The sequence below is a fragment of the Hypanus sabinus genome, chromosome 18, assembly GCF_030144855.1.
Source record: "Hypanus sabinus isolate sHypSab1 chromosome 18, sHypSab1.hap1, whole genome shotgun sequence".
Taxonomy (NCBI): Eukaryota; Metazoa; Chordata; class Chondrichthyes; order Myliobatiformes; family Dasyatidae; genus Hypanus; species Hypanus sabinus.
The window spans coordinates 51783665-52049138 of record NC_082723.1 but is presented as its reverse complement, the minus strand read 5'-3'; the positions used below and the strand labels follow the sequence as shown (position 1 = coordinate 52049138).

Genomic DNA, 265474 nt, shown 5'->3' with positions numbered 1-265474 from the left:
AACCCCACCGAAATCTGTGCACAAGTTTCTTCCCAGGTGTGCTCAAATATTGACAACAGAGACAAATAACGGCACACTTATCTTTAACTAAGTCCAAGTTTTGATCCTGCAGAATAAAGCACCGCTTCATCTGATTTACACTGCTTAACCCTTGTTTTGTTTGTTACTCGTTTACTCCTCAGTGATCCAGATTGTAACTTTTGTCTCTGTCAGAAGGTCATAGGTTTAAGTCCTGCTCTAGTAACCCGAGCACTTACTGATAAAATGTATAACACAAGGAGGTAACTTTGGATCCTGTGGCTGTGTGCGACTTCCAAATGCACCCAGTTTGTTCCATTTACCACACTTCAGTTTCGCCCCACTTTCTTTCTTTTCCTTCTTCCTCTCTTAATTAAATTCCTTAAAAAAAAATCAATGACTGAATCAGCATCCCTGTCAAAGAGAACAATGCCACATTCTGAATTTTTACTGCAAGAGAAAGATTTTCCTTACCTCATCCATCAGAAAAAGCCATCAAGTTCACTAAGATTGTTAAGGGAGGAAACTGCCATCCCTACTCATCTGTAATTCCTTAACAGCAATTATATTCCTCAGAAATATTCTAGCAAGCTTCTCGACACGTAGGCCATTTAGCGTTGGTAAATAAATATCTGCATTGCCCTCGTACTGTGAAGAAGCATCTTAATTCTCTCTTCTCTTGTTATGGATGCCCCAACACTGACAGGTTTGTTACCACACTTTAGGAAGAATGTGGTATTAATAGAGAGAGCACAGAAGAAATTCATATTCCATCTAGGTAGCTTCCAACCTGATGGCATGAATATCGATTTCTCCTTACAGATTTTTTTCCCTTTCCACTCCCCTCTTCTTCTATTTTCCATTCTGGCCTTTTACTTCCTCTCATTTTCCCCCGGGTCCCTTCCTCCTTCCCTTTCTCCAAAGGTCCACTCTCCTCTCCTATCTGATTCCTTCTTCTCCACCCCTTTATCTTCACCACCCACTTGGCTTCATCCATCATCACCTAGCTAGCCTCCCTCTCCTCCACCCCACCCCCACCTTTTTATTTTGGCACTTTCCCCCTTCCATTTCAGTCCAGAAGAAGGGCCTTGGCCCGAAACATCAACTGTTTATTCATTTCCATAAATGCTGCCTGGCCTGCTGAGTTCCTCCAGCATCTTGTGCGTGTCATCAGCCTATTGCCTAGAATGGAGGGCTGTAGTTAGAAAGAGACATTGAATACGCTGAGATTATTCTCAGTAGAATGGAGCAGGCTGACGGGCATGTATAGGGTAGATAGAAACTTTTTCTCAGGGTGGCTGAGTCTGGAATTAGAGGGAAACACACAAAATGCTTGAGGAACTCAGCAGGTCAGGCAGCATCTATAGAAATCAATGAACAGTCAATGTTTCAGGCCAAGACCCTTCATCAAGACTGGAAAGGAAGGAGGAAGGAACCAGAATAAGAATGTGGGAGGAGGGGAAGAGTACAAGATAGATAGTAATAGGTGAAGCTAGGTGGGTGGAGGAGGAAGTAAGAAGCATGGAAGTGATCGTCAGGCCTGCACAGGCAGGTATCTCACCACCCAATTAACACATGTCACCTGCCACTTGTTTCCAACTCATCACATGCAGCCAATTTAAACCCAGCTCTCATTCACAGCACATATTCATCCATGGAACCAGCCAGTCTTAACCAGTTGCTCTTAGCCTTCAGTTATCTTGTTGCCTTCTTGTGTTAAGTATCTCTTCTCTCTTGCTTTGTGGCCCCTCATGATTTGTTAATTTGCATTTTGTTATTAAAGTTATCAATCACCACTAAATTGTCTCCATTGCTTTGTATTTGAGTCAAGCCTCCTCTACATTTCCAGAGAGGATGGGTGAACTGGCGATTGACCCAACAAAGAAGTTGTCCGCCGACATGAGCACACAGTCTAGAAACAGCAGAAAACCATTGCCAATCTGCGTGCCACTCTCAACTCACTCTCCATTACCATCATGGCCTCTTTGAGCGTTTGAATGACAGGTTGTCCACCCAGGAGATGCCCATCATTTCCTTCCTGGGTTACATCTTTTCACACCATGGACCCATAGAAAGTGTGTGCCATTGTTGAATGGCATCATTTGCATTCCTTTAAACAGCTACAGCACTTCTTTGGCTTCTCCAACTTCTACTGACGTTACGTCAGAAAATATAGCCAAATCACCACTCCTCCTACCTCCATCAACAAGTCACCTCGCTCATGGATAACCTGGTCAGCAGCCACAGATCTCGCCTCTGAGGAGCTCAAGAGACGCTTCACCATCGCTCCCATTCTCCATCATCCAAACTTCTTCCTATGTGTGTGCCGGGGCCATTCTCTCCCAGTGAGAACCAGGCAGGAAGACACACCCTGTGCCTTCTTCTCATGCGCATTCAGCTCTACACAGCACCATTATGGAGTAGGAGACAGGGAACTACTCACCATTAAATTGCCCTCTCCAAACTTCCATCAGCCACTGAGACAGTGGACCTTGTTCTTCAGCACGGTGTTGCTTCCATAGTTTCCCTCGGGACATTGTGTTGGACCAGAGCCCACAATCTGTCTCCAGCATCTGGTAAGTCTGCAGCTCCCTCATCCGCACCTCAGTGTTTGTCCTCTGGCTAGCATCCATAGGCCAACAGTCAGTCAGAAAAAGCCAATCAGCAGGTGGAGAAGTTTCTGCGATGCTTCACCACCTCTAAACCTTCCACATGGAAGAAGTATCTGCACTGGGTCAAGCTATCCCATAATCTACATACCTCCTCTGCCAAAGGTACAGTACGTCACCTTTTGAAGTATTCAATGGCTACCAAGCCCTGGTGTTTCCTGCAGAGGTGCCAAAGGTGGAGGTCCCATCTGCCAGGGTCCTGGTTCACCAATGCTAGAATGCTTGGAAGAGGGCAACCTAGCTGCCAACCAAGCCTACTGCTGCCATGTTAACTGCTGTTGGCACTCAGCCAGGCTACTCCAGCCTCTGGACTGTGTCTGGCTGTCCAGCCAAGATCTGCTCCTGCCAATTGGCTCATGCAAGCTCTCACCCTGGTTCATTGATCCTTCTAAGATTATCCATCACATCAACCCAGTCATTTACCATCTCCAACTGTAACCATCCCTCGGGATCACTCTTATTTTCCATGTGTCCAGCCTCCAGCCCACTGACCATGGTCCTCTCAGGCCTGCACGTATAGGTACCTCCCTGTCTCCATCCAGCTAACAGGTGTCATTTGCAAATCATCACCTGCAACCTATTTAAACCCAGCTTTCATCCACAGCGCTTGTTCACCCATCGAACCAGGCAGCTTGAACCAATCACTCCTAGCCTTCAGTCACCTTACTGCCTGATTGTATTTAGAATCTGTTCTCTCTTGTTTTGTGGCCTCTTGTCACTTGTTATTTTGTAGTTTGTTATTAAAGTTATCACTCACAGCTAACTCATCTCCTTCGCCATGCGTTTGGGTCAAGCCTCCTCCACGTTTCCTGACAGCGATAGGTAGAAAAGGTAAAGGGCTGGAGAAGAAGGAAGTTGATAGGGGAGGAGGGTAAACTATGTGGGAAAGTGAAGGAGGAGAGACACCAGGATGTGATAGGCAGATGAGGAAGAGAGGGGAGCCATAGTGGGAAATGAAAGAAGAGGGAAGGGGAAGGGGGATGGGGAAAATTCCTATTCACATTTTGTGTGTTTTGCCCTGGATTTCTAGCATCTGCAGAATCTCTCAAGTTGTGGAACTAGAGGACATAGACTTAAAGTGAAAGGGGAGAAATTTAAAGGTGACTCAAAGGATAGGCTTTCTGCACAGAGAGGGGTGAATATTTGGGGATAGGTTATCAAAGACAGTGGTGGAGTGGACCCAATTCCAGTGTTTTAAAAGGCAAATGGGGGAAGGGTGCAGGGCCATACAGGCCTAATGCAGGCAAAGGGGATTAGAGAGGATTGGCTTCATGATCGGTGTAGACAAGGTGACTGAAAGGGTCTGTGTCTACGACATTGGTTATACTCTGTTGTGCAAAATGTTTTCCATTACATTTCTATCACAGCATGATACACTGGAACGAAGAGGGGTTTTAGAACCCACTGACATAGTGTTGGTGACTTGCATGTTCAAACTGTTGTTATAAAACCTTTGAATAGTTCTCTTATACAATACTCTTGTACAATAATATAGACAGAACCTCACAATCAACCTTGCATCTTATTGTCTGCCAACACTGCACTGCACATTCTCTGTGACTGTAACATTTTATTTTTCACTCTATTGTTGTTACTACTTCAATGCACTGTTTGAATGAAGTGATCTGTATGGATGGTATGCAAAATAAATGTTTTACTGTACCTCAGTATATGTGGCAGTAATAAACCAGTTTACCAGTTTAGCTACCCCCTGACTATCACATCAGTCACCATTCACAGTAAGACAGTAATCACACTGGATTTCCCAACAGGCCTCCAAACATTTCAACCATACTAACTTTTATTTTGAAAATATACTTTATTCATAATATATATTCACACACACAGAGGAAATAAAACACAATCTATATTCAGTGGTTTCTCAACCAAAGCCCAATGCATTGTTTTACAAAACACCACGGCTACTCGTGTTTTCTCTTTAAACCATATATCCATGATATGCTTGACAGGCTTTGACTCAGGACCAAGCCCCGTCAATATTCAGCAGCTGTAGGATGCTGGACTGTTGCCCTTCACTACAGTCTTTGCCGTGGCTGCACTGAGCTTTAGTGCATCTGCCAGCATGTGCTCACACACCCAGCAGAACGGCGGGCAGCACCACTCGCTCACGGGCACCCATTACACTGGAAGACAGCATGTTTCAACAGAATATCTCAGTCACATGAGCCGCCCTGTTGCTCTTCCTGGACTTGGAAAGTTGCCTGGCTTTTGAACAATGGCAAGCACAAAGCAGAGTAGATCTCCATCTTGCGGCTGGAGGAACTCAGGGGACAGTCGACTTTTCCAGATGAAAAGTCCCCTTTGTCCAGATGAAAAGTCTTGACCTGAAATGGTGATTGTCCATTTCCCCCCATAGATACAAGAGATTCTGCAAATGCTGAAAGTCCCAAGAAACACATATAAAATGCTGGAGAAACTCAGCAGGTCAGGTAGCATCTGATGAAAGGTTTCAGCCCAAAACATCAGCTCTCAAGCATTCCAGAAGCAAGATCTTAATGGGTTTGTGTCTTAGTGTCTCATGATGAAAAAGAAGATTGCCCTTAACTCCTGGTGGAGTCATTGGGGTGCCATCAAGACAAGCTTTTTAAATGTGGCATTTCTGTAGCGTTCTCCAGCTTTTTTTAAAAAACGAGGTTGAGTTGCTAGCTGGAACGGATGGAAAGCGTGCAAGGAAGCCGGCTGGATTCAAACTCAGGACCTTTCGCTCTAGAGTCCAGCGCTGATGCCACTATGCCACCAGCCAGCCTTAGTGTCTCATAGTGGGGATAAATTCACCAAGCTGTTGCAATGACTGCACCAAGCTTCAGTGTGCTCGTCTGAGCCTTGCCATCTTCCATCCTCTGTGTGCCAGGAATCAGGTCCTTGGAAACAATGCGGCAAAGTAAGTACACCTTATAACAAGTCATAAAGTGATACAATAAGAAAAACAGGCCGTTTGGCCCATCATTTCGCACCTACAATCAAACACCAATCCTACCCTAACCTATTTTATGCTCTCTCTTGCAGAGGTTGCTACAACAGGTCTCACTATAAAGGAACATGCAAAGTGCCCTCTTGCATACTGCAGAGATGAAGCACAGATACCAATATATGTACAGTACAGGTGGATATTTTAAATACACAAGTGTCACACATAATAGCCTTTTTAGAAGAACAAGCTGTCAGAGTTGGCCGCCGTTCATTTGGAATTAACATTGATTAAGTAAGCAACACAAAATTGGCTTTCTGGTCACTGGCTCGTTCTGTGACGGGACTGAGTGTCATCAGCTGATCTAATTGTTGCCAACAATGATGTTGTTTCGTGGCTAGCCTTTTTTATTCCACCTGGACTGTAGATTTGACTCATCTCCTTCAGAATGACTCCAAACAGCCATCTAATAGTTGGTTGAGCCATGCCAGCAGTAAGCAGCAAGTTTTGAGCCCTCTAATCCCAGTGTTGGTATCAGGATGGAGAAATAATCTTCAGATTAGCATGTGACCAATAGCACCTTGGTGATGAAGTAAAGTGTGTCCAGTGTCAGCAAAACTTTTCAGTTTTATGACTGTGTGATATGTTCCCGAATGTAATTTTCTAAATAAAGTTAGAGACTGATAGAATCAGGCCCTTCAGTCCAATGAGACAACTCTAACCATCAAGCTGTCATTTACGTTAGTCGTATCCCAACAGGTTTTATTCTCCCCACCTTCCCATCACTATCCTCCTGTATTTTATCATTCACCTAGCGGTGGGGTGCAATTTACAGTGACCAGTTAATTTACTGACTTGCATCTGTTCGGGCATGGGAGGGCACCAGAACACCCAGAGTTCTATTGGTCACGGGGAGAACATGGACACTCCACGCAGACAGCATTGGAGATCAGGGCTGAATCTGAATCACTGGAAGTGAGAGGCTGTGTGTGGGCTCTGAGAACTGCTGCCATGATGTTGCCCAAACTCTGAAGGGAAATTGAACAGAGGGATGAGGAATAACACCAAAGCCAGAGATTGAGCCAGCAACCTTTACACCTGACTATCTCCCATCTGATCTATTGTAGTGGATGAGTGCTTGTTTCAGGTGTCATGCCCTTGTTGCACTGTCTACATGTAGATTCCAGGTTCTCTGGTCTCAGCGTGGACCATGTCGATGGTCAGCCTGGACTCAGTGCATCAACAGTCCTGCCTCTGTGCTGCATCTCTAGTACCTTCATTAACCAATACACTAGAGATTCTGCAGATGCTGAAAATCTTGAGCAACACACGCAAAATGCTTCAGGAATGAAGCAAGAATTCTGGCCTCTACCCCCTTCCTTTCCAGTCCTGATGAAGGGTCTCCCTCCAAAACAGTGACTGTTAAATTCCTTTCATAAATCCTGCCTGACCTGCTGAGTTCCTTCCTGTGTTGATCAATACACTGTTGCTTCTGGCTCCACAAGAGCAAGTAATGTTTCATTATCTAAACTTTCTTCTTCAGGTTTCCCTCAGGATCATTGATGATCCACTTCAACTCCAGTCCTACGGGTTCTTGGATGGCTGATTTGCCAATGTGGGATCTGGAGTCCTGCCATGGAGAAGCTTGGTGAGATGGGCTGTGTTCCTCCAGCATCCTGTATTTTGTCCGTTAGTGAATGTTGCTGACAGGCTCATTCCAGGCTGCAGGGGGACACTCTGAGGGATGTATTCATTTTTTAAATGCGTTTCTACAATACAACTACAAAAAAAAACGTCAACAAAATGGAGGTTAATACAGTGCAAAACAGACATGTCTAATATATAATTCATAACAATAAGGAATAAGCACCCAAAATAAAATCATATAAAGTTAGTATCCTCCCTGCCCTCCCACTGCAAAACTCCAGGCCAACCATTATAAGGAATAACAGTGCATAGTTCCCTGAAGGTGGAGTCTCATGTAGATAGGGTGGTGAAGAAGGCTTTTGGAACGCTGGCCTTTATAAATCAGAGCATTGAGTACAGAATTTGGGATGTAATGTTAAAATTGTACAAGGCATTGGTAAGGCCAAATTTGGAATATTGTGTACAGTTCTGGTCACCAAATTATAGGAAAGATATCAATAAATTTGAGAGAGTGCAGAGACAATTTACTAGGATGTTACCTGGGTTTCAGCACTTCAGTTACAGAGAAAGGTTGAACAAGTTAGGTCTCTATTCATTGGAGCATAGAAGGTTGAGGGGGGATTTGATCGAGGTATTTAAAATTTTGAGAGGGATAGATAGAGTTGACATGAATAGGCTGTTTCCATTGAGAGTAGGGGAGATTCAAACGAGAGGACATGATTTGAGAGTTAGGGGGCAGAAGTTTAAGGGAAACACGAGGGGGTATTTCTTTACTCAGAGAGTGATAGCTGTGTGGAATGAGCTTCCTGTAGAAGTAGTAGAGGCCAGTTCAGTTGTGTCATTTCAGGTAAAATTGGATAGGTATATGGACAGGAAAGGAGTGGAGGGTAGGTGGGACTAGGTGAGATTAAGAGTTCGGCACAGACTAGGAGGGCCGAGATGGCCTGTTTCCATGCTGTGATTGTTATATGGTTATATGGTTATAAGATGTAAAAGAAATATTAATCGGAACATTTGACCCCACAGAGCTGTAAATATAAAATATAATGCCTACTAACAAAACTATAATGGAATTTCCATCAAATAAAAAACCGTAAAACTTACAGGAAAAAAAGCTGAAAGTAAGGGATTATGGTACAGAAGAAAAAAAGAATAAACTTAATCTGAAGAGGAGTTATAAAAGTATTCAAGAAAAGGTCCTCACACCTTATGAAACTTTATGTCCAAATTGAGAAGTGAATAATGAACGTTTTCAAGGCCAAAATAGGACATAATATCACTAAGTCATTGAGCATGAGTGGGTGGGGCAACATCTCTCCACATGAGAAGAACTAAGCGTCTAGCCAAAAGAGAGGTAAAAGATAATGTTCGATGTTTGGTCGGACTAAAATGCATGTCTGCCTCACCCAAGTGCCAAAAAGAACAATCAGAGGGTTAGGTTCTAAGTGGCAATTAAGAATATGAGATAAAGTTAAAAAAAAACTTCTCTCCAACTTCTCTCCAGACCCATTTTGGGCAGTCAGACTGATTATGAAAGAAGGACCAAAAAGTAAGACAGTGAATATTTGCTGCCCAATAATATAAACGGAAGTTAGGCAAGGCCATACTGCCTTCCTTTTTAGTTTTTTGAAGGTGAGCTTTATTAAGTCTAGAACATTTGCCCGTCCATAGATGGGATGAAATGACAGAATCTAACGAATCAAAAAAGCTTTAGAAATAAAAATTGGTAAAGACTGAAATAAGTATACAAATTTAGGAAGGATATACATTTTAATAACATTAATTTGACCTACCAGAGACATGGACAAGGGTGACCACTGTGTCAAGCTCTGTTTTGTAGAATTTAAAAGATTAGCAACATTTTCTTGAAAAAGATTCTTGAAATTCCTTGTTACTGTAATACTAAGGTAAGTGAATTGATTATTTACTACTTTGAAAGGGAGGTCATGAAATAATAATGCTTGTGCTTCCCTATTAATTGGGAAAGAGTTCATTCTTGTGTAAATTAATTTTGTAACCAGAAAGTTAACAAAATTAATTAAGAAGTAAAAACATTGGGCAGATTTGATATAAAAAGTAAAAGATCATCGGCATAAAGAGAAACTTTATGCTCAACACTTCCCCTCCAAATCCCCATCAATTCAGCACAGTTACAAAACACAAATGCCGGTGGCTCTATGGCCAAATCAAAAAGTAAGGGACTTAAAGGGCATCCTTGTCGGGTACCATGTTTAAGGCTAAAAGACTGGGTCTGCTGAGAGTTGGTAAAAACAGAAGTGGTGGGGCATGAATATAACAATTTAATCCATTAAATAAAACTTCATCCAAAATCAAATTTTTCTCAAACTGCAAAAAGGTAATTCCACTCCACACAATCGAACGCTTTCTCCACATCAAGAGAAATGATACATTCAGGAGTCCTAATTGAGGGTGAATATTAAATAGACGCTGTGTATTATAAAAGGGAAGGCGATTTCTGATGAAACCAGTTTGATCTTCAGAAATAATAGAAGGTACAATGTTCTCCAATCTACAAGCCAAAACTTTATAATCAACAATTAACAAAGAAATCGGCCTATATGAAGAATACTCTGTTGGATCTTTACCTTCATTGGCTAAAAGAATGATATATGCCTCGTTAAATGATGCTGGCAATTTACCAAGTTTAAACGAATCAGATAGAACTAAGAATAATTGAAACGAAAGCAGTGAGAAAGATGATTTATAAAATTCTGCAGAAAACCTATCAGGTCCAGGAGATTTACCTGACTGCAATGCAGAAATGACAAAAGGATATTTCTTCTAGTGATAATGGCTCATTGAGTTTTGCTTTAAGATCGGAAGAAAGCAAAGGAATATTCAAACTGTTTAAAAATCTCAACATAGATATTATCATTTAAAGATTGAGGTATAAAGTTGAAAATAATAATTCTTAAATGTGTCATTAATTTCAGAATTATTCGAAGTAATGTTCCCATTTCCCATTCAAATTTTTATAATTTGTTGTTTAGCTTTAGAGCATCTTAGTGGGTTGACTAAAAACTTGCCGGATTTATCACCATGAATATAAAATCGGCTCTTGCTTTCAAGAAGTTGATGTTCAACTGGTTGAGTGGAAATAAGGTCAAACTTAGTTTGAAGTTCTACTCGCTTCTTGTACAGTTTGGGATTTTTGGTCTGGGCATATAGTTGGTCTATTGCTTTAATCTGACTGATCAAATCTAATCACTCTAAATGAGTCTTTCTTTTCAGATTCACAGTATCTGACCCCTCAAATATGCTTTCATGGCATCCCAAACAACCTGAGATGAGAATTCAGATGATATGTTAGTGTTTAAGAAAAAAGTTATCTAGTCCTTCATAAATTTTACAAAATCATTATCCGATGACAAGGTTGGATTAAAATACCAATGTTTATTCATTTGAGGGAGACCAGGAAAATTTATAGATAGGGTAACTGGGGCATGATCCGAAATCAATGTACTCTGATAATCCCAAGAGTGAACAGATGGAATCAACTGGTTATCCATTAAAAAATAATAAATTCTAGTAAAAGTATGATCGACATGTGGAAGGAAAGGAATAATCTCTCTCAGTAGGATGAAAATATCGCCACACATTAGAGATACCATAATTAGAAAGAAAAGAGTGAATAGATAAAGCAGATTTACGAGGGATGTACTGAAGCTCAATGCCAAGGCTCTGTGTGGAAGAACCATAGTCAGGGTCCTGCTGTATTGGACACTAAGGGTGCATCGTGTATAACAACTACTCAAGCATGAAGTATTGTTTTAGGGAATGTGACTGCTGTTGATTCTACTCTATGGAATTGCTGATACAATGAATGTAGGAAAGACATGTACCATATGTATATTTATAAATAAGACCATAAGACATAGGGGCAGAATTGCGCCATTTGGTCCATCAAGCCTGTTCCACCATTCCATCATGGCGGATTTATTATCCCCCTCAACCCCCTCCTGCTTTCTCCCCGTAACCTTTGACACCCTTACTAACCCCTTTCGACAGACTCATTCAGCTCTGCTGTCACAAGGATCATTACAGAAAATCTTTCCTATCAACCACAATAAGCATATACAACAGTTCATCTCTGTGCGACAAGAGAACACATATCATAACACAATATAGTCTCTGTTTTATTATTTTGTACATTATTATTGCACATTATTTTACATTGGTTTATTATTATTGTGTATGTTATTATTCTGTACTTTATTAATAGTCAAGTCTGCACACTGCTAAGTGTTTTTAAATGTTGTTGCTGTATCAAAAGAATTTCCCACTCATGATCAATAAAGTACTTATTATTGTTACTAAGAATATATCAAGTTCCGCTTTAAACATATCCAATGATATGACCTCCACAGCCATATTTGGTAATGAATTCCAAAGATTCACTATCCCCTGGCTAAAGAAATTCCACTACATCTGTTCTAAATGGTTGTCCCTCTATTCTGAGGCTGTGCCCTCTGATCGTTGACTTCCCCCAGTACGGGAAATATCCCCCCTACATCCACACTATCCAGGCCTTTCAGTGTTCAATAGGTTTCAATGAAATCCCCCATTTTTCTAAACTCCAGAGAACAGGCCCAAAGCTGTCAAATGCTTCGCATATGTTAACATTTTCATTCCCAGTTCATTCTCATGAACCTCCTCTGGACCCTCTCCAATGCCAGCACATCTGTTTTTCTCATAAGGGGCCCAAAACAGCTCACAATACTCCAAATTCAGCATGTGGTCACTTTATCATCTATCTCCTTTACTGTGGAAGTTTGTGGCCTTTCTCTGCTGTAGTACATCCACTTCAATGGTGGAGGCGTTATGAATTCTGAGATGCTCTTCGGTACACTTTTGTTGTAACGCATTATTAGCTGAGCTGCTGGTACCTTCCAGTCAACTTGAACCAGTTTGGGAATTCTTTTCTGACCTCTCTCATTAAAAAAGGCATTTTCACCATGGAACAGTCAAAGTCACTTTGATTACATTTCATCCCCATTCTGATGTTTAGTCTAAACAACAGCTGAACCTTGTGCATTGAGTTGCTGCCAGGGCTTTGGCTGATTAAATATTTGCATTAACGAGCAGAAATATGGACATACCTAATAACGTGTCCATTGAGTACTAGAGTGGAATTGGGCTATTTGCCACATCAAGTCTATTCTGTCCTTTAATTATGATTGTTTTTTTTGTCCCTATTCTCCCATGTTCTCCTTGTAACTGTTACCCCTCTTACCAATCAAAAACCAATCACTCTCACTCAATGCCTTGGCTTTTGTGAAAGTGAACTCCACAGACTCAACAGCCTAAAGACTGATTTATACTTCTGCGTCGCATGTACGCCATAGGGTGGCGTGCACCTCCCCAAAAAAGTAACTCACGCGTCACTGTGAAGCAGACCACAACAATTGTGATTGGTCCGCTTGGTAGCATCGCATTTCCTTCTACGCATTTCCGGTTGCTTCTTCTCTGCCATGTCTGTAGGCTGTGCATGCACTGATGCGAAATAGGTGAACTAAATCATCAAATCTACCTACCGACATGCGAAAATGTTTGAAATGCATTTCCTCGTCCATGCCTCTCACGAAGAAACTCAACACAGTGGCATAGAAACCCCACCGCCAACTGGCGTTTCGGTGGACACCAATGCATGCTCGCTACAGCGTAGAGCCTACGCAGAAGTGAAAATCAGGGCTAGAGCATAGTCCATATGCACGTATAAATCAGCCTTTAGGCTGAAGAAATTCCTCCGTATCTCAGTTCAAAAGGAATATCTAAGGCTGTGCACTTGGATCCTAGACTCTGTTAGTAATGGAAACACCCTCTCCACATCCAGTCTGTCCAGGCTTTTCATTATCTGGTAGGTTTCGGTGGAGTTTACCCTCATTCTTGAGAATTCCATCGAGTTCAGAATCAGATTTAAAATCACTGGAATATGCCGCCTTGAAATTTGTTAACTTTACAACAGCAGTACAATGAAATACATGATAAATAAATGTCAAGGAAAATAACTGAATTATAATAAATAAATATATATATATATGTTTATTAAATAGTTAAGTTAAAATAATTGGTGTAAGATAAACAAATAAATAAGTAGTGAGGTAGTGTTCGTGGGTTCAATATCCATTTAGAAATCAGATGGCAGAGGGGATGAAGCTGTTCCTGAATCACTGAGTGTGTGCCTTCAGCCTACAATGAGAATTACAGGCCCAGAGCCATCAAATATTCCTCATATATTAAGCTTTTCATTATCACAGTCATTCCCATTAACCTCATCCGGACCGTCCCGGGGCCAGCACATCTTCATTGATAAAAAGGATCTAAAATTGCTCACCATATGGAGGCATCTGGAATAAGGAGCAACAGACAAAAACCTGGAGAAATGCAGCAGGTCAGACAGCATCCATGAAGGACTCCATTACTTCACCAATCCATATTCAAGTTTGCAGATGACACCGCTGTCATGGACCGAATCAATAGTGGTGATGAATCGGCATGTAGGAGGGAGACTGAAAGTGGAGTCAGAAGAACAACCTCTCACTCTATGTCAACAAGACCAAGGGACTGATTATATACTTTAAGAGATGGAAACCAGAGGTCCATGAGCCAGTCCTCACCATAGCAACTTCAAACTCCTAGGTGCTACTATTTCAGAAGACCTGTTCTGGGCCCAGCAACTATGAAGAAAGCACAACGCTTCTACTTCCTTAAGAGTTTGCGGAGATTTGGCATGACATCTAAAGCTTTGACAAACTTCTATAGATGTGTAGTGAAGAGTATACTGACTGGCTGCATCACAGCCTGGTATGGAAACAACAATGCCAATGAACAAAAAGTAGTGGATTTGGCCCAGTCTGTCACGGGTGAAGTGTTCCCCACCACTGAGCACATCTACATGAAACACTGTCACAGGAAAGCAGCATCCATCATCAGGGACCCTCACCACCCAGGCCATGCTTTTTTCTTACTGCTGCCACCAGGAAGAAGATACAAGAGCCTCAGGACTCAGACCACCAGGTTCAGGAACAGTTATTAACCCTCAACCATCAGGCTCTTGAATAGAAAGGGATAACTTCACTCAACTTCACTTACCCCATCATCGGAATGTTTCCACAACCAATGGACTCATTTTCAAGGACCCTTCCATAGAACCAGAGAACACTACAGCACAAGAAACAGGCCATTCTGTCCTTCTATTCTGTGCCAAAACTTTATTCCACTAGTCCCATTGACCTGCACCCAGTCCATAACCCTCCAGACCTTTCCCATTCATGTATCTATCCAATTTATTCTTAAAACTTAGAGTGAGCCTGCATTTACCACGTCACCTTTCACCCTAAAGCCATGTCCTCTCATGTTTATCTCTCCTAATCTAAGCCTATTCACACTTACCCTGTCTATACCCCTCATAATTTTGTAAACCTCTATCAAAACCCCGCTCATTCTTCTATGCTCTAAGGAATAAAGTCCTAACCTGTTCAATCTTTCCCTATAACTCAACTCCTGAAGACCCAGTAACATCCTAGTAAATCTTCTCTGCACTCTTTCAGTCTTACTGATACCCTTCCTATAGTCAGGTGACCAGAACTGCGTACAATACTCCAAATTTGGCCTCACCAGTGTCCTATACAACCTCACCATAACATCCCAACTCCTATACTCAATACTTTGATTTATGAATACCAGGATGCCAAAAATTTTCTTTACAACCCTGCCTACCTGTGATGCCACTTTCAGGGAATTATGTATCTGAACTCCCAGATCCCTTTGTTCCTCCACACTCCTCAGTGCCCTACCATTTACTGAATATGTTCTACCTTGATTTCTCTTTCCAAAATGCAACACGTCACACTTGTCTGCATTAAATTCCATCTGCCATTTTCTGGCCCATTTTTCCAGTTGGTCCAGATTCCTCTGCAAGCTTTGAAAACCTTCCTCACTGTCCACTACGCCTCCAATGTTAGTGTCATCAGCAAACTTGCTGATCCAATTTATCACATTATCATCTGGATTATTGATATAGACAACGAACAACAATGGTCCCAGCACAGATCCCTGAGGCACACCACTAGTCACAGGCCTCCAGTCTGAGAAGCAGTCATCCATTACCACTCACTGTCTTCTCCCACACAGCCAATTTCGAATCCAGTTTACTACCTCTCCATGGATACCCAGTGTCTGAACCTTCTGAACCAACCTTCCATATGGGACCCTGTCAAAGGCCTTACTAAAGTCCATGTAGACAACATCCACAGCCTTTCCTTCATCTACTTTCTTGACAACCTCCTCGAAAAACTCAAGAAGATTCGTTAAACACGATCTACCACGCACAAAGCCATGCTGACTATCCTTAATCAGCCCTTGGCTGTCCAAATACATATATCATATCTTAATTATGTGATACAGGGGGAGAAAGGTAAACATTTGAGAAATATTAATCGAGAGTAGTGATATTATTTTTTCTTCTCTTATATATACTTTTTTATGTTACGGGGGAGTTGGGGGAACTTCGGATTGATTGCTATGGGATTCACATGTGTAATCATGGTGATTGCCATGACCCGTACAACGGAGGGGCTTAATGTGTTTTTTTTATCCACAACATTAGTGGGGGGGAGATACATAGCAACACGGAAAATTTTAAAAAGATTCCCCAACGTACTACGAAAGTTGAAAAGTTAGGTATTACTATAGACTGGAGTAACCCTGTTAAAAATAATGGCTAATTTACTGAATTTTTAAAGTTTTAATGTTAATAGGCTTAATGGACTGGTGAAAAAAAAAGAATTTTAACATACATTAAGAGAATGAAAATAGATATAGTTCTTAGCTGCATTCCATTTGAAAAAAAATTACTTATAATTTAAGAGATAAATATGAAATATTTCTGAAAATTTGGCGCCCTTATTTACAAAAGATAGGATTAAATATATAGGTGCTCCGAAGATAAAATTACTGGTTATTTGGGGAAATAAATAAATATATATATACTAAAGCTATTATGAACTCCGTGGAGCATGTGGGGTTCTTCTTTTATCCAGGCATTCTTTCTTTCTTTCTTTTTTTCTGTCTTTTTTTTCCTCTTTCTACAGGGATATGTTAGGGAGGAGGGGTTGATTTTTTTTTCTCTTCTGTAACCATTTGAAAATTCAATTAAAAAACTTATATAAAAAAATATATCCGATCTCTCAGAACACCTTCCAATAATTTACTTATTACTGATGTCAGGCTCACCGGCCTGTAATTACCTGGTTTACTTCTGGAGCTTTTTTTAAACAACGGAACAACATGAGCTACCCTCCAATCCTCCAGCACTGCACCCATGGCTAAGGACTTTTTAAATATTTCTGCCAGGGCCCCTGCAATTTCTACACTAGTCTCTCTCAAGGTCCAAGGAAATATCACATCAGGCCCGGGGAATTTATCTACCTTTATTTACATTGAGGCAGCAAGCACCTCCTCCTCTTTAATCTCTATATGTTCCATGATAATACTGCTTGTTTCCCTTCCTTCCATATACACCATGCTAGTTTCCTGAGTAAACACTGATGCAAAAAAACTGTTTAAGATCTCCCCCATCTCATGAGGCTCCACACATAGATGACCATTCTGATCTTCTAGAGGACCAATTTTGTCCCTTACTATACCTTCACATTATCTGCCAAAGCAACCTCATGTCTTCTTTTTGCCTTCCTGATTTCCTTCTTTAGTATTTTCTTACATTTTCTGTACTCTTCAAGTACCTCATTTGTTCCTTGTTGCCTCTACCTGCTATACACCTCTCTCTTTTCTTTAACCAATCGTCAATATCTCTTGAAAACCAAGGTTCCCTATGCCTGTTAACTTCGTCTTTAATCCTGGCAGGAACATGCAAACCCTGCACTCTCAAAATTTCACCCTTGAAGGCCTTCCACTTACTGAACACATCCTTGCCAGAAAACAACTTATCCCAATCCACACTTCCTAGATCCTTTCTCATTTTCAGAAAATTGGCACTTCTCCAATTTAGAACCTTAACTTGAGGACCAGACCTATCTTTATCCATAATTAACTTAAAACTAATGACATTATGGTCACTGGACCCAAAACGTTCACCTACACATACTTCTGTCATCTGACCTGTCTCATGTTCCCAATATTTATTGTTTATTTATTTAAAAGATCATTTCTTCTTTTTACATTTGCACAGTTTGTTGTCTTCTGCATACTGGTTGAAAGCCCTAGCTGGGCAGTCTTTCATTCATTCTATTATAGTTACTATTTCATAGAGTTGTTGAATATGCCCATAAGAAGATTAATCTCAGCGTTGTATATGGTGACATATATATACTTTGATAATAAAATTTACTTTTAACTTTGAAGGGTCTTGACCCAAGATGTCCACTGTCCATTGCCCTCCACAGATGCTGCCTAACCTGTTGAGTTCCCCCAGTATTTAATGTGCTGTTCATGGGAATGCAGTTTGTTTCAAGGTCCAGGAACATACTGAGCTTTCATTGACTGGCTTAAGTCAACAGGCACAATTCTGACAAGAGGCCTTTAGTGTTCCCGTGTATTGCCCAACCGTGCCCACTCACCAGTGTCCCCCCGGATGGATCTTCTGACTGAGAGGCATACCTCACCATCTGTGTCTGCTGGCTCCTGTGGCCAAAATGCAGAAACCCAGGGAAAAAGGCGATCAGATTATTCCTCTCATGTCTGCCCTCAGGCAGGCTAAACATCCCTGTGGTATAACAATGCCCAATTACTGATGCACGGAGACACTCCACAACCCCTGTAAATGCTGTCCTTGTCTGGTCTGCTTAAACTTTGATGTTGGAATCTCAGCTCTTGTTTGGTTAACTACTTGTTTCCATTTCTTTCTTTGCTCAACATTTGTTTCCCCCTCTGCTCCCATCCACATTCCCCAAACAGAACCAGCAACCCCTTGATTGCTTCCATCTTCATGGTGCAGATGAGGTGGGGAGGCCTCCTTAACAAAGTTCCTGGACCTAGCTCAACCGGCCATTCAATATAAACAAGCTGTTATATGATGGGACTCAGTAGGTACCATCTCCACCATGGGCCTTCTGGTTAGGTTGTGTTTATCCTGACAACAGCCCATGAGCAATGAATATATAAATCCATCATCATCATGTGCTGTGTGGGATGATGATGAATCTTGAGACCACGATTGCTCTACAGAAGTGGTTTTCCCTTCCCTTCTTGTGGGCCGTGTCTTTACAAAGATGGGTGACCCAGCCATTATCAGTACTCTTCAGAGATTATCTGCCTGGTGCCAGTGGTCGCATAACCACTGTGATCTGCACCAGCTGCTCATACGACCATCCTTCATGGCTTCACATGACCCTGATCCGGGGGCTAAGCAGATGCTACACCTTGCCCAAGGGCGACTCTGCAGGCTAGCAGAGGGAAGAAGCACCTTACATCTCCTTTGGTAGATCCCCAGCACCGAATGAGTCCATCACATTACCAGAATAAGAAGAAATGTATACGGGGGACTTTGCGTCCATATGGCACCTCTGTAACTTGAAGTGCTCCTGTTCTCATCACTAACCCCTATTTGAGGCTGAAGGAATGGAATGTATTTTTACGTATTAAGACATTCCAAACAGTGGGAGCTTGGTCTACACAAAAGTGACTACAAGAATCTTTAACGACAAACCATCTGCTGGAGAACCTCAGTGGGTTGAGCAGCATTCTGTGGGGGAGTAAAGGAATTCTCAACATTTAGGCTTGCAACCTTGCATTGAGTCTGAGAACAGGAGGCAAGGTGGCCTTTGTAAAGAAGAGCAGGGGAGTGATGACAGAGGAGTCTGAGGTAGTTGATGGACTGAGGAGGGGTGTAAGATAACAGGCAGGTGGTTCCAGGTAGGGGAGGGAGTTGGGATGAAGCAGCACGTGAATGAGAGATGGAGGGGGAGAGAGGGAGGGAGGGGGAGGGAAATAAATCCAGTTAGTATTAAATAAGAAATATGTAAAATGTTTACATTTGAATTTAGAGAATCTTTAAAAGAATTTTTCAATACTAAAACATGTTTTAAAGATATTGCATGATGTAACACATATTTCATGAACAAATGGGCCCATAAGGTAACTTATGGAAGGAAGGCAAATGCAGTTTTTGGATTCATTTCAAGAGAACTAGAATATAAAAGCATGAATGTAATGCTGGAGCTTTATAAGGTATTGGTCAGACCATATTTGGATATTGCGAAACAATTTTGGCCCCCATATCTAAGAAAGGATATGCTGATATTGGAGATGATATAGAGTTGACTTATGAGAATGATGCCAAGAGCATTTGATGGCTGTGGGCCAAAGAGTGCTGGAAAAATGAGTGTATGGGTGTGGGGTGGGTGGGTATCTTACTGAAACCTACCCAATATCAAAAGGCCAAGATGGGGTAGACATAGACCACAGGGAACATCCTCAAAATAGAAGGACATTCCTTTAGAACAGAGATGTGGAGGAATTTCTTTAGCCAGAGGGCAGTAAATCAGTGGAATTTATTGCAATAGATGGCTTTGTAGGCTAAATATTTAGGTGTATGTAAAGCGGAGTTTGATAGGTTCTTCATTCGTAAGTGCGTCAAAGTATATGGGGAGAAGGCAGTGAAATGGAGTTGAAAGAGAAGATACATCAGCCATGATCGAATTGCGCTGCAGACTCAATGGACTAACTCTGTTCTAAAATCTTATGGTCTCATAGTCTCTCTGATCCGCAAGCTGTTCCCAGAGAGACACACCAAGACGGACTTCAAGTGTTGCTGGAAGATCATTAAGCTGATGAGAAACACCCCTTGATCTGCTCAAAACCGAATAGTCTGTGAGCACATCGAAATGGTTGTCGAGGAATGCTGCCAGCTGGCACATTCCAGTTTGCAGGTGTAGGTACTGAGGGATGCACAAGACCTCGATGTGGCCAACACAAGAGCCATGGAGGAAGGACCACAATCTAGTGCTCTTCTTGAGCTGGACCAGGAGAGGCTGGGTTGACTGGGAAATCATTGTATCAGTGTATCACCCTAGGGGGCTACTTGAGTAGCAATGGAGCGATCAGCTTTAAAAAAACGTAACACTACTTGATGCATCATCTATGAATGTAAAGGCACAGCATGGTTTATTCTTAAATATATTTTTATTAGGAATGTAGCTTATTTTGTTAAAAATACTGTGAGATGGCACAGGGAACTATACAAGGTCTCAAATAAATCTGAGTGGTTTTAAGGTACTGAGAAGATGAGAAACATTTTCACTCAATGTGATTTTGGGAGTTCTCTATCCTAGTGGCCGTGGAAACTCAGTCATTGAGTTTATTCAAAGTAGGGATTCTGGAAATTAAGAAAATCAACAGATATGGGAACAGTGTGGAAAATGGCATGAGGTAGACCAGACATTACCTTGATGAACGGTGTAAGACAAATGATTCTGTGGCTTCTCGACGCTGTGTGACCTGCTGAGTTCCTCCAGCATTTTGAATGTGTTCCTATCACTTATATTCTCATTTTACCTTAAGGTGCCCTAAACGTTTCCAATGATGATAATAATGATGACGAAGGTTCTTTGCTTGCGAAGATCGGGAGGGAAGAAGAGTCCTTAGGACCGACACACGATCATTGGTGAATATAGAGGCCAATTCTGGATTTGCAGATTCTGGAGCCCTACTGCTCTCCCCCACCCCCCCCAACCGTGACCATAATTTCTAGTAATTATACAAGTTGCCACAAAATAACAATTTCAGGATGTATGTCTGTGATAATAAACCTAATTCTGATTCTGAGATCTTTAATACAACAAAGCAGCCACAGGAGCACTATCCCAAAGGCTGACAAAAATACAGTACTACATATTTTCCACAGATGACCAAAAAGCTCACAAAAAAGACAATTAAAGACATCACCACTGAAGCTTGGACAATCAGTGCAACCAATCTTCACACAGCAAGTCCCACAAACAGCAAATGAGATAATGGGAACAGATAATCAGGTTTAGTTAATGCTCTTGGTTGAAAGATAACTGAGCTTTTGAAAACCTGCTCATCTGGGGATCTGCAGGAGAAAATTTAACACAATTTTGTTTTAGCGTTTAGGAAATCAAATATCAATAAAATGTAGTTTACAGATTTCTTTTTCTAACTTAATATGGCTAGACGCGCGCAAAGTCCTACAACGTCAAAGTGAAAAAGTGAAACTCCGTTTATGAGACGAAAGGGCGGTAAATAGGAGACAACAATGTTGACCGAGTCCTCGAGACATGCTGGGGGGAAGGGAGAACGAAACCCTGATCTCTCATGTTTCAAGAGCAACAGACACAAAATGCTGGAGGAACTCGGCAGGTCAGATAGCATACATAGAAATGAATGAGCAGTCGTTGTTTTGGGCCGAAACCTGATTAAGGATTTCGGCCAAGAACTCAGAAACTCGACTGTTGATTCCTTTCTATAGATGTTGCCTGGCATGCCTAGTTCCTTCAGCTTTTAGTGTGTGTTATTCTGGATTTCCAACATCTGTAGAAATCTCACATTTCAAGTTGCTCACCGAGTGAAGTTTAGGATCAAAAAAAGTGAGATGGGTTATCAGGCTATTTAAATAAACCGCACCTTGTTTATTGCGTTAACGCCCCTAGCTTTCTCCAAATAAGCGGTGCATTTAATGTTTTTTTTATTTATTTTGGATAAAAGATAAAAGAACGCAAAGGGAAAAATCCAAATCATTATTTGTGGGATGGTCGATATGGCGAAGATCCTTGAGGCACTTTGCGCATCCACCTCGCAAGGCAGTTTTGAAGTTTTTTGTTTGGAGTTGTATTGTGGAGACTGATCTGAGGTCCTGCAATGGGGGCCAGTCTCTCTTCGGAAGTGAAACACCGGGAGTTCCCATTCTTTTCTCAGATACAGAACCGCGGATTAACGCCACCTCAGAGATGGAACCGCACACAATGGCCAAGCGGCGCCTTTCATTCATTGTCCTTGAGACGCTGCAGGTTTCTGTCCCACTGTTCCTGCTGACATGCAGCCAATAAATAAATCACCACAATACTATCATCTATTTACTATATCCAGAGAAAGATCTTTGGTCCCCGTGGAGGCTACAAGGAGTAACATCCTGATAAGGTGTAAGGATTTTCAGATCAGACTACTCCAAAACTGAAGCAAAGGAATAACACCCCTTACCTAACATCTTGTCTTTTATTTCCGTTTGAATTTTATCCCACTGTAAAACACTATCGTTTCTCTGAGAAGTGCTCTATAAATGTTATTATTAAACAGATAAAATCACAAAAGTTCTTGCATGTCTCTGGCAAAAAAAGTGATTCCCAAATAATTCCCCAAAAGGTCTTACATGTCGCTCGAAAAAGTGATTCCCAATTGATTCCATAAAGATCTTACACTTCGCTGGAAAAAGATGAGTCCCAATGAATACTATAGAGATCCTGCAGGTCGCTGGGCTAGGTAAAGCGATGTGTGTTATAATTCCTCACCCAATGCTTTGGGCGTGTTTATGACGAATTGCCCACGTTAAATTTACAATATTGTTAATGGGTTCAAACTATTTGCTCTTTTTTGAAGTCCCTGGTGGGGGGGGGGGGAGTCATTGGCGACGTTCAAATTTGGATCATTTATTGAATCTTGTTTCATGCGGGAGCTCAGGACCCGGGCTGACCGTCAATCAGAACGCACGCTCAAGTCACCAAGTTCATTTACACCTCGGTCTCTTCCCGCACCCTCACCAACCCCCAGCACCAATAAGAAGGGCTTCACTTAACACACCGACCCAATCAGGTTGCTGACTCAGGTCAATGAGTTGAATGTTGTAGTGCTGGGATGACCATTTTAATGATGGGTCTTGTGGGAGTGCTGTGAGTGATTGTGCGTTGGAAGGATGTCTGGCCGGCCAATTAGTCCTGGGCAAGGTCCCAACGTGAGCGGGACGGCTCAGTCCCCGGACAGAGCCGGACTGTTGCCTTTCCCCACTGGGGTTCTGCAGGATGTGGGAGGGCAATTTTACAAGTCCAGTTACAACGGCATTTCGGCCCAGTATCTGTTTCCTTTCCCACCTCGGAAGAGTGAATACGGGTACTGTGAGGCGACGGCGACAGGGGAACCGGCGGCAATGTCGCACTCCAGCTATTGGTACCAGTTGCCTCCAGCCGAGGCGACCGGAGCCGGACACTGGCCGCAGAGGCAGCACCCCACGCCAGCGCCGCTGGCTGGCACCTCGGCCCTCCTCAACCGGTCCGAGATCAAGACGGAGAAGGAGAGCACCATCTTCCCACAGGAGGCGAGGTACAACTCTCCGAACCCTTCCTACGGCCACAGGTGGAGCGGCGCCGGCTTCTGGCAGCCTGTCGCCGCTTCCAACTCGTCCCCGGCCGGGGGTTCCGGACAGTCTTCTTACCCCGGTTTCGGAAGCTTCCCGTCGCCCCCGCAGATATACCCAAGCCCTACGCTACAGGGAGATACCGGCCAGCCCATATCTCCAAACACGGGGTCCACCAGCGAGGACGGACAGTCTAGCGACAGCGAGGAGGTACCCTGCAATAAACCTTGTAACTAACTTTCTAATTTCCACCCTCTGCCTGAATATTTTATTGTCATATTTGTTTTTATGCCACTCAGATCATTCATATACTGTACTTGGGGGAATTACGAAACAAAATGTGGAACCTGATACTGTGTTTATCGAGCTAGACAAGCGCCCTGTTGCGGTGGGTTGAGTGATTGAGAGGTTATGTCGCAGAAGTCTACAAACAGTTTGATTTCACTTTCGCCAGGGGTTTTGAGGAATGCGTTAAATGATCCAGGGTTATATCAGGATCTTTGCGAAGCGCTTAAAGCTGACCTGCTTTCCGGTTTGTTGCCTTTAGGTTGTATCGTAGAAGGGAAAATCTCTTCCCTCTTCCCCTTTTCCTTCCTCCCCCCACAACCCAACTCCTTGAGGTAGTGAATTTTTGGAATCCTCCGCGCCAGAGACTGCTTTAGGAATTCGGATACTGGCTTCCTGGATATTGGAAGGAAGGGCCCAGGTGCATGGGTTTGAGCAGAATCAGCTACCTTTATAAAATGGTGGAATAGGCGGTTAGAGTGGATTGGTCTCTCCCTGTATCTATTTTGTGCTGCATTGTCAGTTACAGTATTGGTTTCTACAGTTATTTGTTCATTTGATTGTGTACTTTATGACATCTAGTATTTGGTTTAATGGGCAGGTGATCAGTGTTGATGGTGCAAAAAGTTTTATTTTCTGTGGTTCTTCTTGTTAAGGTTGTAAGCTAATTTTTAAATGAAATTTTTAAACTTTGTCAAAAGTTCTTTATAAATGGCCTTTATAAATCAGCATAGAGTATAGGATTTGGGATGTAATGTTAAAATTGTACAAGGCATTGGTGAGGCCAAATTTGGAGTATTGTGTACAGTTCTGTTCACTGAATTATAGGAAAGATGTCAACAAAATATTGAGTACAGAGGAGATTTACTAAAAGGTTACCTGGGTTTCAGCACCTAAGTTACAGGGAAAGGTTGAACAAGTTAGGTCTTTATCCTTTGGAGCGTAGAAGGTTGAGGGGGAACTTGATAGAGGTATTTAAAATTATGAGGGGGATAGATAGAGTTGACGTGGAAATGCTTTTTCCATTGTGAGTAGGGGAGTTTCAAACAAGAGGACATGAGTTGAGAGTTGGGGCAAAAGTTTAGGATTAACATGAGGGAGAGCTTCTTTACTCAGAGGTAGCTGTGCGGAATGAGCTTCCAGTAGAAGTAGTAGAGGCAGGTTCGATTTTGTCATTTATATATAAAAAAATGGATAGGAAAGGAATGGAGGGTTATGGGCTGAGTGCAGGTAGGTGGCACCAGGTGAGAGTAAATGGCTTGGACTAGAAGGGCGGAGATGGCCTCTTTCCATGCTGTAATTGTTATATGGTTCTACAGCAGCTTGATCCTAAGGCAAGTTATTATTTTGAATAATGTGTTTTGCTTCCTTCCTTCCACTTGTGTAACTTGAAAATAGTTCTGAATTTTTGACCTGCTGCTTTATTCTCTAATACAAAATAATGCTGAAGTGTTTGGTCAGGTTGCATCTGTGGAGAGCAAACTGAAATGTTAACTTTTCTCCTCGTAGATGCTGCCTAAACTAGATATTTGTGGCATTTCCTATTATTTTTATTTCAGCTTTTCAGCATCTGTAGTGTTTGATTTTTCACCACCTTTTCTCTGATTGTGCTTTAAGGAATATCCCACCAAAGAGAAAATGGAGCAGTTTGCCAAAGAACTGAAGCACAAGAGGATCACACTTGGCTTTACTCAGGCCGATGTTGGAATGGCTTTGGGGAACCTCTATGGTAGGTGAATAGGCAAGCACCAAATTCTTCCCTTCAGGAAAGTTGTTCAATTGATGTTTAAGCCATTTAGTTCTATAATCATATTAATGGTGTACTGTATCTTGTATGGAACAAATTGTTGAGCTATCTTCCTGAGCTGATAATTGAAATACACTCTGAATTGCATCTCCAGTTTTAATTTGGGATAGTGACTGATTGGAGCTGGGATCATGTGGATTGCTATTCTTGAGGAAATATTGGTTATTTAAGATGCTGCTGCTGCAATTCTCACTCAGTTTTGAAGCTATGTTGATTAGGGAAGGTTAATTTAATTAAACTTAGAACACAGAATGCTGTGGTGTAGCAAACATCAAGGCTTTTGGGCTCATTACTTCACACTCTACCATTTATATCCTCCTTTTTAGAGTGTCCCACTTAGCCCAGTTCTTACTATAGCTTCCTAGTCTCCCAAGGTCAGTAGCTTGAATCCTTTTACAGGTTTTCATTGTGTCTGTAATCACTTCCAAGTCTACATCTTGCACTCGGATCCCCTTCCCTTTCTATATGTTGTCAGTGTAATTCTATTTTTTATTTTTAGAATCTTTATTGATATATAATCTTCAACAGCTATAAAATGATACACAACTTCAACAGATTAATATGTATACAATTAAAGTTGAAGGAAAAAAGGATCTTAAAATATAAAAATGGGGAAAAAATTTATATATAGGAAAAAGAAGGAAAAAAAAAGAACCCCATTTAACAAGGAAAAAAACAACCCACTTACGACAAAAAAAAACACCCATTAGGAATTAATCTCCCTGGAGCAATACATTTGACCATCATCTAAGTGTATTTTAAAAAGTCATCAACCGCCATTTCATATTTATATAAAAAAATTGGAAGGATACCATACAACTTAATTCAAATTAAATGAAAATATTTGGCAAAAGAACTCCATCTTCTCAAAATCAAATCGAGGATCAAAAATTCTACTTCTAATTTTTTTCAAACTAAGACATAACATCACTTGAGAAAACCATTCAATTAATGTAGGGGAAGAAATATCTTTCCGTTTTTAATAAGATAGCCCTTCTTGCCAGTAGTGTAACAAATGCAATTACATGTTGATCTGAAAATGAGATACCCTGATTATGATGCAGAACTATTCCAAATAGAACAGTCAATCTATTAGGTTGTAAATTAATTTTCAAAGCTTTAGAGATTGTCGAAAATAAAGATTTCCTTTAAAACTCGAAGCCAATTTTCATTAACAAAGATCATATTAAGTTCTCTCTCCCAATCTTGTTTAATTTTTAGCGATAGGTTCTCTTTTTGCAACAAAAATAAATTATAAATTCTACTAATGGAACCTTTCACTAAGGGATTCAATTTCAAAATGGTATCCAACAAATCAGATTCTTGAAAATATGGAAACTTGGGTAAATGTTGTTTTTAAAAAAAAAAGTATAACCTGAAAATATTGCAGAAAATGTATATGAGCGGGGGAATATTTGTTAATTAACTCCTCAAAAGGCATCAATCAACCATCACAAAATAAATCTGTAAAAGAATGAATTCCTTTATTTTTCCATAGAAGAAAAATGGGGTCAGTTGTTGAAGGTTTAAGTGAGAAGTTTCGATATTAAAAAATAAACTAGATAACTTAAATTGTTTAAAATTTTAAAAAAATTACAAAACTGAACCTGAATCCATAGGGATTGTTTAATAACTGGATAGAGATTTAAATTTGGAATTTTAGAGAGCTGTAAAGGTAATGGAGCTCCTAAAGTTGAAGTTAAATGAAATTGTTTAACAGCTTTTAATTCCAAATCAACCCATAATGGTTTTTGGTTCTTATCAAGCCAATATAACCAAAAACATAATTGTCTAATATTCACAGTCCAGTAATAGTCTTAAATTAGGAAGTGCAAGTCCACCATCTTTTTTAGATTTTTGTAAATGATACTTATTAATTCTTGGTCTCTTATTGTTCCAAATAAAAGAAGAAATAAGAGTCAATTTGATTGAAACTTTTTTTAGTTAAAAAGATAGGTATATTTTGGAAAATGTATAAAAATCTAGGTAAAATCATCATTTTTCACAGCATGAATACGACCTATTAAAGAAAGGGTAAGTGGATTCCATCTAGAAAATAGTTGTTTCAAGAAGTCCATTAACGGAACTATATTAGCTTAATAGAGCTCTTTAAATTTTTTAGTAATTATAATACCTAAATATCTAAATGTATTAACAATTCTAAAAGGAATGTCATTGTATATACTAACAGGGACATTTCATGGAAACAATTCACTTTTATTCAAGTTAAGTTCATGTCCTGAAAATTTTCCAAAATCTTTTTAAGTGTTTCCAAAAGGCTAGGAATTGATTCCTCAAGATTTGAGATAAAAACCAAAAGATCATCTGCATAAAGAGAAATCTTATGTATGGTTCCATTCATAGAGATACCATGAATATTTTTAGCTTCAAGTATTGTTATAGCTAAAGGCTCCAATACAAGATTAAATAAAGGACTTAATGGGCATCCTTGTCTAGAGCCACGAGAAAGTGAAAAAACACCTGCAATTATTAGTAATAACCCCGGCATTAGGGTTCTTCTAAATCATTTGAATCCATCTATTAAAACTATTACCAAAACCAAATTTTTCTAATACTTTAAACAAATATGGCCACTCAACTCTATCAAATGCCTTTTCTGTATCGAGAGAGAAAACACATTGAGGTTGTTTAGATAATGAAGAATATATAATTTTCATCAATCTCTGGATGTTGGAGAAAGAATAACGGCCTTTAATAAAGCCTGTTTGATCCATAGAAATGACTTTAGTTAAAATATTTTCCAAGTGATTAGCCATTATTTTAGAGAGAATTTTTGCATCCACATTTAATAACAAACTAGGTCTATATGATGAGTATTCAACAGGATCTTTATCTTTTTTTTAAGAATTAAGGAAATAGATGCTTCATAAAAAGAAGGTAAATTGCCCTTCTCAAAGGATTCATGAAATATTTCCAAAAGATATGGGGAAAGTAACCTTTCAAATCTTTTGTAAAATCCCACTGAATAACCATCAAGTCCAGGAGCTTTACCTGATTGTATTGATAAAATAGCTTTGTGAATTTCATGCTCGGTAATTGGAGCATCAAGCATCTGTTGATCTTCAAGAGAAATCTGTGGAAATTTAATCTTATGTAGAAAAGCCTTCATTTTAGAGGAATCTGCAGGAAATTGAGATCTATAAAGATCAGAATAAAAATCTATCTAATATCTAAATATCTAAATTATTATTAATGTCCTCATTACTTAATATATCTCCATTGTTTTTACGAATTTTTAAGATTTGTCTTTTAGCTCTGGCTGCTCTTAATCGAGAAGCTAAGAGTTTATTATTTTTATCCCCAAAGATATAAAATTGACTTTTCAATTTTTAAGCAAATATCCTTCAATAGGATATGTTAGTAATAAATTGTGATTGTAATTCTACTCTTTTAAATGAAACATCATTTGGAGAAATTACATTGATATCTAATTCTTTAATTTGTTTAGATTTTATCTAATTCCAATCTTGTTTGTTTCTTCAGTTTAGCTATATGCAAAATAATTTGACCGCGTAGATAAGCTTTTAATGTATCCCAAATTACTAACTTAGAGACGTTTTCTATAGTATTAAAGAAAAATACTCTTATCTGAACTTCAATAAACTCAACAAATTCTGCACTTTGTAATAAATGTTCTGGTAGAAACAACATCTTTCAGTTCAAATATTAAGTTTAAAGGAGCATGATCAGAAATAGCAATCACATCATACTCACATTTCTGAACATTGAATAAAAGTCGATTCTACTATTTTATAGCTGACCCTTGAATATTTATTAAGAACATGTGGGGGGAAAAAAAGGAGTATTCTCTATTACTAGGGTGCATATGCCTCCAGACCTCAGTTAAACCGTAATCAATTAAAAAGGAATTAATAAGTGATGCAGAACGTTTAGGAAGTTGGTATTTGGATGATGACTTATCCGTTAAAGGATTTAGACAAGTATTAAGATCATCACCCATTAATAACATATTCATTTAAATCAGGTAATAGAGCAAAAACAGTTTAAAAATGAAGGATCATCAACATTTGGTTAATAAATATTAACCAAAACGATTTTCCTATTACAAATTATTCCTTTAACAATCAAAAATCTACCATTAATATCAGCTATAATATCCTCCTGATTAAAAGGAATATTAGAATCAATAAAAATAGAAACACCTCTAGTTTTACTCAGGGAATTTGCATGAAACTGAGGACCCTTCCAAAATCTAAAAAATTGATATTTATCACATAACCTGATGTGCGTCTCTTGAGCAAAGATTATATCAGGCTGGAATTGGTTAATAACTTTAAATGTTTTCTTACACTTAATAGGATGATTCCAACTGCGAACATTCCAAGTTAAAACATTTAGCTGTTTAGATATCATCATGGAACTTTGTATCTAAAAACAATAGTTAGATGCATGTCAGGATAAAGTAGTCGAAAATGGTGGAGATGAACAACAATAAAAATAATTGATATATGTTCCATGATTCCATAATGGGGGAGGGGGGAAAAGAAAAAAAAATCCCACCCAAACTACAAAGCCCAGAAACAAGTTGATGTCAATCGATGCAAGCCCCAAGAAAAGCATAGTTGCAAATACAAACTCCGCCTACCTAAGTCAAAAAAGAGGAAAAAAATCTGTCTCCCTCTACCAAACATAAATTTCATTACAGTCGTCATGTATCTCAATATAATTAACTTGGAAGGAAAGTGTTTTTCTTGTAAAACAAAATGACCTTCAATTGAAAGTAGCCTTCATAACATTAGATAAGGAAAGCAATTCTTGAAAAATTTGCACAGAAGAAAAACGATCGCTATCTTTAAATTGTTGGAGAAATCCAAATAATTACTTTAAAAAAAATCTTTACAAAAGCATTCAATACAAAAAATATGATTAATTCATTTAAATGCCGCAAAAAAAATTCTAAATGGATCAAACTTACTACAGTCTTCAACAGTTCTCCCTCTGTCTTCAGAAATTGAAGCCATCCAAACCAGTCTTTTTCAGAGATAAAAATGTATTTTAAGGTAAAGACTTCTATAACAATCAAATCTTCTGATTTCATCATTCTTTACACGGCAAGACAATCAGGCAAATCATTCAAGCTTCAGATTCGTCATCGGATGCATTGGGTAAAGAATTAATAAAACTCAATGCTTCGATTGGATCAACAAAAATATGAAAACCAGACTTTTTAAACAAAGAGCATTAATTTTGCTGGGTATTGAAGTAGTGGGAAGAGCTTTTTTTTATATGCTGATTTCATTGCATTTGCAAATTTAGTACGCTTCTTAACAATTTCATGTGGAAAGTCTTCAAAAAAAACCGAATGTTTGAATTCTGATAATGAAAAAGACTTTTTCCTCGCAAGCTTAATAATACGGAGAAATAATAAAACAAAGAAAATGTACAACAATATGTCTGTTTTTACCTTGATCCAAAGATTTTAAAGTGCCGATTCTGTGAGCCATTTCGATATCTGAAGGCTGTAAACAAACCTCCGGAAATAAAGACTCAAAAAATTTTTGCAAAATAATCCAGTGTTGACCGATTCTGATTTCTCTTTTGATCCGACAATTTGAATATTATTCCGACGTGATCGAGCTTCGAGGTCAACGATCCGTTGTTGGGCTTTTTCAAAGCGAGAAGAAAGGTCAGCAGTATTTCGACTAACTTCTTTAAGATTAAGGCTCAAAGAGTTGACTTTTCCTTCGAATTTCTCTTTTAGTTGAGTTATCTCAATGCCGATATTGCTGATTAGAGATTCTAGTCTCTTTACCCGGGGAATTCTTTGGTTTTCTTGGACTTTCCGTTGCCTGGGTCCGGATTTCTTTTGGCACTTCATAATTATAACTGATCTGACTGATTAAAATTGAAATTTCAAAGTTTAAATTGGAAAAGGGAGAGACTAAAGGCAGACAAGAAGCAACAGTCTTACATGTCTGTAACCGGGAGGCGGAGTCCGTCAGTGTAATTCCAAAGTAGTTGGCTGGGTTCAACACTTGGCAATTCCTCATGACCCGCTACCAGTCGCCTACATCATTTTCATCAGATCACCAGTCTCCAGTGCTTCAGTCCATCTGCTTTTGCAATAATTGTGTATTTTCTTCAGGCTTGCCAATTGCAATGCACTCTATGCCATCCTCCTGTAAATAAGGTAATTCAGAACTGGCTGTTCGCATTCTCTTAAAGTTCCTGGCCACTCACTGACCTTCATTATAATGATCACTGGTTTAACTATAAAACAGAAAATGCTTCCCCTTCCACTCACATTCCTAACATTCTACCTACTGTAAATCCCTGCTGCCTTATTTTCATGGTGTCTCCAATGTGGCCAATCATATCTCGAGGTGCTGTGATTCTTTTCCCTCAAAAGGTGTGAGTATAAATATCACTGGCTTTAATGCTGTGCATCAAATTTGGACCTGTTTTGCTAGCGGCCACAATATATTGCTGTCTTTCTCTTGACCTAGGGATCTCGGACAAAACAACCCTTAAGCTCCTTAAATGCAAAGCAATTTGTTCAGCAAACTTCATCTTGTACCAGAATGGGGCTTTTCATTTAAGTGTTCAAGATGTTAAAATTCTTTGTTGTTTGTATTAAAGCTAAAGTATTGAAATTGGTTTTCTTGTGCAGTACAGATCTTTTCAAATTCTGAGATGATGGTGCCTTTGATGGGTTGGATGGATGAACTGTGTAAATGCTGGGTGCAATTTGTGGGTCTCATCCTTCAGAAGCCACAAAGGTTTTGATTGGATGATAGTCTTCCCTTGCAGGCTTGTCTGCCTTTATTTTGAGCCAAGCCAACTAGTCCATGGCCAACAATTGCCTGAGAGTTGCATTAAAAATGACATGCTGCAAGAAAGGGGAGCTGAGTGCAAGATGTGCACTTGGCAACAATTACAATGATGGGGAAAACTTGCAAAAGGGATTTAAACTGAAGACATTGGGAGATTGCCAATCAGCGTAGCATATTAAAAATGGGTTAGCAGGACACTAGAAAGAGTTGCAGATGGTCTTTAAACACGCTTCACTGACTGTACAGATACCTGCTTGGGGATAACAGGGCATCAAGCAACATGGAGGATTTTTCATCCCTCACCTATTCCAATTCTGTACAGTTGGAAATCAAGTTCTGTTACTTTGAGGCATTTGTCTTAATCTCTGCATGAAAAGAGAGCTTCAATGATCCTTTTTGGTATATTTGTCACTGTAGGTATCTGGTGTAACTGGTTAAATTATCAGACTAGTATATGCCTAGGATAACTATACCATCAAAAATCCTACATGGTAGTTGTAAAATCTGTTTTAATCTGAAATAATTAAGAGAATAGTCTTGATAAGAATGATGAACCACTGGATTGTTTAAAACTGCTAGTTCACCAATGTCCTCCACTGAGGGATCTGCAGTGATGACTTCATAGTTCTGCCTTCTGAAATGGCTCAATTCCTCCATCACAATCATTGTTCAAACAGAATAAAACCCCTGGGGAGAGTCGATTTCCTTCAACGCCTGGGGATCAGTTTCTATTAGAAATTAACTGTCCCACGTATCGAGAAGCAACCTTGTACAATATGTGTCGCTTAACATCCGTGATACGTTCTGCGAAATCAGATGTTATGTGATTTGGATGTTGTACGAACACTATTATATACTTTGCCTCTTGCTGCTGTTATCACTAGGAGTGGTTTTGCTGCATTTGGAAGTTATGATGCACTGTACGGTAATACTTTCAAAAGAAAATTAAACAGATAATGTTACTACACTCAAGATGTGCGATACACGAGATTGTTTACGTCCACTACATCATGTTCTCCACTCGGACTATGGACGTATGTGCGATTGGCTGTTCTCCAAATGGACGTTAAGTGACGCACACCTGTATTGTATAATTCTGCAAATGTCCCTGTTCACAAGAGTTCTTCATCAGCATCCCTGAGGGCATCCTATTCCACCACGTGTGCTTTCCTAAAAAAATAGCCGGGGTGATAATCCATTGAATTGTTGACATTGGATCCAGACCATGAACTTTCATACCACCAGGGCAGATGTGGGCACATTTGATTATGAGAAACCTTCACCTGGTGAATTAGTGCTCCTCTAACAACACATAGAAGAAACACTGAAAGTGATGTGAGTGCTTGATGTGTTCCTGCTGGGGACTTCACTATCCGCTTTGTAACACCACTGTCTGAAGAACATTGATATCACATTTAAACTATTGCAGGTAGTGATTGAACCAGCTTGACCTTTCCTCACCACTTTTTGTACAGTAGGTGCATCTGTCCATGACAAATGAACATTGCATAGTCCTTTTAGAGACACATCATGTCCAGACAGAGGAAACTCTATGTGTGCGGCAGTAGACATGTTAAATGAGGCATGCCCTTGAGCAAATCTAAAAGCTCAAAACTGGACAATGGTGAGGCACTATGGACCATCAGCATCAAAAATGTGTACCACATGGTGACATTGTAGCCTGGCATATATTTGGCCAAACCAATGAGAAACACAGTTCAGCATGCTGGGAGCAGCATCAGGCATGGCTACGAATGTGGTGCCTACCCAGTGAAATGCAATGTGCTAAGCAGCATGTAATGGACAATGATCTCGCAGTCACTAGATCAGATTGAAGCCTTGCAGTCCAACCATAGTTGAACACGTCCAATGGTGGGCAATGAAACAACTAACAGGAGCTTCCAAAAGCATTCCCTGCCTCAACAATACCAGGGCCAGGATTATGCCCCAGAATAAAGGATTGCGCAATGTGAGTGACTAAGGTGAGGCTAAAATATTTGCACCAGTGTTGGAAGTTGTCAAATAATCAACCCATTTAATCTTCCTTCTGAGATCCCCACTATCTCAGCAGCCAACTTGATTCGCACACAGTGATCTCAAGAAACGGATGAGACCATTGGATATGGCCAAGGGTCTAGGACTAGATGTCCAGTAGGACGAAAGTCCTGCCCCGGAACAAGTCAAGCTGCTCCAAGATGACTCCATTCTAATTTCTACTCTGTTTGCTCTCAATCATCAATAACATGATAGAAGGTGTCACCAATGCAGCCTAATTTACATTTTTGGAAGGACTATTCTAGATCTGATCAGTCTTGGTGCAGACACGAACTAAAGGGCGTGTTCCAAGGTGAGTAACTGCTGTGCTATCAAGCAGTTATGAATGTGGCATCAAGGAGTCCTGTTGGAACAGTGGCCAAAGCCATGGCTACTAGCACAGGGCAGAGGCTGTGGATTCTGCAGTGTCCTGACACCATCTACAGGGCACAAGTTGGGAGTGTGATTGAATAACGCATTTTACTGGGTGAGGAAGATTTATCAATTGTCATACTTGACACAATTTGGAACAAAGCAGCACAGTGTCTACCACCTGAAACATTGATTCCCTTGACTGCTAATGCACAGTCAATGCCTTGTGTGCCATCTATAAAGTGCATTGCAGTTACTTGAATAGGCTACTGTACATACCTTCATGTCATGCCCTCCCACCAGTTAGAAGACCAAGGGCATCAGGCCTTGAACACCAGGTTACACCAGAACATCCAGTTACACACTGTTCTGCCTTGGAAATATTTTGCTGGGACTAAATACTGGAATACTCTCCCCAACTCTAGGGACACCTTCACTAGATGACATACAGTAAAGGTGGCTCATGAACTTCGATTCAATGGACAATAAATACTGACCTTGATGGTGATGCTCACTCTGAATTGTTTATAAACAATGGGCAGATTTCAGTTCATGGGCAATGACACTTTTGATACAGTGAGTTGTTGGAATGTCCAAAATGTGAACAGAACACTTTTGAAAGGAATTGGATATTAACATGGGAGGAAGAACAGTTAATGATCAAAGATGGGTAAACATGTTTAATGGGTAGCTTTGATTCCTGAGTAAGGCCACCAGTGCCTTGCACTATTTGGGTATCAGAAGGCTGTATATACATGCAAAAGCTGCCACTTTGCCCACTCTCTCAAAATCCCCACTATCTCAGCAGCCCATTTGATTCACACCATGTGATCTCAAACAGCTGAGACCACTGGATATGGCCCAGTGGTCTGTAATAAAAGCAATTTTTAATAGAGCTACAAAGAGAGCCTTAAATCAACTGTTATAGCTGACTGTGGATACCTTATTTTTCCCCTCTCTGGCATGCTTTAGGTGAGGTACTGTTGTGATTCAGAGGGACCGCAGATGCGATGAGCTCTCTTTATTTGGATACAGTCTGCTTTTAAAAATGTTTATATTTTAGAGTTGCTTCAATCCTGGTTTAAATTTATCAGCGTGAAGTAGAGGAATAACCCATGTTGACAGGGTTCCCGACTAAGCTAATCCCATTTCCGATGTTTGGCCCTTATCCTTTTTGCCCTCTTCCCCAGATGTTCCTGTCTCCCAAGAACATTTTAAATGTTGTTATTGTACTTGCCTATTACTTCCTCTGGCAGCTCATTCTCTGTACTGACCCACACTCTTTAGTGTATGTCTTTTGTCACCTTGAACCTATGACCTCATGTTCATGATTCCCAAACTCGGGGGTGGGGCGGCTTGGAAGGAAAATCTGCACAATCTCTCTATTTATGCCCCTCATAATTTTCTACACCTCCATCAGATCACCCCTCGTTCCAACTAATGGTCACAGCCTGCCCAACCTCTACATGAGTCATGGCAACATCTGAAGTCTTTTAAAGCTTAATGATGTATTTCCTGTAGCAGGGTGATTAAAACTAAACGATATTCTAAACATGTCCTCACAAAGATGGTGCACAATTGCAACATAATATCACTGTTTCTATAGTCTAAATCTAGACAACCATCTTTACTGTTGACAGCACTTAACTTGGTGTCATCAGCAAACTTGCCATGCCTTGTACATTCTCCAGCATTGGCCCAGTGATGATTGCAATTTTCCTAGCACTGAGCCATTAGTCTTGGACCACCAGGCCAAAAAGCCAGTTCTGTATCCAATTAGACATTCCTGAAACCCATGTAATCTAGTGGTTCATAGCTGCCCACCATGCTGAACCTAATCAAAAGTCTTGCTGGTCCACGTAGACCACATGTACTACCCTACCCTAGTTGACCTTGATTACTTCAAAATGAGAAATGCAAAATGTTCTCACACAATATATGATAAATATAAAGGGTACAGCATGCTCCCTTCATCCAGTCCTGTTCATAAAGAATAGTTGAATCAATTAATAAAAGTTTTAGTCATTTGATTGCTTCAAAAAAAGAGACATCCATCATTAAGGACCCACATCTGCCAGGATGTGCCCTCTTCTCTTTGCTACCGCCAAGAAGGAGGTACAGGTGCCTAAAGGCGCACTCTCAAATGTTTCAGGAACAGCATTTTCTTCCCCTGCTATCTGAGTTCTGAATTGACATTGAACCCATGACCAGTACCTCACACTTTTTTTGCACTACCTATTTAATGTGTGTATATTATGAATCTATAATATATAAATCATATTAGTTCAGCCTTTTTATTTCATGTTGCTTTGTAGTGCTACTATAAAAACAACAAATTTCCTGATGTGTTAGTGATATTAATCCTGATACTTCTGCCACCAAAACAGATCTGAGTTTGGCTTGTCTGTGCCTGATCTATTCTGTTCCTGATCCTGCATTCCATCTCGCATTCTGGTAAACCTGTTATTTGGAGCCTTCTACTTATTTGCTCTTCGGTCAATCCTCCAGCTTCAACTGAAAGATAGTGGCAGCCATCACAGCAGTGAAGTGATTTGTCCCATGGTCATTCTGTGTAGAATCAAGACACTTTACCCTACTGAATCCAAGTTGGCCATCGGGTTCTCATTTATATTAATTCCATTTCAGTCTTCCCATTTTCCCATCAGCACCACCCAGGATCAACAACTTGTCTACACAAGTGGTGCTTTGCAATGCCCACTTAATTTATCAATCTGCATGTATGTGGGCAAAGCCAGAACATTGGGGTAAGAATAATCGGTTACAAACTTCATACAGCAGCAGTAAGTCTTGAACCTACATTGCAGGAGATGACGAAGCTGAGCTGTTCCTTCGCTGCTTTCTGTCACTGACATTACTCAGACAATTCTTTATGCCCATTTATGTCACTATCTTTATTGCTTTTCCCTATTAAATGAATGCATAAGCTAAGGATTTCATTTCCACTCCTAACTTGTGTTCAAGTTTTATTTTGCATTTCCAAAGTAATTTCAGCTTGCTGCATTTTCTGCATGGTTCACTTGTGTGCTCTCTTCCTGGATTGAAGGGCTGCGTTCTTGTCTCGAGCAAAATGCAGTATCTGAGTTCTCTCTACAGAATGCCATATGAGGTCATGGTTTATGTGAGATGTTTAAAGCTAGACTGTTGGGTGAGACATGGGTACAATGTAATACTCTGCTGCTTTAGGTCCAGAGCTGCTAGTATTCTGGTCATTATTGTTGGTTGGGAAATGAACAATCTGTATTTTGGACATTTAAGAAGTGCCATCAAGCTGCTTGAGTCTACCTGGTAAATAATTTATGCTGTCTTCAATTCTGTTCCAGTTTTCCCATAGCCTTCAATTCCTCCATCTTTCAAACGTTGTCTGTGTCCACACCTAATAGTCTAACTTCCATCTTGGCTATGTAACCCTCTGGTGAAAAGTGTTGAAATTTTAAATGGAGGGAAAGGTATGCAGCAAAATTGAGGATGAAAGTCATTTAGAATTCTTCAGACGAAGCAGTTAGATGTGTTGCCATACGAATATATATTCAATTGATTAGTGACGACCAGGGCTTGCTCCATTGTATCAGTTTGTGGCATCTGCCCTGCATCGTTCCTCCCTGACATTTGCGGTTGTCCGTTCTATTGCTAACTCTTTCAATGCAGCAGGTACCAATTCTCCATACTTGCTAAATTGTCCTTCCTGTATTTTCTTCCTTGGATTCAAAGCTGTATGGTTCCTGTTCTAAAGCTTGTTTAATCTGCTTAATAACCCCTTTCTGAAATGTTTAGTCATGGAAGGGGAGTATGCTAGTGTGGCAATTTACCACTTGTGTGGTTTCTGGCAAGATTTTATATTTCACATTTCAGTAGCTCTTTCAGAATACTTGAATGAGATCATATTGACAAATACTCCCTTTGTTCCTTGAACGGCACATAGTCTATTCTAGAATCTTCAGACAAATGAGGTGACCTCATTCAAACTTCCTTTCCTTCGGGGTTCAACAGGGAAGGTTTTTCCCTGGACTGAGTCTGGAGCTGGAGGCCATGATCTCAGCAGAAAGGTCAGGCTGTTTAGGACTATGAAGGAATTTCTTCACCCAGAATAGTGAATCTTTGGAATTCTCTTCTCCTGAGGTTTGGGGTCCCTGGTCACTGAATTAATTTAACAGAGATTGCTAGGTGTTGAGGGATACGGGGATATGACATTTGAGGAACAATGAGATGTTCTATATTCTCAAATGCCAGAGATTCTGCGGATGCTGGAAATCCAGAGTAACACTTGCAAAATGCTGCAGGAACTCAGTAGGTCAGGCAGCATCTATGGGGCCAGTCGAAAGGTCTTGGAGTGGCTAAGCAGCCAGAAGCAGTGCTCCATACCAGTGCCGTCTTAGGAGAAAAAGAATGGGGTTGGTAGGTAGATTCATAGAATTGGATGAAAGTTTTAAAAACAAGGATTTAGTAGTCTGGAAGTGATCGATTATACCCATTAATTCCAAGTGGAAAGCAAACCACAGATTTACTTGCACTAACAGGTGGTGTAGGAGTGACACAGGCCTAGTCCTTAATGTAAGGTGTCTTGTAAATGAAGGTACTGAACTATGTGGGAGTGAAACATGACTATCACAAAACCATAGGTTAAACTAGAATGGAATCTTAACATTGAAGGACTTTTGTGCAAATGTTAGATGGGTATAGCAGTAAAATATTACTTGTGCGGGATGGTGATGTGCTGGGAAAGCAGACAAATCAGGCTGAGTTGAGCAGAGGCATAAAAATGGGTTGTGCACTAAAGACCAACAGATTGGAGTTGTAGAGTTGGCAGCAGGTGGCGCTACTGACTCTTGACTCCCAATGACCCAGGTTCCATCCTGACCTCTGCTGTTTGTGTGGGCTTTGCTTTCTGTCTTGTGATCATGTGGGTTTACGTCCAGGTGCTCTGGTTTCCTCCTACATCTCAAAGCTGTGCAGGTTGGCGAGTTAATTGGTTAGTTTAAGGTCATCCCTGGTGGTAGGAATGTTGGAAGGCAGATGGTGGACACTAGAAAGAATGGATTGTAAATGGGAGTATGAAACTGAAGGATGCTTACTGAGGCTACGACCACACTAGACCAGATAATTTTGAAAACACCGGTTTCGCGTAAAAATGATAGGCGTCCACACGATGCATTTTAAAAAATATATCCCTATCCACATTGAAACAGAGATTTTGGCGAATCAACTCCTCCTGTGCTTGCGCAGGACACATCTACCAAAAACAAGTGACATGTTTGGTGTCGAATCTCGCCGTCAAAGTGCGAGTTTGTGTTGTTACAGACTAGAAAAAATTAAAACGACAGCTGTTGGCTTTTGCGCAGGAGAACTTAAAAGTTTTTTAAAAAAAAATAAATACATACTGGCGTGTATGGAGGCAACCGACAGGGAGTTCACGGACAGAATGACCTGGCTGACGACGAACATTGAAAAGCTGACCAACTCTGTTGAATTAATAAAGCACTTTGTTAAATGTATAAAACATGTCTACATCAGTATTATCTTGTATTTCCATACAATGTTACATTAGGCTGTTACACATCTATTGCCAGAGAAGTACTTGCATAAATAGGTAAACCACCTTCATACAAACAAGGACAGAAAACAGAGCAAAGTGAGAATACTTATTTATTCAGTAAGTTATGGGTCAAAGTATTTGGTGAGTACATTTCTAACTCTTCTGTCGTCAGTTTCGTTGCTGTCTGTTCTGAAATTGTTAGGTTGCGTTCAAGAAAACAATGAATTAGCATGCTTCCGTCTGACAGCATTTTCAGAAGTCTCCGGTTACCCTGTCCACACTGTTCCGGCCAATCCGGCATTTTCAAAAATAACACACTTTGGAGTGCGTTTCTGAAAAGCTCCAGTGTTGGGGGGAGGAAAACGCTATTTTAGTGTGGACGAAGGGTAAAGACGAAGAGAAGAAGCTTTGGTTACGGATATGTCCGGTGTAGTGCGGACGTAGCCTGAGAGTAGGGGTAAATGGTCTACTGTATGTCATGAGATAGTCAAATAACCAGAAGCTTGAGATTATTGGGCTATTTTTGAAGAAGCCCAACACAATTTGAGGTGATAGAGAATGAGTATAGAAAGTGCAGAATTCTTAATGGAATAACCTGTTGACCAGTACCTTGCATGCCCAGAAAAGTGGTACTGGTCATGTTTTGCGGATTGAATCTGGGTATAAAAGATTTCAGTTAGATTAGCAGATGTGTAGCAAAAGATAAAGACCATCAAGAAATGTTTTGAAATATTTCCTTGGCTGAGATAATTTCGTTTACATGGACTTTAGCAAAGCTCTGACAGGTCCCGTAAGGAGGTTGTTTTGCAAGGTTAGGGCACAAAATATCCACCCTGTGTTGTCAAACTGGATCCAAAGTTGGCTTGGTAATAGCAAGTGTAGATGGAGGCAGTGACCAATGGAGTTTTATTACTGAATGTTTAAGAGATCACTTTATCAGGTGGCTTGGATGAGAATGTAAATAGACTGATTTTTATCTTTCTATCACTGAAAGGATGGAGACATGTCATCTGGAAAGTTGGGCGCAACAGTGGTAAATAGAACTTAATCCAGCCAAGTAAGTTTTGGGGTATCAAATGCTATCAGGACACGTGCAGTAAATGGCATAGACCTTGGTGTTGATGTATAGAGGGACCTCATTTTAGATTTATAACTTTCTGAAAGTGGTGATACAGGTGGACAGACTTGTGAAGAATGCCTTGAGTGGATGAAGCTGTGAGTTCAAGAGTTGATATCATGATTTAGCTGTGCAAAACATTGATCAGGCAGTGCCCTGGAGTACTGTGTGCAATTCTCTTTGGCAGATGGAAGGACATAATGGAGAGAGGACAGAAGAGAATTGCCAGGATATTGCCTTGGAATATAGTTTGAGAAGCCTGGCTGGTCCTGAAATTAGAGGCTGATAGGTGACCTTTCTGAGGTTTATAAAACTGAGAGGCATGGGTTGTCTTTGTGTGAGGGGGTGAGAAGACCACTGCTAGACAGCGCAGTTCTTGGGTCAGAGGGAAGCAATTTCGAGGACATCTGAAGCTCAAGATTTTCAGAGGGAGATTATATAGAATGAGCTGCCAGAGGATGTGATAGGAGCAGATGTAATTACAAATGTTTGTAGAATACTTGCAGGCATTTAGGGAAGTACTAAGATGGGAAAGGCTTAGAGGGTTGCAGACAAATGGAAGTATTGTAAGTGGGCATCCTGGTTGGCATGGATGAGTTGGGTTTAAATGGCTGCTTTGCTGTATAGCCCTGACTGGAAGCGGGTTTGTGTAGGTAACTAGGTATCAGAGTAGTGAGAGAGGGTCACAAAAAAGACAAAGTATGTGATTCAGGGTATTGCCAAAGACAGAACAATTTGCAAAATCTTGGACCTGAGGAGTCTTGTGTATTTAAGAAGAAAATGTGGTGGATAATCTTTAAAGGAAATCTGTGACAGAATGACAAGAGCTCAACACTGGAGAAAGCAGAGGCGCATAGTATAAGTATTATTAGCTAACGTTCAGGCAGATCTTAAAATTTTCTCCATGAATGTGAAAGGTTGCTGCCCATTTGAAACCGAAACAATTTGTGTGGTGGCTGTGTTTTTATTCTGATGAACATCACCTCTTCCCAGAAGATTTTCTAGGTAATTTTCTTCCAATGAAAAAGTCAAACCCTACGTCAAAAAGTCAAATCCTCCCAATCATATTTGTAAACTTTTTCAGCTATTGGTGTGGATCAGTAAAAATGAGGATGCTAATATCTTCCATTGTTTAAACGCACAAAGTGAGTACAGAATAAATTAGTGGCTGATGAATAATGTAAAAAATGCTTCAAGGATAACTTAAAATTGGATTTTGGATTGGCATTATTTAATTGAGGGCAGTTGATAATTTCAAAAGGTTAATTTACCCAACCAAATTGTTTTATTTGAGGTATCAATCAATATTAATGAGGTAAGTTTTGTGTAGTCTGGGTGAACTACAGCAAGGCATTTGACAGCCAAGGGAAATTTTATCCTGAAAATAAGTTCAGAAGATTCAAGGAAAATGGTAAAGCAGATTAAAAGTTCTATGGGAATAAAAGGGGTGGTGGGGGTGGGTGGCAATGGTCAAAAGGAGTTTCATTGAGGTGGTTGTGTGCAGTGGGTTTCTTTTTTAGGGGCTTGCTCTATGCCATACGTTAGTGATGTAAAGATCGTGGTCAAGATTTTTCTCTGTAATGTGAATTAGCAGCATGATTGATGAGGGAAGTTCTGGGCTTCTGGACCATTGCCGATCAAGTGCATCTGCCGACCCAAGTCCCGATTCACAATATTATTATGAAAAGTTCATGGTGCATCAGAGCATCTAGACTCAAAGGATTTCTCAATCTTTTTATGCCATCGATCCCTACCATTACCTGAGGGGTCCACGGACCCCAGGTTGGGAACCCATGATAGAGGTAATTGGATTTTGGTGTTGTGGGGTGTGGGGGAGAGGAGTTGTGGTTTTGGGCCATCTCAGGGAAGAGGTACGGGAGCGTGAAGGAGCTCTGTTTTAACAGCAGCTTCTTCATTTCTGCATTCAAGATCTCTGAACAGTCCATGAGTATTACCTCACTAAACAAGACACAAAATGCAGGAGGTCCTGCTGAATGGTCTCTGCCTGAAACGTTGGCTGCACTCTTTTCCATAAATGCAGCCTGGCCTGCTGAGTTTGCTTGGATTTCCAGCATCTGCAGATCCTCTCCTGTTTGTGATTACACTCCCACTATTTACTTATATTATTTTGTTTTTTAAAATTTGTAGTAATTTTATTGTCTTGCATTGTACTGTTGCCATATAACAACTAATTTCATAACATGTCAGAGTTAATATGCCTGATTCTGATTTGATTTGACATCCATTGGAAGCTCTTCCTGTTCTGTTGTAGGCAAGATGTTCAGTCAGACCACTATCTGCAGGTTTGAGGCGTTACAGCTGAGTTTCAAAAACATGTGCAAGCTGAAGCCGATTCTTCAGCGCTGGCTGAATGACGCAGAGAACAACGGCAACCTGCATGAGGTAGGTGCATTTGCTGGCAGTAAAGCCCCTAATATCACTGGGTGGGCAGCTGCCCAACTCCTTCCCGTTCCTGATGGACCTTGGGCAAGTCGCTCAGGTTTTAATAGTTCTGGCTGGGCATCCGATTGGGTATCAGGGTAGAGGTGCTGGGGATTGTTGTGAGGCATGGAATTGCAATGCGCTCCTTGGTATTCAAGGAATTCAAGTCCCAAGCTTCCCTGAAAGCTTGACGGATCATAGACGTGGAAGGGAGCCTTTTGGCCCATCTAGTCCATACTGACTCATCAGACATTCATTGAGAATAATTACAATCTCCCTAGATACTATTACTCAACTGGACACCAGGGGCATCTTAAATGACTAATTAACCTTCCAACCAGCATGTCTATGGGATCTGAGAGGGAAAACCTGTGCAGCCAGGGGAAATCCACATGGTCATGGTATTATGTGCATTGGGCAGCAACAGGGACTGGTTGAGCGCAAGCCACTAAAGCATTGAGAATGACGCCTGGATGTGAACATAACTGTGCCTCGCTTCCCAAAATCAAATTGGTATAGTGCCCCAACCCCTTCTAATCCATGTCTCAGTAGTTGAATGGCATACTTAATCCTTCCTCTAAATCAGATGATCTTGTGCTAAATATCTAAACCGGCTCCAGTGACCACAGCAGTTCCATTGAATTATGGTCGAGCAGCATGAGAACAGAACCTTCACTCCCTGCTCTGATGCCCATTCTAATCAAGCACCATCTCCCCATGTTTGGTTCTTCTCTTCTAAACTTCCTATCCATGTACCTTTTTAAACCTTGTTAGGGTGCCTGCCTCAACCACTTCCTCTGGCAGTACATTCCATACATGGACCACTGCTCAGCTCCCTATTAAATCCCTCCCCTGGAACTTGTGTCCTCTTATTCTTGATTCATCATCCCTGGGGGGGGAGGGGGGATTTAAAAAAAAAGCTGTACATGTGCCTTCCCTTTCCTTTGTGATTTTATTCAGTCTTTAATATTGAGCATAGGAATAGAACTTTTACTTCAGTTTGATTGCTAATACAGTGCCTTGAAAAAGTATTCAGCCTCCACAATTAATTTCTCATTTTACTGCCTCAGTTATCTATTTAGATACTATATAGTGAAGTAGGAGATTTGAGCTAATCTGCAAAACATTCTGCAACATGTCAAATCAAAAGAACTTTCAAAACCTGCCAAAAATTTACTAAAACTTAAAAAAAAACAAAATTGAGTGAAGAATTATTCATCCCCTTTGTTAATTAATATGCTAGCTTTCTCAGATGCATACTGTATATTACTTTAACAACTCATCCATTTTGTTGATGTATGAAATTGGAGGATCACTTGTTTTCAATGACTTAAGAATAAATGCCACCTGTCTCTAAGGTCCAACAGTATGATAGATTTTCAACAGACTAAACCAAAATGGAGACGAGCACTCAAGACAATTGAAGCGCAACTCTGAGGAAGGGTACAAGACCACCTCAAAAACACTGAACATACCTCGGAGCTTATTTTGGTCCATTGTGGAAAAAGTCGACTTTAAAATGTGAAATTAGAGCCTCCCTGCCTGGGTCAGGCTGTACTTCTAAGCTTAGTCATTGGGCAAAAATGGCACTTGTATGAGAGGCTACGCTGATGCCAACGAGCTGCTGAAGTCAGTGGCTGCAACTAAAAATGGTTATTATCTGCACAATTTCTAAGGCTTTGCACAAAAAGGCTATTTATGGAAGAGTGGCAACTGTGTCCCTGGCTGAATGAGCTTAACCTTGCCCTTAAAGACTTTGTAAAGTGACTTTTAGAAGATGCTGTAAAGGTGTGGAAGAAGGCCTTGTGTTTGTATGAAACTGAAGTGGAACTTTTGGGCCTCAATACTAAGCGGTGCCTATGATATAAATCTAATGGTGCGCATCAGCCAGGTAACACCATCCCTACTGTAAAGTATGGTGGAGGTAGCGTCTTATGAGGATGCTTTTTAACAGCAAGGACTGGATATCTGGTCAGGACTGAGGGGAAACCTGCTACCCTCTGCAAGGAGGCTTAAATGAGGGTGGAAGTTCATCTTTCAGCAGGACTATGACCCAAAGCACACTGCCAGAGCAACTTGATTGCCATCTGCTGCTGCTCCCCAACTAACCTGGCACAGCTTGAGTAATTTTGCAAGGAGGAATGGGAAATTCTTGCTCCATGTAACACGCTTGTAGTGGTTGCCTTGTTTGAGTGGTCACAGCACTATGGGAAAGAATCAAATTGCATGTACTACACACTAGGTGTTAGTAGGCCATCAGAAGCTCTAGGTATCAGAAGGAGGCAGTGAATTGAAAACGTGCACTTCTGGAGGTAAGTTTTTTATATAAAAAGGGCAATATACACTATTTATGAGCAAGAGCAATTTGAAATTCCAACATTGTCTAGGTTCCAAATCTCACTAACAAATAAATACCAAATTCCTTTTAAATTGGAATCAGTGAGATTTATTAGAATAACCTTTTACTCCCAATTTCTCTGATTAAATCTACTATATTCCCCCATTTAAAGGTTTACAGACTAACATTTTCCTTTTTATTTATCCTTAGTTGGGAAACTAATTGAATTCCTAATCTAGTATTACGGTTAACCTTCATTTCAGTTCTGGTTGATACGTATAAATATGTAAAATGTATATAACAATATAACTATATAAATATTTTTTTAAAAAAACCATGCCTTATTTTCACATAGCTTTTTTCCCCTCAAAGTTATCTTTTTTAAAAAAAATAATAATTCAGTAACCTCATTTTCATCCCTCAACAGGTGGAGCTTTCTAACATTGCATCTTTGTAACATTACAACCCTAACCTGGGTTACAATCACATGTAAAGCCAATTGAGATTTGTCCAAAAAGACTACTAACTGTAATAGCTGCAAAAGGTGGCTCAACTAAGTACTGAGGGATGAATACTTTAGAACTTCTGCCATCTCAGTTTTTTTGAAACTTTTTTCATGCTTTACAAATTTCCCTTTTTTTTTGGGCTCCACTATGGTGGTGGAATAAAACAGCATGTGATTCACAAATAAAAATTCTCAGTTAAGTTGATGAAATTCCTGGTTCAATACTCATTTCTGTTAATGAAGGGTCGGGGGGGGGGGCGAGGGGGCTGAATACTATTGTGAGGTGCTGTATTCAAGTTTATTCTATTATTGTCTTAAGAGACATTTTTAAGCAACTTTAAAAGGTGAATGAATTCCTGCCAGAGGAATTTAAAATATTCTTTCTGTACTTTTGATTCTTGAATTCCTCATGGAACTGGTTTTGAACCTTCTCTCTGACCTGCCAAGATTTGTAACGTGGAACAAGTTCTTGATCAATCAAGAAAACGCAAGCGGAGAACCAGCATTGAGAACGGAGTGAAGAAAAACCTCGAGACCTACTTCATGAAGTGTCCCAAGCCTACCAGTGATGAAATCTCCCAGATCGCTGAAGACCTCCGATTAGATAAAGAGGTGCCTGGTTTTGCTTTTATCATTTGACTGTTGGCATTGTTGTAATGTTAACATAGTTAATCAGTCTTTAAAGAATTTGATACCATGTTGCAAGTTTGGAGAGGGAATTCCAGCTTGGAACCTCATTGAAAGGACTCCCACTAATGGGTTGAAAGCAAAGGATGAATTAATGGAGGGATCTGCAAGCAAGGATGGTAATTTCAAAAAAAAACTCCCATGTACTGAAGGGTAATGGGTGAACTTGAGGTCGCAAGCTCAGGCGATTAGTTTATGGATTTCAAATGTATTGAGGGTGCTCATTGACCAAGCAGTTCGATCCAGGGCTTTCGGCATCAGGTTATCCGAGGAAGAGGAGGAATTCAGGCAGCATTGTGGAGACTGAGCAGTGTTAATGATGGGCAGGTGAGGTAAGTGCCAAGATTTTGAAAGCATTATTTAAATACATGGTGTTGAAGACTTGGGAACCAGTTTGAAGTTGGGTCTGGAGACTCCAAACCTGAACAATATTTCAGAAACAAGAGGAGTGCATTGAGTTTCCCTGCTGTTCAGGCAGATATTTCCTCAAAAACTGACTTAGTTTTCAGTGATTAGTTAGCAATCAGTGATTCCTCCATCTTCTCAGGGCAGCAGCATTCCATGCAATATTTTGAAGTTGTGATAGGTGCCCTGTGAAAGCATTGCTTGATGAATGTTTCTGCTATAATGTGTTGAACTGGATCACCAGCTTCAGGGAAAAATGTGGAAACACGGAGGACAATTTGCCAGTCAAATAGGGTGGAGATTGTAATGGACTTTGCCGTTTCCATGTTTGAAAGTCATAGCACTGGAAAAGGAAAGGGAGGTAAAAGTTCAGGAATGATGATGCCTTCATGTTGCTGAACATCAGAGCTGGGGTGGTTGTATGTAATGGATGGTGATGATAACAATGTGAGATTTTTATTTCACCCGTTTTTTATTGAGGGAAGAGATTTGTCTACAGCTGGATGTTTCTCAAAGATTCCAAGTGTAATTTTGTTTGTTAAACTAGTCTAAATAACGTGGCATAAATAAACTATCCAGATATGTAGAAGATATTTGAAAAGGTGCAAATTGAAAGTTTTTGTGGATAAATTTTAAAAAATTATGGTTTGCAATAACATTGTGCATGGTCAGTTTTCTGATTAATAGAAAACCATGGGCCTGTGGAGGAGTTGGGTTTGTACTGTCCATGTGTGGTGGGAAAGGGTGGTTGCTTAGTTAGAAAATTAAATTGTAAAGAGGACATCTGCTACAAAGTTGGTAGGTCAAGTGAGTAGTCAAATATCAGGAAAGTACAGCACATTTTGGGGAGTGGATTGTAGAGTATGGATCCTACTATGGGTAAAATCAGAAACTTCATTTTAAGAGAATCTTAAAAACATAACCTAAATGGTGATGGATTTTATAATTCAGAGGGATATGGATACCCTATTGCATCATCTGCAAATGGATGATGTACCCTTCATTATGGAAGGAAGCAATGTTACATCATTTTAAGAAAATTAGGGAGGATGCACTTCAGTTGCATAGACCACTAGTGAGATTAGAACACGTGTACTGTCTGAAGTATTGATCTTATTTGGGGAAGGATGTAAATGCAGTGCAAGTACCAAGGAGGGTTGCTAGCCTAAGAACTGAAATGGATGAGTTTACTTGAGGGGCAAGTTCAGTAGGTCTGGATTGAGAGGGGTTTGTCCTTGGGGGGGGGGGGCTTGATGTGGTGGATATGGAGTGGATGTTCCCTCTTGTGGGAGAATCTAGAAATGGGAGCTTAATTTGGAGATGAGCTATTATTTCTTTATTGTGCTTTGGAGTCTCCATGTCCACTGCTGTTTTTGAAGGATGAATGTTTTTAGCTACACTTAAGCAAGCTGGAGGAAGGTTACTGGGAGTTGTTGGGAATTGGTTTGGACAGACTATCTATGATTATATCTGGTAAATCAGATATCAATTGTCTACTCTGAATTCATCTTGTTTTAGTATTGTGCTAATTATTGGATACAGGTGAAATTGGTCTGACCTATGGAGAAGGTTTGGAGTTGGCAATATTGCCCTTCTGAATGGCTTGTACTATACAACTAGGGTGGTGGTATGCAATTTTGCACATAATTAACCTCTAGTTCTTGCCGTTATTCATTATTGCAATGAGCATACATTATTGCTCAAGTACAGAGGACCACTGTTTTGTATTAGAACCAAAGCCTCAACTGTCTAGATTGGAATTGGTTTATTATTGTCACGTGTACTGAGATATAGTGAAGAGCTTGCATACTATTCATACAGATCAAATTAATCAAGTGCATTGAAGTAGAACAAAGTAAAATAAGGTATCAAAGGGGCATTTAATGTCAAATGTATACAATATATATCCTGAAATTATTTTTCTTCACAACCATCCATGAAAACAGGAGTGCCCCAAGAAACAAATGACAGTTAAATGTTAGAACCCCCAAAGCCTCCCCAGTTCCCCCTCCCATGCATAAGCAGCAGCAATGATCCTCCTCCCCCACCAAGGACTCAAGCGTGCAGCAAAGCATCAATTAGGGTGATTGCAATACCCTAAAGTCTACTCGTTCACCTGGTGATTCAACATGCCGCAGGCTATTCCTTTCCCTAGTGAGGGAAGACGTGTCCCCATTTCACAGAGAGAGAGGAGACCTAACTAATGACTCGCTGACTTGTGATGTTAAAAGTCAGTTGCGGCGCTTATTCTGAGCTCTGTGCCCAAAGGACTCGAGTTTCTGGGCACACGACCAGCAACCAGCTCGCTGCTTCCAATCTTCCGTCTCCCACGACAAACCAATTTCCTGTGGAGGCACCAACCTTGAGTCCGCCCGCCTCCAGAGCCACGAAATCCAGGAACCCTGAAGGTGCGCTGGTCTTATACGCCGCGTCGTTGGTATATCGAATAGTGGCCAGTCGTGAGATCCTGAGAGCAGGTCCCATTCCTGCAAAAACCCTTAGTCGGTGTGTAAATCCAGGTCAGGGTCTTTGAAAGAACCCTGAAATTAAAGAAGAGATGTTAAAGATAGCTGTTTCTGAAGATACAAGCAGTGGAGCCAGTGTTAGGTGCCATCGTCCTCCTGAGCACCTATATCCATGTAGAATAACCTGCAACAGCCACGGAGTGCAAGATCATGAGGTCAGAGTCCAACCTATGATACAACTGCTTAATAGTCTTACAGTACCAGGTAGGATCGTCGGGGACCCAAGCCAGCCAACCACAAACCATTCTAGCTGCTACCATCCAGGAAACAATACCACAGCGTAAAAGCCAGGACCAACAGGCTCCAGGACAGCTTCTTCCACCAGGCCATCAGACTGATTAACTCACACTGACTTGAGTATACTCTATATTACATTGACTGTTCCATTTATTATAAATTACTAAGACTGCACATTTAGATAGAGACATAACGTAAAAGATTTTTACTCGTGTATGTGAAGGATGTAAGAAATAAGTCAATTCAATTCTCTCGGGCTTTTCTATCCTCTGCCTCGTGGGAGAGCGGAGAAGATCGAATGTCCAGGGTGGTTGGGGATTTTGATAAAGCTGGCTACTGAGGTGGCAAGAAGTGCAGTCGGGCGTCCATGAGGGGACGCTGCCTTCCGCGACGTGAACAGTGTCCACAACTCAGTCTTTTTGCAGTCATATGCAGAACAGTTGCCTTACCGAGCCAATAGCTTCCTCCATTTCTTGGTGTCTTGACTTGTTATCTGATCTTGCTCCAAAACTGCTTAATTCTGCCTTTTGCATTTTAATAGTGAAACGTTTGAAGAACACATACAACATAGAACAGTACAGGCCCTTCGTCCCACAATATTGTACTGACTGTTTAACTCTTCTGTCCCACAGAGCTGTTTTTCTTTCATCCATGTGCCTCTCTTAAATATCACAAATGTATCTGCCTCCATCACCTCCTCTGGCAGTGTCTCATGTGCTTAGCATTCTGCTCGTTTTAAATGAACTACCCTGATATTCTTCCGCCAGCCCCCTCCATACTTTCTACCAACCACATTAAAATTATGCCTACTTGTATTGGCCATTGCCACCTTGGGAAGAAGACACAGGCTATGCCTCTTGTCCTCCAGTGACCAGATTTGTACAAACACAAGTCTTCACTCCTGCAATGCCATCGCAACCAACTCCTGGCTGATATTTTCTGGTTGGTCACTTCTGCTTTAATTGGTTCTACTGGGTGGGGGGGGGGGAGGGAGATGTGCTTTGAGATGATGGAAGAGAATGTTAAATTCCATTTGAACTTTGGGTTGAAGTTTCAAGTTGGCAGTGACTGACTGGAATTAAACTTTTATCTTTTGATAGGTGATCAGAGTTTGGTTTTGTAACAGAAGACAGAAGGGAAAGAGGATGACCCTCCCTTGTATGGAAGAGAATGATGTAGAGGTCCATGAAGGAAGCCCGATTTGCCTGCCCCCTGTTGCTCTGATGCCTGATCCCATTGTAACCCAGGGATATGGTGCAGCCATGGTACCTCCTCCTTTGTATATGTCTCCCTTTCCCCAGCCTCTGCACCCTGCTGTCTCCATGGCCAATCACAACAGTTAAGATGATCACTTGTAGGATGCTCTATATCCACTTGTAAGGACATCTGATTCCAATGATACCCTTCAGTAAAAAGTGCCTGAGTTGTTTAAACTTTTTGGGGGCTAAGAAACATCACAAGGGGATTTGTCTGCTGCTGACTTAACATTGTCTCATTTTTAAAAATATTGTTTTAAAAAAAATTATTTTCCCTAATGGGGTCTGGACATTATCAAGTTTCATTTTATATATAAAAAATTATTTAATGGAAATCGTCTAACTTATTGTAATGATAGTTTTACTTCCTACTCCCCCCTGCCCTCCAAATTTTGTGAAAGGTGCAAGTGAATGTTTTAATGTTGGTTACAACATTTCTTGATGGGCAAGTGGATGGAGCCACTAAATATTGCAGGCAAAGGAATTGTAGCTCCTTCTTCATAACTTGAGGCATCAGAGGAAGAAAGTAACCAAACATTTAAAATTGCTGAGGAAATGTGTCCATCTTAATGCCTTTTTCAGTCCACTGATCTTTTTGGTGTTAATCAATGCCACTTGTCCCTTGAATTGTGGACTGTCTTTTTTTTTCAAGGTGTCTTGATGCTTAGCAAGGTATGGAAGGAAGTTGTTGTGGATTAGTGGCTTTGAAAACATTTCCATTCTGAAGGATTATACAGATCAGTGGAGTCTGCTGGGAGTTCTCCAGTAGTCTAATGCAGTCACCCAATGGCACATGATAGGAGATTATAGATGAGGAAGGGTGGATGAGATTTGTTATGGTGATCAGTAGTGTTCAGATCTCTGGACAAGTGAAACTCAAACCTGGGGATCCATTAGAATCGTTCTTCCAGATTCTATATATGGACGGATTTGAAGACGACAATGGGGAAATGTGTTCTTAAAATTTCTGGTACTTTGCTCCCAATGAGTTTTAGAGGGTCTGAGTGTTGCTAGACATGCACAGGCATTGGTTAGTGAAGTCACACAGATGATCTTGCTGATAATGTGAATTTTTTTGTGGGGTGGAGATGGTGATGGGAAGGTGGTGTTGGGGTGAGTTTCTTGCAGGGGGAGGGAGTGTGGTGTTGGGCGGGGTCGGGTTCCTTTGTGGTGGTGGTGTCGGGGGGGGGGTCGGGTTCCTTTGTGGTGGTGGTGTCGGGGGGGGGTCGGGTTCCTTTGTGGTGGTGGTGTCAGGGGGGTCGGGTTCCTTGTGGTAGTGGTGTCGGGGAGGGGAGGGGAGGGGCGGGTTCCTTTGTGGTGGTGGTGTCGGGGGGGGGGGGGTTCCTTGTGGTGGTGGTGTCGGGGGGCGGGTTCCTTGTGGTGGTGGTGTCGGGGGGGGGGTTCCTTGTGGTGGTGGTGTCGGGGGGGGGTTCCTTGTGGTGGTGGTGTCGGGGGGCGGGTTCCCTGTGGTGGTGGTGTTGGGGGGCGGGTTCCCTGTGGTGCTGGTGGTGTCGGGGAGGGGAGGGGCAGGTTCCTTTGTGGTGGTGGTGTCGGGGGGCGGGTTCCCTGTGGTGGTGGTGTCGGGGGGGGGGGCGGGTTCCCTGTGGTGCTGGTGGTGTCGGGGAGGGGAGGGGCAGGTTCCTTTGTGGTGGTGGTGTCGGGGGGGGGGTGGGTTCCTTGTGGTGGTGGTGGTGTCGGTGGGGGGGGTCGGGTTCCTTTGTGGTGGTGGTGTCGGGGGGGGGTCGGGTTCCTTTGTGGTGGTAGTGTCGGGGGGGGGATGGGTTCCTTGTGGTGGTGGTGGTGTCGGGGGGGGGGGTTCCTTGTGGTGGTGTCGGGGGGGGGTCGGGTTCCTTTGTGGTGCAGTAAATCTTGTAATCTGTTGGCAATCTCCAAGGAAAAGTTGGGTCACAAGGAGCTAGGTTTTGTACTAGGAAGTGAGCAGTTGGGGTAGGACCAAGACCCCTCATCAGGACTGGAAAGGAGCAGAAGCCAGAATAAGTGGGGGAAGGGGATTGCAATTTGGTGGGTGAGACCGCCACCCATCACCTCCCAGCTTCATTCTCCCCCCTCATCACCTGGTTTCACCTATCACCTGTCTGTAGTTCCCTGCCCCCTGTAGTTTCCCTGCCTGAAATACTTTATTTCCCCTCCATGGATGCACCCTAACTTTCTGAATTCCAGCAATGTGCGTTGAAGGTTTCCAGCAGAATCTATCTGAGCTGGGTTCAGTGTGGGGGGGGGGGGGAAAAGATGTGTTTAATGGCTTCTGTTATGAAGTATTTTGAGTGTAAATCTACCTGTTGGATGATTGGCCATTGATTATAACTACTTTTTTTTAGATCTGGCATTAAACTGATATATAATGTTCAGAGTCGTGCCCACTTTGAGGCAGTTGAGCTGAAAGTCGTGTGGATATTGGCGGGGGTCACGTGTGACACAGATGTAACAGACAAAACCTGCCAATGAGAAGTGGAGTTGGTGGGGTGAGCTGTGCTCAGCTAAATCTGCTGGGTGTAACTAATGACCTTGCTGAGGATGTTCTGGTTTTTGTAATACTGGGGCTGTTGTGTAGTCAAGAAGATGTACATAATGTGTGAAATGCTGCAAAGGTGTTCACCCTGAATGGTCACTGAGTTGAACATGGTCAATGTGCTATCACTAGACAGTGGCAGAGTTGCATGGTCATTTGGTCAGTAGTTTGCCTGGGCAGAAACAAAGGAAATGTATTTGCTTTCTGCTCACTCCATCCCAATTAGTATGCCAGTGACTTGTTCACTGTTTTCATTAAGTACAACTTTTACAACACTCAAATCTTTTGCAGAATGTATCCCAGACCCACTTGCCTATATTACCCAATCTTGTTTCTGATCATCCCAGCCCTAATCTGGATTCTCTCCCTCTAAATCAGGGGCTCCCAACCTGGGGTCCACGGACCCCTTGTTTAATGTTGGGAGTCTGTGGTATAAAGGTTGCGAATGCCTGAACTAAATGATAAAGTAGTAAACATTTTGCATAAGCTTACATCTCTTGCAGATATAACCATTTAAATTGGTTTTGGCAAATCTGCATTTTAAAAGCAGGTAGAAGGCTCCAGATAAAAACACAAAATGCTGGCGGAACTCAGCAGGCCAGACAGCATCTACGGGAGGAGGTAGTGACGACGTTTCGGGCTGGAACCCTTCATCAGGAGAAGGCTCCAGTCTTACCAAGGTTCTGTGACTTCAGAGGCCAACTCTGAGCACTAGCATGTTTTATATTGAGCTTTTCTGCATCTGTGTCAATGTGAGGGGAAAAAATGAATTTGTTGCAAAGTCACTCACCCTACTTCCCCACCCGAATTGCTCCATTTACATTCCATTTGTTATTGCATTGCAGCCTCTTGCAACTTTCCTTGCTACAAGTTGGGACTCCTTCTTTGGCATACTTAATGTATGCTGTAGAAAAGGTTTGGGGCCTCACTGCAGGAGAATAACATTATTATCTGCTTCTTTGACAGTTAACTTTTCTTTCCAAATAATAACCAGACCAGGTCCCTGTTTGCCTCTGGCAAATACCTTCTAACTCTCATTGACATCAGTTTCCACACCTTGTTAGTAACCTAAACACAAATATCAACTTGCTGAATTGCAACTTTGTCTCCAACCAAGTCTATTGCATTTAATATCAGTGTAAAATACATTGGGTCTTTGATTCTGTGTGCTTCACTGACGGTTAAACAGATTTTGCCCTCTGCATTCACTGACCTGTGAAAGGAAAAAACTGGGTGTGCCATCTAGTGGCTAACTGTCCAACAGCAGCTGTGGGGCCAGACTTCAGGGTGACGGTGACAATCAAAATGCCTGCAACTGAAATAAATCATTATTGTAAGTAGACTATTGTATCATACTGTATGTAAAAGAAACTTGAAATGGAAGCTGCATTTATCAATTAAGTGTTTGTGCAATATATCAACTGATCTTTCTTTCTGCCTGTTTTTTAAACTTTGGATGTCTGTCATATCTGGCAAAAAAAACACTCAAGCCAATGAGGCTGGTTCAGTTTGAAGGCTTCTAGTCTCCATGTGGATGCCAGTTACCTGTTACTTAAGCTGTGCACCTGTTGTCATGGTTGCAATAGGTAAGGGTGATCGATTGATGATGTTCTCTGCGCAGTCTGGATGTGAAGAGCTAAGCAAGCTCTTCCACCAGCATGAGGCCAACCCAGAGAATGGTGGTCTGCTGAAGCGACAGCCTGACACCTGGTTCCTGTCAGAAGCATATTCCCGTGAGCCAGAAACTACCTTAACTCTTCAAATTTAATAAAAAGCTTTTGTACTTGGACATTTTGTAGGCAGAACAATTTCGTTTAGGTAAGAGTGCAATTAAATTGACATGACATTGTTGGGCCAGAGGTTCTGTTGCTATATTGTTCTGTCCAATATGGAAGGCACAGAACAAGTAGCAATGCCAGAAAGTTGCTAGTGGTGTTCTGCAGTTCAGATGGTATTTGGAGGGAGAAAGGATTAACACTTTGGGTCATAACATTTTATTAAAAATTAATGGACTAAGACCAACTCTTGCAACTCGATGGTTGTTTTAAAAAAAAATTGACAATTGAATTGCAATGTTGCACATGTGTTGGAAAATGAAATTCAAGCAAAAATTTCAGAGAGGTGACTAATTGTCATCAGTTGGCGCTGAGGAATTGCTAAGGCTGGGTTTTGCTGCTCAGAAGTCTGGGCAATAGATAAACTTCTTTCAATTCTGGACTGAGGACAACTTGCTTCTGAGGTGGCGGGTCAGATTCTGCCGCAAGTGGGGTGAAAGGTGGATTGTTTGGGAGATGTTGGATTCTTGTTCATATTCAGATTTTGAAGGAAAGGCTCAAGCTTCTCTTGTGTTCTGGACAGACCTAGTCTGGGGATTCCCAGAAGTCAGTGAGAGCAATTATAACATGGAGCACAATAACACAGTATAGGCCCTCTGACTTGTGATGTGCCAACCTTTTAACCTAGGATCAATCAAGCCTTCTACATAACCCTCACTTCTCTACCATCTCTGCATGGTGGCATGGTTTTGGTCCAGGAGAGGACACTGAGTTTGTTTCCGCCAGTGGACATAAAGGATTTTGCAGAGATGCTGGTGACATCTCTAATGTTTATAAAGGTTCTTCCCCCGTGTTCCAAGGTTCAAGTGTACAGGAGGGCAGGCATTATTGGCTGGTAGTTCAAACTCTCTATGGTTTGATCTGCAAGAACTGAAGACAGCAGTGATATTTATCTGTCCATATTTTTGAGGGACCGGTAACTCTCCCGTTGCCAGAAGGTAATGCTGTAGACAGGACAGGTTTGAGAGTGGATATTTAGTATCAGCTGTGTTACGTAAGGCCTGTTTTGTATTTATTGCTCAGGTTGAACAGTGCGTGTCTGCAATGCTCCCAAAGCTGGGAGGGTGAAGAGTTGGGAGATGTGGTCCGCATAGTTACCACTGGGGGAGGGGTGCAGAAGGATGAAGTCCTACAGAACCAGGAAGGAGGGTAGAAAGCAAGGTGTCAAAGATGGTAATCTCAAGTAGTATCTGGTACTGTCTGCTTGAGAGAAGGGATGCAGTGTATGACTGGAGAAATTGTGCAAGAGGGGAGGGCTTTTGGTTCCTGGGACTTAAGAACTTTCTGGGGCAGGTAGAACCTTAACAAGTTGGGTAGGTGGCATCTCAGTCCAGGAGCAATATTGTGGCAGTGAAGTATACATGTGCATCTACTGACCAGCTTAAGCTCTTTTAAAGGAAGATCCACCGACAAAGGTGATTCCTGGGGTGTGTTCATTGTCCTTGGAGTAGCAGCAGAACTTTTACTAGATTCTGATATGTTTGTACATGTACATACTGAGAGATTGGAGCACTGTACTCTAATGAGCTTTGTTGAGGGATAGTGCTGTTATTTTTTCACTTGGCATTGAGAATCTTTCCCTCTTCCCCCCCCCCCCCCCCCGCCCCCCAAATATTATGGACATTAAGACAGTGAAGATTGAAATCCACATGCTTTCACTTGGTTAAGTAGATTGGGAGAGGTAGATGAGGTAGGGACTGTCCATGATATTGAGTAGTGGAACAGACTTGGGTGTTAATGCATCTCCTGTAATTGTTCAGGTGCACAGCAGGTGGCACCACTGTGACAGTCCTGTAAGTAGAGGGAGGAACTGTCTGTCCTGCTGGCTCAAGAGGAACTAATATGCTCACACTAATTACCTACAAAATCCTCCTGAGCCCAGAAACAAGCTAATCCTCTAGCTTTTCACCTTGAAAGAAATTCTACTGTCTTTTGCTTAGCTTGTGGCATTTGAGTGAATTTATAGAATTCTAAATCGCCTCCAGGGGTGTGTTCAGCTTTCTCGGCCATTCAGATTGAACCCTAAATCAGCCAAAAGTCTATATCTTCCTGAGAGCAACCATTGTGCAGTGTGTCTGACCAATTGTCCTGTCTCCTATTCTATTCCCTGACCTTTCATTTCCTTTTCTTGCGCATCTGATTATTATTTTTTAAAAAGCGCCTATGTGGATCCTCATGGTCTGTGATTGTAATTGTTTAACCCTACCCGAATCAAAATTCAAAGTAAGTTATTATAGTGTGTATTTGTCACTATATACAACCCTGGCATTGATTTTCTTGCAGGCATTCAATGAAATACGAAATACAATTGAATCAATGAAAAACTACACACAAACAACCCACGCGCAAAAAAAATACTAAGAACAAGAGTTGTAGAGTCCTTGAAAGTTGAGGTGAATCTCAGTCCTGTTGAAGGGTTGCTTTTGGAAGTGTCAATTATTTATTCCTATCCATAGAGGCTGTCTGACATAGAGGCTAATTAGCGCTCCTCCAGCACATTGTATGTATTGCTTCAGATTTCAAGCATCTGCGTACCTCTTGTGTCTAGAGGTGAATGGGTTCAGTGTTGAGGTGAGCGAAGTTATCCACGCTGCTGCTGGAGCCTGATGGTTGAAGGATAACCTGAGTTTAAGATTTAAAATCAACGTGTGTATACGATGTACAACTTTGTGGTTCATCTTTTTGCAGGCACCCACAAAACAAGGAAACACAGTAGAATCCACAAAAAAAACCACACGTAGCGAAGACTGCCAATCGTCTAATGTAAAAGGACAAATCATATATATATATATAAACAAATAACATTGAACATGAGTCACCCAAATTAAGTACTCAGCTGTGGAGTTAGTTCAACAGGGAGTCAAGTGAATCCGGTGCTGAGACCCATCACTCCGGACTTCACCCAGTCTTGGCGGCGTGGACCCAACACTCCTGCCCCTCCCATCCGACAGTAGCAGCAAGAACAGGAGGGAGATGGTCAAATGCAGGCAGATTTCACTGAACACTGGTTTGTTTTCCACTCTCGGGGGGGGGGGGGCGGGTGGCCTCGACGGTTTTAACCAGCTTGGGGTAATGGCGCTGGGCGTGGGTTTGTTCTCCGCAGTTGGACCTCAATGCAGTGTCTGTCCTAGCCAAACCTGAACTCCTGAGGGAGTCATTCATTGAATCCTTCAGGGGATTCCAAAATTGCTAGTTCATTTACCGTAAATTCCGGACTATAAGCCGCTACTTTTTTCCCCACCCTTTGAACACTGTGGCAACACTGCGGCCTATACTACAGTGCGGCTAATGCATGTTTTTTTTCTCATGCCACCAAAAACATTTTGCCTCGTAACAGTAGGCCAATAAAATTGATGAGTAGTTCACAGAGGTCCAATGAAATTGTACGATAAATCAAGCGCACTTTCACAATTAAATTATTGTAAATCAGTCATTTGTACTCACCCTCATCAACATGGAAAACACTCGAAGAAAAGCATATGATGCAGCTTTTAAGTTAAAGGCAATCAATCTGGCGGTTGAAGAAGGAAATCGAGCTGCTGCACATAATCTTGGCATAAATGAATCGATGGTGAGATGGAGACGCCAGCGTGAAGAACTGAGTCAATGCAAAAAGACGACAAAAGCTTTCAGAGGTGATCATAGCAGATGGCCCGAACTTGAAAACTTTCTTGAAGACTGAGTTAACACACAGAGAGCAGGCGGCCGCGGTGTTTCCACCGTGCAGATCAGACTGAAGGCTAAAGCAATCGCCACCAAAATGAAAATTGAAGATTTTAGAGGTGGGCCATCGTGGTGTTTTAGATTTATGAGACGAAAAGGCCTGTCCGTCAGGGTACGCATGACTCTGTGTCAACAGCTCCCTCCCGACCACGAGCAAAAACTTGCTAACTTCCGCAAATTCACTCAAACAAAGATAGCGGAGGAAGATGAAGAAGGCGATCAATAACTTTTCCTGGTAGGCTGCAGTATATATATATTTTTACCAGTCGTTAGGAGATATTGGAATGTTGTTCGTGCACTGTTCAGTAAAAAAGTATACACAACGTAATTTGTGTGTTACCGATACGTATGTATATTTAAAAGTAGCTATTACAGGCACTGTTCGAAAAAAAGCATTTGCAATATGTATTTGTTTATGTTACCATACGGATTTAATTAAAAGTTAAAAAATCCTCACGTGTAATATCTTTCTGTGTAAATATCTCATATTACAACGTGGGACACCTGCGGCTTAAAATCCGGTGCGGCCTGTACAAGTACAAAATCAGGTGCACTCTGTAGTCCGGAATTTACGGTAAATGGTCCAAAAGTACACTTTCAAAAGGGGGAAATTACAGACCGTGGATTTCAGTGATCATAAACTCAGTCTAGCAGTTTTGTGAGCTGCTGTAAAATGTCACAGTATATTGACAATGTAAGCTTGGAGTCTTGAATGCCAATAATGGCAAGCTTTATTGTATTTGCCCCATTCTGAACATTATCTTCATTTGTCACATATACATTGAAGCATATAGTGAAGGGCAGGAGATTCTTCAGATGCTGGAAATCCAGAGAAACAAAATGCTGGAGAAAATCAGCAAGGCTGGCAGTGCCCATGAAGAGTAATGAAAAGTCGCCATTTTGGGCTGAGACCCTCCACCAGTCCTGAGGAAGTGGGAAGAATCCAGAATACGGTGGAAGAGGGGTGGCGAAGGAGCATAAGCTGGCAGGTGATGGGTGAACCCAGCCGAGGGGGAAGGTGGTTCACTGGATGGGAGGATGAAGTGAGAAGCTGGGAGGTGATGTGTCGGAAAAGTTAAGGTACTAAAGAAAAGAATCTGGTAGGAGTGTGCACGACGGGAGAAAGCAAAGGAGGGCGGGCACCAGAGGGAGGTTAGAAACATAGAAAACCTACAACACAATACAGACCCTTTGGCCCACAAAGCTGTGCCAAACATGTCCCCTACCTTAGAAATTACTCAGGGTTACCCATAGCCTCTATTTTTCTGAACAGCATGTACCTATCCAGGGGTCTTTTTTAAAAGATCCTATCATCTGCCTCCACTGTCGCTGGTAGCCCATTTCACACACTCACTACTCTTTATTTATTTAAAGAAAACATCTCCATGCACCTTAAAACTGCTGCCCTCTCATACTAGCTATTTCACCCCTGGGGGAAAAGACCTCTGACTATCCACATGATGAACGCTTCTCATCATGTACACCTCTCATCCCGTCGCTCCAAGGAGAAAAGGCAGAGGTCATTCAACCTATTCTCATAAAGCATACTCCCCAATCCAGGTAACATCCTTGTAAATCTCTGCACCCTTTCTATGGTTTCCACATCCTTCCTGTGGTGGAGTGACCAGAACTGAGCACTACAAGTGGGGTCTGACCAGATTACCTCTCGACTCCTAAACTCAATCCCACAGTTGAAGGCCAATGCACTGTATATCGCCTTAACCATAATCAACCTGCGTAACAGTTTTCAGTGCCCTATGGACTCGAACTCCAAGATCCCTCTGATCCTCCACACTGCCAAGAGACTTACCATTAATACTATATTCTGCCATCATAGTTGACCTACCAAAATGAATCACCTCACACTTACCTGGGTTGAACTCCATCTGCCACTTCTCAGCACTGTTTTGCATCCTATCAATGTCGCATTGTAACCGGACAGCCCTCCATACTAACTACAACACTTTAAACCTTTGTCATCAGCAAATTTACTAACAACTCCCTCCACTTCCTCATCCAAGTCACTTATTTAAAAAAAAAGTGTAATGAAGGGTAGGGATCCCAGAACAGATCCCTGAGGCACACCATTGGTCATTGACGTCCATGCAGAATATAACCCGTCTACAACCACTCTTTGCCTTCTGTGGGCAAGCCAGTTCTGGATCCACAAAGCAATGTCCCCTTGGATCCCATGTCTTACTTTCTCTGAGCCTTGCATGGGGTGCCTTATCAAATGCCTTGCTGAAATCCATATACACTACATCTACAGCTCTACCTTCATCAATGTGTTTAGTCACATCCTCAAGAAGTTCAATCAGGCTCTTAAGGTACGACCTGCCTTTGACAAAGCCATGCTGACTATTCCTAATTATATTATGCCTCTCCAAATGTTCATAAATCCTGTGCCTCTCAGGATCTTCAACTTACCAACCACTGAAGTAAGACTCACCAGATTATCTCAACTCAACCCCTCCAATCCTCTGGAACCTCTCCCATCCCCATTGATGATGTAAAGATCATCGCCAGAGGCTCAGCAATTTCCTCCCTCACCTTCCACAGTAGCCTGGGGCACATCTTGTCTGCTCCCAACGGCTTATCCAACTTGATGCATTCCAAAAGCTCCAGCACATCATTTTCCTTAATATCAAAATGCTCAAGCTTTTCAGTTCGCTGTAAGTCATTCCTACAATTGCCAAGATCTTTTTTCTGTAGTGAATACTGAAGCAAAGTACTGAGTAAATACCTCTGCTATCTCCTCCAGTTTCATACACTTCTCCACTATCACACTTGATTGGTCCTATTCTCTTAACGTCTTATCCTCTTGCTCTTCACGTACTTGTAGAATGCCTTGGGGTTTTCCTTAATCCTGTCCAAGGCCTTCTCATGGCCCCTTCTTGGCTCTCCTAATTTCATTCTTAAACTCCTTCCTGCGAGCCTTATAATCTTCTAGATCTCTTATCATTTACCTTTCGTAAACTCTTGACTAGATTTACAACATCCTTTGAACAGCATGGTTCCTGTACCCAACCATCCCTGACTCATTGGAATGTACCTATGCAGAACTCCATGCAAATATCTGCTGAATATTTGCCACATTTCTTCTGTACGTTTCCCTGAGAACATATGTTTCCAATTTGTACTTCCATGTTCTTACATGATAGGCTCCTATTTTCCTTTACTCCAGTTAAATGTTTTCCTAACTTGGTGTCTGTTCCTATCCCTCTCCAATGCTATGGTAAAGTAGATAGAATTATGATCACTATCTCCAAAATGCTCTCCCACTGAGATCTGACACCTGACCAGGTTAATTTCCCAATACCAGATAAAGTACAGCCTCTCCTCTTGCAGGCTTATTTACATATTGTGTCAAGAAACCTTCCTGAACATACTTAACAAACACCACCCCATCAAAACCATTTTCTCTAAGGAGATGCCAATCGATATTTGGGAAATAAAAATCTCCCACCACAACAACCCTGTTGTTAATATTACACTTTCCAGTATCTGTCTCCCTATCTGCTCCTTGATGTCCCTGTTATATTGGGTGGTCTATACATTTAAAAAAAAAATGCCCAGTAGAGTTATTGACCCCTTCTTGTTCCTAACTTCCACGCACAGACACTCCATAGAAAATCCCTCCATAACTTCCTCCTCTTCTGCAGTTGTGTCACTGATCAATAGTGCCACACTCCCACCTCTTTTGCCTCGCTCCCTGTTCTTTCTGAAACATCTAAAGCCTGGCACTCTAGCCATTCCTGCCCCTAGGCCATCCAAGTCTCTGTAATGGCCACAACATCATATCTCCAAGGTCATAGGTGGGTGAAGAGAAAAGAAAGGGTAAGAGGGGAGCTGGAATGGAAAAGGACAGAAGGAGTTGGGAGAGGGAGACAAGTTACTGAAAAATAAATCAATGCTCAACTAAGATGGGAGTTCATCTCCCCTTCACCACCATTACCCTTTATCTGGTTGAGCTGGTCCTTGCACTCAATTTCTATTTTAGATCCTTCCACTTTCTCCAGACCCAAAGTGTAGATTTGGGCCCCAGATATACCTGTCTCTTTGTTGGCTATGTGGAATAGTCCACATTCCAAGGCAGGCCAATAGCGTAGCATTTAGGATAATGCTGTTACAGGGCTGGGAATAATGGTTCAATTCCCGCAACTGTCTGTAAGGAGTTTGTACATTCTCACCATGACCATGTGGGTTTCCTCCCACATTCTGAAGACTTGTGTCAAGTCAAGTTTATTGTCATTTTGACCATAAACTGCTGGTACAGTACACAGTAAAAATGAAACAACGTTCCTCCAGGACCCTGGTGCTACATGAAACAACACAAAACTACACTTCGGTTGTCCATTGGAATCTGAAGATCACCATTCTATTAATGGTGAGAACTGTGATGACTATACAGTCCTATCCTGGACCCACAAGTTCTATGGCAGGAGGGATGTGTACATGTGGTAATGGTGGCAACTATGGCTGCATTTCTCCTGGCTCTCTTTTGTGGTCTTCTGGTTCTTTCCATCTCCAGAATATGAGCCCCATCCCTACACAGCTGTCGCCAAGTGTTACGGTCAGCAGCAACATCCTCCAGGTCCTCAGGTCTGATCTTGCACTTCCTTAAAGCATTCTTCATCTGATCCTTATAGCGCTTCTTCAGCCCTCCAGCTGAGCGTCGACCATGATGTATAGCTGGCTGTATAACGCTCTGCAGGGTAGCCGACATTGGGGCATCCTTATCACGTGTCCCAGCCACTGCAGCTGACGCTGGGTGACCATGGCCTCAATACTTCTGCAGTTGGTCTTTACTGGTATTTCAGTGAGAGGCACCTGTTCATGCCAAGCAATTCCTAGGATGCGCTGAAGGCAGCTATGTGGAAGCGCTTCAAGGACGTGATGTGACGGCTGTAGGTTACCCAAGCTTCACAGCCATAAAGGAGGGTGGTGACACAGACCGCTTGGTATACGGCAAACACAAAGTACACTGCAGGTGCTTTCCTCAGCCTTTGTAGAAAGTAGACACGCTGCTGGGCTTTCTTTGCTATGGAGCAGGTGTTGAGGGACCAGGTGAGATTCTCTGCCAGGTGAACACCCAGAAATTTGGTGCTCTTAACGATCTCAATGAAGGTTCCATCAAGGTTCAGCAGAGAGTGGTTGCTCTGTGCCCTCCTGAAGTCAACAACCATCTCTTTTGTTTTGTTCACGTTCAGAGACAGGTTGTTGGCTTTGCACCAGTCTGTTAGCCACTGCACCTCCTCTCTGGGCTGACTCGTCGTTCTTGCTGATCACAAGATCGCAAGACAAAGGAGCAGAAGTAGGCCATTCGGCCCATCAAGTCTGCTCTGCCTCTCCACCATGAGCTAAATTATTCTCCCGTCTAGTTCCAATTTCTGGCTTTTTTCCCATGTCTCTTGATACCCTGACTAATTAGATACCTGTCAATCTCCTCAAAAACCCTCAATGATTGGGCTCCCACAGCTGTATGTGGCAATGAATTCCATAAATCCATGACCCCCGGCTAAAAAAACTTCTCCTCATCTCTGTTTTAAATGGGTACCCTCTAATTCTAAGACTGTAACCTCTTGTCCTGGACTCACCCATCAAGGGAAACAGCCTTTCCACATCTACTCTGTCCAACCTTTTCAACGTTCGAAATGTTTCTATGAGATCCCCTCTCATTCCTCTATACTCTAATGAATACAGTCCAAGAACGGACAAATGCTCCCCAGATGTTAGTCCCTGCATTCTAGGAATCATCCTCATGAATCTTCTCTGAACTTTCCCCAACATCAGCACATCCTTTCTAAGATAGGTGGTCCAAAACTGCAAACAATATTCCAAATGGGGTCTCACCAGTGCCCCCATGGAGCCTCACCAGTACCTCCTTACTCATACACTATTCCTCTTGAAATGAATGCCAACATAGCATTCGCTTTCCTTATTGCCGATCCAACCTGATGGTTAACCTTTAGGGTATCCTGCACTAGGACCCCCAAGTCCCTTTGCACTTCCGATTTTTTTTTGAATTTTCTCCCCATCTAAATAATCTGCCAGATTGTTTCTTCTTCCAAAACGTACAACCGTACATTTCTCAACATTGTATCTCATCTGCCATTTCCATTTGAATGAACATGGTATATGGAATAAGGTAGATCATCTGGCAGCACAGTTAGGGATTGGCAGGTATGATGAGGGAATCACTGAGTCACTGTTGTAAGAAAATTGTAGTTGGGGGCTTGACATTCAAGGATATATGTATCGAAAGGACAGGTACGTAGGCAGAGGGGTGGTGTTACTCTGGTACAAAATGAAATCAATTCCTTCTGAAGAGGTGACATCTTTGGAAGATGTTGAATTGTGGGTAGAGTTAGGAACTGGAAGGGTAAAAAGGATATATGTAGGCCTCTGTACGGTAGCTAGGGCATGGGCTACAGATTGCAACGGTGATAGAAAATGCATGTCAAAAGGACAATGTTATGATAGACATTGGAGATTTCAATATGCAGGTAGATTGGGGGAAATCTGGTTGGTGCCAATTTTAGATCCCAAGAGAATTTCTAGATGGCAGTTTAGAGCAGCTTGTTGTTGAGCCCATTTGAGGGTCAGCTATTCTGGACTGGCTGTGTAACAAACCAGATTTGATTAGAGCTTAATCCTCACAAAGCAATGATCATAAAATGATGGAATTTGCCCTGCAGTTTAAGAGTGAGAAGACAGATGTATCAGTATTACCGTGGAGAGGTACAAGAGGGAAACACTCAGCTGCTTTGCAAAAACGAGCCCATGGTATTACGGGAAAGATAACATACATACACCACTGGCAAGAGGTCGAGAGGGAATAAGGGGAGTCTTTTCTGATTGACTGCCGTGTCCAGTGGTGTTCCGCAAGGGTTGCTGTTGTGACCGCTTCTTTTTGTGTTGTATGTCAATGATTGGAATACTGAACTGGTGGCTTTGTGGACAAATTTAATGATGATACGAAGATAGATGGAGGAGCATGGAGGCTGCAGGAGGAGTCGAATTTGGAGCGTAGGCAAAGAAGTGGCAGGTGGAATACAATTTCCAGGACTATATGGTTATGCGCTTTGGTAGTAGAAATAAGTGTAGAATATTTAATAATTGGGGAAAAATACAAAATCTGAGGTGCAAGGGACTTGGGAGTTCTTGTGCAAGATTGCCTAATGGTTAACTTGGAGAATGAGTCTGTGCTGAGGAGGGCAAATGCAACATTAGCATTCATTTCAAGAGAACCAGCGAACACAAGGATGTACAATTGTTGTAATTATGAGGCTTTATAAGGCACTATGAGGGCCCCACTTGGAAAACTGATTTTTTGCCCTTCATCTGAAAGGATGTGCTCACTTTGGAAGTTTGTGAAAATGATTCCAGGAATGAAAAGCTTCTCATATAAGGAATGTTTGGCTCTGCATGTACTTGCTGAATCTAGAAGAATGAGGGAGGACCTCACTGAAACCCATCAAATGTTGAAAAGTTTAGAGAGAGGACATTTTCTATAGTGGGGGAGTCCAGGATGAGAGGGGCCTCCATTTAGAAAGGAGATGAGAAATTTCTTTACTCGGAGGGTGGTGAAACCAGAATTTGTTGCCGCAATGACTGCTGTGGCCAGGTCATTGAGTGTATTTAAGGCAGAGGTTATAGATTCTTGAAAGATAATGAGGAAAATGTAGCTGAGATGAAAATGGATCAACCATGATCAAAGGGTGGAACAAATGATGGGCTGAATTGCCTAATTCTGCTCCTGTGTCTTGTGGTCTTATGGAATGTTTTATAAACCTACTAACTCTTACAGCCACCTTTACCATACCGCTTCCCACCCTGTCACTTGCCAAAATAATATTCTCTTTTCTCAGTATCTCTGTTTCCACTGCATCTGTTCTCAGATGGCTTTCCATTTCAGAGCATCTGAGATGCCCTTTAAGGAACACTTTCCATTCCTCTGCCAGCAATGCTACCCTTGCCCTCATCTCCATTTTCTGGACCTCTGCCCTTACCCCATCTCCCACCATCATAATGGGGACAGAGTTCCCCTTGATCTTCCTACCATCCTCGTGTCAACTTTCTGCAGGGATGCTCTCTCCATAATTCCCTTGTTTGTTCACCCCTCCCCACAGATCTCCCTCCTGATCCTTTTCCTTGTAAGCGGAGCAAGTCCTACCCCTGCCCATTCACACTGACTACCTCAAAATGTCAACTGTTATTCCTCTTCATAATTCTGCCCAACCGGCTACATTCATCTAGCATTTTGTGTTGATGCAACGAAATATCCTCTTTTATTAATTTTTTATGCATTTCTACAAACTCTCTATAAAGAGGAGTTATGAATATATTCAAAAAAAAGATCCCCACACCTTTTGAAATTGTGTCCGCATTGAGAAGTGAGTAATGAATTTTTTCAAGGTCTGAACAGGACATAATATCATTAAGCCATTGAGCATGAGTGAGTGGGGCAATATCTCGCCACCCAAGGAGAACTAAGCGTCTAGCCAAAAGAGGCAAAAGATAATGTTCGACGTTTAGTCTGACTCAAATGCATGTCTTCCTCACTCAAGGTACCGAAAAGCGCAATCATAGGATTAGGTTCTAAGTGGTGATTAAGAATATGGGATAATGAAAAGTTCGCTAAACCAAAAAAATTTCCTAAATTGAGACCAAATCCTTAAAGTTTGCTTAACAATTATGTTAACTGTTACTTTATTTGCTGAAAAAGAGTATGATCCAAGAAGAGACAATAGAGGAATTTTTTACAGAATTAACTTCTAAGGAGACCCATGATGGGCAATCTTTATGATAAATATAATAGGACCAGAAAGTAATATTCCTTATATTGGCAGCCCAATAGTAAAACCTAAAATTGGGTAGGGCTAATCCACCCATTTGTAATAAATGCAACTCTGCTGATGCCTCTTTAATTCATATGTTTTGGTTTTGCCCTAAAATTGAAAAGTTTTGGTGGGAAGTATTCCATCCCTTCTCACAACTTTTTAGGGTCCAATTTGACCCAAATCCCCTTACTGCCTTGTTTGGTATTATTGCAAATGAAAATATAACTTTAAATACTCCTAACCTACAGGTTTTAGTTTTTACCTTTCTTTTAGCAAGAAGAGCAATCGTGCTTAAATGGAAGGAGTCTACCCCTCCTACACATCTTCAATGGCTACGTGATATTATGTCTTATTTAAATTTAGAAAAGATCCTCTGCTCAGTCTTAAATTCAAAACAATCTTTTTATGATATCTAGGGATCTTTCCTAAATTACTTTCCCAATTTATAAAGTTTAACAGTGCACAGACTTATGTATATTTCTATCTTCTCAAATGACTGTTTTCTTTTTCTAATTATCCATTATCATTCATCAGCTTTTTTCTTTGGTAGTTGGTAGGGGGTTGACTTTCTTTTTATATACAAAATTTCTTTTGTGATGAATGACCTATCTTTAAATTTTTGATTACAGAATTGTATACCTTTTGTGTTATGCTATAACATTTGATCCATTTTATTACAATATATGAATGTACACAAGTTATGTTGAGATGTATCTATGTGTTGCACTCTGTAAATCTTGTTTTTTTTCTTCTGAGTAAAAATATTGTAAAAAGAGAGGATATGGGATAAAGATAAAAAAAAACTTCTCTCAAATTTCTCTAGACTAGGACAAACTCAGTACACATGGATAAGAGAAACCTCGCCACCTTTATACTTGTCATAAACAGGACTAAAGTCAGGATAAAACCGTGATAATTTAGTTTTAGACATGTGAACCCTATGTACAACCTTAAACTGTAAAAGACAGTGGTGAGCACACAATTAACTGACTTAAGAATTGAATCCCAAGCCATGTTAGATAAAGAAATAATTAAATCATGCTCCCAAGCAGTTCTAATTTTATCAAAGGGGTCATACCTCAAGATCACTAACTTAACTCAAAATAAAGATATTAAGCCTTTACCCAATGGAATAATACAAAGAAACAGGTCCACAACGTTTTTCTTAGGCATCTCAGGAAAATTAGATAATAAAGAGTTAATGAAATGTCTAATTTGAAGGTATCTAAAGAAATGGGTATTAGGTAGATTAAATTTTGCAGACAGTTGTTGAAAAGTTGCAAAATGATTATCTATGACATAGGTGTCAAACTCAAGGCCTGCAAGGCCATATCCGGCCCGCGAGATCATTTTAGATAGATCTATTATTTTAATAATGGCCCGGCGATATGAAGCCTATGATTGTAAGTTAATACCAATCATAAAAATAATGCTTGCTCAGCAGTCTTCTTCATAAGAAATGGAATTTGTGAAGTGAAACACTTTGTAGTTATAGCAGAGACTGAGACACATGAGAACAGGCTGAGAAAACGGAGGCAATGAAAGCTGCGTTCGCACGCGCCCGACTGATCCGGCCCGCATGAAGCTGCTTTTTGCTCAATCCGGTCTGTGACCTAAAATGAGTTTGAAACCCCTGATCTATGAAAATATCTTCAAAGTGATCTTTCTATACCAATCATGAAATGTTGAGTCTTGCATAGAAGGTAGGAAAAGATGATTATGTAAGATAGGACTAGAGAGAGAGAAACCATGAAGGCCATTAAATTTTCTAAACTGAGCCCATATTCTCAGAGTATGTCTAATAAGAGGATTAACAATTAGTCTAGACAACTGACAAAGAAGTGCAGAAATATCCTTAGTCGAGTTCAACTCCATTGCCACCTATTTTGGACAATCAGACTCCTTATTAAAAAAAAGGACCAAAAAGAAAGATGACAAATATTGGCTGCCTCATAATATAAATGGAAGTTAGGCGAAGCCATACCACCTTTTTTAGATTTTTGAAGGTAAGCTTTATTAAGTCTAGGATGTTTGCCCTTCCATATATAGGACAAAATGATAGAATCATTTGATAGAATGATAGAATGCCCGTCGATGCGGGCAGCAGAGCGGGAATAAGGAGTGCTCGTGATCGACAGACAACTGGGGATCAGAGGATCAGCCGTTGTAGGTAGGCCGAGACCCTCGGACCTACCTGGAGAGTACCTGAGGAGGAAGGTAAAGCTGCACAAGCGCAGGTGACGTCAGCGGCGAGCGTGGGCTTTATAAAGCGGCCCACTTTCAGTAGCAGGCAGCGGAGTGCGCAGGAGCAGAGTGCTGGGCTTTGGCTCAGCGGGCTTCGGTGCAAGAGGACTTCGGCAAGAAGAAATCAGTGAGCTGGAGTACGTGCTTTTCATTTATTCTGACTAATCTGGGATCAGGTAATGGGGAGACAGAGCAGTGGTGTGCTCCGTATGCAGTATGTGGGAGGTCAGGGTCAACACAGTTGTCCCTGATGACCACACCTGCAAAAGGTGCATCCAGCTGCTGCTCCTATCAGACCGAGTTAGGGAGTTGGAGCAGGAGCTGGATGAACTACGGATCATTCGGGAAGCAGAGAGAGATAAGAGTTATTGGGAGGTAGTCACACCAAAAAGACAGGAGGTAGGCAAATGGTGACAGTCGAGAGGCAGGGGGAGCAGACAGAGAGAGAAGAGCACCCCTGTGCCTGTTCCCATCAAAAATAAGTATACAGTTTTGGATACTGTTGGTGGGGATGACCTACCAGGAACAAGCTGCAGCGGTCCTGTCTCTGGCACTGAGGTTGGACCCTCGACTAGGAAGGAGAGGAGGGAAGAGAAGAGAGTGGAATTGATAGGGGTTTCTATAGTCAGGGGGCAGATAGGAGATTTTGTGGGGAAGATCGGGAGTCTTGGAGTCTTGTTGCTTCCCTGGTGCCAGGGTCCGAGACATCTCAGATCGGGTGCAGGTTATTCTCGAGAGCGTGGGCAAGAATCCAGATGTTGTGGTCCATGTAGGGACCAATGACGTGGGTAGAATGAGTGAGGGGGTCCTGCGTAGGGAGTTCAGGGAGTTAGGTGCGAAGCTGAAGAGCAGGACCTCCAGTGTAACAATCTCAGGATTGCTACCTGTGCCACGTGCGAGTGAGGCAAGGAACAGGAGGATTATAAAGATTAATACGTGGCTGAGAGGATGGTGCAGGAGGGAGGGCTTCAGGTTTGTAGATAATTGGGCTTTGTTCCAGGAAAGGTGGGATCTGTTCCGAAGGGATGGTTTACACCTGAACTGGAGAGGTACTAACATTCTTGCAGGGAAGTTTGCTAGTGCTTCTTGGGGGGGGGGGTGGTTTAAACTAAATTTGCAGGAGGCGGGGATCCAGAATGTGTGAGAGGATAGCGAGAGGGAGAATAAAGGACAGGTGGGGACTAAACGGTTCCGGAATATTAAGTGTGTAGTAGAAAAAGGTGAGGCAGAACAAGTGATAAGGAGGTCACATGTACAGAGGGATGGTCTGACGGAACATGAAGTTAAATGTGTTGAAATAATAAGTACATTTAGGAAGGACAACAAAATTCTAGGGGCGTATAGCCTGATGGGAGTTCGGGGAGCTGGGTTAAGCACAAAAGGCAGCGATTCAAACAGAGAGAGGAGAAATGGGCTAAAAATTTTATATCTGAATGCACGAAGTGTCAGAAATAAGGCCGATGAGCTTGAAGCTCAGGTTCGAATGGGTAACTATGATGATGTTGGGATAATGGAGACATGGCTGCAGAGAGATCAGACCTGGGAAATGAATTTACAAGGGTATATGTGCTATCGTAGGGACAGAAATGTGGGCAGAGGGGTGGGGTAGCCCTGTTGGTGAGGAATGAGATTCAGTCCTTTGCAAGGGGGGGACATAGGGTCAGGGGAAGTAGAGTCTGTGTGGATAGAACTGAGGAACAGTAAGGGCAAAAGGACCCAAATGGGTGTCTACAGGCCACCAAACAGTAGCATGGATATTGGGTGCAAGTTGAATAGGGAGTTAACATTGGCATGTGGCAAAGGTAATGTTGAAGTAGTTATGGGGGGATTTCAACATGCAGGTGAACTGGGAGAATCAAGTTGGTGCTGGACCACAGGATAGAGAGTTTGTAGAGTGCCTACGGGATGCATTATTGGAACAGCTTGTACGAGAGCCGACCAGGGACAAGACTATTCTGGATTTAGTGTTATGTAATGAACAGGATTTGATAAGCGATCTTGCAGTAAAGGAGCCATTAGGAGGTAGTGATCATAATATAAGTTTTTATTTGCAATTTGAGAAGGATAAGGGCAGCTTGGAGGTGTCTGTGTTGCAGTTGAACGGGGGAAACTATGGAGCCATGAGGGAGGAGCTGGCCAAAGTTGACTGGACGAATAGCCTGGCAGAAAAGACAGTGGAACAGCAATGGCAGGTATTCTTGGGAATAATGCACAAGGTGCAAAATCAGTTCATCCCCCAGAGAAGGAAGGATTCAAAGGGGGGGGGGGGGAAAGGGGCCACAGTGGTTGACAAAGGAAGTCGGAGATTGCATAGCATTTTTTTTAAAAAAAAGGAAGTATGACAGAGCTAAGGTGAGTGGGAGGACAGATGATTGGGAAGTTTTTAAGGAACAACAGAATGTAACTAAAAAGGCAATACGGGGAGAAAAAATGAGGTATGAACGCAAGCTAGCCAGGAATCTAAAGGAAGATGGCAAAAGCTTTTTTAGGTATGTGAAGAGAAGGAAGGTAGTTAAAAACAATGTTGGGCCCTTGAAGAATGAATTGGGTGAAATTGTTATGGGAAACAGAGAAATGGCAGAAGAATTTAATGAGTACTTTAGATCTGTTTTCACTAAGGAAGACACAAGCAATCTCCCAGATGTATGGATGGGCCAAGGACATAGGGTAACAGAGGAAATGAAACAGATTGACATTAGGAGGGAAACGGTGATGAGTAGACTGATGGGACTGAAGGCTGACAAATCTCCACGTCCAGATGGTCTGCATCCTAGGGTACTAAAGGAGGTGGCCCTGGAAATTGCGGATGTATTGGTAATCATTTTCCAATGTTCCTTAGATTCAGGATCAGTTCCTGAGGATTGGAGAATGGCTAATGTTATCCCACTTTTTAAGAAAGGAGGGAGGGAGAAAACAGAACTATCGACCTGTCAGCCTGACATCGGTGGTGGGAAAGATGCTAGAGTCCATTATTAAGGATGAAATAATGGCATATCTAGATAGCAGTGATAGGATTGGGCTGAGCCATCATGGATTTACCAAGGGTAAATCATGCTTGACTAATCTGTTGGGAGTTTTTTGAGGATGTAACCAGGAGGTTAGACGGGGGAGATCCAGTGGATGTAGTGTACCTCGAGTTTCAGAAGGCTTTTGATAAGGTCCCACATAGGAGATTGGTGGGTAAAATCAAAGCTCAGGGCACTGGGGGGGGGGGGGGGGAAGACATTGACATGGACAGAAAACTGGTTGGCAGATAGAAAGCAAAGGATAGCGGTGAATGGGTGTTTCTAGGAATGGCAGGTGGTGACTAGTGGGGTGCCACAGGGCTCGGTATTGGGACCACAGCTGTTTACGATTTACATCAACGATTTAGATGAAGGCATTGAGAATAACATCAGCAAATTAGCTGATGATACTAAGCTGGGTGGCAGTGTGACATGTGATGAAGATGTTAGGAGAATTCAGGGTGACTTGGATAGGCTGGGTGAGTGGGCAGATACTTGACAGATGACATTTAATGTGAATAAGGGTGAGTTTATCCACTTTGGGAGTAAGAACAAGAAGGCAGATTATTATCTGAACAGTGTAAAGTTAGGTAAGGGAGAAATACAAAGAGATCTAGGAGTCCTTGTTCATCAGTCACTGAAGGTGAATGAGCAAGTGCAGCAGGCAGTGAAGAAAGCTAATGGAATGTTGGCCTTTATTACAAAAGGAATTGAATACAAGAGCAAGGAAATCCTCTTGCATTTGTACAGGGCCCTGGTGAGACCACACCTGGAGTATTGTGTACAGGTTTGGTCTCCAGGGTTAAGGAAGGACATCCTGGCTGTAGAGGAAGTGCAGCGTAGATTCACAAGGTTAATTCCTGGGATGTCCGGACTGTCTTATGCAGAGAGGTTAGAGAGTCTGGGCTTGTACACACGGGATTTAAGGATTTTGAGAGGGGATCTGATTGCAACATATAAGATTATTAAGGGATTGGACAAGATAGAGGCAGGAAATATGTTCCAGATGCAGGGAGAGTCCAGTACCAGAGGGCATGGTTTGAGAATAAGGGGGAGGTCATTTAGGAAAAACTACTTCTCCCAGAGAGTTGTGGGGTTCTGGAATACACTGCCTCGGAAGGCAGTGGAGGCCAATTCTCTGGATGCTTTCAAGAAGGAGCTAGATAGGTATCTTATGGATAGGGGAATCAAGGGATATGGGGACAAGGCAGGAACTGGGTATTGATAGTAGATGATCAGCCATGATCTCAAAATGGCGGTGCAGGTTCAAAGGGCCGAATGGTCTACTTATGCACCTATTGTCTATTGCTTAACGAGTCAAAAAAAGCTTTAGAAATAAAAATTGGTAAAGACTGAAATAAGTATACAAAATAAGGAAGGATATACATTTTAATGCATTATCTACTGCCAGAGACGTAGATAAGGGTGTCTGACCATTTTATCAAACTCTGTTTTGTAGAATTTTAAAGATTAGCAAAATTTTCTCAAAAGATTTGTGAAGTTCCTTGTTACTTTAATACCAAAGTAAGTGAATTGATTATTAACTACTTTTAAAAGGGAGGTCATGAAATAGTAATGCTTGTGCTTCTCTAGTAATTGGGAAGAGTTCACACTTATGTAAATTAAGTTTATAACTGGCTGAATTGATCAAGAAGTAAAAATATTGGAGGTAAGGAAGTGGATGGATTTGATACAAAAAGGAAAAGTTCATCGGCATAAAGAGAAACTTTATGCTCAACACCTCCCCTCTAATTCCCTGTCAGTATAGGACAACTTTGAAATGCAATCGGCAGTGGCTGTATAGCCAAATCAAAAAGTAATGGACTTAAAGGGCATCCTTGTTGGGTGACATGTTTAAGGCTAAAAGACTGGGATTGCTGAGAGTTGGTCAAAACAGAAGTGATGGGCCATGAATATAACAATTTAATCCATGAAATAAAACTTTGTCTGAGATCAAATTTTTCTAAAACCGCTAAAAGGTAATTCCACTCCACACGATCAAAAGCTTTCTCCACATCAAGAGAAATAACACATTCAGGAGGCCCAATTGAGGGTGAATATAAGATAGTAAATAAATATTGTATATTAAAGGGAAGATTTTTAATGAAACCAGTTAAGTCTTCAGAAATAATAGAAGGTACAAAGTTCTCCAATCTATGAGCCAAACCTTTAGCCAAAAGTTTAATATCAACATTTAACAAAGAAATCGGTCTATACAAAGAACACTTAGTTGGATCTTTACCTTTATTGGCTATAAGAATAATATATGCCTCATTAAATGGTGGCAGCAATTTACCATGTTTAAACGATTCAGATAGAACTAAAAATAACTGAGATGAAAGTAGTGAGGGAAAATGATTTATAAAATTCTGCAGAGAACCCATCAGGTCCAGGAGATTTGCCCGATTGCAGTGCAGAAATGGCAGAGGATATTTCTTCTAATGATAATGGCTCACTGAGTTTTGCTTTAAAGTCAGAGGAGAGTGAAGGAATATTCAAACTATTTTAAAAAATGGTCAGCAGAAATATCATTTAAAGATTCAGAGGTATAAAGTTGAGAATAATAATACTTAAATGTATCATTAATTTCAGAATGATTTGAAGTAATATTCCCATTTTCCATTCATATTTTTGTAATATGTTGTTTAGATTTAGAGCATCTCAATTGGTTATCTAAAAACTTGCCAGATTTATCACCATGAATATAAAATCGACTCTTGCTTTCAAGAAGTTGATGTTCAACTGGTTCAGTGGAGATAAGGTCAAACTTAGTTTGAAGTTCTACTCACTTCTTGTACAGTTCACGATTTTTAGTCAGCATATAGTTGGTCTATTACTTTAATCTGATCAAATCTAATCAGTCTAAATGGGTCTTTCTTTTGAGATTCACTGTATATGAAATTATCTGACCACTCAAATATGCTTTCATAGCATCCCAGACAATCTGGGATGAGATTTCAGGTGACATATTAGTGTTTTACAAAAAAGTTATCTGGTTCTTCATAAATTTTACAAAATCTTTATCCGATAACAAAGTCGGATTAAAATGCCAATGTTTATTCATTTGAGGAAGACCAGGGAAATTTATAGACAAGGTAACTGGAGCATGATCCAAAATCAATATACTCTGATAATCACAAGAATGAACAGATGGAATCAGCTGATTATCCATTAAAAATTATCAATTCCAGTAAAAGTATGGTGGATGTGGGGGGGAAAAAAAGGAGTAATCTCTCTCAGTAGGATGGAAAAAAAAATGCCACATGTTAGAAAGGAAAGAATGAATAGATAAAGCAGAATTTCTAGGTAATCTAGGAACAGGACGATTGATCCAAAACTGGATCTAACCAACAATTGGAGTCGCTGCCCAATATAAGAGAATATACATAAAGAGAAAAAAACATTCAAAAAAAGTTCACATCATCTGAACTAGGAGCATACAGGTTAGCCAATACTACCCTAGTATTATACAATTTCCCAAAGAATAATAAAGCGACCATTTGTATCAGATACCTTGCTGTGGACCTCGAAAGGAACATTTTAATTAATAAGGATAGCAACCCAATTGGCTTTATCTGGGAAGGAAGAATGGAAATGCTGACCCACCCACCTTGACATAAGACGAGAATTGTCAAAACTTTGAATATGAGTTTCTTGCAAAAAAGCAATGTCAGCTTTGAGTTGCTTAAGATGTGAAAGCACCTTCCTTCTTTTAACAGGATGGTTCAATCTCTTTACATTCCAGCTTAAAATTCAACGAACTAACCATTGTCATTTAAAAGAACATAGAGAGTAGTAGACATAAACAAGATCAAACATTCAAATAACAGTTCTGGAGCAAAAGTATAAGTCAAAAGAATCAGGACAGAAAGAAAAACAAAACTGAATAACAAAGAATAACAAAAAATTCAATGAGAACCCACCCCTCCCTCGAATCCTAAAACAAGATAGCTACCAAAAAAAAAGCAGCAAGCTCTTCGGGGAGAAAAAAAGACACCACAAAATCCAGCTTCCAGTTACGTAACATTGTCATAAGCTCCGTTTAACTAATAATACAGAAACTAGAGAACTTGTGCATTACAAATCAAAGTTATAAATAAGGAGAAACAATACCATCAAAAATAATAAACTTAATTCAAATAGCCTCGGGCAAACAGAGAATTCGTAGATTATAATGCCTACTCCGGTTTTCAAAATCAGTTATCTTGGAAGTGAACTTGGTGGTTTGCCCATTTAAATTGGAACAGACGGCTTCCAGCTGCTGGACGCAGCGTTTTAAATCTTCGGAAGTTAACTCAATATGAGATAGGCGTTCGGCATGATCATCCGCTCTAGCGTTAATTAGATCCAATTTTGACTCCAATGAACTGAAAGAATTCATATTCAGATAAAAGTTTTTGTTGATGCTGTTCCAAAACGGAGACAGTCTCGGCAGTCGCAGACATAAAGACTTTTTTCCCAGATTTAGGAAGTTTTGTGGCCACTGTAGGATAGGTGTATTCGCAGGCAGGTAAGAAAGCAAAAAAAAATTAACAAACGAGTGAGGAAAAAAAAGATAGAGTGCGGAGGTAAGAAATGAAACAGAGCAAAAGTTTTAAGCGACTAAATAATTGCCATCTTACTGGAAGTCAAAATATCCTCCAAGAGGACTATAACCTTGTCGTGGTTTGAAGGCTTGCATGCCTCAATGTCCCGGAGAGTTTTGTTGGCTGGAGTCAGGGCTTTATGCTTTGGCTCTTGGTAGGGTGACCCATGACAAACAGATGAAAGGGTAAAGGCCAGACTAAGAGTGGTCCACTGGTCTGCCAGGTTCAGGGATTCAACTCAGGGCTAACAACCCTGATCGGTAAAACAAAATTGTCACAGAAACAGCAATGAAGAATCCTACATCTGAGTGCGATGTCTTCTCTTGGGACTTGCATGACTGACAGCAGTGAAATCTGAGAGCAACTACTGACATGATGAATGAAGCCCTGAAAGTTGCTAGAGATGGAGGACCTTCGTTGCTGCCCTAAACGCCAGTGAAATGTTGTTTGCATCAAGGATTAACACGATCTGAAGATAGCTGGGGGCAACCCGCAAGTGTCACTATAGAATCATTATAAAATTTGACACTGAGCGCAATCTTTTGAAGTGGATGGCCAAGGAGATTATAAAGTATTACTGAGGAGTAAGCAGTTTTAAAAATGGAATGCAAATCATTTTGGCCTCATTGAATGAAAGTAATTCTGAAACAATAATTCAGGAACCAAAATGGAGATTGTGTTTCGGATTGGAAGAGTTTAGAAGGAAGTTCAAGGTTATTGAGAAACATTACAAGGAGGAAATGGTTATGTTTGAAACTTTTCTGTCATTCAATATGTCATGATTGATTTACTCACCTGTATCTTTCAAAGCTGTTTCTGCATCCTTTGGTTTGGAGCAAGAAAACTAACTACCAGCTCAGTCAATTCTCATGTTAAATAAAAATATTTATGTGATCAGCTTTCACATGGAGTCGCATGAGAGGGGCATTTCAACCTTATTGTGCGGCTTGTGCAACTTTTCAGATACTTCATGACATCTTATATCTGTTTGGACACCAATGCCCAGACTGTCGATGATCACCTCTTGACCAACCCAAGACTGGACAGTTGATCAGTTGCCCCTGACATCACCATTGTGTGATCATCTTGCGTCGAACAAACCATTCTCTCTGACTGAGCCTAGACCTCATATACATAAAGCATAACTTTGTTGCCATGGTGATGGTATTAGCAACAGACCCATTATCTCCTGTTTTAGTATGTCTCACGTGGGCCTCGTATCTCATATCTATTGAACAAGCCAGCATGGACTGTTTTGGTAGGGTAGAAATACACTTTGGTCTTGCACTATGCTTTTCTAAAATGTATGTGGACACTTCAGTCTAGGTTTTTGTGAACATAGAACAGTACAGTGTAGGAACAGACCCTTCAGTCCAATATGTTGTGCTGAGCCAAATAAATTAGCAATCAAATGGCCAAATAAATTAATCCCTTCTACATATACAATGTTCATATCCTTCCATTTCTGTCAATTCATGTGCCTGTATCTGCCTCTACCACCATAATACTAACCCTCAAATAATACCAAGGCTGTGCACTTAACACCCAAACTATGATCATGTTAGTCATACTCTAGATGGGCTGTTCCAGCTATCACAGCAGCTTTATTGCACTACTTGGGGAATTTCAATGTATGGAAATGCTTTAAATATACCTCTGGGCCACATGTTCCTTCCCCTCAAACCAGACATCACTTTTGAGAACTGTTTTTTAAATTTAAATCGAGTTTGCTTGAGGAGGTTAGGATATACTCAGTGTATGGTGCCACTGCGTGCCTGAATCATTTGCAGGTAGACTGCAAATCTAACTTAGCATTTCAGCTTCCCCTTCTGAATCAGGTTTCTAGTGGGAACCAGGGCCACACCAGCCAAAAAAAATACAGGCCAGGTGGGCAAATAATGAAAAAGCGGTGACCAGGCGGGTGGTCTCCAAAATGTAACAATGAGTGTCTGGACACAGTCTAGATATTTTGTAAGTCCAGTCTGAGGGAAATTGAGATGGGACCCTTCTGCTCATGTGGGAATGTGAGGAAGGGTGAAGGGTGATGCTAGGAAGTGATGGGGTGGATGGGAATAATCCAGATGAAATGACTTTTATTTCCCCTAGCATCACACTCTCAGAGCAATGACGAAGCAGAGCTGTTAAGCCAGTGCTAGTTCACCACTGTGGGCTCTATAGCTTGTTCCAGCACAAGGATTCTACCTGCTGCAATAAGCAGGTGTTAACATTCCTCTGTACATTGCTAACAAAAGCGTGTGTGGACAATTGACTCTAAGAGCATACATTGAGATTATTATTTAATATCCAGACGGATGGGTGGTTTTGCGACAGAGATACACAGAGTGTAATCCCAGTTTGCCCCTCCTCATTCCCAACACCAAGATGAGTAAACGTTGCAATTCTGGTCCATCGTAAAGTTTCATCTAAACATTGGCTCTGGGTTTGTAAGTGAGGGTGTAGCTAGTGGAGCTGCTGCCAAAGATCTGGGATTCAATCCAGTTTTTAGGTGCTGATGGTGAGGGGTTTACACATTCTCCCTGTGACCACATGGATTTCCTCCACAGGCACTTTAGCCCATCAAGTCCTCACTGACCATCAGCTGTCCATTAACACTAATCCTATTCTTTATTCTTCCCACATTTTGTTCAACTCAACTTTTAACCCAGGTGTTCCCAACATTTTTATGCCATGGAGCCTTATTGTTAGCCGAAGGGTCCGTGGACCCAAGGTAGGGAACCGCTGTTTTAACCACGCCCTTACACACTAGTGGTCATTTATAGCAGCCAGTTAATTTACCAATTTACAGATCTTTGGGATGTGGGAAGAAACTGGAATACTGGGAAGAACCATGCATGGTTACAGGGAGAACATGTCAACGTGCAGACAGCACTCAAAGTCAGGAATGAATCCTGGTCTCTAGTGCTGAGAGGCAGTGGTTTGACTTGCTGTGCTGCCCTTAAGTCAATGACCCCAATGTCCAGCAGCCTGTAGTGCTCACAGTAAATAGTTCAAGGTCAAATTGAGTTCATGCTTCAGGAGTAGAGTGGTGTGCAGCATCAAGCTGCTGAAGTCGTGAACTAAATGACTTGCCATCAACCAAAAGGGCAAACAGTCGACAGGGTAGAAGATCATCTTGGCTGGTTGAACCTGCTGATAAGTAACAAGCTGTGTTTTTCTACCCTGGATGTGCTACACCAGCAAGAAATCACACCAGATCAAAACCACCAACAGCAGCTTAGCTTCTGGTGAATACGTCTGCAGTGCAGAGAAAGGCTTTGTTTGCATATTCAATTCTCAAACAAATTCCTTAATAAACCAATCAGATTTCTGTGAATAAAGCACACAGCTATTTGTAGAAGAGGTTGTTACAATTCATGGACTTACAAAACCAATCTTTTTAAATGGCAATGAAAGGTTGTATGTTTCAATGATATCACCTTTTAAACTCTGGTGTAGTGACTTTGCTATCTTCTACATCAAATGTGCCATCTGAGAGTCAATCTGATGAATCTTCTGAGCCCTTCTGTTAACGGCTCATCTTTCCATGGGTGGGGTGGTCAGACCTGTACATAGTTACTCACATTTCTACTTGTCTTTTGCTTTCCATTTGTTTCAGGAAGTGGTCAATTCTTTAAGCTGTATCCTGTTATGTTGAAAAAAGGTAATGAAAAGGCTCTGTAACCACAAAATGTCATTAACATGGCACTGTTATCTGTCTGGCTGCTCTGCTCTGAGTCGTGCCTAAGCTTGTGTGGCACAGAGACTGTAAATGACCCTTTCTCTATAAGAATGCAGTTAATCTCCAAACCAAGGTCACCTTTGGTACCAACTCATAGTTTGTCAGATTTCCCTGACCATGGGAACAGTTCCATGCCCATATCAAGCATTTAAAAATTGGTCCTATTCTCCAGCTCTGTGTCCAAAACATATTATAATTGAACTTTCACCGTGGGGCAAATCACATCACTCAGGGTCACGCGTGTGTAGAATGAGCTGCCAGTGGAGGTTCAATTATAACATCTCAGAAGTTTGGATAGGTACATGGTTGGGAGGTTTATAGAGATATGATCTAGATTAAGTAGGAAGGACTAGATAGAAGATCAGGAAGCATGCACTAGATCGGCAGAAGAGTCTGTTTTGCTGCTGTAGTACTCTGTGATTCTGTCATTTTCAGATCTTCAAAACAGGATTTCAACTTGTAGTATTGTCAGGCCGCTCTATGTTTTCAGTAATATGTTTGGCTTTACCTGCACTGGTATCCTTAAGTACTAATATCACAGCAGCAGTCTCTCTCTCAACATCAAGAAAACCAAAAACTGATTACTTCATTTCAGGAAGGGGTCGAGGGATGAATGTGTGACAGTCTACTTTCAGGGAAATCAGTAGTGGAGAGAGTCAGCAGCTTTAAATTCCTGGTATTTGACATATGAATAACCTGTCTTGGTTTCAGCACATAGATGCAATCTCAAGAAAACTGCACAGCGTCTTTACTCTCCCGGGAGATTGAAGAGACTCAGCTTGCTGCTGAATATTCTAACAACTTCTACAGATACACTGCTGAAAGTATCCTGACTGGTTGCATCATGGTCTGGTAGGACAATCTGAAGTAAGAAACTGTGGAGAGTTTTGGACTCTGTCCAGTACATCACAGGCACATCCCTCCTCACTATTGGTATTATCTATGTGAGTTACTGCCTCAAGAAGGCAACATAGCCACAGAGTTATGCAGAGTTAGTTAAACTTGTCCACACCTGCCAACGTGACTTCCTGAGCTTGTCTTATTTGGCCAAATTTGGCCCTTTGAATTTTTCCCAAGTGAGAACCTGCACAAATGTCTTTTAGCCATTGCAGTTGTTACCATCTTCATTAATTCATCTGGCAGATCATTCCCATTAAATTCTGAGGAAAAATTTGCCCCTCTGCTCCCCTTACATCTCCCCCCTCACCTTTATCCCATTCCTTCTAGCTTTTGACTCTCCTACCCAAGGAAAATGTCTGTAACCATCCATTTTATCTATGCTTTTCATGATTTTGTGTACCTCTAAAGGTAGTGACTCCTCAGCCTCCTTCACTCCAGAGAAAATTGAATAGCCTATCCAGATTCTCCTTAAAACTCAATCTCTCCACCCTGGCAATAGCTTTGTGAAATGTTTCTGCGCCCTCTCTGGCTTAATCTTCTTTCTGGAAATATCTGGAATTCTCCACAACATAACCCTTTCATTGTGTTCTCTAATAAATGATATATCTTCAAAGCCGAGGCTAAAAGACAAAAGTGAATCTATAGTAACCCCAGTTAGCAGTATTGGCAAAGTGGGCTTGATGGATCTGCTGTGAAGATGCTTTCTGAGACTAAAGATCACAAACCTGCAGATCCTCACTCTGCAGATGCTGCCTGACTTATTCAGTATTTTCTAGTTCAATTTCAGAAACCATCAGCCATAGTATTTCCTTTGAGGTAATGTCCTTGTTTTTGACACACGGTCTTGTGTTTTATGTAACTTTTGTCCCTTTTGCCTAATCTGCATTTTAATAAGAACACGACTGAGATAGCTCTAATCTCAAATTCCTATAGATCCTTAATGCCTTAAAACCTTCGGAGACTTTTCTTTGGTTATAATGTTCAAAGTAAATTTATTCTCAAAGTACGGATACATCAACCTCTGCAACGCTGAGATTCGTTTTCTTGCTGGCATACCTGTAAACCCAAGAACCATAATAAAATCAATGAAAAACCGCAGCCAACAGGCTGGCAAATGACCAATGTTTAAAAGACAACAAGCTGTGCTAGGAGAAAAGAGAAAAGAAATAATAAATAAGCATTAAAAATTGAGAACATGAGATTTAGAGTTCTTGAAAGTGGGTATAGGCTGTAGGAACAGTTCAGTGATGGGGCAAATGACCTTTCACTTCATGTGGGGTAAGGTGGACCTTTGAGGAAGTGAGTTTCAAGAACTCCTGCCCATTTGGAAGAAAAAGAAATGACTCCTGTCCAATTGTATATTGAAATAGATCAAGGACAGGTACTTCCCTTCAACCATTCAGTTCTTGAACTAACCAGCAAAACCCTAATCACTACAGAATAGCAACACTGTGGCCAGATTGCACTAAAATGGAGATCATTTCTTGTAAAAACAGTAGCCTGTTCATTGATGTATATAACATAGTATTACCCATCCCATTTTTTCCCCACCAAACCATGGTCCTAAGACAACATCTTCCTCACAAAATCATCCTTGATGAGTTCTGTTAAGCCTGCATGTAGAAACTACATCTAATCAGATGTTCAAGAGTGCTCTTTGATGATGAAAGTCATTAACATCATTAAATAAAAGTTGGCACATATCTTCCTTAACCCATTCCACACTGGACATAGTAGAAACTCTTGTGTTAGACATTCCCAAGAACGCTTCCAACTCCCCAGCAAAGAAGATATTATAAGAAAAGTGAATAAAGCAAAAGTACATCTTCAAACAAGCTATTTTCTCCAAAGTTCATGCAAGAATATTTGCTTGGCTCAGATGAAAAACTTAATGTTGACTGTCCATATCCCTCTGCAGGTACTTTATGGGTTGCTGTAAACAGGACTTGGAATGTGTACTTGAAAAGATGTGATGTGCAAGGCTACAGATGAGAGATGGGATAAGGCTGATAGCTCTTCTCAACTGGCATAAACTTGAAGAACTGAAAGACCTGGCTTCACTATCCCATATGTTTGCTCTGATTCTATGTGAAGATTTTTACTACCATTTGGGTGGTGATTAATTGATCTTGCTATCACGTGGAAATATGTGGAATCTCTCTCTCTCTCTCTCTCTCTCTCTCTCTCTCTCTCTCTCTCTCTCTCTCTCTCTCTCTCTCTCTCTCTCTCTCTCTCTCTCTCTCTCTCTCTCTCTCTCTCACTCTCACTCTCACTCTCACTCTCACTCTCACTCTCACTCTCACTCTCACTCTCACTCTCACTCTCACTCTCACTCTCACTCTCACTCTCACTCTCACTCTCACTCTCACACACACACACACACTTTGTTCAACATTGCTTCAAATCACTACTTAGGAGTCCACTGAGACAATTAAGTCACATCAGTCAAATCTGAAGAAGCATAATTCAAACAAACATCAATTTAACCAGCAGTCTACACCAATTATTCAACCAATTCACATGACCAAGAATTTGGGATGTAAATAAATCATGGAAGTATCCTGAAGCAGGCTCTCTCCAGACTGATACAATCATAGAGAGATAAAGCATGGATGCAGGCACTTTAGCCCAACCAAGCGAGTTGCAATTCTCTATTCAGCCCATTTCTGGTGAACACCTGCCCCTCCATGTATCTATCTATCCAAAAGCTTCTTAAATAATTTTATTGTACCTGCCTCTAACACTTCCTCTGGCAGCTCATTCCATATATCCACCACACCTATGTGAAAAAGTTGCCTTTGAAATCTAACACCACTCACTCCAAACCAAACCAACGCCCACTTGCTTTGTACTCCTCTAATCTGGGGAATCTTATCCATACCTCTCACGATGCTATGACTTGGAGTAAAGGCTGACCAGGAACCATCTAAAGCAGGAGAGTCTCGGCCTGAAATGTCAACAGTGCTTCTCCTTATAGACGCTGCCTGGCCTGCTGTGGTCCACTGGCATTTTGTGTGTGTTGTTTGAAATTACAGCATCTGCAGAATTCCTCGTGTAAGCAGATAAACACTCAACTCACACACTAAAATTAATCAGCATAGACCCATTGGCAGGTTCTCATCGGTCAAATCGATGATAAAGCATTAGTATCAACATTCTTGCTTTTTCAACAAGTTTACACTCAGTTCATTTATTAGTTACACCTGTTTTTTTAATGCAAATACCTAATTGCCCAGGCATTTGGCAGCAACTTTGCATGAAAGTATGGGGACATGGTCAAGAGGTTCAATTGTTGTTCAGACCAAACATCAGAATGGGGAAGAAATGCGAACTGAGTGACCAGGGAATGATTCCAGCCTGTTGTTCTGATGGGGATTTAAGTACTGGGCCAGATTGGAAAGGTCTGAGGTCTGAGGTCGAGGCCTGAGGCAAGGTACTGGCCAGTTCAGATCACCGCTCCACACTGTTTATTTGGCTCTGTGAGATTCTCTGTGAGATTCTCTTGTAGACTTCAGTTCAGAAATCCTATTTGTTTGTGGTTACTGTTTGTATGATTTTTTTTCTCATCGCATGTTGGGTGTTGGACCGTCTTCTTTCTTCATGGGTTATTCTTTTTTTATGGGCATGATGTGGCTTTTATTCTCTGCGTATTGAATGTTCGATCGTCTTTTGTACAATGTGATATTTTTTGGGTGTCTTTGTTTTGTGGCTGCCTGTTAGAAGAAGAAACTGAAGGTTGAATGATGTATACATACATTGATAATAAATTAACCGCACTGCAGATTCAAAGCTGTGGTTCTGCCTGACGGTGTGTTTTCATTCTTGGAGCTCACTGATTGGCTGTGTTTGGTATGTCCAGGTTCAGGTTGAGCGCGCTTCAGGCCTTTGTGGTTCCTGTGGACAGGAATTCTCACCAGTGCCGCAAACTGAAGCATGGCGGGAGCTGGAACATTGAAGACAGTGTGAGTGGCTGTCAGAGGGTTCTGCACTCGGTAATCGATCGATCCCTCTCTTTCTTCCTCTCAATGGTGAGGGAGAGTTTGCTGCCGATTCTCGAGTCAGGCAACTAACCTCGAAATAGTTACTGCTGTCTCCCCTCTCGCTGTGGGAGGAGCGTTATCTGTCTCGCTCTTGTTAGTGAGAGAGAGTGCCTGTGGGATGGTGGAAGTATTGGAGTGAATAATTTGTTTTGGACGTACTGTAGACCGTGGCCTCTTTTAGGGGGCTTTGCTGTTGCAGGTATGGTGGGAGGTGGGAATGCTGATGCTTTTTGTTAGAAAAAGTGGAGGAGGGGGATGGTTGGTGCTGCTTGTGTGTGAGAGGGTGTTCCTGTGTTTTTTTTCTGTCAATCACTCTTTAGGGATTTTCTTCTGTTTCTTGGATGTCTGCAAAGAGTGAGAATTTCAGGTTGTATATTGCACACATTCTCTGATATTAAATGGAATTATTGAACTATTAATGCCAGACGGGGTGGTTGAGCATCTCCGAAAGTTGATAAGTTTGCCAAGAAGGCATAGAGTACCTTGGCCTTCATTAGTCAGGAGATTAAGTTCAAGAGCCACGAGGTAATGCTGTGGCTTGGTAAAACCCTGGTTAGACCAGACTTGGAATATTGTGCCCAGTTCTGGTCGCCTCATAAGAAAGATGTAGAATCTTCAGAAAGGGTGCTGCGACTATTTACCAGGATGCCACCTGGATTAGAGTGAATGTCTTATGAGGATAGGTTGAGTGAGCCAGGGACTTTCTCTTTGGAATGAAGGAGGACGAGAGGTGACTTGATAGGGGTGTACAAGAAGTACATAGAGATGTTTTCTTGGGGTGGAAATAGTTAGCACAAGGGGGCATAACTTTAAGGTGATGTCAGAGGGGGAATATCACACTGAAAGTGGTGGAGAATGGCCAAATTGGTTCAAGCTAACAGGAAGGTGACAGCAATGAAAATAACCCCAGAGGATCTCTGAATGCACAACACTTTGAGCCAGGAAGTGAATAGGCTACAGCACAGTACAGCTCTAATGTGCAGACCTTTTAACCTACTCTGTGATCAATGTAATGCTTCCTTTCTATATATCCCTCATTCTTCTAGATTCCAGGTGCCTACCTAGGAGTTTATATGCCCCTATCGTATCTGTCTCTACCACCATCTCTAGCGGTGCTTTGCTGCTAGTTCTATTCATCTCATATTTCTCTTTCCCACTTTGTTTTGAAGGCCATGGTTGAATATTCATCTATTATGAGGGATTGCATTCCAAATCTTTGTCATTCTGTTATCTGTTGTAGTTCCACCAATCACCTCAAAGCTGTACATAGTGTAACAAGGCATGGAAACAGGTCCTTGGCCCTACCGGGTCTGCTTGACTGTCAAACACCCATTTCCCCTAATCCTACATGCACCCCAATAACATTCCAATCAACCCAATCCATATTCTACCACTTATCCATACACGAGGGGCAATTCACAGTGGTTAATTAGTCTACCATTTTTCACAGCTTTAGGGTGTGGGAGGAAATCTGAGCACTGAGAGGAAACATGTACGGCCACACAGAGAACATGCAAGCTCCATACATGGACACCCCCCCCCCAGCCCCCAGAGGTCGGAATTGAACCTAATTTGCTGAAGCCATTGGTCAGCAGTGCCATGGTATATGTTGACACGTAAAGTCATTGGAAGCATTCCTCCTTACTTACTAATCCTTAATCTTCAGGACTTTGTACACTTACATGATGCAATCTTTTTTTCAGGGAAAGAAGAACAAAAACTAGATGGCATAGATTTAAGTTAAGAGGAGAGAGATTTAATAGACACCTGAAGACAATTTCTTCATTCTGGGTGTAGTGCTTGCACTGTACTGTCTCTCTAACAGAAACACTTCATTCAGCATTCTGCTATTGCATTTCTCTTGTGCTACTTCAATGTACTAGTATTTTGTAATATCTGCAAAATTAAGTTTTTACCTTTACAGTATCTTGGTATAGGTGACAATAATATTAAAGAAACTATTCGGAGACATTTTCCTCATCGTCCTTGACCTTTCATAAAAACATAAAATCATGAGGGGCTTAGATTATCTGGATAGTCAGTCTTTTTCCCAGTGTAGGGGAGCATGAAACTGGAGAGTGGCTTTGAGGTGCGAGGGGCAAGATTTAAAGATCCGAGGGATAACTTGTTCACATGGAGGGACCCATCACAAACAGGCGAAAATCTGCAGAAACTGAAAATCCAAGTAACACACGCAATAAGTTGGAGGAGCTCAGCAGGGCAGTCAGCATCCACGGAAAAGAGTACAGTTGACACTTTGGACCAAAACCCTTCTTCAGCCCTGATGAACAGTCTCAGCCCAAAACATTGACAGCGCTCTTTCCATAGATGCTGCCTGGCCTGCTGATTTCCTCCAACATTTTGTGTGTGTCACATAGATGGTGCTGGATATAAAATAGGAGTTGCCAGAGGTGGAAACTGTGATACCACGTAAGGCATTTGGACAGGTACATGGATAGGAAAGGCGTGAAGTGACATGTTCAAACCTGGTCACATGAGCATCTTGGTCAGAACGGAAGAAATGGATTGAAGGGCCTGTTCCTGTGTTGGATTGCCTTATGCCTTTACGTACAGTCCAAGTTGGAATTTCACAATATTGATTATATGTGGCCATGTATGAGATGGGCTAGGGTCTGTGGTGATTCATCCAATTACTTCATGGGCTACTGCTTTCAAGTGCTGCCTCATTTTAACGTGAGAGCTGTAAGTAGGTGTAAGTCAGCTACTGCTGCACCTTTGGAGGTTATTATGGTAGCTATTAGAATATCCAGGATCACATACTGCTCATCAAAACATGCATAGCAGACACTGGAGTACTTGGCCCTAGATTCTAAAGGGTTCCCAATCTTTTTTTTTCCGTGGACCAATACCATTAAGCAAGGGGTCCGTGGACCCCAGCTTGGGAACCCCTGCCCTGGAGTGTCGGCTGGCTGTGCTGGATGTTTATAAAAAAAAACTGTAGACAGTAGAAATCTGAAATAGAAATGCCTAGAAATAAACTCATCAGGTCAGCCTGAATCCATGGGGAAAGACGGAGCTGATGCTTCAATTCTTGGAGCTGTTTCAACTATTCTCATGAAGGCCCCTAGAAGAGAAACGTTCACAGTTAACATTTCCGCTGAAGCTGATGGCTTTTTCCAGCATTTTCAGGTATTATTTCATTATTGGCGTCTCTTTTAAGATTGAAAACCCTGGAATCAATTCGCCCAGGATCAGTTACACAGCTACACGCCTTTCATTCATCAGTAGCAGCTCACACTCACTAACAGGGAACTTGATGCACTACACATTCAGAAGGAAAGTAGTTGAACAGTATCTATTTTCGGGATTGGGGCACACGACACAGGTAACGTATGCTTAAAAAGAGGTGCAGTTTTGAAAAAGAACAAATACTAAGAAATGTTCAGTAAATTTTAATTTAGAAACCGAGAACTTGTTAATAGATAGAGAACTGAAATCGCTCATCTGCAGAATTAGTCACTGCCACTTACCATCAGACTGGCAGTGCGCAGGATATAGTGGGCACCAGATGTTTCTCAGAGGAAGAGGAAGTGCTTAGTTTACTCTAGTTTAAACCATCTTAGCACATCCTTGCAGCTGCAATCACTTGTTTTTACAGTGTACAATGGATTTAGAAAATGTGCAATGGTTCTTTGTCTATTTTGGGGCATTTCTGGTCAATCATTATCTGATTTGCTTCTTGTAGTGTGAATGACTTGAAATTAGCTTGAAATAGGTGTACAGCACCTCCAAATATTGAAGAGGTACTGCCAGCTTTGCTCAGTGGAGGGGTACCATCAGCCCCATTGGTACAAAATTCCCCAAATCTACCTGAAAGAAAAACAAATTAATGTCGGTGTGCTCTCCCAGCCTCATTTTTGCCAGCCCTGATATCCTAATGACAATCATTCACAGTCAAAGGCCCATCTAGTCCATGCCATGCTATTACTCTGCACTACCATCAACCAGTACCTGAACCACAGCCCTCCATTACCCTCCTACCCATGTAATAGGCATCCGTTAGTCTCATGAGACCATGGATTTGTGCCTTGGAAGGTTTCCAGGGCAGGGTTGTATGGGAGACTGGCAGTTGCCCAAGCTGCAAGCCTTCCCCTTTCCATGCCACTGATGTTGGAAGGGCACAAGGACCCAAGCAGCTTGGCACTGGTGTCATCGCAGAGCAATGTGCCTTGCTCAAGGACACGACACATTGCCTCAGCTGAGGTTCGAACCAGTGACCTTCAGATTACTAGTCCGATGCCTTATCCACTAGGCCACACGCCAACACCCATGTACTTATCTCTTAAAAGTTGAAATTGAACTCGTGTTTACCACTTCCACTAACAGCTAGTTCCACACTCTCACCAAACTCTGAGTGAAGGAGTTCCCTCTCATGGCCCCCTTGAACTTTCACCTTCCACTCCTAATCCATGACCTCTAGTTCAAGTCTCATCCAACTTCAGTGGAGAACTCATTTGATGATTCTTACTGTCAGTGTACCCGACAGCAGACTGCCAGGCGCTCCGCTCCGTCCAGGTGGAGGAAGTGCCAACCACTGGGAATCTATCCTGTAAGCACAGAGAATGTTGAAGGAGCCTTTGGCAAGGGAGGATTGGTGTGAGGTACAGAAGACCACCCCTACTTTCCACCCACTCCATCAGACCCCACCTTTGGCAGAGTTTGTGCTTTTCATTTGGGCACACCAGTAATCCCAGCTCTCATTAAGTTCAGGGAGGGAACAAGTCATCATCAATCCTGAATGATTGGCTAAGAATAAGAAGGAGATTGATTGAAAGGATTGTGACTGCACATCAAGGTGAAAAATCAACGGAGCAGTCATGTGGAGATTATACGAGGGGTGATTGATAAGTTTGTGGCCTAAGGAAGAAGGAGTCAATTTTAGAAAACCTAGCACATTTATGTTTTCAACATAGTCCTTTCCTACATGTACACACTTAGCCAGCATTTGTGGAGCATACGGATCCCTTCTTTGTAGAAATAGTCCACTGCAGGGGTGATTGATAAGTTTGCAGCCCAAGGTAGAAGGAGACGAGTTATACAGCTCTCGTTACATGCACGTGCAGTTTAACTCTTTGAGTGAAAATGCAGAACGTTTGAAGTTAATAACTCATCTCCTTCTACCTTAGCCCATGAACTTATTAATCACCCCCTGCTGTGAACCACTTCTGGAGGTCCAAGACGCCGACTTCTACAAAGAAGGGATCCGTATGCTCCACGATCGCAGGACTAAGAGTGCAAATGTAGGAAAAATAAATGTGCTAGGTTTTCTAAAATTGACTCCTTCGATCTTAGGCCATGAACTTATCAATCACCCCTCGTAGAGAAGGACTGTGTTTTAATTCCTAAAGCAAGTATATTGGTTGACAATCTACAATCCCTCTAATTTTTTTCTAAGGTTGCACAGACCAACCCTTGCTCTTGAGCAGGGAGATTTTTACATGGCCTTAAAAAATGCAAAGGTAAAATGTTCTAACTAGACAGTGTCAGCGTTCAGGGGCCAGCGGTTTATTAACAGTGAGCTACCAACTTCCATTCTGTGTTTATTGCTACCATTTGTAGCATTGTTGTAACTAGAAACACTGACAACATAAACGCTTGGAAGCTGTAAAATATTTAAAAGTAAAGGCTGTGGTACATTTATTATTTATAAAATTTATGGATTATATTCATTCGCACATAATTACAAGGTATTTCACAATTATATCAATGAAGATTTCAAAATGATATTGATATCATATAAAAGGAACTTCTAGCTGCACAGCATGGGAGTATTTCAGTTACTCCGTGGCCAGGCACCCCTGCAGTTTAGAAGGAACGGTGCTGACAATCTATATAATGAACCCAAGATGTTAGCTGGCATTGTCAGCCTTATTTCCAGTAGATTGAACTTTGCCATTGACTAAAAAAATCTATACCACCACTTGTTTGGATTCTCAACACCATTGACACCCACATTTGGAAATTTAGCAGTCCCATTCTCTTTAAAATTTGCATTGATTTTCACTATTGTTTCAATTTGAGGGACCGTCAAAACCAAGGACAGGAAACAGAAGTTTAACCCGTTAATCCATTTAAAAGTTCATAGGATAATGAGAGGCAAAGTTAGAGAGGGTGGACAGTCAAGTGCTTGGGGATGCTCATTTAAGCTAAAGGGGACAAAGTTTAAAGGAAATGTGCAGGCGAGATTTTTACACAAAGTTGTAGTTGCTGGAACAGGCTGCCAGGGTAGTGCAGGGAGTAGATCTGACAGTGGTGTTTAAGGGGCTGTTAGACAGACACATGACTATGCAGGAATGGGGGGGATATGGCAGCAGAAGAGGTTTGGCTTAAATTGTCATTCTTATTGGCATAAACATTGTGGGCCAAAGGGCCTGTTCTGGTGTTGTTCTATTCTTTGCTCTATGTTCTATGTACTTTGGGAGTGTGGAAAATAGGGCTTCATTATGCTTAAGGGCACACAGGAATGGGGCAGGGTGGGGGCTGGTGAGTTACCAACAGAAGTATTTAAACAGTCATCTTAAAGAGTTTAAGGAACCGTTAACCTGCTTGCCTTTGGGATGTGCGAGGAAACAAACTTGAATCAGGGTGAAGAATCTAAACATGGACAATGCCAGAGGTCAGGATTGAACCGGAGTCACTGGAACTGTAAGACAGCAGTTCTACCATTGTGCAGTTCCCTGTATAGATGTTTGATTGCCTTTAAAAGATCCTCACTGAAATTTGACCACTATGTTCTGTTTCTTTTATTCTGTTTCTGATGGTTCAGTTCCTGGCTCAACCAGTGATATTTTCTGCTGAGGTCTGATAGTGGATTATTAGAATTTTACAGCGTATACCACATTTCTGTGGGACGGGCGGGGGGGGGGGGGGGATCTTTTTTGTGCTAGAAATAATTTGTCTCCAAGTGAACTTAATCTGTTTCTCCCCTCCTCCCCACACGAAGGATAGACTTGTGGCTACCCACTTCCCAGCGCACTCGAACCGGCTCACAAAGTGGCACGCGCCGGCATTGAGGCCGGTTCCAAAGAGGGCGCCAAGTCTGCTTCACCAGCAAGGGGAAAAGCCTGCGCGCGGGACGGGACTGTGAATACGCGCCCCCTACAGCATTCCCGCCCGGGGAGGGCGGGATCAGGAAGGCTTTAAAGCGAGGCTGCAAAGTTTGAATAAACCTCTTTTGCAACTGCAGCTCACCGACTCCGTGTCGTTTATTGCAGCGCTGCGTGTAGCACACCACAACAATTGGTGACCCCGATGGCCCAAATGATATTTGGGCTGAAGATGAACAACACCACATCTGTTCATGCAGTTTCGTTAAAACTGCCAAGCTTCTGGACGCTGCGACCTTACCTATGGTTCCAGCAAGCAGAAGCCCAATTCCACGTTCAGCAGATAACCTCGGATGCCACACGTTACTGCTACGTGGTGAGCTCCCTCGACCAGGAGACAGCCGCCCAGATTGAGGAGTTCATACAGTCACCCCCGGAAGACGGCAAATACACAGAATTCAAAGCCCTGCTCATAAGGACTTTAGGACTCTCATGGCGCGAGCGAGCTGTCCGCTTACTGCACCTGGATGGTTTGGGAGACAGACCACCATCGGCTTTGATGAAAGAGATGCTGTCCCTGGCCGGAGGACACAAGCCCTGCCTCATGTTTGAGCAGGCATTCCTGGAGCAGCTGCCCGAGGACATACGCCTGCTGCTGTCCGACACGGATTTCAGCGACCCGCGGAAGGTGGCGGCCTGGGTGGACGTGCTGTGGAAAGCCAAGAAGGAGAGTGGGGCATCCATCACACAGATCACCAGGCCACGCTCCCAGCAGCAGACCAGACCAGGCCTGGCTGCAGAGCCCACTAACCCCAGAGGCAGGGGTGAGGAGACCAACGAACAATGGTGCTTCTACCACCAGCGGTGGAGCGCAGAAGCCCGCCGCTGTAGCCCATCCTACAAGTTCCTGGGAAACGCCAGGGCCAGCCACCGCTGATGGCTATGGCGGCTGGCCATCGGGATAGCCTCCTGTATGTGTGGGACCCGAGGTCGGGACACTGCTTTTTGGTCGACACCGGAGCCGAGATCAGCGTCTTACCTCCGACGAGTTACGACACCGGCAACAGAGAACCAGGAACGGCAGCACAGTAAGGACCTACGGCACCCATACGGTGCGGCTACAGTTTGGCTACAGTTCGGCTCCAGCCGGTTCACGTGGGACTTCACACTGGCCACCGTAGCCCAACCGCTCCTGGGAGCGGAGTTTTTGCGAGCTCACAGCCTACTGATCGAACTGCCGAGGCAGAGACTGGTCCACGCCGAGACCTTTCAAACGTTCTCCCTGGGTGCAGCCCAGTTGCCGGCCCCACACCTAGACTCCTTCACGCTGTCCAACAATGACTTCACCAGAGTCCTGGCGGATTTCCCCATCGGTTCTGGCAACGCAGTTCACGGCAGCCATGCCCAGACACGGCGTACAGCACCACATCCCGACCCAGGGACCACCCCTCCACGCCCGCGCTCGGCGGCTTCCCCCGGACAAGCTCCCACTGGTGAAGGAGGAGTTCAAGAGGATGGAGGAATTGGGGATCATACGACGGTCTGACAGCCCCTGGGCCTCCCCCCTGCACATTGTGCCCAAAACAACAAGGGGCTGGAGACCATGCGGCAACTACTGCAGGCTGAACGAGGCTACAACACTGGACCGCTACCCTGTGCCGCACATTCAGGACTTTGCAGCAAACCTGCACGGTGCATGGATTTTCTCCAAGGTAGACCTCGTCCGGGGATACCATCAAAACCCGATGCATCAGGACGATGTCCCCAAAATGGCACATCACCCCTTTCGGCCTTTTCGAGTTCCTCCGCATGCCGTTCGGCCTAAAGAATGCCGCACAGACGATTCAGTGGTTAATGGACGCGGTGGAACACGACCTGGACTTCGCTTTCATCTATTTGGACGACCTCCTCATAGCCAGCAGCAGTCATCAGGAGCATCTGTCCCACCTCCGTCAACTCTACGCCCGACTGAGTGAATACGGCCTAACAATCAACCCGGCCAAAATCCAGTTCGGGCTCGACACCATCAACATCCTGGGCCACAGGATTACTAAAGATGGGGCAACCCCTCTGCCCGCTAAGGTAGATGCGGTCCACCACTTCCCCTGCCCCACCACGATCAAAGGCCTTCAGGAATTCATGGGTATGGTAAATTTCTACCACCACATCTTCCCTTCAGCTCCCCGAATCATGCGCCCCCTGTTCGCCCTGATGTCAGGTAAGGGCAACGATGTTATCTGGGAGGAGGAGTCCGCCGCCGCTTTCATTAAAATGAAGGAAGCTTTGGCAAACGCCGCGATGCTAGTGCACCCCAGAATGGACGTCCCTACTGCCCTCACAGTGGACACATCTAACACGGCAGTCAGTGGGGTGCTGGAGCAACTCATCGAGGGTCGCTGGCAACCCCTGGCGTTTTTCAGCAAACACCTGCGGCCACCCGAGCTCCGGCATTTCAGGTACTTCCTAGAAGGTCGGCCCTTCACCGCGTTCACGGACCACAAGCCGCTTACCTTTGCGTTCACGAAGGCATCCGAGCCCTTGTCGTCCCGCCAGCAGCGACATCAGTCCTACATCTCCAAATACATAACGGATGTCCGGCATGTCTCGGGATAGAACAATGTCGTGGTGGATGCCCTCTCCCGCCCTAACATCCAAGCCCTGTCCCAGGGGGTAGACTATGAAGCGCTGGCAGAGGCACAGCAGGCAGATGAGGAGATCCCTAGTTACAGAACCGCAGTCTCCGGTTTGCAGCTCCAGGACCTCCCCGTAGGCCCAGGTGAGAGGACCCTACTCTGTGACATCACCACTGGCCAAACCCGTCCCGTCGTTCCGGCAGCCTGGTGGCAGCGCGTTTTCAACTCCATTCACAACTTAGCGCACCCCTCCATCTGGACAACCGTCTGGATGGTCTCCAATAGGTTTGTTTGGCACAGACTCCGCCAAAACGTGCATGCTCTGCCAAACAGCCAAGGTGCAGCAGCACATCAAAACTCTGCTGCAGCAGTTCCACCCCACTCGCTGGCGTTTCAACCACATTCATGTGGATATCGTGGGCCCCCTGCCAGTGTCGCAAGGAACGCAGAACCTCCTGACTAGTGTAGACCGGTTCAGAAGATGGCCAGAGGCGGTCCTGCTCACCGACACCACCTCCAACTCTTGCGCCCGGGCACTGATTGCCACCTGGGTATCTCACTTTGGTGTACCGGCCCACATTACCTCTGACAGAGGCGCCCAGTTCACCTCCAGCCTGTGGTCGGCTGTGGCCAGCCTGTTGGGAACGCAGCTGCACCACACAACTGCCTAACACCCACAGTCGAATGGACTGGTGGAGCGTTTCCACCGTCACCTGAAGTCGGCTCTCATGGCCCGCCTGTGAGGAGCCAACTGGGCGGATGAGCTTCCCTGGGTCCTACTCGGAAACCGCACGGCACCCAAAGAAGATCTGCACACCTCGTCGGCCGAGTTGGTGTACGGCGCACCCCTGGTCGTCCCAGGGGAGTTCATACCAGCCCCAAGGGGCAAGAGGAAGAACCCGCAGCAGTCCTGGACAGACTACGCGAGAGGCTCGGTAACCTGGCCCCCATACCCACTTCGCAGCATGGGCAGAACCCGACCTGCGTACCCAAAGACCTGCAAAACTGTAAGTTTGTTTTTGTATGACGGGGCGGACATCAGGCACCGCTACAGCGGCCCTACGAGGGGCCGTTTACGGTGATCAGAAACAACGGGTCCACATTCGTGCAAGACATTGGGGGGAGAGAGGAGGTTTACACGGTGGACCGACTCAAACCGGCCCATGTGGATGTGGCGCAACCGGTCGAGATTCCGGCACTGCGGCGTAGAGGCAGACCTCCCAAACAGAGTCCGACCCAGACTGAGGACATTGGGGGGGGGGGTGTATCGCCGGATCTGGGGGGGGTGGGTTATGTGGCGACCCACTTCCCAGCGCACTCGGACCGGCTCACAAAGTGGCACGCGCCAGCATTGAGGCCGGTTCCAAAGAGGGCACCAAGTCTGCTTCACCAGCAAGGGGAAAAGCCCGCACGCGGGACGGGACTGTGAATACGCGCACCCTACAGCATTCCCGCCCGGGGAGGGCGGGATCAGGAAGGCTTTAAAGTGAGGCCGTGAAGTTTTAATAAATCTCTTTTGCAACTGCCACTCACTGACTGTGTGTCGTTTATTGCAGTGCTGCGTGTAACACACCGCTACAGACTTATCTTTTGATGAAACTTCTGACAGAATTTTATTTAACCGTAAAGGCATAGTGTGGAGTCCTGTTCCTCAATGAAAAACATTGCACTCATTAAATCCAGGTAATAACCAACAGTGATGTAACTTCCACTGAATTATGAGGGGTGATTGATAAGTTTGTGGCCTAAGGTAGATGAGGTCAATTTTAGAGAGCCTAGCATATTTATTTTTCAACATAGTCTCCTCCTACATTTACACACTTAGTCCAGCGATCGTGGAGCATACGGATCCCTTCTTTGTAGAAGTCAGCGTCTTGGACCTCCAGAAGTGGTCCACAGCAGGGGTGATTGATAAGTTTGCGGCCTAAGGTAGAAGGAGATGAGTCATACAGCTCTCGTTGCATGCACATGCAGCTCAACTCTTTGAGTGATTATGCTGAAAGTTTGAAGTTAATAACTCATCTCCTACCTTATGTTGAAAAATAAATGTGCTGGGTTGTCTAAAATTGACCCCCTCTACCTTAGGCCATGAACTTATCAATCACCCCTTGTACATTTGAAATGCAGTTGTTACCTCCTGCGGAATGAAGATGTTCTACAACCATCAAGAACCTCAAGAAGTAATTTGGAAGATGGCACCAGTGAACAACATGACCATGGGCGACATTCTCCAGACAGTGCATGAAACTACGTCTTTCACTTCCCCTATGTCTTCTTTTTCAAATTTGGTTCTCCTGTTGTTGGAGCCTGTGGCCTACACCTTGGTGGTGTGTTTACGTGCTGATTCAGCGATCTGGTGCTTTGCTGTCTCCAGCGGTGTTCCAGTGCACCCTCGAGGCCAAGAAGCTTGGAGATGGGGCACGAGCCCATAATCGACTCCATTTTTCTCCGATCTTGCCAACTAAAGCACCAAGGAAGACTGAATCATTGGAGTGAGTGCAGAAGGTGAGGGGGTGTTCAGCGCTGTCTACCAGCCTTTCGCTCGCTGCTGCACCGCGGTGGAAGGTGTCTGTGTGTGACCATCACTCTTGCTCGCTGCCCCCAGAGAAAGGTCCCTACTTTTAGATGGTTTCTCTCTCCCTCGATGCTTTCAGAGGATTTGGGTCTTGGGCAAGGTATGATCGACGTGGTTTGTGGATTGGACTCTACGGTTTTTGTTGTGGTCAGTTTCTGGTTGCTGGTCACTCCTTTTCTTTATTGCTATTTTGGGTGATCTTGAATCAGGGCGGCATGCAGGAAATTAACACTGAGCTATGCTAAACATGCCTGGACTCTTTCGATTTTGTGTTTTATATTCTGTTTTTCTCAGTCAATTTCTGAGGCCATTTCCATAATTTCTTTAGCACATGAGGAGGGTTGACGTTTTTCTTTGAAACGGGTTCCATGGATTTCTTTGTTTCCTTGTTGTCTGTGGGGAAATCGAATCTCAGGGTTGTAGTTTGCTGCATACATACTGTGATAATAAATATACTTTGACAGATCAGTACAATGTTCTATCTGTTAGTAAAGGGAGGGATGAATGTGCAGGGGGTCTCCATGCTCTTTTTAACGAAGTCCATGGCATTATGAGATTCACCCAACTAGTCAGAATGGGGCTCACATGGACGTTTGAGAGAGGAACTTCTCAGAGTAGAGTCCTCCCTCAGTGATTCTTCAGTCCAGAATACACTGAAGGTTGATTCCACAATGTTCTGAAGATCACTTGTGTGTTCCAATGATATGTAAAATAGTCATTAGCATTTATCGTCAATTAATCAATAAAGTGTTCTATTGATTCTTAGATCACAGATGTGCTTCTCTGATCTGATTCTCACTGTCTGCCCCTGAAACTGTGATCTCTAATGTGTAATACTGATTCAGTGTTCTCTGAATTCAATTCCGATGCCTTTCAAGATTCAAGGTTGTTTAATGTCATTTCCAGGTGTAAAGGAGAACAAAATAATTGTTACTCCAAATCTGATGCAGTACAAAAAGACACAATAAGATAAAGACAGAGTAATAATTAAAAACACAGTAAATATAAATATGTAAGTTAGCTTATATATTGATTGTATGTCCACAAACTGATGCTAGGCACAGGAGTGTCTGTACGTAAGGAAATGATAAGAAGTGGTGGTTGGGATACGGTGGTGGTTGGGTTAGTGGATGGAGGTATTGACGAGCCTACTGCTTGGGGAAAGACATTGTTTTTATGTCTGGTGGGTCCTGGTGTGGATGCTACATAGCCTTCTTCCTGATGGAGGAGGTTAAAACAGCAGGGTGGGTGGGATCCTTCATGATGTTACTGGCCCTTTTCTGGCACCTGCCCGTATATATGCCTTTGATGATGGGTAGGCTGGTGCCAGTGACGCATTGGGCATTTTGCCTTCCTCTCAGCCGCAGTGCAGCTTCCCTACCGTGCAGTGAATGTTCTCTACTGTGAATGGCGTGAAAATAGATGTGCAGCCTCCCCAGAAAGCAGAGGTGTTCATGAGCTTTCCTGACTGTGTACAATGTGCTCTGGGACCATGCGAGATATTTGAAACTGCTCCCAATTTCCACTGCTGAGCCACCGATGTGACGAGGGGTGTGAGTGGTGCGAGTTCTCTTGAAGTCAATACCCATCTCCTTTTCGTTGACATTGAGGGAATTATTATTTGCCCAGCACCAGGCCTGGAGCCCTTCCACCTCCTCCCTGTAAGCCATCTCATCATTGTTGGTGATGAGCCCCACCACTGTCGGGTCATCGACGAGCTTGAGTCAGGTGTTCGGCGGTGCAGTCACATGTGAGCAGAGTGTACAGCGTTGGCCTCAGCACACAGCCCTGAAGGGCACCCGTGCTGAGGATGATGGGGAGGGAGGAGCTGCTGCGCATCCCGATTATCCGAGGTCTGTTGGTTAGGAAGTTCAGCACCCAGTTGCACAGTGGTGCGTTTAAACCGAGGAGTAGATTTTTCCACCAAGGTCTGAGGTACAACAATGTTGAATGCTGAACTGAGAGCCAGAACCAGCATTCTGACACAAGTATCCTTGGGAGCTAGGTGTCTCAGGGCCAGGTGCACAGCAAATGCTATGGCATCTGTTCCAGATCAGTTCTGTCAGTAAGCATATTGGTGATGGCCCAATGTGGCAGGAACGGAGTTTTGATATGTGCCATTACCAGCCTTCAAAACACCTCATGGTGATTGGCTTCAGCACCACTGGGTGGTAGACATTTAATTTAGAAGGTGTAGAGTTCTTTGGAACTGGGATGATGGTGGCTGATTTGAGCCATGAGAGGACAGAAGCCTGGATAAGTGAGGTGCTGAAGATGCTAATGAGCTGATGCACACACTCCCTGAGTACTTGGTGTGGGATGTTGTCTGGCCCAGCCTCCTTACAGGGGTTGACTCTCTGACCGTGGCTGCTCATCAAGCAGAGGGGTAGCTTTTGTGGCTGGTGATGTGTTGCATGCCTCAAAGTGTGCGTAATAAATTTTTAGAGCATCAGGGAGGGGTGTACTTCTGGAACAGTTGATGCAGTTTTTCCTTGTGGAGTCAGTAATGCCCTTGATGTCCAGCCACAAACGCTAGGGATCTTTATCAGATCAGCTGATTTAGAGTAATTGCCTTCACAACTGATTTCTGAAATTTGGATGCTGGTGAGTTACGTGTAATGCTATACTAATTGTAAATATCCTATATTTGTTTGTTTCAGGTCAAACAAATCTGCACTACTCCAAGCCAACTATTAGAAGGGAGTATCAGGTTGCCATACTTTCAGCTGAAACAAGCAGTTCTGTCACTCATTGGCAATAGAAGCAACAGACCATTCAGCCCACTGTCCGTACTATTGAGCACCTATTAATCCTATGGCAATGGCATTTTATTTTCCCTGTATTTCCATCAATGCCCCTTGGATTCACTGTTTATTTACATACAAGTGTGTCCTGTGTGTTGGCTTATTTGCCGGTCAAAAAACCGCTTCCGCCGTGTTGGTTGTTGATTGGCTCGTTTGAAGGATACGGCCACCCTTTCCCATTGGTTGCGTTTGCACCATGGCACTGGTTTCCGGTTCTGGGTGTATAAGAATAGCAGGTGCGAGAGGCTCAGTCTCTATTCATTGTCTATGGAGCCTGCTTCCGGCCGAAGTCACGACCAGTGTTACAGACATACAGGCCCCCCCGCATTTGTTTAGTTAAATATTCATTTGTAGCATGCTTAGATCTTCAGTTTTATAATTAGGAGCGATTTAATGGGATGCCTGTTAACTTAAAGGGTGACTGAATGTTCCGTGTTGTAGTTCTGTGTTGTTTAGGGTAGTTTAGATAAACACTTGTTTAGCTAGATGCTTGATTTAGTGTTTCATTGTCCTTTTTAAAATAAATAGTTAATGTGCCCATTCGCAATCTGTGTCTCCTGTTTCACCTATCGGATCCTCAAAACTGTTACAAAGTGGCAATTTAGAATGGCTAACTAATCACCAACCTGCACCTCTTTGGGATTTTGGATATGGTCTTTTAAAAAACATTTTATTGACATAGAGCATGGGATCGGCCTTTTGGACCTTCGAGTCACGCCACCCAGCAATCCTTAAGTTACTCCTAGCCCAATCACAGGACAGTTTACAATGACCAGTTAACCTATCAAATGGTATGTCTTTGGACTGTGGGAGGAAACTGCAGCAGCCGGAGGAAACCCACATGGTCACGGGGAGAACCTACAAACTCCTTACAGGCAGCGGTGGGAACTGAACTAGTGTGTCTTGTAGTGCAAAATGTAGTGCTAACCACCGCGCTACTGTGCCGTCCCAGAGAGAATGTGCAAGCTTCACACAGGTGACGTTTGAGGTCAGGATTGAACTGGGTCACTGAGGCAGTGACACTACCAGCTGCACTACTGCGACGTTCTTTGAACTGCAATTTATCGACTGCTTTAAAAAAAAATCCTGACTAAAATCATCAAACACGAGGAAATCTGCAGATGCTAGATGCTAAAATCATGCAAGTTTTGTTTCTTTTATTCCATTTATATGGTCAAGTAGAAATTACATTCAAAACTGGTCCATTGAATTAATGCATCCTTTTGAGGATGCCAAGTTTGGAGTTTCCTTTAGCTGTTTCTTTGTTTGTTGTACCTGACTAAAATCAACCAAATCGATGTGAAATGTTCAAAAACCTTTCAGTACAAGGTATATCCAGTCTAAGAACATAAAAGCTGAAGAAAATAACAGCAAAGTAGGCTACTTGGCCCCTCAGACCTATCCCACCATGGTTGATCTGCCTGAGGTCGAGTTCAGTGAAACACTCTCTCACTGCTCCCCTGCTGTGATATCTGCTGCTCCCCAACTCTTTGAGCACTGTTTATCCTGACCCGGTACTACAGCAATGTATTCTTTCTGGGGGCATCTCTTCGCTGCCAGCTTATCTCTGTTCTTCATCCCTCCCCCTCCAAGTTTCACCTATCACCTGGAGTTTCCCTCTCCCCTCCCCCCACCTTTTAAATCTACTCCTCAGCTTTTTTTTCCCTCCAGTCCTGCCAAAGGGTCTTGGCCTGAAACGTCGACTGTGTTTTATTTCCATAGATGCTGCCTGGCCTGCTGAGTATTTCCAGTATTTAGTGTGTTGTTCTTGTTAGCAAATTTACAGCTGCTGGAGAACAAGATTGAGGACCTAACTTTCTTAGAAGTTTGTGAAGATCTAGCATACCATCTAAAACTTTTACAAACTTCTATAAATGTGTGGTGGGGAGTATACTGACTAGTTGCATCATGGCCTGGTCTGGATACACCAAAGCCCTTGAATGGAAAGGCTTAAAAAAAAGTAGAGGATGAGGCCCAGTCCATCATGGGTAAAGCAGACCCCACCATTGAGCTCATCTACAAGGAGCGTTGTCACAGGAAAGAAGCATCCATCATCAAAGGACCCCCACTCTACAGCCCCTGCTCCCCTCTTGTTGCTGCCAGTAGGTAGGAGGTAGAGGAGCCTCAAGTCCCACACCACCAGGTTCAGTAACAGTTATTATCCCTCAACCATCAGAGCCAGAGTGAATAAAACTTATCTGAACACTGAACTGATTCCACAACCTATGGACTCACTTTCAAGGTCTCTACAACTGATGTTAACAATATGTATTAACTTGTTCGATCTATCTATTGATTTATTTATTTATTATTTTTCTATTTTATATTTGTATAATTTGTTGCATTTTGCACATTGGTTGTTTGTCCACTTTTGTTTTGTGCAGTTCTTTGATTCTATTGTGTTTTTTTGTACTTACTGTGAATGCCTGCAAGACAATGAATCTCAGGATAGTATATGCTGACATACATGTACTTTGATAATGGATCTCCTTTGAACTTTGATTGTAAGCCTGTGGGTGATGTGAAAATCGGTGGTGCTTTGGATATTGATGAAGATTGTCCAAGTCTACAGCAGAATGCAAATCAGATGGAAGGTTTGATGGAGATTGAATGTAATCTTCACAAGAGTGAGGTCATCCATTTTGTGAAGTCAAATATGTATAGGCTATATACAATTAAAGTTAGAGCTCTAAAGAACAGTGATAAATAGAGGGATCTTGGAGATCATATCCATAGTTCTCTGAAAGTTTCAACACAGTTAGCTTCAGCAGTGAAGAAACTATTGAAAACTAATTTACACCAAAAGTGGTTGGATCCCGTGCTGAATGTTGTCTGCTTGCTTTCATTGGTTGGTACATAGAACTAAAATTTGAGACTTCATGTCGCAACTTTCTAAAAGATTGTTTAGACCACATTTAAACTCCTTTATGGAGATCAGGTCATCAGATTATAGGTAAGAGAGAGTGTACTGGACAGAGCACAGAGGAGATTCAGTATGAAGTTGACTTGATTATCAGGCCATCAATTCTCAGAACCAGAGTGGATAACTTCATTCATCCTAATACTGAACTGGGGCATTTTGGAACATTTCGGCAGGCTATAATTATTGCAAGTAGTTGTTTGGTGAGACAGCACGAGGTTTAAAAAACACTCAGTGCTTTTTTGGAATTTTTTGGTGGGCTGCAATCATAATGATCTCTTAGGCAATCAGCAGGGGACAAAAAAAAGAAGCAAGGTATAAGTGAAGGGGCCATTGTTGGTGTAGGCCAGTGTCAGAGTGGGCAGGCTTTGGCTTGCCAGGCTTTGGTGAGAACAAGTGAACACTAAAACTTAAGCTTGAGAAGTTTAAGAGGTACTACAAGCAGGCTGGATTGTAGTTCAGGCAGTGGAATGCTCCTCCTGTGAGATGTGGGATTTCACGGTATCTGACAGTCTCCCTGATGACCACATCTGCAGAAAACGCACCCAACTTCAGCTCCTGACTGTCAAGGTGAAGGAGCTGGAGCTGGATGTACAGGATCATCCGGGAGGCAGAGAACCTCATAGATGAGACTTTTATTCAGGTGGTCACACTCAGAATGCCGGCCTCAGACAGTAGATGGGTGATAACTAGGAAAGTAAGGGAAGCAAGCAGTTAGTGCAGGGTTCCACTGTGACCATTCCCTCAGCAACAAGTATACCCTTTGGATATTGCTAGGGGACAGGGGTGGCCTAGCAGTAGCCAGACCAGTGGCACTCTGGCCAGCTCCAAGGCTCAACCAGGAAGGGTAAAGTCTGCCAGAGCAGAAGTGTTAGGAGACTCAGTAGTTAGGGGAATAGACAGCAGATTATGCAGCCGTGAAAGAGGTGCTAGGATGGTGTGTTACCTCCCAGGTGCAAGTGTCCAGATTGTCTCAGAGTGGCCGCAGGTGATTCTCAAGAGGGAAGGTGAGCAGCCTGAAGTTGTGGTGTACATTGGTACTAGTCACACAGGTGGAAAGGGGGAAGAGATCCTGCGCAGTGAGCATAGGGAGATAGTGAAGAGGCTGAAGAGCAGGGCCTTCAAGGTAGTAATCCCTGGTTTACTCCCAGTGCAGAATAGAGGGCAATGGTATAGCAAAATTAGTGTGAAGATACAGGATTGGGAAATTTTTAAAAACCAACAGAATGCAACTAAAAAAGTCCATAAGGAGAGAAAATATGAAATATGAAGGTAAGGTAGCCAATAATAAAAAAGAGGCTATGAGAATTTTTTTCAGATATATGAAGAGTAAAAGAGAGGCTGGAGTGGATACTGGACCACTGGAAAATGATGCTGGAGTGGTGGTAATGGGGACAAGGAAATGGCAGATGAACTTAATAAGTATTTTATACCAGTCTTCACTGTGGAAGACAGTAGCATTATGTCAGAAATTCGAGAGTGTCAGGGGGCAGAAGTGAGTGTAGTTGCTTTTACTAAGGAGAAGGTGCTTTGGAAACTGAAAGATCTGAAGGTAGATAACTCATCTGGACCAGATGGACTGCACCACAGGTTTCTGAAAGAGGTAGCTGAAGAGATTGTGGAGGCAAAAGTAATGACCTTTCAAGGATGATTAGATTCTGGAAAGGTTCCAAATGACTAGAAAATCACAAACATCACTGAACTCTCCAAGAAGGCAGAGAAGCATAAGAAAGTAAATTATAGGCCAATTAGCTTGACTTCAGTGGTTGGCAAGATGTTGGAGGCCATTACTAAGATGGGATTTCAGGATACTTGGAGGCACATGATAATGCAGGCCAAAATTAGCATGGTTTCCATATGGGGAAATCTTGCTTGACAAATCTATTGGAATTCTTTGAGGAATTAACAGGCAGGATAGAAAAAGATGAGTCAGTGGATGTTGTTTACTCAGATTAGCAGAAGGCCTTTGACAAGGTGCCACACATGAGGCTGCTTAACAAGTTAAGAGCCCAAGGTATTGCAGGACATACACTAACATGGCTGGAAGATTGGCTGTCTGGCAGGAGGCAAAGAGTGTGAATAACGGCAGCCTTTTCTGATTGGCTGCTGGTGATTGGTAGTGTTTTGCAGGGACCACGTCATTTCAACTCGTACATCAATGATTTGGATGATGGAACTGATGGCTTTGTGTCCAAGTTTGCAGACAGTACAAAGGTAGGTGGAGGAGCAGGTAGTATTGCAGAAGCAGGGAGTCTACAAAAGGACTTTGATAGATTAGGAGAATGGTAAAGAATTGGCTGATGGCATATAATGTAGGTAAGTGCATGGTCATGCACTTTGAATTATGCGGGTGTAGATTATTTCCTGAATGGGGAGAAAATTCAAAACCCAGAGGTGCAAAGAGACTTGTGCACGATACCCTAAATGTTAACTTGCAGGCTGAGTTAGTGGGAAGGAAAGCAATTGCAACATTAGCATTCATTTCAAGAGTTGATCTGCTAGCAATAGAAATTATAACAGGTATAGGTAGTAAAGGTCACCAAAATCTTTTATTGCATGGTAGGGGTAAGAAAAAGCAGGGGCTACAGGTTTAAGGTGAAAGGAAGGAGTGGAACTTGTTGCCAGTGAAGGTGATGAAGTCAGATAAAATGACCACATTTGAGACATTTAGAAAGATATCTGAATAGACAAGGCAAAGAAGGATATGGTCTGAATGCAGGCAAATGGAATTATCATGGATGGACAAAGAGGTCAGCATGGATCTAATGGGCTAAAAGATTGTTTTATGTGTTGTACATCTTTGTGACTCTAAAAGGTTCTATATTAATTCCAGCAGTTACAGCTCATGGATCAGACATCGTTTCAAAATGGTTGAATTTTGTTTTGGCTCACTTTCAGCTATGTTATTCAACCTGCACTGGGTTACCACTCCTAAACACGTCATGTTTATTTTCTAATGCAACAATTAAATAACAAGATATGTTATAAATTCAGTTGAGTGTAGAAGGTGCTATGTTTTGTGAAATAACCATAAGACCAAAAAAAATAGGTGCAGAATTAGGCCATTTGGCCCATCAGGTCCACTCTGCCATTTCATCATCGCTGATCCATTTCCCTTTCAACCTCAGCCTCCTGCCTTCTCTCTGAATCCTTCCGTGCCCTGACTCATCAAGAATCTATCGGCCTCTGCCTTAAATATACCAAATGACTTAGCCCGCACAGCTGCCTATGGCAACAAACTCTATAGATTCTCCACTCTCTGGCTCAAGAAATTCTTCCTCATCTCCATTCTAAATGGACGTCCCTTGATTCAGAGGCTGTGTTCTTTGGTCTTAGGCTCCCTCACCATAGGAAACATCCTTTCTATATCCACTCTATCAAGGCCTTTCAACATTTGATAGGTTTCAATAATATCCTCCCTCATTCTTCTGAATTCCAGAGAGTACTGGCCCAGCTCCATCAAAAGCTCCTCATATAAAAAGCCTTTCAATCCCAGGAACGTTTTTGTGAACATCCTTTGAACCCTCTCCAACGTCAGCACATCTTCTCAAAGATAACGGGCCCAAAACTACTCCCAATACTCCAAATAAGGCCTCACTAAAGCTTTATAAAGCTTCAACATTACATCCTTTCTTTCGTATTTATGTCCTCTTGAAATGAATGCTGACATCACGATTGCCTTCCTCACCGTCAACTCAACCTGCAAATTAAGTTTTAGAGGAACCTTGCACAAGGTTTCCCAAATCCCTTTGTACCTCAGATTTTTTTGAATTTTCTCTCTATTTAGAAAATGGTCTACATTTTTATTTCTTCTACCAAAGGGCATGACCAGACACTTCCCAACACTGCATTCCATCTGCCACTTCTTTGCCCATTCTCCTCATTTAAGTCTTCTGTATCCATCTGTTTCCTCAAAACTACCTGCCCCTCCACATATCTTGTTATCGTTCACAAACTTGGCCACAAAGACATCAATCAAACTGTACAGGAATATGCCATTTGATTTTGTGTTTTCACTGATTTTTTTTGTTGCTGTTGTATGATTTATTTTACATGGGAGGGCGTTTAATGTTTTTCTTTAGGTGGGTTGGTTCCATCATTCTTGTTTCATGACTGTCTGTGGAGAAGATGAATATCAGGATTGTATACTTCATGTAGATTTTGATAATAAATGTATTTGAACTATTGAATTTTGATCAATTCCTTCATCCAAATCATTGACATATAATGTAAAAAGAATCAGTTTCAACACCACCACTATGGAGTAGCCAACCAGAGAAGATTCCTTTATTACCACTATTTGCCTACAGCTGATCAGCCAATGCTCTATCCATGTACCCTGAAGTTACATCCTTAACAACCAATTCGACATCTTCACAACCACTGTGGTCAGACTAACTAGCCTATTATTTTCTTTCTTCTGCCTCTCTCCCGCCTCTCTCCCTCTTGAAGAGTGGAGTGACATTTGCAATTTTCCATTCCTCCGGAACTGTGGCAGAATCAATTGATTCTTGAAAATCATTACTAATGCACCACAATCTCTTCAGCTGCCTCTATTAGGACCCTGGGTTGTAGATCATCTGATCCAGGTGATTTATCTACCTTCAGACCTTCCAGTTTCCCAAGGACCTATTCCCTGGTAATAGCTATTTCACAGACTTCTGCCACTCGACAATCTTGAACTTTTGTCATACTGCTAGTGTCTTTCACAGTGAAGAGTGATGTAAAATACTGATTCAGTTCATCTGCTATTTCCTTGTGCCCCATTACTACTCTCTAGCATCATTTTCCAGTGATCCAATATCTACCCCCACCTCTCTTTTACAATTTATATAACTGACGACATCTTTGGTATCTTCTTTAATATTATTGTCAAGCTTATCTTCATGTTCCATCTTTTCCTCTTAATTACCTTTTAGTAGCCTTCCATTGGTTTTTAAAAGCTTCCCAATCCTGTAACTTCCCACTAATTTTTGCTCTATTATATGCCCTCTCCTTGGCTTTTATGTTGGCTTTGATTTCTCTTGCAGGAATATTTCAATAACAAACTAGCATATGTTTGAGAGTTGGTTCTCAATTGACCCGAAAGTGGAAGTGTCTGATCATTAGGTCTGATGATATGAATGAAAGTTACGTGCAACAATTTTTCTCTTAGTTCTGGGGAGCACAGCCTCACAACCCTAGTGAGCCAGATTCAGTCCTGACCTCCAGTGGAGTTTGCAAATTTGACTTGAAGCCACAAAGGTTTCTCTACTGGCTCCAGTTTCCTCCCACATCCCACATCATGTGCATGATTGTAGGTTAATTGTCCTCTCTAAACTAGCCCTGGTGTGTAGTTGATGAGAATAAGAGGAGAATAAAATGGAATTATTGTAGGATTGGTGTAAGATGGATGCCTTATGGTCATAGTGCAGATTCATTGGGCTAAAGAGACTTGCTATTTTGTATACTTACAGGAAAAAATTTAAATTTTTTCAGTGAATGTCATGGGGACAAGTCCATAGTGGAAATCTGTAGGCGTTCTGTTGATAAGGTTGCAGGGTTAAGGATGTGCATGCCTGTTCACAAAGCAGGTGGTTATAGGGAAGTAGCTATTTATGAAGCTGGAGGTGCTAGACCAGGCTTCTGTATACCCTGCCTGAAGAGCAAGATCCAGATAGTGGAGTTCCTTGATGACAGACGCCACCTTCTTGAGGCAGCACCTCCTGAAAATGCTGTCAGTGGTGGAGTGGGCATTTGCCATGATGGACTGGGTCATGTTCACCACTCATTGTAGCCTCCTGCATTCCTCTACATTGGAATTGCTGTATCAGGGCATGATGCATCTAGCTAAGCTGCTTTCAACAGAGCATCTGTAAGAAAAATCAGAGTATTCAGTGACTTGTCAAATCTCTTTAAACGTCTAAGAAAGTTAGGGCACTGGAGTGCCTTTCATGTAATTGCATCTGTGTGCTGAGCACAGGACAGGTAATCCAAGAGGTTAACAGCCAGAAATCTGAAGTGCTGACATTTTCTAACAATGACTCACCAATAAGAACTGGCACATGATCCCTCAACAGCTTCTTTCTGAAGGCAATGATTAGCTCCTTGATGTGGCAGCATCACTCAACCAGATGTTCTGCTCACTCCTCTACACTGATTTATCACCCTGTGCATTCAGTCAGGGGACTAAAGCTGTCACATTGAAAGAAGTAAGACCATAAGGCCATAACATATAGGAGCAGAATTAGGCCATTTATTCTATCGAGTCTACTCTGCCATTTCATCATGACTGATCTAATTTTCCTCTCAGCGCCAATCACCTGCCTTTTCCCTATGTCCCTTCATGCCCTGACCAATCAAGAATTCATCAACCTCTATGTTAAATATACATAAAGACTCGGTCTCCACAGCTGCTTATGGCAAAAAATTCAACAGATTCACCACTCTCTGGCTAAAGAAATTCCTCCTCATGTCTGTTCTAAAAGGATGCCCCTCTATTCTGAGGCTATGTTCTCTGGTCTTAGGACCATAGGAAACACCCTCTCCACATTCACTCTATCAAGACCTTTCACCTTTTGATAGATTTCAATGAGGTCACCCCACATTCTTCTGAGTTTTAGTGAATACAGACCCAAAGCTATCAAACACTCATCATATGATAAGCCGTTCAATCTTGGAATAATTTTTTTGAATCATCTATGAACCCTCTCCAGTTTCAGCAAATCGTTTCTAAGATAAGGGGCCCAAAACTGCTCACAATACTCCAAGTGAGACCTCACCAGTATTTTATAAAGTCTCTACATTACATCTTTGCTTTTATGTTCTAGTCCTCTTAAAATGAATGCTAACATCACATTTGCCTCCCTTACAACAGACTCAAACAGCAAGTAAACCTTTAGGAAATCCTGCTCAAGGATGCCCAAATCCGTTTGTGCCTCAGTTTAAAAAAAAATTTCTCTCTATTTAGAAAAATAGTCAACCCCTTCATTTCTTCTACCAAAGTGCATGACCATAGACCTCCTGACACCATATTCCATCTGCCATTTCTTTGTACATTCTTCCAATCTGTCTAAGTCCTTTTGTAGCCTTTCTAAATCCTCAAAACTACCTGCCCCTCCACCCATCTTCATATTATCTGCAAACTTTGTAACAAAGCTATCAATTCCATCATCCAAATCACTGACATATAACAAAAAGCATCTGTTCCAATACAGACCCCTGTGGAACACCACTACTCATCGGCAGTGAGTCAGAAAAGTCTTCCTTCATTTCCACTCTTTGCCTCCTGCCAGTCAACCACTGCTTTATCCATGATAGAATCTTTTCTGTGATACCAGGGGTTCATAGCTTGTTAAGCAGCCTCATGTGTGGCACCTTGTCGAAGACCTTCTGAAATTCCAAGAACATAACCTCTACCAATACTCCTTTGACTACCCTGCTTGTTGTTTCTTCAAAGATTTCCAACAGCTTTGACAGGCAAGATTTTCCCTTGAGGAAATCATGCTGACTCTGGCCGATTTTTATTATGAGCCTCCAAGTACCCTGAGACCTCATCCTTGATAATCGACTACATCTTCCCAACCACTGAGGTCAGACTAACTGGCCTATAGTTACGTTTCTTCTGCCTCTCAGCCTTCTCAAAGAGTGGAGTGACAATGTAATTTTCCTGTCTTACCGAACCACTCCAGAATCTAGTGATCCTTGAAAGATCATTACTAATACCTTTTAATCTCTTCAGCCACCTCTTTTAGAATCCAAATTATACACCAATTGGTCCAAGTGACTTGTCTACCTTAACACCTTTCATTTTCCCAAGAACTTTCTCTCTAGTAATGGTAACTTCACACATTTCATGACTCCTGACACCTGGAGCTTCCACCATATAGCTAGTGTCTTCCATGTAGACTGTCACAGAATATTTATTCATTTCATCGGCCATTTCCTTGTCCACCATTCCTACCTCTCCAGCATCATTTTTCAGGGGTCCGATATCCATTCTTGCCTCTCTTTTATGCGTTATGCAATGAAGAAATTTCTGTATCCTCTTTAATATCGTTGCCTAGCTAGCTTTTTTATTCAATTTTTACCTTTCTAATGACTTCTTTAGTTGCCTTCTGTTGATTTTTAAGAACTTCCAAATCCTCTAACTTCCCACTTATTTTTGCTCTATTATATGCTCACTGTTTGGCTTTTATGCTGGCTTAGGCTTCACTTCTTAAACACAATTGTGTCACTTTTCTTTAGAATACTTCTTTCTCTTTGAGATGAATATATCCTGTGCCTTCCAAATCACTTCCAGAAATTCCAGTTGTTGCTGTTCTGCTGTCATCCCTGCCAGTGTTCTTTTCCAACCAATTCTGGCCAACTCCTCTCTCGTGCCTCTGTAATTCCCTTATCTTCATTGTAACACTGCTACATCTCACTTTAGCTACTCCTTCTCAGATTTCAGGGTGAATTCAATCATATTATGTTTACTTATTGATCACACAAGGTTGATCCAAGTTTGGAGAATTTGAATTATATGGATCAAAGCACTGAACTGTAATTAAAATTTAAAAGCAATGGTTAGAGTAAGATTAAAATAAAAGTTATCTTACTAAAAATTTACATGGCTTTGGAAAGAAAGCAATTCATTTAGATGAAAGTTTTTAAAAATTGTTGAGGCTGCCCTCTGACAGATGCAACTGACCTGCTGAATAAATAGAACATAGAACTATAGTATACACCACAGGAACAGGCCCTTTGTTACACAATGTGCTGTGTCAATTATGATGTTAAATTAAACTAAATTTTTCCATTTACACATGATCCGTATCACTCCATTCTCTACATGTAAATTCACCTCTCCAAATGCCTCTTAAATGCCACTACCCGATCTAAGTTGAGCCGACTGAACATTCCTGGACTGCTCCGGTGACTTTGTAGTTTTATATTGTGTTTTTCCACTCATTTTTGCCATTTGCGTGATTTGCCCTTTTTTTGCGTGTTGTGGGATTGATGTTTTTCTTTGCATGGGCTCCATGGTTTTCTTTGTTTCATGACTGTCTGTGGGAAGATGAACCTCAGGGTTTTATACTGCACACATACTTTAATAATAAATGTCCTTTCAATCTTCACTTGCTCCACTACCCCTAGCACTGTATCCTAGGCACCCACCTCTCTTTGTTTAAAAAAAACTTACCCCGCATATCTCCTTTATACTCCCACACCTCACCTTAAAGGTATGACTATCTACCCCATCAATTCCTGTCATAATTTTATACACCTCGACTGGATCACCCACAGTCTTTGCAGTTGGACTCTTGACCTCACCATCCTCCTTATTATGATGTTGTACTTTTATTCTTTACCTGCACTGCATTTTTTCTATAGCTGTTGCGCGCTTTATTTCATACTGCTATTGTATATATATTATTGGAGATGTCCGTGGCTGACTGCTGCCGGCTGGCACACACATGCTGAGGGATGCACTCAGGATTGGTGCAGCCACCATGAAGGCCCGTTGGGGAAGGACCACAGTTTAAGGTTCATCACCCGCGGGAGTGGGAGGAGAATACCCCTCATCAGCGGTGTGGATAGATGAGTCAACATGGTGCCCCAGGAGTGGCTGGAAATATATAGACTGTAAAGGAATGAGAGTCAATGCCTGGATGTTTATCGTTAATAATTTTTATTTTATTGTAAATAAGTCTTTAATCCTTGCCTGAAGTTTGAGAGTCAATGAATGTTTTATTGTAAACATCTTTAATTTGAATAGGAACAAAGAGCCAACGCATAATTTATTGTAAACAACTTTATTTATTGTACAAGGATTCAGATTTAATGAATGTTTTTTTCTATGTAAATAACTTTATTTTGTAATATTCCTGAATAAAATATTGTTGGAAAAAAAATACTGCTATTGTTTTATCCCTCTCTTCCCATCTTTCCTCCCCATCCCCTTTCCCCCATTCCCTTCTCTCCCCCATCCACTCCTCTCCCCCCCCGTCCATTCCTCTCACCCTCTTCCACTCCTCTCCTGCCCCCATATCCTGTTGGGAATAGAATAAGTAGTAATTCTAAAACTTTTTGTATTTGTTTTAGCTCTCCTTTATACCATAAGTCTGTGATTTGGAAAGAGCATTGGCTCTTTGTTAAAAATTGAGGTGTTAACATTTACAAATTGAATGTTTGAAACAGTTCTGACACGTATAGAACCTTGAGCATTTATGCATCCCTATCAACAGTAGGAAGAGTGACAGTACAACTGCACGAGAGTTCCAGTTACCGAGGTTCGGTCCAGACCTCTGGTGTTGTCCATGTGTCAGAGAACCATAAAGCAAGGAAGCAGACCCTTTGGCCCATAAGGTTCATACCAACAAAGACGCCCATCCAAATTAGGCCCGTAACCTTTCCTATTCATGCTCATGTCCAACTGTCTTTTCAAAGTTACTATTTTACCTGCCTCAAACATTTCCCCTGGAAGCTCAATCCATATACTTAGCACTCTGTGTAAAAAGATTGCTCCTCAAGTTCCTATTAAATTTTTCCTCTCTTACCTCAAACCTATGCCCTCTATTTCTTGATTTCACAACTTTAGCAAAAGGACTGATTGTATTCAGCCATCTATACCCCTCATATACCTCTAAAAGATCACCCTGCAGTCTCCTACACTTCAAGCAAAATGTTTTAGTTTGTCCAACCTCTTCCTGTAACTTTGTCTCTTGAGCCCTGGCAACATCCTTTAAAATCTTTTCTGCACCCCTTCCCATTTAATAACACCTTTCTTAAAGGGGGGGGGGGGTGATTAAAAGTGAACAGAATATCCCAAGTGCAGCCTCATGAGTATCTTGTACAATTGCGGCATAACCTCCCAACATTTATAGTCAGTGCCCTGAATGATAAAGCATGCCATGTCTTCTTCACCTCCTGTATACCCATGACTCCATTTTCAGGGAACCATGTGGCTGAACTCCAAGATCCTCCTGTTCTGCAACGTTCCCCAGGCTCCTCTGTGAGAGCCCTACCCTGGTTTGACTTTACAAGATGCAACACCTTGCACTCAGCTGTGGAGTATTTGTATTTTCTTTGTGAATATAAACACAGGAGATTCTGCAGATGCTCGAGGAACTCAGTTCAGGGAAGCATTTATGGAAAAGAATGAACAGTCAATATTTCAAGCTGAGACCAATCATCAGGACTGGAGCACTAAATCATACACAGAAGAGATTCTTCAGATGCTGAAAATCCAGAGTAACATGTACAAAATGCTGGAGGAACTCAACAGGCCAGGAAGCATCTATGGAAAGGAATAAACAATTAATGTTTCGGGCCGAGACCCTTCATCAGTCCTGATGATCCCCGTGGCACTCCACTAGTCGCAGGTGTCCAGTTAGATAGGCAACCATTTACTACCACTCTGGCTTCTCCCACAAAGCCAATGTCCAATCCAATTTACACCCTCATCTTGAATGTCGAGTGACTGAACCTTCTTGACCAACCTCCCATTTGGGACCTTGTCAAGTGCTTTGCTAAAATCCATCTAGACAACATCCACTGCCTTGCCTTCATCAACATCCCAGTAACTTCCTCAATAAACTCTATAGAATTGGTTAGACACGACCTACCACACACAAAGCCACACTGATGACCCTTAATTAGTCCATGTCTTTACAAATACTCTTATATCCGGTCTCTTAGAATACCTTTCAATAACTTTCCCACTACTGATGTCAGGCTCACCAGCTTATAATTTCCTGGTTTATTTTTAGAGCCATTCTTAAACAGCAGAACAATATAGGCTATCCTCCAATCCTCTTGAACCTATCCTGTAACTAAGGATGATTTAAGTACCTCTGCTAGGTCCCCAGCAATTTCTGCACTTGTCTGCCACAGGGTCCAAGCGAATGCCTTGTCAGCCCCTGGGGATTTATCCACTCTAATTTGCCTCAACAGCAAACACCTCCTGCTCTGTAATCTGTATAGAGTCCGTGAAGTTGATGCCATTTTGCCGCACTTCTGTAGATTCTTAGTCTATCTCCCGAGTAAGTACAGATGCAAAAAAATCCATTTAAGATCTCCGCTTTGCTTTTAGCTCGACGCATAGTTTACCATTCTGGTCTTCCAGAGGACAAATTTTGTCCCTTACAGTCCTTTTGCTCTTAACATATTTGTAGAATTCCTTAGGTTTCTCCTTCACCTCATGCCTTCCTTTAGCCTAAAGGCGAGAAAATCAGCAGATGCCGTAAACCCAGGCAGCACACACAAATGCTGGAGGAACCTGACGTAGAAGGGGAGACTGCTTCGCTGAGTACCTGTGCAACATCCACCATAAAAAGTGGGATCTCCCAGTGACTACTCGTTTGAATACTACTTCCCATTCCCATTCTGACAAGTCAGTCCATGGCCTCCTCTACCGCTGCAATGAGGCCACACTCAGGTAGGTTAGAGGTGCAACCCCTCATATTCCTTCCAGATAACCTCCAACCTGATGGCTGAACATCGACTTCTCAAACTTCCGGTAATGCTGCCCCTCCTGTTTCTCTCTCTCACCTCATCTCCTTACCGGCCCATCACCTCCTTCTGGTGCTCCTCTCCTTTCCCTTTCTTCCATGGTTTTGTACCCCCTCCTATCAGATTTCCCCTTCTCCAGCCCTTTATCTCTTTCACCTATCAGCCTCTTGGCTCTTTATTTCACCTCTTCCCCTCTCCCGGCTTCACCTATCAATTACAAACTTGTGCTTCTTCCTCCTCTCCCCCTTCTTGCTCTAACTTCTCATCTTTATTTCCAGTCCCGATAAAAGGTCTCAGCTTAAAACATTGACTGTTTACTCTTTTCCATGGATGAGGCGAGGCCTGCTGAGTTCCTCCAACATTTTATGTGTGTTGCTCCTACTTTTAGCCCTCCTGCTTTCTTTCTTAAGTGTTTTCTTGCATTTCTTATACTCCAAAAGCACTTTATTTGTACATATCTGCCTATACTTACAACACACCTTTTCTTTCTTAACCAGGGCCTCAATATCTCTTGAAAACTAAGCTAACTAACTACACCTGTTATTCTACCTTTTATTCTGGCAGGTACATATAAGCTTTGTACTCTCAAAATTTCACTTTTGAAGGCCTCCCACTTACTAAGTACACCTTTGCCAGAAAACAGCTTGTCCCAATCCACACTTGCCAGATCCTTTCTGATAACCATCAAAATTGGGCTTTCTCCAATTTAGACCCCGTGGACCATATCTATTTTTTTGCATACTTTTACATATTTTTACATATTTTTTTGATACTAAGGTAGGAGGTGTTGTGGATAATGAGGTGGGTTTTCAAAGCTTGCAGGGAGATTTATGCCGGTTAGAAGAATGGGCTGAACGTTGGCAGATGGAGTTTAATGCTGAGAAGTGTGAGGTTCTACATTTTGGCAGAAATAATCCAAATAGAACATACAGGGTAAATGGTAGGGCATTGAGGAATGCAGAGGAACAGAGAGATCTAGGAATAACAGTGCATAGTTCCCTGAAGGTGGAGTCTCATGTAGATAGGGTGGTGAAGAAGGCTTTTGGAACGCTGGCCTTGAGCATTGAGTACAGAAGTTGGGATGTAATGTTAAAATTGTACAAGGCATTGATAAGGCCAAATTTGGAATATTGTGTACAGTTCTGGTCACCGAATTATAGGAAAGATATCAATAAATTTGAGAGAGTGCAGACGATTTACTAGGATGTTACCTGGGTTTCAGCACTTAAGTTACAGAGAAAGGTTGAACAAGTTAGGTCTCTATTCATTGGAGTGTAGAAGGTTGAGGGGGGATTTGATCGAGGTATTTAAAATTTTGAGAGGGATAGATAGAGTTGACGTGAATAGGCTGTTTCCATTGAGAGTAGGGGAGATTCAAACGAGAGGACATGATTTGAGAGTTAGGGGGCAGAAGTTTAAGGGAAACACGAGGGGGTATTTCTTTACTCAGAGAGTGATAGCTGTGTGGAATGAGCTTCCTGTAGAAGTAGTAGAGGCCAGTTCAGTTGTGTCATTTAAGGTAAAATTGGATAGTTATATGGACAGGAAAGGAGTGGAGGGTAGGTGGGACTAGGTGAGATTAAGAGTTCGGCACGGACTAGGAGTGCCGAGATGGCTTGTTTCCGTGCTGTGATTGTTATATGGTTATATTTACTTTGAAACTAATGGCATTGTGATCAATAGATGCAAAGTGTTCCACTACACAAACGCTTGTCAGCTGTCCTGTCTCATTCCCTAATAGCAAATCAAGTATTGCATGTTTTCCCATTGGGACTTCTATATACTAATTGAGTAAACTTTCCTGAATACATCTGTAAAACTGCATCTCATCCAGCCCTTTTACAGTATGGGAGTCCCAGTCAACATGTGGAAAGTTAAGATCACCTACTATAACAATCTTATGTTTCTTTCAACAGTCTGCAATTTCTCTACAAATTTGTTCCTCTGGTGGTCTGTAATATAGCCCCATTAACATGGCCATACCTTTCTTATTACTCCATTCCAACCATTACGCCTCACTAGATAAATTCTCCAGTCTGTCCTGACTGGGCAGTGCCTTGACACAGATGCCACCCCTCCTCCTTTAATCACTACAGCTCTGTGCATCTGAAACAACAGAACTTCAGAATATTGAGCTGCCAGTCTTGCCCGTCCTGCAACCAAGTCTCACTAATGGCTGCAATATCATAACTCCAGATGTTGATCCATGCCCTGAGCTCATCTGCCTTTCCTACGATGCTTCTTGCATTGAAATATATGCAGCTTAGGATATTAGTCGCCAATGCTCAACTTTTCGATTCCTGATTTTGTCTGAGATTTTAACAACATCTGTCTCCACAACGTCTCCACTATCTGTTCTGGCACTCTCACTCCCATCCCCCTTCAACTTGAGTTTAAACCCCCTCCCGTGCAGCACTAGCAAACCTTTCCGCTAGGATATTAGACCCGTTCCAGTTCAGGTGCAAACCGTCTCTTCTGTACAGGTCCTACATTCCCTGGAAGAGAGCCCAATGATCCAAACATCTATGCCCTCCCTCCTATACCAACACCTTAGCCACACATTAAACTATATAATATTCCTATTTCTGGCCTCACTAACTAGTGGCATGGTTAGCAATCCTGAAATCATAACCCTGGAAGCCTTGTCTTCAACTTAACATCGAACTCCCTGAACTAACTTTGCAGACCCTCATCACTCTTCCAACCCTATGTCATTGGTACCTACATGGATCATGACCCTTGGTTGTTCACTCTCTCTCTTAAGAATCGTGAGAACTGGATCGGCCATTTCCTTGACCTTGGTACCCGGGAGACAATTACATTTACACCACCAGGTCTGCCCTGCCAGGTCTACAACAGTTGCACGTGTGTGGGTGTGTGTGTGAGAGAGAGAAATGGGGTCAAAGATCATGGTCTTATTTGTACTGATGTCAGGTTGGTAGATACGTCTGGTCTCTGAGTACTGGTCATCAGCTGAATGACTGACAATGGTGGAGGGAGCTGAGAGATAATAGAGGCGGTGAAACAGAGTTGAGTTTTGTTATATATATATATATATATAAAAGTGTAAGTGTACTTTTAAGAATTTGTGGTATTATCTTCGTTGCTGTTTATTCCTGACCATAGATGCTGCCTGATCTGCTGGGTTCCTCCAGCATTTTGTGTGTGTACTGCTTAGTTGCCTTAGCTAAGAGTGACAGAACAGAGACTACATATTGCTATTCCTGTTCCGACATGTGGGTCCACGGGCTCTTGTGCCAAGATGAGGTCACCCTCAGGGTGAAGGAGCACTAACGAGCAGGTGTACTGGTGTACCTAATAAAGTGGTCACTAAGCCTACATTTACATAATAGATAAAGCTGTGGGGAGGAGAGAATTATCTATCATATAAAATGTGCATAGTATCATTTAGAGCACGTTTCAGAGTGTTTTTATTAAATGTGTTAATGTCCTAACATTCGGAGAAGTAAAGCGTATTCCAGTTAACAACTGTGAAGACACCTCAAAGTCAAGTGCAAACAAGTGTTGATCTGATAATTACACTCAATGGCAACGCTGTTTTTATACCGCATTGCCACAAATTCTTACTCTCCTCCAAGTTTCTTTATAATGAAAGGACTTGTGAAACCACAAGTGTTTCTGTTTGTATTTTGTGCCCCTTATCTTCATGATGGTGGTTCTGTTACCTTTTTCAGGAAGATGCATTTTGCTTAACCAATGATGCAGCAAAGGAGTGGGTTATCTATCTCAATAACTGCTTGCATGGAAATTAACTGAAAATCCTCAAATTGCAGGGACAGAAAATCTGTAAAACACTGGCAACACTTCAAAGATCAAACAGCATCAGTGGAGGAAAAACAGGATTAACATTTCAGGTTGAAGAAACTTAACATGCTTTCAAGGGTCAGACAAAGGGTCATTACCTTGAATTGTTAAGGGGTTCTCTTTCTGTTAAGATGGTGCACGTTTTTATTTGTGGGGAAAGTCAACTTTGAGAATCTTGTGCAGGAGACTGTGTAAGTTAGCTGTTAACTCCTTTTGGAGGAATCTCAGCTTCAACCCGAAACAACTCTGTCCTCTTGTAGACACAAAGAGATGACAGAACTACCTACTCCCTAAACAGCATCACAGAAGCACACACTCCTTCAGGGGACAGAGCAACACCTAAATCTAGAAATTAGTATACGCCACTTCTTCAGTGTTAAAGTTTATGAATGCTCCTAAAGCTCAGTTGAAGAGTGATTGACCCGATATGTTAACAGGTCAAACAGTATCTGTGGAGAGCAAAACTGTAGACATTTCAAGTCAATGCCTTTTTATCAAAACTTTAGAATACTTTAAATATACAGCATTGAGGAGCTTCACTGTGTAATGCCACCATTTCAGAAACAGCTCGGGGTACAGAAAACCTCAATTCATATTTCATACAATGACTCATTGTAGCCAGGAACTTGTGCCCAATATCATTTCCTGAAGCTCCAGTGTGTGTTTCTATCTCTGCTTCTGCTTTTCTCTCTCTACGTCTGTCATTCTCTCTCTTCCCTCTCACTCTTTCCCTCTCCTCTTCTCTCCACCTCTCTTTTGCCACCATTCTCTCTTTCTCTTTCTCTGTCTGTCTCCATCTCACACTCTTCTCTCCCTCTCTGTCTCTTTCTGCCACTCATCAATCTCCCTCTATCTCCCTCCCTCCCCCCCCCCCCCCCACTTACTCTGCTCTCTTCACTTTGCCTTCTGCCTGTCTTCTCTCTCTCTAGCAGTTTTGGTCTCTCTTATTCACTCACATAGACAAGCAGGCTCTGCCTACTGCCCTTGTCTCCCTCCCACTCATTGACTCATATGTACAATCTGAGCCTTTAACTCCACTACATTCACTCTCTGGTGAATATTAGGCCTGGTGAACATTGGACCTGGTGAATATCAGAAACAAGAGAAAATCTGCAGATGCTGAAATCCAAGCAACACACACAAAATGCCGGAGGAACTCAATAGGCCAGGTAGCACCTGGTAAAGAGTACAGTCGATGTTTCGGACCAAGCCCCTTCAGCAGGACTTGGTGAATATCATGCCTGGTGAATATTTGGACTAGTGAATACCAGGCCTAGTGAATACTGAGTCTGAGGACTACCAGGCTTTGTCATAATATTCACCAGATTCCCTTCTCATCAGGTCAGATATACACCAGACCAGATACTCACTAGACCTAATATTTGTGTTGCTTTGTGATTGTGCAGCTTTCACTGAGTGAAGCCATTCATTTTATTGATCACCAATTCTGCTCATACTCTCCGAATCTCATTTTCCTGCTTGAGTTTAACCAAGTGCATGTGGAGGGGCTTGCACTGGATTTTTTTTAAATCACGGAAGGAATATTTAAGTACATATATGCATTTTGGCCTCTACTGTCAAGTGCTGCAAAGCGGTGAAATCTCCGGGTTTGAGAAGGCAGTGTTTACAATGAGCAAGTTCCTGCCAGATGTATGGTACGGAACATTCTGGTTGGTTGCTTCAACACCACTTTGATGACACAAAGGTTGGGGTGTTGTGGATAGTGTGGAGGGCTGTCAGAGGTTACAGTGGGACATTGATAGGATGCAAAACTGGGCTGAGAAGTGGCAGATGGAGTTCAACCCATATAAATGTGAAGTGGTTCATTTTGGTAGGTCAAATTTGATGTCAGAATATAGTATTAATGGTAAGACTCTTGGCAGTGTGGAGGATCAGAGGGATCTTGGGGTCTGAGTCCATAGGACACTCAAAGCAGCTGCACAGGTTGACTCTATGGTTAAGAAGACATATGGTGCATTGGCCTTCATCAATCATCGGATTGAGTTTAGGAGCCGAGAGGTAATGCTGCAGCTATATAGGACCCTGGTCAGACCCCACTTGGAGTACTGTGCTCAGTTCTGCTCGCCTCACTGCAGGAAGGACGTGGAAACATAGAAAGGGTGCAGACGAAATTTACAAGGATGTTGCCTGGATTGGGGAGCATGCCTTATGAGAATAGGTTGACTGAAATTGGCCTTTTCTTCTTAGAGCGATGGAGGATGAGAGGTGACCTGATAGAAGTGTACAAGATAATGAGAGGCATTGATCATGTGGATAGTCAGAGGCTTTTCCCCAGGGCTGAAATGGCTAGCATAAGAGGGCACAGTTTTAAGGTGCTTGGAAGCAGGTACAGAGGAGATGTCAGGTGTAAGTTTTTTACACGGAGAGTGGTGAATGCGTGGAATGGGCTGCCGGTGATGGTGGTGGAGCTGGATACGATGGGGTCTTTTAAGAGACCCCTGGATAGCAACATGGAGCTTAGAAAAATAGAGGGCTATGGGTAACCCTAGGTAATTTCTTAAGTAAGGACATGTTTGGCAAAGCTTTGTGGGCTGAAGGGCCTGTATTGTGTTGTGAGTTTTCTGTTTCTAACACCTGATATGGAGATTCCGAAACACAGGATGGAAAGAGGCTCCAGAGACTCATAGACTCAACCAATCCCACCATGGTCATCATTAGTTTTCCAGCTCCCATTACCACATCAGGTCTGAGATCAACCAGGCCCCTTAAAACAGTGGGCTCTTAATTCCCATTAACACACCAGACCCCAGTTCTTGTACTGCCTTCAACAAAAATGGGGTGCCAGTTCCTGTACTCACTTCAACATTTTGGAACCTGATTCCTGCTCTCCCTTCAACTCATTGGAGCCAATTTCCCTTTAGCACACTAGGTTCCCACACTTATTTTAAATTTACTGAGGCCCTGTTTCCTGCAATCCCTTGACATTCACCTGGTTCTGTATTCCATTCTCCCCGTAACTAACCTATTGCTACACTTCCCTGACTTTCACCGTGTTCTCTTTCCTGTCCTCTCTTTAAACATTGGCTTGGCTAGAAAATGGACTATATTACTATGTAAATCTAAACAGTGGTGCATCACAGATGTTTTAATTGGAATAGCATGTAATTGTGCAGAAAATCTGCCCCTTCAACACTAGTGATAAGCACACCAGAATCGCATGTTTTTACATGCTTGATGTATGTTTTAGGGAGCATGATAACATCTGACAGTAGGGCAGATGTTGAAATTAGAAAGATTAGGATTGCTAAATGCACAATTGAACATTTGAGCAAGATACTAAAGAATAATATAATTTCTATGTGTATGAAACTCACAGTGTTACAGTGCTACGTTCATTCCACACTAACATATGGAAGCGAATGTTGGACAATATCAAAGCAAAATGAAGAAGACTCGAAGCTGCAGAAATGTGGTTTTTGGAGAAGAATGAAAATATCATGGAAGGACAGAGTAACAAATGAGGAAGTGTTGCGAAAAGCCGGAATAAGAAGAGAGCTGATATCATCAATCAGGAAACGGCAGCTGGAATTTCTGGGACATGTACTGAGGAGAGAGAAGCTCGAACATCTTGCAGTGATGGGAAAACTTGTTGGATGCAAAAGTCGTAGTTGACCACACATGACAGTCATGAGTTACATCGAGGGATGTACTGGCAAAGGTATTGAAGAGCTTATTAGGACTTCTCATGTTAAAGACAGATGGAAGCCCATGGCTGCTCATGTCATACAACATAGCACATAATGTTGATGATAATGACTCTATCCCTTATTTCCTTCAGTATCCAGAAGTTTACATTTCCTTGTTTTAAATGAAATCAATAGCTAAGTAGGAATCCTAGGCTGTAATTATTGGTTGTAGGTGAGGGGGCTCATTGTGATATTGTCAGAAGGCCATATGCAGAGATATAAATTTCCACCTTGGACAATTACTCAGCATTAAAGGACATAAAGTATATGTATATAAAACTAGAAGACATAGATTTTGAGTAAGGGGTGCGAGATTTTGAGTGGTCCTGAGGGAGACCTTTTTCACCCAGGGAGTGGTGACCAACTATTTGCATTACCTGAGAGAGCAGTGGAAGTGGAATCACTGACATTTAAGAGCAGATATTTTGGATATATACCTCAAGAATGGTTGAAAAAAGATAAATATTTAATGAGTATACTGCTGGTGGCTGCAAAAAGACTCTTGCTAGGAAATGGTTATCACAGGAGAGTCCAACCTTAAATGCATGGATGGAAATTACAATGGACATTTAGAAAATGGAGAAGATAACAGCATCTGTTAATCATAGGTTGGAACAATTTGATTCATACTGGGAAAAATGGTTTAACTACGTAACACCTCATAAGTCTGATTTTATTCACACAAATCGATGAATATGTTGTAAAAAAAATCACTCCCTACTTGTACATAGTTTTCTCCTATTGCTTGTTCTTTCTTTCCTCTCTTTTCTATAAGTGTATACATCAGATAAATATTATGTTGAGATTTGTGGCATATATGACTATATGATATATATGTACAAAAACTGAAATACAACTTATGGAAATATTTGTTTGATGATGAACTTCAATAAAAAATAAATTACAAAAAAATAGAATTGTCCTGATGAGCATTTGAATGGCCTGAGCATGAAGGCTACGGACTGGATGCAAAAAGATGGGATTAATATAGTGGGGGACCCACTGGTCAGCATGACATGATGGCTGAATGGCTGTATGGCTCTATAATATGCATTTAACACCCACACAAATGATTAAGCCTAACATATAACATTGCCTATTTCAGTTTCTCTCTCCCCAGCTGAACACCTTGTACTGAGAGTTCATGCTCAATGAGCTGACAATATGTTTTAGCCCAGACAGGGCTTTGGTGCTGTCTTTTGGTTTTAATTCACATCCAGATCTCAGAGACAAGAACAAACGTCTCTTTGGTCCAGGCGTCACAACCATCAAAAGAATCTGCGATATGTTATTGCAGTGAACATATCCAAGATCATGTTGCTACCTTCCTCAGCTAATTAGATTCTAAGTATTATTAATTTGGAACATATGTAAATAGACTAATATGATGGCAACTTTATATGTTAACGATATTAATATTCTGTATTTAGAAGTGGACTAAAAAAAGATTTTTATGACAGGACACCAATGAAAACGGATTTTTTTTTTCAGTGACTGATCAGGTCATGGATTTGTACATCACAGACCTTGGACACTCCTCTGACTGTAGAAAAATTACATTAATCTTACATTAATACAATGACCCCAGATTCTATACTCACCCATACACAAGGGGAAATTTGCAACAGCTACGTAATCTATCAACTTACACTTCTCAGAGACATCGGGAGAAGCAAGAGCAACTAGTGAAAGAGCAACTTGGAACATTGTTCCAAGCATTCACAGGAACAACGTACAAACTCCACAGAGAGAGCACCACAGATTAGCACTGACTGCAGATAACTGGAAATGTGAGGCAGTGACGTTATTATTCTCACCACGGTGTAAGTGCCAGAATTTGCAGGTTTATCAGAAAAGAAAGCTGATTTCAAGATAGCATGACAGAAATAGGGGGCTATTTGTTACATAATGGCTATATTAGGTTTAAACAAGAACAACTTGTTTAATTTAATTTGCATAACTTCCTCCAATTCAAGTCTGTATTCAATTCTCATTATTAGTAACTCTCATTATTCAGAATAGAAATAGTTGCAGCTAATCACTTGCTAAGTATTTTAAGACAATAAGACATAGAAGAAGAATTAGACCATTCAGCCCATCAAGTCTGCTCCACCATTTCATCATGGCTGATTTATTATCCCTCTGAACTCCATTCTTCTGCCTTCTCCCAGTAATCTTTGAGCCCTGATTAATCAAGAACCTATCAACCTCCACCTTAAGTGTCAAAACATCATGACATTTCAGAACAATAAAATGATTATACAACTCTAGTCTATTAAGAATGTTATTTTATTTCATATATATTGATAATAAAACATTTTTTAAAAGTACTAATTTTGAGGAATATTTAAAAAAATCCTTATTTATGAAACCAGCCATGTAAATTGTCATATATTTTTGACTGAGGAAGACTATTAAATTTAGAGCAAATGGTACAAAACCTTTCTGTCCAGTTTGTGAGCATCTTAACTGTGTAATGTCTTCTCCAGTTGAAGTATTTCTCATAGCCAGTCCTGTTCTGCCAGAGATTTTTTAGGAAGCTGGCCAACTCCTCTACAGAGGGAAAGTCATTCACATGGATGAAGGAGTCTGAAGGAATAAACTTCTCATAGTTAACTCGTGGAGGACCAAGAACCACAGGAACCGACCCAGCCATGAAAGAATTTCTCCAGAGTTTCTCTGTGATGTAGTCTTTGTGTATGGAATTTTCAAACGCGAGGTAAAAGGCATATTTTGATATTGTTGGCAATAGAAGTGTCTTGGGTAGATATTTTTTGACTGACTTTCCATAGATGTCAATTTGCATGTACTTGGATAGATTCAAATGCACTTCTGCCCTCCAACTTTTTCTGTGATAATTGCTAATAACCCACGTGGCGAGAAAAGGTTTCTTTGGAATAGAAACATCAGAGTGTTGGCTTCTTTTCATCAGATGTCCATAAGGGATGAAGATGTCAGAGTCCCTCTTGTAGGTCATAGTCCAGTTGAAGAGACCATTTAGATGATGGATCCCTTTTGTATTGGATGGAGACTCCAGAGAGACCCAGAGCCACTTCTGGTTGTGAGGCCTCTTCTCACGTGGTAGATTGGAGATGTTGTTTTGGAGCTCCCTGTGGTGGAATGCCACAACATTTGCACGATCAAACATCGACTTGTCGCACGTAAGGATGCAGTTCTCAACAGCATACAAATCCCGGCAAACATTTGCTTCTGTGATAGAATTCACCAGGAACGGCCAATTCCATACCAGCACAACCACAGGATCGTCGCTGGGACTTGTTGCTGGCTTGATTATTGGTCTGGAATTGTTCTGGAAGAGCATGACAATTGCAGCCATGAGAACAAGCACCACGAACAACCTGCACTTCTGTATCAAACGGAAGGGGAAAGCCATAGGCTGGATTGCCAGGGACTGAAGCGAAGTAGTGACAGAAACTTTGTGTATAAGTTTGTACAGACATCAGCAGAGCACATCTACTTGAGAGCTGTCTCTGTAGGAAGACAGAGAGACAGTGGTTAATAAGTTGTGCCCAACACAACCTTTGAACATATCAAGCATTTATTAACATTTCAAATTGAAAGAGGAAACAGCTGCGTAAGCCCAGTTCACCCACAGTTCAAGGTGACAAGAAAAATTAACAGAGCACACTGCAGTCTCTTGCTTTGTTTGTTTGAAGCTGTGCCACTTCGGGGCAAAAACAATTGAATAGCAGAGAAAAGGCAGCCTGCTTCTTAAATGACTGTACAGTTTTGCTCTGAAACATGGACATTAGCGAAGAATAACCCTAGCACTCTCATTACATTTGAACATACAAACGTTTGAAATCTGAGAATAAATAAACCATCTATCCCCTTAAGCCAGCTCCTCCTCTAATAAAATCATGGCTGTCTTGTACCATTAAGTCAGTTTTTCTCCCTCCACAGATGCTGCCTGATATTTTGGGTATTTCTAGTACCCCCTTTTGTTTCAGATGGACTACATCCCAGAGTTCTGAATGAAGTTGCTGAAGAGATAGCAGATGCATTGGTTATGATCCTTCAAGAGTCACTTGACTCTGGCAAGGTTCCGGAGGACTGGAAAATTGCAAATGTCACTCCACTCTTTATGAAGGGAAGAAGGTAAAATAAAGGAAATTATAGGCCAGTTACCCTAACCTCAGTGGTTGGAAAAGTGTTGGAGTCTATTATTAACAATGAGGTTTTGGGGTACTTGGAGACTAATGATAAAATAAGTCAAAGTCAGCAATGACATAGGTAGGAAAAGGGAAGAGGTCCTGAAAAAAGACTACAGGAAGGAAGTTGAGAAGCAGGACCGCAGAAGTAGTAATCTCGGGATTTCTGCCTGTGCCACGCAACAGTGAGAATAGGAATAGAGTGAGGTGGAGGATGAATGCATGGCTGAGGGATTGGAGCAGGGGGCAGGGATTCAGATTTCTGGATCACTGGGACCTCTTTTGGGGTAGGTGTAACCTATACAAAAAGGATGAGTTGCACTTGAATCCCAGGGAGACCAATATCCTGGTGGGGATGTTTGCTAAGGTTACTGGGGAGAATTTAAACTAGAATTGTTGGGGGTGGGAACCAAACTGAAGAGACTGGGGAAGAGGGGGTTAGCTCACAAATAGAGAAAGCTTGTAGACAGTGCGAGAGGGAGGATAGGTAGGTGATAGAGAAGGGATATCAATGAGCAGATAGGGAAACAGATCCTGGAAAGGTGTAATAATAACAGAGTTGTCGCGATGGGAGATTTTAATTTCCCAAATATCGATTGGCATCTCCCTAGAGCAAGGGGTTTAGATGGGGTGGAGTTTGTTAGGTGTGTTCAAGAAGGTTTCTTGACACAATATGTAGATAAGCCTACAAGAGGAGAGGCTGTTCTTGATCTGGGTATTGGGAGATGAACCTGGTCAGGTGTCAGATCTCTCAGTGGGAAAGCATTTTGGAGAAAGTGATCATAATTCTATCTCCTTTACAATAGCATTGGAGAGAGATAGGGATAGACAAGTTAAAAAAGCATTTAATTGGAGTAAGGGGGATTATGAGGCTATCAGGCAGGAAATTGGAGGCTTAAAGTGGAAACAGATGTTCTCAGGGAAAAGTACGGAAGAAATTTTGGCAAATATTCAGGGGATGTTCTTGTAGAGTTCTATATAGGTACGTTCCAATAAGACAGGAAAATTACGGTAGGGTACAGGAACCGTGGTGTACAAAGGCTGTAATAAATCTAGTCAGGAAGAAAAGAAAAGCTTACAAAAGGTTCAGAGAGCTAGGTAATGTTAGAGATCTAGAAGATTACAAGGCTACTAGGAAAGAGCTTAAGTAGGAAATTAGGAGAGCCAGAAGGGGCCATGAGAAGGCCTTGGTGGGCAGAATTAAGGAAAATCTGCCAAGATATTCTACAAGTATGTGAAAAGCAAGAGGATAAGATTTGAAAGAATAGGACCTATCAAGTGTGACAGTGGGAAAGTGTGTATGGAACCGGAGGAAATAGCAAAGGAACCTAATGAATACTTTACTCCAGTACTCACTATGGAAAAGGATCTTGGTGATTGTAGGGATGACTGAAAAGCTTGAGCATGTAGATGTTAAGAAACAGGATTGCTGGAGCTTTTGGAAAGCATCAAGTTGGGTAAGTTGCTGGGACCGGATGAAATGTACTCCAGGCTACTGTGGGAGGTGAGGGAGAAGATTGCTGAGCCTCTGGCAATGAACTTTGCATCATCCATGGGGACAGGAGCAGTTCCAGAGGATTGGAGGATTGCGAATATTGTTCCTTTATTCAAGAAAGGGAGTAGAGATAACCCAGGACTTGGTGAATATCATGCCTGGTGAATATTTGGACTGGTGAATACCAGGCCTAGTGAATACTGAGTCTGAGGACTACCAGGTTTTGTCATAATATTCACCAGATTCCCTACTCATCAGGCCAGATATACACCAGACCAGATACTCACTAGACCTAATATTTGTGTTGCTTTGTGATTGTGCAGCTTTCACTGAGTGAAGCCATTCATTTTATTGATCACCAATTCTGCTCATACTCTCCGAATCTCATTTTCCTGCTTGAGTTTAACCAAGTGCATGTGGAGGGGCTTGCACTGGATTTTTTAAAACACAGAAGGAATATTTAAGTACATATATGCATTTTGGCCTCTACTGTCAAATGCTGCAAGGCGGTGAAATCTCCGGGTTTGAGAAGGCAGTGTTTACAATGAACAAGTTCCTGCCAGATGTATGGTACGGAACATTCTGGTTGGTTGCTTCAACAACACTTTGATGACACAAAGGTTGGAGGTGTTGTGGATAGTGTGGAGGGCTGTCAGAGGTTACAGTGGGACATTGATAGGATGCAAAACTGGGCTGAGAAGTGGCAGATGGAGTTCAACCCAGTTAAGTGTGAAGTGGTTCATTTTGGTAGGTCAAATATGATGTCAGAATATAGTATTAATGGTAAGACTCTTGGCGGTGTGGAGGATCAGAGGGATTTTGGGGTCTGAGTCCATAGGACGCTCAAAGCAGCTGCGCAGGTTGACTCCATGGTTAAGAAGGTGTATGGTGTATTGGCCTTCATCAATTGTGGAATTGAATTTAGGAGCCGAGAGGTAATGTTGCAGCTATATAGGGCCCTGGTCAGACCCCACTTGGAGTACTGTGCTCAGTTCTGGTCGCCTCACTACAGGAAGGATGTGGAAACATAGAAAGGGTGCAGACGAAATTTACAAGGATGTTGCCTGGACTGGGGAGCATAGGTTGAGTGAACTTGGCTTTTTCTCCTTGGAGCGAAGGAGGATGAGAGGTGACCTGATAGAGGTGTACATGACGATGAGAGGCTTTGATTGTTTGGATAGAACCATAGAATATTACAGCACAGAAATAGGCATTTTGACTCTTCTTGGCTGTGCCGAAACATTTTTCTGCCTAGTCCCACTGACCTGCACCTGGACCATATCCCTCCATACACCTCTCATCCATGTATCTGTCCACATTTTTCTTAAATGTTAAAAGTGAGCCCACATTTACCACTTCATCTGGCAGCTCATTCCACACTCCCACCACTCTCTGTGTGAAGAAGCCCCCACTAATGTTCCCTTTAAACTTTTCCCCCTTCATCCTTAACCCATGTCCTCTGTTTTTTTTTTCTCCCCTACCCTCAGTGGAAATAGCCTGCTTGCATTTATTCTATCTATACCCACCATAATTTAGTCAGAGGCTTTTTCCCAAGGCTGAAGTGGTTGCCACAAGAGGACACAGGTTTAATGTGCTGGGGAATAGGTACAGAGGTGATGTCAAGGGTAAGTTTTTCACTCAGAGAGAGGTGAATGCATGGAATGGGTGGCCAGCAACAGTAGTGGTGGTGGATATGATAGGGTCTTTTAAGAAGCTTTTAGATAGGTACATGGAGCTTAGGAAAATAGAGGGCTATGGGTAAACCTAGCAACTTCTAAGGTAGGGTCATGTTCAGCACAACTTTGTGGGCCGAAGGGCCTGTATTGTGCTATAGGTTTTTTATGTTTCTATGTGGTTTCTGTGAAGGGAAATCTTACCTGACAAATCTTTTAGAGTTCGTCAAGGGAGTAACAAGCAGGGTGGACAAATGAGAGGCCCTGGATGTCATTTACTTTGATTTTCAGAAGGCATTTGATATGGTACCCCACATGAAGCTGCTTAACCTGATGGAATCCCATGGCATTACGGAAAAGGTACTGACATGGATAGAGGAATGGCTGACAGCGAGTGGGAATAAAGGGGGCCTTTTCACTTTGTTTGTCAATGATTTAGATAATGGAATTGATGGCTTTGTGGCAAAGTTTGCAGATGAATCGAAGATAGGTAGAGGGGTAGGTAGTGCTGAGGAACCAATGCGATTACAGAAGGACTTAGAAAAATGGGAAGAACGGGCAAAAAAGTGGCAGATAGAATACAGTATTGGGAAATGTATGTTAATGCATTTTGGTAAAAGAAAGAATATTCAAACACCAGAGGTGCAAAGAGACTTAGGTGTCCTCGTGCAAGACTTCCAGAAGGTTAATGTACAGGTTGAGTCTGTGGTAAAGAAGGCAAATACAATGCAGACATTAATTTCAAAGGGAGCAGAATATAAAAACAAGGAGATAATGCTGAGCCTTTATAAGACACTAGTCAGGCTGCACTTGGAGTATTGTCTTGGAGTTTTGGGCCCCATATCTCAGAAAGGATGTTTTGTCATTGGAGAGAATCCAGAGGAGGTTCACAGGGATGATTCCGGGAATGAAGGGGTTAACATATGAGGAGTGTTTGGCAGCTTTGGGCTTGTACTCTCTGGAATTTAGAAGAATGTGGGGGGTATCTCATTGAAGCCCACCAAATATTGAAAAGTCTACATAAGGTGGATGTGGAGAGGATGTTTCTTATGGGGGAGGTGCCTAGAACTAGAGGGCACAGTCTCAAAATTGAGGGGTGACCCTTTAGAACAGAGGTAAGGAGGAGTTTTTTTTAGTCAGAGAGTAGTGAATCTGTCTGCAACAGACAACTGTGGAGAACAAGACAGTGGGTATATTTAAAGTGAAAATTGATAGTTTCCTGATTGGTCAGGGCATCAAAAGTCATGATGAGAAGGCAGGTGAATGGGGTTTAGTGGTATCCAGGATTAGCCATGATGGAACAGCAGAGCAGACTCGATGGGCTGAATGGCCTAATTCTGCTCCTATGTCTTATGGTCTAAGATGCTGGAAACTGGAGTAACAAACAAACTGCTGGAGGAACTCAGTGGGCCGAGCAGCATCTGTGAGGGGGAAAGGAATTGTCAGTGTTTTTAGTCAAAACTCTGTATCAGGACTGACAACGGAGAAACAAGATGGCTGTACAAGGAGTGGAAGAGCAGTAGTGAGACAAGAGTCTGAGGGGGTCAGAGGACTGAGAAGAGATGTAAGATGACAGGCAGGCAGTGCCGGATAGAGGAAGGAAATGGAGATGGAACTGGGATACGGTGGCACATGAGTGTTAGATGGAAGTAGACAAAGAAAGAAAATGTATATAGAGAGGCATGTGGAGCGAGGTGGTAGGAGGGGAGTATGAACACTGGAGAGAGACTAGCAGGAACACAAAGACTACCCCTTTGTCAGTGCACCCTACTGAGGTAGGAACTTGCTAGTTACCATGTAAAACTATCAGAAGTGTGACAAACGAAATGTGGAGCAAGATCTTTCAACTTTCTGCACCAGTTGCAAGTCTCACTAGTCTCATTAGTCTCACTAGTCTCCTTTTGACTTTACCATATACGTAAAGCAGCTGAAACTCCAGACTGCTGAAGAGCAGCAGAGTCTGTATTGCTTTCTTTGAATTCGCTCTCAAGTGGCATTGTGTCTGCTGTGGGAGTTCTGACTCATTGAACAGGATCTTAAGAGGCAATACCTCTCCTTGCCATTGAGCCGAGGTTTAAAGGACGGGAACCTCATGCTGAAATGAGCTGTAGAGGAGTGGAATGAAATTTGTATTGAAGGTTGACCAGGAACTAGAATTTAGCTTTGAACAGGAAGGTTTGAAGGGCAGTTTAAGGAGCACAGTGATCGGAGTGCAGACTGCACAGCTGGTAGAGCTACTGACTCAGAGTACTTGAGACTGGGTTCTATCCTGACCTCAGACGTTGTCTGTGGGAAGTTTGCATGTATTCCCTGTGGGACAGTGTGGTTCCTCCAGGTGCTGCAGTTTTCCCACACTCAAAAAAACATGAGGACTGTAGCTTAATTAGCCATATTAATAGCCTTTAGTGTGTAGGTAAGTTTAGAATATGGGCAGAACTGGAGGTGATAGGGCTATGGGTAATTGATGGTTGGCATGGGCAGTTGACAATAGACAATAGGTACAGAAGTAGACCATTCGGCCCTTCGAACCTGCACCACCATTTTGAGATCATGGCTGATCATCTACTATCAATACCCGGTTCCTGCCTTGTCCCCATATCCCTTGATTCCCCTATCCATAAGATACCTATCTAGCTCCTTCCTGAAAGCATCCAGAGAATTGGCCTCCACTGCCTTCCGAGGCAGTGCATTCCAGACCCCCACAACTCTCTGGGAGAAGAAGTTTTTCCTTAACTCTGTCCTAAATGACCTATCCCTTATTCTCAAACCATGCCCTCTGGTACTGGACTCTCCCAGCATCTGGAACATATTTCCTGCCTCTATCTTGTCCAATCCCTTAATAATCTTATATGTTTCAATCAGATCCCCTCTCAATCTCCTTAATTCCAGTGTGTACAAGCCCAGTCTCTCTAACCTCTCTGTGTAAGACAGTCCAGACATCCCAGGAATTAACCTCGTGAATCTACGCTGCACTTCCTCTACAGCCAGGATGTCCTTCCTTAACCCTGTACACGATACTCCAGGTGTGGTCTCACCAGGGCCCTGTACAAATGCAAGAGGATTTCCTTGCTCTTGTACTCAATTCCCTTTGTAATAAAGGCCAACATTCCATTAGCCTTCTTCACTGCCTGCTGCACTTGCTCATTCACCTTCAGTGACTGATGAACAAAGACTCTTAGATCTCTTTGTGTTTCTCCCTTACCTAACTCTACACCATTCAGATAATAATCTGCCTTCCTGTTCTTACTCCCAAAGTGGATAACCTCACTCTTATTCACATTAAACGTCATCTGCCAAGTATCTGCCCACTCACCCAGCCTATCCAAGTTACCCTGAATTCTCCTAACATCCCCATCACATGTCACACTACCACCCAGCTTAGTATCATCAGCAAACTTGCTGGTGTTATTCTCAATGTTTATTTTTGCTTTTTGTGCTTGTATGATTTATTGTCTTTGTTGGTTTTGCACATTGGTTGTTTGTCCATCTCTGTGTGCAGTTTATTTATTTACTGAGATTTAGTACCTTCTGGCCAATGTTATTCTGATGTTATTGTCCAAATGGCCTGTTTTTGTGCTGTACCTCTCTATACTTCAAAGTTGCTGGTGCTGTCAAGCAATCTCTGAATTGCAAAACTCTTAGTTCTACGGGTGAGGTTTGAGATTATTCCCTGATGTCAACACTGAAAGCGTTAACCTGACTCAAAACCCCTGCTAGCTGGGGCGTCTGAGGAACCTCTGGCACTGCTGGGCTAATGGGAGCATTATGGTGAGTTGCTATTATCTGGAAGAAGCACACAGCTTGACTTGTCACTTTGTAAGTCTTACCATGTTCCTCTGCAAAGCCTCAAGCCTCTGTTGACCCGGATAAACCGTTGACTAGTCATTAGATTACAGTTAAATTGAAACTGCTGGGTGTTTGCAGCATGGTTAACCCACATGTGGTGATGCCAGTGCAGCCGAATTGATTTGATCATGAGCTGCAAGCAAACATTTGTGCAAAGTTTTGTATGTGCGATACCATCTTAAAGGCTGAAATGTGCAGGTCCCAGTAATACCTCCTCGTTCCTGTGCCAGTGAAAGTCAGGGTAACAGGATGCTCACTTCTACATTGCAACATGGTTTGATATACCTCTTACAGTTATTTCTCACACCACCAGATTCAGGAACGGGAGCCATTACCCCTTGGTCATCAGGCTCCTGACCCTGAGTGGGTAACTTCACTCACACCAATACTGAATTGATTCCACAACTTATGGACTCACTTTCAAGGACTCTACAACTCAATGTTTTCAATACTTATTTATTTTTGCTTTTTGTGCTTGCATGATTTATGGGCTTTGTTGGTTTTGCACATTGGCTGTTTGTCCATCTCTGTGTGCGGTTTATTTATTTACTGAGATTTAGTACCTTCTGGCCCATCGAGCCGTGACAGTCCGCAACCCCTGATTTAATCCAAGCTTTATCACAGGACAATTTTCAATGACTAATTAACTTACCAACTGGCATTCTTTGGACTGGGATTAAAAACCAGAGCACCCCGGCAGAAACCCATGCGGCTACACGGAGAACGTGCAAACTCCTCACAGACAACTGATCAACATTATTATTTAATTATTTATGGTTTTATATTGCTATATTTCTTCACTATTCTTGGTTGGTGCGGCTGTAACAAAACCCAATTTCCCTCGGGATCAATAAAGTATGTCTGTCTGTCTGTCAGTGGCGGGAATTGAATTCCAGTCACCTGTGCTGTTAAGTGTTGTGCTAACCTCTACCTTTTTCATTGACTCTGTTGCGTTTCTTTGTATTTTCTATGAATGCCCACTAGAAAATGAACCTCAAGGTTGTATATGATGTATACAGTATACAGTATACAGGTTGTATACAGTATATAATTTGATAATAACTTTGAACTTAGCTGCACTTCGAATTGAAATGGCCGAAAGAGAGGTAGCACAGGGGAGAGTTTGGGATGTTCCATTTCTCTGATACACACCACTATATTCTTGTGGAATAGAGGAGAGAAGTGAGACCGGAACTAAGGGACATAGCCTTAAGATTTGGCCTAGAGATTTCAGATGGAGATGAGGTGAAACTACTTTTCCCAGTGAGTAGTGAATCCATGGAATACTCCACCTAGGGAAGCAGTAGAGGCTACTCATGAAATATATTGAAAGCACGATTAGGTAAATTTTTGCATTGCAGGGGAATTAAGGGTTATGGGGAGAATGTGTGTAAGTGGAACTGAGTCCATGGACAGATCAGCCATGATCTTATTGAATGGTGGAGCAGGGCCAATGGGCCAGATGGCCGACTCCGGTTCTTATTTCTTTTGTTCTTATGTCCTCTGTGTCCTCTGCCAGGAAGATACTCAGAAATGGAATGGTGGAAATGTTGGAATTGGCATCAGGAACAACTTTCAGGAGTGAGTTACCTCATACGCTGGAGCGGTGCTACAGCCAGGGAACACAAGGCAACGGGAGGTGCTCTGGCACGTTGCTGGATTTCACACTGCAGATGAACGTGATCTGCTGCAACTCTCCCCACCTCACCCATACCTCACAGAGACCACACTGTGGCCCCTATTGTACCATCTACCCAAAAAGCCTCCTCAATGGCTCATGCCTTCACAGCAATGTACGTACGTACACACACACACACACACACACACACACACACACACACACACACACACACACACACACACACACACACACACACACACACACACACACACACACACACACACACACACACACACCCCGCCCCCCTTACAACAGGTAACTGTTCAGTGAAGTGAAGAGGAACCCTTCCAATTACGCACATTTTAGATCAGAGTGCTGTGTCCATTCCACATACAAAATGCTGGAAGAAAGTTCATTCTCCACAACTTCCACCATCTTCAACAGGATCCTACTACCAAACACATCCTTAATCACCACCCCCAACCCCACTCCCTGCTTTTCACAGGGATCACTCCTCCATGATTCCCTTACATGAGGTCTCAGCCCAAAACGTCAACTGTACTTCTTCCTATAGATGCTGCCTGGCCTGCTGCATTCTACCAGCATTTTGTATCTGTTCCATGATTCCCTTGTCTGTTTGTCCCTCCTAGCACCCTTGCAAGCTGAAGAAGTGCTACACCTGCCCATTCACCTCTTCCCTCTCCTCCATTCAGGGTTCCAAACAGTCCTTCCAGATGAGACAACACTTCACCTGTGAATTCGGTGTGGTTCTCTACTGTATGCACTGCTGCCAACATGGCTTCCTCTACACTGCTGAGACCCGGCATAGATTGGGTGACCACTGTTGAGAACCTTCATTCTATCCACAAAGATCAGGATTTCTGGGTGGCCAACCATCTTAATTTCAATCACCTTTCCTATTCTGACATGTCATGACGCCACTCTCAAGTTTGAGAAACAACACCTCATATCATATTTCATCTGGGTCACCGCCAACCTGAAGGCATAAGCATCAATTTCTCCAGCTTCCAATAATTCACCCCCCCACCTCTCCTCTTCTTCAATTCTCCTCTCTGGTTCCCCTCTTACCTCTTCTCCTCACCTGCCTATCATCTCTCCCTGGTGCCCCTGCTCCTCCCCTTTTTCCCATGGTCCACTCTCCTGCCCTATCAGATTCCCTCTTCTCCAGCCGTTTATATTTTCCACCTATCACCTCCTAGCTTCTCACTTCATATCTCCTGTCCCACCCATCTGGCTTCACCTATCACCTAATTTGTACTCCATCCACTCTCCCCAACACCCCCCCCCCCATTCTGTTTTCTTCCCATTTCCTTTCCAGTCCCGATGAAGGGTCTCTGCTTGAAGCATCGACTCTTTATTCATTTCCATAGATGCTGCCTGACCTGGTTCCAGCATAAACTGAGGTCTGAAAAGCAATCTATCGCTTTGGCAAAGCTGTTAGCCTGGATTTCCAGCCTCTGCAGTAAAGTGAAGAAGAACCCTCCCAATTACAGAGACCATTCACTGATATAAGTCAGAACCTCTGCTAAATTGGAAGATCAGGTATGCAAATATTCACTGAACATCAACCACGGTACTCACAGCGAAAGATGGCTTTTTGCACCTCAGTTCATGCTTGTCACTCTGACTAACAGTTCAGAGCAGTGTTCTCACAATGGTCATGTCATTTCCTTTTCTCCTCTATCACTGAGTCTCTGGTTTGTCACCTCCACTGTGCAGAGAAAATGGAGGAAGAGGAGGAGGATCATACCGTCTTCTAATGCACGTGTTAACAGCTCATCATGGTCAACAGAACTAACTAGAGGGATATCGTTCATGTGTGGAGACTCAAATGGAACGCCAGGTTGGTTAGGCCAGAAGGATGTGGAGGCTGGTGAGCCAACTTTCTGCACATGAGTACTACCAGGGTGTTGGGGGAGCCAACAAGTGAAGCCTACTGCCTGTGATGTCAAAGTGCAACGTCCGGCCTGCCAGACAGTATGCAATAGGTGACATGGAGGTCCACCTCCTCTCTCATTCAGGACTTCAGGCATCAAGAGTCCATCATTCTGCCCTGGATGTGGTAAGCATCTCAATGCGTGGACTTCCACAAGCAGTAGTTGATGAAAGAGGCACAGGCAAAGTCTTCAAGTCTTGGTGCCACCTAAGGTCGCTTCAAATGGAGTCCTGTCTAATGTTGCTTGGAAATAGATTAATCCTAAAATATTAGAAATCTTAAAATAAGAAGCATATTGGGAAACATATTATTCCCACATGGGAGTTAATAATCTGGATTTGTGCCGTTCTGTGTTTTGACAGCTGTTGTATGATTTGTATTGCAGCAGACACACAACCTGTTGTACTTCAGTCTTTGGAGACTTTGGCTAGCACTGGGAAATTTGGAAGTCCTATCTTTTCTCAGGATGTCTACTTCTCAGTCATTGTTCACTATTGTCTCTCAGTCATAGCCCACAGCTTGCTACCCCAGACTTCAGCTCATCAGCTCAGTATGTTACCATTATCAGCAAGCCCCCCCAGAGCTAGAGTTGCTCATAGACATCTAACGTGATCTGTTACTGTCCGGCCAGCTAAAAGGAAGCAACATGCTGCTGATCTGGCTGTGGCTACTGTGGGAACTGTCTTGATGCACTAGGACCAACAACCCCGCTAGGCCAGTTGTCACAAAGGTGGATTTCTTTTTATCACCAATGTAGTGTTAGAAATTTTCTTTTGTCCTTAGTCTTTTGACTATTTCTCTTATTAAAATCTTTTGCTTATATTCTCCAGTGTTAATAGTTTTGGAATTAGGGAGTCTTTTAAAATTAGGCATCGCATACTGTCCTGATCTTTAGTGCTCACTTGAAAGCAGACATGCCGTGGATGTTTATCCTTTGGGCATCAAACTCACTAGCATCTGACATTACTTTTCAACGAGGAAGTATGACATTGCACGGATAAAGTAGGTTATGCAGAAAGTGTGTGCAGAATGACAGGAGGGCTACCATTGCCAGCTGCTCGAGCTGTAGTTTTCTTAGTCTATGCAACCTTTTCCTGGCCCATATTGTAACAATGGAAATGCTAGAGCATGGCCTTGCATTGAAATTTAATGATGCATTTTGGGAAAATTATATATAGTCAATGAAAATAGACCTGTGGATCGGGCAGCATCCTTGGAATGAGAAACAATTAGTGTTTCAGGTTGTAGACCTTAGGTATGGAGAGACAAGAAACCTGATATTATCATAAAACCCATCAACAAGGTGGTGCCCTTGTGGTCTGGTGAACTGATTTCTGTTTTGCAAAAACAAAAACCTCAGCTGTCAACACAGCTGCCTCTTAATGAGCCATGATCCCACCATCACAGATGCTAATCCCAGCATACAGACCGCTCATCAGGCACTCCAGACCAGTTCAGAAGCAGGTGAAAACCTAGCTAGCAGGAGCCATCTCTGCTCTTCAAGACTGCTTTGAGCACCCTGACTGGCACATGTTTAGGGAGACTCTACCAACTTAGAGGAGTACACAGCATCAGTGACCAGCTACATCAGCAAGTACATCAATGACATCACTGTGTCCAAGACCATCACTACACACGTTATCTAGAGCCAAGGATGACCGTGGAGGTGCGTGTGCTGCTGAGGACCCGCCTTCAGAGCAGGCGACAAGGCAGCCCTATTAACAGCAAGGGCCAAACTGCCCCGGGCTATCAGAGAGGCAAAGCATGCACACACCCAGCCAATCCACAGCAACCTCCAGGACAGTAGTGACACGCGGCACATGTGGAAGGGCATCCAGGACATCACCAACTACAGGACAACATCACCTGATTGTGCGGGTGATGCCTCTCTCCCAGATGCGCTGAACAAATTCTACACTCGTTTTGAGGCAGAAAATGAGGTGGTGGCGAGGAAGTTCATTCCTCCTCCAAATGACCAGGTGCTGTGTCTCACCGTGGCCAATGTGAGGAGAACCCTGTGCAGGGTCAACGCACAGAAGGCTACTGGACCAGACAATATTCCCGGTAGAGTGCTCAGAGGATGTGCAGACCAGCTAGCAGATGTTCTCACTGACATCTTCAACATCTCCCTGAGCAGCGCCACCGTTCCAATGTGCTTCAAGGCCACCACCATCGTCCCCATGCTGAAGAAGTCTCCAGTGTCCTGCCTCAATGACTACCATCCCATTGCACTTACATCCATCATCATGAAGTGTTTCGAGAGGCTCGTCATGAGGCATATCAAAACCCTGCTGCCCCCCCCTCACCGGACCCCCTGCAGTTTGCGTACCGTCCCAACCGTTCAACAGACGATGCCATTGCCATCACCCTCCACATGGTCCTAACCCACTGGGACAAAAAAGACACATGCGTTCGGATGCTATCCGTAGACTTTAGTTCAGCACTCAACACAATCATCCCTCAGAAACTGATTGGAAAGCTGAGCCTACTGGGCCTGAAAACCTCCCTCTGCAACAGGATCCTAGACTTCCTGACTGGGAGACCTCAGTCAGTCCGGATCGGAGGCAGCATCTCCAACACCATCACACTGAGCACGGGGGCTCCCCAGGGCTGCGTGCTCAGTCCACTGCTGTTCACTCTGCTGACTCACGACTGTGCTGCATCACACAGCTCGAACCACATCATCAAGTTCACCAATGACACAACCGTGGTGGGTCTTAATAGCAAGAACGACGAGTCAGCTTACAGAGAGGAGGAGCAGCGGCTAACAAACTGGTGCAGAGCCAACAACAACCTGTCTCTGAATGTGAACAAAACAAAAGAGATGGTTGTTGACTTCAGGAGGGCACAGAGTGACCACTCCCCGCTGAACATCGATGGCTCCTCAGTAGAGATCGTTAAAAGCACCAAATTTTTTGGTGTTCACCTGGCGGAGAATCTCACCTGGTCCCTCAACACCAGCTCCAGAGCAAAGAAAGCCCAGCAGCATCTTCACTTCCTGCGAAGGCTGAGGAAAGTCCATCTCCCACCCCCCATCCTCACCACATTCTACAGGGGTTGTATTGAGAACAACCTGAGCAGCTGCATCACTGCCTGGTTCGGAAATTGCACCATCTCAGATCGCAAGACCCTGCAGCAGATAGTGAGGTCAGCTGAGAAGATCATCATTGTCTCTCTTCCCACCATTACAGACATTTACACCACATGCTGCATCTGCAAAGCAAACAGCATTATGAAGGACCCTATGTACCCCTCATACAATCTCTTCTCCCTCCTGCTGTCTGGGAAAAGGCTCCGAAGTATTCGGGCTCTCACGACCAGACTATGTAACAGTTTCTTCCCCCAAGCTATCAGATTCCTCAATACCCAGAGCCTGGACTGACACCAACTTACTGCCCTCTACTGTGCCTATTGTCTTGTCTATTATTTATTGTAATGCCTGCACTGTTTTGTGCACTTTATGCAGTCCTGGGTAGGTCTGTAGTCTAGTATAGTTTTTGTGTTGTTTTACGTAGTTCAGTGTAGTTTTTGTATTGTTTCATGTAGCACTGTGGTCCTGAAAAACATTGTCTCGTTTTTATTCTGACCTGTACCAGCAGTTATGGTCGAAATGACAATAAAAAATGACTTGACTTGACTTGACTTGAAATGAGTCCATTGTCTCCCAGGTCAATCTCATTTCCTTGGGAGATCTTCCCAGTGCAGCTTCAAGCCCCAGCTCATCACTGCCTGCTTCAACCCCCTGTCCAAGATCTCCAGGTAGGACTCTTTATGTAGACCCATTGTTTCAACGTGTCTTCCCCTAATGAAACTACTTCTTCCTGGAGTGAATACATCAGTTGCATGGAACCTTCCCTTTCCTTTCTGGATCTGTCTTTGTCTCATAGACTGCACTGTCTCATTCCACACCACTCTTACTGAAAGGGAGGTAAAATCCAAAATAATCCCACACCCTATTTTGTTCACCTACTGAATCAGGACTTTCAGTGTCAGAGACTATAGACTGAGCTATTGTTGGGGTGAAGAAGGTCAAATGGAATCAAGATAGGAACAGGATAGATAAATATAGCATAGAAACAGGTTGTTTAGCCTACAAAAACAGCACTGATTATCAAACACTCATTTACACTGACCCAAATTCAAGGTTATTGTCAAAGGCATAGATACAAAGGAATAATTGGCATGAAAATGGGCCATAAAAAATCAACACTAATCCCATTATATTTCATTTTCCCATCACATTCTCCTCCACATTTGCACAATTTCTCTGGTTATTCAGGTAGGATCAACCATTATTGCCTACAGATTACGTTCCTGGCAGTGCAGAACAAACATGGTTTGAATGACTTCTTTCTTTTTCTATGCCACCAAAGGCACAGTATTTGCAAAAGAAAAAAAACTGAGCAATTTCACCCCCGGAACAACTTCCTCTTTCACTACGACTTCGCTGTTTGAAGGCTGCTTCTCTACCAGCCTTTAAACCTCACTCAGTCTGCCGCTACCTAGAAATTAGCCACAGTCCCTCTCCTCTCACCCAGCCAAGGGGTGCATGACTTCCAACAAGATAGGCCTATCAATACACTGGGCCCAGAGTATCTGCAGTGTATTCTTAATCTATGGATATCTTTACTGTGGAGAAATACAAGTTACAAGTTGTAAAGTATGAAATGGATAAACTCAGAAACCTACACCTAGCATTTCCATCTGGAGATTGAAGTACATTTCTGTTTTTAAGCATGATATAGTTAAATATTGATTTCTCAAACATTGAGCAGTTATGGCTTGTTTTGTATAATTTGATAAACTGGACCAGACATTTGTTGCAACCCTCCTTTGAAAGCTTCGTGGGGAAATGGGACAGTGTTGTGCTGGGTGGAGGGACCACAGACCAACGTGGTCCTCCCGCAGTGCTGACTTTGGAATTAGTTGCAGAGCCACAGAGAGGTGCAGTGCAGAAGCAAGCTGCTTTGGCCCAGTGAGCCCATATTGATTGTCAAGCCCCGTGTTACGAGACGCTTCCAATCGCGCCACCTTCTGGGATTTTGACGCTCTAGAATCCCCAGAATACAGATAGCTGGCGTGGCCCCTTTAAGGGTTTAAGACGGTGCTGCTAACTGTTTTGGGTGCCAAGTATCAAGTATTAAAGGAACATCTAGCGTTTGTTTTGTGCTCAGTTCCAGTTTGCTACCGTGTCTTGAACCTTGCTTTGGATACCCTAGCTTTTGGGTCCAAACTATCCTTGTCAAGGACTCCTGTCACACCTCAATGAGCACTCATCCCATTTTGTTCTCTTCGTAGTGCCATCGACACCACCCCCCCCCCCCCCCGCCCACGGTTCTATCACTCACCCACACATTGTGAGCAATTAGCAGCACTCAATTAATTTAGCACAAGTAACCTAACGTTAACAACCTAAACATGCAGTGGGTGGTATGGTAACATAGTGGTCAGTACAATGCTTTGCAGTACCTGCAACTAGGGTTCAATTCCCACTGCTGCCTGTAAGGAGTTTGTACGTTCTCCCCGTGACCACCTGGCTTTCCTCCAAGTGCTCTGGTTTCCTCCCACAGTCCGAAGACATACTGGTTTGGGAGGTTAATTGGTCATTGCAGATAGTCCCCTGATTAGGTTAAGATTAAATCTGGGGATTGCTGGTTGGCCTGGCTCGAAGGGCCGGAAGGGCCTGTAGCTCAATAAATAAATAAACTGCACTAAACTTTGTTATAAGCACGATTAAACTGACAACCTACCAAGCAGCGTGCATTTAGGATGCTGAAGGAAACTGCCACACTCGGGGGAGATCCAAGTGGTGACAGAGAGGACTTGCTATGCCCTCAGTACTCAAGGTCAGGATTGAACCCGGATCACTGGAGCTGGGAGGAAGCAGCCTGTCTGGCTGCTCCACTGTGTGGCCCTTTCAAGGCAAATAAAACATGCTATTTTGTCCCCTTTGCCAGTAATTCTCTCCAAATCTTGATCAGTCTCCCCACAAGATCATACATTTCCGACATTGCACATTCATTGCCCTGTCTTCCAATTGCTCTATACTTTTACTACCACTAACCCCCGACAGTAATATAGCCAGGGCATTTCCCTTCCCCCACTGCACACACACTAGATGGACCAGTAACCGATTTACTGAATCCAGCCCCAGCTAAAGAGAACTAGGTGGAACACAAGGCAACAAACCGAACATCAATGTGGTCTTTGTCCCACTGCACCTATGCTCTTTCAGCACTTTTCGGCCTAAGTACAGTCCATGTTGAGGAAGAGTGGAGGATTATCATGGGCAGATGGATATAATCTCAAGAACATCCATTGACATCTAATCTCCAATTTCTGCCCACCACCAACTATATAATCGGTGAGACCCAGCATAGACTGGGGGACCGCTTTGGCCAGTGCCTTCGCTCTGTCTACAACAAGGAGGATTTTCTGGTGTCCAACCATTTTATTTCCACTTCCTATTCCCATTCTGACACACTGGTCACACTGCCTCCTCTATTGCCATGATGAGTCTCCTCTTAGGCTGGAGGAATAACACCTTCAAATTCCATCTGGGTAGCCTCCAACCTGACAGCACAAATGTCAATTTCTCCAACTTCAGTAATTTCTCCTCCCTCTCCCTACTCTAATTTTTCATTTCCCCTTCTGGCTCCCCTCTTAACCCTTCTCCTCTCCTCACCTACTCATCACCTCCATCTGGTGCCCCTCCTCCTTCCTTTTCTCTGATGGTCCACTCTCCTCTCCTATCACAACCCTTCTGGTTTAGCCACTTACCTTTTCTATCTACCCATTTCATCCTCCGCACCCCACCTATCTACCTACCCCTTCACCTGGTTTCATCTATCACCTTCCAGCTTGTACTCCTTAACCTCCCCCCACTTTGTTAGTCTGGGCTCTTCATCCTTCCTTTCTAGCCCTGGTGAGGGGTTTCAGCCCAAATTGTCAACTATTTAATCCTCTCCATAGATGCTACCTGACCCGCGGAGGTCCTCCAGCATTGTGTGTGTGTGTGTGTGTGTGTGTGTGTGTGTGTGTGTGTGTGTGTGTGTTACTCTGAATTTCTAGCATCTGCAGAATCTTTAGTGTCCATAACCAAGACTTGCCCGTCCCGCATTTTCAATTTACTGTCGTCGTTCCTGCCATCAAGATATATTTTGAAAATAGTTGTTTCTGACATTCGTAACATACACCGAAATTTCAACTAGGAAATTTGACAAGCATAATTTACTTATACATTCTGGCTGTTAAATACAAAAAAAATCTCATTCTGCATTATAACTGCTATACATTTGTTTTCTACCTCTATAGCAGTCAGCCCTGCTTTAATCCTTCATATCTTTTTGAACTAGCATGATCGGGGTTTACCAAGTATCTTTAGTCCCACTCCAGTCTTTTTGCTTCTAACCACAATTGTAAATTAGAGTTGTTTCAGCTGCCCTCCAACAGCTGATATTCACAAGAGGGGAAACACCCCTGGTCTGCATTGAATTCTTAGACATCACTCCATCATTACATAAGGTACAATACAAACTCCCGGACTTAATGCACAGTTCAACACGTTCAGACCTTAATCACTGCCCCCATGTTTCTCAGAAAACCGGTGCTGGTAATGATTCCATTGTTGCCATTTATGCGGTACACATAAATAAGCATGGTGTCACATGATGTGTGCGATCATTGAATGCGCTTCGAAGAATTTGAAATAAACCTTGTTGACATAATGCCCACCTTAGTGTCTATGAGTTTCTTCATGCTTGCATCAACAATTAGGCAGAGGTAGTAAAGCCATATAGAAAGCATCCTTTGCTGAAGGCAGTAACTCTCAACTAAACAGCACAATCTGTTTACAAGGAGATATCAAGATTTATACCATGTGACACAATCTACTTCTTGATTGTATGATACATGTATGTATCACTTCTTTGCTTCCCTTTTAGAAAGGAAATGAACTAATTCAAGTTACTTATGAAGTTACACAATCATTTAACTAATAAACAGCCATAAATTTAGCCAATTATGAATTTTCTCCATCCCTGCACTCTGATCTCTTTACTGCAGGCTACACTCAGCATCCCTGAAACATTGACATGCAAGTATAATTCGTTTTGGTGGATCACTTCCGCCAGGAAGGCCTTGTACGCATCTGCTCTCACAATCTCTACTACAATTTTGAGGCACAGCTGATTCTGCAGAAACTGCAATCTTGAGCAACGTCACTGGAGGAACTCAGCAGGTCAGGCAGCATTTACGGAAGAAAATAAACCGTCGGCATTTCAGGATACGAAGGGTCCCGACCTGAAACATTGACTTGACTTTCATCCATGACTGAGAAAATGCACTTGGTATACTTGTGACTCTATAGTTGTGCGCCCTGATTAATACTCTTCACTCTTACTGCAAGCTGGCATCTCAGGATATCAATTACCATCATTTCCAAATGAACTCTCTTCAGTTCCCTCACTGCATCTTTTCCATCAAATCACTTTTTAACCTCCTCCCATATTCGACTTTCACTCCCTGGCTTTCTCAGCCCAAGCTCCACCACTCCTGTCACGTGGCCTATTGTTTCTTGCCATGGTAGCGTAGCGGAGAGTGCGATGCCATTACAGTTTGCGGTGTCCTGGAGCTGGGAGTCCAATTCCAGTGCTGTTCAGTAAAGAATCTCTGTATATCCTCCTTGTGGAATCCATGGGTTTCCTCCAGGGTCTCTGGTTTCCTCCTATAGTCCAAAAGACTTACTGAGTAGGTTAGTTGGTCATTGTAAATTGTCCTGTGATTCGGGTTTGTTGGGCCAGCCTGCCTCGAAGGGCTGGGAGGGCCTACTCTGTGCTGTATCGCAAAATTAATAAAAATAAGTACACCTCAGTCACCAGAGCTGTCCGTGTTTGCTGCACTCTCATCCCAGGCTGTGCTTTGTTCGTTTATTCCATTGTTCCAGAGCGTGCAGCTGCACAGCCAGTAGAGCTGCTGCCTCTTGCACAAGAGACCTGGGTTCAGTCCTGACCTTGAGTGTTGTCTGTGTGACTAAAACAAAAACTTCACCCCACCTTAAGTGTTTCTTCCCCTAGGCAGTTCATCCGATCAACCACTCTAGTTAGCCACCCCGCCCACCTCTGTTATCTCACACTGACTGCACTGTACCCGAAGTTCTTTAAACCATTTTTATATTGCTGTTTACATTGTAAGTACACACTGATATTTATGTATTTATGCACGTTTTATTCCTTCTCTATACTTTAACTTCTAACTTACTTTTTACATAATTCTTTATTTTTTATAGTTGTTGAACGTTGTTGATTTTGTTGCAAGTCATGCCAATGTACCACAACAAGTCCCTAATACATATAATGTATATAGTGATAAAGCTGATGCTTGATCCTTCTCCCGAAGACTGAGAGGGTTCCTCCATGTCTCCACAACGTGCTAGTTGGTCATATTTGGCTGTAAATTGTCTCTGGTCTGTAGGTGAATGGTAGAATCTGTGCAGAGTTGATGAGAATGTGGGGAGAGTGAAGAAAAGATTGATGCAGAGTTAGTGTAAGTGGATGGTTGATGGCCAGCATGGACTTGATGGGCTGAAAGGACTATTTCGATGCTGTACGGCTCTGAGGTTCCAACAGTTTCTTGAAAACCATTGAACTGCTGCTCATTTCTGTAACTCTGTCTGCAGCGGTGTTCTGTAGTGGCATCTGCAAGCTGCAGACTCCTCTGTGAGTCACAAACTCACCTGAGAAGTAGTCTGCCTGGGCGAGGCCAGTGCGCCATGAACTGCGGCTCTGCAGCTCCCCACTGTCCGAGGAAAGTGGCAAATGCAGAGGGGTATGAGTTGAAACAAGGCAAAGGAATGAACAATAGCTAGAGGGACACTGAGAGACATGAAAGAAGAGAGGCATCCCAAAGGATATGATACCCCCATTCCAGTGAAGCATCACTGAAGTGTAGCTTAACAATCAGGAGACCAATCACTTCCTCTTAGTTAGATCAAATTGTGAACCTGGAAGGTGATAGATTCAGAGAGGACAGCAAGAGGCCCTCCTGCCCATCATCTCCTTCCTGACTTATCAAATACTTTCTGTATTTAAACTCACAGCACTTGGACAGTAGCCTAGTTGAAAGATGTTGAGTTACTCACGCATTCTGGGAATGTATGCCTACTGATCCATCAGGTAGCAGGATACATTGTAAGAAAAGGCATGCAATGCATCTTCCTTCCCCAGCCCGTGCCCAGAGAATAACAGAGCAGAGGGGTTTTGCTGAAGGCTTGCTGGATGCTTGTGTACCTTTCTGATCACTGCATTAGAGGAAAGAGGCCTTTGAACAGAGGGAGAAGGGGGAGAGGAGATCTACAGGGTGCCATGAGTAGAGAGGAGGGAACGCTCTGAGAAAGTGAGGAAAAGCCGCTTATTCAAAATGGGTGAATCGGGTGTTGAGTTCAGAAAGCTGTGAAGCGCCTTGTTAAGGAAGCTGATGCTTGCCCTTGAGGATATGTTGGGCTTCATTGGAACAGTGCATGAAGCCAAAGACAAAGAGATCAGAGTGAGAGCAGGATGGAGAGTTAAAGTGATGGGTAACTAGAAGCTCAGTGTTAGTCCTGCAAGCTGGAAAGTGGTGCCCTGCGGACCATTGTGGCCTAATCTGTGTTCGTTTTTTCCACCATAGAGAAGAAGCACATCATGAGCTAAATGGAGTGGTCTAATTTGGAAGAAGTGCAGGTGAAGTCTTTGAGACCTGGAAAAAGAGAATGGAAGAGGTTATATAGGAAGATACCATTAGAGATTGGAGTGGGTATTGATGGAGGTAGAAAGGTAAACCTGCTTGTCCTCAAGATTGATGAAAAGAAGAACAAGAGAAGATGGATCAGGTGGTAGTATTATGTGTTAGATAACCAAAATTCTAAATTCATTGAATATGGAAGATCATGGGGTGGAAGATGAAGACAACATTTCCCTTGTTCTGGGCAGGGAGAGTGAGTTTATGAACAGAACGGTCCAGAAAGGGAAGAGAAGCTACTATGAGTATGGTAGGGAGGAAGACAGGACTGAGGAAAATAGAAAACCTCATTTGGAAGAATCAAAAAGTAGAACGGAATGAGCACTTTAACAAGATGCAAGGAAGTGAAGTCAACACGGCTGTGGCAGTCTGTGGGTTTCTATAGGTTACGGTCAAAACCTCAACTATTGAGAAAGAGAGAGAGAGAGAGGGAAGTTGATAAAGGGAAGGGAAACAAGTGGGAAATGTGCAAGTGGGAAAAGGGTGATGGCACTTTCTAGTCTGCACTAGACAGGACATGACAGACACCATCAATATTGCTCTGGAAGAAGTGGTGAAGAAGGGAACAATACTGAGGAGGACTGAAACAAGAACACTTTCACAGACCCTTCAAAGGCACTCATCTCCTCCGCCTTCCCCACTACCAATCTCAAATGAATCTCAAGGTAGTACATAGTGCATATATAGCATCTACTTAGTTTACTTTGAACATCGATTCATAAACCTTCCCTTTTGTTCCTCTTTAGTGCGAGTTAGAATTTGTATGATCTCACATTTCAGTTCTGGTAAGGGGCCAACCATTTAATCTCTGACTGCTCCTCTCTTGACGGGTGATGCCCTTCCTGCCGAGTCAATTCAGCATTTTTTGGTTTCATTCCAGAGCTCCAGTATCTACAACGTTTGCTGTAATAAGTGCCAAGACTGCACTTTTGTAGAGAACTTCAAGAATCTGCTTTATTTTGCACTTCAGTTAAAGATCACAGCCAAAGGATGTTTGGCTGTTTCATTTAAAGCAATGATAGCTATCTGTTTATATCTGATATCCATCATTTATAAGTCATAAATCCCACCCATTGGCATAGATTTCAAAGAGTGGGAGGGCTTGGGGTTACTGGTTTCCAGGAGACCAGGGGTGGATTACAGTGTTGTAGATTTTGAAAGATATCTGAGAGAGATTTTTCCATTGGCTTTGAAGTGTTTGACTATTTCCTGAAAGATAAATGCTTATATTTCCTTTCACCCCCTGCAGATAGATAGTAAAATCATGTTCTTTTGCACAGAAAAATTGCACATATAAGTAGTTTCTGTCTCCTGTCAGTTTGTTTTACGGGCTCGAATAGCTGCACTTCACTATTTACACACAGCAAGAAATGAGTACGTTAGTGCACTCCTAAATATGAGAAAACCTGCAGATGCTGGAAATCCAAGCAACACACACACAAAATGCTGGAGGAACTCAGCAGACCTAACCAAGGTCCTGATGAAGGGTCTAGGCCCGAAACATTTTTACATAGATGCTATCTGGCCTGTTGAGTTCCGCCAGCAACTTGTTAGTGCACTCCTTCCCCCTTTTATCCAGAACCAGTTTAACAATTGCAGGTTTTACCAAAGGAAGTCTTGATCAAATCTACAAGTTTTATTCAAAAACGTTCTCAATCAGGGATAACTTTTTGCCCAGGAGAGCCCTTCTACAAGATTCTACCATAGGTTCTTTCACCTCAGCCAGACTCACCTCAATGTACAGTACTTTCACATCCAAAGAATACTTTGGACCATGCATGGCTCATCGATACTGCATTGGAAATTCAGCTTTAAGGTATGGACTTGGACCTGTAGCTTTCTGGTTCGGAATAAAGAGTTGTCAAGGTGCCTCAGCTTACAGAATAGCTACAGTCTTCTTCACGCGAATAAGTTGCAGACACAAATACTCTTCAGCTGCTTCATCATGTAACTGCTCTCCACAATCGTTCACAGCTGCCTAGTGTGGAGCTGACCACAATAATATCATTTCACCACCTCCCCCCGTTGACACTCAAGTTTTCCCCAAGCTGCACCCTCTGTCATTAACATATCACAGCCAAGAATGAAGTCCCACGGATTTGACCCTTTTGAAAATAACATGTAGAACTCTTCCACTGATGCCCTAACTTCCTGCCTCTGATAGGCAGACTTCGATACAAATAACTCATTCTACAAACCTCCTGCAGTGGAAAGATAATCTGTTACAAACACATCAAAGTTTTCAATCCACAGATTTTTCTAGGCTATGGAGCAAAACTTCAGAGACTTTTTTGTCAAATTACTAAAATTCTGATGAGACCATAAAGCTGACAATCGCATGTTACGAGCATACTTCTGTATAAATATTACTGACTTTTAAATAAACTTAGCTTTGTTAACAGAGATATTTTTAAAGTCAGTATTTGAAGTCATGTTACTCTCATTTGGTGCATTAGAACTTCACAATTTTCAATTATTTTTGCAAAAAGCACCTTTTATTGTTTGTTAATAACACAGCAGTAATCTTAAATAAATGTGAACCTAACTCTCAAATCTGCTCTGTAGCATTAGCCTTATTTCAAATGATAGCACCCTTGCCTTTTTGAGAAAGTGTAAAAGTTCATCTTTCTCTAAGTCAGGGGCTCCCAAACTCTTTTTATGCCATGCAGCCCTACCAGTAACTGAGGTGTCTGTGGCCCCCCAGGTTGGGAACCCCTGCTCTAACTAGAACACACAAACCCAAATGTACTCTCCCCATTGCACGGAGTATCTGCTGCTTTTTGGAAGAATGATGAGCCTGAAATAGCAGTCCATGTAAATAAGGTAATTAAGAAGGGATAAGAGGATTTTATTTTACTCGGCATATTTGGGCAAAGATATCAATAGAAGCATATAATATGCTCACAATTTGTACATCTCTAATCATTATCCTACAATAAGAGTGCTCAAGATTAGAGATTGTTTGTCATCATTCCTCAGTACACAATAATAAAGGAAAACAAAATGATTTTTACTCCCGATCCGATGCAGCATTAAAACAACACACAATTAGCATAAAAAATGCAATGAATATCAGAATAAAAGTGATCTTATAAAACACAAGATTGAGTGTGACATATATACATTAGGTTAGCTTATATACATAGACAGACTGTACATGCATAAAGTGTTGCTAGGTGCAGGAGTACCTGTACATAAGGTGACTCTGAAAATACTGATAAAGTACAAGGGGACTCATAGCAAGAGGAACTCTTCTCTGTAGCAGCAGGGCGGATGAAAACACAGTAAGACAGTGACTGTCTGTGTAGGTATGAGGTGTGGAGTGCAGTGTAAAGTGGCAGTGCACGGGGTGATGACGGGCACCAAGGAGCTATGAAGAGGTGTGGCTGATGTGGGTTTAGTGGTGACAGGTGGTGAAGGGATGGGTTAATGGGTGGAGGTGTTGATCAGTCAGACGATTTCAAGAAATAAACTGTTTTTTTTGAGTCTAGTGATCCTGGCTGGTGCCAATGATGCATTGGGTAGTTTTAACTATCCATTGTAGGGCCCCCCTGTTTGTCACAGTGCTTTTTCCGTACCACACAGTGATGCAGCATGTTAAGACGCTCTCGTCTGTGCCTCTGTAGAAGGTTGTAAGTATTAATGTGCAAAGTCCAGCCTCCTCAGAAAGTAGAGTTGTTGGCGAGTTTTCTTGACTGCGCAGATTGAGAGACGTGTGAGATGTGCACTAGGGGGAGTCTGTGCCGCCAATATGAAGAGGGGTGTGAGAGGGGTGTGAGTATTCCCGAAGTCGATAACCATCTCCTTTGTCTTATTAATAAAGAGATTATCAACAAGATGAGACAACAGTTGAGCCTAGTACCAGGTGTTGAGCTCTTCCACCACCTCTTTGTAGACCATCTTAACAATGTTGGCGATGAGCCCCATCACTGTCGTGTCATCAGTGAACTTGACAATGAGATTGCTTGGGTGTTTGGCCAGGCAGACATTTGTGAGCAGAAAGTACAGCAGCGGGCTTAGCACGCGGCCCTGGGGGCACCTGTGCTGAGAATGATGGAGAGAAGCCATTGTGCATCCTGAGTTTTGAGGTCTGTTGGTTAGGAAGTCCAACACCCAGTGGCACAGTGATTTATTTAGACTGAGGAGCAGGAGTTTGTTCACCAAGATCTGTGGGACAACAATGCTGGATCCAGATCCAAAATCCAGAAACAGCATTCTGACATGCGTCCTTGTTTTCGAGGTGAGTCAGGACCAGAGGCATAACAGATGCTATGCTGAGTGTCCAGTGTGGCAGAGCTTTAGATGTGTGCCGTTGTCAGCTGTTCAAAGCACTTCAAGATGATAGCATTTGGGCAAGTGCAGAGGCCAGTTCCATATTACCTTAAAACATTGAAGGTAATTCCTACAGAGTCTCTGCCAGCTGTCTGATCAATACCAGTTCTCCACAAATTCCACACTAGTTACTTCCGTAACTCCACATTCCCATTAACTCTTTGCAGATTCTACCTTTCATCTACATGCTAGGGGAAACTTACAGTGGCCAATTAATCTAATTACTCTAACATCTTTAGGATGGTGGGACAAAAATGGAGCACCTGAGAGAACCCCACATGGCATCTCCGAGGGAATTTCCAGAGCTCAGGATTGACCTTCAGTCAGTGGAGTTGTGGGATGACAGCTCAAATGGCCCTGCCACAGTGCCACTGCTGCATCACAGACCCAATTTAAGGTGATTTGAACAGGGCTGGGTGATTTAGACATGAGGAGAGGCTGAATAGGGCTGCTTTCTGTAGAACAATGAAGATTGAGAGTGACCTGTTTCCCTTGACAGAAAGGCTAATGGATTGTGGATATAGATCAATGACAAAATAATCAGAAAGGAGTTAAAGAAAATTAACTCTTCTTTTTACTTAGCATGGAGCATTGCACTGACTGGCTTCCTTCAGAGCCAAAATCATAAAAAGAAACTATTGAATAGAAAAGGTGAAACTCAATTTTCTCCTGGAATTCAATTATGGAGCCATTTTCTTACAGCATATCCATGCTGACTAAAATTCCCACTGAAGCTAGACCCAATTGCCAGCATTTGATCAATATCCCTCTCAGTTTTTCCTATCTATATACCCATCCAATGGATGGGTTAATCTATTTGTCTTAACCACTGGCAGTTTATTCCACATACAAAACATCCTCTGGGTGAAAAGGCTGTCCCTCAGGTTTCTATTAACTCTCTCCCCCTCTCACCTTAAACCTATGCCCATTTCTTTTTGATTCCCCAACCCCAGGAAATGGTCTATGCACATTCATCCTATCCATGCCCCTCAGTTTGTGACGAAAGGCCTGGGTGAGGATGGTAAAGGCCCAAGTACAGGAGCATCCGAGGCTAGAATCAAGACACAATTTTTATTCTGAGATGAGAACGGGCTTCTTTACTAGATGCTAGGCGAGAACCTAATGAAACTAGATAAGACTCCAACTGAGACAGAAATATGAAACGTAATCGCAGACTGAAATAAAGTTGAGCTGACGACTGAGCTTTGAAACTGAGTTTAGATGCTCTTTGAATATCCTAACCTTGGTGCCAAAACATAGCCGCCAATTAGTGGACAGGCTTGACTTTTTAAAGAGCCTGTGCCAGTTATCCATTCTCTGGAGAATTGGCATGGTCAGGTGTGTACCGTAAAATATTACTTAATACACATCAGAATCAGGTTTATTATCACTGACATATGTCATGAAATTTATTCTTATTTGGCAGCAGTTCTGAGCAAGGCATAAAACATTGCTATAAGTTCCAATAATAATAAAAATAAATAGATAATGCAGAATAAGAATATTGAGGTAAATGTTCATGTGGTCATGGACTGTTCAGAAGTCTGATGGTGGAAAGGAAGAAGCTGCTTTTCAAACATTGAATGTGGGTCTTCAGGCTCCTTTACCTTCTGTCTGAAGGTAGGAATGAGAAGAGGGCATGCCCTGGATGGTGACAGTCCTTAATGATGGATGTTGCCTGCCTAATGGATTGCCTTTTGAAGGTGTCTTTGATAGTGGAGAGGATTGCACCCATAATGAGCTGGCCAAGTCTACAAACTCCTGCAAACTCTTTCAATCCTGCTCATTGGTGCCTTTGAACTACAGGGTGATGCAACTAGTCAGGATGCTCTCTTTGGTGCATCTGTACTAATTTGCTAAAGTCTTCAGTGACAATTAACTCTCCTAAAACTCCTAATGAAGAATAGGCACTGCAATGCCTTCTTTGTGATTGCATCAATATGATAGATCCTCTGAGATGCTGACATGGAGGAACTTGAAACTGCTCACCATTTGTACTGCAGAACCCTCAATGAGGACTGGCATGTGTTCTCCTAACTTCACCTTCCTGAAGTCCACGATCAGTTCCTTGGTCTTGTTGATGTTAAGAACGAGGTTGTTGTTGAAACACCACTCATCTCACTCCTGTATGCCTCCTTGTCACTGTCTGAGATTCTGACAGCGACTGTTGTGTCACTGGTGAATTTATAGATGGTGTTTGAACTGCGCCTAGCCATCCAGTCTTCAGCATAGAGTGAGCAGAGCAGTAGGCTGAGCACACATGCTTGGGATGCACCTGTGCTGAATGTCAGAGAGGGGGAAATGTTGTTACTGATCCACTCTGACTGCAGTCTCCTGATGAAGAAATCGAGAATCCAGTTGCAGAATCCAACTTTTAAATTTGTTGATCAGCACTAAGGGGATGATTGAGAAATCAATGTACTATATGTTTTGCTGTTGTCCAGGAGCTCTAAGGCCGAGTGGAGAGCCAGTGAGATTGTGCATGCTCTAGACCTCTATGACAGTAGGCAACTGCAGCAGGTCCAGGTCCTTGCTTAGGCAGGAGCTAATCCTAGCCAAGACCAACCACTCAAAGCATGTCATCACAGCAGAAGTGAGTGCTACTGGATGATAGTCACCCTTCCCTTCTTGGGCACAGGGGTGATCGATGCCTTTTTGAAGCAGGTGGGAATCTCACAGTACAGAAGTGAGATGTTGACGATGTCCTTGAATACTTTAGCTGGTTAGTTGGCACAGGTTTTCAATACCCAGCCATGGATTGCATATCACCTGGGCCTATCGCCTTATGAAGGTTTGCCTTCTTGAAAAATGTTCTGACATCAGTCTCAGAGACAGATATATACCCATTGTTTATCAATATTATCACCCACGGAGCAGAGTCCCAACCTCCTCAGCCTCCCTCCATGACTCAAATCCCTGAAGTCATGGCCACATTCAATTATTCTCTTCTGCACTATTTTCAGTTGCATAGCACCTTTCCAAGAGCAGGAGGATTAAATTTGTGCACGCAGTTCCAAATATAGTCTCACCAAAATCTTGTACAACTGCAACATAACTTCGAAATTCATGCTTTGACGGATGAGGCAAGGGTGCCAAAAGTCTTCCACAGCCCTTGCCCCAGGTCTATCTACAACACCACCTTCAGTGACCTGTGTTTTCGTACTTCTAGGCCCCTCTGATCTAAAACATTTCCCAGGGTTCTTAGTGTTTCCTGCCAATGACCAAAATGCAGCACCTTACACTTATCCAAATTAAACTCCATTTGCTATTCCTTGGCCTCCTTACTTAGCAGAATAAGATACCTCTGTATATCCTGATATCCGTCTTCACCGTCAACCATTCCAACTATTTTACTGACCACTGCCTTGTAAATTCGCATTCCAATCATTGATATAGATGACAAGTTAATGCAGAATGGTTTGGAAAGTGAACACAGGGAACATCAGCCTGGGAAATGGATTTGCTCAGCAAAATGATCTATCTAAGGGAGCCTCCAGTTATATTTTAATCCTCACTAGTCACTTAACTACAGGTGTCCCCCGTTTTATGAAAGCTCGCTTTATGCCACTTCGCTTCTACAAAAGACTTACATTAGTACCTGTTTTCGCTAACCGAAAGAAATCTGAAGAGGGTTTTTGTTTTTACAAGAAAAGGCACCCGCTTTAAACTTGTTTTTACCCTGAGAAAGACTACCATGACCGTGAAGCCTTGTGTGGGAAGATATGTGCACATGTGTGTATGTGCCTATTTTTTTCTACAAATCGGTTTTTGGCTGAATCTTCACGATTCTGGTAATTGAAACTACACTGTACCTACATTATTTCTACTTTATATAGGCTTTGTATTTATCATATCATTCCTGCTTTTACTATCTGTTTATTTGGTAGGTTATTTTTTGGGTCTGGGAATGCTCAAAATTTTTCCCTATAAACAGTAAATTAATGGCAATTGCTTCTTCGCTTTACACCATTTCGGCTTACGAAAGGTTTCAAAGGAACGCTCTACCTTCGGATAGCGGGGAAAACCTGTATCGGGAAAGGTAATGTTTTGCTCAGCTGCGATTACACACAAAAGGAGAGAATGGAGTCATCTATCACATGCTGCTAATCAGTACCCACCACGATGCCAAGCAGACTGGATATTTGCACCAATCACCTCCTGCAATGCTTTGGAGCTCCGTATTCGCTGTGTGTGAGATACTCACTGCGATGCTCAGAATTATGTTGCTGCATTTCCCAAAGAGGACATAACTGTGTTGAAATTATGCAGTGTTGCAATTTACAGAAAGTGCGGGCCATGACTGTGTCATTGCCAGACATGACCTTGGGGCCCAGCTACAGATATATGGTCAGTGTTAGTTACACACAAGGCTCTGGAAGAACTCAGCAGGTCGGGCTGCATCTATGGAGTGAAATGAACTGTCAATGTTGAAGAATGAAGGACCTTGACCTGAAGGTTCGATGGTTCATTTCCCTCCATACAGGCTTTCTGACCTGCTGAGGTCACCCAGCACTTTGTATGTTACTCCAGATTCCAGAATCTGTAATCCCTTTCCAAAGCTGCTAACATTAGTTACGTAATACATTGCTTTTGTTCTGGGTGCAATGTTTGAGGTCAAAGTGCTGAAGCTTTGACTATGAGGCTTTGCAAAGAGGTAGAGTAGACCCAAAAGCAACGGTAAGATCTTCCAACCTTAGTCATAGTGACTATTGTGGAAAGTATATCTACCACTGCTCCTGACTAACTGCTTTAAGGAACCGGAGCTGGAACAGAGTGCACTTAAGATCATGCAGGATGCTGGGAGCATCACAGATATGTGTTATAGTAAGGTGGTCACACGAGGCATAGGCTGCAGGTGACCACCAGGAAAAGTAGAAGGGGTGGATAGAGTTTCCAGGATACCCCTGACAACAAGTATACCATTTTGAAGCAGGATACAATTTACCAGAGGAGCTCAGTGGAGGGACTTGGGCTGGAAGGTGTTGCAGAGAGAGGTACCGTGCAACAGGTTTTTAAGTCAGCTCACTGACACCCTGTCCACTTGTCCATTCTGTGGCCAGGAGGGGGTCAGTGTACCATGTTCATATGGAGTTTGAATGGTTGCAGCCCAGCCCTATTTGAACATCTGAAAGGTCTAACTGATCTTGTGGAGTCTGTCAAGCAACTCCAAAGGGTCCAGTCCTGCCAAAGGGTCTTGGCCCAAAACATCGACAGCACTTTCTTCCGTAGATGCTGCCTGGCTTTCTGATTTCCTCCAACATTTTGTGTGAGTTGCTTGGATTTTCACCATCTGCAGGTTTTCTCTTGTTTGTAGAGACTGTTGAGAGGTTATCAGAAAAATTGAAGGAAGAAAGCTGGGAGGAATTGAAGGAGGAATGTTGTCTAAGTGGACTTTAGCTAGGCCTTTGACAAAGTCCCACATAGGAGTTAGGTCAGGAAGATTTAGTTATTTGGTATTCAGGATGAGACAGTAAATTAGAGTCGACATTGGCTTCATGGGAGAAGCCAGGATGTAGTAGTAAATGCTAGCTTCGCCGCATGCTAACTCTAATGCAGGTCAATGGGACTAGGCACATTAGTGGTTTGCCATGAACTAGATGGACCAAAGGACATGCTTCTATGCTGTAGTGCTCTATGATGCTGGGTGGACATTGAACCTATTATTTCTATGCAGACAGAAAGCAGCAGCATTGAACTGACTACGAAATCTAATGTTAAATCACAAAGAGGTTGTATCTTGATAATGATGGAGACCCAAGAATGATGCAAACAATTTGGACATTACAGAATAGAAAACCTTTCATTTTGAAAAAATATCTAGAATAATGGTGCATAAAGTTATCTACATGTTTCTTCCCCTGCTTTTAGCTCATTAGCTTTGATTTCATTGGGCAGTGCAATGGCGTAGCTGGTAGTGTTGCTGCCTCACAGTCCTGTTCAGTTCAGTTCAGTCCTGTTTCTCACATCCTGGCTGTGTGGAGTGTGCACGGTCTCCCTACAAGTGCGCACGTTTCCACTGCATAAACTGGTTTCTTTCCACATCCAAAAAATAAAATAATGTGTGATTGGTAGTTTAGTAGCTACCTGTGTGTGGCTGAGTGGGAAAATCACGTTGTCATTGGTGTGTGCTGTGACTGGTAGAATCTGGGGGTGGGGAGTAGATGGGAATATGAGAGAGTAGTTTAAGGAGGAACTAGAGTAAGTAGGGTGCTTGGTGTTCAGTGTGGACTCAAAGAGCACAAGAGCTTCTTTCTGTGCGATATCTCACTGACTCCATATATACAAATTGTCCCTAGTGTGCAGTTGAGCAGTAGAATCTCAGGGAGTTGAAGGCTACATGAAGGGAATAAAATGGGAATGATATAAAGTGGGAGTAGGAGTGATATAAGTGGATGGGTTTTGCTCAGCACAGACTCTGTGAGCCATAAGAGCGAGACCATAAGATATAGGAGCAGATTTAGCCCATTTGGCCCACCAAGTCTGCTCTGCCATTTCATTACAGCTGATCCAATTTTCCTCTCACCTCCAGTCTCCTCCTTTCCCCTTTTATCTCTTCATGCCCTGACTAATCAAGAATCTATCAGCCTCTGCCTTAAATACACCTAATAACTTAGCTTCCACGGCCACCTTAGGCAATGAATTCCAGACTCAGCACTCTCTGGTTAAAGAAATTCCTCCACATCTGTTCTACCAATATTTTGCAATATTTCAAATTCCTCTTCATGTCTGTTCTAAATGGGCACCCCTCTATTCTAAGGCTCTGGCCTCTGGTCTTAGGCTCCCCCACCGTACGAAACATCCTCTCCAAATCTACTCTGCCGATACCTTTTAACAAGCCAAAGGGAGTTTTCCCATGTTACATATCTTTATTCTCTATAAGTATTATCAAATCAATTTGAGCAGCAAATTAGAAGAATGGCCCTAGTAGGACAATTGATCTACAGTTTGATGATTACTGATTTTTTAAGGGGATTAAGAGAGAAAAAAAATGGCAGAGTGATTTAGGTATGGAATGCAAGTACTTAGGAGGAATAAGTATTCCCTCCAATAAGTATTTACTTATTAGGCAAGACAGACAGGCTGGAACGGTACGATCTAATACCGGGGGTGGGGGGGGGGGGGGTAACTCTACTATATCCTAAGTTAGAAGCTGCAGAACCATTCTCAACTGGGTACACGCATTTGTCCCTCACTCAGTTTGTTATATTCCTGATACCACAACCCATGGACACACTTTTAAGGACTCTTCATTTCACCTTCTCAGTATTTATAGTTTATTTATTTACTTACTTATATAACTATCTATCTACCTAACAATTTATTTATCAATATAATTGATTAATTCACTTCCTTATTTATCTGTTTATTTATAATCTATCTAATATATTTATTTACATATCTACCATTTTAAAAAAATTTCTTTTTGTATTTTCACATCGATTATTTGTCCAGCCAGTTAGGGGTAGTCTTTCATTGATTCTATTGTGTTTCTTGTATTTACTGTGAACGCCCACAAGAAAATAAGTCTCAGGGTCGTATATGGTGATATTTACCTACTCTGATAATGAATTTATTTTAACTTTGAACTTTGAATTTGCTTCAATTATTTTTGACAGATAATTAACTGCTAGAAAATCCTCATTCCCTCTTGCAAAAAAAAAAGGCATTTAATAGTCACAGGGCTTGGAATTAAATACCTAGCCAAAATCTGAAAGCAGTAAAAGCACCCTGTGAATATTTCAACATTGCATCAGCTTGAAAATCAAAAAAGATTAGATAAGGTTAGCTTTTGATTTGCCACGTGTACATTGAGACAGCATAACATACGAAGAAGTGTGTTGTTTGCATCAAATCGAATCAGCTAGGACTGTAAATGCAAACACGAGGAAATCTTCAGATGCTGGAAATTCAAGCAACACACACAAAATGCTGGTGGAACGCAACATTTAGGACCCTAATGAAGGGTCTTGGCCCAAAACTTCGACAGTGCTTCTCCCTATAGATGCTGCCGGGCCTGCTGCGTTCCACCAGCATTTTGTGTGTGCAGTTAGGATTGCGCTGGGCAGCCAGCAAATGTCACCACGCTCTGAGTGCCAACATAGCATGCCCACAACTAACCCTAACCCTACATGTTTGGAATGTGGGACGAAACCGGAGCACCTGGAGGAAACCCACGCGGTCACAGGGAGAATATCCAAGCCTTTTACAGACAGCGGTGGGAGTCAACCCCAATCTTACAGCTCTAAAGCATTCCGCTAACAGCTACTTTTCAATGCATTATCTAAGTAAAATGATAGACACTGGAAATCGAAAATAAAAAAAAACAAAAAGAAAATGTGGGTAAAACTGAGCAGTTTATTTAGAAAGAGAAACAGTAGTCACAGATGTTGTCTGACCTGCTGTATTCTTCTACCATTTCTGTTTTGAATTTATTATCAGCCTGGACTGGTCTCTGAAATGGAGCTTGAACCTTTGACTAGACAAGAACGCAGTCAATGAGCCAGAAACTTACCTCCAAAGTATTAGACCTTGCTGTAAGAAAGGGAAAACATGAATCAAGCTGCACAGCTTCTAAACAAACTTACCTTTGAGGGAACCTTCAGCAGTTATCGGGGGATCCAGTGAGACAGTCAAAAATGAGGACTCCAGCAGTGTGTGTGAATAGGCTAGATGACTTTGTCTCCGAATGATGCTCCCTGTAAATAAAAGAAGCACAAGTAAAGAAACACTTGGCTCTTAACTTTGGGAGAGAATTAACTTCAAGGAAATATTCAGGCTCATTCAATGGTGAAAAAGGTTAATTCACTAGGTTGATTAAACAGACAAGATGCAATTTCAACAGATATACAAATAACATATTTAAAATGAATACACAGTATATCTTTGTCAGAGTTTGTCAGGAGAGGGCAAAGGATTTTCATAGAGATGGTTTACCTTTTGCTGCCCTGCCAGGGAACGCATCAAAATCATTCAGCCTGTCCGTGTTCTGTTTAAGTGCTACCGTTTTATAATCGCCTGGTGAAAGGCCCCACAGCAACTGCTGACCTTTGCACATTTCTTGTTGGAGCAACGACCTGACGCACAGAAAATCAGGGGAAGCGGGTGAGGGGAAATCCCCAGAGACTTGGCACTAAAGAAAATCTGGCCAAGGAAAATCCATTCCCATCTAGTTAAATACTGTAAAAGCAGAGGACTTCTAGAAAAGCCCATCCATACAACTGTTGGAAATATGTTAGCTGGCAGATTGGTGATCTCTTTGATAATGTCACAACTTCCTAATATGTTCATAAGCAATGTACCGTGTTGCAATATTCCCCAGAGGAAGTTTCCAAGATGTAAAGGAAGTGAATAAATCAGCTATATTTGTTGAGGTGACATTTAAGAAGTAAATACTAAATGTAACAAAAGGAAGGACTTCCCAAGGTTTTGATGAATTGCAATATGGAATACTAAAGTTTACCAAATAAAGTGTCCTCAGTTTAATTCCAATTTAGAAAGTCACAAGATGTGAATTGTTGATTGTGTTTCTAGAAACAAAGTGTTCAGGAAAGATAGGGGAAAAAAGGGGAAAAAAAAGGTGTTGTATTATTTATTAAAGACAGTAGTGCATACTTGGGGAGGAAATATGGGAAAAAGGATCAAAGATAGTTTAAGTTTATTGGCTTTGACATACACAGGGTTTAAAGGCCATGAAAATTGGCTCTATTTTTGTAGCCACAGTTGGAAAGGCCAGTAGACCTTATTCTGCGCTGTATCTCATGATGATGTCCTCAATTGGAGGGAGAATTGAACCCATGATGGAACTGGCTGGCTCACCACTCTCTGGAGCCTCTTGTGTTCCTGTGAATTTGAGTTTCCTTAGAATTTATTTGTTAAGGGGTGACGAGGTGCAGATTCATCTCTACCAAAGGAGGCATAAGGCGTAAGCCTCCGGGAGCCTGCAGGTCATCCTTGGGCAAGGTGTTAGCTGCTTAGCCCCTGATCAGGGTCATGTGAAGCCATGGGAGCAGGTGGTGGATGGACAAATGAGAAGCTGGTGCATATCACCACTGACGCGAGGCAGCCAATTCCTGAAGGTTATTGATAATGGCTGAAGTCACTCATCTTGTAAAGGCATTGCCCAGAAGAAGGCAATGGCTAACCAATTCTGTAGCAATAACTGACAAGAACAATCATGGTCAAAGACCATGATCACCCATGTCATATGACACGACACGTAATTGCGATGATGAAGGCTAAGAAGCAATAGAGGGAATATTATTGCCCTGATGAGTGTACTCGACAGTGTTCCAACAAGTAGGAGAGATACAGAGATGAAACAAATGACAGAGAAGAGCAAGAACTATACAATGAAGAAGTTTCATTGTACTTCTTTAAATGAGGACCATAATAATATTAAGCACAGTGTGGGTGAAGAGTTTCTAAAATGTCTTAAGAATCATTACCAAGAAAAAGGCTTTGCTGGATCTGATTCTGGAGAGTGAGGTGGGTTAAGTCCACTAAGCTTTGATCAAAAATAATTGAAAAGTTGTCAATTGTTCAAAACCTCTAGATAAGATGGCAGAGCGTTCAGGTGCAGCCGCCTCTTGGGGACCAATCAAAGGTATTTTTTCTTTGTTAAATGTCTTTTTTTTAATGATCGCAAGACAATGCTGGAATCTAAGAACTGCCCACCAGCAGAGGAGCTGGACTGGGTGCAGGCCATGTTACTGCCTGCTTCTCGGAAGTATCGGAGGCAACAGAGGCAACAATGTAATCATGGGTGATTTCCTTGGATGTTTCTCTTGTGATCGCAAGACCCTGTTGGACATTGATAATGTAAGATGCTGCAGGACTGTTTCCCTTGTCTGGTGGTGAGACAGGCAGCGGGGGAACTATGTGGCCTCAGCTGCAGTGAGGACTAGGCCTCAAGCCGTGAGCTTGCAATCCAGGAGAGGAGATACTGGAGGTGGTGTGGCGTGGTGTCCTTGCTTGGCTGGGGGCTGGCCTCTCCTGTCTGTGGAATGACAGGCTGAATTGCCTGCATATGTACTCTGCCAGGAACTGGACCATCAACTTGTGGTATGTGTTGCTCAGGGACTTGGACTTTATTTATTTATTTGGCATGACTATGTATTTTTGCTCACTATTTTGAATGAGCTGTGAATGTTCTGAATTTGAAATAGGAGGAAGAATAAGACTGGTAACTGCCTAAGGCAAGTCAATATCACTTCAGGGACCGAAATAGGTTTCGAAACATTAATATGGTTCAAAATTTTTTACTTTTACCTCACTTTTTTTTTGTAATATACAGTATTTCTGTTTTGCACATTTTGAAAAATCTATTCAATGTACATAATTGATTTACTTGTTTATTTATTATTATTATATTTATTGTTTTTTCTGCTAGATTATGTATTGCATTGAACTGCTGCTGCTAAGTTAACAAATATCACATTAAATGCCGGTGATAATAAACCTGATTCTGATTCTGAAATTGTCAGTCTAGAAGAAAATAAGGCAAGACAGCATGGAGGTCCTAAGAAGAAATCATGTTGAACCATCTTGTTAAAATGTTTTGATAAAGCAACAGATAAGATGGATGAGGGTAGTGCAGTTGATGTTTATATGGATTTTGAAAAGACTTTGGTAAGGTGCCATGTTACAGATTTATCTGCAAAGGTGATGCACACAACATTAAAGGAACAAAGAAATGATGAACTCAGTGTTAACCAACTGACAAATAACAGAGAATTATAGTCGTAAACATAAGAGATTCAGCAGACACAGGAAATGCAGTGCAACACATACCAAATGCTGGAGGAACTCAACAGGTGAGGCAGAAACCATAGTGAGGAATAAGCAGTCAATGTTTCAGGCTGAGACCCTTCAAAAGTTCAACATTTTACAGACTGGAGGAAGGTGAAATCTCGGCGTAATTGGAGCTAAGGTCATTGCTTATATTGAACTTTGTTAATGAATTAAACTTGAGAGTGCAAGCCACAGACGAAGAGGGTTATGGTAGTTTTCAGCATGATATAAATAGACTGGTGTGATGGGCTTGTTGCATGGCAGCTGATGATTATTGCAGAGGAATATAAAGTGATGCATTTAGATAAGGAGAATGAGATGTAAGGTAGAATAAAGGATATTGTTCTAAAGGGGTGTAGAAGCAGAGCGATCTAGGAGAATGGGTGCACAAATCATTGACGGTGGCAGGGAAGCTTGAGAAAGCGGTTAATCAGACATACATGACAGTGAGTTTTATCAATAGGATGTAAGAGTATAAATGCTGCAAAGTACTGCTGCATCTTTATAAAATGTTCGTCTGGCCTTGGCTAGAGTATTGTGTTCATAGCTATTCACTTCATTTTTGGAAGGATATAAAGGCATTAGAGGGAAATCGTAAAAGAGTTGCAAGAATGGTCCCTAGGTTGAGGAATTATATTTACAAGGAATGATTAGAGAAGTTGGGGACTGTTTTCTTTGGTGAGGGAAGATTTGACAGGAGTATGTAAATTAATGAGGGTCTGGAAAGAGTGTGGGTCTGAAGGCTGTTCTCCTTGGTGGAGACATTTGAAGATGAACAAAATGTAAATGAGGCTCTTTGAGCTTGGTTCAACACTCAATCTAATGGCTGTCCCTTTACATTGAAGCTTTACAATTTAGGTCACATATCGCCTTATTTCCCTGTTGTCCAAAGATCTCTCAGTCCCACCATTGAATGTACTCAATAAACTGAGCACCCATGACTTCCTGGGTTACTGAATTTGTGAAATTTCCCTTCAAGTACGTGAACACTTTGTTTCAATCTCAGAAATTTGTCAGGGAAATTGCTGCAGTTGGCAATCAAGGTCTGTTTACAGCAGCAAACAGTACTTTCCTTCAAACAATGGACATTGTTTAGTTGGAGGAAATCCTAGCTCATTCAGTAATGGATGATTCTAACAGGATTTATGATGGCAAGGCGAAGGTGACTATCATTAGTGTTGTCCGCAATGACCATTTTGATTTCCCGGTTGTAAGTCATTTCAACTCCCCTCTCCATTCCACAATGACCTAACTTCATCCACTGTCAGAGTGAGGCCAAATGAACACTAGAAAACCAGTGCATCATGTTCCACCTGGATAGTCTACAATTCAATAGCATGAATAATGAATTCTCTAATTTCAGGTAACCTGCAGCCCCCGTTTGTTTCTCTCTCCTATTGATCCACCCAGGTCTTCTTGCACACCCTTCTCTTTCCAAATCACCCACTACTGCACCCTTGCATCCCCCCCCCATCCCACTGTTTCCTTGTCCTTTTCAGATCTAACATCTGCTTCCATCTGCCACTCAATCCTGAAACCCATCCCCTCCCTCCCATTGCTATTTGCCCAGCAACCATCTCTGTCCTGGATCCATTCATCACCTTTCTTCCTCATCATTGTTTAAATCCACTTTCAACCGATTAGAGAATGAAGCACCCTCTCCCAACATGGGATAAGTTTGTAACAATATTCAGGAATGAGCTGACCAGTGGCAAGTGAGATTGATAAGTCACAACTGCCAGAGCTAACTACCTCTAACATATGAGAGTGTAGTACTCAATAGCCAACTACCATCAATATCCTGGAGTCACCATTCACTAGAAGCTCAGCCAGATCATACACACAAGTTCAATGGCATCCAGAGCAAGTCGGTTACAGTAAGTGGCTGACCTCCTGAATCCCCAAAATTTCCCACAATCCCCAAGGCACAACTCAGGAGCTCCAGAGTAAAGAGTAATCTTTACTTGCCTTGGAACAGTACCAGTGACACAGGTTCGATTCCTATCGCTCTCTGTAAAGAGACTGTACCTGCCCACATGGGTCTCCTCCGGGTGCTCCAGTTTCCTCCCACTGTCCAGAGATGTGCTGGTTGGTAGGTTAACTGGTCGTTGTAAATTGTCTGGTGATTAGGCTAGGGTTAAATCAGGGGTTGCTGGGTGGCACGGCTTGAAAGGCCAGAAGGCCCTATTCTCAATAAATAGCTAAATAAATAAATTTGGAAGATTAGCTTTATTTGTCACATGTACAATGACATGAATTGCTTGCATCAATGACCATGCCTTGGTGAGTAAAGTTCCAACAATATTCCAGAAGTTTGACACCATTCTGGAGAAAGCAGTCCACTTGATTGACCACCTATGCACCACCATTTATCCTCTGAACTAAGCTGCACCATGGCTCCAGTGTGCATCATTTGCAAAATTCATTGCAAGGGTACTTGGGCACCTCCTCTGGGACTCATGACTCCCACCAGGCAGCAGGCAGGATAACACCTCTCTGAGCAGATTCCCCTCCAGATCAGACATCATTCTGCATCAAATCCTGTCCAATAATTCTCATTCCAAACGGAACTTCTGCAGCTGTTTTAAGCTGAAATCCCTCTTCCCCGGAACCATTGTAGTGAACCTATTCTTGATCCTCTGTGTGACCTGCCTAATATGTACTGATCAGCACTCCAGATGACTTAACCAGTGAATTGTGCCAGTTCAAGCTCACCTTGCTGCTTTTGCGCTCTCCACCTCTGTTCACATGTTCCAGGATTCATGTGATTTATAACTGCTCTTGCACCATGTCCCGCCACTTTTGATGATTCATGCTGATTTCCATCCATGTCCCTCCTCTAAACAGAGCAGAAGATGATGGAATCTTACAGGAGAAGGTAGAACATGGAACCAAGAGAGGGAGATGCAGAAGGCACAGGGGAATAGTGGGGGTTGAGATGGGAGGAATCTGTGAAGGATGGGCAGATGGAGAGGCTTGGGGAGGGGAAAGGTATGGTGATAGGGGCCAGGTGGATCAGCAGGAGAGATAAAAAGAAAAAAGGAACTGAGGTGGAGCAGTTACCTGAAATTGGAGGGAGGGTCTTGGCCCGAAATGTCGACTCTACTCTTTTCCATAGATGCTCCCTGACCTGTTGAGTTCCTCTAGCATTTTGTGTGTGTTGCTAGGAGATTTCAAAGTTCATGTTGCCAGGTTGTAGGGCAACCCAGTGGAATATGATGAGCTGTTCCTCTAGCTTGAGTGTAGCCCCAACTTGGCAGAGGTCAGACATGTCTGTGAAGGAATGGGGAGCAGATTAAAATGGTTGGCAACCAGGAGATTGAGATGACCATGACAGATGGAGTGAAGAAGTTGGACGAAGTGTTGCAAAGCAATAGGTTCCACCTATCACCTTCCAGCTTCTTTGTTTCTCACCCTTCTGAATTGTCTAATTTTTCCCCATAATTTCTCCCTTTTTTCTTGTATCAGAATAACCTGATCGACTCACTCTCTACCACTCTTCCAAACTTTGCATCTGCAGTTTTCAATTTTTTCCTGCTCATCCAAATCTCAGTATCTATAGCACATCAAAAAACAGTGGTTCCAGCATTGACCTCTGGGACACAATACCATGCACCATTTTCCAGTTTACTAGCATTTCTTGATTTCTGACTTTAAGCCCGTTTTATATCCATACAACGACAGACCCTTTAATTCCATGGCCTCAATTTTGCTGCTTAGCCCTTTTGTATGGAATTTTATTATGAGACACCTTCTGAAATTCTATGTAGACACCATCTACCACATTCCCCTCATTGATCCTCACTGTTACTTCATCAAAAACAAAATTTGTGAGGTATTTTTGGCACCATGGAGATTCAGCTCGTCATGTTTGTGCAGGACTTAAGCCAGTCTTATAGATTAACCAAAGAGAAAAGAATATGAAAACAATCCTTCATGCTAAACCTTGCTCTGGCAATGAACTACACTATCATGGAGGTGGCACAGACAGGTGTGCAACAGAGAATAAGTTACAGGGAAATAAATGAGGGACAGAACTGATGAGATTGTTCAGAGGGCCAACATAAGACTCAATGGGTGAAGTGACCTCCATTGATGTCACAGGAAAATTACGTTCATAACCTAATATCGTAAAGGTAAAGGAGCAGAAGTAAATAACGTATCTGCACCCTGGAGACGGAACTATTGAGCATAAAGCAAATTAATTTTTACAGAGAGAATTTCACACTACAGCCACATGCCACAACACTGGCGTTAATGTCAACCCCACAGCACTCCCTCCACGCTTCATCCAGCACTATTAGTATAAATTTCTATTCCTTTCTACTTCATTATGTATCCAACTTCTACTGAAGTATAGACAATATCATCCAACCTTTCAATATACAGTAGATGGTGGAGTGGTTCATCATTTAGTGTGATTACCTCACCATTCTACAGACCTGGAACCCAAGTTCACTTCCACCTGTGTGATTTTGCACATTCCCTTTGTGACCACAAAGGTTTCCTCTGCATGCTGCAGTTTCCTCTCACAGGGCTGAGTTAATCAGCTACTGTAACTTACCCCCTTGGTTAGTGACAAAAGAGGAGTGATGTGAGAGACAGAAGTTGCAAGGGTGCAGGGAGTTAACAACTGAGGAAATGGGACTGTTAGAATTTCCCCTCTGTGAGCTGGCATTGACCTGACAGGCTGAATGTCCTCCTGTTGTTATCAGGATAAGATATACTTTGGAGTTGAGGTGGTTGGTGTTTATGTCTCAGCTCAGTGTTGGCATGAATACTGATATTAAGTTACCATGTCAGCGTTTTTGTGAACCTGCCACCAATTTTGGTGCTTTGTAGAAGCAGTTAAAATTGATAAACTGGTTTATTACTGTCACATGTACCAAGGTAGAGTGAAAAACTGTTTTGCACGGCATTCATATACAGTAGATTATTTCATTACAGCAGTGCAAGGAAAAGCAAAAGGAGAATGCAGAATGAAGTATTACAGTTACGTAGAAAGTGCAATGAAGGTAGCCAGTAAAGTGCAAGTTCGCGACAAGGTAGATTGTGAGGTCAAGAGTCCAGTGTTAGGCAACCAATCAATAGTCTTAAAACAGCAGGAGAGAATCTTTCCTTGAGCCTGGTGGTATGTACTTTCAGGCTTTTGTATGTTTTACCTGATGGGAGAATATCCAAAGTGGGTAGGGACTTCGATCTTGTTGTTTACTAAGGCAGCAAGACGTGTATTCTGGAGGTGCTGGAGAGGAGGCTGGTTTCCACGATGTACTGAGCTGTGTCCACAACTCTGCAGTTTTTTTGTGATCTTGGGCAGAATGATTGAGCTTATCAGTTCATCTTATGACACTCTGTATTAGACAGACAGTCATTAACATCAGCCAAAAGACCAATAAAATCTTACAAATCATAGGACATAAGTAGGAGCTGCATAGTCCCTTACCATTATCACTGAAAAGAATTACTCAACAGTAATACATACCTCTTTCATTGTCCCTTTTACTGCACTTGACCTTATCATCATGACAACACAAGTCTCTCCCAATCACAAATATATTTTTTTTACCTTTTCTGTCTCGCCCACCATCTTCTTAGCAACCTAAGTTCATTAATTTCTTTTTCCCAGTCTTGAAGAAAGGTCTTCTGTTTGAAATGTTAACTCTGTTTCCCTCTCCACAGATACTGCTTGACTTGTCCAGTATTTCCAGTATGTTCTGTTTATATACACGTCCCAGCAGTGCTTAAATGGGATGCGGTTTCTAGCTTCTACCATCCTTTCAGACGGCATTTCACTGGGTGAAAAAAAATCCTCAACATCCATTGACAAGAATCCCCACCATCTGGGTCATACTCTTCTTGTGCTGCCACCTGGAGGTATGGAGGCCTGAAGTCCTACACCACCAGGTTCAGGAACAGTTACTTTCCAACAGCAATCAGGTTCTTGAACCAACCTGTGCAACCCTAACCTATCTCAGCGATGGAACACAATGGACGACTTCTTCCACTACTATGTGCTGTCTCTGAATGTGTTTTTTTTTTGCAGTAAAGTCTTATTTTCACAGTCTTTCATTTCCCTTCATAGTCTTGTATAATTTATATATATTTTATGTTCTCTATATTGCTTGAACCTACAAACCCCATTTCCAGAAAAGTTGGGATATTTTCCAAAATGCAATAAAAACAAAAATCTGCGATATGTTAATTCACGTGAGCCTTTATTTAACTGACAAAAGTACAAAGAAAAGATTTTCAATCATTTTTCTGACCTACTTAATTGTATTTTGTAAATATACACAAATTTAGAATTTGATGGCTGCAACACACTCAACAAAAGTTGAGACAGAGGCATGTTTACCATTGTGTTACATCACCTTTCCTTTTAATAACACTTTTTAATCATCTTGGAACTGAGGATACTAATTGTAGTAGATTTGCAATTGGAAATTTTGTCCATTCTTGATGTAAGACTTCAGCTGCTCAACAGTCTGTGGTCTCCGTTGTCTGATTCTTCTCTTCATGATGCGCCATACATTTTCAATAGGAGATAGATCTGGACTGGCAGCAGGCCAGTCAAGCACACACACTCTGTGTCTACAAAGCCATGCTATTGTAGCCTGTGCAGAATGTGGTCTGGCATTGTCCTGCTGAAATAAGCATGGATGTCCCGGGAAGAGACGTCGCCTTGATGGCAACATATGTCTCTCTAAAATCCTAATATATGCCTCAGAGTCAATGGTACCTTCACATACATGCAACTCACCCATACCGTGGGCACTGATGCAACCCCATACCATCACAGATGCTGGCACCTTTCACTGATAACAATCAGGATGGTCGTTTCCATCTTTGGCATGGAGAACTCGACGCCCGTTTTTTCCAAAAACCAGCTGAAATGTGGACTCATCTGACCACAGCACATGGTTCCACAGTCTTTCAGTCCATCTGAGATGAGCTCGGGCCCAGAGAACTCACCGGTGTTTCTGCATAGAGTTGATGTATGGCTTCCTCCTTGCGTAATAGTTTCAAGTTGCATTTCTAGATGCAGCGACGGACTGCATTAAGTGACAATGGTTTTCCAAAGTACTCCTGAGCCCAGGTGGCTATAATTGTTACAGTAGCATGACGGTTTCTTAGGCAGTGCCGCCCGAGGGCTCGAAGATCACCCGCATTCATCAGTTGTTTCCGACCTTGCCCTTTATGCACTGAGATGTCCCTGAATTCTCTGAATCTTTCCACAATATTATGTACTGTAGATGTTGAAAGACTTAAATTCTCTGCAATCTTGCGTTGGGAAATGTTCCTTTTGAACTAACTAACAATTCACTCATGAATTTTGGCACAAATGGGTGAGCCACGACCCATCCTTGCTTGCAAAGACTGAGCCTTTGATGGATGCTACTTTTATACCCAGTCATGATACCTCACTTGCTACCAATTAGCCTGCTTAATGTGGAGTCTTCCAAACCAGTGTTACTTGAACATTCTGTGCACTTTTCAATCTTATTTTAACTCCGTCCCAACTTTTGTTGAGTGTGTTGCAGCCATCAAAATCTAAATTTGTGTATATTTACAAATTACAACTAAGTTGGTCAGTAAAACTATTGAAAATCTTTTCTTTGTACTTTTGTCAGTTAAATAAGGGTTCACGTGAATTAACATATCACAGATTTTTGTTTTTATTGCATTTTGGAAAATATCCCAACTTTTCTGGAAATGGGGTTTGTACATCCCTGTGATAGAGAGCATGAGCAACTTTAAATTCTTGGGTGTTACTATTTCAGAGGATCTATCCTGGACCCAGTCTCTACTTTCTTAGGTCTGCAGAAATTCACCATGACATCTAAAACTTCGACAAACTTCTATAGTTGTATAGTGGAGAGTATACTGACTGGCTGCATCACAGGCTGGTATGGAACCATCAATGCCTTTGAATGGAAAATCCTACAAAATGGAGTGGATTCAGCCCAGCACATCACGGGAAAAGCCTTCCCAACCAGTTAGCACATCTACATGAAACACTGTTGTAGGAAAGCAACATCCATCATCAGGGATCACCATCACCCAGGTCGTGCTCTTCTCTTGCTGCTGCCAACAGCTAGAAGGTATGGGAGCCTTAGAAATTGCATAACCAGGTTCAAAAACAGTTACGACTCCTTAACCATCAGGCTCTTGAGCAAAAGGGGATAACTATACTCACGTACCCCATCAATGAAGTGTTCCTACAATCAATGATCTTACTTTAAGGACTCTTTATCTCATTATCTCATGTCCTCATTACATATTGCTATTTATTTATATTTGCATTTGCACAATTTGTTGTCTTCTGCACTCTGGCTGATCTTTCACTGAGTCTGTTATAGTTACTGCCCTATAGATTTGCTGAGTGTGCCTGCAGGAAAATGAATCTCAAGATTGTATATGGTGACATATATGTACTTTGATAATAAAATATACTTTGAGTTTTGATGTTGATGCTGACGCAAGCAAGCTTTTCATTGGACATGCTTCATTGTACTTTGTGCATGACCATAAACTTGACTTGATCTTACACTTTAACCAATTACTTTAAGACTATGCCATATGGTGCTTGACCCCTTAGCTATTGGAAAATCTCCTTCCTATTTAATACTTCTAGGCCCGTTATAATTTTGCACACCTCAATTAAGTCTCACATCCTCCTTTGTTCTAATGAAAATGGCCCAATCAGGCAAACACTTCCTCTTTATACTTGTCCAGTCATGGTGAGAATCTCTTAAATCTGGAGGCATGAACAACCGCAGATGATTTATTTCAGAGCAAAAAATGAACAAACTGTTGGAGAAAGTCAATGAGTCAGGAAGCAGTCTTGATGCAGGGTGTCGACCTGGAACATTGACAATCTATCACTCTGCTTCCACAGATGACGAGGAGTCCTCTATGCTGTACTCAAGCTATTGACTAACTCTTAATAGTACTCTCCTCGAATTTTACCTCCTTGCTTTTATATTCCATACCTACAGTAGACTAAAACAAAATCATCCTATGTGTCTTGTTAACCACCTTACTGACCTGTCTGGACACCTCTAAGGATCTGTGAATTTACACTCACTGTGTACTTTCTGTTACGCACACCACTCCCTGTTTGTATGTGTCATTTATTGTATATTCAGAATCAGGGTTGTTATCACCGGAATGTGACATGAAATTTAACTGAGCAGCAGCAGTTCAATGCAATACATAAAATAGAAGAAAAAAATAATAATAAATAAGTGAATCAGTTATAGTATATGTATATTGAATAGATTAAAAATTGTGCTAGAAATAGAAATGCTGTATATTAAAAAAAGTGAGGTAGTGTCCAAGGTTTCAATGTCCATTTAGGAATTGGATGAAAGCGGGGAAGAAGCTGTACTGGAATCACTGTGTGTGTGCCTTCAGGCTTCTGTATCTCCTACCTGATGCTAACAGTGAGAAAAGGACATGCCCTGGGTGCTGGAGGTCCTTAAGAATGGACGCTGACTTTCTGAGACACTGCTCCTTGAAGATGTCTTGGGTACCATGTAAGCTAGTACCCAAGATGGAGCTGACTACAATTATAACCCTCTGCAGCTTCATTTGGTCCCATGCAGTAGCCCCTCCATACCAGACAGTGATGCAACCTGTCAGAAAGCTCTCCATCGTACATCTATAGAAGTTTTTGAGTATATTTGTTGACATGCCAAATCTCTTCAAACTCCTAAGGAAGTATAGCTGCTGTCTTGCCTTATTTATAACTGCATCAATATTTTGGGACCAGGTTAGATCTTCAGAGCTCTTGACACCCAGGAACTTGAAACAGCTCACTCTCTCCACTTCTGATCCCTCTGTGAGGATTGGTATGTGTTCCTTCATCTTACCTTCCTGTAGTCAGCTTTATACTGTAATCAGCTGTAATCAGCTCTTTCGTCTTACTGTGACACCATTCCACTAGCTGGCATATCTCTCTCCTGTATGCCCTCTCATCACCACCTGAGATTCTACCAATAATTCCCTTGATTTGTTGCACCTAAATACATGGCCCCACACGTCTTGGGATTAAATTCCATTTTCCACAGTTCTTTTCAACTGACCAGATCATCTGTGTCGTCCTGCAGTCTAAAGATTTGCTCCTCTCTAACAACCACACATCCAATTCTTGTAACACCTGCCGACTTCTCTATCTCACGGCCTGCAATTGCCTCAACCTGTAAGAGGTGGATAAAGTGACAAAAGTATTTTTAAAAACTCAGACAGGGAGACTCAAGGGACGCCAGTGCTAACTGACTATATAGTAGTTTTTTTCCTTGGATTTTTTCCCCAGCATTGAAATTGCTGATTCTGTCCTGGTATAACTTATGTCAATTAAGTTTACTTTAACTTATGTTTGTTCTCATCTTGTAACGTACAGTGCTGTTGCTGCCAGAAAAAGCTGATTTTCATGCCACTTATAGCCTGCGTATTTGTGCCTATGACAACAATAAACTCGAACTTGATGATTTATGCTCCTGGATCCTAAATATTTTCTTCACTATACTTTCTATTTCCTTCCAGAAGCAATATTCAGAAACCATGCACAATGTGTTCAGTCTGATAGGATATGAAATGAACGCATACCTTATTTGAATTAATATACACTGCAGGATTAACTGGTAATGATTATACTGTAGTTGTGTGCCATGCATCCGGTATCCAGTGAGGTTGCCAAGAGATTTCTGTAATTTAAAGATTTCAGTCTACTGGAAGTGAGGGGGACATGGACAGTGACAGTGGTGCATGGAATTGTGAGGGGAATAGTAGGCAACTTTTCCACATAGAGGAGGTGTCAAAAACCAGAAGGCAGCGATTTAGGGTAATGGGTTTGTGGGGATCTCTGTTACCCAGAGGTTGGAGCCTGGAGCACAGCTATAGAATTTATCAAAGAGACATCTCTCCAGGGAGCCATCACACAGGAGATGGTTTATCTTGCTGCGTGTGATATCCTTCAGATGCTGTAGCGATGTTGGGGATATGAGAAAGTGCAACAGGCGCTTTCAAAACGGTTATTGTTTGATGTTAGATAAACAGCATCAAGTGTCTTGAGTCACAGAGTTCTGCAACACAGTGCCTGGCCCTTCAACTCATCACATTTATGCGAAGTACCACAGACCCATCTAGAATGTTCTCCTGTGCCAGCACTGAATCCATAACCTTCCAAGCCTTTGTGATTTAAGTGCTCATCCAGATACTTCAAAAATGTTGTGAGGGCCTCTCCCTCAGGCAGTGTGCTCCAGATTCCAACCACCCAAAGGGTGACTTCTTTCCTTTCTCAGATCCCTTGGAAATCTCTTATCCCCTGCTTTAAACTTACTGTTATGGTACCAGGCTTGGTGGCTTAGACGCTCTGGTTCCCAGAAGTATGGATAGCTGCTGTCATCCCTTAAAAGATTCTGTTAAGCACCACTAATTGGCAGCCATGTTTTGGCACCAAGATTTGGATAATTAAAGAGTACCTGAACTCAGGATCAGGGTTCAATTGTCAGCTCAATTTTGGTTCAGTCTGCAATTGCTTTTAGGAGTTCTGTCTCATTTGGATTCTTGTCTGGTCTTGTCAGATTCTCATCTAGAACCCAGTTCTCATCTCAGTCTCAAAATCATGTCTTGATTCTAGTCTTGGATACTCCTGCTCTTGGGTCCTTACCATCCTCACCTAGGCCCCTGTCACCCTCCATTTTTAGGCGCCCCTGTAGTTTAGAAAAGTTCTCCACCATCTACCTCATAATTTTGTTTAGCTGTGGTATAGCACCCTAGTGAGTCAGTCTGGGCTTATCTGAATGTTATTAGGAATGGACAGGGATAATTTCATCATAATCAGACATATGAGATTCTAAGAAAGCCATCTGTCCCACATGACACCCAGTGGTATGAAACCCTCTTTTTCTGTTTGTGCTGAACCTACCAATATCTCATGAGTGGGAAGGATGCAGTTTGAAGCACCTGAGGTGTAGAGGTATGCACGTTACAGATCTATATTTTATTTTGCTCCATGTATGCACAGTTCTATAGATGTTTTCACATATGGCTTCCATTTACAATGTTTCCATGTTGGAAGCCAGCCTAACATTACTCTGGTGGCTGCTTGAGGGTATTGGTGCTTTGTCAGATGTTTGTTGGCCACACTTGCTTTTCTTTCAGCGGCCATCACATGCTGTTCTGCAAATCAAAAGCATGTGTTAGTTTCTCACTTGAGAGAGCGGCAGATTGGCGAACAGGGCAGAACTGTCAGCTGCACACAACCACACTGATCTTTCCGTCATGCATGTGTCATTGTGTTTTAGTGCCTCTTTCCTCTGACCCAGGTGACTAAGCGCACCATAATTTGATGTTGTAAACACCACATGCAAAATAAAACACTGGCATCCAGGCTCTCAAGCTTGAACACATTGTCTTGTGCATTTCCCAGCTTTTATTCTGAACTTCCAGCAACATAACAACACCAGAGCTAAGAAGGGTCAATCCAACTCCACCACCCTTACTACACACCGTTGCCTACATACATACTAAATTTGTTGTCAAATAGAAGGACTATTTTGGGGTTACAAAGTCAGGAATTTGTTTCAGTGCTGGCACTAATACTTATTCTGTCCTCTTCTAGGTTCTCTAACGACCTGTGCCTGCCTGGACCATATCCCTCCATCCACCTCTCATCCATGTACCTGTCCAAGTTTTTCTTAAATGTTAAAAGTGAGCCCGCATTTACCACTCCATCTGGCAGCTCATTCCACACTCCCACCACTCTCTGTGTGAAGAAGCCCCCACTAATGTTCCCTTTAAACCTTTCCTCCTTCACTCTTAACCCGTGTCCTCTTTTTTTTTCTTCCTTAGCCTCAGTGGAAAAAGCCTGCTTTTATATACCTCTATCAAATCTCCCCTCATTCTTCTACACTCCAGAGAATAAAGTCCTAACCTAGTCAACCTTTCTCTGTAACTCAGTTTCTCAAGTCCCAGCAACATCCTTGTAAACCTTCTCTGCACTCTTTCAACCTTATTAATATCCTTACTGTAATTTGGTGACCAAAACTACTCACAATACTCCAAATTCAGCCTCACCAATCCCTTATACAACCTCACCATAACATTCCAACTCTCATACTGAATACTTTGATTTATAAAGGCCAATGTACCAAAAGTTCTCTTTACTACCCTATCTACCTATGACACCACTTTTAGGGAATTATGTATCTGTATTCCCAGATCCCTCTGTTCTACTGCACTCTTCAGTGTCCTACCATTTACCTTGTATGTTCTACCTTGGTTTGTCCTTCCAAAGTGCAATACCTCACACTTGTCTGCTTTAAACTCTATCTGCCATTTGTCAGCCCATTTTTCCAGCTGGTCCAAATCTCTCTGCAAGCTTTGAAAACCTTCCTCACTGTCCACTACACCTCCGATCTTTGTAACGTCAGCAAATTTGCCATTTCAATTTACCACATTATCATCCAGAAACAATGTTACTTCAGGGCCAAGGTGCAAAACATGGTATCTACAGCCATACACAGCAAAAGGCACATATAGCCCATGTAAGATAGCAGTAAATATACAGTCACACAAAAAAAATAATATAGTGCAAATTCAGCTATCTACAGATGTTGTTGGCAAGAACAAGCCCACAGTAGACTGCAGATGAAACCAAACCAGCCTGTCTTTCACAGAGTGAACACTGGAGGGCAGCACCAATACCAGCATGGATGCAGTGCCTCACCGCATCCAGCATCACTTTTCCTGGCCACTGTTCCAGGCGACACCGTGGCACGAGGCCTAGTTGGTGCTACAACCAAGGCCAAACAGCTCCCCCAGCATTAGTACTGCCAATAAACCAGCAAACTGGATTCTAGCATTCCACATTATTAAAGTCCAACAGAGTCCGGTGACCACATGAATTACGACTGAGATAATCACTCACTGTTGGACTGCACACCACCTTCATTCCTCTCTGTAGTGGGCAGCAACATGGTCTGTACCAAGACCAGCTCCTCCGCCAATGAGCAGCTCGCTGATGGAGTAGACTTGCAGCACTTCAAGTTCATAATGACCAGCAGTGTCTTGTGGTTGTATAAAAGACATTTCCAAATGACCTAACACCTTTGTTTGGCTCTGTAGAGGCAGCTGCATCTGACCGTATTACCAATTTAATAGACCATATGACTATAAGGCATAGAAGCCGAATTAGGCCATTTGGTCCATCAAGTCTGCTTTGCCATTCCATCATAGCTGATTTATTATCCTTGTCAACCCCATTCTCCTGTTTTCTTCCATAACCCCTGACACGCTTATGGTCAAGAACCTATCAAACTCCACTTTAAATATACCTGTAGTGCCCTGGTAAAGGTTTTGCTGTTAAGCTTTTACTACTAATGCTGTAGGGTATTTCAGTTAGCAGTGTTCTGTAGAAGCAGTCTGTTCTGCTGGTAGTGTTTGGGTTACCGTTAAAGATAAGGGGCTGTGATGTTCAGCTCAGGAATGTCAGGTCAGCCAATCAGGATGGTGGAATTGGGAGAAATTTCTAGAGAAAGCTGGGTGGAGAGGTTTTTGTGATGGACACTGGTGTAGGTCGAAGTCTTTCTGGCAGGAGCTGGGAGAAGACAGGAGCACAAGGTGCTTTGTGTAGATGAATTCTTAATATTCAATTGTTTTCAATAAAATAGAATTTTGGTAATGCTCCACAATTATGTACATCCATAAGATTAGTAGCCTATCACCATGTCATTCACCATGATATTGGATATCATAAAGACCTATTCATCTTTCCCTCCCCTCCTCTTTCCGCTTTCCACAGGGATCACTCCCTATGTGACTCCCCTTGTCCTCTCATCCCTCCCCACTGATCTCTTTCCTAGAACTTACTCTTGCAGCCAGAAAAAGTGCCACATGTACCCCTATACTTCCTCCCTCACTACCATCCAGTTGAAGCCACACTTCACCCATGAGTCCGTTTTACTGATTCCACAGTGCTGTTGTATATCAGTGAGACCTGACGTAGATCGGGAGACTACTTTGCTGAGCACCTATGCTCCATCTGCCTAAAAAAATGGGATTTCCTGGTAGCCACTCATTTCAGTCCCACTTTCCAATCCCATTCCGACATGTCACTCCATGGCCTCCTCTACTACTGTGATGAAGCCACACTCAGGTTGGAGGAACAACACCTTATATTCCATTTGGGTAGCCTGATGGCATGAACATGGATGTATCAAACATCCAGTAATTGCCCCCTCTTCATCATTCCCCATTCCTGTTTCCCGCTCTCTCCTATCTCCTTACCTGCCCTTCACCTTACTCTGGTTCTCCTCCTCTTTCTCTTTCTTCCATGATCTTTTACCCTGTCCTGTCAGATTCCCTCTCCTCTAGCCCTTTATCTCTTTCACCAATCAATTTCCCCTCTCTTTACTTCAACCCCTCTCCCTCTCCCTGTTTCACCCATTACCTATTACCTTGCACTTCCTCCCCTTCCCCACCCTACTCTGACCTTTCACCTCTTTTTCCAGTCCTGATGAAGGGCTTCGGCCTGAAACGTCAACCTTTATAATCCTTCCCATAGATGCTGCTCAACCTGCCGAATTCCTCCAGCATTATGTGTATTTTGCCTTGGATTTCCAGCATCTGCAGATTTTTTTCGTGTTTTGTATTCCTTCAGCTGGTTCCTTTCTCAATTAAACGATGCTCTGCGTAAATACCTTTATTGATGGCCATCGATAAGCTGCAGTATCACTGTTCTCAAAATGAGTGATCCACGTTTCTGTCTCTGCACCCCCTCAGCTGTGGACACTGGGAATGTGGCAATGTTTAAACAGGAGTTAGAGCATCTCGGAGAGAAGATTGGGACTCACGGCACCAGCACACTGATCATCTGCCTGCGGCACAATTATGTCAAAACAGATCAGTGACCCAAAGCGGAATGTTTACCCACAGCAGCTTCTCATGCCACTCCATGATCACTTTATTCAAAACCAAGTCCTGAAAGTACCTAGATGCGCTGAGCAAAAGTATATTTGCCCCAGATTAGATCACCTTCTGCCAATTTTGAGCTACTGGGCATCAAGGTTATGTTGAAGGTCAATCATATCTTGGGATTCCTTAATTGAGTGCAAGTTTTACTTAAAGTGGTGTTGAGGTTCTCATGCTGATTTTAGATAAAGTTATGGATGGGGAACTATATGAAGGAAAGTCAATGGATGTCATTTACATGGATTTTAGCAAGACCTTTGCAAAGTTCTACATGGGGGGTGATCACGGAAGTTCAGTTGCTAACATTTAGGATGAAGTAGTAAATTGGATTTGACTTTGACTTTGCAGGAAAAGCTAGCAGTGGTAGATGGAGGCCGGAGTGCTGCAGGGTTTGTTGCTGGGTCCATTGTTGTTTGTCGTCTATGTCAACAATCTGGCTGATAAGGTGGTAAACCGGGTCATCAAGTTTGTGGACTGTGAACAAGGTCACCGGAAAGTCACTGAAGCTTACGGATATAGAAATCTTATTCAGCAAGATGAGCAGCAAGCTTCATATTCGAGACACTCTTCGGAGAAGAGGCCTGCTTGGCTCAGTATTATGTGACATTTTTATATGCTAAAGATCAAAGATAACAGCAGGACAATTCTATATTTACAATGTATCTACAATGTTCCTTTGAATTATATATAATTTTCAAACACCTCCATCTTCACACCCACACTCCAGACACCCAAAATAATGTTAATTTACACTGACTCTGGACCATATTCATGCACGTACAGGCACCTGAGGTCAAACGGAGTGTTTCTTTGTTTGGAATCAACCTCAACGTGCAGCTCCAGGAAGACCATTGTTCAGAGTTGCATTTAAAATTCAACATACAATCCACATTCAGGTCTGAAGACTGGCTGCTGTTGAAATTAGTATTTGCTTTATTCAATAACTCCAGAATATGCCCTAACAGTCACCAAGACTGGGGTGCAGTGGACAGCAAGGAAGGCTATCAAAGCTTGCAGTGGGATCTGGACCAGCTGGACAAATGGGCTGAAGAAAGACAGGTGGAATTCAATGCAAACAAATGTGAGTTGCTGCACTCTGAGATGACAAACCAGGGTAAGACATACACAGTGAACAATAGGACATTGAGAAGTGAGCAGTAGAAGTGAGGGCTCTAGGAATATAGATCCATAATCACTTGAAAGTGGCGTCACAGATAGAAAGAGGCATCACAGTTAGATGGAGCATAAAGAGAGCTATTGGCATATTGGGCTTGATAAATCAGAGTATTGATTATAGGAGTTGAGATGTTGAAGTTGTATAAGACTTTGCTGAAGGTATGTTTGGAGTATTGTGTGCAGTCCTGGTCACCTGTCTACAGGAAAGATATCAATGAAATTGAAAGAATACAGAGAAAAGTTACAAAAATGTGCGACCAGAAGACCTGAGTTATAGGGAAAGATTGAATAGGTTAGGACTTTATTACCTAGAACATAGGAGATTGAGAGGAGATTTGATAGAGGTATGCAAAATTATGAGGGGTAAATGCAAGAAGGCTTTTTCCACTGAGGTTGGATGAGAGTAAGACTCAGTTCAGGGTGAAAGGTGAAATTTTGAAGGGGAATCTGAGTGGGAACATTTTCATACGGAAGCTGTTCATGCTCTTCAAATTTCTCCTAGCTGCTTGTTTTCTGTAAGTACAACTTATATAAGATGATAACGAGTAGGCAGCTTATTTTCCCATTGGAATTCCTAGTCCCCTTTATCTCTTGATGTCTCCCTTCTCCTTCCTCAGTGATCACTCTCCAATTCCTCACTCACCTGATCCCAGGCCCCCCACCCCCCCGTTTCTTTAATACCCAGCAGCATCTAAGGAGAGGTCGGAGAAACCCAAATTATTTCTTTTGGAGCAGTGGAGGCCGAGGGGAGACACGATAAAGGTTTTTAAGATTACAGGAGGGATAGAGCTGACAAATGATATCTTGTTTCCAGGGTCGAAATATTTAATGCTAGGTGCCATGCATTTAAGTTGAGAAGGGGTAAGTTCCAAGGAGATGTGCAGGGCAAGTTTTTACATAGGAAGTGGCAGGTGCCTAGAATGTACTGCCAGATGTGGTGATGGAGGCAGGTATGATAGAGGCATTCAAGAGGTGCTGAGGCAGATGAATATCACCCAGAGAGTTGTGGATCTGTGGAATGCTCTGCCTCAAAAGGCAGTGGAGGCCAAGTTTCTGGACGCTTTCAGGAACAAGTTAGATAGAGCTCTTAAAGATAGTGGAGTCAAGGGATATGGGGAGAAGGCAGGAACGGGGTACTGATTGTGGATGATCAGCCATGATCACATTGAATGGTGATGCTGGCTTGAAGGGCCGAATGGCCTATGCCTGCACCTGTTGTCTATTGTCTATAATGCTTTTCGCCCTGCCCAGGCAGAGTTTATGGCAGCTGTTCTCAGTGGTGGTCAATTGGGTGCTGATAATCTGCTGGGCAGTTTTCATCACATGCTGGAGTGCTTTGCGGTCCGATACGGAACAATTGGATAAATTGCCGGGTCTGGATGAGGTGTACCACAGGCCACTGTGGGAAGCAAGGGAGGAGATTGCTGAGCCTCTGGCAATGTTCTTTGAATCATCAGTGGGGACGGGAGGATTGGAGGTTTGTGGATGTTGTTTCTTTATTCAAGAAAGGGAGTAGAGATAACCCAGGAAATTAGAGACCAGTGAGTCTTACTTCAGTGGTTGGTAAGTTGATGGAGAAGATCCTGAGAGGCAGGATTTATGAAAATTTGGAGAGGTATAATATGATTAGGAATAGTCAGCATGGTTTTGTCAAGGGCAGGTGGTGCCTTACGAGCCTACTTAAATTTTTTGAGCCTGTGACTAAACACATTGATGAAGGTAGAGCAGTAGATGTAGTGTATATGGATTTCAGCAAGGCATCTGATAAGGTACCCCGTGCAAGGCTTATTGAGAAAGTAAGGAGGCATGGGATCCAAGGGGACATTGCTTTGTGGATCCAGAACTGGCTTGCCCACAGAAGGCAAAGAGTGGTTGCAGATGGGCCATATTCTGCATGGAGGTTGGTGACCAGTGGAGTGCCTCAGGAATCTGTTCTGGGACCCTTACTCTTTGTGATTTTAATAAATGACCTGGATGAGGAAGTGGAGGGATGGATTTGTAAGTTTGCTGATGGCACAAAGGTTGGAGGTGTTGTGGATAGTGTGGAGGGCTATCAGTGGTTACAGCAGGACATTGATAGGATGCAAAACTGGGCTGAGAAGTGGCAGATGGAGTTCAACCCAATTAAGTGTGAAGTGGTTCATTTTGGTAGTTCCAGTATGATGGCAGAATATAGTATTAATGGTAAGACTCTTGGCAGTGTGGAGAATCAGGGGGATCTTGGGGTCTGCTCAAAGCAGTGGCGCAGGTTGAGTCTGTGGTTAAGAAAGCATATGGTGTATTGACCTTCATCAATTGTGGGATTGAGTTTAGGAGCCAAGAGGTAATGTTGCAGCTATATAGGACCTTGGGCAGACCCCACTTGGAGTACTGTGCTCAGTTCTGGTCACCTCACGATAGGAAGTTTGTGGAAGCCATAGAAAGGGTGCAGAGGAGATTTACAAAAATGTCGCCAGGATTGGGGAGCATGCCTTATAAAGATAGGTTGAGTGAACTCGACCTTTTCTTGTTGGAGCGATGGAAGATGAGAGATGACCTGATAGAGGTGCATAAGATGATGAGAGCCATTGATCGTGTGTCTAGTCAGAGGCTTTTGCCCATGGCTGATGCCACAAGAGGACACAGGTTTAAGGTGCTGGAGAGTAGGTACAGAGGAGATGTCAGGGGTAAGTTTTTTACTCAGAGAGTGGTGAGTGCATGGAATGGGCTGCCAGCAACGGTGGTGGAGGCAGATACGATAGGGTCTTTTAAGAGACTTTTGGATAGGTACATGGAGCTCAGAAAAATAGAGGGCTATGAGTAAACCTCGTAATTTCTAAGATAGGGACATGTTCGGCACAACTTTGTGGGCCGCAGGGCCTGTATTGTGCTGTAGGTTTTCTGTGTTTCTATGTTTCTATGATTATGTCTGATTATGAATTATTGCAGCCTTACTGTATAACTTTATTCTTCAAGTGGGTACGTTGTTGCCAAGGCCACCACCTGTCAACCATTCCTCCTTGTCTGAGCAGGTGATGATGGGCCAATCATCTGGACCATTCAAGTCTTTTCCATACCTGGGATCGTCTATGATGAACTGACTCTGGTTTCCTCAGGCGTTCAGACCCAGCAATAGTTATATCAATTGAAGGGTAATGAGTTGGGCGGGGGCAGGGTGATGTGGTGAAACATCAGAAATTTTCATTTGATGCAAGATATGCTGGTTCAAATGCAGAGAATTTTGAGGTGTGGTTAGTTAAGGTCCACCACAATAATGTAAGGTACGTACCTACAGGAATTGACCTAGCAACAATGAAACAACGTGTGATAATTCTAATAATACAGCGTGGAGAATCAGTGAAATTCATTGCAATAGAGGGCATTGGAGGCCCAGCCTCTGGGCATATTTAAATCAAAAGTTGATAGGTTTTTGATTGATAAAGAGCTAAGGATTACAGGGAGAAGGCTGGAGAATGGAATTGAAAAATAATCCGCCATAATTGAATAATGCAGAAGATTCAATGGGCCGAATGGCCTAATGCTGCCCCTACATCTTATGGTGTTATGGCCTTATAGAATGTGAGCATTTGTAAGAAGTCAGCATAGTTTTGTGTAACGGAGATCATACCTCTTAAATCTGATTGAGCATTTTGAGAAGATGCCTAAGCTAATTGATGAAGGTGAGGGTAGGCATGGTTTGCATGGATTTTGGTAGGAGATTCTGGTCCAGATGTTAAAGGCACAAAAGATCTGATGGAGGTTGGCAAACTGGATCCAAACTTATTCATAGGAGAAGGATAGTAATGGTCAAGGCTGCTTTTCTGAATGGAAATTTATTAAGTGGTATATCTCAGGAATTGGTGGGATCTTTATTGTTTGTAATACACTTTAGTGACTTGGATGAGAAGATAAGTGGTTGGATTAGAAGGTTTTGCCATTGACACAAAAACTGATAGAAGTGTAGATTGCAAAGAAGTTTGTCTAAAGTGAGACATAGATCATTAATTTATTTGGAAATACTCCAGGGAGTCGGACCTTCCACCCTTCAAGCCATGCTGCCAGCAATCTCCAAATTAACCTTAGCCTAATCATGGGACAATTTACAATGAACATTTAACCTAGTAACTGATATGTCTTTGGACTGTGGGAGGATACTGAAGCACCCAAAGGAAACCCATGTATTCCACAAGTAGGACACACGGAGAACGTCGGGGTTGAACTCCAAACTCCGATGCCAAGAGCTGTAATAGCGTCACGTTAACCGCTATGCTATGGTGGCGCTTGGAAAGTTTGGCAGAATGGCAGCAGATAGAATTTAACCCAAGCAAGGGTGTGGCAATGCATTTTGGAAAGTCAAATTCTGGTGGGACATAATGAGTTAATACCAAGGAGCTCAGGAGTGTTGATGTACAGAGAGACCTTGAGGAGCTGAAAGCAGAGATAGTCACGGACAGGCTGGTGAAAACGGCATTTGGTATGCTTGCTGATACAGGCTGAGGCACTGAGTTCAAGAGTTGGGATGCCATATGGAAGATAGATCAAACTATGGTTATAGTATTGTGCACAGTTTTGTTTGCCTGATGAAGGATGTGGCAGCATTGGACAGAATCCAGAAGAATATACCAGGATATTGCTTAGAATATATGGGAGAAATGTAACAGAGATCTAAGGAATATCTTCTTCACACAGGTGATTACCTGGGGCTACCAGAGAAGGAGGTAGAGGCAGATACAATTATAACATTTAAAGAGCATTTGGATGAGTACTTAGAAAGCAAGGACATAGAACACAATAAGCCTAACACAGGTAAATGGGATAAGTGTAGATAGGCATCATGGTTGACATTGCTGAGACAGACTGTAAGAGTCCTTTCCTATGACTCTGATGAGGCCATATGGGTAGAAGCTTAGGTAAAAAATGTGGGGTTATAGAGAAGTAGATATGCAGAGAAAATCACAGAGAAAGATAACTAATAATATCGCGTACAGTGGATATCAACCTACCTGATATCATTCATGATTTGTTAAGTAGGAAAGGACCAGAGAGGATGAAATTTCTAAGGGCTTCAGGGAAGACTTTAAGAGCCTGTGCTGGGCACCAAAGAGTCATGCAGATATGGGCTTGATAGCCCACCACTTCCATGGCAACATATACTGATTCTTTCCTTTCATATGCAGGTTGATGGATAAATTGATCTGAATATAAGTAAGTGGAAGAGTCTGAGTTGAATCCATGAGAATGTGGAAAAAATGACAAAAAAATGGGATGCATATAGGATTTCATTTAAATAGGAGGTTGGATTAGGTGGGCTGAAGGGCCTTTCCCCCTGCTGTATGTTTCTATCAAAGTTCAAAGTCTATCTATTATCAAAGTATGTCTACATTATACAATCTTGAGACTCATCTCCTTACAGGCCCCCACAAAACAAAGAAATCCAAAAGAACCCATGGAAAAATAGATCAACAAACACCCAATGTGCAAACAATAAAAGTAAGTAAATAGCACTTAGAACAAAAGTGAGTCCTCAGCTATGAAGCCTGGAGTAGCCAGAGCAGGCTCACAATCTCAGTCTCGTTCAGCACGTAGCGGAATTCACATTGTGGAGCCTGCAGCCACTCTGCTTGGCTTGTAAATCCATGACATGTGTCAGCCTAGCACTAACTGAGCCCAGTAGGTGTCAGATTATCAGTGCCTGGCAGGAAAGGGCATATGTAGGACATAGAAGAGTACAGCATAGTACAGACCTTTCCGCCCACAATGTTATGCTGACCTTTTAAACTACTCTACCATCATTCTAGCCCTTCCCTCCTACACATCCCTTTATTTTTCTATCATCCTGTACCTATCTAAGAGATTTTTAAATGCCCCTAAATTATCTGCCCCTACCACCAACCCTGACAGGCACTCACCAATCATTGTGGAAAAAATTTACCTCTGATATCCCTTCTCTACTTTCCACCAATCACCTTAAAGTTATAACCATATAAGAATTACAGCACGGAAACAGGCCATCTTGGCCCTTCTAGTCCGTGCCAAACGCTTACTCTCATCTATTCCCACCGACCTGCACTCAGCCCATAACCCTCCATTCCTTTCCTGTCCATATACCTATCCAATTTTACTTTATTTTATTTAATCCAATTTTATTTTATTTTACTAATGTCCCCTGGTATGAGCCATTTCCACCCTGGGAAAAATCTCTGGCTATAAAAAGGCGTGACTTAAGAGGCGAGATTAGCAGATGATGATGTTTCTAAGATATTATTGCTCATGTCTTTAGTGTTCAAGACCACAGCTGAAAAAAACCTTTCCGTAGATTGTGGATATGGAGGTGGAACAAATGGGGGAGTGAGGTGACTGAGCTCACTACCGAGGCCAACAGTCAAATAAACCTCTATGTTGTAAACAGCACAAAGCTTCATAAATGCAAATTGTTAAATTGTTTTAGTATTGTCACATGTGCTGAGGTACAGTGAAAAACTTTGTTTTCAATGTCATCCACACAAATCATTTCTTCACACCTGTACGTTCAGGTATTACAAGTTCAGACAATAGCAGAATGCAGAATGAAGTGTTACAGCTACAGGCAAAGTCTAGTACAAGCAGATAGTAAGGGGAAAAACCATAATGGTGTGGATTACACAGGCAAGTGTCTTCCTTATCACACTAAGAGACATTCATTTGTCTTACAAAAGTGGAATAGAAGCTGTTCTTCAGCTGGTGGCCTGAGCTTTCAGGCTTTCATATCTTCTGCCTGATGGTAGCGGAGAGAAGAGAGAATGCCCAGGGGTCTTTGATTATGCTTGCTGTTCCACTGAGGCAGCAAAGAGTCTAGGGACAGGAGGTTGGTTTCGCTGATGTGCTGAGCTATGCCCACATCTCTGCAGTTTCTTGTGTCTCATGCAACATAGTTGATATAAGACTGTAAGACCTAGGAGCAGAATTAGCCCATTTGGCCCATCAAATCTGGTCCGCCATTCTACCATGGCTGATTTATTATCCCTCTCAACCCTATTCTCCTGCCTTCTCCCCACAACCTTTGATACCCTGATTAATCAAGAACTGATCAAACTTCACCTTAAATATACCCAATGTCTTGGCTTGCCCAGCCACTTGTGGCAAAGAATTCCACATATTCACCACCATCTGGCTGAAGAAATTTTTCCTCATCTCTGTTCAAAATAGACACCCCTCGATTCTGACGCTGGTCCTAGCTCTGAGGGACATCCATTATGAGAAAAAAAGTCCATCTTATCACACTAAGAGACCGTTCATTTGTCTTTTAAAAAGGAGATTGAAGCTCTTCTTGAGCCTTGTGGTATGTGCCTTAAGGCCTTTGTATCTTCTGCCTGATATATCAAGCCATGATGCGTACATATAGAAGGTTTTCTATGGTGTATCAATAAAACAGGTTGAGGGTCAAAGGGGACATGAAAGTTCCTTTAGCCTCTTGAGGAACTTCAAAGTTCAAAGTAAGTTCATCATCAAAGTACATAGTGCCACCATACGCAACCATGAGATACATTCTCTTAGTGATATACTCAAAAAATCCATAATAGAGTAATAATCATAACAAAATCAATGAAAGACCACACTAACTTGGGCTTTCAACCAGTGTACAATAGACAACAAACTGTGAACATACAAAAAGAAGGAAATATTAATAATAAACAAATAATAAATATCAAGAACATGAGATGAAGAGTCCTTGAAAGTGAGTCCATAGGCTGTGGGAACATTGCAATGATGAGGCAAGAGAAGTTCTCCTTTATGGTTCAAGAGCCTGACTGTTGGATGGTAATTCTTATTCCTATACCTGGTGGTGTGACCTCTGAGGATCCTGAACATTCTTCCTGACAGTAGCAGTGAGGAGAGAGCACATCCTGGCTGATGGGTGTCCCTGATGATAGATGCTACTTTCCTGTGGCTGCGATTCATGTAGATATGCCCAATGGCGGGAGGGCTTTACCTGTGATGGACAGGCATATATCCATGACTTTTTGTTGGATTTTCCATTCAAAGCCATTGGTGTTTCCGTATCAGGATGTGATGCAACCAGTTAATATACTCTCCAGCAGACGTCTATAGAAGTTTGTCAAAATTTTAGATGTCACGCCGAATATTCACAAAGTCCTAAAATAGTAGAGGTGCTGCCATGCTTTCTTCGCAATTGCACTTGCATGCTGGGCTCAGGAAATGGCCCTCTGAGATAGTAACACTGAGGAATTTGAAGTTGTTGACCCTCTCCACTTCTGATCTTCCAGTGATGAGTGGCTCATGGTTCTCTGGTTTCCTTCTCCTGAAGTTAATAATCAGCTCCTTGGTCTTACTGACATCGAGTGAGAAGTTGGCCTTATGGCATCACACAATCACATCACCACCTTTAATTCGGCCTACAACACTGCTGTTGTCAGCACCACTGAACCTGAATATGGCATTGGAGCTGTACTTACCACACAGTTGTAAGTGTAAAGTGAGTAGAGCAGGGGGCTAAGCACACAGGTTTGTGGTGCACCTGTGCTGATAGAAGTCATGGAGGACGTTGCCTCAAGATTCAGGGGAGAAGATTTAGGACAGAGATGAGATGTTTTTCCCAGAGAGTGGTGTTACATACCCTGTGGGTATCTTGTGACTGTCTTATGACCATGATGTAATTGAGTATCTTGTGAGCATGATGTAATAGTCTTGTGATGGTGGGGTGATGTAATTTTTCCGCCGGTGTGAGGTCATATGATGGCCTGTTCCAACAGGTATAAAGCGGGAAAGTCCTGCAGTGATGCAGGAGTTTTGTGTTGGCTGGTTCGTCAGTTACTTCGTTAGTTTTTAGTTTTGCTGCATACTCGTCTCATGACGCAGTTTCGTTTTACAACGGAGCTTTACTTTCTATTTTACGGTGCAAAGATTTGAGCTGGCAGTTTTGCCAATCGCTACCAGTTTTGTGTGCTGCAACTACGATTTTTCCTTTACAGTCCAGGATTGGCGAGTGAAGAAAGAAGTGAGGAAAGTTGATGTTATTCAGCGGTTTTTGAAAGGATCGACCTTATTGAATCTTCGTTCAAGAATAATGGCCTGCATCTGAGATAACCTCTGCAAGAGCAGGAAGGTTTGGTGCAGTGTCTATCTTCCAGAATAAAAAGGTCAGTTCCTTTAAACTGTTTTATTTTCATCATCATGAATCTTTCAGACAAAGCATATTTTGGCTGGGATCAGCAGTAATGTCACATCATCGAGGAATTCTTTACTTCAGGAAAGTCTCTCCTAATTGACTGTATAGATCACTTGGACTGTCAAATTTACCACTTTAAGACTGTGTTTGTACTTACTACTTTAAGAACTGTTCAAGAGTTGCTGTATAGCAGTTAACTTCCGGTTAATTTAGTTGTTTGAATACTTTTCGCTATTGTTGAGCAGAGTTTAATAAATGTTTATGTTTGTTTATAAAATCTGACTCTATTCTATATTCATTGTTGCTGATTACGTAACAGTGGTGAATCTGTGGAATTCTCTGCCCAGGGAAGCAATTAGGTCTTCCTCACTAAATATATTTAAGAAAAAGTTAGATAGATTTTTACATAGTAAGGGAATTAAGGGTTATGGGGAAAAGGCAGGTAGATGGAGCTGAGTTTACGGACAGATCAGCCATGATCTTACTGAATGGCAGGGCAGGCTCAATGGGCCAGATGACCTACTCCTGCTCCTATTTCTTATGTTCTTATGAGAAATAATACTAATCCGCACAGATAGGTTTTGTTAGTGAGGAAATCAAGGATTCAAATACACAAGGAGGTATTGAGGCCAAGGTCTTGGAGCTCATTGAATAGTTTTGAGAGGATGATGGTATTAAATGCTGAGCTGTAATTGATAAAGAGCATCCTGGTGTATGTATCTTTGCTGTCCAGATGTTCCATTGTTGAGTGAAGAGGCAATGAGACAACATCAGCTGTGGACCTGTTGCTCTAGTTGACAAATTGCAGTGGATCCAAACCACTCTGTGGCAAAAATTGATATGTTTCATCACCAACCTCTCAGAACACTTCATCATTGTGAATGAATGTTCTTCTGGACAATACTCATTGAGGCAGGTTACCACGTTCTTCTTAGGCTTCGGTATTGTTGAAGCCTGCTTTAAGCAGGTGGGCACCTCATACTGCTGAAGCAAGAGGTTAAAGATATCAGTGAACATTCTAGCCAATTGATCAGTACAAGTCTTTAGTACTTGGCCAATTATCTCATCTGGGGCAGATGCTTTTTGTGGGTTCACTCTCCTGAAGGCCTCAAGGACTGCAATCACAGGATCATCAGGGGCTGTGGGAGTTTGTGAGGAATCCTCCATGTTTTGACAGTCAAAGTGAGCATAGAAAGCATTGGGCTCATCTAAGACCTGCTGTCACCTTGTTTTAACTTTAGAAGAGGTGATAGTATTCAATTCCTGCCACAACTGTTGAGCATTGTTCATTAATTCAAGTTTAGTCCGGAATTACCACCTTGCCTGTGAGATGGGTTTCTGGAAATCGTACCTGGACCTCTTGTAACTCTTTTGGTCACCAGACTTGAATGATCTGGCCCTCAGCTGAGTAGAGGCTCTACTCTACTCTACTCTGTATTGACTAGAGGTGCTGGTGCGTTTTCTTGGCCTTGGCATCTACCTGGCTGGCTGAGAATAGGATATTGGTGATGTTCACTCCTTGGAACTTGAAGGTCTCAATCCTCTTTCCCTCAGCACTGTTGATTAAGAGAGGAGCATGTGCACTACCCCCCTTTCTGAAGTTTTGCTGACAATAAGGGAAAAGTTGCTGTTCTGGCACTATGTCTTTACCTCCTTCCTGTCCTCTACACAACAACAATATCAGTAAGAACAAGCAATTAATCATGTACTTCAGGAAGGGAGGTCGACTTCATGGAAATACACCAGTCCTTATCAAGGGGTCAGCAGTGGAATTTTCAAATTCCTGGATGTGTATGTCTTTGAAGATCTAGCCTGGGTCCAACATATTGATCCAATTACAACAAAGGCAGGACGGCAGCTATATTTCATAAGTCTGTCACCAAAAACACACAAATTTCTAAAAATGTACTGTAGAGAGCATTCTAAATGGCTGTATCACCACCTGTTATGGAGGGGCCGCTACATGGGATCAGAAAAAGCTGCAGAAAGTTGTAAATTCAGCCAGCACCGTCATGGGTGCAAACTTCAAAATGTGATGTCTCAAGAGGTGACATCTATCATTGAGGACCCCCATCACCCAGGACATGTCTCTTATCATTGCCAGAATCAGAGAGGAGATACAGGAGTCTGAAGCCAAATAGTTAATATTTTAGCAACAGTTCCTTCCCCTCTGCTATCAGATTTCTGAACGGACAATAAACCCATGAACACTAACTTACTACTTATTAAATTAATATATATACAGTCTGTCTGAGGCCTCTGTTAGACAGAGTTGACCATGGATATTGTGTCCTAGCTGTATAGATACGCAAGCATGGGCTGTACGATACAGTGAGCAAGCTGTTGCCCATGTAGTAAGCTCCCCTTCTCCATGCAACTGATGAACCTAAAGAGCGGCAGAGACCAACAGTGTCACCGGAGTTACCAATCAGCATTGAACTTGACGCAGGACTGCCTCAGGGATTCCAGCTCTGTATTTTTTCCTCAGGGTTTACTCCCGAAGCCTTCCCCATAGGCAGCAGAGGTTTCAGATGAGAGTTTTCCTTCTCCTGGATAAGCTGCCAACCACAGTTGCCAAGCAACTGGTTTTAAGGCACCAGTAACCTGCCTTTGTTCCTTCTCCTGTCAGTAGAAACGGTTCGTCTAGGCTTAATAGCTAAGCCACACAAGAAGGCCAGAAGCTGGATTTGGTTGTCAGAGGCTATTTGAGGTGCATGCCATTGGGAGCATTTAATAGGTAGTAGGAGCTTGTCCCCACCTCCCAGCTATAACAACCCTAAGGAACCATAATACAATATATACAGTTTATATTGTAATTTATAGTATATTTTATATCTTATATTGTACTGCTACTGCAAAAGAACAAATTTCACAATATACTGTACATCAGTGATAATAAGCCTGGTTCTGATTCTGACACATCATTATTTGAGATTCAACCCACTGTGGTTGAATATTTGCCAATGTCTAGGTGGATTTAGAGCAGAGTCAAGCCACACGGTGGTGAGTGCATAGAAAGTAGTGGGCTAAGGACACTGTTGAGCATTATCGTGGTGGAGATATTGCTACCTATCCTGACTGATCGTGGTCCAGAGGTCAGGAAGTTCAGCATCCATTGCAAAGAGTGGTGTTGAGTCCCAGGTCGAGAATCTTGGAAGTGAGGTTGCTTGGAACTGTAGTATTGAGCACAAGGCTGGAGACAATAAACAATAGACTAATATAGGTAGCACTCACAAAATGCTGGAGGAACTCAGCAAGTCAAGCAGCATCTATGGAAAAGAGTAAAACAGTCAATGTTTTGGGCTGTGGCCCTTCATCAGGACTGGAGAAAAGAGATGAGAAGTCAGAGTAAGAAGGTGAGGAGGGGAGGAAGAAGTACAAGGTAGTAGGTGATAGGTGAAACCGGGAGGGGGGAAGAGGTGAAGTAAAGAGCTAGGAAGTCGATTGGGGGAAGAGATAAAGGGCTGGAGAAGAGGGAATCTAATAGGAGAGGACAGGAGAACATGAAAGAAAGGCAAGGGGGAGGAGCACCTGAGGGAGGTGATGGGCAGATAAGGAGAGAAGATGAGAGAGAGAAATGGGAATGGGGAATGGGGAAGGAGAGGGGCTGAAGTTAAGGTGCACCTCTCAAAGTACTTCATGTTGGTAGAATCAGAGCCCTCAGTCAGTCATTACTAAGGCACATTTACCTTATTTTTATATGAATTGCAGCCATCAGGCAAGTGGTGAATATTTCATCCTCTTTGATAGGGCAGAGGCTTTGAAGAATCATGGGGCTTATGGCTCTTAGCTGAGTATCGGACCTTGCAAGCAAACTCATCACCAAGCTTCTAGACTTGGGACTCTACACCTCCCTTTGCAACTGAATCTTTAACTTCATGAGCACTGGGCCACAATCAGTCAGGATAGGTAACAACACCTCCACCATGATTATTCTCAATGATGGTGCTCCACAGGCTTTGTCCTCAGCCCACTACGCACTCTGCACTCACCACTGCAATGCTCGATTCTGCTCTAAACCTATCTAGACATTGGCAGATATTACCCCCATACTGGGTCAAACCTCAAATAATAACGAGTCAGAATCAGAATCAAGTTTATCATGACTGATGTATGTCATGAAATTCGTTATTTTGCGGCGGCAGCAGAGCGCAATTTATAAAAACTGAGTGACCATCCAAGAAGGCGTGAGGGAGGCCACCAAAAGACCTATGATAACTCTGGAGGAGTTACAATCTTCAGTGGCTGAGATGGGGGAGACTGTGCATACTATACCTGTTGGCCTGAATGCTTCACCAGTCACAGCTTTATGGGAGAGTGGCAAAGAGAAAGACCATGTTGAAAAAATATTAGATGATATCTCAACTAGAATTTGCCTGGAGGCATGTGGGAGACTCTGACGTCAGCTGGAAGATGGTACTATGATCCTATGACACCAAAATTGAGCCTTTTGTCCATCAGACCAAGCGCTATGCTTGGCTTAAGCCAAACACCGCACATCATCAAAAACACACCATCCCTACCGTGAAGCATGCTGTGGGGATGCATCACTGCAGCAGGCCCTGGAAGGCTGGTGAAGATCCTGAAGGAAAACCCGAAGCAGTCTGCAAGAGAACTGTGACTTGGAAGAAGATTTGTTTTCCAGCAAGACAACGACCCCAAGCACAGAGCCAAAGCTACACAGGACTAGCTTAAAAACAACAAAGTTTATGCCCTATAGTGGCCAAGTTAGAGTCCAGAGCTCAATCCAATTAAAACTTTGTGGCTGAACTTGAAAAGGGCTGTTCACTCACGATCATCATACAATCTGATAGAGCTTGAGCAGTTTTGTAAAGGAGAATGGGGAAAGATTGCAGAGTCCAGATGTGCAAAGTGAATGAAGACCTATCCACACAGACTCAAAGACTGTAATTGCTGCCAAAGGCACATCTACTAAATACAGACTTGAAGGGGGTGAGTAATTATCCAATCAATTATTTTGTGTTTAATAATTGTAATAAATTGAGACCAGTTTGTAGAAATTTGTTTTCACTTTGACACAAGTCTTTTCTGTTGATCAGTGACAAAAAGTCAAATTAAATCCACTGTAATTCAATGTTGTAAAACAATAAAACATGAAAACTTCCAAGGAGGGTGAATTCTTTTTATAGCGGGTGTGTGTGTGTGTGTGTGTGTGTGTGTGTGTGTGTGTGTGTGTGTGAATTAATTTAATTTCACAGCTGTGATATTGACGTGGCTTGTACAGTTACTCTTCTGGTTACAGTCATCCTCCATCAACACAGGATCATGGTGGCTGATTTGGTAATGGTGATATCGCTGCAGAACAAGCAAGGTCATTACCTGCCACACATCTGAGCTTTATCCAGTACTTTTGCCACCTAATGGGGCTGTTTTCCCATCATTATGATTCTTTTGTAGGGAAGAAGGTCTTGGGTGAACCAGTTGTTGAATTGGGTTGGGCTGAAGAACCTTCATGAGGTGTATTCTGCTCTGGTGTGTCGGTCAGTGATTCTGAGCTCCTACAGCCTCAGCTGTCTTCCACTTTTGAAACTGTTAAACATTGGTAAAAAAATTAAACAAGGTATGCTCATGCTGCAAATTGTTAAACTGCACAATTGTTTTGCCTGCAAGATCAGATTGAGAGAATGACTGCTGGAAGTTTAGATGAAAACTAGAGAGTTTGTCAAAGTGGAGAATGTTGTGGGGTTCTGGGCAGAAATCAATTCTGAAAGCCGGGGATTATGGGACTGGTTTCTTTCAGGAAGGGCTGCATTTTTAGCTTTGTGCATGGACAAACAATGCTTAACCACAATAGTTCTATCAGTTCCAACAGTCCAACCTCGGCTGTAACATAACGGAAGGAGCCCAACACAAACCCAAAATAACTTCTCAGAAGTGTAGTAGCTCATGATTCTGCACTTTACTATTTACCTGCTTTGCACTTTGTAGTTTTAAAAGTTATTTTATTCTGCATTGCCATTGTTTTTTTCTTGTTATTCCTCAGTGCATTGTGTATAGACACCGTGTAAGACAATCTTTACATGTGACAATAATAAAAAAAAAACAATACCGATATTAGCCCCTGATCTCAGGGCATTGAAAGATACAGTGAAAGAAAACAGTTCTGTGATTGTATCAACCCAGAAGACCTCAAGACCATAAGATATAAGAGCAGAATTAGGTCATTTGAATCATCGAGTCTGCTACACCATTTCATCATGGCTGATCCATTTCCCTCTCGGTGTCGATCTCCTGCCTTTTCACCATAACCCTTCATGCCCTGACTAATCAAGAATCTATCAATCTCTACCTTAAGTATACTCAATGACTTGGCCCCTATTGTGACAATGAATTCCACAGATTCATCACTCTCTAGCTAAAGAAATTCCTCCTCGTCTCTGTTCTAAAAGGATGCCCCTATATTCTGAGACTGTGCCCTCTGGTCTTAGACTCCCTCACCATAGGAAACATCCTCTCCACATCCACTCTATCGAGGCCTTTCAACATTTGATAGGTTTCAATGAGATCCTCCTCCAATGTAGGAGATACTCCTCTTCAGAACTGACCACTCAGACAGGCTACATCACCAGGCCTCTGATCCCTATCACCAAGGACAAGAGCAGCCAAAACATGGGAATAGTGTTAAATGCAGGTTCCCCTCCAAGACACACACCATTCTGACTTGGAAATATTTTGTTAGACCTTCATTGAAAGTAGATATAAATCCTGGAACTTTCTGCCCAATTGTATGGTGGTACCTTTACCAAAGGAATGCACAGGAGGATAAGAAGGTATCTCACCACCATCTTCACATGGTCAGTTAAGGATGAGCATTAAATGTTGGCCTTTTCAGTGAATATAGATCCTAAAGATGAAATGGAAAAAAATCCGAAAGACCTGTGGGCTGCCTTAGACTGTTTAGACGTGGCTGTGATTGATGCAACGAAGTATAATTCCCAGAATGTTTGCTGACTTCATAAAATATGTTTCGGACATGCTTAATTTGTGATATTTGAGAATAACTACCTCAGCAATGAAAACAGCTTTGGGAAGTCACTGTTGAGATGATATGAAAATGAAAAAAAGCAACATAAGCGTTCAGTGGCAGAGTTCCTGCCTTTGTTGGTCAAAACATTCAGAAAGCCCCTAAACTTTGTCCACCTAATTTATTTCAAGTAGGAAACTGAGTTCAGTAATATTAATGATCAAAGTACAATGGGATGTCTTTTACTGTCTACCAGAGTTAATGTAATGACACAGGGAACTGTATCCTGGAATTGAAACATTCATATAAACAGTTCTTGACATCTGAATTGCATGCCTAGGAGACTGTTAATAAAAACCTTCTGTTCTGCCAGTATTCCAGAAATGCAAGGGTTACATTTGCTACTGGACTCAGATAATCGCTTTGACTGGGTTTGGGGAGTGTCCTAGAATAGCAACATTATGAAATTGTAAAAAGTCACAAGTTTGCAAGCTCAGATCTTACTCTGTCAACTTGAATGTAAAGTTTGGTCACACTATCTAGTGGAACATTGGGGAAGTTCTCCACTGTTGGAGAAGATTAAAACAGAATAAACTAACATCTTATCTGCTCTCATAGGTGGGTGGACAAGACCCAAAGGCATTGTTCTGAGGTAGAGAAAAGGAGTTGTTCTTATCACCACAATTAATTATAATAATAGTTATAATGAAAGGTGCTGTATAAATTGTAATTAATGTTTATGCTTAAAAAATATCGCTCTACCAACTTACCAACAACTCTCTCTAGCACTTTCTTACCCCTGCACGTAAAAGAGAAATTTGAATGCCAGTACCTGAAATTTAAAAAAGGATAAAATTCTGAAGATGTATAGAAGGTCATTCAGCATCTGTGAAGAAAAAGAAGACAGAAAAGTCGGCAGATACTGTAATCTGGAGCGACACACAATCCTTAATGCAGAGTTCCGACCCAAAATTTCCACAATTTCTTTCCTCCCACAGATGCTGCTTGACACATTGAGGTTCTCCACCAGATTGCTTGCTGTCCTATGAAGAAAAAAGACTATTAAGGATATTTCTGATGTTTATTCTTCATTAGTAATTTGTTTTTACTCTCTCCTTTAACAACTGTTACAAAATAGTTGTCTCATAATCACCCTGAGCTTTAATGTCCAATATGGCTCTTCTCATTCCCATTATTTCTAGACGCTGACATGAAAACTCACATCTCCTTCATTTATCGCTAGTTTTGCAGGATTTCATGGCAATGAACCTTCAATGATATTTGACTGGGCATCAAACATGTGGCATGCAAGGGAATTCCTAGAAGTGTAGTTTTCCACAAACAATTCTGTAAACAAACATGTAGACCTTGATCCTATTTAAGAGCCAATGTGGGCAAAATTCCAGACCACAACACACCATTCGCCACACAACCAATCAGTGACAAGATTTCCTCCCCACCTCACAATCAAGTTTCCGAAATGACAACCTTTCAACTGATCAATAGTGTATAAAGACCAAGCATTCGACAGACACACCACAATTAACAGTGTGGTATTGAGATCTTCTCGCATGGTGATGAAACATGAATTGCCAAGATTGGAGAACAGCTCAACCCAATCGTGAATCTCCTAAAGCAGTTTAGTTTTCTCTTTCTCCTGCAATCAAGAAGTTTGAGAAATCCTTCATTTTTTTTAATGTATGACATACCTTTTCACATCATTTCCACTTCCCTCTGAAATCATATGTGTCAATATTGACAGTGTTGTGGTTCCATAGGTGATTATTACTCGTTTTATTTAGCTACTTGGACTGGCATCTTTCTCATCTACCAGACATCACTCTGTTTTCCTTCTCTGTCTCATTTGTTCAAGGAGATTGAAGAATTCTCTTCACCATGGTTAGATATCATTAGGTTGAGACGTGGCCAGCAATGCATAGACAAAATATTCAGATTTCACTGGACAACGAAGATTTTGCTTCAAGGATATTTTTGGGTGTATCTTATGGATTTTGGGCTGTGGGTCATGAAAATCACCATGAAATTTCCCTTCACGTGCCATTTTTAAAAATATTAGCTATAGTTGTTATTTCAATTCATAGTTCAAGTCAGAGTAACTGATGCCAAGATTAAGGAAGATATTTTTGTTGGTCCACAAATCAAACAAGTCATCAGTGATATATTTGCCTCTACCACATTACCAAGCAGCGCATTCCAGGCATCCTCCACTCTCTGAGTAAAAAACTTACCCCTCTCATCCCCTTTAAAACCAATGCATGCCCTCTGGTATTAGACATTGCAATCCTGGGAAACAGAAGCTTCCCGTCTGCTTCATCTTTGTCTTTCATAATTTTATAAACTTCTATCAGATCTCCTATCAGCCTCTGCCGCTCCAGAGAAAACCACCCAAATTTATCCAGCCTCTCATGATAGCACATGCCCTCTAAACCAGGCAGTGTTCTGGTAAACATCTTCTGCACCCTCTCCAAAGACTCAACAACCTTCCTATTGTGGGGTGACCAGAACTGTATGCAATACTCCAGATGTCAACAAGCTAGACTTCTATAAAATTGAAAAATTATATCTTGACCCTTGAACTCAATGCCTTGCCTAATAAAAGCAAGCATTCCATAAGCCTTCTTAATCACACTATTGACCTGCGTAGCCACCTTCATGGATCTATGAACTTGGATCCCAAGATCTCTCTGCTCTGCAACACTGTTAAGGATCTGGCCAGTAACAGTGTACTGTCTTCTTACATTTGCCCTACCAAGGAGAAGACTTCACATTTATGTGGACCAAACTCCATCTGTCATTTCTCTGACCATATCTGCGACTGATCTTTATTTTTACCAGTCTTCCACACTATCTACACAATTCCACCAAAACACAAAAATACAACTGCAGATGCTGTGGATCAAAGAATACGTACACAACGCTGGAAGAACTCAGCAGGTCAGGCAGCATCCGGGAGAAAAGAGTAGCCAACGTTTTGGGCCGAGACACCTTCATCAAGAATGGGGGGGAAGAGAGGGCCGAAGCCCAGTAATAGAGATGGGGAGGGGGTAGGCCTAGAGGCGCCAGGTGAAAAACCAATCAGAGGAAAGATAAAGGGGGCAGGGGGAGGGGATAAGCATGAAAGAACTGTGGAGATAAAGAAGCAGAAAGTTGAAAGGGGAGAGAGGCAGAGAGGGACCTGGGATAGGGGAAGAGGGAGGGGGGAGGGAATTACCAGAAATTGGAGAATTTAATATTCATACCACCAGGCTGGAGGCTACCCAGAGGGTAGATGAGGTGTTGCTCCTCCAAACTGAGTTTAGCCTCATCATGGCAGTAGAGGAGGCCATGTATGGACATATCTAGATGGGAATGAGAGGCAGAGTTGAAGTGGGTGGCAACCGGGAGGTCCTGTCTATTGTGACGGATGGAGCGGAGGTGCTCGACGAAGTGGTCCCCCAATCTGCGTTGGGTCTCGCCAATGTAGAGGAGGCCGCACCAGGAGCACCAGATGCAACTTTAACTTTCACCCAGTCCTTAAATTCACTTGGTCCATCTCAGACACTTCTCTCCCCTTTCTTGATCTCTCGGTCTCCATCTCTGGAGACAGACTATCCACTGATATCTTCTACAAACCCACTGACTCCCATAACTATCTTGACTATACCTCTTCCCACCCTGCCCAATGCAAAAATGCCATTCCCTATTCCCAGTTCCTCCGACTCCGCCGCATCTGCTCCCAGGATGAGGCTTTCCATTCCAGGACTTCTCAAATGTCCTCTTTCTTTCAGGATCATGGTTTCCCTTACCCACATCTCCTCCACTTCCTGCACTTCAGCCCTTAACCCGTCCTCCCGTCACCACAACAGAGACAGGGTTCCCCTTGTCCTCACCTACCACCCCACCAGCCTCCGGATCCAACATATTATCCTCCGCAACTTCTGCCACCTTCAACAGAACCCCACCATCCCTACCCCTCTCAGCTTTTCGCAGGTATTGTTCCCTCTGCGACTACCTGGTCCACACATCCCTCCCCACAGAACTCCCACCTAGCACTTATCCCTGCAAGCGCAAATGCTACACCTGTCCCCACACCTCCCCCCTTACCACCATTCCGGGCCCCAGACAGTCCTTCCGGGTGAGGCAGCAACACGTCACCAGCGAGTCTGCTGGAGTTGTCTATTGGATCCGGTGCTCCCGGTGCGGCCTCCTCTACATCGGCGAGACCCGACGCAGATTGGGGAACCGCTTTGTCGAGCACCTCCGCTCCATCCATCACAATAGACAGGACCTCCCGGTTGCCACCCACTTCAACTCTGCCTCTCATTTCCATCTAGATATGTCCATACATGGCCTCGTCTACTGCCATGATGAGGCCAAACTCAGGTTGGAGGAGCAACACCTCATCTACCGACTGGGTAGCCTCCAGCCTGGTGGTATGAATATTGAATTCTCCAATTTCCGGTAATTCCCTCCCCCTCCCCCTTCCCCTATCCCAGGTCCCTCTCTGCCTCTCTCCCCTTTCAACTTTCTGCTTCTTTATCTCTACAGTTCTTTCATGCTTATCCCCTCCCCCTTCCCCCTTTATCTTTCCTCTGATTGGTTTTCCACCTGGCGCCTCTAGGCCCTACCCCCTCCCCTATCTCTATTACTGGTCTTCTGCCCTCTCTTCCCCCCCCCATTCCTGATGAAGGGTCTCGGCCCGAAACGTTGGCTACTCTTTTCTCACGGATGCTGCCTGACCTGCTGAGTTCTTCCAGCGTTGTGTACCTATTCACAATTCCACCAATCTTGGTATCATTCACAAAATTACTAAACCACTCATCTACATTTTCATCCAGGTCATTTACATACATCACAAATAGCAGCAGTGTCTGCGGGACACCACAACTTACAGACCTCCAGCCCGGATAAGTCCCTTCAACCACTACTCTCAGTCTCCTATGCGCAAGCCAATTCTTAATCCAAACAGCCGATGTGCTGTGGACCCCACAATCTTAATCATCTGGATTAGCCTCCATGAGCGACTTTGTCAAACACCTTTACTAAGATCCATGTAGGCAACATCCACTGCCCTACCCTCATCAATCTCACTCATCACCCTGTCAAAAAATACAATCAAATTGGTAACCATACATCAACCACACACACCATGCTGGGTCTCCCTAATCAAACAATGGGTTTCCAAACGCTCATATAAAAATTGTTCTCCAGTGTTTTAAAAAGAAGAATAAAGACTGCAAAACAGAGAAAGTTAAGAAGGTGCTGAAAATTATGAGGGATTTTCATAGGGTAGCAGTGAAAAGGTTGAGATGCTGAACATGGAATCCAAATACTTGGACTAACAGTCAAGGGTGCAAATCTCACTCTAGCATGTTGATTGTAACTTAAGTTAATAATTTATCACTGAAACCCCTTATTCCTGAGGAATAATGTGCATTAAATCAAAATGCAAAAATACTTTTGTTCTACTGATATCCTTCCGGAGGAAGGTAGGGTGAGGGTGGGGGGTGGGGAGGCCTTTTCTTGGTCAGAGCAAAATACATTCCAAATTCACGCAGTTTATTAACTCTTAAACCGCCCTTGAAGTGGCTTTGCAAACCATTCAGTATAGCGCATTTGTACAAATCCTTAGCTTCCTAGCAATGATCAATTTCTGAAGAGTGAATATATTAAAGAAAATGACCATTTCTGGCAGCCACATCAGTAACAAGATGATGCAGATGTAAAATAAGTGGTAAAAGATTGAGGGGTTATATAAGCTAGTGGGCCATTATGCTCAGGGATTGTTTAAATAGTCGAGTGGTTGAAGTTCAAAGTTTCATGTTCAAAGTTCAAAGTAAAGTTTAATTTCAGAGTACATACATGTCACCACATACAACCCTGAGCTTCTTTTTCTGTGGGCACACTCAGCAAATCTATAGAAAGGTAACTGTAAACTGTAAACAAACTGTGTAAATATAGAAATAAATAGGGTGACGGATGCGACCGATGGTGGGGTCGAACACGGTTGAGCCCGACAGGGTAGGCGATGCCGGCTTGTCCGTCGTCCCGGAGAGCTCTGCCGCCATGGTGAGTGCGCTGCCCGATGCCGACAAGGAGGTGAAGAAGCTGCAGGACCTGGTGAAGAAGCTGGAGCTGCAAAACGAGCAGCTGCGGATCCGGAGCGGCCGCGGAGCCAAGGCGGGGATCGACACCGGACAGCTCCCCTCGCTCGGCCGAGCACCGGCGCCCGTTGGCTGCGTCGGCGACGGGTTCGATGTGCAGCTGAGCCCAGGCGACCCGTTACTGAGCGAATACGAGGCTTTGTTCACCGGAGACGGCACAGTCACTGGCTGCTGGCTGCGTTCTCCGGGTGGCGTCGACGAGCAGCAACAGTCCGTGTTGCTGGAGGAGGATGTCCTCGACCTCGACCCGGATCCATCCGCCGTGGAGGAGGATAGTTGGTTATATGTTTCACCAAAGAAGACAGCAACAACAGACTGAGACCCAAAGGTGCAAAATCCTCTGAAATGGTGCAGACAGGTGCTCGATCATCCTAGCCAAATAAATAAATAAATAAATAAATAAATAGATAGATAGATAGATAGATAGATAGATAGATAGATAGATAGATAAATAAATAAATAAATAGCAGTAAATAACAAGCATGAAATACCAAAATAATAAAATGTCCCTAAATGAGAGTAGATAACCCTGATGGTTGAGGGGTAGTGACTGTTCTTGAACCTGGTGGTTCAAGTCCTGAGGCACCTATACCTTCTACCTGATGGCAGCAGTGAAAAAGCTAACTACTTAGTTTTAAAAAGGGAAATAATGTGTAGCTGGAGAGGAATAATCAATTCTCTGTGTTGCAGAAAAGAGCAGAATAGGGAGAAGGTGGAGGATGTTTTCTGATGAAACATTTTTTGATCCATAGTGATCAGGACGTGGTTTTCTTGGACAGCCCCAGAGACACTGTGGGAGAAGAAGACAATGGATCCTATGGGACTGTTCCCCAAGCAGATGGTCAAAGTGATCTGGCAGAATGCCTCATCACCAAATCTCTCAAGCTAGCCTCCTGGTGGACTGGGTGTTTGACAAGAAGAGCTGGAAAAGGATGCAGTGTCTTTGCCAAGGTTCATCCTGAGCAGCTGTTAAACACAGGGCTTTCTGCTCTGTGGGCTTTCCCCAGGGATGCATGCTGAAGCAGAGATCAAGTTGGTGAAAGCCGCACTTCGCTTTGCCTAAAACATTTTGGTCTTCTAAAGTAAGACATTTACAAGTGAATTCCATCTGTGGCACATTCCAGGAGGCGGGAGTACAGTATACACAGAGGAGTATACATTGACGCTCGGTGCAGCCAATGCAAAGGGAAAGGGCCAAGGTCTTGTATCCTGCTGCCAAGTGAACACTGACTCTCAAACACTTCACTGATGCAATGCTTGCTAATGAAATATTAGTAAAGGTGACATATTGCAAAAGCATGTATTGAACTGGTTGGTATAGTGAATGAAGAAAATTACAGGATTTGATTGTATATAATTTTTTAGAGTTGTAGAGTCATAGAATACTACAGCACAGAAATAGACCCTTCAGCCCATCTAGTCAATGCCAACCTGATCTTCTGCCTAGTTCCATTTACCTGCACCCAGATATTATCCCTTCAAGCCCCTCCCATCCATGTGCCTATTCTAACTTCTCTTAATGATTACAATTGAACCTACATCTACCGTTTCCATTGGCAGCACATTCCACAAATGCATGAGAAGATGTTTCTCCTCAGGTTCACCTTAGATATTTCACCTTTCACCTTTCACCACGATCTCTAGGTCAAGTCTTACCCAGCCTGAGGGGAAGAACTCTGCATGCATTCACCCTATCTATACCCTTCATAATGTTGTGTACCTCCATCAAATCGCCCCTCATTCTCCTATGCTCCAGGGAATAAAGACCTAACCAATTCCCTTGCTATGGCCCCTTAGTATGCTAAGATGGACTCTGGACTTGACAATCTACCTCACTATGACCTTTCACCAGAAGCTGGTAGAGCAGTACTGGAGATGGGTGAAGGGCATGATGCCAGCCTGTAGAGGTGGGGCGTAGAGGTTTGGTGGCTGCTCACTGTGCAGAACCACTTCTCTCCCTAGCATTCCAGGGACTGAAAAGAACAGAGCCATCGGGACTGTCACAGAGGCTGCTGAGCGAGCCTCCAGATGGATCAAGAGATGAGACCTGTGGACTAATGCTGCTGGGACACAGGCCAGGGTCTGACCAATCCTGGCTGGGTTGCCTGGATGAGAGTGTCTGATGTTGAAAGACCTGAAACATCCAATGACCCCAGGTTACATCACTGAAGGTGTGTCCCATCGCATTCTTGGAGGTATCTCAGCATCTCCTTATTGTCTATCTGTTCTGTGGTTTCTTTGTAACGGTAAGACATTATTCTGCATTTGGTTATTGATTTCCCTGTACTACCTGAATGCAATGTTGTAATGAAATGTCTTAATTGACTTCATGCAAAACAAGTTTTTCACTGTTCATCAGTATGTGTAACAATAAAAAAAAGTACATTACCAGTTTGCAAACTTTTATTTGAATTTTGAGGAAGTGTTTGTTAAATGCAAAGCATTTCAGTCAGCATTTGAGGAACCTTGTCAGCTAAGCTTTGATAGACATTTTTCTCAACTACTGATGATTAAGTAAGCCTGAACGTTGACTACCCGGGTCAATGCATCACAAGGAAGTCCACTCTGCAGTCTTAATTTCTGCTCTTCATCCTCAATGAAATTTCCTTTTTATAATTCAAAGGTAACAAGTAAACATTTCACTGGTACGACTGGATGATACATTGTCTCTAATTACATTTAAATTCTAACCACAATTTTAATATTTCTCATCAGACAACTAAACTGTCAATTTGGAGATCTCACAGACTCACACAGCCCTTTGCTCACTGAGACTGTGCTGACCATACACACAGATTTACACTAATCCAAAAATCATCCTATTTTGTTCTCTCCACATGCACTTCAAATTCCTCCAGATTTTGCTCATCACCTACACATTCTTCATCATCATCCTCATCATCATCAGCATCATTATGTGCCATAATAGTCTTTGACCATGACTGTTCTTGGCAAATTTTACTATAAAAGTGGTTTTCCATTGCCTTCTTCTGGGCAGTGTCTTTACAATGCAGGTGACCACAGCCATTATCAACACTCTTCAGAGATTGAAAAAGGATCTAGTACTTTCCCGGCATTAATGACAAATAAACTCTTCTTCGGCTTCCAGCCAGATACAGGCATTGATCTCAACCGATGTTTCAATGATAGACTCTGCATCTTCATCAGGGTTGATGCCTGGGCATGTCTGGTCCAGTGGTATTTGTACCCCCCCCCCCCCCCCCACCGTTGCCATCCCTCCTGATTGGTTAGTCCTCATCCAATCAGGTTTCCACTCTCCTACCTTGTTTACAATCAAATTCCAGTTCTTACTTAAAGCAAGACCTTTATCTTTGTTAAAATTCTTTTCCTCTAGTTTTATTTCAATGGCTTCTTTCATCAGGCAGTCCCAAAAGCCATTGAGAAGGCATCGTATTTTTGTGCCATTGAAGTCAATCCTGTGACCATTGTGAATGCAATGTTCTGCCACTGCTGATTTCTCCAGGTAACCCAAATGGATACACCTCCTGTTCTCCTTGACGTGAGTTTCCACTGTGCGTCCTGTCTGGCCAATATCTGCTGCTCTGCATTTTTACGGGGAATCCCGTAAATGCCAGCCAGCCTGAGTCCCAGGTCATCCTTGACCCCCATAAGCCTTGATTTGATCTTCCTGATAGGTTTGTGGATGGTATTTATCTAGTATTTCTTCAGGATCCTTGCGACCCTTCCAGAAACTGTGGAAATATAGGGAAGAGAGGTGGTAGCAACGGGTTCCTCCTCTTTGTTAAGTTTCCCTATATACGACAGAAACCGGACAGTAACCTTGTACATGGTGTCTATTGGAAATCCACTCACATGGATTATACCTCAACAATGACAGCCACCATCACACCTCCCGATGTTGAGAGATTCCCGAAACACCAGAAACCCCAGCCACCGTGTCTCCACAGAATGTGCAACACCCCTACCATCAAAAGTTGCCGCTATTATGGAGTTTCCACCGCCCCGCTCTACCAAAGCACTGCAAGTTTTCAGAAATGGTGAATTTCTATTACCATTTCATTCTGTGAACTGCTGAGCTTATGCTCCCCTTCTATAGTGCCCTTGTTTGTACGCTTGGGTGGTCAGCGGATATTAGCAGAGCATTTGATGACACCATCAAGCTCTTTCGATTGCGACCCTACTGGTGCACCCACTCCCCAATACACCAATAGCCATCACTACTGCTAGTGCAGACGATGCTGTGGGTGCTGTGCATGAACAGTTGGTCTGAGGCCTGTTGCAGCCATTTGCCTTACTCAGCTGCCAGCTGCCCCACCCCCACCACCGCCCCGAGACGAAGTTCAGCATGTTTCACCTTGATGTTCTTGGTCTGTATCTGGCTGTCTGCCATTTTGTTTCTCTGCTGGAGAGTCGGCATTTCACAGTGTTCATTGACCACAAGACCTTTGTACACCCAACTGCCAAAGCGTCACACCTTTGTTCCGTATGCCAGCAATGCTAACTGGCCTACATTTCAGAATTCACGACTGACATACAGCATGTCGAAGGGTTGCGTTCGAGGCCATTGATACCATACACATCGGGGTTGTCTCTACCGGTGTGACCAAGCAATCGACCCAGATGTCCAGCTTACAGGACACAGAATGGCTCCAAAAGTGAACCTGCAGCCCTCTGCAGCTGAGTTGGTGTACGGGCAGCCTCTATGGGTGCAGGGTGATTTTATTCCTGCAACCATGACCGCCTGTTCATCACCTCAGCAGCGTACCACCCTCCTCAGTGAACTCAATTCTCGTACACCTATTCCCACCTCTCATCATGGCATACAGCACTGTTGTTTAAGTTGACCCAAGTTCTACCTCATTCATTTTGTCCACCAGGATGCACATCCACACTCCCTTAAGCCCTCTTATGATGGCCAGCACCCACTGTTACCCCAACCAAAGCACATAGGACCCGAATGCAAGCTCCAGACAGACTCACAATGCCAGTTTTCAGAGGTGGGGGGGGAATGTGGGTGCCAGTGTAGCTAATGCAATGGGTGACAGATGACACATATTGTTTATGATAGAAACTGTTCTACAATAATCACAAACACTGTCACTGACTTGCGTTCAATTTGGTTTCTGACGTAATGACATCACTGTAAGGCAATTGCTTTTGGTTTGCTCATAATGGGAGTAAAGGCTACAGTTTTTGTTAAGCACATAAAATGACTCTCGCATGTTTTATTCACACAACCCTACTGTAGTGTCTACAGGCAGCACTGCCTGTACTTTGGTAGTGCTGCCTCAAGAAGGCAAGATGCATCATCAAAGATACCCACCATCATTGTTATTGTATGCTTAATTTTGCACTGTTTTAATGTTCCTCATTGGGATTTGGGGTTTTTAATTTGTAAAATGTTTTGAAAAACTAATAAAAAAAATTTTTAAAAAAAGATACCCACCATCTGGGCTATGCCATCTTCTAGGATGTACAGAAGCCCCAGCACCAGATTTAAGAACGTCCAATTCCCTTTAATCAGTCGGTTCGTGAATTAACCTGTACAGCCCTGATCACTGCAGTGTGACAGCCCCCTGAGCACTCTCATCATTTTGCTCTGTGTTTCTGTTCTAATTGTATTCTTTTTTTTATAAATATATGTAACGGATGCCTAACTTGTGAATACACCTTGTATGATCCTGGGGTGCTACAGCAAGGAAGCTTTTCATTGCACCTGCGCACACATATATTTGTGCATACGACCATAAACTTAACTTTGGTTTTGGACATAATAAATCTAACAGTGAAGATAGCCCCAGCTGTTCAATTGGGCCTTTGCGGAAGGATGCAGTCATTAAACAGCGCAGTCTGACTGTAAAAGGTCTTCTTTTCAGACAAAGTCTCCTGAATGGTTTCCTCCTTTGCCTGGAAGTGTGGATACTTACTGGTGGTGGTGCTGGATTAATCACCCACCACAGATCCTCTTCTGATTTCGGACACAGATCCAAATGAATTCCATGACCTTTCTCTTAAAATAAAGTACTTTGTGTCCAAAGTGTTTGTGACAGTTTTCGGGGAAAATGGTCATACTTCTTTCCACCCACACTTGTTTCTGCGATCCCCAGAATCCTTGACTTAAGTGGAAATGATTCTTGGCATGTTTTAATGTTTATGTATTCTCATATAATTACCTTGTTTTTCAGTGGGGATACTGATGATTACGGAAAAGTTGCAGTGGAAGTGCATACATTGTTTGGCAAGCAAGTGGATGACAGGGGCCACATTATTATCGTGTTACTGCAGCTCCGTACAATGTCATGGAGATAGAGAGAGTTCTCATAGGAGCACTGGAAATAGGAGTCGGATTCGGCCATTTGTCCTTGGAGCGCATGGCTAATCTATCTTGGGACCTTGATTATTCTATTCATGCAAAACAAAACTAGATATAATTTAAAACCAAAACTGTGCATTCACTGGAAATCTGATGTAGAATCACTATTTTTTAGTTGTTCCTCTCCGTGCATTGGGCAGCAACCTTGCCGCTTCTTTTAGCATATTGTCCGTTTTTTACGAGGCTGAGCTGCTAGCCTGATGCTCAATCCAGCACGGATGGTAAGCATGCAAGGAGTTGTCCGGATTTGAATCCAGGACCACTCATCTCGAAGTCCAGGGCTGATGCCACTACACCACTATCCAGCATGTAGAATCACTGAGCTGAACACTATCGTCAGGTGCTGCCTGACCTACCAAGTACTTATATCAATTTCTGTCTTTAAAACTATTTCTATTTGGAAGTAACAGTTCTGTCAATAACATGAGTTGGTGAGTTTTTGAGGGCCACCCATTTGTGATTTTCTCTAGTTTATAGTACATTGGGTAACTGAGGCGAGTTTGATGGCTCTGGCCTACTATAAATTGTCCCTAATTTGATAGCATAGATGGGAGAAGAGATTACAGGGGAAATTAGTATGGGAATGAGGTCAGTCTGTAAGCCAACATGGGACTGAATAGTCTCCTCCTGTCATGGTTCCAGTTGGCTGTTCCCCTTTAACACTTCTTTCTCCCTGATCATGCCCCAATTTCAGTCATTTGCTGCTAGTTACCCAATAATCGTACACCTGGCTTTCATCAGAGACTGGGAAATAAATACGAGGATGACTCTATCACAGATTGCCAGTTTGTTGTTCAATTCTTGTGTGATACTTTGTTCCCGGTTCCTATTAGAACCGTTAGTTCTAAGTTCCACTCTAGTTTCTGGAGAGTCCCTGTGAATCCCGTCTCCTTGTCAAGATCCCTCTGGTTTCCTGCTCTACGTTCAGGCCTACGTCAGCCTCCCCAACTGTGCCAGTGCCCTGCACTTGGGTTCTCCTCCGTTGCCCCCGTGTAACAGAACGAACTGGCCAGAATGAACCCAGCAGACACGGACCTGGTGCAACAGGCCCTCGTTAGCCAGGGCTCCCTACTGGGCATACATGAGCAACTACTCAGAAAAGTCATGAAAGATCTTCGTGCCCTATCCGAGGATGTAAAGAAGGTCAGTGAGCAGGCTGACCGGGTATCCGCTCCCCTTACTCCGTCCCTTCCAAGAACCCAGTCTGACCAAACCGCACAGCCTGGGATGGCTACGCCCCTTGGCTCAGCAACACAATCACCTCGCGAGTCTTACGTACCCGAACCAGAACCCTACGCTGGGGACCTGGGGAAGTGCCATGCTTTCTTACTGCAGTGCTGTCTGGTTTTTGAGCAACAGCCATGTACGTACAGCTTGGACAGATCAAAAATTGCGTACATCATGGGGCTGTTACGAGGGGATGCCTTATCGTGGGCCACTGCGATCTGGGACAACCGGCCAGGGGTCTGTTCCTCCTTCTCCACCTTCGGCTCCGAAATGAGGAAGTTTCTGAACTGCTCATCCGCGAGAAGGACGCCGCTAGGCGCCTTCTGACTCTGTCAGGGCTTACGAAGCGTAGCGAAATATTCCGTAGAGTTCCGAACATTAGCGGCCGACCCTGGGTGGAATGACGAATGACTACAGGAAGTGTTTCGACGGGGTCTCTCCGACAAGATAAAAGATGAATTAGCGGCAAGGGATGATGCAAACAGCCTGGAGTCTTTGGTCTCTCTAGCCACCAGGGTAGATAATCGACTTCGAGAACGTCTGAGAGAAAAGACCGGTCACCCCACTCCTCGGGTCATCCTGCAGCTCACCTTATTATCTTCGGCCAGCCTCTCTTCCCCGTCCGCTCCTAGAGTAGCCCCCGCTCCAACTGTTCAGGTGAATCAGACGACACTCCCTTCAGTTTCCCAAGCCCGGATGCAGATCCAAGCTACTGTAACCTACAACCAACAGTCCCTGTCCTTGCCTACCTTGATAGACTCCGGTGTTCAGGAGAATCTGTTGGATGAAGACATAGCTGCCCAGGCCGGAATTCCTCCGGAGCCGTTGTCTACCCCTCTGGAAGCCCGGGACCTGAACGGAAGACTTCTGGTTCGAGTCACTCACCGTACTCCACCACAGTCTTTGATCCTGTCTGAGAATCATCAGGAGCAGGTACAATTTAACATGATCTCTTCTCCCCAAGCCCCGATGGTACTCGGATACCCCTGGTTACGCCGCCATAATCCTTGCATTGATTGGTCTACCTGGTAGCTAGCTGGAGCCCGTTTGGCCACGCCACCTGTCTGCAGTCGGCCCTATCCCCTAGGGAGGATACAGCGACCTCTCCCGTCTTTGAAACCCTCGACTTGTCCAGAGTTCCCATAGAATACCACGACCTGGGGCAGGTATTCAGCAAGCAACGTGCTCTGTCCCCGCCTCCACACTGCCTGTATGACTGCGCTATCGACCTTCGCCCCGGACCTCGTTACCTACCAGTCGCCTGTATAACTTGTCCCGGCCTGAGACGGAAGCCATGGAGAAATACATTAGAGAGTCTCTTGTGGCAGACATTATTCGACCCTCATCCTCCCCGGTGGGCGCTGGATTCTTCTTTGTGGGGAAGAAGGATGACTCTCTCCGTCCCTGCATCGATTACTGAGGCCTAAATCAGATCACCATTAAGAACAAGTACCCACTGCCTCTTATAAGTTCTGTGTTCGAACCACTTCATGGAGCCACCATCTTCTCGAAGTTGGACCTCCGAAACGCCTACCATTTGGTCCGGATAAGGGAGGGGGATGAGTGAAAGACGGCCTTCAATACCGCGTTAGGCCACTTCGAGTACATACTCATGCCTATCGGCCTCACCAATGCCCCCACAGGTTTTCAAGCCTTGATTAACGATATGATAAGAGACTTCATTAACCGCTTTGTGTTTGACTACCTGGATGACATCCTAATCTTTTCCAGCAGTCCCCAGCAACACATTCATCATGTCCGTCAAGTCCTGCAAAGGCTGGGGGAGAATAAATTATTCGAAAAGGCAGAGAAATGCGATTTTCACGTCCCCTCGGCCAGCTTCCTAGGTTATATCACCGAGAGGGGACAGGTGAGAGCTGATCCCGAGAAGATCCGGGCTGTGGCGGAGTGGCCCAATCCCACGGACCGCAGGCAACTCCAACGGTTCCTGGGGTTTGCGAACTTCTATCGCCGGTTCATCAGAAACTACAGTCAGGTGGCGGCCCCCTTACCCGACTTACCTCACCTGCCACCCCTTTCCTTTGAACTCCGAGGCGGACTCAGCATTTGCCGAACTGAAGAGGCGTTTCACGTCTGCCCCCGTTCTGATTCAACCGGACCCCTCCTGTCAGTTCATTCCGGAGGTTGACACCTTTGACTCCGGGGTGGGAGCGGTACCCTCCCAACGTTCGGGCCTGGATCAGAAACTACATCACTGTGCCTTCTTCTCTCGCCGACTGTCTCCTGCTGAAAGAAACTACGACGTGGGGAACCGGGAGCTACTAGCGGTCAAACTGGCGTTGGGAGAGTGGAGGTATTGGTTGGAGGGGGCGGAACACCCATTTATCGTCTGGACAGACCACAAGAACCTTGAATATATCCAGACCGCCAAACGCCTGAATTCCCGCCAGGCCCATTGCGCATTTTTTTTTGGCCGGTTCAGGTTCTCCCTCACCTATCGTCCAGGATCCAAGAATGGGAAGCCTGTTGCCCTCTCCCGCCAATATGATTCCGAGAAGGACCTTCCCAATCCCGAGACCATTCTTCCACCATCCTGTATCGTGGCCGCCCTCACCTGTGAGATCAAGTCCAGAGTCAAAGAGGCCCAAAGGACTGAACCCGATCCAGGCACCGGACCTCCCAGTCACCTCTTTGTACCCGATGCTGTTCGATCACAGGTCCTACCGTGGAGGCACACTTCTCGCTTCGCCTGCCATCCCGGAGTCGATCGGACCCTGACCCTCCTGAAGAGGCATTTCTGGTGGCCCTCCATGGACACTGACACCCATTCCTATGTTTCCGCGTGTTCCGTATGCGCCCGTTGGAAAGCCTCCCATCGGCCACCTGCAGGATTACTCTGTCCCCTACCTGTACCTGGGCGTCCCTGGTCCCACATCGCTTTAGACTTCATCACCGGTCTACCCCCTTCCCGCGGAAACACAACTGTCCTCACCGTGGTAGACCGATTCTCCAAGTCAGTGCATTTTGTGGCCCTCCCTAAACTCCCACCCTCGCAAGAAACCGCAAATCTTCTAGTCCGCCATGTCCTCCGTCTCCATGGAATCCCCGCGGACATCCTCTCCGATCGGGATCCCCAGTTCGTCTCGCAGGTATGGAGAGCCTTCTGTCGAGCCCGAGGAGCAACGGCCAGCCTGTCATCCGGCTTCCAACCGCAGACGAACGCGCAGACTGAACGAGTCAACCAGGACCTGGGGGCGACGTTACGTTGCGTAACAGCAAACCATCCGTCAACCTGGAGCGACCACCTCCCGTGGGTTGAGTACGCCCACAACTCCCTGGTGAGCTCTGCCATTGGGAGGTCCCCGTTCGAGTGCTCCCTTGGGTACCAACCCCCGCTGTTCCCCGCTCAGGAAGAAGAGATCGCGGTACCATCGGTTCGGGACCATGTTGATCGGTGCCGGAAGGTTTGGGAGGAGACACGCACAGTCCTACTCAGATCGACAAACCGAAATAAGAAAACGGTCGACCAACACCGGACTCCAGTCCCAGAGGACCAACCAGGGCAGATGGTGTGGCTTTCCACCAAGGACATCCCGCTCAAATGCGAACCTAGGAAACTCGCTCCCCGCTTCCTGGGACCATTCAAGGTCAAGAGGATTATTAACCCCACAGCGGTCCGCCTCACACTGCCTAAGTCCACGCGTATTCACCCAACCTTTCATATGTCCCAGATAAAACCAATCTCCGTCAGCCCTTTGTGTCCCCCAGCTGAGACTCCTCCCCCTGCCCGGCTCATCGACAACCATCTGGCACACAGTCTCCAACGACTGCTAGATGTGCACCGCCGGGGCAAGGGCCTCCAATACCTGGTAGACTGGGAGGGGTACGGTCCTGAAGAGCATTCCTGGGTCCCCCGCTCCTTTAGCCTAGACCCTTCCCTCATCCAGGACTTCCATCGGGACCATCCAGACAGGCCCGGAGGAATGACAGGAGGCTCCCATTGAGGTGGGGGTGGGGGGGATACTGTCATGGTTCCAGTTGGCTGTTCCCCTTTAACACTTCTTTCTCCCTGATCATGCCCCAATTTCAGTCATTTGCTGCTAGTTACCCAATAATCGTACACCTGGCTTTCATCAGAGACTAGGAAATAAATACGAGGACGACTCTATCACAGGTTGCCAGTTTGTTGGACAATTCTTGTTTGATATTTTGTTCCCTGTTCGGATTAGAACCGTTAGTTCTAAGTTCCGCTCTAGTTTCTAGAGAGTCCCTGTGAATCCCATCTCCTTGTCAGGATCCCTCAGGTTTCCTGCTCTACGTTCAGGCCTATGCCAGCCTCCCCAACTGAGTCGATGTGCCAGTGCCCTGCACTTGGGTTCTCCTCCATTGCCCCCCTGTAATACTTCCATTGTCTGGAAGTGTGGAAAACGTGACCTACTGAGTGTTTCCTGCAATTCCCCTTTTAACACAAACTACATCCTCCTCCTGGTGAGGTGTCTCAGCCCAAAACGTTGACTGATTATTCCTCTCCTGCCCTGCTGAATTCCTCCAGTATTTTGTGTATGTTGCTTCTTAATGAATTGAGTTATTCCCATTCAAATGGTTAACTCTCTTCAAATGCTTTCCAACTTTTCCAAAAGAAGCTACTGGGTTTAACCAAATCACAAACCAAGTCCTGCTGAAGGGTCTCGGCCCAAAACTTCAACTGTACTTTTTCCATAGATGCTGCATGGCCAGCTGAGGTCCTCCATTTTGTGTGTGATGCTGGGCTCAAATAGTTAGTAGCAAAAGACAGCAGCATTCGGACAACTATGTATGCCTGCTGCCATTTTAAATACTTTGGCCCTTGGATATACCACAGATTTTATTTCAAGGACAAAGTAAAACTCATACAACCAGGAAGGTTGTCGACCTATAACATTGTTTCTCTCTCAGCAGTTGTCATCCGGTCTTCTGACAACTTCCAACGTTCTTTTTTATTATGGACTCCAGACCTTTTCTCCGATAGTTCAAGTTTACTGTTTTTATAGGCATACGTGCACAGGATATAGATGCCATGAAAGTAGGCTCTTTGCAGCAACAGCAGCAACACAGTACATCACAAACATGAGAAACATAAATTAATTTAAATTCAAAATAACATAAATTATGCATGTTTTATGCAACAGAACTAAACATAATCACACTAATGCATGTTGAATGAGAGAGAAAAATAAATAATGTCACATGTAGAGTTAGACTTTTTCAAATCAGTTCAAGACCTGTTGGGAAGAACATATTGATGAAAACTGATGTGTGGACCTTCAGGCTCCTGCATCTTCTGCCTCATGGCAGCAACAAGTGGGCATGGAACAGCTGGTGGGGGCCCTTGATGATGTATGTTGTCCTCCTGAGGCATCACATTTTGTAGGTGTTCTTGTTGATGGGCAGAGCTGTAGCTATGGTGGAAATGGCTGAGCCACTCTTCATAGTCTCTTGAGTAGTGTCTGCACATTGGAATTTCCATACCAGGCCAAGATGCAACTGGCCAGCATGTGCTCCAACTGTACAGCTGTAGAAATTTGTCAGAGTTTTCTTAATTTTCTAAGAAAGAAGAGATGTTCATCTGCTGCCTTCATGGTTGTAGATATGTGCTGGGACAGGTTTCAAAGATACATTTAACGTCACAGAAGTGCATACAATATACATCCTGAAATTCTTTTTCTTCTCAACCATCCATGAAAACAGGAGTGCCCCAAAGAATGAATGACAGTTAAATGTTAGAACCCCGAAGTCCCCACCAGCTCCCCTCCCTCCCGCGCATAAGTATCAGGAAGCAACGATCCCTCCTCCCCCACCGGCAAAAAAACGCATTGGCACCAAGCGCTTAAGCGTGCAGCAAAAGCAATAGCAAAGACGCAGACTTGCAGTGCTCCAAAAACTGCTCGTTCACCCGGTATTCAATGTACTACAGGTTCTCTCTCTCCCTAATAAGGGAGAAGGAGATGTTTCCATTTCCCAGCGAGAGGGAAAACTTAACAAACAACGCACTGGTTTATGATGTTAAAGTCCATTGCGTCGTTTTTTCCGAGCTCTGTGCCCAAAGGTCTCAGGTCTCTGAGCACAAAGATAAAGATCTTCCAGCTCCCACACCACACTGGTCTGGGACACTGACCTTCGACCCGCCCATCTCTAGAGCCCCGAGATCCCAGGCCTCCAAAGGTGAGCCAAACTCTTAGGCCGCGCCCTTGGCATGTCAGGTAACAGCTGGTCATGACACCTCGAGAGCGGGTCCCATTCCCGCAAAGAACCAAAGTCAGCATGTAACTCCAGGTCAGGGTCTTCAAAAGAACCCTGAAAGGGAAAACAGAGATATTAAAGATGGAAGCAGAGCTTTTCCTGAAAATGCAAACATAGGAGTCACTGTTTAATGCCATCTTGACTAAGCTCAGCCCTCCAAGGTTAGACCATTTTTATTTTTTTCACTTTCATGTAATGCATTTTAACAGGGCAGTCAGGAATTCAATTTTTACCACACAAAGCACAAATTAATTGCAGCATATATTGAAAAAAAGGCAAGGAATATTGCTGATAAAATTCATTGTTGTGCTACGATTTAATATACTGTACTTGTTTGGGAGTTCAATCAAAGTCTAGCGTGGTGTTTTTCTGTCCCCTTCTGGAGGAGGGAAGAATCTCATCAAACCACAGAGAATAGAAAGTTAAACAAACAAAATTTTTTTTTGCACAAACTCAGCGGATCAAGCAGCTTCAGTGGGAGGGAAGAATGTGTTGATGCTTTGGGCCAGGACTGAGAGTGGAGAGTCGAGACCAGCGCAGGGAGAAGCACAAATGGACGCTGAGGTGATTGGTGAACTGAGGAAAGGTGTAAGATTGCAAATCGGTAGGGGTGGAGTTTGAAGCCTGTGGCAGGTGAATGATAGATGGAAGCAGACAAGGAGCAAGAAGAAAATATGAGATAACAGATGGAACCAAGCAGGGTGAATGAGAGTGTAAAGATGGGATATAGCCGCTGAAGGAAGATAAGCAAAAGCCCCAGTGCTAGAATCTGATAAGTTATGGAGAGAAGGTGGAAGAATGGGTTTGAAAGGTTTAATAAATCAGCATGATAAAATGGCAGAGCAGATTCGATGAGCCAAATAGCCTATTTCTGCTATGTTTTATGATCTTATGGTCTAAGTAAATGAGGCGAGGATGTGAACTATTAGAGGAGAAGGGAGAGGTGAACATCAGTTGGAACTGGACGTGACGTGAGTGTTGGGGTGGTGGGGGGGGGCAAACCTATGTGTGAAGTTGGGAACACACTCCCACCCTACCCCGGACCCCTTCACCCCATCTTCATCCTTTTTCCACTTCCCCATACATCAACTTCACACACAGGTTACCTCCCCCACATCACCCCACCCCAGCTCTCCTCTGGTTCCAACTGTCATTCATCCTTCCTTTCTCCTGCTCTATGATTGTTTCAAAGTTCAAAGCAAATTTATTAACAAAATACATATGTCACCATACACAGCCCTGAGATTCGTTTTCTTGCAGGCATACTCAATAAATCCATAATAGAATAATAACCATAATAGAATCAATGAAAGACCCCACCAACTTGGGTATTCCACTAATGTGCAAAAGACAACAAACTGTGCAAATACAAAAAGAAAGAAATAATAATAACAAAGAAATAAGCAAAGCAATAAATATTGAGAACATGTTATGAAGGGTCTTTGAAAGTATGTCCATAGGTTGTGGGAACATTTCAATGATGGGGCAAGTGAAGTTGTGTGACATTAAACCCTTTGGTTCAAGAGCTTGATAATTGAGGGGTAGTAACTGTTCCAGAACCTGGGGTGTGGGTCCTAAGGCTGTTCTACCTTCTTCCTGGTTGTAGCAGTGAGAAGAGAACATGACCTGGGTGGTGGGTTCCCTGATAATAGATTCTGCTTTCCTGAGACAACACTCCATGCAGACATGCTCAATAATGGGGAGGATTCTACTCATGATGAACTGGGGCAAAACCATTACTTATTGTAGGATTTTCCATTCAAGGACATTAGTGTTTCCATTCCAGACTGTGATGTAGACAGCCAATATATTTTCCATCACTCATCTATAGAAATTTGTTAAAGTTTTAGATGACCTGCCAAAACTCCACAGACTCCTAAGAAAATAGAGATGCTGCCATGCTTTCTTTGTAATTGCACTTATATGCTGGGCCCAGAACACGTCCTCTGAAATAGTAACACCGAGGAATTTAAAGTTGCTGATTCTCCCCAACTCTGATCCTCCAATAAGGACTGACTCATGGACCTTTGGTTACCTTCTCCTGAAGTCAATTATCAGTTCCTTGCTCTTGCTGGCATTGAATAAGAGGTTGTTGTTGTGGCACCACTCAACCAGATTTTCAATCTCCCTGCTATATGCTGATTTGTCACACCTATGATTTGGCCTATGACAGTGGTGTCATCAGTAAACTTAAATATGGCATCGGAGCTGTGCTTAACTTCACAGTCATAAGAGTAAAGTGAGTAGAGCAGGGGGCTAAGCACATAGTCTTATGGTGCACTTGTGCTGATGGAGATTGTGGAGGAGATGTTGTTCCCAATCTGAACTGACTGGGGTCTGCAATTGAGGAAATTGAGGATCCAATTTCACAAGGAGGTATTGAAGCCAAGATCTTGAAGCTTATTGATTAGTTTAGAGGGAATGATGTTATTGAGTACTGAGCTGTAGTCAATAAAGAGCATCCTGATGTATGCATCTTTGTTGCCCAGGTGTTGAATGAGGATCCAATGAGATGGGATCTACCGTAGACCTGTTGCTTCAGCAGGAAAATTGGTGCAGATCCATGTTGCTTCTCAGACAGGAGTGGATATGCACCAACAAGAAACTCTCAAAACACTTAATCACCGTGGATCTAAGTGCTATTGGATGATAGTCAATGTGGCAGGTTACCACGTTCTTCTTAGGCTCCTGTATAATTGAAGACTACTTGAAGCAGATGTGTACCTCAGACTGTCAAAGTGAGGGGTTAAGGATCTCAGTGAACACTCCAGCCAATTGATCAGCACAGGTCTTTAGTACTTTGCTAGCTAACCAGGGCTTTCCAGGGGTTCACCTTCCTGAAGGATGCTCACATGCTGGCCTCAGAGACTGAATTCAAAGGTTCATCAGAGCTGTGGGAGTTTGCGATGGTTCCTCCACCTTTTGACTGTTAAAGTGAGCACAGAAGACAGTAAGTTCATATGGAAGCAAAGCCCCACTGTTGTTTGATTTAACTTTATAAGAGGTGATAGCATTCAAGGCCTGCCACTACTAGTGAGATCTTTCAGTGATTTGTTTCGTCCAGAATTGCCATGCCACCCATGAGATGGCTTTCTGGAGATCGTGCCTGGACCTGTTGCAACCTTCTTGGTCGCCAGAATTGAACGCCTCTGATCTGGCCCTCAGCAGATTGTGGATCTCATGGTTCATCCCAGGGTTCTGGTTGGGGAAGACTCTGAATAATTTTGTGGGGACAAACAACCAAGGATATCCCCATCCTCAAAGTCGGTGGGGCTCGGCCCGTTGTAGGAAACTAGAAGGCGATCACACGGAAAAGTATACAAATCATGAGGGGTATGCAGTAGATAGAGAATGCACATTGTCTCCCCCCCCCCCCAAAAAGAGTACCATAAAAACAAGGGGGCATAGGTATAAAGTAAAAAGTAAAAAGATTTAAAAGAATTCTGAGGGGCATCTTTTTCCACCCAGTGCTCAACTGGAAGTGAAGTCCTGTTCATATGGAATGAGCTGCCAGAGGAGTCAGGTACAATAACAACATTTGAAAGAGATATGGATAGGAAAGGTTTAGGGGGATAGAGGCCAATTATGGGCACATGGGACTAGCTTAGGTGACCACATTGGCTGGATGTACAAATTGGTCTGAATAGCCTGTTTCCTTACTGTATGACTATGAGTGTTAAAAAGGCTGAAGACTCACAACCATATTCAGCTAGAAGGGTTGAACAGATGACCTACCTCTGCATCCTACTGAGATTACCGTCCAATCACATATAGCTTTAATTGAATTGGTGAAGAGAAAGAATGATATCACTCATGAAAGGCGTCTGGAAGGTCAGTGGAGGAGAAATACTAACCATGTTTCCACATTAATTGGATGAAAACTTGAGCAGCCAAGACTTGCAGCAGCATTGGATTAACTTGAAGTCAACTCTTGTGTCTTCTTTCTGTGCAGTGAACTTCTTTGACCAGGGGGTCTGTCTGCCTCATCTCTGGGAGTATATTGTGGTTTGTATTGTTCTTGCCAGCAGCTGATACATTTAGTCCAGCAGTCCTTCCAATAGCGAAAAAAAACACACACTGCGCACTGACACTATTGACACCCCATTCCCAAATATCGGATTGTATTCATTCCCTCTGGCAACTCCCTGCACACATCCTGTGTCCTTGCAGGTCCAGCAATGCTTCACTCCTCAGTCGTTGATTACCTCTATAGGAGATTCTGTTCGATGGGGCGGATCCTTCCTATGTTACACATTCCTTCCCTTTGGTATTTCTGCCATGATGATACAACAGTAATGTTGTCTCCCTTCAGAATGTATGATTATAGCAGCAGAATGAAGTGCTTCAGAAAATTAATATTCAGCCAAATGGGTAACATCAGAGGACGTGACTCAACAGTTAAGCCTTGTCTGGGATTTTTGTAAACAACAATCAGAGTCATAGAGCACAATGGCACAGAAACAAACCCTTTCACCCATCTAGTCTGTATTGAACTATTATTCTACCTAGTCCCATTGACATGCACCTGGACCATAGCCTCCAAACCCCTCTCATCCATGTACTGTACTTGTACAAATTTCTCTTAAATGTTGAAATCGAATCACTTCCACCACTTTTGCTGGCAGCTCGTTCCACACTGTCACCATCCTCAGAGTGGAGAAGAGTCCACCCCACCCCCTCCCCCAGGTTTCTCTTAAATATTTCACCTTTCATCTGTAACCTGTGACCTCTAATTCTAGTCTCACCCATCCTCAGTGGGAAAAAAAGCCTGCTTGTATTTACCCTATCTATACCCCTCATAACTGTTGTGACTCGCAAAGGTTTCTCCTTAACTTTTCAATGGCAAGTGCAGCCGGTGCATTGACACAAGAGATTGCAAGTGCTGGAATCTGGAGCAACCCCACAAAAAAATGGAGAAACTCGGCAGGTCAGGCAGCATCAGTGGAAGGAAGTAGATAGCTGACAGTTCAGGACGAGATCCTTCATTCGGTCTGGATTTAATACACCAGACATGATCTGGTGCATTGCCGTGTTCATTCCTAACCAATACCACTCCCTGCTTCCTTTGTTCCTTGCTTTCATTTAGGAAGGGAATCAATTAAAATGAATACAGGAGACTGGCAACGCAGAATCCTCATTGATTCACAGGAACATCAAGTAAAGTCTGATGTCTTAAATCATTAGCGTTCATGAACTGAGCTCAGAGTATATCATTGGCTTGGCCACAGCTGGAACTCTGTGTACACCACCCAGGACATGCCTCGTTCTCATTGCTATCAGAAGGAAGGAGGGACAGAAGCCTGAAGACACACACTCAACGATTCAGGAACAGCTTCTTCCCCTCTGCCTTCAGATTTCTGAATGGACATTGAACCCTGAACACTTCCTCACTACTTTCTTCTTTTTATTTTTGCACTACTATTTAATTTAACTATTTAATATATTTATACCTACTCTAATTCACATTTCTTTCTATTATTATGTATTTCATTGTCCTGCTGCCACAAAGACAACAAATTTCATGGCATAAGCCGGTGATATTACACCTGGTGACTTGGACAGGTTGGGTGAGTGGGCAAATGTATGGCAGATGCAATTTACTGTGGATAAATGTGAGGTTATCCACTTTGGTGGCAAGAACAGGAAGGCAGATTACTATCTAAATGGAGTCAAGTTAGGAAAAGGGGAAGCACAATGAGATCTAGGTGCTCTTGTACTTCAGTCAATGAAAGCAAGCATGCAGGTACAGCAGGCAGTGAAGAAAGCTAATGGCATGCTGGCTTTTATAACAAGAGGAATTGAGTATAGGAGTAAAGAGGTCCTTCTGCAGCTGTACAGGGCACTGGTGAGATCCCACCTGGAGTATTGTGTGCAGTTTTGATCTCCAAATTTGAGGAAGGACATTCTTGCTATTGAGGGAGTGCAGCGTAGGTTCACAAGGTTAATTCCCGGAATGGCGGGACTGTCATATGTTGAAAGATTGGAGCAACTGGGCTTGTACACACTGGAATTTAGAAGGATGAGAGGGGATCTGATTGAGACATATAGATTATTAAGGGATTGGACACGCTGGAGGCAGGAAGCATGTTCCTGCTGATGGTTGAGTCCAGAACTAGAGGCCACAGTTTAAGAATAAGGGGTAGGTCAGTTAGAACTGAGATGCGGAAAAACTTTTTCACACAGAGTGTGGAGGATGTGTGAAATGCTCTGCCCCAGAAGGCAGTGGAGGCCAAGTCTCTGGATGCATTCAAGAGAGAGTTAGATAGAGCTCTTATAGATAGTGGGGTCAAGGGATATGGGGAGAGGGCAGGAACAGGGTACTGATTGTGTATGATCAGCCATGATCACAGTGAATGGTGGTGCTGGCTAGAAGGGCCAAATGGCCTACTCCAGCACCTACTGTCTATTGTCTATTATTGTCTGATTCTGATTCTGACTCTGCCTCATTGTAGGAAAGAGTGCAGAGGAGATTCAGCAGGATGAAATGTTTCACTAAGAGGAGAAACTGGGTAGTTCGTTTTCCTTGGAGTGGAGTATACTGAGGGAAGTTTTGGGAGGGGAAATCTGATAAAAATGTGCAAGATGATGTAGGGCATTGCTAGGGTAGCCAGTAGGAAGCTTTTCCCTGAAACAGACTTTCTAAAATTAAAGTGCATATGCTTAAGGTTAATAGTAAGAGGTTTAGAGTTGATCTAAGGAAGAACTTACTACCTAGACGATACTAGACTCTGGAGCCCAGAATGTACTACCTGAGTGGATGGGGAAGGCAAGTACCTGTGCAACATTTTAGAAGTATCAATATAAACAAAGGCCATGGACCAAGTGCTGGTAAGTGGGTTTAGTATAGATGGTCAGCATGGACATAATGGGTTGAAGGACCTGTTTCCGTGCCAGATGTCTCTCTGACTACTTTGGTCTTAAAACAATGGCCCAAAAGCAAAATAAGGCAGACACTGAAAATATGAAATAAAATTCAGCAAGTCAAGAGACATCTTTGGAATGAGAAACAGTGTTAATGTTTCAGCTTCAAAGGCAACATGAGTGAATCTGCAGATGCTGGAAATAAATAAAAACACAAAATGCTGGCAGAACTCAGCAGGCCAGACAGCATCTATGGGAGGAGGTAGTGACGACGTTTCGGCCCAAAACCTTTCATCACTACCTCATCCCATAGATGTTGTCTGGCCTGCTGAGTTCTGCCAGCATTTTATGCTTTTATTAATGTTTCAGCTTGATGGTTTCATTGTAAATGGGAAAAGTACAAGATAAGCCAAATTATAAGGTACAGCTCTAACCTGCCCCAGACAAAGCATGAGTACATAACTAAACCATTGGCTTTTACCACCCCACCCACATGACTATCATAATAACGCACAGCACAGAATATAGCGCAGACAGAAAACAGACGCATGGCTCCTACAAGAGACAAGGGGAAAAGAGAAGAAAAACAAAGTTCATAATAGGGGGTGTTGAATTAGGGTCTAAATAGTTGAACTTTCTTTATGGTTGCTTTTATGTTTATATTAATCACTTGTTTGTAAATGTTCAGAAAAATTTTAGTCATTTTCAGTATAGTTGGTTTGATATATTGCTGCAGTTCATTTGTCTGTGTGGTCCTCATAACTCATAGGCTGTTCTTATCAAAAGAATTTTCTTATCTCTCTGCCTTGAGCTGGTTTTCAGTATTGAGATGATCACGAGGTGAGATCCTTGATTCTTTCTTACTGACAGTGGAAAGAGTTGGTTACTGTTGTTTCTTTGTTATGAGCATCTAATGAATAGCTGTACCCTCAAGATATACACCTCATTCTTGGCTTCTGAAGAACCTTCTGGACAATATCATCTCCAGATCCAACAGGTAGAAACCAGCTGATCTTAAAGGAGGAAAGGGAGAAGGACTAGTCTGAACAACAATGGTAAAAGCATCATTGGATGGCAAAACATTTGAAGGACATGTAAACAGCTGATTAATAAATTAAAGAAATAAAACAAAAGAAAAAGAATGAAGGTGCTGGAAATACTAAGACTGGAAATGGTGGTTATCTGAAATTGTTGAATTCAGATTTGGTTTTGAAAACCTATAAGTTGAGGTACTGTTTCTCAAAATAACATTAAAGTTTGTTGGAATGATCTTGGAGTCCAAGAACAGTGATGGCAGGGTGGGAATAGGATGGAGACAGTCAATCCTATGACTTCGATGGCATAAGACTACTGTGCTGCGCCAATGGCTTTTGGGACCACCTGGTGAAGGAAGCCATTGAAATAAAGCTGGAGAAGAAGAATTTTAACAAAGACAAAGCTCTTGCTCTCAGTAAGAACTGTAATTTGACTGTAAACAAGGTAGGACTGTGGAAACATGATTGGATGATTACTAACCAATCAGGAGGGATGGACAACAGGGGTACGTATACCACTGGAGTAGGCATACCTAGGTATCATCCCTGATGAAGATGACAGAGCTTATTATCAATAAGCCAGTTAAAATTGATACCTGTACCTAGCTGGAAGCCAGAGAAGAGTTTTTACTGATCACATTTACCCTCCCTCATAATTTTGGATACCTCTATCAAACATTCTTCCTCATGCCAGGGAATAAAGTTCTATCCTGTTCAACTTTTCCCTATAACCTAGGTCCTCAAGTCCCAGCAATATCCATGTAAATTGTCTCTGTGTTCTTTCAATCTTGTTAATACCTTTCCTGCAGGTAGATGAGCAGAATTGTACACAATCCTCCAAGTTAGCCCGCACCAACTTCATCATCACATCAAAGCTCAATACTTTGATTTATGAAGGCCAATGTGCCAGAGCTCTCTTTATGATCTTATCTTTCTGTGATGCGACTTTCAAGAAATTATGGATCTGTACTCTCAGACCCCTCTGTTCTAAGTCTCAACTCAGTGTCCTACCATTCACCACGCGAGTGATACCTTGGTTTCTCCTTCCGAAGTGCAATTCCTTGCATTTGTCTGCAATAAATTCCATCTACTACTTTGAGCCCATTTTCCATTTGGTCCAAATCTCAATGCAAGATTTGATAATCTTCCCCACTCTCCACTATGCCCCTAATCTTGGAGTCGTCTGCAAATTCACTTATCCAGTTCACTACTTTATCATTTAGATCACTAATTATAGATGACGAACAACAATGGACCTAGCATCAAATTCCATGGTACATCACTAGTCACAGCCCTCCAGACAAAGAGGGAACCATCTACAACCACTCTCAGTCTTCTCCCATGAAACCAATGTCTAATCCAATTTACTACCTCATCCTGAATGCAAAGCAACTGAACCTTCTTGACCATCCTCCTATGCGGGACTTTGACAAAGGTGTTGCTAAAGTCCATGTAGACAATATCCACTGCATTTCCTTCATCAACTTTACTGGTTACCTCTTTGAAAAACTCTATAAATTAGTTAGATATTTCCTCCCATGCACAAAGCTATGTTCACTATGCCCCTTTCTGCCTCAAAGCACCGTGTAATGATTTCATCTGTAGGAACAGTATGCAAGACAAGCTTTCACTGTATCTTGGCACATGCGACAATAATAAGCAAATACCAATACAAATACCATTTGTTCTCCTCAGCACACAGGCGACTACATTGTGTTGGATCTCTATTTATTTTCCAGGAGTCAAGTATGGCCAGCATTCTTAAAATCTTAACAACCATTTATTTTAAAGTAAAAGCAAATATTCAAGTACTAAGCAATCTAAGCAAGGAGCAGAGAAAGGAAGCTAAATGAATGAAAAACAACCAAAAGCTACAGATAAAAGATGACACCTCTGAAAAATCAATCACTTGTATAATGGAGATAAGAGAAATTCCTTAGATAAAATGACCCAGCTGATGGTTGCACAACTACATCACCTGGGTAAGATCATAAGAGCAGAATTAGGCCATTCAGCCTATCGAGTCTACCCTACGATTCCATCATGCCTGATCATGGATCCCACCTAACCCCATACACCTGCCTTCTCGCCATATCCTTTGATAATGTGCTAATGTGTATGTGCTTTGATGATGGGTAATGTGCAAATACTTAGCCAATGAAAAGTGAAAAGGTGTACGTGACTGCTATATTGTTTTCTGCCAGTAAGTGGGGATGGGCCACCTTGTGAAAAGTACATGAGTTTGTTAAAAAGTACAAATGATTAAAATACAACTTTAGTCTTACATTAATTCACCTTATATGCCATATTAAAAAAAAACAGTACTTTGCAACAACTGTGAGTGCCAAGTATACGGCCATTGGGAGGAAATGGAAGCAAATCAACAGTTTCCCTAGACAAGTGGTGGGTAGGCAAAGTGGCACAGCTAGCAGAGCTGTGGTTCGAACCTGGCCTCTGTGTGGAGTATGCACCTTCTCCCTATGAGCTCGTGGGTTTCCCTTGTTCGCTTTGGTTTCCTCCCACATCCCAAAGGCATATGGGTCGGTTGATTCAATAGTGTGCAGATGGCAATTGGAGAAGCATGGGTTACAGGGAAAAGCCGTGGGAGAACAGGGCTGCACTGAGAGCAGGCATTGGTAGCCTCAGTGGGCCAATAGCCTTTTATGTCTTGAGGTTATACTGTATGGTGTTGGTTGGTAAAAGGTCAGAAGGTAGGGTAGGTAAGACAGGAAGGTGGTATGGGAAGAAGAGACTGTCTTGGTAGAAATGAACTGAGCACTAATTCTTAAAACATATTCTCATTAACTTTTCCTGTTTCTGATCATGGATCATATACCTGAGGTATTATCACAGTTTTTCTTACCTGACTGAGTGTCACCAGCACGTTCTTTTATTTATTCTGTTGTAAGGTTTCTAGTGAGAGGGATGGAGACTGCAAGCAGCGAGTTGAGGGTGAATTGACTGATGGTGTTTCAGGAAGTTTTTCATTACAATTGTGTACGGATATAGGTGTGCAAATGACAATAAGCTCCACTACATTGCACTGGAAACTCTTATTTCTCATTGACTGAGATTAAAATCTGTTAATGCAAAGTAAGAGTTTAGAAAATAAGTATAGAGTTCAAGAGAACAGAACCATTTCGGATTGGTTGTGAAAATGAGGCATGCAGCTGATTGATCGCACAGTGAAGCGAATGGGCTTCCTATATGCAGGGAGCACTCCCTCTTTTCACATGGGTTCTCGAGTGCACGTTTTCATCTTGATGGGCTCACTTTGTTGCTCCCACACTGCAAGTTGCCCAGCATGTACCAAGACTCAATAAAAAAACTTTAATCAGACCACTCCATTGTCTTTCTTGCTCAGTGTATATTTAAAAAGAATAAAGACAGATTTGTCTAGAGATAGCTGGTTATTCTGGTTCTATTAAAGAAATGTAAAGAAGTTGATTCTGCCATTGGTAACATAGATCTCGGATCCTCTCGTGCTTGTTCTTCCATCCCACCAGATGAAGTCAATTGCCCAATATCAGTGATTGTGAATATTCAGCTTGGAACAAACTAGATGGGCTGAAGGGCCTGTTTTTGTGCTGACTTCATCTTCTCCAGCTTATTTTTGGGAAGGTTGAAGATTTTGTTTTGTGCCCTTCTGCATACACACTGTTTTCATCACTGCGTTCAGTTCTCACCTACCCTCCTTCCCGACAGGAGAGTGAAGCCTCCTGCGTTCTCAGAGTTCTGGGAGGCTGTGACCCACTGCAGGGAATGAACACAAGAGCTCAATGTCAGCGAATGCATCTTATGCCAGATGGTACCTGCTGCACCACCAGACTCAGCTCCCACACCGTCATCACACATCCATCAGCCGCCTCAGACTGATGCTTCATGTGCATAGGCTCCAGCTCATCCTTACAAGCTTGAAACAGATGCAGGTTTCACAGCTACAACTCACACTATTCAAGCGGAGAGCTGCACCATCCAAACGGATTGCCCTGAAGACCCTAACCAGTTTCCCATTCTCCCGTAGGAATAGAGGCGGCACAGTCTAACAAACTGGAGGCAGGAAGACCAGTGTTTCCTAAGTGATATGGAAGTGCTGACACTGGACATTATTGGATAGTCAACATCAAGGCAAATAGCCAGTTGCTGGGTTAAATGGTAACATTATCCGAGTTTGCACGCTTTCCCACTGACTGCGTGGCTTGCCCCCGAGTGCCCGGGATTCCCCCTACAAGGCAAAGACATGCAGGTTGATAGATTCACAACTGGAAATTGATCTGGCTCTGGAGGGAGTGACACCATCTGTGGGGAGTTGACGAGAATGTGCGATTACAGATTACAAGGAAGATAACTGGGGAATGAAATTGTTCTGCGAACTTACGTAGACCCATTAGCCATGGCTTCCTCACATTTCAAAGGTATAAGGAGAAATGACTTTAGGTAAAACAAATACCTCCTCTTGCCCCACACATACTTCTTGACTGCGAGTTTCTCCAGCAGATTATTGAGTATGTCCATAAGAAAGTGAATCTCAAGTTTGCATATGGTGACATATAAGTACTTAGAAAATAAGTTCACTTTGAACTTTGACTTTTGAACTTTTTGCTCCAGATTCCAGCATTTGCAGTCTCCTGGGACCATCGGTCGATCCAGCTTCCTGACCATAGGTGGATAGGTTGAATTGCCTGATACTCTCGGAACATCAGCCCACGATAGGCCATCAACCTTCGTCATTGGTATTACAGAAATGCAGTGCCTGAGTCAATGCCATAGCTGTCCTGTAAGGAGATCCAGAGATACAGCTGTAAACTCCTAAAAGAGCAGCAGCCACTGCAGCCCCATGATCCTATCTCGGTTCAGGAAAGTAATACTCACGATATTGAGCTTCGTAGTTGATCTGAGTTCATGATTGTACAGGGGAGGAACATTGAAGTGGTTTCCTGTTGCCTTCCTCAGTTGCAGTGTCCATACTGGACGGATAACCCTGGCCATTGATCAGCAGATTCATCTGCCCAGCGTTTTTAGTTTTACAACCATAAATTCCACTTGTAGAATCTGCTTATTAAAACCATCCACCACCTGCCAACTTCACGTGTATGGCTTCACGTGACCCTGATTGGCAGGCTAAACAGGTACTACACCTTGCCCAAGGGTGACCTGTAGGCTATCGGACGGAAGGAGCACCTTACACCTCCTTTTGCTGAGCAATTGCACAGCGCCGACACAATGCAGCAGAGATGTGGCTCCTCAGAAGAATGCTATGCATATCATATATGGACAGGATAACTGAAGAAGAAGTTCTACAGAGAACGAAAACAAAATGTGCATTACTTTAAAAAAAATCAGAAAACAGCAATAAAAATTCTTTGGACACATCATGCGAAGAGAGACATTAGAACATTTAGTTACAACTGGAAAGCTGGAAGGAGAAAGAAGCAGAGGCAGACACAGAATGAGAATGAGAGATGGATTGACATCACGGTTAGAAACAGGGGAGGCAACGACTACAATTCAGAGGGTCAGGAACCGTGACGGATGGAGAGACATGATTGCCCTCGCCAAACGGCAAGGCACCTGAATGAATGAATGATTGAGCTTCAGCTGAGAGTCTTCAGATAGGAAGGGGAAATCAAGTAATGCCAGCAGAGGGAGCACAGTGTTAGAGAAAAATGGTTGGCCTGTGTATATTTTGAATTCAGTGCAATGGCACTTAATATTTATTGACATTGTGCTTGCTTACCCAGGCTTAAAAGCAAGACGTGTAAAGAGGAAAAAAATCAGCAAAGGTTAATAAGGATCATTCACAAACTGAGAAGGAGAAAGTAAATTGTGGAATAAGAACATTTCAGTGAAATGAAACAAATATTTTGTGTCTGTGTTCATGGAATACACAAAAGCCTCCAGGAGATGGTGGAGAATTATGTGTTGGGAGTAAAAGAGGGGTTCTAAGAAACTAGCATCAGTGAAAAAATATCAGAGGACCTAGGACTGAGCGCCATTAACTTCCAGCACTCGACAACCTGCACTTCATGGGTTTTGAAAGATGGGGCTCTGGAGAAAGTGGATGGACCGGCCATCATCTTCCAAATTTCCACTTGGCTGAACGTAAAGAAAATCATGTTTGGTAGATAGGTAAGGCTTTTTTTGAGGTTACATCCAGAGGAATAGAGAAGGGAAGCCAATCGATAACAGTGGATTTTGACTTTCAGAAGGCCCTTGATTCTGCACTACACAAGAGGTTATTTAGCAAAATTGAAACAATATTAAATCATGGGAGCAAGGGAAACATACCAGCATGTATTGAGCTTGCTGGTTAAAGAGCAGAAAGTGGAGAGTAGCAGTAACTAGGTCATTCTCAGGTTGGAAGGGTGTAACTAGTAAGACTAGCGTGGGATTAGTTCTAAGTCCCCAGCTGTTCATATCCAATGATATAGGTAACAGAACCACTGTACTTTTTTCCATGTGGATGATAATACAAAGCTGGTGATAGAGTGGGTTATGAGAGGGTTGCAGGAATGTTTCAAGAGGATCTGGAGAGGCAAAATGGTTAGGTTAGGACATAGTAGATAAAATGTAACATGGAGATATAGGAGGTCATGCATTTGGTTAAAAAACAAGAAAGATGGAATGTAATTTGAAGAGAAATTGAAAAGCTGCTGAAGGAAATTGTAAGTCAAATTGTTCTCTGCAAGAATTGATTAGATCTCATCCAGGTTAATTACACAATTTGGATATTTTAATTTCTTAGCGCAAAGACAATTTGGTTGTTACAAACATGAGAAAATGTGCAGATGCTGGAAATCCAAAGCAACATACACAAAATGCTGAAGGATCTCAGCAGGCCAGGTAGCATCAATGGAAAAGAGTAAACAGTCCACATTTAGAGCCGAGACCCTTCATCAGGACTCATGAAGGGTCCAGGCCCAAAACTTCGACTGTTTACTCATTTCCATATGTAATACCCTGGTTCATATTTTTACTGTTACGCTGTATGTATTACATTTTGGCAGTTCTGTAAGAGCAGTTTGTTTTCAGCTACTTTGTTTTCAGCTTGTTTGGGTTACCATTGAAGATAAGGGATGAAGTGGAACGTGTGCCAACCAATTAGCGGGAGGTTTTCTTGGTGAGAGACAATAAGGTTGGTCTTGGGCTTTTGCTCGGTGGGAGATGAAGAGAGAAGACAATAGGGGGAGCCAGTCGTAGTAATAAAGCCATGGGAGACTTGTTTGTTCAAGATAGATTGTGAGTGATGTTCAGAAGGTGGTGTAGGTGTTCAAGCTGACGAGGGCCCGGTTCATGAGTGACAGAGAAGTTCAAGATGATCTCCAACTTGAGCAGATGTGACTGTTTAATTAGTATGGGCCCTTTTCTTTTTGTTATTCTTTACTAACCCTTCAGTTAGGATTCATAAATATAATTCCTTTAATCATACGCATTGTACTGTCTGTTGTTTCGTGGCATTGAGTTGTAACAGGGTGGCAAATTCCAGAGCATCCATACAAACTGGGGTTTGGGGTGGGAGAGCACTTCAACCTCATGAGTTCAGCAGGGCTGGAGGTTGTCTTCCCTCAATTTACACAGCCAAGGAAACCAGGGTGTTTCACACAGATGCTGCCTGGCCTACTGTGTTCCTCCAGCATTTTGTGTGTGTTGATTTGGTTGTTAGTCAATTTGACATTCAGACTCATTATTTGGATATTTCATTGCTTCATGTATATCTCCCTTGATCCCGTGCTTTAATTTCACTTTATAACTTCCTGTGTGGCACGTCTGAAAGACCTTCTGGAACGTCATTGGTTTCTGGGTGTCCTTGTGCAAAAGAAACTGAAAATTTAAATACAGACACAGCAAGCAGCTTGGAGAACAAAAGTAAGGATACGTTTCTGCAATTTCACAGGATCCTGATAAGACTGCATCTGGGGTAGTCTTTACTAGTTGAGACTATCAAAGGAGGGATATGCTTGCAATATATGGGTGCTTTGTAGGTCCACCAGACTGAATTGTGGGACAGGGATTTTGTCTTATAAGGAGAAATTAATTAGACTGCATTTATACTCTATAGAGTTCAGAAGAATGAGACAATGTCATTAAGGGATTGACAGGCCAGATGCAGGCTAATGTTGCTCCTGCTAGACTGTGTCACGGATTCAATATAAGGTATCAGACATTCAGACTGAGAAGACGCCCATTGAAAAGAGAACATTTCAATGTACATTAATTATCAAAAAATGTATAAATTACACACCCTGAGATTTGTCTGCTTACAGGCAGCCACAAAGCACGAAATCCCAAGGAACCCAATTTTAAAAAAAAGGACCACTTCGCTACATCGACGACTGCATTGGCGCTGCCTCTTGCACGCCTGCTGAGCTCGTCGACTTCATTAACTTTGCCTCCAACTTTCACCCTGCCCTCAAATTTACCTGGTCCATTTCCAACACCTCCTTCCCCTTTCTTGATCTTTCTGTCTCCATCTCTGGAGATGGTCTATCTACTGATATCTACTATAAGCCTACAGACTCTCACAGCTACCTGGACTATTCCTCTTCCCACCCCGTCTCTTGCAAAAAGGCTATCCCCTTCTCACAATTCCTCCGTCTCCGCCGCATCTGCTCTCAGGATGAGGCTTTTCATTCCAGGACGAAGGAGATGTCTTCCTTTTTTAAACTAATTCCACTAGATGGAGGAGAGTGGTGGTAGAGGGGAATTGGTTAGGTCTGGAATCCAAAAAAAAGAGAAGAGCTTCAAGACCATCTCGGTGGGGGATGGAGGTATATAGGGACTGGACGTCCATGGTGAAAATAAGACGGTGGGGGCCAGGGAACTAAAATCATTGAAAAAATTCAAAGCATGAGAAGTGTCACGAACATAGGTGGGAAGAGATTGAACAAGGGAGGATAAGGCAGTGTCAAGGTATGCAGAAATGAGTTCAATGGGGCAGGAGCAAGCTGAGACAATAGGTCTACCTGGACAGGCAGGTTTGCAGATCTTGGGTAGGAGGTAGAAACGGGAAGTGCAGGGTGTGGGAACTATGAGGTTGGTGGCAGTGGATGGGAGATCCCCAGAGCTGATAAGGTTGGTGATGGTATAGGAGACAATGGCCTGCTGCTCCTTAGTGGGGTCATGATCAAGGGGTAAATAAGAGGAGGTATCAGAGAGTTGTCGCTGTGCCTCGGCCAGGTAGAGGTCAGTACGCCAGACAACAACAGCTCCCCCCTTATCAGCAGGTTTTATAGTGAGGTTGGGATTGGTGCGGAGGGAGCGGAGAGCAGAGAGTTTGGAAGGAGTGTGGTTGGAATTGGAACAGGGTGTGGTGAAGTCAAGACGGTTGATGTCCTGTCAGCAATTAGCAATAAAGAGATCCAGAGCAGGCAGAAGACCAGAGCGGGGTGTCCATGAAGAGGAGGAGGGTTGAAGACGGGAGAAGGGGTCATCGGTGGGGGTAGGAGAGTCCTTGTCAAAGAAGTAAGCTCGGAGACGGAGTCGGCGGAAGAAGAGTTCAGCGTCATGGCATACACGGAACTCACTGAGATGTGGGCGAAGGGGCAAAGGTGAGGCCCTTAATGAGGACAGAGCACTCTGCCTCAGAGAGTTGAAGGTCGGAGGGAATGGTAAAGATCCGGTATGGATGAGAGATGGGATCGGAGGGGGGAGGGAGGCTGGTAGTGTCAGTGGAGAGGGAAGGGTCGGGGTGAGAGGAACATGGAGCCTCTGAGGGCCCAGGAGCTGATGAAGGGATCTGAGGGAGAGGGGATTGCAGAGTGATGGTGGTGGAAGGGGAGACGGGAATCACAATCGCAGCATGTGAAGACCCGGCCTGGAGTTCAAGGCTGGAGTCCGCAGTCGGTGGCTGCGCAATCGCTTTGAAGCTGTCCATGGCCGTTGGAACACGTGGTGATGGTGCTGAAGTCCGGATTTTGAATACGCCCTGGGTCACTGGGGCAGCCGAGATTGACAGCAGGGGCCAATCCACGGCCATTGGAATACACGGTGATGGCACTGGAGTCCGGATTTTGAATACGCCCTGGGTCACTGGGGCAGCCGAGATTGACTACGGGGGCCGGGGACGCGATACGAAGACCATGCTCTGGGGTCTGCAGATGGAAGATCTTGTGATCCTTGCAAGACGTGATAAAGTCAAAGAAACGGCGATTGCACGCATGGATCCGACGGAGGATGAAATAACGGAAAGGTCCATTGCAAACGGAGAGAAAGCTGTCCCGGAGGCGTGGAACGGATTGTGATAGGGACGCCAGGTACCTTCTCATGGCGGAGAGAGTCACCCTCAGAGCTCGACGGGAGAAACAACGGGAGGCAGAGTCAATTAAATGTCATCACTGCGTGTTCCAAAGGGGGTGTGACGTGAAGCAAAAAAGAGATAAGTGCGTGCAATTTAAGTAAACAGAAGCCATGTTTTAATTAATTAATTTATTTATTGAGATGCAGCAGGAATAGGCCCTTCCAGCCCAGCAAACCATGCATTTAATACTAGCCTAAACATTGGACAATTTACAATGAACAATTAACCTACTGATCGGTACGTCTTTGGACTGTGGGAGGAAACCGGAGCACCCAGAGGAAACCCATGCAGTTACGACGAGAGCATACAAACTCCCTACAGGCAGTGTCGGGAATTGAACCCGGGTTGCCTGTACTGTGAAGTGTTGTGCTAACCAATATGCTACCGTGCCACCTGCAGTCAGTAGCGAGGGGAGTGGTGCCATTTGAATGATGAAATACAACGATGGGGTATGGCTTGTAAGAAGTTAATATCTATTGTTAATGATGATGCTTTGGGGTACTTGGAGACACGTGCTAAAGTAGGCCAGTTATTTCCCTTGAGGGGAAATCTTGCCTGACAAATCTTTGGTATCTTTTGAGGAAATAAAAAGCAGGATAGACAAAGAGGAGTCAGTGGCTGCTAAACAAGTGCCCTGGTATTACAGGAAGTGTACCAGCGTGGACAGAAAATTGGTTGACTTGCAGAAGGCAAAGAGTGGGAATAAAGAGGGCCTTTTTCTGGTTGGCAGCCTGTGACTTATAGTTTTCTGTAGAGTTTGCTGTTGGATCCACTACTTTTCATGTTATACGTGTAATGATCTGGATGATAGAATTGATGACTTCGTGGCCAAGTATGTGGATGACACAAAGATAGGTGGAGGGGCAGGTAATGTTGGGAAAGCAGGGAGTTTGTAAAAGGACCTTGACAGATTAAGAGAATGTGCAAAGGAGCAACAGGTAGAATACAGTGTCAGGAAGCATATGGACATGGACTTTGGTAAAAGGAATAAAGGTGCAGACTTTTTCTAAACAGAGAGAAAATTCAGAAATTGGAGGTCCAAAGGGATTTAGATTCCCTAAAGGTTAACTTGCTGGTTGATTCAGCAGCAAAGAAGGCAACTGCAATGTCAGCATTCATTTCACGAGGACTAGAATAAAGAACAGGGATGGAATGCTGGACCATATTTGGAGCATTGTTTGTAGTTTTAGGACCCATATCTAAGAAAGGATGTGCAGCATTGGAGAAGAATTAGAGGAGGTTTACAAGAATGATCCTAGAATGAAATAATTAATGTAGGAGGAGCATTTGATGATTTTGAGCCTATACTTGCTGGAATTTAGAAAAAAAAACAAGGGGATCTCATTGAAACCTACCAAATACTGAAAGATGTAGAGAGAAAGAACGTGGACAGGATGTTTCCAATAGTGGAGGAGGCTAGGATCAGAGGGCATAGCGTCAAAATACAAGGGTGTCTCTTGAGAACAGAGATTAGGTATAATATATTTAGCCAGAGGGTTGTGAATCTATGGAATTCATTCCCACAGACAGCTATGAAGGGCAAGTTACTGGGTCTATTTAAAGTGGAGTAGGTTCTTGATTAACAAGGGTGCCAAAGGTCATGGTGAGAAGCTGGGAGAATGGGTTTGAGAGGGAAAATAAATCAGCATGATTGAATGGTGGAGTAGATTTGATGGCCTGAATGGCCCAATTCTGCTCCTATGTATTATCTTATGATTAGTTTTAGATTCCCTTCCCCTGAGAAAAAGACCATGACCTTTCACCCTATCTAATGTCCTTATCATTTTTAGTACCTTTAGAAGGCATACCTCAGTCTCTTACGCTCCATGGAAAAATATTCCTGCCTATCCAATCTATCTTCAAAGCTTAAACCTTCTATGATAGTAACATACTCATGAATCTTCTGCACCATTTCTACTTTACTGGTGCTTTCTGTAGCTGGGGGACTAGAGCTGCACACAATACTCCAAGAGTGGTCTCAGCAACGTTTTGTACAATTTTGACGTGACATCCCAACACATACTCAATTCTTATCCCCCATCTCCGATCCCACAACGTACAGAAATGGAGTGTAAGTAATAAACACAAGGGATTCTGTAGATGCTGGAAATCCAAATCAACACACACAAAATGCTGGAGAATCAATGCTTGAAGCTGCCTGGCCTGCTGAGTTCCTCCAGCATACTGGAGTGGAAATAAATCACATTTGACCCATTTTGTGAGATGGTGTGCATGTATTCTCTTTGAGTCTGACAATCCACCACAGTTAATTCACTTCAGCAGTGCATGATTATTGTAAAATGATTTGATATCTCCTGATGCCATGAAAAGTATTTTACAAATGTTCAATTCTTTCCTTATAAGTTACTCTAACATAATATGAATGGTTTTCTTTTTATTTTAACTCTGTTGAATAGTAGAGTTCAATACAATGGACATACAGCTTGAGAATGGGGCTTTGGTCATCTGATTTATGAAGTGCTGTGTTTTCTAATACATATTGGTTATAATTTCTCCATGAAAGCACCACACAGCAGCTGCAGGTATGATCCATTCCAGGTCTTTGAAGGAAGACTGCACAGGTTTCTAAGTGACATTTTCAATTACAGAAGATAAGATGGAGCTGTAGTGGAAAAAAACCAAGAGGCTGTTTTATTCATTACCTGGTATTTTGGGGTAACACCGTTCCAAGAAATTTGCATAAGAGAGTTTGAGAGGAATTTCCCAGACATTCTGAGTTGGCTTCACAATTTTATCTTTCTGCAATTTTGTTTCTTACGGCATAATCTGTACTTAGATGATAGGCCAGTGGTGTATTGGGTCTGGAAGATATCAGATGACTGACCTGATGGTCTTTTCATTCCTTTGTATAAATACTTAAGTGTTGTGTGCGATATCCACGCTGGATTGGGGGCAGGCTGCTCTCCAGTCTTTGCTTGGTGGAAGGCAAGCCTGCGTTCGTCTGTAGACTGCTGAGACTTTTTCTTGCCAATAATCATCTATGCACCATCAATCTGCAGGACACGTCATTCAGGAGCCTTATTATATATCTTTTGTTTAACTGTATGTTTACTGCACTCTTTTATGTGCTATATGTGCCCTATGCTGTTGATATTGTGCTTTGCACCTTGTCCCTAGTGGAACACTGTTTTATATGGTTGTATTCATGGATATTCATGTCTGGTTGAATGACAAGTAAACAAACATAAATTTATAATCAGAAATACATACATGTCACTTAGGGTTACAACCTTGAGATTTGATTTCTTGCAGGTATACATAGTAGATCCAAGAAGCACAATAGAATCAGCAAAAGACCACACCCAGCAAAATGGACAAACAGCCACTGTGCAAAAGACAACAAACTGAGCAAATACAAAAAATATAAATAAACAAATATATCAAGAACATGAGATGAAGAGTCCTTGAAAATGTGTCCATAGGTTGTGGGAACAGTTCAGTTTGGGGTGAATAAAGTTATCCCCACTGGTTCAAGAGCCTGATGGCTGAGGGGTAATAATTGTTCCTGAACCTGGTGGAACAGGTCCTGAGGCTCTTGTACCTTCTTCCTGGTGGCAGCAGCAAGAAGCGTGTGTGGCCTGGGTGGTGGGGAGTCTTTAATGATAGATGCTGCCTTCCTGCGACAGCACTCTATGTAAATGAGCTCAGTGGTTAGGAGGGCTTTACCCTTGATGGATTGGGCCATATCCACTTTTTGTAGGCTTTTCCTTTCAAGGGCATTGGTGCTTCTATTCTAGGCCGTGTTGCAACCATGATACTCTCCACCACACATCTGCAGAAGTTTGTCAAAGGTTCAGATGTAATGACCTATCTTTGCAAACTTCTAAAGGAAGTAGGGGTGCTGCCATGCTTTGTAATGGTGCTTACATGCTGGTTCCAAGACAGATCCCCTGAAATGATAACACCAAGGATTTTATCATTTCAGGGGATCTGTCCTGGAACCGGCATGTAGGCACCATTTCAAAGCATGGCAGTGCCTCTACCTCCTTTAGAAGTTTGTGAAGATAGGTCATGACATCTAAACTTGAACTTGAAAAGGACCCTTTGGCCCAGCACTTCCAAATTGATCTTTTTACCCATCAACACTCATCTCAGTTGCCCACATTAGGACTGCATGCTTCTATTAACAGGCATCTGTTAGTCCCGAGACCCCATAGATTTGCACCTTGGGAAGTTTCCAGGGCACAGGCCTGGGCAGGGTTGTATGGGAGACCGGCAGATGCCCATGCTGCAAGTCTTACTTCTCCATGCCACTGATGTTGTCCAAGGGAAGGGCAAGGGCCAATACAGCTTGGCACCAGTGTCATCACAGAGCAATGTGTGGTTCAGTGCTTTGCTCAAGGACACAACACGCTGCCTTAGCTCTGGCTCAAGCTAGCAACCTTCAGATCACTAGACCAACACCTTAACCACTTGGCCATGCATCAGCACACGTGCTTCTATACTTTGCCTACTTAAGTGTCTGACTAAATAACTTTTAAGTGTAGTGATTATATCTGATTCCATAGCCTCCTCTGGCAGAGTGTTCCAGATATCAATCACTCTGTATTTCAAAAACTTACTGTCATATCCCCTTCAAAACTCCTACCTCTCACATTAGAACTATCCCCCCTTGATGTTTGATATTCCTTCCAGGGGGAAGAAGTTGTTGATGGACGATCCTACTTATGCCTGCAGTAAACGTATGTACTTCTATCAGGTTACTACTCAGCTTCCTTCCCTCAGAGAAGATTAGCCCAATACATCCAGTCTCTCCCTATAACTAAAGCTCTTCAACTCAAACAACATCCTCTGCTCTCTTTCCAGCACAATCCATCTGTTACCCAGTTTCAAGAAAGGTGTCTTCCAGTGGAATGAAGAATGTGCACATACCCTGACACCCTTAAGCTAAAGCAAACTGGCATGAATTTTTAATTAATATACAATGGACTCCAGTTAATTGGGATTCATTTGGACCAGTACATTTTGGCCCAATTAAGCAGCTGCCCCAAATAGCCGAAGTTTCATGGAAATTATTAAAAACATAAAAAAAGACAAACTACTCTTTAACTGAGTAACAAATTATGTATTTAAATGAAATACAGAGCATGTTTGAACATTAACAATACTACTATAGTACTATAAAACTGTAGTTCCTAATAGTTATTGACAACCAATTCATCCACAGTTTATGCTGCCATGTTCATTTGATTGTCTGAACATATCAGTGCAGGTACCTAGTGAAGTTAATGGATTGCCTTCATACAATGCATTCAAAGATTGCATCCACCAAATCTTTGTTTTCATTGTAACATTCAAGGTGATTGTTGAAAGCTTCAATTTCTTCATAGTTCCTACCTTGTTGAAATAGTGAAATAATTTCATTTTCACTGTCAGCCTTTCTGGCATCTCCAAGCCTGAATGCTTGAATCCGCAGTGAACAAAACAATTCTAAATCGTCTCACTGCTTATTTCTCACCAATTATCAGTGACAAAAATCACAGTTTGAACAGAAACACATACAACTGAAGCTATTTTAAACTGTTCGCTCTACGCACAGTAAAATGTCTAGCAGCCACACAAGTGCATGCAACTGATGCTAGTTAGAGACTTTGACAACAATCTCCTGGTCCAGTTAAGCAGCATAGTGTTCCAAATAAACAAAAGATCTTGGCTATTTTTGTGATTAGTTTTTTGTTCTTTAAGAATTGTCCCAAATAAGCGGTTGCCCTGATTACCCCATGGTTGGTCGGCTGGTGGCACAGTGACATCAGTGCTGGACTCTGGAATGGAGGTTCCTGGGTTTGAATCCCCAGTATGCTTTCCATCTGTACCGGGTTGAGAGTTGAGCTCGCAACTTGACCTCATAAAGTAAAGAAAGATACTGTGAAATGTCTGTGTGAGGAGTGGTACGCCAAACAGCTTTCATTCCGCGCCTTGTAAGGCATGAAAGTGCCCGATGCTGGCCAGTCAGGCCTGAGTCAATGTCATCATCATCAGCCTATTAACTGGAATCCACTGTATTGAAAATGGATATGGGCTTTGCTTTGAAACATTGCATACCTCTAATTTATCCAGTGACATATGGAATCAAATCAAAAAGAAACCTTTCAAAATTAGCTCTTTGACTTTTGAGCTGGTTGTGCCTTTAGTAGAACATAAAAGTTTAAATGACTTCTCTTTGTCAAGTGGACTCTCTTCCATCTGACATGGGACATTGAGTTCTGAAAGGATATTAATCAAAGAGATTCCAGCAGAAAGGTGCAAGACAGATCATAAATCTAGTTTCAGAGTCAGCTCAGTGTTTCAAAAAGGCAATAGCAGCTGATGTGACCAATTAGAATAAAATATTGAAGGACTAAATAAATAATCCAGATTTTAATCAAACAAAGGTACCTTGTTGGCTTAAAAACATGCAAAAAGAGCTGCAAGGGATTAAGTGGCTGTTAAGACCAAATGCAAGGCAAGGCAAGAAACAATCTGAAGACGATCCCATCAATGTGCAGAAGGCCAGGGGAACATCTGTATATCAATCAGCATTTTCAGTGTAGACAAAAAGATCCTCTGAATTATTTTCATTCATACTTTTATTTCAAAAATATACCTTCCCATAAACTAAATATGCAAGAAATATAATATATGACATCTTTCTTCACATTCAGTGTGCTAGCAAATCAATATGTTCTCTTTACAAAGCTTCAATCCCAACTCATGCTTTTCTCTTTGAGCAGTACATCCCTGAAGTGTTTGAGAGGCTATTACAAAGGAGCCGGTCCCTCAAAATCCAGTCACTCAGCATGTACTCATGCACCCTGGAATTTGCCAGATGACAACTTTTTTTTTCAGTTCACAAGTAAACCTTATTCATAAAAACATTACAGTAAACACACAAACTGTGCATGGCTTTCTTTCATTGCCCAGTCAAAATATTACCTGTCTTATGCATTTGTAATGTTAGCACTGGGAGGCAGGGTGGAGATACGTCTCTATCAAAGGAAGTGTAAGGCACTCTTTCCCTCTGTTAGTCTGCAGGACGTCTTTGGGCGAAGGTGTAGCACCTACTTAGCCCCCAGGGTCAGGGTCACGAGAAGCTGTGGGAGCAGGTGGTGAATGGTTGTATGAGCAGCTGACGCACATCACAAGTCCTGGTTCTATGACTACTGATGCCAGGCAGACAACCTCTGAAGAATATTGATAACGGCTGAAATCACTATTTTTGTAAAGACACTGACAAGAGGAAGGCTATGGCAAACCACTTCTGTCAAAAAAAATTACCAAGAACAATCATGCTCATGGGAAGACCATGATCGCACACATCATACATGGCAGATAACGAACAAGCAAACGTTAGCATCTATGTATAAAACTTCATTGCTGCTCACGTGGCCTCATTGGACAATACAAATTTCAGGTATTGCAGGGCATTTACAAGAAGCCAAAGTTGAGTTGATAATATTTCTGTGCAGGTGCAGTGAAAAACTTACTTGCAGATATAACGAACACATAGATTCAGATAAGCAGCATTCACGAAAAGAGCATAATACAAATATCAGCCCCTCATAGCAAAGGCTTAGCTCATCCTTTTTCAGTGGTGATAGGACCCTAGGCTGAAATCCTTCCTCACAGATATTTGTATTGTCTGCACTGGGCTTCAGTGTATCACCATTTCCTTCTGCAGACTGGCAAGAATCAGTTGGCAGCATTCCCCGCCAGGCGTCTCAGTGCACTGGCAAATCAACAACATTTGGGCAGACCAAAGTGTGTCTTTCGGTTGATGACCTTCCAGCCCAGTTGATATCTGCCTCAGTGTGCATCCTGGGAATATCTTATCGATCAGAGAATCCTCTGTTACACCACTGTTCAGCGTAAACCTCAGCAAGCATTCTTTTCCACACCAAATCCACAAATAGATGAGAGACTGTCCCATTCTCATTCATGCTCATCTCAAGGGCAATGTGCATTGAGGGTGAGCCTCTGATTGTGCAGGAAGGATATGACAGGGAGGGGCCCCTTTCACAGCCAGCAAAGCAAGGTGTTGGTGCTTGTTGCGAAGTTCTGGTGATGAGGCATCCACTCTGAAAACCATTCTGTAGGATCCATCATGTCCTTTTCCCTCAAGACCTGCAGAATATTCTGTGCTGACCACTGCCTGATGGACTTGTAATCAAAGTGATTTTCTGAAAGAACTTCTCCATAAGAGACGTGTAATATGGTGAGCTCCAATTGAATGGAACATTGCATAACAGCAAGGTCAAACCCTTCCTTCACAAATCACAGTGCACAGTGACTTTTGGTATTTGTGGTGTCCTAGTCTTTGTAGAGCTTGATACATCCTCATAAAGCTGGCCCTCAGGACAAGGGCAGTATTGGGTAAACTTCCTCCACCCCCCTTGTCCAGTGACCTGTGCACTGTGCTCAGCTGGACACACTTTATGTTAGATGTTCAGATGAAACAGATGGCTTGGGTAGCCATGTTTCCAATTTTTGTAGTCACCTTCGTTATCTGCTCCAGCTGATGTTTGTTACCTGTAATGGTCCTTCCAAACCAGATAATTTGGGCAGTCAGACTGGATAGTGAGTGGGATAGTGACCAGTTGAGCCAGTCACCAATGAGCATGACACTGCTCTTCCTATGGTGGAAGAGTCTGAGGCCAGCTCAGACTGGTTGCAGACGCTGATCATTTTGCGCACTGACCATGGAACCAAGCTGTTGTTGATGTACAAGGAAACTTTGATCTGCGAGTACCCTTGCTTGGCATCGTTACCCCTCTAATGCCCAAGCCCTTCCTGATGGATTCGGCAATTTTTTTTAACCAAAAATAAAAACTATTTATAATAAAAAATATACCCAAAAGAATACACACTGAGTCAAGAGCTTTACATTTTTAGTGTCATTTGGACAATACATTCAGTGTGGCTGATTCTGTACACCACATCGCTTGAACATCTTTTGTATATCACCTATCACCACTTACAGGGTGATGCAGCACCCTGGGGTGATACACACTTACACTATTCGAAGCGTTACTCTTATGTCCAGCAGAGGAGGTACCCTAGAATGAAGTGAGAGCCTTTGTATTGACCACAACAAGCTTCAGTGTGGCCCGCAACACATACTCCTCCTGTCTGGCGTGTGCCAGTCAGCAACATTCCCTTAGAGATTTCTCACTATGCAGGAAGGCCAACAGATCTTGGGCAAATCCAAGAACTTCTTTCACTGAACTGATTAGTCTGCAAAGGGTTCTCTGGGTGTGAAGAACATGAACCATCAGGTAACTAAATCATTGCAACAAGGCAAAGTGAGGTGTAGTCTGGCTCACCTGCCTTCGGCCGAGGATTGGCTGTGTTATTAAATACTTCTGTGACCAAACTAAGGTCATGTTCTTCATGGATTATACTGTAAGATCCTTGTCTGGGATGTGTTGATTCTATGAAAAATTTAATAAGGTCCAAATTTTTTCAGTTGCGTTTCATATCAGAAAAAAATTTGACCTAGATTGATCCATATATGGACTGCTCATTACTCTCTTGAATTGGCCCAAGCAGTAGAAATGATTGATGTAGTATATTACTTGTCAATTAAGCAAATACATAGAAAGGCCTTGTCGATTAAGCAAAATACATAGAAAGGCCTTAGAACTTAGACAGTACAGGGACCTCTCACATTTCTTAAGTATGCTGCTTTCCTGCTATTTATGATTAGTGTAGAGAGGGGTTCTGTCCCTAGGAGGTAAAATCTAATTCTAGCAAGGGCTGACTTTATATAAGGCACTTGGGAAACTGACTGGACAAGTGAAAGTCATTAAAACATTAACTATATACTCATAATTTGTTAAAATGACAGTTAAAATTAGAGCTAGGTTTTTTGAAATGTAGAATGAAACATGACAGTGCAGACTCTTTGGCCCACAGTCTTGTATCGATCCTTTAACCTACTCCTAGATCAATCCATCCATCCCCTCCCACATGATCCTTTCTTCCTCCAGTCACCTTAAAATTATGCCCTTACGTGTTAGTCATTGCCACCCCAGGAAAAAGGTCTTGGCTGTCCACTCTATTGATACCTCTTATTAGCTTTTACACCTCTAGTAAATCACCTCTCATCCTCCTATGCTCCAAAGAGAAAAGTCCTAGGTTGCTCAACCTTTTCTCATGAGACATTCTCTCTCTAATCCAGGTAGCTTCCTGGTAAATTCACCTCTAAAGGTGCTACATCCTTTCTATGATGAGAGGACCAGAACTGATTCACGAATTACCAGTGGAGAGATGCCAGGGATTGAATCTGAGTCCTTATTCATGCAATAAAGCATGCTCTCTTCCTCTGAGAATCACACACAAAATGCTGGAGGAACTCAGTAGGCCAAGCCGCATCTATGGTAAAGAGTACAGTTGACATTTTGGGCCGAAACCCTTCGGCAGAACTGGAGAGAAAAAGCTAAGGAGTAGATTTGAAGGGTGGGGAGGGAGAGGAGAGAGAAATGCCAGGCGATATGTCCATCCATAGCCTTCTCCACTGTTGGGATAAGGCCACACTTAGGTTGGGGGTACAACACCTTATATTCTGTTTGGGTAGCCTCTACCCTGATGCCATGAACATCAATTTCTCAAACTTCCAGTAATGCCTCAATCCCCCTCCTCACCATTTCCCATCCCCTTGTCCTTTTCTCATGTGGCATCCTTGTCTGCCCATCGCCTCCTTCTGGAGCCCCTCCCGCATGCTCTCCTTTCTTCCATGGCCTGTCTCTTTCACCAGTCAACTTCCTAGCTCTTTGCTTCATCCCTCCCCCTCCGTTTCACCTATCCTCAGCTTTTTTTTCTCCAGTCCTGCTGAAGGGTTTCAGTCCGAAATGTCAACTGTAGTTTTCTCCCCCCCATAGATGCTGCCTGGCCTGGTGAGTGTTGCTCAGATTTCCAACATTTGCAGATTGTCTCTTGTTGGTGACTCTTCCTGGACTTGAAAGAAAAAACATTAGTGGAACTTGATAATTTTCTTCTGAAGAATTTGTTGTTATTGGAAAAGGTGGAACTATCAGCACCAAGGGAAATGGATGTTCCTGATGGGATACGGAGCAGAAACTGGAAAATAGAGCTATGGAATAGATTGCCTGGGATCCAATTAAATGATCAGACAGGATCAGAGGCCTGAAAGCACCAATCTTGCTCCTACCTTTCTTGTACCCCAGTGAGTGGTAACCCAGCTGGGATTCTTTGAGTCCATCAGATAGAGCCTGTAATTTGATCCAGCAATAGAATTTTGGTGATTTAGGTACACATTATCTAAAGTTATGCATTTTATATCTGTATTTCTCCAGTGATCAATCAACAAAAAATTCAAAAGCATCCAAGTGGTACTAACAGTTCACCATTAAATCAAGCAGCTTGTTTTGGACTTGATCTTGTGTCTAACATTCCCTCTTTCCCCAACATGCTTCAGTTGTTCAGCAATGAATAATAATGTCTCTAATATCCAACTGTTAAGGCATGGCCTAAGCAACACTCTATGCTGCACCAAAGTCAGTAGGGTTGTTCTATACAGGTTTAACATGCAGTTCCTAGAATTGTAATAGACATCAGTTCTTATCAGCTGAGCTTTGGCAAACTGAATAGGAATAAACAGCTTAAGTGAGTTCTCTTTAAATTGTGACTATCAAATCACCAACTGAAAAACATATCCAAATTCTTGGCCTTAGGAAATGTATTGTTTTGAAGATAGTTCTAAATGGTCCTGATGCAAAGCAAGCAGTAGATCATCTGAATGATGTCACTCAGACATGAAGAACCAAATGTTTCCTTTGTGCTGGGTTTGTTTTTCTTTTGTTGGAACATCTACCATGAACGATGAAATGTTTAAAAGCACAGGTCACTCCCAGGGAATGCATGCATTTAAAAAAAAAACAGATGTCTAAACATCAATTCTGTCCGCAATTCAGAAACACACACAAACTCATTTGACATGGCAACTCCACCTCCATAGTATTGCAATGAATGGCGTTGAAAACACACAAGACAGATTTGACAGAACAATTACTAAAAGTGGAGAGAGAGAGAGAGAGAGAGAGAGAGAGAGAGGAAATTTATTCTGTCAATAGAAATGAATAGTTGTATGTACTGTTACGTATTCAGGCAACAATAAATATATGAGTTCGGCAAGGGTTTCTTATAACAAACAACATGTTTATTAAACACAGAAAACAAACCCCCCAAAAGTAAACAAACACTAACGCAACCTGAAACAGCTGCTGAGCGACAGCCCAAACAGTTCTTAAAGTGATATTGCAAAAACAGTTCTTTAAAGTAGTATTGCCAAAAGTTTGATATGCTCACAGTCCATTTAAAAGGAGAGACTTTATAAGACGATTTAAATTCTCTTTCACGTCGCTTGCTTCGATCCCCGATGTCGAACTTCCCACGAAGTATTTACGAAATGGAACGGCTTAAAGGCACTGACCTTTCCTTCTCCACTACCTTCAATCCTTTCTGGTTACCCAGGGATTAACACGAAGATAGTCAACGAAATCCTTCCATATAAGGATCAAACAAAGGTCACCCCCATTTCACCGTAGAAAGCAATTCTCCTCGATCTTTAACTTCCGAACTTCGATCTTCACTCTCCACTAATTTCCTCGAACTAGCAGAATCATAAAGAACCTGCTGGCAATGACCTCTTAAACTTTAGGCATTAAATAAAACTTCATCTTTCAACTAAACTGCATCATCACTTAAAACACGCAGTGGCATGAAGTCAACCTGGCAAATCCAGCCACGAATTGCCCCTCCTCACAGGGTGGGGTCTACCTTTTATAACCTGTAAAAAAAACCTGTCACATGATCTCTACTGGTGGGAAAATGACATCACTCCACCATCACAAGACCATCACCTCAAGTCCAGTATAACTTCAACCCCAGTCACGTGACAAGGGCACCACTGTCACGTGTCACGAGTACGTAACACCTCCCTCCAAAAAAACATTTTTGGTCTGACAAAAACAAAAATTTTTAATAACTGCTTACAAGAAAAACAAAGGTATAAATTTTATAACATATACAATACACAACACCATCATATAACAGCTTATAACTCACAATACAGTAGGAGTGTTACAATTGAAAAAAACAATCCATAAAAAAAATTACAGTGTACATTCAACATCGAGATAGACAATCAGCAACCACATTATCCTTACCTTTAATATGAGTTATCACAATATTGTACTCTTGTAACATCAAACTCCAATTTAATAATCTTCTGTTTTTGTTTTTCATCTTACTCAGAAAAACTAATGGATTATGATCAGTGTAAACAATAAGTGGTTTTTGAGTTGTACCAACATATACCTCAAAATATTCCAAAGCTAAAACAAGAGATAACAATTCTTTCTCTATTGTCGAATAGTTTCTTTGATGCTTATTAAATTCCTTAGAAAAGTAAGCTACTGGATGATCAACCTCATCACCCTCATTCCTTTGCATTAATACTGCTCCTGCAGCCTCATCACTAGCATCCACAGCCAATGAAAAAGGTTTTTCAAAGTCAGGTGCCTTAAGCCCAGGTTGTTGACATATCATTGTTTTCAATTTTTCAAATGCTTCTTGACAAGGCACCGTCCATACAAACTTCTCATTCTTCTGCAGAAGGTTAGTTAATGGAAGGGCAACATTAGCAAAATTCTTACAAAATTTCCGATAATATCCTACCATTCCCAAAAACCTTCTAAGAGTCTTTTTCCCTGTTGGAGTGGGAATCTCTAAAATTGCCTGAACTTTTGCCTGAACAGGAGCTACCTTACCTTGACCCACAACATAACCAAGGTAAGTCACAGTGGCATGTCCAAATTCACTCTTAGCTAAATTAATAGTTAAGTTAGCTTTTGAAAGCCTTTCAAACAATTTCTCCATCGCAATAATGTGTGCTTCCCAAGTATCATTTCCTGTCACTAAATCATCAATATAAGCATCAGTATCTTTCAATCCCTGAATCACAAAGTTAATCATCCTCTGGAATGTACCTGGGGCATTCTTCATCCCAAATGGAAGAACATTATACTCATATAACCCAGATGGAGTTACAAATGCAGAAATCTCTCTACCTCTGTCCATTAATGGAACACACCAATACCCTTTCAATAAATCAATCTTTGTAAGGAACTTTGCTTTTCCAACTTTATCTACACAATCATCTACTCTAGGAATTGGATATGCATCTGTTTTCATTACAGCATTCACCTTCCTATAATCCGTACAAAACCTAATACTACCATCTGGTTTTGGCACCATAACACATGGCGACCTCCAATTCGAGTTAGAATGTCTAATGATATTATTCTCTAACATATATTCAATTTCACATTTTTCCATGTTCATCCTATATGGATGTTGTTTGATAGGTTTGGCATCTCCAACATCTACATCATGTGAAGCTATAGTAGTCCTTCTCGGAACATCTGGAAACAACTCCTTATATTTAAAAATTAACTCCTTCATCTGTTGTCTCTGCTCTAACTGTAAATGTGCTAATTTTTCATCAATATTTTCCAGAATGGTTGAATTTGGTAACAGAAACAATGTTGGATTTAGAATGAAAGTCAGATGAATCATCTATCATGTTCCTAGTTAAATCAAACTCACTCTCACTAACCACAACAGTCACAGTATCAGATTGTTTCTCAAAATATGGTTTTATCATATTTATATGGTAAAGTTGTGTTGACCTTCTACGATCTGGAGTTTTTATCACGTAATCCACATCATTGATTTTAGACACAATTTCATAAGGATCATGAAATCTAGCTTGTAAAGGATTTGTCTGCACTGGGAAAAAAACCAACACCTTATCTCCAGGCTGAAACATCCTCATCCTAGCTTCTTTATCATACTAAGTCTTCATTTTCTCCTGAGCCAACTTTAAATGTTCCTTAGCTAAGCTACAAGCTTTATGTAACCTGTCCTTAAATTTCAACATATAGTCCAACAAATTAGTGTGTACTTCCTTACTAATCCACTGTTCTTCCAATAAAGTTAAAGGTCCTCTAACTCTATGCCCAAACACAAGTTCAAATGGACTAAAACCTAAAGATTCTTGTACCGATTCCCTTACTGCAAATAAAAGTAAGTTTATACCCTCATTCCAGTCACTTTCATTTTCCACACAAAATGTCCTAATCATATTCTTGAGGGTAGAATGAAACCTCTCCAAGGCACCCTGCGATTCTGGATGGTATGCAGACGAAGTGATTTGCTTAGCTCCCAATTTATAAACTATCTGTTGAAACAATCCAGACATAAAATTACTGCCTTGATCAGTTTGTATCTCCTTAGGTAATCCAAAATAAGTAAAAAAATTTATAAGGGCCTTTGTCACAGTCTTAGCTTTTATATTCCTCAGTGGTACTGCCTCTGGAAACCTAGACAAAGTATACATGATAGTCAACAAATACTGATAACCAGTTTTTGTCTTCGGTAATGGACCAACAGAATCTACAATAACTTTAGAAAATGGTTCACCGAATGCTGGGATAGGTTGTAATGGAGCTACTGGTGTAACCTGATTTGGTTTACCCACAATTTGACAAGTATGGCACGTTTTACAAAACATCGCCACATCTTTTCTTAGACCAGGCCAGTAAAAATGTTTTAAAATCTTGTCCACAGTTTTCCTTACCCCTTGATGTCCACCTAAAGGCACACTATGAGCTAAAGTCAAAATCTCATTTCGATAAACTTTCGGAACAACTACCTGGTAAACAACATTCCAATCCTCACTTGCAGGAATTGTAGGCCATTTCCACTTCCTCATCAACACTCCTTTTTCCAAGTAATATCCTACTGGCACCTTATCAATTTCACTATCTAGTAAAACCTGCTACCTTAATTTTATAATCTCAGAGTCTCTATTCTGCTCTGCTATCATCTCCTTCCGAGACAGAGATAAATCTTTATAGTCAGACTTACTGCAAGAATCTTGTTCAAACAACAAAGATAAGAAAGTCTCTGACACATCCTCAAAACTCGAATCCTGAGTTGAACAGTCCTGAGTAACAACCTCATTCTGTGCATCAATCTTTTTAGCCATAGCTCTAGTCACAACACAGGAAGAATCTGTGTTAGAATTCAACTCTGGTTCCTCTGACTCTATTGTCAAATGCACTTCAGGAAAAACTTGTCCACCTGCCAAGTCATTACCTAACAATAAAGAAATACCCTTCACAGGTAAGCTATGCTGTAATCCTACTTTAACAAATCCAGTAACTAACCCTGACTTTAAATTTACTTTATGTAAATGTACAGACATAAAATCACTTCCAACACCTCTTATGTAATTTACCTCACCCGTATCAGACTCTTCATTAAACTTCAACACACTGTCTAACATCAGTGATTGAGAAGCACCAGTATCCCTAAGGATTCTTATTGGCACCAGAGTAGATCCTTCCTTCAAGGATACAAACCCTTCAGTTATAAAATGATCATATCCCTTTTTAACTTGGTCAGACTCTAACAAAGCCTCATTTGTGTTTATCAAACCCTGTAACTTTACAGGTGCTTCAGTATGTTGCACACAAGCATCTGGAACTGCTTCCTTCTCTTTCTTTTTCAATTTGAAACAGTTAGCTATTACATGGCCAGGCTTCCTACAATAGTTACAAATAAGACCAAACTGTCTTTCCTTCACAGGTTTTCCTTTCTCATCAACTTTTCATTAACCTCTGATTTAATTTCAGATTTACCTAGAGTCTCCATGTTCTTTTTCCTCTTAAAAATTCTGCCCTGAGGAAATTTATTCTTATGGATTAAAACATACTCATCAGCTAATCTAGCACAGTCCTGCAATTTATCAGTATCCTTCTCATTTAAGTAGGTCCTTACGTCAACAGGAATGCTTCTTTTAAATTCCTCCATTAAAATCAGCTCTCTCAATGTATCATAGTCTCCATTTACATTTTTAGAAGAAACCCATCTCTCAAAACACATAGCTTTATCATAGGCAAATTCCACATAAGTTTTTTCCACAGACTTTTTCAAACTTCTGAATCTTTCCCTATATGCTTCTGGGACTAACTCATATGCGTTTAAGATATGCCTCTTTACAATGTCATAATCAAGTGCTTGCGCAGCTGTTAAAGCTGTGTAAACTTGTTGTGCTTTGCCTTTAATTACACTCTGTAACAACACTGACCATTTATCTTTCGGCCACTCTGACATCCGAGCAATAGTTTCAAAATGTTGAAAATACCTTTCCACTTCTGCTTCACTAAATGGAGGGACCAATTTAATTTCTTGACTAGCAACAAACGGTTTTTTAGAACCAGAAGACTGTTTCCCAGACTTTAATTCCTCCATTGCATATGCAAATTCTCCCTGCTTTTGTTCCACCTCCAATTTACACCTCTCCAAATCAGCTTTACTTTGTTCCAATTTCATTTGTTCGATTTGCAACTGCATCTCCAGATTACTTATTGGAAACGACTCTAAAATCGATTCATCAAAAACACCCGAGACCACATAGTGTGACGCGATTTTTCTCTGTATCACAGCCTTAGATGTAGTCTGCAAAATACCTTTATGTTGCAATCTACTAGCTATCTCAAACATCTCAGTCTTTTTCGCCTTTGCCAACAACTCCGCAGCTGGCGAAGCCAGAAACTCATCAATATTCATTGCTGCCGAATACCACAAGCCAAACAAAAGAACCGACTAATCCCCATTTCCAAAACACCGATATAAAAGTTAGCAAGCATTTAAACTCAAATGATCCAATCCCGGATGAGCCCCCATAATTAATGTTACGTATTCTGGCAACAATAAATATATGAGTTCGGCAAGGGTTTCTTATAACAAACAACATGTTTATTAAACACAGAAAACAAACCCCCCAAAAGTAAACAAACACTAACGCAACCGGAAACAGCTGCGGTGCGGCAGCCCAAACAGTTCTTAAAGCAATATTGCAAAAACAGTTCTTAAAGTGATATTGCAAAAACAGTTCTTTAAAGTGGTATTGCAAAAACAGTTCTTTAAAGTGGTATTGCCAAAAGTTTGATATGCTCACAGTCCATTTAAAAGGAGAGACTTTATAAGAGGATTTAAATTCTCTTTCACGTCGCTTGCTTCGATCCCCGACGTCAAACTTCCCATGAAGAATTTACGAAACGGAATGGCTTAAAGGCACTGACCTTTCCTTCTCCACTACCTTCAATCCTTTCTGGTTACCCAAGGATTAACATGAAGATAGTCAACGAAATCCTTCCATATAAGGATCAAACAAAGGTCGCCCCTGTTTCACCGTAGAAAGCAATTCTCCTCGATCTTTAACTTCCGAACTTCGATCTTCACTCTCCACTAATTTCCTCGAACTAGCAGAATCGTAAAGAACCTGCTGGCAATGACCTCTTAAACTTTAGACATTAAATAAAACTTCATCTTTCAACTAAACTGCGTCATCACTTAAAACACGCAGTGGCATGAAGTCAACCTGGCAAATCCAGCCACGAACTGCCCCTCCTCACAGGGTGGGGTCTACCTTTTATAAGCTGTAAAAAAAACCTGTCACATGATCTCTACTGGCAGGAAAATGACATCACTCCACCATCACAAGACCATCACCTCAAGTCCAGTATAACTTCAACCCCAGTCACGTGACAAGGGCACCACTGTCATGTGTCACGTGTACGTAACAGTACGTCAGACTTTTGAATTCAATAATACTTTGGGAGTTTATTGAAACTTATGGGTGTCCATATGTTCATTATCACATACCTATGGTATGTATATTGCTATAAGTCAATTTGAAATTCATCAGAAAAACTCTTGTCTTGGTGTTGTGGGAGTAAAGTATTGCGTTGCTGATAAACCAGAACATTATATTATCTGATATTTATCTGCCAAAGGATGTGCGTATACATAGATAGAAACTTTCAGATCTGCAGTACATTCCAAATAATTACACAGTTACATCATGATTTTTCAGTCTGCTGACTACCGTAACAGATGAAGTTTATGAGTCAATGTGTGCACAGTATAGATAACCTGATGTAAAACATGGCTTAAAAATCCATAATCGTATTTGATCTTGTGAGTTCAACATTGTTTTTCTTTTCAATACCATGCTAGTTTGCTTTGATTAGGGTGATTTCTTTTTTTTACTGAATTACTTCTGTTGTCTTGTTGCCACTTTTGCACCCGACTTATAACCCCTGGCACGCGGCAGCCCAAAAGATGATCTAATTGAACTGCTTAAGTTGATTAAAGGCTTTGTTAGGGAAGGTCCTCAGATGCCTTCTCCTCTCATGCTTAAGAGCTGAATAATGGATGAAGAACAAGTAGAGTTGCTTCCTCTCTGCTCCAGACCTTGGGTGCTGTCTGTGTGGAACTTGGACGTTCTCCCTGTGACCAATGGGTTTCACCAGGTGCTCCAATTTCCTTCAACCATGTAGGCAAAGGATCACATTGTTGAGAGAGTTACTGAGAATGTGGGAAGAGTAACACAGGAATAGTACAAATGGCATGTGATGGTAGGTGCCATGTCCTGTATAGATCTTATGATTCTATGTTGCTAAATAACATAGACTCAATGACCAGATGGGGCAGGGCAAGATGTAAATTCCTTTCAAAGGTACTTTTAACATCAGAGAAACGTATACAATATACATCCTGAAATGCTTTTTCTTCGCAACAATCCACAAAAACAGACGAGTGCCCCAAAGAATGAACGACAATCAAGCGTTAGAACCCCAAAGTCCCCCCTCACCACGCATAAGCGGCAGCAAGCAACAACCCCCCACCCCACAACAGCAAAAAAATTACTACTCACCACAGAGCACTCATGTGTGAGCAAAGCAACAGCAAAGACACAGACTTGCAGTTACCCCAAAGACTTTGTGTTTCATCCAGTATTTGACATACCACAAGCTCCCTCTCTCTCTAAAAAGGGAGAAAGGGGTGTCTCTGTTTTCACAGCGAGCGGGGAGACATAACAAACAACTCCCTGGTTTATGATGTTAAAAGTCAGCCATATCGCTTTTTTCGAGCACTGTGCCAAAAGATCACAAGTCTCTAAGCACACAGCCACAGATTTTCCAACTCCCCCGATGACACATGGGTCTCCTGTCATGACACTGACCCTCGATCCACCCATCTCCAGAGCCCCGAGGTTTCAGACTTCTAACGCTGAGCCAAGTGCTTAGGCCGCGCCCTTGGTGTGTCAAACAACGGCCCGTCATGAAACCCCGAGAGAGGGTCCCATTCTCGCAAAGAACCATAGTCAGCATGCAACTCCAGGCCTTCAAAAGAACCCTGAAGATAGAGATATTAAAGACTGAAATAGAACTGTTTCTGAAGATGCAAGCAAAGGAGTCGCCGTTTACCACCATCATTCTGCTTCACCTCCTTTAGTTCAATAGATAGCAGTCCTCCATGACACAACCAGATAACCACCAATAGCATCCATCCTAATAAACAGTTTAGGGGAATGCAAGAATTCAAAATCAGAATTAGAAGCAGAAACAGTTTTATTATCACTGACATGTGCTGTGAAATTTGTTGTTAAGCAACAACAGTTGAGTGCGATACATAAAAATTTTAAGTTTAACAAGAAATGTTGAAAACAAATAAGCAGTGCTGCACAGAGTCAAGAGAGTTTTGATGAACTTTTCACTATTAGAAAATGAACTAAAATAGAATACAGAAAATTCTAGAAATACTCAGCAAGTTAAGCCACAGCTGTGGAAAGAGAAATTTTACGTTGAAGATCCTTTGTCAGATTTCTTCCCACAGATGCATCCTAACCTACTTAGCATTTTCAGAATTTTCTGCTTTTAATTTAAGATTACTTACATCTGAAATCTGGTTTGCTTTTATAAGACTATTATCTGAACTCATCTCATTGATTGTACTCAATCTAGGAGATCTACTCTCTAAATGGCTCCTAGTTAAACCAGTACTGGTCTAAAATGAATCCTTAGAAATTTTAAATGAGAAGTTCAAAATCATGAATGCTTCTGATGAGTCAAAAAGGAGATAGTTTCTGGCACAAGGATCAACAGTAAAGGTTATTGGCCCTTGAGGAAACTATAGATGGATGATAATTGGTAAAATTGTCAGAGGTGAGATTGAGAGGTTGAATTAAGTCTGTTTTATTATGATCTGAGTGTGATGTATGAACAGGTTGTTGAAGAATCAATAATAGCCTTCAATAGGGAACATAACTGAAGGGGTGAAGTTGGCAGAGCTATTGAGAGAGCGTGGGTGGGTGTAGGTGGAGGAACTAATTGGATGCCTTTTCCAATGACTGACACAGACATTATGGATCAAATGCTTTCCTTCTGTGTTGCAAGAGTTTATTTTATTTCCTACTGAAATGCAGTTCAGAGGCAGCTTCTCATTTCCTCAGATATTCCCATTAACTAGTTTTACAGTGTGTGCACCTGCTCTGCATTGCTCTGTGTCAGCTCAGCAAAACCTGCAGCTTTCCAGCCAGTGAAGTTAAAATTCCTCGTTAACATGTCTGGTCTGATGTACTGCCCATCAGCTTCAGCTTTATTGTTTTCAGCTTTGGTCTCCTTATTTAAAGACCTGGAAGTAGCGTATTCATTCCTTAAATGAAGGGGTTATCATTTCAGGGATGATTAAACAGTTTAGACCTTAGTTTATCAAAGTTCATGAGGATATTATTGAAACATTTAAAAATCTTTAGGGTAGGCACTAAGAGAATGTTTACTTTAATGGGGTATTGTTTTTGACCATTTGAGACATTGGTGAAAAGGAATTTGTTCTGAAAGGGTTATAGATTGTATTTTCTCCCCTGGAGATCTTCATAAAATGACACTAAGTACATTCAAACCTTAAATAAGTAAGCTATAAATTAGAGAAAAATATTTCACATGATGAGATGATTAACCATAGGAAGTTAAACCTTCCCATGTTTATGAGAGTCAAGGAGATCAGTGTAGCCAAATTGGTCCCTCTAAAATCTTCATCATACTTCTTACCGACTTAGAGTGAGGACCTTGAACCTGCCAGAAAAGTTCAGCACTGTGCTGAACTTCCCAGAGCTCTCCACACACGTGCAATCAAAATGTAAATGTCCAATGGAAGTGTAAAAGTGTATTATGTAGAAGCTTTCAGTTTTAGCACTCTACTGCATTGGGTGGAAGAATGCTCAAGTGGAAAGGCTTGGATTTCTTCAGAGGGACCAGTTTTCTCTTCCTACTCTTCACGATCAGCCTTGTCATGCCACCACATTCCCATCTCAATGACAGAACTATGCAGACTACAACATCCAGCAGATAATTTACCGACTTGTCTGATTCTTAATGCAGCTCATCTCCAGTGAGAACATTGATAGTCTGAGCGTATTTTTAATGGTCTTTAAACAATGCTTTATTAGATTGTTGAAAGCCTTCTCTCCTGTGGGTCTGACAGCAGCCACGTTTGATCAGATTGAGCTTGTCTGCTGTTTTCTCCTGTGCAAGAAGTTTGCATAATAAACACAGAAATTCAAAGCCTGTTCACAAATTTTTGTATCTATAGTTTCTATAAGTAAAGTCTTTTAAATATTTGAGAGGTAAAAGTAAATGACTCTTAGTAAGGAAGGGAATTAAAAATCACCAGGCACAGGAGCTGAGATTACAATCAGGTCAGCCATGATCACATATTGCATTGATCTGCTCCTGATCTGATCTTTGAATGTTTGTTTTGTATCACATGATCAGAACTCTTACGGTGGATGCAATGGAAATCAATGGTGAGCACACCGAAAGTACGTTGTTCTGTACTTGACTGCGTTAGATCTTTCATTGCCCACGCTGTTGCTGGCCAGCACTATTAACTGTTGAACTGCTTGATCCAATGAGTTTCTCCAGCAAATTGTTTGTTGCTCCTCATTCCAGTATTTGCAGTCCTCTGTGTCTCTACAGTCAACTGATGTGTTGACTCTAGCCGACAGAAAGTTCTTTGCAATCTGTTTGTGCTACACTCTATGTTGAGAGGTGATGCACCATCAATAACTCTCTGAGATGTGAGGCGAGATATCGGCTTTTATTGACTGGAAGAAAGAACAAGCAGCAATTGACCACCATGCTACATCCTCGAGACTGAGGACTGGGCTCAGGCCCCAATCGCCTTTATACCGGGGTCTGTGGGAGGAGCCACAGGAGCAGTCAGCAGGGGGGTGTGTCCAGACAGGTTTATGTAGTACACCACAAGAGGCACAGCCACAGGGAATTTTATCCCTTGGTTACAGGTCCATCGCCGGAACAGAAATCAGAGGCAACAGCTTGGATTTGCTGTACTGATAATGATGCTGTCACACCCTCTGTTATAACTGGGTCAAATTGGTCACAGATACAAACATACAGCTAATAACAAATATCTAATTGCTGCTGCGGGTGAAGTTTTGGTTCTCCAAAGGTCGCACTGATGCAATCTTCACCAAGAGAATGCGACTCTGGGAGCCATCATGAAAATGTCAGCATCGGGTCAATAGCTCCCAGTTCTTACATGAAAAAGAGCTGAAAAATCTTTCATTATCCAGTTGGGAGTAACTAAACTATTGAGAAAACAATTTAGTGGATAATTTCACTCAGCTCAGCATGGAACTGATTCCATAACCTATGGTTTTACACTCAAGAACTCTACAACTCATGTTCTCAGTATTAATTAATGAATTAATTCCTTTTTTAACATACATTAATTAGATGGTTATTTATTATTTGCTTGTTTGTATTTGCAAACATTCTTCCTTTATGCATGTTTGTCAGTCTTTGTGTGTAGCTTTCCATTGATTCTTTTGTATTTCTTTGTTCAACTCTGAATGCCTGCAAGAAAAATGAATCTCAGGATAGAATATGGTGACATATATGTACTTTGATAATACTTATTTCAACTTTGATAATGCAGTAAATGAGCAAACATTGTGGCCTGACAACATTAATTTGACATCCAGCAACACCTGTGTTTAACAGCATGTCTGTACCCATTTCCAGCTTTAACAGAGGGAGTGGCAACACCATTTATAGCAATACAGCAAATCCAGACTGTTGGCTGTGGTCTTTACAATTTATAACCTAGGAGAAAATTAATGCAGGATTTAAAGAAACAAAAACTTTTTTCTATAATTGTTCATTTCTATTTAGCTCTCATGTTTATTTTTTTTCCATCTCACATATAGGCTGCAACCCGTTTCATGTTCTGTACAATAATTTACACTTAATGCACATTTCCTGCTCCATTGTTTCCTCTAGTGCTGTTCAGTGATGACTTGTCAGTCTCACACAAAGCACTGGAACCCCACATGGATCATCGAGTTACGAGAAATCCCTGCTGACAAGCTTGCTGAAACTCCAATGCTTTCCACAAAGGAGGCGGATATTCTGCCGATTAGGCCCATCCCTGCTGGTGATATCATTCACCCTCCTTACTTGTCCATACCTTATTCCTTCTCACACATGCCAATTTTATTCCTTTTTTCTTAAAACCATTAATTTGCACGGAAGGTTGAATTACAGGAGCTAATTAACATGTTTTAGGGATGTGTGGATGGGTGAGACACATACAACCGCAAGGAGAAAATGCGAACTCTGCTCTGGTAAGATTTGGGATCAGGGTCATCCCAGAACCCTGGAGCTGTGTGGCAGTAGAACTACCTTCTACACCACAAACCATCCACTCTGCCACTGAGGAATGCAGCCGACTTAATAGAGCACCACAGTAGCAGAGGAGTTAGCATGATGCTATTATAGCTGAGGGCATTGGAGTGCAAGTTCAATTCTGACGTCATCTGTCAGGAGTCTGCATATCCTCCCCGTGGAATGTGTGGGTTTTCTCCAGGTGCTCCAGCTTCTTCCCACAGTCCAAAGTCATACCACTGAGCAGTTAACTGGTCATTGTAAATTTTCCTGTGATTAGGTTACGGTTAATCAGGGACAACTAGGCGCAGTACACGCTGATAATGGTGGTGCTTGGCTTGCTAGCCAATGGAAATCAGCCATAATCTGTTCAGTAATAGTTTTTAATCTTCACAATAAAAGCCATTTTGCACCTGCAGTTTTCCCAGCATGCTTGGCTCTAATGGAAGGTTGAGCTCTTCCAATAAAGTCTACATAAACATGAGCAATGTGTTTTGTTGGATCATATGAGAAGAACCATCCCTTCCTGCTGTCTTTGGACCACTGATGTGCGAGACACACAATCCTATCGGAGTGCATTATTTACTCACTATTGATTTACCATTCCGGCACTCGTGAGATAATTCCAGAGGAGTGAGGACTTCTTTCAGTTGTAGATTACGCTATCTATGAGAGAAAAACAGAACCAACACCCCCAGATCAATGATCATTCTTTCTATCCTTATCCCTGTGTTAGACACAGTACTGTGGAGATGATCAGTACCAGGCAGGCCAAAGAAAGAAAGGGAGGCCCAGTGACACGGTGGTAAAGCTGCTATCTTACATTTACAGAGACCTACTGTAGGCTCATTCCTGACCTTGGGTACTGTACACACTTTCTCTTTGTGACCACATGGCTTTCCTCATACATCCCAAAATTGTGTGGTTGATATATTAATTTCCATTGTAAAGCTTGCGCCTCGTGTATAGATGAGTGATGGAGGGTGGTGGGAAGAGAAGCAGTTAATAAGAATATGCCAACCATAAAATGGTTTTGATTTTCTTTTATTTTTGGTTTTATTTTATAAATGCACAGTACCCTTACAACTCATGTATACTTTCTATTTTACTTGTGCTCAAGGAGAACAGCATGGCCCCTGTCACCCACAATGTTCTGAACCCTGAACAGAAAACTGCTCTTTTTATACAGAACTCACTTATCAGTCACAGTTATCGATCATTGTAAAATGTACATGTTTAAACTTCTTACTCGCAAGATCAATCGCCATTTACAATAGAGGTGAAGTTTTGATTGACTTTAAGCAGACAGCCGATGATATTTTGAAGTTAGTGAAGACAATAGAGCTTTGTTATTGGGTATGTTTCACATCCATCTGTTGCCTCATCTGTCCTCAGCACCGCCTATTGTGTAAAGGGACACTATACCTCAGGAAGAACTTTCTGGAAAAGTCTCACTACAGAGGCCTCATTTGTTTGGCTTGAGTGCACACAATCACAGTCACACTAATCCATCTTGTCTGTACTAGGCAGAGGTGTCTCCAGCAGTGACTTCAAAGACCTTGCTTGACTATACTTACTGTAACTTCCACACTCCCTCCTTTTGCCCTGTAGAGGGCACCATAAATCTTACTGAATTTCAGTAACACAGAGTTCTGAAACTCCATGACAGTTTCATCAGGAACACTTGGCCTGTTGACATCAGGTCCATACGTGCAATCCTGGCTAATAATGGCACAAAGAACCACCTGTCTTAGATCACAGGAAGTCTACTGCTAGTCGATTTTGCAGGGCCACCCTGCAAGATTGCCACTATTTTGGCAGTAATGACAGGGATGGCCGAACTGGTATCATGTAGCGTTAAGCCAATTTCTCCAGCACCGAGGCCATATTGATGCTTTCGCGAGTGAGTCCGGCAGGTCCCCAGAATGGGGATGCCCCTATCCAGAAACGCTGTTTCCGTAACGGTCCTTTGATGGAGCCCTGCTCAGTGGGCTGCAGAGAGAGTGCGGGCAGGTGGTTCATATGTGGTACTACATGGGCCAGATAGCAGCAACAACCCAGCAACATCGGTCCAGGCCCATTTCTGGGGCACTGCTGACAGCCATTGAGAGGGCTGAGTACCATTTCCTGCATTTGGAGGGTCACCAGTGGCATAGGCATTGTACGTACTGTTACCCAAGTCTCCTCCCATCCCTTGCCAGGTTACAGTAACATACTTCACCCCTATCACACATCATCTCTGTATGTTGTGATGGAACATCATCAGTCAGAACCCTTGTCAGCTTCTCTCTCCAAGGTT

General features: G+C 42.6%; 2 protein-coding genes across 7 annotated transcripts; one reads left to right on the top strand and one right to left on the bottom strand.

Moving 5' to 3' along the window:
* The first annotated feature begins 23167 nt into the window (after nucleotides 1-23167).
* On the top strand, nucleotides 23168-52259 carry LOC132377517 (POU domain, class 5, transcription factor 3-like). Its single transcript, XM_059943794.1, has 5 exons — nucleotides 23168-23815; nucleotides 25508-25619; nucleotides 43859-43989; nucleotides 47319-47483; nucleotides 51826-52259. The coding sequence occupies exons 1-5, from the start codon at nucleotides 23168-23170 to the stop codon at nucleotides 52066-52068; spliced, it is 1299 nt and encodes a 432-aa protein (XP_059799777.1). The 3' UTR covers nucleotides 52069-52259.
* On the bottom strand, nucleotides 50320-164529 carry fut7 (fucosyltransferase 7). Of its 6 annotated transcripts, XM_059943798.1 has the most exons (4): nucleotides 164238-164529; nucleotides 163889-163999; nucleotides 55725-55826; nucleotides 50320-50503 (listed from the first exon to the last, which is right to left on the bottom strand). In XM_059943798.1, exons 1-4 carry the CDS (start codon nucleotides 164356-164358, stop codon nucleotides 50484-50486), a joined length of 354 nt encoding a protein of 117 aa, XP_059799781.1. In that variant the 5' UTR covers nucleotides 164359-164529; the 3' UTR covers nucleotides 50320-50483. The 6 variants fall into 6 exon arrangements, with proteins under 6 accessions (XP_059799781.1, XP_059799782.1, XP_059799778.1 ...); XM_059943799.1 differs by lacking the exon at nucleotides 55725-55826; XM_059943795.1 differs by lacking the exons at nucleotides 50320-50503; nucleotides 55725-55826 and adding an exon at nucleotides 127726-128922.
* Nucleotides 164530-265474: the final 100945 nt, after the last annotated feature.

Coding starts and splice junctions, on each gene's coding strand:
- fut7 (XM_059943795.1), bottom strand. CDS start 128,825: ATGGCTTTCCCCTTCCGTTTGATACAGAAGTGCAGGTTGTTCGTGGTG.
- LOC132377517 (XM_059943794.1), top strand. CDS start 23,168: ATGTCTGGCCGGCCAATTAGTCCTGGGCAAGGTCCCAACGTGAGCGGG. Junction 43,990..47,318: donor ACAACGGCAACCTGCATGAG/GTAGGTGCATTT, acceptor TGACCTGCCAAG/ATTTGTAACGTGGAACAAGT. Junction 47,484..51,825: donor ACCTCCGATTAGATAAAGAG/GTGCCTGGTTTT, acceptor ATCTTTTGATAG/GTGATCAGAGTTTGGTTTTG.